The sequence below is a fragment of the Chroicocephalus ridibundus genome, chromosome 1 (assembly GCF_963924245.1).
Source record: "Chroicocephalus ridibundus chromosome 1, bChrRid1.1, whole genome shotgun sequence".
NCBI classification, from domain to species: Eukaryota; Metazoa; Chordata; class Aves; order Charadriiformes; family Laridae; genus Chroicocephalus; species Chroicocephalus ridibundus.
The window spans coordinates 76,635,041-76,923,398 of record NC_086284.1 but is presented as its reverse complement, the minus strand read 5'-3'; the positions used below and the strand labels follow the sequence as shown (position 1 = coordinate 76,923,398).

General features: G+C 41.6%; 6 protein-coding genes across 14 annotated transcripts; 2 read left to right on the top strand and 4 right to left on the bottom strand.

Annotated features, from left to right (window-relative positions):
* Positions 1-83,892: 83,892 nt before the first annotated feature.
* On the top strand, positions 83,893-137,259 carry PPP2R3B (protein phosphatase 2 regulatory subunit B''beta). 4 transcript variants are annotated; one of them, XM_063340413.1, is made up of 15 exons: positions 83,893-83,965; positions 85,530-85,980; positions 114,992-115,177; positions 116,939-117,042; positions 117,605-117,707; positions 118,444-118,518; positions 122,013-122,099; positions 122,525-122,681; positions 124,629-124,677; positions 125,987-126,076; positions 126,766-126,941; positions 130,317-130,435; positions 130,520-130,626; positions 135,652-135,738; positions 136,022-137,259. In XM_063340413.1, exons 2-15 carry the CDS (start codon positions 85,633-85,635, stop codon positions 136,164-136,166), a joined length of 1,833 nt encoding a protein of 610 aa, XP_063196483.1. In that variant the 5' UTR covers positions 83,893-83,965; positions 85,530-85,632; the 3' UTR covers positions 136,167-137,259. The 4 variants fall into 4 exon arrangements, with proteins under 4 accessions (XP_063196483.1, XP_063196500.1, XP_063196492.1 ...); XM_063340430.1 differs by having other exon boundaries at positions 135,652-135,775; positions 136,022-136,148; XM_063340440.1 differs by lacking the exons at positions 83,893-83,965; positions 85,530-85,980 and adding exons at positions 99,736-99,847; positions 99,946-100,255.
* On the bottom strand, positions 137,143-205,646 carry LOC134518108 (cohesin subunit SA-2-like). 4 transcript variants are annotated; one of them, XM_063340369.1, is made up of 33 exons: positions 205,559-205,646; positions 204,957-205,136; positions 200,827-200,911; positions 200,068-200,214; positions 198,518-198,614; positions 197,432-197,508; positions 192,667-192,738; positions 189,133-189,337; positions 187,887-188,038; positions 186,525-186,598; positions 186,023-186,146; positions 180,859-180,957; positions 178,733-178,812; positions 169,335-169,442; positions 167,185-167,293; positions 166,211-166,328; positions 165,202-165,305; positions 164,667-164,759; positions 164,492-164,581; positions 163,280-163,483; positions 161,752-161,828; positions 160,685-160,772; positions 159,571-159,648; positions 157,594-157,686; positions 156,762-156,930; positions 152,059-152,210; positions 151,122-151,223; positions 149,644-149,798; positions 149,419-149,547; positions 145,754-145,944; positions 144,544-144,718; positions 142,990-143,130; positions 137,143-141,482 (listed from the first exon to the last, which is right to left on the bottom strand). In XM_063340369.1, the coding sequence occupies exons 2-32, from the start codon at positions 204,998-205,000 to the stop codon at positions 143,007-143,009; spliced, it is 3,615 nt and encodes a 1,204-aa protein (XP_063196439.1). In that variant the 5' UTR covers positions 205,001-205,136; positions 205,559-205,646; the 3' UTR covers positions 137,143-141,482; positions 142,990-143,006. The 4 variants fall into 4 exon arrangements, with proteins under 4 accessions (XP_063196439.1, XP_063196460.1, XP_063196449.1 ...); XM_063340390.1 differs by having other exon boundaries at positions 143,037-143,130; XM_063340379.1 differs by having other exon boundaries at positions 157,606-157,686.
* A 7-nt stretch (positions 205,647-205,653) lies between these two features.
* On the top strand, positions 205,654-220,454 carry GTPBP6 (GTP binding protein 6 (putative)). The gene is made up of 10 exons (XM_063340453.1): positions 205,654-206,169; positions 208,863-209,000; positions 209,430-209,500; positions 211,105-211,235; positions 211,973-212,043; positions 212,495-212,653; positions 214,015-214,223; positions 215,638-215,786; positions 216,097-216,249; positions 216,715-220,454. The coding sequence occupies exons 1-10, from the start codon at positions 205,671-205,673 to the stop codon at positions 216,854-216,856; spliced, it is 1,722 nt and encodes a 573-aa protein (XP_063196523.1). The 5' UTR covers positions 205,654-205,670; the 3' UTR covers positions 216,857-220,454.
* Positions 219,242-237,552, bottom strand: PLCXD1 (phosphatidylinositol specific phospholipase C X domain containing 1). 2 transcript variants are annotated; one of them, XM_063340473.1, is made up of 7 exons: positions 237,391-237,552; positions 232,945-233,087; positions 228,087-228,223; positions 225,022-225,150; positions 223,736-223,891; positions 220,463-220,646; positions 219,242-219,534 (listed from the first exon to the last, which is right to left on the bottom strand). In XM_063340473.1, exons 2-7 carry the CDS (start codon positions 233,054-233,056, stop codon positions 219,242-219,244), a joined length of 1,011 nt encoding a protein of 336 aa, XP_063196543.1. In that variant the 5' UTR covers positions 233,057-233,087; positions 237,391-237,552. The 2 variants fall into 2 exon arrangements, with proteins under 2 accessions (XP_063196543.1, XP_063196535.1); XM_063340465.1 differs by lacking the exon at positions 237,391-237,552 and adding an exon at positions 233,425-233,486.
* Positions 237,553-257,412: 19,860 nt separating this feature from the next.
* On the bottom strand, positions 257,413-270,596 carry LOC134522269 (regucalcin-like). The gene is made up of 7 exons (XM_063349799.1): positions 270,285-270,596; positions 263,821-263,989; positions 263,058-263,240; positions 261,415-261,630; positions 259,804-259,935; positions 258,963-259,117; positions 257,413-257,642 (listed from the first exon to the last, which is right to left on the bottom strand). Exons 2-7 carry the CDS (start codon positions 263,984-263,986, stop codon positions 257,592-257,594), a joined length of 903 nt encoding a protein of 300 aa, XP_063205869.1. The 5' UTR covers positions 263,987-263,989; positions 270,285-270,596; the 3' UTR covers positions 257,413-257,591.
* A 2,764-nt stretch (positions 270,597-273,360) lies between these two features.
* Positions 273,361-288,106, bottom strand: LOC134518104 (regucalcin). Of its 2 annotated transcripts, none has more exons than XM_063340350.1 (7): positions 287,981-288,106; positions 287,375-287,539; positions 284,111-284,293; positions 280,601-280,816; positions 278,977-279,108; positions 274,323-274,477; positions 273,361-273,577 (listed from the first exon to the last, which is right to left on the bottom strand). In XM_063340350.1, the coding sequence occupies exons 2-7, from the start codon at positions 287,535-287,537 to the stop codon at positions 273,527-273,529; spliced, it is 900 nt and encodes a 299-aa protein (XP_063196420.1). In that variant the 5' UTR covers positions 287,538-287,539; positions 287,981-288,106; the 3' UTR covers positions 273,361-273,526. The 2 variants fall into 2 exon arrangements, with proteins under 2 accessions (XP_063196420.1, XP_063196424.1); XM_063340354.1 differs by having other exon boundaries at positions 287,375-287,676; positions 287,981-288,083.
* Positions 288,107-288,358: the final 252 nt, after the last annotated feature.

Sequence of the window (288,358 nt, the reverse complement as noted above, 5' to 3'; positions counted from 1 at the left end):
TACGTAACTTTGAAGAAATATTTTTTGTATTCCAATCTTCAGAAGCACCAGTGCCAGGTTGTAGCTGGACCATTCAATTCAATTAGCACATGTAATCCCATCTGCTTTTTTCCCCTTTTATTCATAAAGAGCTTTAATTTGGAAGGCTTTTATACACCAGTGAAAATAGATTTTCCACACCACATGGGTAGGGAAAGGAGTAAGAAGAAAAGTACCAATGCAAATTGAACCTGTCCTCTGCCAAGAAGTTAGATGTGCCATCCTTCTCACCTCCTTTTCCAAGCAACCCACATCCTCCAAGTCTTTTCCTAAGAGCTGCTCCTTGTGAGCAAGCCACTTTACAAATTTCCTTTTCCAGCAGCGGCTGGTTTCTCCACCATCATCCCATCCCACATCCATGCATAGCTTTTCTGTTGGCTGGTATTCTTCCTTCTTCATGTTCCACCTCATTTTTTGAGGGATAGACTTCCTTTCCATGAGATCCAACTCCCTCCTCAGAGACTTCCCATGCTATGAAAAGAAAACAAAGACAGCTCTGACATCCGTCTGCCAATCTCTCCTTCTTACTCTTCCTCTATCTTTCAGCAAAGGGCATCCTAGGTCAGTTTCCAAAATTGAAAAAAATAGTTGATATCAGGTTGGTAGCTGTATTGGGAGAAGAGAGGAAACATGACTGGGGACACTAAGAGAAAGTCTCTCCTAGCCAGTCAGGATCTGTCCCATGGATACAGCAACTGAAAATGTACCTATGGGTTAGGTTACAGAACTTCTGCAAGTTCAGGCTATGTTTAGCTAATCCTGAGGTTTCAAAAAATAGCTTGCCAGATTCACAAAAATTTTTATCTAAGTTTTATATCTCCATAGCCGAAAAGCTATTCCACTGCTAAGAATTATTGCTATCTTACTGCACAGAAATTCCAGGAAAGGAAAGGGCCAAGTATGTCTGAAATGTCCTCCTCTTCTTATTCAGCATGGGCTGGCTTTCTAAGCACCTTTCAATGTATGTTTTTCATAGCTATTTTTAATATATATATAGCCATGTAGAGATGTTTAGGTAAGAAGTGCTAGGCCGGTCCAGCTGGCAGAATGGGAAAAAAAAAACCCTAAGGAAAAACTCAGTAAGGTACTTGTTTTTATTATTCTGTCACAAGTACTCTTCAGAGTGAATCAGCGTTACTCAACCTTTATGTAGCCAGTTTGGCACACTGTACATCAGGCACAACATGCAATGCATGCCAGGCAAATATGTCACCAAGACTGTGGGATTTGCCCTCTGAATGTGTTTCTCTCCCTCAGCTGACTATGGAGAGAGGCTCCATGACTAGTGTAGACCACCTGGATGTTTAAATACCTAACGTGGAAGAAATCAACTATATTCATGGCAGAGGCCATGAATAAATCAAGCACTATTTTATGTTGACACACAACAGAAATATAGTTTCCTCCCGGACCAGCCAGTTCAACCTAGAAAGAAAGAAAAGAAGGGAGAAGACAATGGGATGCTACTAGTTGTACTTGGCACAGGTAATCCAGCCATCTTCTGGTCTTACACCAAACAAATTCACAGATTTGTAGATGGGGAAAGGAAACAGGTACTAGCTTACAGTGCATTTGAAAGGACAAAGCTTCAGGAAGGCATATTCAATAAAAGTCACATTCTTCCAGGCCAGGGAAGATTTCTTCCCCTTCTTTCCATTTGACCAGGGTGTCAGTGGACTGCGATCACAGACGGGACAAGTTGAGGAAAGTTACTTCAGCAGTTCAGGAACCCAGAAGGGAGCTTGGAAAATGCTGATCAATACTTTAGAACTTGTGAAGAGTCCAGCGGGGGACAGGCAGATCACAGATCTAGCAGGCCAGCAAACAGAAACCAACAGAAAAGTAGTAGAGGGGTCGGGGGTCCAGAGAACCCGCTGAATGAGGTTGGTAACTGATCATTTCTTCACAGCTCTATTGACCACATGGAAAGTAAGACAAGAAAACAAGCCAGAATGGCCACACTGGCCAGCCGTCCTGATGGCAGCCCTCCAACAGGTGGAGCGGATTATGGAAGGAAGAATGATCTGTTTTGTACAAGTTATTGCTGGATAGTTCCCAGATGTGTTAATAAAGCTGCAGGCTATTCAAACAGCATCTCTCAGTCTATCCTGGCTCCTCCTCTACCTCTACCCTAATCATGAAAAAATAAGACTGCTAGGTAAGCCAGTGACTGGCTTACTTAAGAACTCTCCCTTTGTCCTGTGAAACAGAACAAATTTTGTTTGGAAAAAACCATAAAATTTCCAGGAAAATCAGGAACTAATGGGATTAAGCTGATTGGCAAAAATGGCAAGACAGCTTACTGAGCTATGGCTTTCTGTTTACCCACTGAGCTTCCATTCTTTCCATCTTTGGGAATCTGTGACTGAACTACAAGGAAAAAAAGCGTTTCTGGGTATAGTCCCTGTCAGCTGTTCACTTTCCCTCTGCCAGCTGAAATAAGGCTGCTAGTCCTGGCTTTTCAGCAAACCCAGTCAGGAAAACTGGCTTAGTTCACGTTTTTCATAAGCACTGAAAACAGACATGCAGGCACACTGAAAAATCTGCAGACATCATGAGATTAAGGTATTCCTGATGATTTTGCTGCATTTTCTAAAACATTGCTTTTTGTTTGAAAAACAGTGAAGTTTATAGCCCTCTTTAATGCCTTCACTATGTCAACCAACTGACTCTGTGGCCAAACAGACTGAAATAATAGCTTTATTCATTTAATAGGGTGTTAGCTTTGAAGTTTAATTATCAGGGATAGGAACTCTCCACATTCAGGGAAATGCAGACTGAAGTATGAAATCCAGTTGGCTGCAGATCATTTCTACTCTATGTCAGTGCAAGGAGGAATTTCGATTGCGTGCCTGCAGAAGTGAAATCAGATCTGTAGATTCTCTTTGTTGCCTCTTACAATCCCAACATCCGATCCAATCTGTACAACCTCTCGCTCATTTCCTTCCAAGTCCTGACAAATTCTACTCCTCTTTCCCCAAAGTGGCCCCTGGGAAAGAGGAACTTGATTGGATTGGATTTTTCATTTCTACTGCTGTCTGTACTACCCTTCAGAGCATCCTGCGTTGCAGCTTTGGCACAGACATCAACAACCGCAACAAAAATCCTGAGACTTTGGCAACCATCCCAACTGCCTGAGAACTTTCCCAGAAGACATCGGGACCTTTCTCTGCTGTTTAGACCATTGGGCACTCATCTCACCTCCATGTGAGTAGGTGTAACACACTCTCCCCCTAATGCAACAACACTTGCCACTTGCATCTCAATGATATTAACTGGATTGATCAATCCAGCTGACAGATCTGGCCCATGCAGTCCATCCATTCTGCTGCCTTTTTTCCTGTGGCCTCAAAGGAGATCAGGAACAGTTGTTAGGACAGCACACAGAGCACAAAAGCCATTTGGAAACGTCTTGCGCTTCCAGCACATAGTCGGGTATTTGGAGCTATGAGTGGCCACAGCCCCAGCGGACATGGAGACAGTCCCCAGGCTGGCATTCAGCCCCAGCCTGACTGAGAAAGTTGAGATACCATGAATTTTAATGATCCCAGGGAGGTAAGGAAAGAAGGACACAAGCCACATGTCTGCAGCAAGGCAGACCTGCTTGGGAAGAGACTTACTTCTCAGGATTTGGGGCTCTGTGAACATTAAGCCTAAAGGTTTATAAACAAACAGGATTCCAAACCTTCTCTGAAAATGTCGCTGCACTTCATCCAAACAATCCAAATCTGGTCACAATCAAACCAATCTTTTTCCAAATTCAGCAATGCCCTTCCTCTCAGTGCCCATTCTCACCTTATAGTCAGTTCTTAGAGCCTGTTCCTCAAGGAATGCTTAAAATGTTATATTTGTTACAGTACACAAAAATTTCCCTTTTGCGCATCTCCAATATCTCAAAAAATACTAAGGATTTTATTTAAACATTCCAGAACTGAGATGTGCACCGTAAAAATCATTCACTCCTGTGCCAATAAAATCAATTAGCACTTCTCACACAAATGATTTCAAATTTCAAGGGTTTTTTCCTAAAGTCATTCTATATAGCTGAAAAACCACAATTATTTTGACTCAGCTATCAATTATATCATAGTAAGTATCTTATTGCATTATTTTAGGACATAGATGAACATATCACAGCGATAGGAAAATACAAGATCATCGAATTCAACAGCTTCACAGTGATTCTAACCAAGACTTTTAAGATATTAATTGCAGCACCAATTGAACAAGAATATGCAGTGAACTGCGCATACAGCATTCATGGTAAACAGCTCTGCAGCTTCTCCCCCAGCATTAAAAGGCCTGGCAAAAAACCAAACACTTCTTTAAAAAAAAAAATCTCACTTCTGACAGATAAATCCCCTTAAGCTAAAAAAGGGCAAATAGGATGCAATAATTAGGATGAGTTATCCAATATGCAAATCAGTTCCTGTGGATTGCTCAGGAGCTGCTGAAGGTTATTCAGCAGGTTTATCCAGAGACAGTGGATTCCTTAAAAAAAAAAAAAATCCTGGGAAAAAAGCACAATGGAATGAATAGGCCCTGCCCTTTCACAGAACATCTAGCTGACATGTAGCTTGCTAAAAAAATGTAAATGATTTAAAGAAAGGCTAAGCAGAAATGTACATCAAGTGCCATTATTTTATCACCCACTTTAATCACAGGCTGCTATTCAGAATGGCTTGGGATGTTGGTTGTTACAGAATAGATTTCTGTACCATTATTAGTACCTCTGAACAAATGTGGTGAGCAGGGAAAAAAAAAGACGGCGGAGGGGAGAGAGAGTGAGAGTGAGAAGGAAAATGTAGCAGCGGTTAAAGCATAGTTTAATAACTCCAATCTCAGTCACTTTTTTCATATGTATTGTATGTGCAAGTCCATAGTACAGCATAATGTGTCATAATTTGGCCTCCAATTCTGACAGCACTGCTTGACTTGGGCATTAAATCATTGCCCCGAGGAATTCACATTCTGGCAATTCCTGATGGTAGGACTGTCATCTCCTCCCACACATGACCTATCATTTTTGACATGATTGAATCAAAATTAGTCAGTACATTTAGATGTAAATTAGAGACATCCAAGAATAATAATGAGCACAAAAATATAGCTCTGTGTAATTGACACGGCAACAGCTTAGTACAGTCTTCCACAGTGTCCTCGAAATTATTAATATCATGATAACAGAAGTGCTGTATCAAAAAAGTGAGAAAACTTTTCCTTTTTTTTTTTTTTTTTTTTAGAGGGGTATATTTAACTAACCCTTAAATGCTAAGGAAATCTGTAAGTGCTCGCTCATCCGACACTTGCATTATCCGGATGGTCCTAACGAGAGACAGAGGTGACCGCCCGGCCGGGGAGCGCACCAGGGCTCCGGTGCCCAACCTCAACTCACCTTCTGTCTCTCCGCCATCTCCACCATTTCCCCTTCAGTCACCGGTCACCACCTGCCCTGGTGCCACCATGGCCCTGCCAGGAACGCTACCAGGCCCCCTGACGGGGACTGCCGCTCGCTCCAGGACGTGATGCCTTCCAAAACCAGGCTGGAAGCCCCTGACCCTTGTGCGTGTCCCAGCGCTGCCCCACAGTGACACTGTGCCCAGTATTTTCTCCCTGATAAGCCTATTTGCGGTGTATTTGTACTGACCCAGAAGGGTGACGCTGTCAGGAAGGTACCAGAAGCCACTGGCACACTACCCCATGGGCCCGACTCTCCAGCCACCCCTGGGCAGCTCCAGCTCTGTAGTATCTGGCTTCACCTTCGGCTCCTCCGCCCTTTCCCAGCCCCAGGGAGCAGAGGGGAAAATCCCCCAGGGAGCACAGGAGGGAGGAGGCCTGAAAGTTTTGAAGAGAAATTACTCTCGTTTTTCCCCAGAGCTCTTTCCTCCACCAGGCAAAGGGCCCTCCATTGCTGCCACCGCCTGAGGGAGCGCCCTCAGCCAGGGTGGGTGCGAGGGGTATCACAAACAGCTGCAGACATTAGGGAGGAGAAACAATCCCAACTCTGTAAAAAGTGTAACCCCCTTTGTCAGGTGGGAAGGGGAGGCGTGGCTGGGGCGGCGGGGGGGGCGCTGGGAAGAGGAGAAACTCTTGGTTTTTTTCTTGTTTCCCCATTTCCAAAAGGGCCAGTTGCCCTCAGGGCCGGCAGGTGCCTGAGGAAAGGACAGGCCGTAAAACCAGATGGGTACACACCGGGCTGAGGCAGACAAAAACAGGCACAAAATTAAGAAACTTTTACAGCCGGCTTCAGTCTTTTCCCCTACAAAATGCCGTTTTATGTTTCTGGCAGTGGCGTTTTGGGCACAGGGTGTGCCAGGGCTGCTGTCCTGGAGGAAAGGCTGCCCGCCATCGGCCATCCCAGAGCCACAGGGTGCATGGAGAGGGGAGAGCCTGATTCTGTTCCCGTGTGCCCCACAGGAAAACAGGTAACTGTTTAGGACCAAAACAATTCAGCAAGTCCTTTTTTTTTATATGGTGGGAGCATTTACATGTGTTAATGTGGCACTCAGTGATCTTGATAACCCAAGTCTGTATTACTACCTTGAAGCAAACCTAAAATCTCCTGGGGTCATGCCAACATCTCAATGGTTGCGTACTGAGTATCTCCCTAAAGTCTTTGATTACCATGTTGCCGGGGGAAAAAAGAAATTAGCTGGAACAATTTCTGTGTCAGTTGTCTGTGATGAAAGAGGAAGTGCCCAAGATTACTATGTCCTCGATGCGCTTGCCATACCTTCACTCAACAGAGATGTTAATATTTTGAGTAACCAGGTGAAGCAAGTGTCAAAGCTGTTTTATTGGAATATGTTTTTCTGGAAGCCACAAATCATAAAACCATTTCTGAAACAATATTGCAAACACTACAAAAGTTTCCCTGTGCAGAGCACATATGGGCAGAAACACTGCTTAGTGAGACAAGGGCTGGTAAGAAAGAAAATTGCCTACCTCTTGTAACTCAGTTTTCAGGGCTGGTTAGTAACTTGCTCCCTAAACACTGCAGTTTTTCAGGTGCTTAGCACCTCTGAGAACTTGACTAATGAGTGCATGTAATTTTTGTGATTTAAATGTCAAAGCTTACTGGGTGAAGAAATCTCACAGTATACATGGCCTCACTAGCTCAGTTTTAAACAATGAAAATAAAATCCAGGAATATTTCTGTAAGAGAAGAAAAACACAAGCAGTTCTCATGTACTTCAGGCAGATGCTCCACACTATTCTCTTTGACAGGAGTTGAAGGTAAAATGCTTGGTTTCTACTTGTTTTTTACCCTAAAGTGTCGCTGGATAGTTGCTGCCTTTTGAGTTTGCCATAGCACCCAACATATGCTAAAGTATCACGTCTCGCATTCATAACAAATTCAGTACAGGTTGCCTCTTGGGGTTGAAAACGTTCAACCCACTCCTGACAGAAAGCCAGAGCAAGTAAACTTAAACCCAGCTGCAGCTTGTGCCAGTTTTGGCTGGATTAAATTAGTTCTGTAGGACCTATGACAAGGTTGAACTGGACTCAGAAAAGGTGGCAGCAGTTAAACTAATGTGAAGACTTGTGCACTATACAAAGATTCACAGTCATATTAATATATCTCTGCTAATTTATCAGAAATGAAGGGCATTTCAAAATACTGTTTGGATTTGAAGCAGAATGCTACTAAGAGGACTGGCATTTAGGAATGTAAAAAAATGTTCTCTGGTAACAAAGGGCTTTGAAATCAACACAGAATGCCTGGCTTTCCTTCAAGGATTGTCCCTGGAAATGGCTGTCATCTCCCACTTCTTCTTAACAAGGACTGACTTATTTAAAAGGCCTGTCTCTTTTTTCCTGCTCAAGAGATGTTCCTTCTAGCAGAGATAACCACTGTGGTGGGAAGTAACCAAAGAGTAAAAATGAGGTTAAAAAAAGGAAAGAGAAGTCCCTTACACTTCTCTATGGTGAACGAACCGAAGAAATAGAGGGCAAGGGAGATTGAGAAGAAAGTTAAAAAAGTAGCAGATAAAATTAGGACTGAAATGCCTTTTTGGAGCAGCATTACTGGGCAAGAAAAATGAAGGAGTTGGCAAAGGACTGAGTGAAGCACATTCCGCAGTTTATGGAGGATGCAGCTGAGACTCAGTGAAGCTCCTATGGACTGACAATGGGAGTGAGCATGGAGAGGGAAGGCCTGCATTTTAGCGTTACCAGAGGTGGAAATCTGCATTCACCATTTATAAATTCAGGATGAGAACCTCTCACTAAAGTTGAAAATAACCAGGACCTAGCCCCCCACACCTGACAACGTTCTATTTTAATTCCTTGTATTTTGGGAATGTGAATTATGTTCTCTTAGCTTCTGGTAACACCTCACTGCAGTCTGCACTACATCTAGCAATCCAAAAACTCAGGACAGGGGCAGAATTCAACATCTCTAAGCAGCCACAGAAATGAAAAGCTTTTTTGAAGTTACTCGAGCAGGCTGCTAAATGCTACAATAAGCCCAAACCACAGACCCCATGCATTTGGAATTGTTTGGCTGACTCTGAGACATAGACAGCTCACATTTGAGCCCTACCCCTTCAAATGCCTTAGAGTGTTAAAGAAAGGGGAGAAATTGCCACAGTAAACCTGGCTTGTGCTACATCATGCTTCCCCATGCAACGAAGTGGAAAATGTTTTCTTCCTCCGTGAGAACACATGGGTGGAATTATTCACATGAAGGACAAGAAGAGCTCTGGTGGGTACCTGCAGAATCGGGGCCCTACCCTTTAGTCATCCTGCTGGTTGCATATAGTTCGGCAGATTAATTGCCAAAGCAACACTTACACTTTTGTATCTGCCTTTTTTTCCTGTCCTACCCTAATGGTACCAAGGAAACCAAATGCAAAAAACAAAGGTATTAAATATTACATTAAAAGAGAGAGCATAAAGCGCCTTGATAAAGCTGACAAGCCAGCCTTGTGGGGAAATATTACAAAAATAATTCTCTTGCAAACTTTAGCTATGTTCTTTTGAAACAAGTCTTCAAAAATTGAGGCAAATCCCACCTCAGTTTGATATGCAACAATAATAAAAGTCACACATGATAAACAAAATTTCTGTCTGATAAGCAGACAAGCTACATTAAATTAGGTAATTAACACTTACTTAGTTTGTCAGACACGTTTAGGGGAGCAACTTGATTCTTGAAAGTGTCATTATGTGCACAGACAATTTCTTCTAGCATTTCTTTACTTGCAAGAGAAGCGCCTGACACAGTTAAAACTATAGGGTCTCTAAGATACATTTTGAAAGAGCGAGTAAGGCAAACTATACAGCTGTATTTAATGATTGCCTCTACAGGTATCAATGACTGGTCTAACTAGGACAAGGTGAAAACCCGCCTCCAGCTCTGTAGAGGCAGGAAAGCAGAGTGTATGTTTATTATCACCCTGGTGAACAGAAATTCACAAGTAAAATAATCATACATTGTTCTAAATAGGGCAACTCAAAATCCACCTGCAAAGAATATCAGTATCTTATAAAAGTGCTTTGGCAAAATAAACTATAAACCACATGAAACAAATTCTATTGTAATAGGTATTTTAATCTCCTTTGCATTCTTAGGTATTTTTCCTTGTACTTCCACTACAGCAAATGGGAAACATTTTGAATATTCCAAAATATTTCAATTTAATAGTCTTCATTGCATCAGGGAAAAATTCTTTTATTACAGAGCCCTGCAGAGGTGATAGAAAAATGGACTTAATCCCCAGATTATATTCTGTTTGCCTCAAGTAACCAGGCTTTTTGAGTGGCAAGAAGTATTCAGCAAAAAGCATTTATCTTTAAGAAAAAATAAAATCTTTCTTCCTCATCTTACCTTTGAAATTAACTGGCATTTTCTGGTTTACAGAAGATATCAGAGAACGTGTCATTCTGTGACATTGCAGGATGAATGCAACACCTGATACTGGCTGTGTCACAGAAGACCGCATTCTGGAATGTCTTTGGCAAATTAACAAACACCAAGAGGATTTCACAGGAGAGAGAAAAACTAAGAGTTTCATACTCAAATCGTTTCTCTTGTATATTCCTCAAGGTGGTTCATAAAGATATTCTCACAGAAGTCTAACATTAATTCAGTTTTCTTGTTAGCACACTTCATCTTCAAACTATGACAGAGAAAGAACAAATTGTTGTCATACTGTATGACAATTTTTCACAGTCTTACACATATTCTTTGTTTATAAAAGCACATTTTCACAAGGACTGGTGCATTGTCTAAAAGATTTTGGATATCTAGTAGGTTTGTATAGGAACAGTAACTGGCTTTAGTTGCAGTGTTCCAGACCAAAATATTTTCTTTAGACCATGTTAGATCTTATCCAGATTTCAAAACCTCCCCTTCATTCACACATACTCAACACCAAAAATTTAAGACTGAGCCTCAGGAAAAGATCATCCTTTAATTCCCTGGGCTGTCTTGGAATATGTTATTTTAACTGCCAGAATCTCAAAAGTTTTCCCTGGAACCCTTTACACACATTGTCCATCTGCATCTCAAGTCTCCTTGTTCCTGAATACTGCACCTGACCTTAGTCCAATGCCACAGATGTTTTTTACCAGATGTTGAAAAAAAAAATGTTCTCAATTGGCTGCAGTACAGTTGGTCTTGTCTTGGATATTTTTTCTTTAATTTATTTATTTATTTTACTCAGATCATTCCATGAATCTTTCATCTACAAATTGAATTGGGGAAAAACCTGAGTAGTTCACGTGAGCATGCTATGCACATTTCCAATTAGAAGACGAGACAGAGAACTTAAACAACGCTGGACAAACACACATCTCTTCATTGTAAACCTAATAAACTAGAAATTACCCAAAGTTACAGTCTTTTGAGTGTAAAAAAAAAAAAAGTGACTGTTTAAGAACAAGTTCCAATGCCCTCCATACTAGGAAATATGTTTTTTATTAAATACAGAATTCATCGTGGAGGCTTTTGCTTGGCATGAAAGAGAGGATCATGTTTGAGGAGAAGGAAACAGAAAACAACAGTCACATATTTTAGGTTTTGAAAGCTCTAAAGACACTAACCCCTGTTGATCATTTTTCTTCTGTTTCTTGCATATTTGATCATAAGTTAAATAGTATGAACTCTGAGGCAGCCATCATTAGGCTTCAGAGTCAACAAGATATTGAAGTGAAAGGAGTGAATATAGGCCATTCTGAGCTGCTGTCTCCAGTTATTACAGAAGCTAGAGGCAACACGGCATCAATTTGCTGTCAGTCCAAGTGGGGAAGGCTATTTTTGCAATTATATGCTAGAGGCTATTTTTAATGAAGGATTAGAAATTGGAGCACAAGATGACAGCTTCCTAAAACAATAGGGCTTGTTCAGCTGCTGTGAGCCAACATCATTCATCTGCTGAGTCGTGGCCCTGATCCGTCAAAGCACTGGATCTTCAAGGAGAATATTTGCATATTTTTCAGTTTTATTACTTAAGCACCTGGGAGCTTTTTGTCATGGGCAAGAATGTCACTGCGAAAGGCACTCTATGAACACCAGCAAAACAGCCCTGTCCCTAGCAGCTTACAGTCTAAGCTTTCTTCAAGTTTAGGATTCTGTTGGATCAAGAACTTCCTGTATCTCCTAATCCGGTTCTAGTAACATAGTTGTTATGAGACAGTGGGCAAGCACAGTATTTCTCTCTTCCAAACTGTGCCAGTTAAAAAAAAAAAAAAAAAAAAAAAGTCCAGGGAGAAATTTGGAAATGACAGTAGAAAGTCCTTACTTGGGCTAGAATACGAGTAGGAAAATGCAGTTTACCAGCCTGTAATGCTGAATCCAAGCTGGTATTTTCTGCACTTAAGAATAAGAATGTGCTTTGTAATGTTCTATTTTGGAAAGTGTGCTCTCTTCTAAGGAGTCTGCAGTTTGGCTTCCAAAGCCACCAAGTTCTTTACTATGTAATTAATTTATCCATTAAAACATACTGCAAATTCCTTGGCTGAAAGCAACAGTCTTATTGAGGGGGTGAGCTGGATTCTCAGCTGCCAACCCTTAAGCTTAGTGAAGTAACAAAATTAAAATGGGCTTAAATTGTCATTTTTGGAAGAGCACTGTTTCCCTTAGTGTTTTGGCTCATCACAACACAGACTGTTGACATGCACAAAAATCTAATGCAACATGGTGAGTCAAATTATTTGGCTAGTGTCACTCTGCAGAAGTCTGTCACTGTGTTAATACCCAGATTTGATAGATTTTGGAAAAATGTCATTGTATATCCAGTGTTCAAGCCCTTTCTGCTGGGAGTGTAGTGAAAACTATTGGACCTCTTACGTTACATAGAATACTCTAGCAGGCAATTATCCTGAAGTTTTATGGTCATAATTTACCATGCAATTACGGAATATTACACAGAAATGTCTACAGATAAATTAAAATAAACAAACTCCAGTGTGGCTGCAGCTCAACAGGAACTCAAAGTGCCTTACAGTGTCAAAAAAAGCACAGCCTTTGTATGCTTAAACGGGGGGGGGGGCAGAAACAAGAGAGGGAGGTGGTTTATGACATTGGTGAGCAGATGTGGTGTCCATGCTCTAAGAAGGAAATGGAAAAAATGTAAAACAGGAAGAAAGCATCCCAAGAGTTAGAGAAAATGCTTTACAATGAGACACTCTAGGAGCTCAGTATATTTACTTTATTGAAGCAAGACTGAGAAGTTATGCAATTTCAATACGTAAACACCTTCTCAGGTAGCAAATACTGTGCAAAAATCTAGAAAAGGGAAGTATAGTAAGAACCTAAGGCTGAGAAGCTGAAGTCAGACAATTCATATCAGAATAAATGCATCTGGTTTTAATGCCACAGGATGGTGATTAAGTTTAGGAATTCTGTACCACTAGAAATGGTAGGGGTTTTACATTTCTTGGCTTTTTCCATGTTAGACTGGTTGCCTTTCTGAAGATATTATTTCACTGAAGTACAAGTTATCTGGGTTCTATATATATAATTTGGAATATGTAATGGTCTGTGATGATACAGAAGGCTAGACGAGATGATCACTTCCTGCCTTCAACCCTATATGTTCTGGGAAAAGAGCAGATACAGTTTCTTACAGCAAGGGTTTTCTCTATGCACTAAAACATTCGAATTAAAAATAAACTCATTCTTGAGTGCCTAATTCTGCCCACTGAACAAAATGGGAGCCTAGGTTGACTAATTCATGTTTGACTGTATCAGATTAGAAAATTTTGCCTATTAGTAGCCAAATAAAATCACAGCATCCCACTCTGTTCCATATTGTATAAACATGGAATAACAGATAGCCACTACTCCCAGGAGCCCACATTTCAAACCTGACAAAGAAGGGAAAAAATATAGCATTAAGACAGCAAATGTTCTTCATGAGTTTGAATAACTTCAAAAAGTTATTCTTCATGAAAGGGCAGTGTAGTAGGGACACTACCCTCCTAAGGATACAGCTACTTGCTTTGTCTGTGTCACCTTCAGTCTCCAGGGTGTTAGCAGTGGGACGCAGTGGGACTACAAATACCATACTACATATACATACCCTTTCATCAAGGGTGAAAAAAGATATTGCAAATAGGTGGAAGTCATATCTTTCTTCCAGTACTACTCAGTGTCCACTGGCCAAAGACATTTAATTCAGACAATAAGTAATTATGGGTTACAAAGGAAAAATAACAGTACAATAAAGCATAGCTACCTGTCCAAGGTCTACTCAACTGGGGCATTCCAATAGTATTAATCCAGAAAAGCATCACTGAATTCCCTGGATTGGTTTCATTGGACTTGCACTCCTGTAACTGGGAGCAGAACTTAGGGTGTTCTGCGCAATCATTTGTTTAACATAAGAAATATAATGAGTTATCTATTTGCTTTCTTTTTTTTTTTTAATTTAAAAAGAACACAGGTTTATGAACAAACTGACACTTTGTAAAAGATGGGGTATCCTTAAAGATTCCAGGATGAAGATTACAAAATTAAATAGAAAATGTAATTTTTCTTTTACTTCTTTGTACTGCCGTATGACATTTACTGTCTGAAAGACAACTTTTTGTCCAACTGAGCTAAACCAATAGCTGTCAGTGGGGAAAATGCACACAGTAGGGAAATTACTCCCAATACAGTTCTAAGATATTATTTAGAACACAATTAAAAGGAAAGTAAATGCTATCCGAGGCAATGAAAATAACCTTTAAGTTGTTCTGAAGGGTCGGAAGACCAAGCTGGTAGAAGGCAGCAGACTTCTGGAGGGACATGTCTTGCACTCAGGGTCCTGCTCCCCTGTCATTGAGCACAGGACAGGAAAAGGAGTGATGCCCTTGTCTGCATGTCACTACAGGAGTGTTACAGCTCCAGCGGCACTCATATGAATTACTCCATACAGATTTTCCCCAGCTAAAAAGCTGCATCATAAACGCGAAGCCTCATAATTATCTCATAGTCCCGGGTTTTATTTGGATGCTACGTGGTGTAACTGGTTATGGCAAATGAACCATCCCTAGAAACTAGAGTTGTTGCCGTCGTTCTGCACCGTATTTGCCCTAAATGCTTCCTGTGGCTTCCAAGTTAGCCAATACATTTGCCTGCTGTAGAATCTTTTGACAGGATGGACACTTCTAATGTGTATATGTGTGTAGCATTAACAGAGAGATACATAGAAACCTTAAAGTAGTAAAAGAGAAGATTTAAAATATATCAAGCTAAACATGAACATACGCGCACACACAAAAAGCAAAAAACAAGTGTGCAGAAAGATATTCATTTTAATAGGTTTTCCACAGAAGCTACGTCCCACGTCAGGGTGCCAAAGGCTGCCACTGGCAGAGAGACAACCCCACAGAGCAGCTGGGGTGCCTGACCACTCTCTAGAAGATGCTGGGTTCACCCTGAGAGGGTCCAAGGCCTCACATGCAGAGTGCAGCGAGTGCACTGCCCCATGCAGTGCCATAGTATGGGAAGTGTTTGAGAGAGAGCCTTTGGCTGAGCTGCATCTGCCCCATCACTCCAGCTGGAGGAGCAGACAGCATGGTTTCCCCCTCTGTATGTGCAGTGGGCAAACTGGAAACTCTGGCAAATCTCTGCTGGTTCCAGTTGGTTTTGCCTGAGTCCCACCTAGATACTTACTTCCTCATCAGACACACCTGAGCCTGGTATGGTATGCCTCTTTTGAGGGTTTTAAATTACAAAACAAATTACAATAGATATAAAACCAATACAGTTTTCTGTCCTTTGAGTGCAAGATTTTAAAAAATGACTAGTGATTTTGGAAGGCTTCCGTATGACATATGCACGTCCAGCAGAGGCCTCTTTAAAGTGACCCAACTTCCAGCGATTAGGTACTCTTCATTTCCTTAAAGTCTAGTGCCTTTCAAAGGCCTCCAGGTGAGCATTCAAATGCTGAGAAACCTTAAATCACTAAATTGCTTTGGAAAAACTTCAGCTAAAAATGTACCTAACTGCAAGAGATTGATTTCAGCTGCTTGACATCAAAACCCAACAGTTGCCTTTTCTGAGGCCAAGAGCGAGGCTTACTTTCTCTGATAAAGTGTTCTCCAAAAGGAACTCATTGCATCTGACGGAAAATTAACACAGGGCAAAGAAGATCACAAAAGACTATGACCTTTCTCCTATATAAATATTTAATCAGGTACTTGACCTCACCGGATTACAAATTAACAGTAATTGGGACCCAAAAGGTTTCCTCCTCTTAACAATTTTTTTTCAATTGAACATGTTATTAAATTGGTTCAACTATTTTTTTTTTAGTAAAAGGGAATTTGTTACTTACGAAAAATATATTGAGGGACATTAAGAAGACTTAATGCCATCCCTCTTACCAGTTTTCCGAATCCATGCATTCCTCTTCTTCTGCACGAAGAAAGTCACCCATCCTAACTAAGCTTCACCTGAAGAGATTGTAGACACGAGGCACAATGTTGTTTGTCCTGGACCCCAAATCCCAGTCAGTTGGTGGAATGCTTAGGGACCCCTGTTAATATCCTTTTCGCCTTGTACACGTACACAAGAGAAACAAGGAAACTTCCTCCAAAGCTTTTGAACATTTCCTGAAGCAGCAAGCTATGGATTTTGATCTAAACTGGGACCTCAGATCCATTCGAGACAATGATTTTTCAGCCTGGGAATTTTGTTTGCAACCATCCTATTAAATAACATGCATATGTCGTAAAGATTATATGGGCATGCCTGTCCACTCACAGAGCTCATGAGTCCATAATCTGCACTCAAGCAAAACTACCACTGAAGTTTCCAAGAGGATTTTGATTTGCCCCAGGCGTTCTGACTCCAAAAAAAATGTTTCTCTCTTTCTTCATTAGTGCAGCAGTCTCTGCTACTTATATTTTTATCAACAATGCAATTATTCACCCTGCATTTTCAAAAGTTCATAAAGCATACGGAAAAAATTGATATGAAAGGAAACAGCCAGTACGTTTATGGGAGAGGACTTTTACTGGACATAAAATAATTTGGTTCAGCTGTGTGCAAGTTAAAAGAAAAAAATGCAAATATAGCAATTTTGTGGGATTGGATGCTTTTTTTTTTTTTGTATCTGTAATTCTAAAACAGCTTTGAAATGACAGCCCTGTTTTGGGACAGAGGTTTGTTCTTGTCTGCAAAATGCCATGGGCATGTTTAGTGCCCTGCCCCACAAGAAAAATCCCTGTGTCACAATGATGTCTGCCCTCCCAAACTCATCCCCTGGGACTGCACATCTGCAGCTTCCACTTCAGCAGGAGTTACAGTGCTCAGCACAGTTCAGCTGCAGCCTTTCAGTTCTAACAAAACCTGCTCTGGATGACAAGAGACTGACCTGGATACAGAACGTGAAGAGGAAGCCTGTGGAAGGAAGAGCTTAGAGTGATCTTATCAGTGGCAGCAGGACACGGTTTTACCTGTGAACTGTCCACAGCATAAGTGAAAGGAGAACTCAAAGAAAAGACTGTGGGAAACAGGCCTTCAGATTAATTCAACTGTTCCCCGAGTTAACCTCAATGCAAGGGCTGATAGAACTACAAAGATGACTTTGGGCTCAGCCTTGAAAGGTAAGTACTGGTGATCAAAGAGCCATGTTGTTCTTGAAGCTCCTCAGTGCCTGTTCTTCATGTCCTGAAGACCAGAAGATCAAGGTCACGCTCATCTTCACCCTGGCAGGAGCTGAATCCACGCTAAACACCAGGCCCCTACACACCACATATGCTGCACCAGGCTTGTGCTCGGCTAGCTAATCAGGGGAATTCTCCAGCTCTTTCATAAGGTGACCTTGTAGCTCTAATTTAAAAAAGAACAGGGATATCAGCCAAATACCAAAGTCTAAATAAGTTTTCCTATAAGCACAACATCGAGATGATAAGTTTGTCTGTGAAGTCCATTCACTGGCTCCAATCCCAGAATGTAAACCAGGTGATGTATCTTCACTCCTCTTTTCTGACAGCAGTAATCTTGCCCAAGTCTGTATTTCTGGGCTGTGGCAAAACACCTGGTGACTGTTACAGTTCTGTGTCCATTTTGGCTTCTCTAGGCCGTTTGCCAAATATCACAGTTATATGTCGTTCCTTGATTAAGGCTTGTCTCAATGTCTCAGATATCTATGCAAACCTCTATGGCTGATTTTCCCTTTTTTTTTTCCAGGGTTCTCTTGTGCCAAGTGTTTTCCAAGCGAATTCTTCTTTATGAAGAGAGCATGCTCTGGCTTGTCTCTGGATATCTATGGTTAAAGAATCATTTGAGTTGCTCACATATGGGTACCTAGGGGATTTGAGATGCCCTAGGGTGTCCACTATGGCCTCCAGTGCCACTCTAGTAATACATAGGTCTCCTTTAAGTCTTGCATCATTCCTTGTGGATGTTTCAGGTATGTCTGGGCATCTTAAATGGAACAAGAAGCCTATATGTGGGCAAGTGAATCAGGCCTTTGATGTCTTATGTTAAAATGCATACACTGTAGAAGCATTTGGGAGTTCAGAATTAGTGAACTGGAGTGCAATAATATCTATTCCCTTTCTTAACAGTTATGCATCAGTTGTAACACACTTGATCACAGCTAAACCTGTGGTCTTTTCAATTAGTTATATGCCTTGAGAGTTGCTATGCTTATCCACATAAATCATGTTTCACTTCTGATTTTGGAACCTGGAACGTATGAATAGTATAGATATTACAGTCTAACTGAGAGAGATCTACTTGATACAGTTAAAAGTCTTTATTTATGTTCACCATTTATGATATCTCTCTTTATCTGTGACTAAAGTACAGTTTCACTGGTACGATTTTTGACTAGTCATTCCAAGATGTCTTTGTTGGTGAACTTCTTCCCTCCATTTTCTTTTGCCTTACTGTGATAACTGCCATTCTTGTACGTTTTGTGGCTGATCTCCAGGTGAGCATGAGAAGTGTTGTGTTTTATCATTCTCTGCTTATAGTTCATATGACTGCTTGCATAACTCATCCCCCATCCAGGGTAAATATGGAGCTTCATACATTGTAGTGGTCATATACTCTGTTACAGCTCTTTCCAGGTTACCTGGTTACACGTCATCAAGCAAAGCATATTGTCAGTGTGCTTACAGTTACTGATTAATGTCTTAGCTGGACCTCCACATTCACAGCCTCCTCTTATTGCATTTTTTTTTTTAAGTTTGGCAATGTTTCATCGAATCCTTTCTTGTGCTTCATAAAAAGTGATCTATGCTTAGTGTCTTGTCTTTCGATTCTAGACAAAATCACAAAACTTTCTGTGGCTGTTGCATGTTCTACTTAGAATATGCATTCATACACCTGTCCTGTGTCACTGTCATAGCCCTTTTGGCCTCCGCTGCAGATAAGTTAGGCATCATTCATTTTGCAGTCTATTCCTTTCGTTAGCTTAAGATTGACAATTTGGTGTTGTTCAATTTAAGGTTGTTTCTTCTTGCAATTTCCAGTATTCTCCACAATCATTCCTGATGTTCAATAGTGGTGCTGCCCCTTTCTATTATGTCTTTCGCGTGTATTTTCATTCCTGGGAGACCTCCTAGTGTTTGGGTGGTTGTGCTGCAATACGCTTCTGGTGCTAAATGGATTCCAAAAGGCAATCTCAGGAAGCAGCATCTGCAAAATGGTGATTTGAAATCAAATTTTGAAGCATTCAGTGTCCAGGGGACTCTGCCAAAACCCTCTCTCTGTATCTAATCTGCTGAAGAACTTGGCTTCTGCCATCTCAGCAAACATTTCGTTCCTTGAGAGCAAATGGAAATGTTTCCCTTTTTAAATGATCTTGTTCAGCATCTTGTGGTCACTGCAAAATCTAAGACCAATCCTTTTTGCTATTTTTCTCCACAGCTACAAAGAACAAGCCTGTTTTATTGCCCTGGCTGATCCTGTGAATGAAGCCATCTGTTGTCATGTTTTGCTGCACTTTTATTAGTGCCACATGTAAGAGATTCTGTGTCTTCCATTAACTGTACCTTGAATGTCACCAGGTGACCCCTTTTTTCTGCAAGCACACTTCACTTTACGCATTGGCACATTCACGTCTGGTTCAGGTTTGTTCCTGGGGCTATGAATCTACTGGGTTTTGGCACACATTTCAGTGACGAGACCAAGCTTATGCCCATGGACTACTTGGTCTCCTTAGTGCATTACCGCAACGTCTTGTTTTACTCTTTGTGCCTTTGAACATCAGTGACACTTCACACTTGGCCAGGCCTGGAATTTGTCCCCTGCTTTCAGATTTCAGTCTCACCTTTGACTTCTCCAACTTTATACTTTCTTTTGAACAAGTGTGTTTCAGTTTCTCTCACTTCTTTCATTTGTGCTCCTGGGCCTAATTTGTGCATCACATGGAGGCCATTTGTGCTTTGTTTTATTAGCCATTCTTTTGACTTTGCAGCATCTTTCTTTGTAGAGCGAATGCACAGCTCGCCTCTGCACACTATTTATTCATTTCATTACCTGCTCTAGTCTGAGTGTTTTTGCAAATGCACGGCTTCTTTTTCTTCCTTGATACTGGCACATATACTGGACATTTTTATATTCACTCGCATCAGATGACAAAGCTATTTTTGACCTTTTTAAAAAAAAAAGTACTGCATTTGTCCTACAGACCCATTTAACTGGTGTTCGCAGTCACAGGCTCAAACATTTAGTCTGAGTTTTCAGAGAACTTTCAACTGATCCACCACAAAGTGTGTAGTTTTGAACAAGGGCACTTTTCAGTGCTCTAAATTCACAAGGACTGGCCTGGTAGTTTTGAGTCTGTGACAAATTACTCTATTGTTCCTTCTATATTATTGATAATACCAATTGTAGAGGCTTTGTTTTCCCCCTGGGGGAACTTTGACGATCAAATGTCCGTTTCTTCCACTTGGCTCTCATGAAAAAGGTGGTACTTCTATGCACCAAACTCAGTCCAAAATTGTGTCCTTCTGTTTTATTTGCCTTTACTTTCATATAGCCTCTAAATATCTGCCCGATATCTGCCTAAATATCTGCCAGCTTTCATATAACCTCTAAATATCTGCCAGAGCTTTCGCCTTACCTTCCGTACCTTTTCAGCATTCACCATAATTTTAAAACATTGGAGACTCGTATCTACTCCAGGCACTAGCTCTTTAGCAAGGAGAAAAATAAACTTCTATTTTCCTGCTCAAGGAACAGCCCCAGTTGACTTTGCTTTTGGTTTTGTTTTTGTTTTTCTAGACCCTGAAATAGATCCTCTTGGTGGCCTGCTGATGAAATCGGGGAGCTACTCTAATTGTGTCTCTATGTGATGAAAGTAACATCTCCCATCCATAAATCAGAAACAGCCCCATAAGCCATCCTGTGAGCGATCACTGCATTTCCAGCCCTTATGACTCTACAGGCAATCACAGAAGATTTGCAGACCTGCCAGCTCTCCATCAGTTTGTGAAAGTTAGTCCTAATGAGCACAGGGAAATGTCACACCAGATTACACTTCCCTGGATTTTTTGCCAAATCCGAAGCACTCTGTTTCACTTCCCTCTTCCTCTTACCATTTGTCCCTTTTCTTGGACTCTTAACACCCTGGTTTGCAATGCGTTGCACAGGCAGACCTTCGAATTGGTGTGCCAGTAAGGCAAACTACTAAATTTGGAGCTGCAGCTGATATGGCAACGTTATACAACAGGCATCACCTGTAACTCCACACTTTTAGTAATGTATTTTCAGAGAAACCTGTGGCATTATTTTATAAATCAAATGAAAATGACCATGAAAAATGATGAAGCTGTGTAACAGAAGATTTGAAAGACAAGCTAGCACATTTGGATCCAAACAGATGGGCAAGTATTTAATATATCACAGCTAACCTGAGCCAATCTAATACAGTTTGTCTCCCCCTTTCTCTGAAACTGCCTTGCCAACCTTCCTGCCAGGCTTTATGCAGAACCACTTTTAACCAGGACAAAATTGTTTTGTCTCCTCTCCTACGTAAGAAGAAAACTCACTGACTGTCATCTGCTTGAGTTATTTCTGTTTCTCTTCTTGGAGTTCTTTCTGTTTCACTCATTTCTCTCCATATTGATTTGGTTTTGCTTCATATTTGTGATTAGCTCCATATTGACTCCGAGTTTTGCTTCATATTTGTGATTAGCACACTGGCGGAAAGTTGCATACATGGACCAGAAATAGCTGAGATGTTTGGGTTGGAGTTGGGGCTTTTTCCCTCTTTATTGCTTACTTTATTTCAAATGGAAAAATTGTTGTGAAAGAAGTAAACTGTGTTCTTAAGAAGCCTGTGGTAAGCGCTCTGAAGTTCACTTAGAGCCTAATCCTTATTCCTAAATTAGCCCAGTTTATCCTGGAGAAGGACTTGCCATGTAGCTTTGGGATTTTAACTGTCATAAAGTTCTTCAATAATGTAGCAGGCGGTCGAGGGCTGAAGTATTATATTCAGCCCTTTGAAGTATGCAGCGGGGTAGGTTGTATTGCTGAAAAGAAAGTGAGCATGTCAGAGGGCTTACAGGGTGGGTGGAGTGCTGTGGTGATAGGGAGATAGCGTTAGGACCATTGTATTGTGTTGAGTTAAAACCTTATTTCAAACTTGATGTTTTTCTGGTGTACAGACTGGTCTGAGGAAATACACTTCTGATACCTTATTTTAAATATATATACATGTATTTTAAAAACCCCATACTGTTCCATAGTATGCATGCAACGATGATCCCAAATAATAATAGTGATGTACTCTAATTCCCTTAGAGTGGTTTGCTCACTTGTTTGCTGTTGGAAATGAAAGAAACAAAATTCCAGCTTTGTACATCAGACAGTGTATTGTCTTCATGTTTAATTCTTTATTCTCAGGATTTGACCTTATTTTAAGAGTCAAAATATTTGCACCCAAGAAAAAGTATTAATCTCAAACCCACCCAATTATGTACCTATGCTCTAACACTAAAGAATCTCTGGGTACATGATTCAAAACCACCCAAGTGACTTAGGCGCCTGCACAAATTGCCAAGATGGGATTGAAGCATTTGAGGATGAGGGAGAGGCCTGAAAAGCCCATCCAAAAGGAGGCATCAATTTTTAATTTTGTAACCAGAGTGAAACTCTAATTTAAGTTTAAATTTCATTCAATGTAAATATTTTCAAAGATTTTGCATTTAACATGTCACTGATAATTGGGAATTTTCTTGAAGCCACTACCATCCAGATGTTGTAGCGTAAGAACAGCAAGTGATTCTTCAGCCATATAAAAAAGGCTTAGAAGCACAAATGTAAGATTAACTAGTCATCCATGTTACCCAATATAGATGAAAAAATAGAACACAAATGATGAAAAGTCACTTTTTTCCCAAATCTTTACCTCCCTCATGATATTGAAAAGCTTTTTTTGTTTTTTTATTTTGGTCATCATTTTATCCCTGATAATTTTCCCATAAGAATTGTGCTTAATTTGAACAGTATCCATCATCACACCCTTTATACTGAAAATCCTTTTCCTTTGCATGAGCCTCTCTTCTGTTAAAGTAAAAATATGCCATTGCCACGCAAGCAGCCCATCCCATCCCATCCCACTGTGCATTTCACTTGTGCATTGAGTGTTCTCTGTAAATAAGAAGAAAAACCTACAAAATCTTAGCATCCAAACAATTGTTTCTTTTAATGTAGAAACCCAAGCTAAGGTCTAGAATAGGCAGATATTAAACATGATTAGTCTAAATACATGCCTAAGGACAGCTTTATGGTAATTTTATGTACCGCCCCCTCTGCAGTCCATTGAGTTAAAAGCAAAAGCACAAACATGAGGCAAACATGGAAAATGCCATTATAGTATTTTGAGAAAAGCAGCAACCCAATGTCTATGAAAATTTAATAACCATTGACTTTTTTTTTTATTTCTTACTGTGAATCCAGGACAAACTTTTATTTGACAACCATATGTCCTTTAAAAGAGATCCATACATCTTCAAATAACCCAGACTGTTCTTCCCTCTCTCTTCCTCTCTCTCTCTCTCTCTCTCAATCTCTCTCTGTCTCCCTTTTTAATGCCCACATCTCCACTATCAGGAACAAATATGATTTCTGATTGAACATCACTTTATTTGCCAGTTCTGTGGTCTTTTCTTATCTTGTTCCACACTTCTCAGGCTTTGTGGTTAAATTATGTATTAAGGTCAATGTCAAAACACGGAAGATCTGTAATCTACAGGGAGCTCCCTTTTATTCGTTATTACAGTGAAGGCTGAGCGCAACTGTCAGGGAGCTTGGGATGTGCTCAGCATGGAGGCTTGCTACACAGCAGGGCTCTACAAAGCCTCTCTCCTTGTTCTCCCAGGACGAACCCTTGATAGATTTACCCAGATAACCCATCTCACTTTAAAGCTCTCTTGTCTCTGCTTCAATCTGAAAGCTGTCAAGTGCACCTATATAGTAATGTCATAAATCAAACGTAAAATGTGTACACTGGAGACACTGCGAGTGTCATGTATTCACTTGTACTTTGAGATCTTCTAAAGTAAAATGGTGTCAGAATAAGGAAGGCTGGGAGGAATGTTTTTTTCCTTAAAAACGACCGAATATTTGAAAAGGTTGGCTGTAAACTTTTTTTTAAAACTTTTGTTGTTATAAAGCCAAATTGTGGTTTATCCTAAATTAATCAGGGACAGCTATTTAGTAAACAAACAAACAAACAAAAAAAAAGGAAGTTGCAAGTTATCTATCTGTAAACAATGTGATTTAATGCAAGACCATGTATTGATTTTGTTTCTTTGGTTTTCTTCTTGACAAGCATTTGTCAACATGGATTTGTATTAGTTCCCAGGTTTGTTTATTAAAGACGCATCATTCTTTCCCTGAACTAGAAACAATTCTCTTGCAGCAGGAGTACAACATCAAAGAGGGATCCTAAAACAAGGTGCCAAGCATGACAAGAAAGAAAAGGAACCCTCTATGTGGAATGTACCACCACTGAACTTAATTTTTTTCTTATTCTCCGATAAAGAGAATTTTAATCTTTTATTGGCAGAAAAGGCTTGCTATTTCTTATTTAGTGGAGTCTGGAGTCTGCATTTTATTTTTCTTGTGGAGGGAAGGGGTTGCATTTGCAACATCCAGGTTGCCTCGTAATCAGATAACTCCTAGCAAAACATCCTACAAAATTGATCCTGCAATTCAGACTTTCTTGACTTTAAATGTTTGGGCTCAAAGCATACCTATATTGAGTCCAGTTTGCATATGACACTTAATTAAGGGTACCTGTGAATCACACTGTATTGGGAGGTCATCAATCTCTGTATTCCATCCTGCATCCCAAACAAGTTTGACAAGTTTACATCATTAATCTGCAAAGAGCACTAGCATAACTTTGAAAGGATCTCACCCATAGAAGCCCTAAAAGAGGATTGTCTCTCCTTTTAAATCATTTGGAAGTGAAAACTATCCAGTTCAGCTGGGATCCAGAGTGTGTGCGCTTTGTGGTGGAGGGCGAGGGGTGGCCCGAGAGGTGTTCAGCTCTGGAGACAGATGTGTGAGTCTGAGCTATAAACCAGCTGGTGCCAAAGGTCACCCCAGAGGGTGCCAGATTTTTTAGGCTGGGGAACCAGCCCGAACAGGATGTGATACCGGTTTTTTCATTCCCTCTCCTAGTGCTTGCTGCAAATCTCTGCAGCTCCTTCACCAAACACACCTACGGTCTGCCTAGGTTCATGGAGGTACTTGGATCCCTTGAAGCTATAAAATCATCCATCTTTATTTCTATGTACGTCATGCAATATTTCAAAAGGCTTCAGGTACAGGCAGTGACTTTCTCTGTAGTCCATGCTACTAATAGAGACATCTTTGCTACATGAGGTGTTACTTTTGCACTTTCCTAATCTACATCTTTTGTCTTGTTTTCATTTAAAACAAAGGCGTTTCTGCATGATAGTATCTGTTTCATACTCTTTGAATTTGAAAATGGTGCAGAAATGCTTTGCCATCAAGATCTCAACATGATCTCTCAGGAGCCATAATACGAGAACATAAGAGCAACCATGGTGGGTCAGATCGGAGGCCCATTTGCCCAGTATCTTGTGTCCATCTTTGGCCAGACAAAGAGCATAGAAAAATGGCAAGGATTGATACTTCCAACAAACTGCTCCCAGCCCCCAACAATTTGTCATTTAACAACCTCATGAGCCAAAGATCACGTCTTTATATTTAATAGACTTCAATGGATATTTCTTCCATGAATATGTCCACTCACTGTGTCACTAATTAAATTTAAGCATCCACAGCAGGAGTTCCACACCCTAACACTGTGTCAAGAAAAGCCTCGCTTTACGCTTTTGAACAATTTACCCAAGATCCATAAAATGGAAGAAGAGCAGAGAAACGCTAAAAAGCACCTGCCAGGAGCCAGGAGGTGTTAGGGGCTGTCTTGTCTTGTTGTCATCATCTGGAATCTTTTGATTATTCCAAGCAGGAGAGGACTTCGTGCTTTGTACTTTGAAGTGCATCTAGATATACAACTCTATTAGTGTTGCTGTGTAGAAAGACGAGGTTTTATGAGGAGAGCAATCCCAATCTGTGCATCTTCTTTACTAGGAGAATTTTTTCTGTTCCCTCTTAAATATTTTAGTCATCATTGCAGATGAGGAAGTCTGAAAAAAGCTTTTTTCCGGTCATCCTTCAGCTAGATTTCTTCAGGGTGATCCCCAAGAAATGGCAATGCTATGTGCCACTGAAAACTGTGATCTCACCAATTGTAGGTTTAAATTCTAATAAAGGAGGCATTGGCGATGAGAAAAAAAATATATCTTGGCTGGATGCTTCAGTCTATGAATCGTTATACACATTCTCTTTCTCAGATGAGTAACATTCTACTGAGGCTTAATTGTTAACTCTGTTACTAGAATTAAGGATTTACATGTTGAGAATCATGATTTTCCAGACTGTTGAAGTATAGAAAAGGTAAATAGATCTGTGCTTTTAGATAAAGGCATAGTTTAAGATTTCTGTAGAAAATACACTTTTCTCTAAAGCTAGTCGTTAGAATTGAAATAATTTCACTTTCCTTAAATGTCCAAGAGAAAAATACCAAGCCATGTTCAGATTTTACTCAGCCATTCCTCACAAAAAAGTTCTTGTAGCCTCTCAAAAGTATCTCTGGGTTCCAAGAGTACCTTGAACTTGTCTGCTTAACATAGTAGCTAGTCTAACATGACTTTTTTCCCCTTTTTGTTTTTAATAACAGACAAGTAGGTTTGTTATTCAATGTTCTTCTTTTTGTAGAGGTCAGAGGGTATACCCTAAAAGCTCATGGTTACATTACTATTAGCAGTAACTGATCAAGAGAGGAATGAACAGTCAGAAATACAAATCACATTATCATACATCACCCATATTTTGCATCTTCAAATTCTTCTCAGTGTCAACATTCCTAAGTGGCAGAAACAGTAAAGAAAAGTCCCTGAAACCCCTGCAGTTTTTTTAACAGGTCACTCCAGAGAGTAAGTTTAGGGCTTTCTTTAAATTCATGTTTTTATATTCTCAAGCCGTTGAGTGTCAGGCTCACCACTGCTCCACTTTACATATATGCTTTCCACTTCAGAAGGAAAAGCCATGGTGCATCTGAAGCAAACCCTATCTGAAGATCCATGAAAATAACTTCTGACTACCAGGCCTAATTAATGCCTCCATGCTGACCTCTACATCCAGCCCATATCAAAAATGTTACAGCAGAGCTGATTCAACATGAACTCAAGATCAGGCAAGACCTGGTACTAATGAATACTAATGAACAGTAATTACTGGAACTCTGCCACAGAAACCCACTGCAGAGACATATGCTAATGGGCTTTACACAACCAGGCGCAGGACTTCATATCCACTAAGAAACTTCTGCTAGACTAAGAGCTAAAGGAACCATATGTCACATGCAACCCTGTTTGCACCCATTTCCTCCCTTGCCCCCTTATGCCTGACATCCAGCTTCTGCCCCCTATACAGGCCAGCTCAGGTCCAACTCAGTTCTGGTTTCCTTCACAGACACAGGAGATCATTTGCATCAACTTGGTGGCTGGGTTTGCTTTTCTGCTCTTGTTTCTCCCTCAGGATGGGCAAAACATTACCGACAGAGGGGAAAGGGATTTTAGTAGGGCAGGTCTTGGTCTGTAACGATTGTGCAGATAATATTACTTGCCAGCAGGAAGACATAATGGGAAGACAGATCAGAGTATGACATCTGGACCTTCCCTGATATATTTAGTGGAAAAATTACCCTTCAGAAGGAACATACAAGATATTTTTAAACACGGTGGTGGGCAGTTTGACAACCCTCCTCCCTTCTGTAATGTCCAGTGCTGACCCTGTCCCACTGAGAGGCTACCCTAACCTCAGTGAAAACTGCTCCTGAGATGACCCTGACTTTCTCCTAATCCTGGCATTAAAGGAATAGTCACAAGAGTAAATGTAACATAATCAAGCCCCTGAGTGAGCAGTTGATGCAAAAATTCACTATTCTGTGCTAGTGCAAGAGGTCAACATGAGAAAAGCAATCAGGCTTAGGGCTGGATCAAACATCTAAAGCTGTGAGTGTGGGGCATCATGGAGTGAGAATACCCCAAGTGAAGATTGGAGAGGGATTATCTATTCCTCACCAAACTCACAGATACTTGATTAGCACAAGATCCATAGTACCAGTGTTTTTATTGAAGCCTCAGCTCCTGGAATCAGGTAATTAGGATCTCAGCTTTCATTTTACTTAGTAAGCAATTTTCTAACCCTAGTGGCCGTAGGCAAAAGCTTGTAAATATGACCCATGTGAACACTCCAAAACAGAGTCCTAATAAAAAAAATCTAATGTTCATTGACTTGTTTTAACTATGTGATTTAAGACAACCTCCTCTTTGGAGTAGATGTTGAATTGCAACACTTAAAACTTAGGACTGTGTGCAGGCTGCATAGAGATTGTGCTGAGAGCGCTGTCTGCCAAATTATTTGCACTCATCTTTGAACACAATACACAGTGACTGGCCCTGCTGTCTCCCCCCAAAAACCCCTCAGTTACCAGGTTGTTGCTGGTCCTACTTCACCTGGGCTGTTTAACATGCTCCGAATTTGCCATTTGTTAGCGGTAGCTTCTGTGCTGGTCCTCGTGTCCATAAACACAGGAAGGAGTTTCTGGAGGGAAAAATTAACCATCCCTGCCAATTCCCATGGGGACAGAAAGAAAAGAGAAAGCACAAGGGCACACAGCAGGTTTACCTCTTCACTTGACTGCATGCTTCCACCCATACTTTTAAGACTTGGGAGGGTTCAACTTTTCCCTAGCAAGAGATGGTAGCATAGCTACATATACCTGACATAAGGAAGAGAAGTGACTGCCATGACGAGCAGCCACATGCTGGGCCCTGTAGGGTCATGAACACTAAGGAACACAGGGACCTGTTGTTACTACTACCAGTCCTTATGTACCCATCCACTAGCTTAGCTGTCATTTAGCATTCTGTCCATTCAGATTTGTTGTTCTTTGTGACTTTTTGGCATTGATTTCTTCACCAAGGGTATGTTCTGTCTCTGATCCTCAGACCCCACCTTTTTCCCCATTCATTTGACCCTGCTATATGCAGAGGTGTCTTCATAATTCCTCTGACTTTAGAGTTTACTGTTTGGTGAGCTGCGGAATGGAGAATTTTTGTGTTTTGAGGGGTTGTTTTAGCTGGTGTGTTTACTCAGGGAGTGCTGGCTACATCTGCTTACATTTAAAAGTTTTTAGCCTTCTGGCTAGAACAGAAATATTTTGGGTTTTTCCTCTTTAAATAAAAGCCTAAACTCTACAGAATCTATACCTACCACATCATCCATAGAAATGCATCAAACAATAGAGAGCCATCCTGTGGGCAAGCTCTTTGACATCTGGTTCTTACTTCTGTACTTTTCCATCTCCTCTCCAACCTCCTCCCTTCTCTTATCCCTGCTGCGTTCATATCTTGCTAACTGAAATTGAACTAAACAGGACATCACAATGTACCCGTAACGGTCAGCAGAACAAGAGGTGTATTTGTCAGCTGTAACTATTTAGGAAAAACATGCACCTGCCAGCTGAAAGACCTCAGTACGCTTGACCTTCAGTCTGAAACAGCAAGCAACAGAGTTGTTTTGCTACCACCCAGGCAATACATGAAAATCCATATTCCTTGTCCTCTAGGATGTTAGTGGAGTTATCCCATTTCAAGAAGTTAAGGAGTCCTATACTTCCATACTTTCCTTGTCTCTTGACCAGTACTTTTCTCTGGAGCAGCTCTTGCGCATTTAAGTACCTCCTGATATTCCCCAGGTTGCAGAGTTTACAGAAGGGGATGTTCTTTTTTTCTTTTTCCCCAAGCAGAAATGTAATTTTTTTTTCCCTCATTGTCTATTATCCAAATTAAGAAATCAATTTAACTACAGGTGCCTGGATCCAACTGGATTATTTCTGGAAAAGATCCACAGTATGTTTAATTAGCTACTACAAGCTGAAGGAAACAAATGCAGTGTCTGTCTGCTTTGGCTGTAAAGCTGCTTCTCCTCATCTGTTCACCAGAACAAAAGCTTTTCTATCAGTCACCAATCAAGCTGTTAAGCTAGAATTAGATTTTCTTGATCAAGCATGTTTTACAGAATTTAATACGTTAACATTCTTGGTCATCTTCACCAATGCATGCCTTTCTTCCAGGTTTTTCTCATACGATTTTCCTGTAGCTGATATATCCACTGTAATTCTCGGTGTTAATAGTCCAGTCTTCAGTAATAAAGGAGGTACACGCTCTATAAAGTCTCTCAATTCAACCATAAAACATTGTAAGCATTCATTACCATTTTTCAAACAAATCAAGAGCAATCATTGAGGTACAACACCTATTAAAGTCAACATTTAAACACCTGCTAATTTCAGTGGAACCAGCAAGTACGTCTGATGGAAAGTGCTCCTGCCACCAAGGTCATTCACTTATCAGGCATATATCCAACAGCTTGATAATTTATCCTTCAAGCTCTTTGGTGCCCAGGTAGACTTTTAAGGAGGTGGGGTTGGTTTTTTTGATATATGAAATCCTAGACAACATTGGCCCTAAATCTTGTCAGCTGTCCATTTCTTCTAGCAGAGGGGGGGTGCACTTGCAAAGACTGTAGCAGCAAAAGTCAACTTTGAGGACGATTTAATTCAACCTACTAGTCACAAGACACAGGTGCAGATTCACTAGAGGACAGACAAGGACAGTAGCTCTCGAAGATTCAAGGCCACTGGAGCATAGACGTAATCCTAGTCACATGATGCTACAACTACTACACAGCTTTCCCACTCGCTTTGCAGCTGTAAATGGCTCTGAGAAATTGTCATATTATATCAGCTTGTCCAGTCAAAGATGTTAGTCCCCCTTACAAACTTTAACTGACTTTCAACCTTACATCCACACAGGTACCATAATACAGCAACTATTTCTTATCATAACTGCTTTAACATTAGCAATATTCCTGAACTGTAGTTCAGGTTGGTTTTTTTAAGAGGTGTTTTGGAGTTGTATATAGTGCTTTAAAGTTCATTAAGTCATAAAAGAACATTGTTATGGCAACTTTGGTACTACCTATACCCTTAAGTTCCTTGAAAAATATACTGCGCAGGACTGGAGATGGAAAGATGTGAAGTTCAATCCCTTGAATACTTTGATATCAACAGTGTAAGAGCCACATATGAGCAGAAACAGATCTGTTTGCACATCAGCGATAAGCTTTGCCAGAAAGATTCCCATCTGACCTGGTAGCTCTTTATTATACCAGAAGACAAAAAAATACCACTTCTCTAACTTGTCTTGTGGAGAGCATGCTAAATTTGAAAGACTCTTGAAAGCTGGCCTCTTTCAAAAGCTCATCTGCCATTTCTGAGGCCTCTCTTTTTACATGTGGTAAAACTTTCAGTGTATTTGTGAAGGTTTCCGTGTTTCAAGGAAGCTTAGAATAGCTGCTGCTTCATTCCTAACAAAAAGCTTCTTTGAGTGATTAATAATAAATCACCTTCTACTCATCTTGTTCATCAGCATGTGAGTAGTCCAGTAAGTACCTGAAATGCTTGAATGTTTCAAAATGCAGCATGTTTTAAGCCTAAATGGAGCTTAGCTTCAGCCTTCAAAGTTGAAACAAAACCAACAACAATGGCAATATGTAGTGTTACTCCCTCCTGAGCCTGCTTCCCATGTCACGTTCTTCAAAGAGCTGCACGAATATTAACTAAAAGTTCCACACTTCTCTGTAAGACCAGATATTATTACGGACTTTTTAAATATGGTGGAATTCATGAGGGATGAAAGAGTTAAGCAATTTTACCTACACAATACATCAATTCCAGATTGGAACTTGAGCATTAAAACTTTACAGAACCAGGTTGCAAGTTAGCTCAACACATCACTGACAACCTTTAAAATATGTGGTAAGCATAAAAACTTTCCATGTCCCAGCAACGGAAACAAATCAGATGCTCAGCGAGCAGGATTTTACACAGTGTTAGTCATGAAGCGCTTGAGCGATTCATATTTTAATGAAGGATGACAACAGGTCTTGTGCTTGAAACTCGAATCCTTGAAGATCAGTCCAAGGTTATCAAGACAAAGGTCAAGTCAAGGTGAAAAAGCATAGATCTTGCAAGGCAAGTCACAAAGCACTGCACAACTACAATCCAAAGCAGAGTAGAATAAAATATAAAGTATGCCAGATGCAGCTGTTTTAAAAAGCTAAGCAAAACTATGATCCTACAAATCTTTGGCTGACATCACTTCAAAACTAGTAGAATCCAACATACCCTTCCCATTACTAGCTGGTTATGGGAGTGTTAAGCTGTTAACAGTTATTACATCATCAAAGAAGACGTTGCTTTAATACGCTGTCAGAACAACATGCACCCCTTAAACATTCCATAAAGAAATGAGAACGCCATTGTGAGGGAGAGCAAATGGTATTTTAAGATACATCTTGATGGTATCCTTGTATTGCATCATTCAGGGCTCAGTGAGCAGGCGCTTAAAAAACATATTGAAATCACTGAAGTTTCTGGGCTGGAGGCGGACCAAAAGAAGTGTGTCATGAAAACGAATCACTCATCTTTTACGCTGCATTGTAGATAGCAACGAGAAAGATCTGGACTTGATAATCAATGCTGAAAATATTCCACAAATGCTGCAGATTTAGTGAATGGTATGAATGGCTGCTTATCTTGGTGATTGCTTAAAGAGCATCGTTACATGCAGATGGTTGCCTAAGTGCATTTTTCCACTGACTTCACTGAGCCGTAGACCACGTCCTACCGTGCTGAAGTCTAATTTAATTACAGACAGATCAGTGAGTTTTTAAGTGAATTGTTAAAGATATGCTCACTCAAGCTCAGTCTTCCCATGTTTTTTTATTCAATCATAGCTTAGTACTATTGTGTTTTACTGCTTTTGGCAGGAAATGTTACGACTATTTCAAAAAATATTTTCAAAGGGTGGCCTTCAGACACTGTCTCCAAATTCATGTAATGTTTGAACACCAGACTTAAAGAAAAACAATCTCTTTCCCTGTTAATTTCCTCATCTTCTTTTATCATTCAATTAATTTCATTATAAATCTGCTGCAGATAAACCTCACCTTGAGCCACCTGGTCATAATATATGTTGGAACTTGCCGGACAGAATTCTTTATACTGGTACCAATTTCATTAAAGCTGTTATCCTGCAGTGTTGGAGGAGCTTCTCAGTATTTTTGTCACAGGTGAGTAACTGTGCAAATCTATATCTGTCAGTAACAGGGGAGGAAGCTCTGTCAGGAACCCACAAATTTCTAGTTTTGTGCAAGGAAAAGCTAATTGGAGGTATTGGAGTTGGAGTTGGACAAGAACAGTTGGACAAGAAAATGGCTGGATCTCGCTATGGCCCTGCCTAGAATCTTGCTTAAACCCTTAGGCTCTCTTCCCTTTGACAGATAGCACATTTCACAGCAGGCAACACAGGGACAGCATTCAAGTATATCCACGTTTCCACACTGAAGGTGTGTATGTTCATTGTTGAAGGCAGTTGAATGCTTGCTACTTGTTCATATTCACCCTAATGAGGATGGGCACTTGTTAACATTAGTAGAGGGATTGTATTTCACTCATATACCTGTATGCCCTTATATTTATGGAGGTCCAGGCTTAAGACAAACCTGTTGAGGCAAACAGATAAAAGCAAAAATCATGTGCGTATATGTGTATGATTATACTGCCAAAAAAACCAACTTTTGGTTGTTATGTACCACAACGGAACCTACTTGAGGTTCGTCAGTCTCTCCAAATTTTATAGTCAGCTCCACCAGTTATAATCCACTCTTCTGGACAAGCTGTATCATCTAGCAAAGCAAAAGGTTGCCAAATAACAAAGATTTTTGCTTTCACCTTTCCCATCTCTGTTGGAGGATTGGTGAGGTGAATGATGGACAGTGGCATAGAGTGCACCCTCAGCAAGTTTGCCGATGACACCAAGCTGTGTGGGGCAGCTGACACACTGGAGGGAAGGGATGCCATCCAGAGGGACCTTGACAGGCTGGAGAGGTGGGCCCATGCCAACTTCATGAAGTTCAACAAGACCAAGTGCAAGGTCCTCCATCTGGGTCGGGGCAATCCCAAGCACCGATATAAGCTGGGCAGTGACTGGCTTGAGAGCAGCCCTGAAGAAAAGGACTTAGGGGTGCTGGTGGACGAGAGGCTCAACATGATCCGTCAGTGTGCACTAGCGGCCCAGAAAGCCAATTGTATCCTGGGCTGCATCAGGAGAAGCGTGGCCAGCAGGTCGAGGGAGGTGATTCTCCCGCTCTACTCCACTCTCATGAGACCCCACCTGGAGTACTGCGTCCAATTCTGGAGCCCCTACTACAAGAAAGATATGGACATGCTGGAACGTGTCCAGAGAAGGGCCACGAGGATGATCAGAGGGCTGGAGCACCTCTCCTATGAGGACACACTGAGAGAGTTGGGGTTGTTCAGTCTGGAGAAAAGAAGGCTCCGAGGACACCTTATAGTGGCCTACCAGTATCTTCAGGGGGCCTACAAGAAAGCTGGTGAGGGACTTTTTAGGATGTTGGGTAATGGTAGGACTAGAGGGAATGGATTCAAACTAGAGATGGGACGATTCAGACTGGACATTAGGAAGAAGTTCTTCACCATGAGGGTGGTGAGACACTGGAACAGGTTACCTAGAGAGGCGGTGGAAGCCCCATCCGTGGAAGCTTTTAAGGCCAGGCTGGACGGGGCTCTGAGCAACCTGGTCTAGTGGGAGATGTCCCTGCCCATGGCAGGGGGGTTGGAACTAGATGATCTTTTAGGTCCCTTCCAACCCTAACAATTCTATGATTCTATGATTATATTACAGAAAGTGACTGCTGATGTGAAGGAAAAAAAAGATATGTGTTCGCTACCCAATTTCAAATACAAAAGTAGAGAATAAGTTCACAGTGCTTTTCCCCTCCTTTAGAACACACAGGTCCTGGGAAAAGGCATTGCCTAGTGCTCTTTCTGGCATTTCCCACCAAGATGCCCTCTTACTGAGAGATGTATGAATACACAACTATCTTCTAAGAGTGGCAAAAGCAAACCAAGGAAATGAGAGGGAAAATGGCTTCTGAGACCTTCAGAGAGTGTTTGTGGCAAGACCAAGATGATAATTGAGCTATCTCATCTGAGATATCAGACCTGTGTTTTATCTGTTGATAGCAGCGCTTAAGTCACAGGGAGTACTTGATCAATGGCACTTCCCCGTCCACAAAAGAAAACTAAAGAAAAGGGAAAAGCACCTTGGCAGTAATCGGTGGTTGCCAGTAGCCCAAAGCCATTGAGGAATAATACATTCCCTCTTTGGTCATGCAGCTGTTCAGTTTGTGCTTCCCTTTTTTTTTTTTCTTCTTCATAATGCTCCTACCCTGATACAGAAGTGTTGTCAGTCTGTGCATACAACAGAAATCTCCAGAGCTTTGGCACCGAACTTCCATGTCACACCTCCCTTTGTTTTGCCACTATCTTTTCTGCATGCCTGAAAGTACTGTGGATTCAGGGTACAGACAGTGAAATCCTGCCACCCAAAACATAATAGAGAAAGAGCAGAATTTACCATTTAGTCAATCCCTGACTATACTGCGTCGTCCCTGCTGCTACCATTCTGCTCTTTTCCCATTGTATCCATACTGTCAAAAGCGATAAGCCAAAAGCTCTCTTTTATACAGCTGAAAAGATATTTCCCAAGTCTCCTTTCAGATTTGATTGTACCATTTTTATCACAGATGAGATTAATGTGCGTGCAAGCAGTCTTCATTCTAGATTCTTTATTTTTTATTAAAACAATCATTTCCCAATTTTTCGATAACTTCTTTTTACTCTTAACAATGATCTGCCTGTTTCTTTCTCTGTTTCTTTTCTGAACTCAAGTATTCAATCCAATTAAATTATCATCTTTATCCAGTATTTAGCATGAAGAGTCTTACTGTTTAATACATGCAGTCATCTCTTTCTTCTGTCCAATACTTAGTTTTTTCTCAACTGTTTGTACCTTGAGGAAGATACATATTTCATCAAAAGATCCAATAACACATTAAACACATACCCCCTCCTACCTTCAAAAGATCATACTTAGCCCCCTCTTAATTTGGTGAGGTATGCAGCCTTCATCCAGTTTCTACCGAAGACAATGAAAATATAAATTCTGTCTTTAAAGCAGATAATTCAAGCTCTTGACAAGCAACTACAGCAAATCCAGGGCATATCCAGAAGGAGGCATCATTTTCATAAATGGAGGAAGACATCGGTCTTGAAGCTATCAGTCTGATGCTCTCATGTGCTTAAAATCTATTAAAACTACGCCTTTAAAGAAATAGAGATAAAAAGCTCAGAATATCATATGACACAATATAACCTATCACAGCAATAAATCAAAGGTTCTGACCGTGATTACAGATATTATCTCTTATTACCTGCAAAAGAAAATATAAGCCAGATATCCTATTTTGTATCCAGAATGTCTCTAGCGGTTTAGCAGCTTTCTAATGAATATCAGCTTAAAATAAGCTCATCTCCTTAGAGATCTGCTTCTGTGAAGGCAATATTCCCAAAGAAAACCCGTGACTGCTAAGTAACCTTTGTTATACTCATATGGCAATGATCTATTGGCCTAGGAAGCATGTACACTTTGTATAATTCTGAGTAAAAGGTAATTTTTTCCCTGGGAGGTTTTAAGAAAATATCCCTTTAAAATGTTGATGTAAAACTAATTCTCTTTCCTGACTGATTAACAAAAAATACAGCTACTGTGGAGGAGAAATGTCAATGAATGTGACAGCAACCTGGACTTGATTTGAAAAACAGTAGACAAAAGCTGGAAGACAGTAAGAGAAATATATAAAGGTAGTACTTTTAAAAATATCTACTTAGATGTCATGAAAACTTTTAAAATCTTGCATGTGAAAAATGAGTTTTTATCACTTTTGTGTACTTTGCACCATTTTATATCAAAGAATCCTAGCAGGCTCGTGATACAATTTTTTTTCATCCCATGAAAGCTGCTAGAAAGTTACCACATAGTACCTTTTCCTAAATAAATCAAATGAAAAGAAAACCCATTATTTTACTACACTTTCCTTACAGTGCCGTAAGGGGAAACTTTTTCAGCAACTAATCTGTATCCAGTATAATTACAATGTTTAATAGTTTAGTTTTGACATATTTGTTACTTACCTCATTATCTTCCTATAAACCTAGCTCATCACATTTAATGATATTTCAAAAATCCTCCATCCGTGTTGAAAAGTTTTAAGCAACAGTCTTTCCCTTGCTCTTTCAGTACCTCTGGATTCTGTTGTTTGATTAGTGGATGCCCTGTCCTCGTTTAAATATGCTAAAACACTCACCTCTTCTGATTAGCAGTCTGCCATGCAAAGCCTTTGTGTTGCACTTTCTACTGATTTGTACTGTATTACACCGAGATCCAAGTGTGTGTCTGCTCTTTTCTATTGAACTCATTTATCTTTGACGGTCAGCCTCACATGTGCGTTTGGTGTCAAGTGTTGGAGAGAGAAGCAGGCACAGAAATGCCTCTTCTCCTTACTCTTAATTTTTGTACTGAAGGGAATGTGGATTCAATGCCTAGCAATCGCCTTTCAAGTCAGCAGCAGAACCACAGATAATTATCAGAGTTTGGATTTGAAAACACTGTGCCAGACAAAAGGCTTCTTGACAAGTCTGCCTCTAGGGGATGGGAAAACGTAGCAGGATGAAAATCACCGTGGCCTAGTACAATGAGAAAGACTAGTACACAACCAGTCCTTGGGTCAAGCTCCCACAGCGGTTTCAAGATATTGCTGGTACCATTCCCCATCCAGAGTAAGGGAGGGTTGAATAGGTGCTCTCTGTTGCTGTGTCAGCATTTCTAGGGTTTCTAATAAAACAAAAGGACTTCTGGCCTTTTTCCTGCCATCTTTCATTTCAGCTGATTTCAATGCAAATAAAGGGCTGAAGCAGTAGTTACTAAACACGTCCCCCATTCCCAAAACATAGGGTAAAACCTGGTTTACTGAGGCAGTCGATAGCTCAGGTGGCAAAACTGAAGCCTCCAGCATCCCTTTATCACTGGCACACCTTCTGTGCTAACTGGGCAAACGTGACAACTCTGCACTGAGCAAGGTGTCCAGGCAGGGAAGAGGAGGTGAAAGACTATGCTCAGAACTATGCTAAGAACAAAAACCTGGACCTATATCTTCAGGTCTTTTGTGCATGCTGAAAATGTTTTGAAGAGCAGTCAGGTAGGCCTCTGCTGAGAGACAATAGAGCTGAAATTACTCAGGTGGCAGCTCTGAAACTTTAGTATAAGCGTCCTTAACACCAGCTCCATTAACATTACCAGCTTCATGCGTCAAGCTTCAAGTAGGTACATCTACTTTTTTATCTAGCAGTCTTTGCTTGCTCGCATGAGCACTCATGGAATAATGTGTGTTAGTCCTGAAAGGGACACAAGGCACACGGCACGTCTTACTGATTCGAAGGAGTCACACTGACGTTTCCGAGGTCAGAACTGGGCCTACAGGCTATTAAGCTCTATCAACGTTCACCAATATGCTGTTTCAAGCCACTTTGTTGCATTGGAAGCATATGCGTGAGCAGTATACTGCAATCAGCATTCGTATCCATACAAAAAGCATACTGTCTGCAGAACACCCAGGTCTCAACCTCCAAATATAGCTTGGCAGCTCCACTACAGTAAGGCCAGGAATGTTCATTCTTCCAGTGGGATGAATGGGGGATACAAGCTGTCTTTATTCTGTCCGCATTGCCTGTGGCTTTCTTGTCCTTGTGGCCGCTTTTGTACCCCACAGAACTTCTAACAAACACTTATCCACCTGCCCAAATCCAGGTAACATCGAGATGGTAACAAAACTCTCTTCGGTTTCAGTCCTCCCACCCCTGAAAACAAAATCAAGTTTGGTCTTAATGGACAGTCAGCTAGAGACAATTAACAGAGGGGGAAGGGGGAAGGTGGAGAAGGGCTTCCCTATCTCACTGATAACTGTGACAAATGGACCAGATACTGGGGAATTATTCTCAGAGGAGAACACTGAGTTCCCAAGAGGCAAGATAGTGGCCTTTTGGGAGGGAAATGTTGGCAACCCTAGAACCTGAGTGTTTCCATCTCTTCATGAAGATATCATTTTTCAATGTGCAAAAACAACGAAAAAAGAGAAACCAAAAGAAAACAATTTTCCCCCATTAAGGAAGTCTTATGAAAATTGTTCTTTCATCTAGCATTTGATACTCAAATGCACTTTCCCATTCACAGTTGGATGGAGATTTTTTTTTCAAGTTCAACCCTAATTTATTTATCTTAAAGCAGGCAATGTACTGTAATTTTACAATAAAGGACTCCCAATCAAAGCTTACCTTATCCAGAGGTAATTAATACAAAGATTGTTGAATTAAAGATGTGAGTCTTGACACTTTGGTGGGGGGTAAGGGACATGGTCTCAAAGGCCCAAATTATGCCTGAAACAGACCAATTAACACCATGTATCTTCTTTTATGTTAACTTCAATTAAGATTTCTTAAAATTTTTAAAGTTATTTTCTTCTTTACAATCTCAGAATGTCAGAAATGTACATCAAAGAAAAACGCTTCAGTGTGAACACCATAGGTAACGCTCATTTGCACACAAATCTGCATATTGCAAAGGAGTTCAGAGCCCATTTTGCATGAATTATTGCCGGATGTGAGTCAATGAATTAAGCAGCTAAAAAATAACAACCATCCAAGTGATGATAAGCTGCACCTACTTATGTTGACATAATGAATTTCAAAAAAAAAAAACAGAACACGTCAGAATTTGAGTTAAGTTACAGTGGAAATAAAGAGGTGATTTAAACTGCAATGCTATCTAGGTCTGCGTATTTTAAAATACTTTTGAAATTCATTTTGTTTATCATGATTCACAATTCCTGCACTGGAAAAGGATATTATTTTTTTCTACCAGATGAAACAGAAGTGGATGAAATTTCACACTCTTGTCTCTTTTGGTTTTGACAGTAAATCCATTGACTTTTTTTCAGTGTTACATGCAGTATGTTATCTAAGTAGCTTTTATTCTGCAGTCATCCATCTATAAGATCAGTTTGTCGTTCTACAATTCCTCTTGCAAGATGCCATCTCTTCATTTGCCACTAATTTGCCAGAACCTCATTCTTTCCCTTGTGCTGGTGCAAGCAACGTATTTGTGAAAGTGTCACAGCAAAAAGGAACGTAGGCTAGCACAACTAATGCAGAATTAGCTGACTAAAGAAAGAGTTGATTCTTCAAAGAGTTAAATTTTAATCACAAAGAAAAGGAGTACCAAATAAAGATCAGAAATCCAAAGGTTTTCAATATAAAGTCTCGTTTTTCAGAGTCAAAGCTATCCCTTCTAAAACCTGTATGTGGCTCCCGCTGACTACAGTGTGCTTGCTCCTAATCAGAACAGGCTGCAAACAATGGACTCCTCTGCTGGGGCCTTTTCTTTTTTCCTTTGCAAATTCTCCACACATGGAGCAAGGTGGCTTTTTTTCTGAGCTTGTATGCTCTTTGTAATTGTTTGACTGATTGCATTTATAAACATACTTGGGTTTATGGATTTCCCACCAATACTCATCATGAGTGTTCCACAGGGCTTTGAATTTAGAATTCAAACCCCAGATTGTGTGAGCGGTTATATATGTCACTTTGCGTGCTGCTTCTCTCCTCATTGGATAATATCCCTTTTATAAAAAGAACGGTAGCTTGAGAAGTCTGAAGTCGACCGTGGTTTTCAAAAAACGAAAAGGGGCTTTAAGGAAAAAGTGATAAGTAGGATTACAAAAAATTCTGATTGCACATAAGGAGAAAATATTTCACACTGAGAGTGGTTATGAACGGGAACAGGCTGCACATGGAGGCTGTGCAATCTGTCTGTCCTTGGAGACATTCAAAACGCAGCCTGACCTCACTTGGAAATTAGGCCTGCTTGGAGAAATGGGTTGGATCAAACATCCTCCAGAGGTCCCTTCTGACTTAAATCTGTTCATGACTCTAGTCTGTGACTCTGTGGCCTCCATATTAATGGAAAAAGTATTGCCAAAAATCAACTGGGCCAAAAGTCTGATGTAGTTAACAGCAATGTCTACGTTTTCCCACATATTGTCTCTGCTCTCCTAATAGATGCCACACTCATTATGACGTTTAAGCCAGTGACAACCCAGAACACATGCCCAGAGCAGAATTTAGGTGGTTTTGTGAGTAGCAAGTGTACTGTGGGTTACACTTTTCTATAGTTTATTACATTTATTATAGTAATTATAGCAGCTTATCCTTTAAAGAGCTTTAGGAGAAGTGGAGCATGACTCCAGCTTCCACTACATTAAAAATGGCTTAATCGTTCCCAAACACCACAGGAACAAGTAATGGTTAAGGTCAAATGCAAGTTCTGTATGCGCTTTGCTCTCTAAAGACCCTCAAGAGTTTGGAAGTTATAATAAATTTTACACCTGTATTACCACCATCTTTTAATGTTTATGATCACAGGGCAAAAGGAAAAAAAAAAGGGAAGAAGAAAGAAAAAGCCAGCTCAGCTCAAACTGTAAGGGCTCAAATTCCATCTGTTTTAGCTCATTTTTTCTCTGAGATGTCAGTATTTTTTAAAGACCGACTGTGATAAAACTTATCTTTGATCAACAATTCTGAAAACGCTGGCCCTTGGCCAGAACTCGTCTGTTTCTCAGTTTGGGCTCAATTCAAAAGTCTCTACTTTTTCATGAACTCTGCCATGAAACTCCTAAAGAACTGCAAGCTTCAATAGGAGGGAACCATCCTGTCAGGGTGACGCGCAAATTGTGCTACCCTTGCTACCTAAGTAAGCCCTTTCCTAAAATCAGTCACAGAGCCTCATCCTTCTGAGCATCCCAAATCTCCCTCAGTGGGACGAAAGGAAACCCTATTAGATTAAGAGTGAATTTTGTCCTTAGTAAAGGAGACATCCTAATGTCTTTTGATTTTAAACCAGAAAAATTCTGCCTGTAATATGGACATTTTGTTTTGCAGACTGAGAAGAAAGACTGTGGTAGCTGATGTTTAGCTAGCTGATGGGATTGTATCAGCAAGTTGGTGTTTTCAATGAGAAGCCTGTGTACAGACATTTGACTGCGAGGAATACAGGTGGTCTGTGTGCTGTTTTAGGACTGACAGTGGACCATTGTCCAAAAAGTTTGGAATCGATGTTTAAAACAACCATTGTTACTACAAGGAGAAAGGGATGTCCATTTAGCACCTCTTCTGAAGAACGCACCGCCTGACCAGGAGGCCCAGCCATTAGTGTTTTACCACCATAATACTGAATAGGAGTCTAACTCCTGATCGTTCAACCTCAAAGAAAGCAACAAAGCTACCAAAAAGGAAAAAGGACTCTACCGTTTGTGAGCACTTTGTGAGCACTCTTGCCCTACCAGGACATAAATAGTAAGTATAATCTATGCTACTATCAGTCATCTGCAAAAAAGACCGAGAGAAGGCCGTTGGGCAAGGAGGGCAATCCCACACAGTATTGTCCCAGGGCAGGGTAGTAGAGGAAGGGCTAGCTAGCTGTGACTATTCATTTAGGGATAGGTTATTAAAGCTATTTAAGCACGTAACCTCCCATTAGAAATAAGCTGTGAGGCACCTGAATTGGCGCATTCAAACCTCAGGAAAACACTGAATGCCTTAATTTATGGCCAACCCCTTATAAACAGAATTGCAGAATTCAGTCTGCAAACATCATCATGAACCAAACCCTACAGAATTCTCACAATTATTGCTATTAGGCCAAGTAATCATCTCCAAAGGTAACTGATGGAAGCACTGTTACTTGAGTTATTTAAAGCTAGATTGGACAATTCTCCAGGGAATATTTTTGGGGGAGAAAGTGGGGACTTTGTTAAGATTAAACTGAGACTATAAATAGGAAGACATTAATGTAGTGCAGCATTACTGAAACAGCAATGCTGTTTTATAGGGGGTTTTATAATCTGAAACTAGGGAAATTCTCACTTCCCGCAGCAGTCTCCACCATCCCAAATTGCTCCTATTACATTGACCAGTAATAACACCCTGTGGCTTTTCATTCATCCTGCAGTGCTGTAACTTCTACCTTTCTTCTCATCAGATGTCAGAAACAGGGAGATCTTGTGCCTTTCCCGTGAGCCTGTGTGTGGCTTTTGATTCCAAGGTTTACAGCCCACATGCATTGGATTGATCCAGTAGGGCTTGGAGCCCAAGAGCAGAAGTCTTAGAGCAATATGGTAAAAATAAGAGCAATTTGGCACCTCTGTGCTGTACTTACAGAATGAGGAATGCGCAAGGGAGTCTCCAGTCTCTGCAATGAGGAGCAAGTAAAGATGTGTTACCCACACATTTAAAAGCAGGCAGCATTTCAGTCCATACTTTAGCAGTCTTTGGAAGGTGTCATGTTTTCTTCTCGGTGGCAACATATATTTTGATTCAACTAGCTGGGAGAATAAGTTCAAGGTTAACAAGATGGACACCTGGAAATAGTGTGCTGACTCCTCAGCTCCCTGTCACTGGAAGGATTTACATGTATGCAAGTGAAGGCAAAGCAGAGGTAGAAAATGTTTCTGGATCAGAAAAATCTGTGGTGTGTCCCCCCTACCTGAACGTAAAGACATGTACCATGTACAAAGCACAGCAAAGCCAAGATTTTCAGGCAATATATGCTATCCACAAAGGCAGGATTTCAAGGAAACCTCTATCAAGAGGAGAGTTTGATGATTTGAGGAACCTGCTTATCTATTTTTTTCTCTTTTTTTTTTTAACATAGGGTGACTACTTCCTTTCCCCAACTTTTGCTTGTTTGTTTCACAAAGAATTACTTCTGCCTTGTCAGGTCAAACCAGAGGCAGTGAAGATTGTGAAAGGTGCTTCTTCGTCCGTTGGATTTCCAATTCTGACCCACAGCATCATTACAGGCACCAACATCCAGTACAGTTCATCATTAAAACAAACCTTCCCTTCAAATGCTTTCTTCAAATGGGGTTTATGCGCCTGTCAACATGAGCCACAGTGGTGCGTATGCGCACCTCTGAGATCCATAAGCTTGATTCTGAACTCACCAAGAAAATGGGACGTGACACCCAGCACTACGGGATATTCAATCATTTCTGACCCACCTGCACACTTGGCTTGTCAAGGCCATGTGATCGCGTTCTCCACCAGCTTCTAACAGCCCCGCTAACAGCACCTGGAGCGAGAGCTTGTTTTTTTCCCCTTAGGCTTTAGCGTGTAGGTTTAAGATGAAGCTGAGGAAAATGTTCCGTAGGTGCAGGCACTAGAGCTGGGCAGATAGCTTCAATACGCTGGGTGGCATGCATGCACACAAACAAACATAGTTGAATGCACACAGGAAAACATTCAGCTGGCCTACTTCCCATCCTGCTCTCGCCCATCTTTCTTGTAATGTTGCAACGCTCGTCGCATTTTCCTGAGGGAATAGCGGGTGAGTTGTGTGGACAGGTATGTGAAATACCTACAGGAGTGCTATCAAGAAAATCACTGTTCCTGAAAATAAATAATAGTAGCACTTCCGCTCTCCCCATGAATGCACAAGGGGACACATTGTGAAACATGTCAAACCATTTACTAGTTCTTGTCTCAGTTCTCACCGTAAAGTCGCCCTGCTTCTTACTGAATACTAGTCCTTTTTAATAGTTAAAAAAAATCCTTGGTACTGTGACATTCCAGAATGCACAAGCCGTGCTCAGACCCCTCTTCTAGCGTAGTTAACATCTTTCTTCTTCTGTCTGAGTGATGGTGTTTTACTGCAGCTTACACAGAAGAAAAGCCCAGCACCCCCAGCGCTGTGACAAGTAGACCTTCAGAGACCAAGGCCCACCCCTTCCTACCACTGCTGTGTGTGGCCTTCAGGCTTCAAAATGCTTTCCTTTTGCCATAGTCACTATTTATTTTAAGCCAGAATTCTATGCTAGACATTTGCAGAGAAAAACATTCTTCTAAGTATTGTTTAAGCACCCAGGGTGAGGCAGATTCAGCGCACACAATGCTATGAAAGTTCTCTCTGCCCTGTTTCAGCCACTTGCAGACACTGCACACAGGACTGCTGGTGGCATCTCAGCAGAAGACAACAAGAAAGCCCAGGAATCACCTAAAGAGAAGAAATACAGACCCTTCTTTTTTTCCCATTCTGAAAGAAAACTTTTAAAATGCAAAAACTTGCATTTCACTTCCCCTTAGTCTCATACGTGGTCAAAGTCCTTTCAGTAACAGTAACTTGATTTTAAGGGTAAGAATGTGCAGAGTGCTTCCTCCCCCTGACCTGTACATGCAGACATGCCACAAGACATTTTCCAAATCCCTCCTGCTAAACCTGGTTTAAAATCAACACACAGACAAACAGCAGCACACAGGCTACGGTCGCTGTCTGCATTAACAGCTGCTTCTTGAAGACAGAATTAGCAGGAAGGAATTTCCCCGTTGAAAAGAGGTAAAAAAAAAAATCACTGTTGCGTCTTCTCTGACACAGACTCTGTGTCACCGCTGCCTGCCCATTCTGGTCACTTTTATTTCAAGTGATTTATTTGAAGGATCTCTCAGTTCCGACAAATGCAGGTCTCCAGAAGAAATCAAACTCAGCCTATAATAACACAGAGTCAGTGGGTCCACTCTTATCACAGCTTAGTCTTGCCCAGTGTATTCATTTTTCCATTTCCATTCAGTTTTATCGCCACATATGGATTATTTCCCATAGTTGTAATTACATACATTTGTATGATACAGACATTTTCAGAGCTGCAACTTCTACCAGGATAATAATACAAGGAAAAAGAAATTCATGTGACTGTCTGCCTAAAAACATTTAAGTCTCACAAGAACTTATTTCACAGTGGGTTTTGGTGTTGGTGTCCGGTGTCTTTGCTATGGTAGGACTTTGAACAGAAAATTGTCTTACAGGAGGCTGCCTTTGTCAATATCGTATGATCTAGCAAATGTTAAATGTGACCTTTGGAAAGCAAAGGTAGATTTCCGAAAGATGATGTTAGGAAATTGAAACTCTTCCTGGAGGCTGCCTAGCCTGGTTTGTTGTACTGCTAACTCCCGTCCCCCTCAGGATTTTCATTTGACACTTCTCCGCTATTCACCGCTCTTCATCCCACAATTCCTGTACAAACCCGAAATTATAAAGTGAAAAAAAAATATTGGTTTTATTTTGTAGTATTTTGGTGTTTAGATTCTTTGTTGCTTTTTATGACACAGTGAAAATCTGTGTGGTGGGCAACTCCTGTGGCAGAGAGCTTCATTTTTTTCACAGCGCTGAGCAGCCTAGAAACAAATGTCACTACAAACACAGGTGCAGTAATGAAGTAAGTCCTAAAAGCCGTCGGCCTTTGAAATATTGTTTTCTACAAAAGCTGTGTAGCAGAAGGTAGATTAACCCGCAGGTGACTGCCCCAACCAAAGCTGTAACAGCAAGGCTGCTTCTGCCGTTCAAGCAGCCTTCTGTTCATTGCATTAAGTCTCTTCTCAATATGTTTTGGATAAAACAATCACTTTCAAAGCTGCAACTGAGAGAGGTAAACATTAATACTAAAAAGGTGCAAAAAGTCTTTTGTAATTACCTGCTTTTTTGTATTAGAGTTATTCAATATTTTCACAGAGCACAAGGCAGAGGAAGGAGCGAGGTGAATACAAGGAACATCATTGCTTCTGTTTATCCAAGAAGCCCAAAGTTCGCACTAAACACTTTTTCTTTAACTCTTCAAGAAAGAAGTCATGAAGCAAGCACAAGAGAGAACATACTCATGATTCGTGTCAGGTTAAAAACAGTAGGATGCTTTCAGTCTCTTTTTACACCAGTTTGCCGGTGTTTCCTTGGTGTGATGCTTATGTGCAATACAGTTACTAAAAAGGGACCCAATTTACCACTTTTCTGCTCCTGCATACACTGATACCCGAGAAAGGCCTCATCCCTCATCAAGCCAGAAGGAAAACAAAACATACAGTGCTAATAACTACTAGAGATGCCAGGCAGCATTAATGGGAGCTCAGGGAGAGACTGGGAGATGAGTTACATCTAAGTAGTCAGGAATCTTTATTTCTTGCAAGTTTTTTCCTCTAGAACTTGCCGAGGACTTGTGCACAACATTTTTGCCCTTCCAGGTGATAGGATTTAGGGTGAAAAGAAAAGTAAAACAGACCATTTTACTTTTTTTCCTGAAGTCCAGTGGGCTCTGATGGGATCCAGCGAAGTAAGTCCAACAAACTGCTGGCGCAAAGAACAAATTCAATTTTATAATGTATCGAAATGCTGATTTAGGTACCGTATCAGTAGATTATACTGTCATCTAGTGGCAACTACTTAACTTGCAACCCAAAATACCGGAGACGAAGCTAGACTGCAGATACCTACCAAGGAGTTTCCCCTTGACCCGTTTTCTAAAACAGCCAAATGATCAAGGGCTCATTCAAGGGCTCTCACCATAATAACGGAAGACACAGACACACATTGTGGACTTGATCCTCCTGCATACTTTGAAAATAAAAGGCCCCTTAAAAACTGTCCCAGAAGATGCATAGCCCACCTAAACTTATCCTGCTTCCTGAATAGTGGAAGGTGAAAACCACGAGCTGAAAGTCAGAGAAAAGCCAGAGCCCTCTATCACGATGCAAAGGAAAACACGCAAGTCCCTAACACATCACATTAGGGACTAGCTGGTGATATTTTACTCTTTTTTTATAGGAATGCTTTTTACTGGGATGTCACTGACATAAGAATGCATAAAGCCAAATATTAACTTGGAAATAGATTTAGCAATAAAGTCAGAGGGACTTCCAGATGTTCAGAGAACAGAAGTTAATGGAAGGAAAAGAACAAATTCATCACTAGACAAATATGAGAAGTGGTTTAAACATGATTAAGAACCCACAGGCCTGTTTAAGAGCCACAACTCTAAGTGTTCACCCCATTATAACATAAAACTGCCCATAAAATATTTGATTAAAGGATTGTTAGAGTCATTCTGCTATTGACAGAACCAGTCAGAAAGAGTGCAATGGCACTGAACAGTTTATCAGGCTAAAGTACTGACCAGTCTGCTCAGAGAAACACCAGATTTAAACATCAAAGCACAAAATTCCTCCCCTTCCCCCTCCCCCCCAAAAAACCAAACCCAAAACATTCTGGATTGGATTTAAGATCATTGTAAGAAACTAATGAATTCCTTTAATTCACTGGTGGAAGAACCAGTGGCTTTCAATTATCTTATGTCACCAACCAAAGCATATAAGCTGGAGTATTCTATCTCTTATTTTTCCTTAGGGATGGTACAGACATGAAAGAGAGCCCGAAAAGGCGTCCAAGGAGAAGGAGAGGGAAAACAGCGAAGAAACAGCAGGCTTAGCCTGAGCAAACACTGAAGGATGGGCCCGAGGGAAAAATGGACAAGACCTACCGGACCAGATCCTGACTGAAAGCAAGGCGTGCAGACACAGATACCGTGTATTGCTCTTTAGTTCATTCTGGTGTCCAGAGATAGCGATGGGTGAGACCTGGGGGAAGGGAGGATGCACAGTCCTGTGGCTGTGACCTTGTCCTGTGACAGAGACCCTCTGCATCCTTCTCCCGTGGATATAGCTGTACCGGCCCTGGGAGATAGGTGTTTGCACATCCAGATTTGCATCCAAAAAGTAACTCTGACTCTGCCTACAATACCACAGATTCAGCCAACCCTTTTGGACCAGAAAAGGGTCATGACTCTCACAGTCACGTTCTGCCTGCAGCGCTGTGCCAGTGTAACCATAGCTCACATATAAAGTGTCTGTGTAAGAGAAAGCAGACATGAAAAAGTTATTTCTAGCCTGCACCAAGAAGGCAATCTTTCAGAAATGCTGCTGTTGTTGGTTGGTTTTTGGTTTTTTTAAGGCAGATGGTTACACTGTTTTTCCAAACTATTGTGCGTTCCATTTCTTGCACATCCTCAGATTTTGTTCGCTTTTGTGGATTGCTGTGGGAGAGATACTAATATTTGCTGGACTAGACCTTTGGGTTGGACTTGTGCAGATGTCCTGGTTGTGAAATCCTGCGTACTCTATTATCCATCTCCCAAGCCATCCAGTTCTCCAGTGAATTCTCTTTTTATGGCTGTAACAAGTAAATTTTCTGGCTTTCACAACTCATGAGGAAAGACAATGTTCCCTAATTTATTTATACTTATATTTTTGTAATTTGCACAAATGAAATGATCTACAGGAAGAGATTCTCAGTAGTATAAATACGTGTTAACACAAAGAACACATTTGTAACAGCATTAAAGAACCTTCAAAACTAAAAAGCATTTTGATTGCAGCAGGACATTTAATATGCATACCCCTTGCTGAAATTAAGCTACATTAGCTAATCAGTGAAGAAATAAGAGAAGCAATATCTTGGTGTGAATTAACAATGCTGGCTCTGAAAGACAGTTAATTGAGAACTCAAGCAGGGAATTACAAACAAGAGACCAAAATATTCAGAACTAGCACATGTTCTGAAGTTTGACAGCACTTCCACTTAATTAAAAATTTCTTATCTTTTAGGTAGAAAGGCATGACCGAAAAATCAAACGCCAAGGGATGACAATTCATTCATCTAACTGCAGCTGTAGCTCAGGTTTACGGAGGAAAAAGGTGAGGGCAAAAGGAGAGGCAATTTTTTTATCCTGTTTTTTCTAAACCTGTATTATCATACAGTTACTGCTACCAGTACTTACTGCCACAAGAGCAGCAGTCTTGAATAAGAAACTCCTGTGCTAGGCACCGCACAGGAGGAGACGGATCTTCCTCAGACACCGTTCAGGAGACAACACGTGGACGGAGACAGACCACCGATTGCAAGGACCTAACGAGCAGACAGGAGGGACCGCAGTGCCACAGCATGAGCAGCCCAGCACCTCTCCGTGCTTTGGGAACAGCACTTAACCAAGGATCCTAAAACCCTCCACAGTGGGATAATTAGATGGATTGTCTCCACTTCATACATGGTAAGACAATCTCAGCAAAAATACTCCCTGAATACACACATGTTTTATATATACAGATGAAGATTACTGTGTTGCTTTCGGGGACCCATGTCAAGGAAGCCTGTGGTGCCCCACAAAGGAGCCTCACTGTCCAGCTGCAATGTTCAGAAACCAAAAGCCCTTCAGCATAAGCAGCCACTTGTGCACATGTACATCTCTTCCACGTGCTGTTCTCTGTCTGGCTCGTGACAGATCAGAGGACTGGCTCAAGTCTCCTCATTCTCGGCCCCTTGCTTTAACTAGTGAAGATGGCAGCTCTGCAACACATACCCCGCTGCTATAAACTTACAGGTTAGGACACATTACTAGATAACTTCGATTTTAACTGCTGTAACAGTATAAGCATTTCTAGGGGCCAACCTAATGTTCATTTTGTATGCTCTTATAATCTTGTATTGATTACAGATTGCACTTTTTAATTATTTTTTATATAATGAACTCTCAATTAGCCGGGGCAATGGGGAAGGCTGGAGACAGAATAACCCAGATAAAGCAAGAACATGGGTAATACAAAACAGATGTAAATTAGGCCGTAAGAACAGAGTAAATATTTTTACCTTTGAAAAACAAAGCTGATATGAAGAATGAGGTAGTAAACATAACGAAAATGAGGTGGCAGGGGGAAGTGGTTAATCCACAACTCAAATAATCTTCACACAGCTAATCAAAAGTTGATTGTCCATGTTTACACCTGCAGTAAGCCCCGTTGCTGCTCTTCTGACAAGAAGTTCCAGCCCCTGGCTTGTGTAGGCCTGGGACTGTAGAAACTAGGGGGCGGAAACTGAAATCTGATCTGTCTTGGGGAGGGAGATCCAGTCTCTCATGGATATAGAGGTTCTCAGATTGTAATTAGTGAAGGTAGAAATCATGACTGGTACCTAATGCTTTGCAGGCCACAGATTTCTAGCAGACCACAGACCTCTGGAGGTGGAAACTAATGGAAAGCAGCTCCCAGGCTCCACGTGCATGCTGCACTTTCTTCAAAGCATCCTCACCAACTGTGGGACTTAGACAAATTCCAGCCTGGCTAAGCAGCCATTTTTGGTGCCCTTCTACAAAATCAAGATGTGCTTTAATTCCTCAGAACTTGTGAAGGAAAAAAAAAATAAATCTTTAATTCTCCTGCCACAGCAAACAAGAAACTTATACTGATACTACAGGTACCAGTTCCTCTGTCCTACCACAGACAGGTTTTTGTGCTCCGAGTTTTGTTCTAATAAAGAAATAAAAGCAAGAAGATCAGAAAAAACATGGCGATTTTATGACGTTTTGAAAGCTGCTCTGAAAATCTCGCATACTAAAAAGACATTATGTCCCATCCAAACCGTGGTCCCCAAGGCCATCCCCAGAAAACAAGGCCAAAGAAGAAATGACTTAAGGACATAGCGCCTGTTTTCAATACTGACTGAGAGAGGCAGGGAAAAAGTGCCACAGGACCAGTGAGTCTGCAAGATTTTAGAGTTGGAGGCTTCTGCTGCAACACAAAAACTTAATTCAAGAGCTCCTTCTAGTTTCTGACAAAAAAAAAACTTGTTTATTTCAAGAGGTTTTGGGCATTCTTGAAGAATCAGATTTATTTATTTGCACTGCTACAAAGAGCTTCAGAGGAAAACTGGAAATGTGCCTGGTGCTGGATAAAATCTCAAAGAATTTACAGCCAATATGGATGGGACAAATGCATTCCAGTTTTACAAACATGAAACTGAAGCCTCAAATGACACTGAAAACCCATGACAGAGCTCGCCATTCAATTTACATTCTTGAACCTGATTTAATGCCTCACCTACAACTATCATTGCCTTTTAATTGGGCCAATTTACTTTATAATTTGCCTCATTTACAAAGGTTATTAAAATTGACAACTGAAAGTAAAAACTGACTCAGTTTAAAGCATGAAATAGGAGAACAAGCAATGTAATCTTGTATCCAACGCGGAGTCCTACAGCCTGACTCTGCTGAAGTTCACCAGCGCAGGAGTTCCTCTTGACTAGGTACCAGTGATGGCCCACAGCTAGCCAAGGGAGACGAAATAGCACTAAGCTGGCTGAGGCTGGTACAAAACTAATGTGACCGGTACATCACGGCTTGTCCTCATTTAGACAACCTCTCTTATAAGAATGAATGATCCTGAACAGAAATATCTTAGTTGTGAGAAAATTAGTAATGGCAGAGGTGAAGCAGAAACACAGGCGACGTTAATACTAGCCGTACGTTGTTAAAATTTCCTTCCTTAGTTTATGTGAACACATCATTTGTATTAGTAGTCTCAAAATGAGATGTGATCAAGTCTTTTCAAGTTCGATTACTTTCAGGAAATGTAGAAACAAAGACCAGTTCACCTCGTGAATTATGCACATCAAATTGTTGCTTGTAGCTTGGCTCCTTCTGCCTTTTTAGCCTGAGTCTGCAGTTGCACTGAATGCACTTAGATCTTGTGGCTACTACATCCATACAGAGCTGCCATCACTCCAGTACTACATGTCACACAGCCACCCCAGGTCAAAAATCATCTGGGCCGCTCATTGCTGGAGGCTGGGAGAGAAAATCCCCCAGTATGAACGTTCTTCTCACACTTCTGCCATTGACCTTGGGCTTATCTGAGGCCCTTTTTTTCAGCAGTGGCCATACGCAGATCTTCAAAGGAGAGTAAGAGTGGGCCAAGCACATGTGATGCTTCCCCGCAAGCTCTTCCAACCTCCAACCATATTCAGTTCAGTGAACTTCAGCTTGATGTGGTTTGCCAGTCTGGTAACCCCAATGGATTTCTCTTCTGAGTACTTGCTCATGTAAAATTTTGGTTCCCGCTAAGTCTACTAAACATTGCATGAAGAACAACCTCTTTCTGTTTGTTTTGAACCTGGTTATGGAGCTACATTGACCTGCAATCCGACCCAGTACAGCTGCTCTTATATTCTTGCGCAGACATTTGGTTCGTGAGATAAAATCTGCAGGTCGTGCCTAGTTTTACCATGAAACGCATGGAAAAGAGCTGGCTGCTTCAAACGGGATTCTCAGCAGCCATCTGGCCCACAGTGTTACCGAAACTAACTGATAGGAAAAGCTGGAAGGAAGGGTGTTTAATAAAAACACTGACTTTTCAGGCTAAGGCCCCAGGGAAGCATCTATGTCGGATGAGGATTCATAGCCCTCACGCTTCTGCTCTCTCACCACCTCCGTCATTCCTTTCCAAGCTGCAATACGCATCACTTTTGCCTGCTGTAGTACAAGAGGAGGAGGAGCAATTTGGCAGTATCGCTGGAGCTGGGACACTAGTGCAGGACAAAGGAAACATTCAAATTCTGCCTTAACCTTCCACATCTCTTGTCTCCCAGGAGAGTGCTCCAGCCACCCAGCAGCAGATGACTTTGACGGCAAAGCGTTTTCCAGTCATTCAGTCACTGCCCAGACACCGTGGCAGGGGAACTCCAAAAAACTGACGCCTGGTAATGCAGGCTGCTGCTCTGGGAATTGCCCTCCCAGGAGGTGGGGAGTCAGCACTCCAAACTGCTGCTTCTGTATTTCATGCTGAGCACCCTGGGTAAGTGCTCCCGTCACTAAAAATCCCAAAGTCTTAGTCACAAGACAGACCCAGAGAAACAGACACATGCCAGGGTGGTTTCAGTCCTCGGCATTCACAGGAGAAGTTCAGGTGTCCGTTGTCCACCTGTAAATACGAAGTGCTACTTGAGATCTCCCAGGGCATCTGGTCCAGCCTCCAGCTGTCTCTCCAGAGGCTGCATGTCTGTTGTAGGACCTGAGACACGATTGCCAGGCTTGTGCAGACATTTCTGTTACCCACTGAAACGTTTCAAATGGTATTCAATGCCTGGATGTAGGCAACTGAGCAGAACCTTCCTATGCCTTCCCCCGAGCCAGTGGAACTTCACAGCCAATATTGGACGTCATAAGATCAGGCATAGGATCTGAGGTCTGCACATTGTCTAAATACATGAATTCTCCTTTAAATGCTCTTCAGGGACCTATATTCTTCCACAGAGCAAGACCTTGTTGGCTGCCACATCTCACATTGAGGGTGTAGGGTAGGCGTCCTGCATTGCTGATGCACTTTCCCTCTCTCTGCTATGTGGGGTCACTCTGCCACAAGGATGTGAGCTTTCCTGGGGCTGAATTTGCTGCTCAGGACCTTCATGGGTATTTTTTTTTACTTCAGAGCTCACAGCTTGATCTGGTCTCTCTGAGGCATGGAGAAGATTTGAGCCAGGCCTTTCTAGTCACATAACACGTTCCACAGCTACATATCTTTTAATGGTCACAAAAGCCATTTCTCCTACAGAATAGATCATATGATCTAGTTTTAGGTAGTCCTGCAAGGAGCAGGGAGTTGGACTCAATGATCCTTATGGATCCCGTCCAACTTGAGATATTCTATGATTCTATGATTTTCATTACAAATAAAGCATCCGATACGTTAAGCAGATTTCCTTGATTGTGAACCAACTCTTATTCCTACTGACGTCTTTGTTCTTCATAAGTTGCTGCAAATAGGTTGGACAAACAGGAGGCGGTTTGCCTGGATCATTTACTTTGAATATTTGACAGTTGTAAATTATACCAGGTGATCCTTACCTTAGATCAATAATCAGACATTTCTCCTCCTCGATTAGATGATAAAATTTAATCAGAGAAAAAAGGTACAAATAGATAATGAAGAATAACAACTGTTTACATTGATATTACCTTATACATGTTACTTACCCCCAAACCCAGATAACAACAAATCGAATGTCATTGGCAAGCCACAAGCAGTTTAAGAGGCACACAGACATTGTCAAATGCAAGCTGAGTATAACCAAATTTTTGTCAAGTCCTTACACTGCAGAATCCAGGCATCTCTAGCCTATGCTGCCGTGGTGTCTCTAAAAAAATGGGGTTATTTGTATACACAACTGAGCTTTTTTATAAGCCACAGGAACACAAAATTGTAGGAGTCTCTCTCTTTTTTCCTACCTCTTTTCCTTTCACCTAAAAATTACATTCATCCAGTATATTTCTGCAGAAAATTTACTTAAGATTTTCCTTAAGTACCTTTTTGAATAAGGGCCAAAGATCATAAAATTAAGAACTCGGGACTACAGATATCAAATTAATAAGCTAGTGTGCCAGGGGGAGCATGTAAGAAACCACCATAAAATAATAACAACAGTAATGTTCACATGTGATTATATGAACGTGGGCCAGGGTGGCAGTGTGCACGTGTGTGTGTGTGTTTGTATTTACGGCCTCTCTTGGAAAAGTGTATTACACAATATATGTTAGTAAAGCATCCATGAAAATTATTTCTAAAAGATACGACGGAGACCATACAGAACATACTAACATTAATAGCTGTCAGTAATAATTTCACACATCAGGTGTACTCTCTCTCATGTCATGTGCATCTGATGATCTGATGGCAACTGCTTGCAGGATTGAGCACGTAGGGTGTGATGGGCTTTTTGGGAGATAAGGTACAAAGGCACCACCCAAAGGGACCTCCATATTCCTCTGGAGCTAGTCAAAAGCCTCTTACAGGAAAACTTGTTAAGACCTCTGTTATGCATAATGTAAACTTACACATAAACACTTTCAGAGTCCTGATCCAGACTCCACTGAAACAGTGAAAATGTTCATTTTCTTTGATGAGTGTTGCATTGACTCTCATTTTTTTGGTAAGTTCATACCTTAGTTGAAGTCCCACTCAGCCATTTGATTGTATGATGGCAAATCCCAGCTCCACAAAACTTGTTCATGGCTTCCAGCAACTAATTTTATAACTAAAAATTACAAAATTATATTTTTATAAAATGGTTGAGATCTTCAAGTGGCAAGATCTTCAATTAGTCACAGCATGGGATGTTTGCCTTCTGGTTTTTGAACCTGTAGATTCAAATGCACTTACATCCCACTCCTAAGTTGTTCCTATATCCCTAAGACTTAGAAATTCATTTTGCTTTTGTTAATGAAAACAGAGACTCCTGCATAGACACTTGCTCCAAGAATCTAAGGCTTTAAGAAAGATGTATTTAATGAAAGCACAAGGGTTAGCTCGTGTTGACTTGTGGTTAACTTGTGCTAACCATGCTAAATAAGGCTGAGCCATAGACCTGGGGGAAATAGTATCACTGAACAGTAAATTTGGCAAAAACTGATTTTCTGAGGAGTAAGGATATCTGCCAAGTCAAATCAATTCTTACAGACTGTTTTAGCCAAAAAAAAAAAACGAACAAGAAATGTCAAAAATGTCAAAACAATTCTCAACATTTTCTGAGTTAAATGTTTTATTTCAGAAACATCGACACCTTGTATCCTCATTTTCCAAATAAGAAACTGAAATTTTCTATTTGGAAAGGCACTTTTTGCTTACAAATTGAACTGAGATTCAGAAAGGAGGCATTAGAAAGAGTTAAACAACCTGATAATTAAACACAAGGAATTGCCTCAAACCAACTGGTCTTGGCATTGTTTTTTAAAACCAAAATCTTCAAATCCATTGCAACTATTTGCAAAGAAACCCATAGCTTCTTAGCTGTGAGGAGATGACTTAGTAGCTTGAAATGATTAGGAAGGACTTGTCTTCCTAAATTTGACTGCCAGTTTTGACAACATTTCCTCAATGACCTTGAGTACATCACTCAACGCTCTGTGCTTCAGCTTCCTCGTCTATCTACTTGGATTTTACTAGGATTGTATCTAAATCATCTCATGTCAAGAATATTCATTTACCAGTATGGATTGTCATTTACTTATCAGTTTATCTGTGACAAGGCTGTCCTGTAATGTCATCGTCATCTTATTAACCGGGAAAGTAGAGCTTTAGGTGTATTTTTATCCCACTATGGATTATAGGAGTTTGGTTGGTGTGGTTATTTCCATTCCTCTGAGTAATCAAGTGATTTTTCTAGTGTGTTTGTATGCATTTCTAAACTGTTACAGCTCACATTTGCCCCTCGGTAGTGTTTCCTTCAAAAATAATTGTATTGAACTGCAGAAAATAATAAAAAGAAACATTGTTGTACGCATGGTGCAGCACGCAATCCCTTCCCTGATGGTGGAAGGTTTCTTGCATGACTTACTGTGTGCTCATGCTTTTTGCTTTCCTCACAAGGAAATTAAATGAGTTTCCACAACCAAGATTTAACCACCAGTAAAATACCAACCTGCTGGCACGGGCCATTACCAGCAAGACGAAGTGGCTCACATAGGAGCAGGTACTTGTGCCTAATCTGTGCTCTGGGACCACTCAGAAGTTTTGCAATATCAATTATCGGGACTAAGCGGCAGGGACGGTATTCGCGTGCAGCAAGTTTCCAAATTCCCTTTCACTTTTTATCCCACTTGGTGGCCCCTGGCAGCCCATGGGCTGCTGAGTGGCACCTGGATGAGGACAACGTGAGGCCTCTGCTCCCAGGGGACCCATGTGGGACGCAGCATTGCTGCAGGGCTCAGCAGCAGCCCTAGGTAGTGCAGTTTCTCAAGCATTTCCTGACCAAAAACTGTCTCTCTTCCGACAACAACCAAAGAGCAAAAATATTGGACAATTCCTGGTACCCACAAGTTTCATTTTGTAGCAAATGGAAGCATTTTGCTCCTAATTTTTTATCGTGTTTATCTAGCTTATACATAGATTATTTTCCACAATGCTGCATCAAAAGAAGCGTGGCCAGCAGGTGGAGGGAGGTGATTCTGCCCCTCTACTCTGCTCTGGTGAGACCCCACCTGGAGTGCTGTGTCCAGCTCTGGAGTCCTCAGCACAAGAAGGACATGGAGCTGTTGGAACAGATCCAGCGGAGGGCCACGAAGACGACAGAGGGCTGGAGCACCTCTCCTATGAGGACAGGCTGAGAGAGTTGGGGTTGTTCAGCCTGGAGAAGAGAAGGGTCCAGGGAGACCTTATAGCGACCTTCCAGTACCTTAAGGGGGCCTACAGCAAGGATGGGGAGGAACTCTTCATCAGGGAGTGTAGCGACAGGATGAGGGGTAATGGTTTCAAACTGAAAGAGGGAAGATTTAGATTAGATATTAGGAAGAAATTCTTTCCTGTGAGGGTGGTGGGACACTGGAACAGGTTGCCCAGGGAAGTTGTGGCTGCCCCATCCCTGGAAGTGTTCAAGGCCAGGCTGGATGGGGCTTTGAGCAGCCTGGTCTAGTGGGAAGTGTCCCTGCCCATGGCAGGGGGTTGGAACTAGATGATCTTTAAGGTCCCTTCCAACCGAACCATTCTATGATTCTATGAACGCAAAATACATCTGACTGCATTTGCTCTGTTCCTAGGACCAGGGAAACCCTCTGGGTCAGTCCTGCCAGGCTCTGCCTCAACTCCTAAATAAAACAGCCCGGGGACTATTCTCTCTTTCATCCCCACTGTTAAACTCTCCCCAGGCACGTAGACAAGTCCAAGTCACCTTACGAGAGCAGTCCCAGTCAGGCACTGGGCCCCTTGCTGAGGCTCCAGCCCCTGTACCACTACTGGAGCATCTTGGAGGCACCAATGAACTGACGTGGGAGGGAAAGGCTGAACACTGACATCTTGAATAACACCTTGAGGAAGGTTGCAGCAGTTGCCTGTGGTAGAGGTGGGCAGAGGGCCAGGGCTTTTATCACAAAACTGTCTTCTGATAATGAAGAATAGCCTCAGTATGCATCCTACAGCCTCTCTGCAGTACAAATGATAACGGCAACACTTCAAAAGCATGAAGGGGTAAATCTGCAGCTGGCTTGAAATCAGTTAAGCTATGGCAACAAGTACCAGGAGAAGGTATGAACACCCACACAAGCACACACGCTCAAGGGAGAAACCAAGGGGAAACTGAGGTCACCTGTGGGACTACCTTCTCTCTGTGGAAAGCAAATGGCTACTAGAGACTGGGTTTTAATAGCTGGTTTGATAGCTCAAGAACCATCTGTCTCAGTTTTCCAGTTTGTGATGGTGAGCAATAAATGGAAAAAACTTCGAAGCAGAAGTGTATATATATATATATATGTACGTTTTTTGGGATCTTATTTGTTAAATACTTTAAATTAAATAATAAGTTTGGTTGAGGGTAATGTTATATGTAGCTTCATCTTTTTTATTCAAATTCAGCAATGATACCTCACAAATTCTAAACTTTAACAGGACTCCGATACAGGCTCAGCTGCTTTGCTGAACAGAAGTGGGTTTCATCATCCATCCAAAGACAAGCAAATGCTTCGTTCCTTGAATTCTTCTCAGAAAAGAAGTCAGGAAAAGCATGAACTTCCTTCTCAAACCTAATCTATATTTCTATTTTATTTATTTTTCTATTAGGACTAGTTGCAGATTTTTCTGTTCCTTGCTGAAACATTCACAGAATGTCTTCTATCATCTCAACCTCTTACAGAAATAAAAAGTATACTTAAGTCTATAAAAGATGTGTTTATAATGAAAACCCATAAATTTGACTATTCATTGTTACGTTCGTTAATATCTCTTTCAATGCAGGAACCTGTTTCTGGAAGAGGGAATATGCCCAGATTTCCAAACTAGTAAGGCTTATTTTTAACAGGGCATTGTATTTCTGGCAAGAGCTTTGTTTTCTGAGGTGATACCATCTGCAATAGTCATACAAGCTTAGTTTTAAAGCTGCAAATTCGGTTCCTGTTGAAATGTAGAGCAAAATTGCAGTTGAACTCTCTGCTAAGTGCTCAGCACCTGCCTCCTTTCACTCATGCCAACTTTTCAATTAAATCCTTAAATTGTGTTTATAACCTCCCATATTTTTTCCGCAGATACTACAGAAGACTGAGAATTAGTTTACACGCTACAGCTTTTTTTAAATACCTGTAGCTGCACGCTGGGTATGTGCAGGGTGGTTGTTTGTCACCACTGGGTACCGCCAGGTCTGCACGTATGCTTGCTGGGTTCTTCCTGCTATTAGCATATCCAGGTGGTTTTTGAACATGAAAAGACCTTGATTTTAAATACATTAGAGGAAAGCGTTTTGATCAAAAGAGAGAGTTTTGTATTGTACTTTCAAAGAAGTAGGTACCAACAGAGCTAGTTAATTTGCAGCATGAAGTAGCCCTGGTCTTCAGAGACTACATTTCCTATGAAGGGACATCTCCCAGTAGCAAATCTTCCATCACTCTTTATGGTCTGTGCCAGGCCAAATCCCAAAGAATTCAGCGGAAGCTCGTCTTCATTGACTCTAAGGTTTGTCCTCCACTGACTTGACAACGTGGATGATCGAACTATCGGAGATGCCTAAGGAAACATACACACAGCTGCAGCTGCAGAATGGAAAAATGAAGACACACCAACACCCACGCTGCCGCTGCTGTGCACTGCACAGCCCGGCAGAGAAGATTCTTTAGCAAGAGGGATTTTACTTTGGATGTTTCATTTGCCTCAGGCTGGCTTAAAGAACATTTTCTCATAGCGCATGCATGTTTTTTTAAAAAATGGTCATTAACAGAACAGTAACTCTGCAAGAAAAAGATGTGGTAAGAAAAAAAGACACCTGAAAACTTGTTTCCTCCAGAAGTTCTGTGTTCTCCAGCACTGATGTTCATTTTCTGATTGGCCTTGAGGAAGCGCTGCTGGTTAGCAAAACCAAGCAAGAATGACTGCCAGGGATTCGAAATGCCTGTGTATCTTTTCCATTACACCGAGATGAATGCCGGTCTCTGCTGTAAACGCAGGGTCTGGTGGCATTCCCATCAAAGTTAGCGGCAAATTTCCCATTGACTTTAACAGTACAACACAGGGCCTTTACAAAACAGACAGGGCACCTTTGTATTTCCTACTGAATATGAAAAAGAAAAACCTGAGTACCAGTGTCTTTGATCAAAAAGAAAACAAACACATCTTATGGGCTTTTTAATAACTTTTTCCCCAATAAAAGGAGTAAAGTTGTTCTGAAATTATTATACCTGCTTGAACAGAAAGCATATTTTCTTCCAAGCTGGGCATTATATCATTCAATCTATGAACACAGAGATGTAATATAAAGTAATAAAGAGGAAATACAACATAAAGTAAGATTCAGACATATTAAATTGCTTAATGAAAACACAAGAGAAAAAGAGTGAGTAGAAAATATGGTTTCCTTTATTGAGAAAAATCCCTTTTCAAATGCTTAATCAATAATAAGGTTCATATTTCCTGACTTGAGGTATTTTTTACATTTATTTTTTTAGAAAATTATTAAATATCTTTAATGAATATAGATTGTCATTTTTCTGCAGCCCAGCCTGGCAGCACTCTGGATAGATTGTTCTCTGCTTAATCTGTTTCCCTTCTGCAGCTGACTGTTCCAAGCAGCGTGTTTCATAATTTCATTTCAGATCATTCTTGTCACTGAATTCTATCCAGTAAATGTAAATACACATTTGCAAATGCACCTGGGGAAAAGGAAATCCTGTAGGACCATGCTGCCAGTAATTTGGAGATGAGTCAAATTAACATGGAACATTTGTTATCACTTAACATCTTTATGTTCTTGTACTGCAGAGCAGATTGAGGCTATGAGAGTATTGTAGTCAAACCGCCAATATTCCCGTTTCCATGTTCATTGACTCAAATTCACTGTCCACAGGCTATTAAATATCTGGAGTCAAGCGTCCAGGACGTAGAATGTAAGACTTCCCACTAGTGGGTGAGGCCTTAAACCCACCTACTCCACCACCTTCTGCTGAAGTGCCTACGGTACAGTATGCTTCTGAACCTTCTTACTCTGTGGCGTGGAATACCAGAATTATCACTTAATGTAGCTGTCACCTCTGGCAAGCTGTGGAGCACTCATATTCTCTCAGGATCCTGTGGGAGCTTTACATTTTCTGCTTGGCATGGCCAGCTTTCTCCCAGTAGAGGACTCCAAGCACCTGGTGCCAGCATACCGTATTCAAGTAAGACCCGAATCTCTGCACGCAGTTGCCAAAGGAACGAGCGAGGAAAGGCATGGCAAATCTATAAGATTACCTTAACTGTGGTATCAGGCGGTTTGGAGCCTCCATGGTGCTGGCAATCTCACAGGATGCAGATTCTGTGGCACAGGGACTTATGGAGATTGCGGAGAGAGAACAGATAACTCCCAGTGCCTGGGGATGCTGAGACAGAGAAGGAGGCTCAAGGTATGTGCAGTGATGGGGCAGGGAAAGAGGTATGGTTTGGGAAGTCCTAAGAGGTAGCTGTGTAGATAGGCAGCAGTCAGGTGTGCCAGGAGACAAGAAGTACCACCTGGGGAAGAGGTGGTGGGCACAGAGGGGGAAAGGTGCAGGTGGCTCTCAGCCATATGAAGATGTCAAAAAGTTTGATCGCTTCTGGACTAGCCCATTTCTTCCTTATTTTCTCCATGATCTGATGTCAAGACAGCAAACCAGTTCCTACGCGTATGTGAGAACTGCTGTTTGGACAGCAAGGTATCCAAAAAATGAGTCCAGGGCCAGCAGACACAGCAAAAGAAAAAAGAAGGCTTCTATGGTGACAAGAGCTTCTACAGAGTGTGATCTGCAAATAGGCAGATCTCCACATTTCCCCACCCCAGACCACTGGTGATATAAGCCCACCACTCTCCTTCCCCAAAGAAAATCCCATGAGTGCCTCTTGAGAGACCACTAAAAACTAGTAAAAACCATCTGAGGCTCCTTAAATCGCACTTTACAAAGAAGAGGTGGGAAATACAGTGTGCAGAGTGTCGTGCCTGGTTTGAGCTGTACCCATGGCCAAGCAGCAGGCAGGTCAGGGCGGGCTGGAGCCTCCCACGTACTGCACGTGCCACGTGGCACCAGCTGCAGGGGAGGAGCAGCTCCTGAGTGACCTTCTGGAGATGCTTTGGATGGTTGTGCTGGGGTGAGGGAAGCCACAGAAGGGGGTCCAGCAGACAGAGAGCAATACACTACAGTGTATCGAAGTAATCTCATTTACATATCCAAGTTAAATTTGGCTAGTTTCTAAGGAGTATCACTACAGGCAGTACGCACATATCACCTGGAGCATCATCTCCTTCCATTATAAACCTCTAATGATGGTTTATAAACAGAAACGCGGTCAAGCTAGAAATAAGCTGTCACACAAAACGCTGACATCTCTAAACACCAAGAGTATCCGAGAGATATTTTTTTCTCATTAAAAACATTGCATTTGTTTTTCTCCGAGGAAGTAGAAGTCACCAAAAAAAATCAACATTACATTACCTAATCTTCCTCATTTTCATTTTTAATTCCTCCAGCATGGGGCTGGGATAGCTCCGCTCCTTTGCACCGAGTGCCATGACAATCAACAGACCCATCAGGTGTCTGCATAGCCATTCTGCTTGTCACCTGGGGAAAAACGCACACACCAAACGCTCAAACTCTTTTAAACCTATTAAATATAAATAACTAATATGATTTGACCTAGATACCTGAGTGTAATGTGTCATAACATCCCAATATAAAAAAAAAAACTAAATGTAAAAGCATTTATATACATTATGGAGACTAAGTAAAGTTGCTACAGTGAGTTGATCAGTTGTATTACGTTTTAAGAGAAGCTCTCCTTAAACAAAAGCTTTCAAAGTGAGATATGTGAGTATGGTATTCAAGACTTCAGGTATTAATTTTATGCTATAAATACAAATTTCCATGAAGACTGTAGTTAAAGCACTTTGAACATCTGTACTTTTATACATTCTATGCATCGCAAATCTGGATGATTAGTATCCCCAATGAAAAATGTATTTTAAGTTGCCCTTAGAGCTCTGGCTTTTGCACCTTATTGAAACCTGAAGTGCACAGGTAAAACACCACAGCTTTTAGCAGTATTCATCTAACAAACAAGCTGCAGTTACATACATGTTCAAATACGAATAAGCAATATAAAGATAATACAAATTTCCCGCCATTATCCACTATGCAAACACCACTTACGAATATAGGTGTCTACAACTCAACTGCCAGTGTCGCAGTTCTCTTTCACCTTGCAGTTAATCGATGATATATGCTAGAAATTTTATGTGATACCAATGTCCAATTTGCATTTGATGTGCAAACACCAACAATATATCCAGCTCTACTTCTTGTGCTTAAAAATTATGTTATCGTTTTCACAGATAACCAATTTAAATGTCCTAACGTTTTCCCTAAGAAGCACGATCGTTCTGGCAGCTGGCCTTTGCAGGTTCTCATCAGAAAAATGACAGAGCTGTAAGACAAAGCTTCACACTATTCACTTGATTCAAGGCTTTCGTCTAATTAGTGCATCTTTATCTCAGCCAAATTTAAACGAATGCATTTCTTGGTAATACGGGAAAAAGGCCTAGCACTTGCACTCTATGGCCTAGGTAAAGAAATTGTTTTAAAGATGAAGGGTTTGGGGTTCTCTGACTGATTTTAACTTTATTCAGTTTAATTCTCCTGTTCTCTAATCAGTATTATCCCATTCTACTGCAGCTTCGTCCTCAAACATCTCTCTAGTCTTCTTCCCTCATATCACTGAATTCCCAAAGCCTTTATGTTGTAGTTGATTTGATTTTCTTCCCTTAAATGTCTCTCCAAACAGTTAATTGCTTTTCAGTTTCCCAGATCACATCCAGAGATGTTCAAACATTAATAGCTTTGCTTTCAGCTACTGACCAGCCATATAAATCTGTCCACACACCACAACTCTCTTCATGAAAATTGGGTTCAACTCTGCCCCAAACTTCAATAGAAAATCTCTTTGAAATCCACCAGTTTAAACCTGCGTGCCACTAAAAACACAACTGTCGATGCAAAACAACCACCTTCGTGACCCTAATGTTTTGACACATTTCAATCTTTCAGGAAGTCCAAAACAAACGAATTCCGTTTGTAGCTGGCAGACAAATAAAATTCATTTGAGTGGAGGTTTCCCCATAAACTAATTCTGTTAGACTCACCGCTGCCTTTCGTCTGGTGCCACACTCATTCCTCTTCTGCTCAGAAATGGGATGAGGAGGCTGCTGCTTCCGCCATCCCTGATTCAGCCCACAGGAGCTCCAGCGAAGATGCACAAGGTGGCTTGCGGCTGGAATTGGCCCACAGGAGCTGGTGAAACATTTTCTCTGCTCGAGACAAAACTATGCTCACAGAAGTACAGCGAAAAGGAGGACTGTAGGAAAAGGTAACTAAACCGCTCATACATGTTGTCCTCTGTGGAATGTTTGTTAATCTATGAAGTTTTTATTTATTCCCCTGCTTCATGGCAGGCTAAGAGGGGGAAAAAAGATAACCTTTTAACTAACATGTGAGAATACCTTTCAAGGTCACCTCAATTATTTATTATTAGGACTTTTTTTGGTTTGCAGCTGTTGCAAGAGAATTCCTTTCACTGAAGTATCCCCTGGCTGCAGTTTCCAACAGCAAATCTATTAACTGGAATCGAATATCAAGACTACCAGGTATGCACAGCTGCACTACAGAAATGTACGATATCTGGTCATCTCTTGCATGTTATTCCATTTTTTTTTAAGTTTAAATGAGTGTTTGAAAGAGGAACACGGTATAAGTTTGAGAGGAAAAATATGTAAAAACAAAAGCATCAAATAATCGCTGCTGAAGATATTTCCAAAAAAAAAAGAGAAATGAAGCCTCACATATGACCCAGGGTCAGTTGTACTCAACTATCTATGAAATGTACGTACAATTCTATGAGCAGAAAGAGAAGTGTGAGAAGTATGTACAAAAGGAGAGAGGTGATTCCTCCTTCGGTGAATAGATAACATGGATATGCACATGTTTTTGTTTGATTTACAGGTAAAAACCATACTTGCAGCTGTACAAGTACAAATATGTCTTCTCCTGGTAGTTCACAATGCAATTTATAAGCTTCACTTCAGAAACAGCAAGTCCAACATTCCTGGGAAATGTTTAGGAATTTTCTAGTGCTGATGATGTAACATATCACTACAAATATGACCCGGAGTCACTGCAGTGGCAGTACGACAGATGCAGTACGTGCACGGCCTCGGGCATGTGCTGGTGCCAAAGAGGAGGAGAAGCACAAAAATCCTTTCCCTTTCCCTTATTTTTTGCAGGTTCACATTGTTCCCATTTCCCAAAATACAGGATTAGGCACGTGCCAGTTACACCAGCTCCTACAGTGCACGGAAACAAAAACAATCCTTTAGCAGCGGTAGTAATGGGATATTCTTTATATTTTTCTTTACTTAGAGAAACATTCTGGAAGAGCCGTCTTGCAACTGAGGTCAAGGTTGTAATTGAGGTTAATACAAGTTTCCACGTGTGTTAAGAAGTGAAGACTCATGGGAAATGGAAACGAGTTTTCTTCTTCTCCTCTGAAATAAAATTCACCTGGGAGGCCTTCCGAGACTCTGGACAAGGAGTAGTGTTTCACTCCCTTAATACGGCTAGAAGTATCCCGTCTTGTTCCCACAGCACGAAGAGGAACGGGTACCCTGGTAACGTGCACAGAGCCTTTACATCTTAAGTTATTTAGAACAGATGAATTTGAAGCTTCCTTATTCATCCTCAGAGGAGTTGTCTAAGGAGTTCAATATTCACAGTTATGTATTTTTAAGCAAAACACTTAAAATTATATTGGTAGCATACCAGCTGATGGGTGTTTTATGCCCTGTTCATGCTGAAGCCCATTCAACTAAGCGTGTCAGCCTTTGGGGACGGTAGGAAGGGAGGCTTTAGTTGATGAACTGCGCAGAGTTACCACTGAGGAATCCCTGCACACATCTCTAGCAATATAACTTTCATGTTCTTTCTTTGGCAGACAGCAGCATGGTCATTAGAGAATATAAGAACGAGTTTCCCAAAGCTTAATAGGCTTCTCCTTTCTACATCTAGAAGTAATTTGTCCACAGTAAGCCTCTGTACTTAACTACGGACCCACCAGTACGGGTTTGGACCTCTTAGTTTAGATTTTCTAGTTTTTCGCACCGGATGTACTTTTTCTGTCCTGAGAGGATGCTTCAAAGGTCCTAACCTGTGCAACACCATCTGGAGTTCAAAACACAAGAGTTTTCAAGTGGTGCTTAATTTTTTCCTTCCACTTTCTCCAACCGGAATCTCCCTTCCCCTCAGGCAAGGCTAGCAAGTCTGTCGACATGCACATGTATATTTTCTCAGCTGAACTGTGTCTTTGGCAATCAAGTAGGTGGTAAGTAAGTAGAAGGTATGGCCTAGAGAGGGTTCTGCTTTGGTTTTTGCTTGTGAAGACAGAAGGAAAGGGATGTTTCTTCTCTTTTTGTAAGACCCCAGGTACCAAAGAAATAATTAAGAGCAAAAATTCTATGTCTGCTGATCTGGTATCTTTTCTAAGAAAGACTATTCTGTAACAAACTTGTGTAACCCAACTATATGACTGAGTTTATCTTTTTACATGTGTTTGTTTCTTCTGGATTGCAAGCTATTCATTGCACTCTGCACTTACACAAAGCAACCTCTTGGACAGATCTTGCTTAAGAATTTTACCAAATGATAGCTGTATCTTAATAAGCCCATGATGCAACAGACAACAAAGTAAACGGGAAAAGCTCAGCTGGAGACAGACTCTCTCTGGGCTTTTCAGCTGTTTCTGTATGTAAAATGATTAGTACACGTGCACATATTCATGCATAAGGGAGAAACAAGTTCAGATTTAACTGTCAATGTGCATACACGCCTGCCACAGTATGCAATTTGTTGTTAATAAAAAAAAGCTAATAAACAAGGCTTTTTTTTTCATTAGAAAAGCTCAATAAACACAAGTGCTGGCTTTCTTCTGATCTGCTCTCACCAAATAACCTCAACATAACTTACTCTACCCACTGAGAATTTTCATGGTTTATCAGTTTAAAATTGATCACTCTTTTCTTGTTTACTGTTGCAATAACGGCTCTGCAGCTAGAAAGAAAAGGCGTTTAGTCTTATAACTAAAAGGAACACAGTCATATTCATGTTAAGATGTTTCCCTCATATTGTAGAGCTACAAAAACAGAGAAGGAAACTCTTGGAGGAAGGGGGTTGCCGCTCTGCAAATTTCTATTAAAAGGAAGAAACAATTCCACGGAGTATGGCTACCCAGTTCTGGCAGTTTCTGCCTGCTTTTGTTCCACTTATATTTTACTGAATAAAACTGTCTCCTACTACACCTGCATCTCTATTTGTCCTACTAAAGCAGCATCCTGCCTGTGGCAACGTTAAGTTTCGCTGAGGTCATTGATAGCTCAAGGTGTTCAACACCTCGCTCAGAGTCTGATCCAAAATATATTGAGATAACCGCCGTATTCTTCTCACCAGAGTACATTTTACATCGGACCTCCCTGAGCAGGCTCTTTTTCCACCAGTCATCTGTTATACTCTACACCATTCACCGATTTGGCTGTTAAGAAACTGGGGTGTTGATACGTGGGTAGCAAATTCCATTATTGCTGGGGCCTACACAGCTACGCACTGCTGGCTAAGGCCATGCTCCCTTAAAGTCAGAGAGGTTTCCTCCAGCAATATTGATGGGAGCTGGAATGGATCCTTTGGTCAGCATACCATGGCCCACAAAACCAACACTATTTGTAAGCTGCTAAAATTGAAAACTTCAGAGGGGAAAAAAGATATGTACTACATGTGCTGACACAGTCATAAAAAATTTTCACCTACTCAAGTGAGTTCCCTCCAGGTGCCCCCTTCCAAAAATATCTCTTCTACTCTTTGTGGACTTTTCTACATATCTTCGTAAAATGTAGCAAATTTAAGAACAGCATTAGAAAGGGCAGTCCCATACTATTAGGCATTTGATGCTTATTTTCCATGACTCCAGCAGGGGTCATATGAGGGACAGTGACTTTTTTTGACACACTTTCCCTCTGTTCCCTCACTTCTCCAGGGGCAGTACAGCCAGGCACAAGGTGGGAGTTGGAACAACTCCAAGGAGCCTGGCTCACCCCCTGGGCTGCCGTCCATGATGCAGAGTGATAGAAGCTGCACTGTCCCTCACCAGCATACAAGCCTTGCTGCAATTTGGCTCTAACGATGCCGGTCCAGGATCTAAAGGACATGCAATTCCACACGGCCATGTCGCTCTAGCGAAGCACCTTGTCTCCTGCTCCATCTATGTAATGTTTTCCCCGTGGTGAAATACAACAGGGCTGAGCTTACTGCCTTACCCATTGGGAACTCGTGACTACTGAATGCTTGATGTCATAATCCTAACACTGTGTGGAAAAGGGTTTTGATATTTAAAAAGTCTTCCCTGAAGTATTTGATTAAGTAGGTCAGTCTCTTACCTAGATGACATATTTCCTTCACTTTACTACAGAGCAGTCATTAGGCTGCACTTTCAAGCACTGTTTTACCATTTAAGTGATTTGCCTGCATTCAGCTAACAAATACCTTTAACAGTTTGTCTCTGGCCTTTTACGTCATTGGTTTGGCCTTTTATGTCATTGGTTTGGCCTTGCGAGCACAAGGCAGTACCCAGCCTCAACTCCCATTGAGTTCATCCCAGCTGAGGATCTCCAGCATCTTACAAGAGACACAAAGTGCAAATCATCCTCGGGCCTTTTGTATAACCTTTTTTCTTCTTTGTTGCCCACATCTTCTGGCCCCTCTGCTCCTAAAATGATTCTTCTGAAGGGAACGGAAGGTTTTTTTGCTATATCTTGACACATTCACAACATATGTGTAGTTCCGCTTGATACTTGTCTCTGCCCAACAGTTGCTTTACTGCATAACCTTTATTTTGCTGCATCCTCCCGCAGTCCATAGTCTATCAAAGTTAGAAAAATTAAGTTGCTCTCTACAGTCCAGGTGGTTTTAATTCCCTTTCCCAGATCTTAGGATTTAATCGTCAAATTTCTACGTAAGTTCTACCCCATAGAACTTTACTCCCAAACACTGAGGCTTAAGTTTGCTTTGAAACATCAAGTGCATTTATTTTATTTTACATTTATTTTTATATTTTGGGGGATAATTTCTTTTAAACCTAATAATCACTTGGTTTAATTTTCTGCCCTGTATATATTTTCTTTTGTTCCCTTCACCCAAGTAGTTGTTTAATGGTTAGCTATAAATTTGCATCTGTTTGATCTCAGGTGTCTTTCTGCCTTAAGAATTAATGGTGCTTTTGATAATATATACTCCAAAGGTATATTGTTTTGAACAACTCTTTTGACCTACTTGTTTCCATAATGTTTGAGGTTTCTGTCAATGTGATTTCTCCTTATAATTTTTCTTCCCTTCCCTTCACCAGAGGCTGATTTTCTTCTAACAACCTATTTCACTTCAATTCAGTAAAACTCCCTTTATTTTTTAATTTTCTTAGGTTATTGAAGTCCCCAGATTCCAAAAACATTAATTTTACATTTTGTCAAATAGAAGGAAGTTCAGTAGATTCAAATAGAACCAGACTGAATAATCTTACCTATGTAATGTCCTTTTTCCTTCACTTTGAAAAATTCAGCAACTGTGGATGAAATTCTTGTTCCTGTGATAGCTTGAAAAGAAAATTAAAGTAAGTCTTATTTCATTAGATCTGAAATATAAAACTCTTTGTCACCTTTCACAAAAAATAAAAATTATTCCAATTTCTACATAAGTAACATGCAGACACTCCTGATCCATCTAGTAGAAATTTTATCTTACAAAGACCCCAATCTTGCAATCTAATCTGAACAGAAGAGCCCTTTCACTTCCACTGAAAGCCAGTGAATCTAATAGGCACTCGGCTTACAGAGGTGTTCTGGCACTTAAAAATACAGACAGGTGCATAGTAAGAGCTTAAAGAAAATGTTTAGAAAGTGAATTCCTATTGAAATAATTTCATTCCAGTTCATTTCAGGGTATATAACATAACCCATCATACTTTAAATGAAACAAGCCAGGAAAATTGAAACACAATTTTGTTTTACAAAAAGAAAATAAAATCCAAGAATCGGGATTTCTGTCCCATGGAAGGAGAAAAGGCCACTTTGGGCGAGGTTCAGGCCATGCGTTCTACAGGACTGCTGAATTCATGGGAAAATGATCCATCTCTCTGAACTCTGTCGCACGTTCAGAGATGTGCTGAGTACCGCACCAGTGTTTCTGCTTCCTAACAATAGCAAGTGCATGTGCTCACGAAGTGGCAAAAGGCCTAATTTCACATCTGCACATCGAGCACATGAACCAACAGAGAATGAAGGCGGTGTTTGCTATTTTCAGTTTTGTAAAAAGAGGCGATTCTGTTGAAAGGCAGAATAGCTTCGTAGTCAATATAACATGCTTTTAATAATTACACAGTATTACAACTGCATCAAAAAGGCAATGTTCAGATTCAGGTTATTACACTGGGGTAAAGGCTGAAGATTTGCTTTCCAGGTTATATCACAGAGACGACTGCAGTTAGCTTCAAGAGCAAGAACATTTTCAAATGACTTTTCATAGAATATGAGCCCAGTTTCACTACGTTCTAGCCGATATTGGATCCAACCCAAACTCAGAACTGGCACTTGCAGTATGAATGAAGTGCTCCTTAGAATTAAAATATATTTGAAAGTTTGTTATACATGGTAGCGCCTATTCTAACTAGAGAGGGAAAAAAAAAAAGATCACTTACCAAATATAGAAAGGTTTCTGTAAATACCACAGTGATTTCATCTTGGAAAGAACAAATGTTTAGAAAATGGCTGCAAACAAAACTGACAAGTACAGACACTGAATAAGAACCCCTGAGCTACCTCAAGCTAATTTTGTAAATCACTGGGTAACTTACACAGCAAGTTTAGGAAGCTGCTAAATTAGCGTTCTAGGATCTCGCTGGAAATCTCCTTTCCTCTAAGATTAGCCTCAGTGTTGGCTAAAATGCCTTTAACAAGAGGAAACCCATCCTGCAGACACAGGTGGACTGGCAGCAGCGACACGAGTCACGCAGCTGAGAGGGAGCCAGCGCAGCACCTCTTTGCTAAATCACGGCCTGGGTCTGTAATTGCTAACGTTTCAGAGGGGGCCTCAATGGACAGGGTCTGGTTTATTTTATAAGTTCTTGGTAGCTACACTAGAATAAATAAAGAGGAACACTAAAAGAAATAAGGAGAAAAGCAAGCATTTTTATGACATAATGCCACCATACTTTTACAATTATTTTGAACACTTATCATTTAACATTATGAGTTATGGAGCGAAAAGTGCAGAAATTGTTATCGCAGACCGTCTAAGAGGGGAAGCTGATTATAAATATTTGAGAATTGTTCTTTCTTAACAAGACAATTTTATCCACATAAATTGTTGCAATTAGGTATTTATTATCTCTCCCGCACCACCGATTAACAAGCTAAAATTGCAATGGTTAAGGCTATGAAGAATTGGAGACTCCATGTTGATATGGACTTTTACTATCTCTTTATAACTGTTTGAGAATGTTTTCTGATTTATATTTTAAAAAAAAAAAGTTTAAACTGCTTGGCAAATATTTCATTGTCCTCATACAGCTCACTGCTGCCACTTGTTTGGAAAAATGAAAGGTAAGTTGAAAAATGCACCTTTTCCATTTTCATCTCTAATTGAATTCTCTCTTGACCCCCTTATTCCCCATGGCTGTATTTCACGTTTTGATGATAAGAAAAAGAATTTTGTATTTGGATAATACAATTTTCTCACTTGCCTTCGGCGACCTTCAGCTCAATTTCCTCTCCCCAGAGACACTGTATATTATAGAATTGAATCAAATTCCTTATTCATAGAAAAAAAGTTCCAATTTAATCTGAATATTCAGCATTTTACACTGGTCAGGGTGATGGATGGCAAATTGAAATGCTTTTGGTTCAGGTAATCAAATGGTAGAATTCAGACTTGTATTGAAAAAAATAATGAAGTCTATTCAATATTCTCATAAGGTGCAAAAAATGCACATTACACGGTAGAACTGGAGCTTTTTCTTATTACCTAACCAATAACATCTCCACTGCAAAAAGTATAGTAAAACATTAAGAATTTATGTAGGTTAGAACATGTGAAAAGCAGCCACCGTTGAGGGAAAACACGGGCATCTTCCTAAAAGTGCTCAAATGAACAAGTGCAAACCTGGGGGAAAAACAGATCTGCTCCCAGTACGTACCTGCAGCGTTCAACGCTGGCTAACTGAAGCCTTTTAATATGTTTTTAAATGCTTTTAGAGGAAGAAACACATCCTTTTTAATCACTTCAAGTCATTTGATATACTAAACTACTGTAATGTTTCATTTCCAGACCCAAAAGTAACATTATTGGGTATCTCATTATTTCCAAAGGACTACCGGTTTCATTTTGGAAAACTGTCTTGCTGCTTTTGAAGTTCAACCCCAAAGCAACAGCTGATTTGAACAACTTCAGCTTGGCACCACCCTACTGATGCAGCACGCTTGGATACTTGGACGAGATGTCTCCAGAAAAACAAGACGATAATGATGCTGCATAAATATGGTTTGGTTTAAAAACTCCATCAGCAATTTCCTTCTTCCCTTCTAGAGACGCATGGAATTATCCTGTTTGGTTTTTAAATCCTGTATTATTTCTTCTCTATTCATTTGGCGTATGTAAGCCTACAAGGAATGCTTAACTGTAGGCACAACTAGCGTTTTATTAAAATTGCAATGCAAGAACCTCGATGTTAAGGCACTGTGTTAAAAATGTAGTCCTGGGCTGCCTTTACTGACCATGGTCTAACTTGTGCAAAAGGAGAAGCCTCCTCCATGTTTATGCTCTCACCTCGCCCACAGGCACCTGGGGCACAGCCCTTATCCCGGCCAGGCTGGTGAACTGGGAAGGGAACCCCCCTTCAGAGTAACTTCCCCACTTCACCTGGCAGAAGTGAGGTGGCCTTCACAACCCGGGGAGAACATTTTCCCTTCCTCCACCTCACAAGCGGCTCACAGGGACAGTGCTCCGACTCGAGCTTCCTATGCAGGAACAGAGAGCTCTGCATGATGCCGGGCATTCTCACCGGGCATTTATTTTCTGGAAGTAACGTGTGGATGGAGTTTACCTTAAACAGCTTGTGCAGTTTCACAGCCACAGGGTAAAGACAGAGTGTGAAGCATGTGGAAAAAGCATGCACAGAAGCACACTCAGGAACAGGATAAGTGCTCAGACTATCAGGTATAATGGCCACACTGGAAACATTCAGCAGTTTCACAAGGGGAGACCTTATAGCAACCTTCCAGTACCTAAAGGGGGCCTACAGGAGAGATGGGGAGGGACTCTTCATCAGGGAGTGTAGTGACAGGATGAGGGGTAACCCTTTTAAACTGAAAGAGGGGAGACTTAGATTATATATTAGAAAGAAACTCTTTACTGTGAGGTTGGTGAGGCTCTGGAACAGGTTGCCCAGGGAAGCTGTGGATGCCCCATCCCTGGAAGTGTTCAAGGCCAGGCTGGATGGGCCTTTGAGCAACCTGGTCTATTGGGAGGCGTCCCTGACCACGGCCGAGTGGTTGGAACAAGATGATCTTTAAGGTCCCTTCCAACCCAAACCATTCTATGATTCTATAAGTAGAAGCTCTTAATATTGAAATAACTTCCAAATCAAGAAACATCAGCAGGAAATGGTGAATGCTAGCAAGAACAGTAACTTGTGATCCACCAGCACAGTCATGGGAGAAGAGCTGAGCCTAGACACACAGACAAATATATTCATTTCAGTCAAGCCTCAGGTAAAAAAAGATTGCATTTTTCCAACCTAGCCCTGCAAGAGCAATTTAGGAACCAAACATTACATGGCATCACTGCATTGGTGTAAGAGCGGTTCTGCAATGAAAGCAACCAACAGGTCCACTGAAGAATGAGAAAATAGAGCCCAGTTACTGTTCCCAGATCCCTTACCAATTGAGGACTAGCAGGAACAGAAGTCATTACAATGCATGATTTTATAGGTTAAAGTGAACAGATACCAATACAAAGAAAGTAAGTGTGGGGTGTTTTATACAATCAGAAACACAAAAATGAACTTAAGATGTCACAGAACAGAATTTAAGCATGGGATTTTCATAGAACCATAGAATTATTTAGGTTGGAAAAGACCCTTAAGATCATTGAGTCTGACCATTAACCTAGCACTGCCAAGTCCACCACTAAACCAAGTCCCGCATCTATACATCTTTTAAACACCTCCAGGGATGGTGACTCAATCACTTCCCCAGGCAGCTTGACAGGGCAGCAACCCTATCAAGCATGTTCCAATGCTTCATAACCCTTTCGGTGATAAAATCTTTCCAAATATCCATCCTAAACTTCCCCTGGCACAACTTGAGGCCGTTTCTTCTTAACCTATCCTTTGGTACCTGGGAGAAGAGACCAACCCCCAACTCTCTACAACCTCCTTTCAGGCAGTTGTAGAGAGTGATAAGGTTTCCTCCCCTCAGCCTCCTTTTCTCCAGACTGAACACCAGTAATTTTGAAGTAATTCAAGTAGAAGCTTGCACTCTGTCCTGAATAGGATGGGAAATAAGCACGTACTTCTGACTAATGGATTAGCTGCATTTCAAGGTCCAGAACACTGAGGACATTTGCTGCATGCGCTTACATCTGCTGACATTTATTTGGAACTTCTGGGAATATACAATGTGTAAGACATACATGTGAAAGACATTTGTGCAACATGATACAAAAGGCAATCAGAAAAATGATTAAATTTTGTTGAAAAGTTGCATTCGGATCTTGATCCTTCTAGAAAAGTTCTTAGTACTGTTCCTTGTAGAAGGGCTAGGTACGGAGTCAGGACAGTAAGGCTACGTGAGGAAGGGCTTAAAAATCAGGAAATGCCAGCGTTAAAATGCTAACATGATCTGGTTTCATGTTACCATGGGGACTATTCCCAAAGGTCGTATTAGCCTGTGGACACTAAGCTCCATGGGGACACTTCCACAACCAAGGGATACCAACAGGCTCTTCTGGAGGGCAGCTCAAGCCCAGCAAAGTCTGCATTTATCTGCTACCCAGATAAATTCAGCCCCTGTGAATGCTCCCCATACTTTCAAATTATATTCTTTAGCCTCAATTATTTTCCCCAGGACCATGTGGGACATTATGCAAGCTTTGTCATCTTTCAGCTTGCACTTTTTTCATGTCCATAATAGCACAATATTCTCCTAATGACCCAGATCTTTTATGAGTTCAAATATTGGATCTATATCCTGGCAGTTACTGACTGCTGTCACATTCACTTCTCTTTTCAGCTGATAATATTAAAAGTTAAACATTAATTACAGGGACTATTTCTCTAACCGTGTCCCCGGGACAGAATATGTAGTCGGGAACAGTATAGCCCATCACAGCTGCAGTCTATTTGACAAGTGCTTCTTAGCAGCCAGACTCCTCGTCTGCTGGGGACTCCTCAAAGGAGCAACTTGGCTCCCGGTGGCCATTTGGTAGCGCACCTCAAAGTGCCTTCGTGAGAGAAGGACAAACAATGTTGTGACAGTGCCTCAAATACCCTGGCCCGGCACTTACAAGGGCTTTTCTTCTTCCTCCGCAGGCTAACCCCGGCGAAGGTGGAGGGGAGCAGGGGCTGCCCTGTCCGCTGGCACCCCACGCCTTCCTTGCTGAGAGGCTGTGCCTTGTTCCCTGCGAATGTCAGCCAGCTTGGGGAGCAATTTAATGAAGCAGCTGAAGCTAATGCCATTTTTTGGCACCACATAAGAGAGTTTGTTGTAGGGTCACATATATGCATATAAGGGGTCATGTACCAGCAAATTTTCAGGAAATAGGAGACATGCACATTATTAGACCGAATTGCTGTCTGGCTCCAATATCTGAAATATGTAACCAACTCTTTAACCCTAAGTCTCAGCGCTGCGATGCATTTAAATCACAAAAATGTGTGGGTTTTTTTGTGTCTTAAACTTAGTTTCTGGAGTAGGAAAAGAATATCAAGAATGTAGCACCAGATCCTATACATAATTACTTGAAGAGCGATACTGCTGGAATAAGTGCCGTTACTGACACAATATTTAGATTAATAAACACTTCTCAAAATCTGAGATTGCTTCTAAAATCTTGATTTTAAAGAAATTAATCTGGGCCTCTCACGCTTTTTTTAATTAGAATTTTTGAGCCATTAATTTTATATTTCCAAGACTTTCTTTGCAACCACAAGGGCTTTTTCTAATGTACACATTTAATGGAAGATAATATTATTTCATAATCCTGGGACTCTGGAGCTGAAGCTTTATAAGAAAAACACTAAATCTTATTAAACTTTGATAAAATTATTGGTGTTGGCAACCTTGCAGGCATATGCCTAGAGCTGCACAGTGTTTTCCTCCGCTAACTACTATAACTAAAAGGACTTTAATGAGAGCAAAAGAATGTAGCTCTGTCTGCCCAGAATCTTTTGGAATTTTCACTTTTCCCTAATGAAAATGAAAACAAATACTTTTTTTTTTCCCTGTAAGCTTTTATGGACATCTGAACTGACTTTTGTAATGAAGGAGGATTAAGCAAACTCAGGGAAATGATAAATGTGGTTTGTATTAGTGTACTAATTAGCTCATAAATTTAGAAATAGTTAATCTTTTAGTTTTGCTGAATGAAAATAGCCGTCAAATCACAGATCAGATCTTGGAACTGGAGTAATGCAGTGGTGAATTAAAACCCCCTGAGCATAGGTGTCTGATTGCATAGCATTATGAAAACTGGAAATTTTGCTACTGGCTTTGAAGAGCACAAGATGAATTTAACCAAAGTTGTAAAATACTACTCAAGCAGCCAGACACTTAACAGATAATAATAAAAAAATGTGATTTATTGGGTGTGTGCTTCTCATTGTGCTGTAATCCAACGATTAACTATGTTAATTATTGTTAGTTCAGTGAGCTAATTAGAGCACTGGTAGCTAGCATAATCCTATATTTTACTGCAGTTTCCATTTAATGTATACATATATGTTCATAGATGTTCAAAGACCATGCCCTAGAAATACACATTATTTCAGAAACAGTTCTGGGTGCCAAGCGATAAAAATATACTTGCCCATCACACAATTTTCATTTCCTTAGAACTGCCAAAGTAGAAAATGAGTAGAGGCACTATCTGTTTTACACTGCCCCCTTGATAATCTGATGAGGACTCCTCTGATGCAAATCAGAGAAATGCGTATTCTATCCCAAAACAACAAGTTTAGACCTCAGTTATCCAGACTGGGTCCCAGCCAGGTGGTGGAGATGCAAGAGCCAAGCACCCAGGCATGGTTTATGGTATGGTAGCAGACAAGTAGCTGCCAGACTTTGCAGGCTGCTGAATACAATAGCATCGAGTCTCCTCTCCCCTCTAATGGTTGCACCAGGACGAGGTTAGAAGAGAACCGGGCTTGGTAACACTCAACATGGAGAACGAATACACTCCCATTCTCACACCCCATAAACATCTTCATGCACACCTTGTTAAACACCACCCTAGAGACTGCATTGCAAGCAGTTTTCCATAAACTCCATGTGACCTGGATACAATGCTAGATAAAACCATCGGATAAAATACTGCGCTAGAAGCATGTGAACCCAGGATTAAGAAGATCAGCGTGACTTAATGAGGAACCAGCCTTCACATCTGGACTGCTGTAAACATTGCCCAATCCAAGGTCCCTGTGGAAAAAAAAACCATCACACCGATAGTAATTCAGTAAAAAGTATAAGAAATGTTCACTGCTAGCCCTGCAGTGATACGCAGTAGGAATTAATCTAAAACCATGATGGCAAACAACTGCTGAACCAATTTTCTTCTTTGGCTTGTAGTGCACCTGCTCTTACACTATCTACATTTTATACTCTCTTTTTTCCTTGCAGAAATGTAAATATTCCCACATTAAACCAACCGCTCGTGCAAAGAGATAGCCAGTGACAAGGCCTGAGCCTAACCACACGGTGTGATAAGGAGGAAATAAAATGTATCTGCAAGTACAGAATATTTAAATGCCTGTACTCATGACACAAACCGACGAGTTACAAAGCAATCTGTAATTATACCTCCAACTCGCTCTTAAGGAGCTGTGCGCCAGCAAGCTATTAACCAGATCCCATACTACTGTAGTATTTCACCTCAAAGTTGTAGGAGACAGAGAAAATTCAAGCCTCAAGTCTCAACATGAGGCTCTTCTGAAAGCGTTGCTGGCAGCCGAACACGTGCACCAAGTCAGCATTGCTGACATTTTTTTGTCTGCATATGATGCTACTTCTGGAGGGCATCTGATCTGTAGTTCACCCCCCTAGCTCTATTTTTGGTAAGCTGCTGCAAGAAAGGATGAAGTGGCATGGTTAGCTGGTATGGGTGCATAGTTTAAGGGATTCTCAGTTATTACCATTTTCTCAGCCTTTCTCTTCAGTTTAAGTGAGGCCACGTAAGGCACCCAAAGTCCTCTCCATTCCCCCTCAAAACAGTACTAGGACTAGCAACTTTTGTTTGAGTGACAGAGTGCTAGACTTTATCTTTCACTAAGTGAAAAGCAACATTTATATTCTCCTGAAGTCTCTCTGACCGCATACCATAAGCAGGTTTACAAGGAACATCACCTTGGCAGCACAACCTCAAGGAGCCCTTCTGGCCAAAATTTTCAATTACGACGACTTAAATAAAAGTGACCAGCTTGCCAGAGATATTGAGCACACTTGCTTCCAACTAAGTTAGCACATTAGGAAATCAGGACACAGTTATTTTAGTGCTTATATATAGGTTAGAACTGAACTTCAGATGCCTAATTTTGAAATTTGTGAAATGTGTCAGCAAAAGTGTTGTAAGAAGCCTGATCAAAATGCAATTTTCTCCTTAAAGCAACATCCTAAGGAGGTACTGTAGTTCTCCCCATATGACAGGCGTATGAAAAGCTCTAGAATAGACTCAAAAGGATCCTGCAGTGAACTGCATTTTTACCTTGAGCACGTTTCACCTCACCCTCACTCTCTGTGGAATGATGATTACTCTACTTTTGAGACAGGATGAGACTACAGCTACCACAGCCCTCTGCAACCAAGTAAATGTACTGCTGCAAACACATTTATCCTACCTAACTTTAGACTTCTAAAATGTGGTTGTGTATACCTCAGATACTAATTGAGATTCCTACTAATTAGTGGAGAGGAACAGGCCCTTTTAAGTCATGATACATCTGACCTAGGTTGATGTCTACCTTGGGATAACATTAATTAGGTCTTAGAAATGCAGCTTTACACCCACCAAGTACTGAGGGAGTAGAGACAACTCTTTCATACCCAGATGTCTAAGTTGTACATACCCAAGGTTATCAGAGAAGAAGACCAGCCCTTGTTGCAAACTGCTGATTGGGAACGGGAATGTTCCCAATGGACACTGCTGCCCTGAGTCACCGTAACGGTAACAAACAAAGGCAAAGAAGAATTTTGTTATTTAGCCATTAGTGTATATTGGCACTACTGCCAATACCACCTTGTGTGTCAAGACTGGTAGAACAAGGTAAGAAACAAGCTGTACGCAACGAAGCCAACAAGAACTGGAAGCTAATGTGGCTCTTGAGTTTCTGTACCGGGGTTGGTACCTCCATGCACTATATGGAGGGAGGTACTGTGATATGTGGACACACTAATGTGGGTGTACTAACTCCACTGCACTGTGTAATTGTGCCCAAGCACTTCTATTATTATAGAATCATAGAACAGTTTACGTTGGAAGGGACCTTAAAGATCATCTTGTTCCAACCCCCCTGCTTCCCACTAGACCAGGTTGCTCAAAGCCCCATCCAGCCTGGCCTTGAACACTTCCGGAGAAGGGACACCCAGAACTTCTCTGGACAATCTGCTCCAGTGTCTCACCACCCTCACACTGAAGAATTTCTTCCTGATACCTAATCTCAATCTACCCCTTTACAGTTTGAATCCATTACGACCCTTCTTATCGCTACATGCTCGTGCAAACAGTCCCTCCCCAGCTTTCTTATAGGCCCCCTTCAGGTACTGGAAGGCTGCTATAAGGTCTCCCCAGAGCCTTCTCTTCTCCAGGCTGAACAACCCCAACTTTCTCAGCCTGTCCTCATAGGAGAGGTGCTCCAGCCCTCTGATCATCCTTGTGGCCCTCCTCTGGACGCACTCCAACAAGTCCATGTCCTTCTTGTGCTGAGGACTCCAAAGCTGGACACAGTTCAATTGGTTATTTTTATAACCGATTTTTTTATACCCATTTATTGAGTTTTACCAATACGCTGCTCTATCACACTTGTTAAACAAACCCCTGTCTTATCTAAAGTGTAGTCTGCATCTTTTACAACAATGCTAAGTGTAACCCCACCACTTTAACTTTCAGGTATCAGTTGGATATTGCATACTCAGCACTTTTATATTTAATAATTATTCAATGGACTTTTAAAGAAGCCCATCCCTAAACCAGATAGATACATTTCACATAAATTGTTATACACTAGAACAGATTTCTGTTTTCCATATATTGAAAGCAACATAGAAAAGGTACAGCTTCTGTATTTACCATGCCAGCAAGAACATAGAAATAGCGGCCAAAAAGGAATTTCAAGTTTCAATTCTTGGTGGATGATCTAAACAAAGAGATTCAATTTAGGTATTTTCAACTTTTGGCCAAGTTTTGGCTCATATTTCTGCACAAACACACATCCCTCAGTAGATACACTGCTGAGGAGGCCTGATCCATCCAAAGGCACGTTCAAAGTATCCCTGCCAATTGCAAGTATCGGTACGACCTGGTGATGCTGCCCTGTTTAACAGAAGACATGTAGAATTGATTCCTCTCTCATACCAACGTTAATCGTGACAAACTCTAATAAAGTCAGAATTAGAATTGCTTTGAATGTACACTAGCATGCCCAAGAGAATAACGCGACCATGTATATTTCTCAGAGGTGGTGTTTTTCATTTCTTTTTTCTTATTTCTCCCGTTCCTCTGGGAGATCTCATTGCCAGTTTCAACAAAGGGCATCATCTCTATGCAGATGATATCCAACTCTACAACTCTTGTCAGCTCACTCTCTGATCCCCTTCTTGCCACCTGTCTTCAACATGTCAATCAACAGATGGCTACACCATCACTAAGGAATGCTTCAAAGGCATTCAAAATGTTTTAAAAGTCCTCTTTGTTCCATGTCTGTGGCTCTGCTATCAGTCTTCTTAATTCAGCCCTTCAGTTCTCGGCCAAAAATCTTGCTGCTATCCATAACGCAGGGTTTTTGTTTCCTTTTCCCCCACTTTAAAGCTACTTTCATAATATTTACAGATTCAGACATACTTTGACATCTGCTTCCTCTGTGTTATGTTGAATGCTTTACTCCCATTTAAAATAATGCCATTTTCTCCACTTTCATTTTCTAAAAACATACATTCTAAACTTGACCAATCAATGGGCAGGAATGAGAGTAGTAGCCTGCTTCAAAAAGTGGAAGCTCCCTCCACTTTGAAAGTTGAAAAACTTTCAACGGTCTACAGGTTTTCTTGAATCCAGAATCTCATTTTAAGACTTGTGAAAATATATTTCAGTGTCTACAGCAGTATGCCAAAGCCCTCTGATATACTTACAACAGTACTATTGGTTTTGCTGGAAGATATTATTTTGAATATTACAAAAATATAAACGTATTGATTTGTACTAGATCTCTCTCACAGCATCTAGCCTTTCTTATCTCTTTGTTCTCTCTCTCCAAGCCCTCAGAAATAAGAAAGTAAGTACATTCCTTCACTTACCCTATTTTAATCTTGTCTGCATTTTTAGGCCTTCTCTTCAAACTACTGGAAAATGTAAACGGTATCATCTCTAATACAGCCTCAGCTCCACAGCAGTAACATTGCACAGATTTGTGATAATAACCCATCAGAAATTTTTGGAGCATCTGCCATAGTTGAGGAAATGGAAGAATGTAAAAGGAATAAACCAAAGGGAAGTACTGCCACATAAAGAAAATAAGAGTAGTGAAGTAGGGATCTGACGTAAAAATACAGATGACTTTCTGATGTACAAAATACCAAACGAAGAAGTCATATGTGGGTGAGGCCCTTATACATAAAATCACAAAACACAGAAAATGTGTTTACCTAGAAAGCCTTGCAGGGGTGCCCATGAAGGCTAGCAAGTTTCCACTGCATGTTACCCAGAAAAAAAACAGGGTGCAAACAGACTGGCGCACGCTGTTGCCTTAATACGGGGATTATCTTTTTATTTGCTACTGCCTCCACTTCCCCTTTCATCCTCTCATTTGTAATGGCAACTATGGCAATTACTCGTGTAGATACGGTATTTTGTGGTCGCTTTTAACAGCATTCAGCAGCTAGAACCAGCAAAGGTAAGCTCATGTACTTTGCCAGCTCCTCAGAGGAGCTCGCTGCGACCCACAAGTCAGAAGCCAAGGCCTTGTCACGGCTGCCCTGCGAATGCAGTGCAGGCGACTGCACCGGCGAGGCCCTGGGAGCCGGGCGACACGGGCAGGCCGCACTGCGGCAACCCCACACGTCCCTGCCCGAGTGCCGGGCAGCAGGCTGAGGGCAGCACCCGCGGCTTTCCGTGCGGGAGGCCCAACCAACCCACCCACCCGCCCGCCCGCGGGTGTCGCTCCCCCCCACCCTGCCCCTCACAGCGCGGCACGGCTGCCTCAGCCCCGGGAGGGACTCCGAAGCCAGGGTGGAGGCCGACCTGGACCCAGGTAGCGGCAATAGGAGCCGGGGGCCGTGCCCATCACCCGCCACAGCGCCATAACTGCTACAGGCACCCTGCCTGCCGCCGCAATGGCTGCTGGGAAGACGAGAAGAGGAGGGAAAAACACCCAACAGCCTCCACCGCGACGTCACGACGCACGCAGAAAACACCCCTCCCGCGCCCCGCCCCCCGCCCCGACCGTTACCATAGTGACGGCCCGCCGCGTCCCCGGCGGGGGCGGGCCCAGAGGAGCTCTCGCGAGATGTGGGCGGGCCGGAAGGAGGCGCGGATTTGAAGGCAGCGGCGGGAGGTGGGGGGGAACGGTGTGGCGCGCGGCAGGTGAGTGGCTGGTGGCCGTTGTCCTCGCGAGGTTGTTGGTGGCGCGCGCCGTCCCCCACCCGTATCCCCCCGTGTCCCCCGTGGGGCTGGCGGCGCGGCGCTAAACCGTGTCGCCTTAGACCTGTCTGCCGTGGGGGAAGGCGGGTACCTGCCCCTCTGCCCGCCCCCCCGTCTCTAGGGGGAGCAGGTGTGTGGTGGTGGTGGCGGTTGCCCTGAGGGGGGTGGAGGTGACCCTGGCGCTATGGCGGTCGCTGCCACCCCTGCGGCCGGTTCTGGGCCCGCCGCGTGCAAACGGCCGGTAGGAGGCCGCTCCCCTTTGGCCTATGTCTGGACGCCTCTCCCAGGCAGCCGGGGGAGTGCCCGTCTGTGCTGGGCGGCACCGGCGGGCCCAGGCCTGGGCAAGGGCTGCTTTGAGCCGTGAGGGCACAGCCACCGGCCCTGTGAAAGCGTTGGCCTGAGAAACTAGCGAAACATTGTGGCCTTCAGAATCAGCGACGGGATAACTTAGCTGTGAAGTTACTAAGCATAAAGGCTTAGAAAATTTAACTCGTGCAGTGTTACAAGGTTTATAGTTCTGCCGTGGGATGAAGATTGAGCTGTGATTTTAATAGTGTATTCAGTTGCTGAGTGTTAGATTTCCAAGTTCAAGTGCTCATTTCAAGGCATCTTCAGTAAAATATTTGCGTTATCTTTGCTGCCTTCTACATATGGATCAAATATTGATAAAGGCTTTAAAAAAGTAAATCAGGAGGAAGCATGGAGTTCAGTTAAACTGTACCAGATCACCAAGTAATTTGATTGTGGAGATAATGATAGTGACTTGGGTTTTGTTCTGAGTATTTAGCTCCAGTCCTCTGCCTCTCCAGAGAAATATGTATTCTCTTTGTTTCAGATGAGCAACTAAACATGAAATCATACTATACCAGTCCTTGAGCCATGCTGGGTTTCACATTGTCTTTAAAAACTAAAAGTGAATGTCACGTAGAGCAGTTTTTAAATACCAAATGACTGTGTGGTACCAAGCAGGCAGACAAATCAAATCCTGAGGAAGGATCTTCAGGAATTCAGCTGGGCATCACTCATAGGGGAATGCATCTTGTGCTGCAATATGCAATGCAAGATTTTAAATCAGAAGCACAGACTTCAGAAGGAAAATTGAACCTTCAGTCAACTGAAAGGCTTGCTTCTTAATTGTAGTATTGCCAAGGCTTTGTATAAACTGCTTAGAGATTTAGTTCTTAGCAGGTTCAATATTAAGTCTTTTCAAAGTTATTTGTCATAAGAAATGCATATTTTAATATGTTCTTGGAGAACATTTGTTAGATAGCTCTCTTCAGAGAGAAAGAAACTGCACTCACGCACCTTCTCCATCTCCATCATTTACGCAGTATGTTTTTAAAAAGAAATCCTCGGGATTTGACTCTGATTAATGGCTTACACTTACAAAGTGTTGTTGTAGTCATATGTTAGCATGTATGTCACAACATGTGTTGATATCTTGAGGGAATAAATATCAACACTTTGTTAAAACCGTAAGATTAAATAACAGTATTTTTCATAACAGGAACCCTGGAGGTTGTGAAACACTGAAAGTCAAGTGGAATAAGTAGATGACTGTCAAACCTTTATTTTGAATTTAATACAACAAAGAGGGAAACTGGTAGAAAATGTCACCTGGGAAAGTTCTGCAGCCTGTACTGAAAATGAAGGTGGATGAACTCTTTTTGTGCTGGTTGAGTCAGCCTGCAACTCAGCTGATACTAAAGGACTGCTTGAGAAGAATCAAGAATGAGGAGAAAATGGAGATCGGTAGTGGAGATTCAGGAAATGGTAAAAATGAGAGGTTCACTAATAAAAATTCCAATTCCAAGCAATGCATATTAGGAGATACCAGATTGCCTTTGATGTCTTTCAACCCTCCTCAACTTTCTACCACTCTTCCATTGGCAACTCCAGCCAGCACAAGGAACATCTCTAATGTTAGAGCAACACGTCGATCCTCAGGAACCAGAGTAGTAAGTTTGTTTCTTAATTATTAGACCTATTTGTTTAAATGGAAGTAACTTTTGTGTTTATAGTGTTCGCAAATCATGCAGGTAATTAGTTGCCCTACGGGATGTGCCAGGAGTGGAGTGAAGCAGCAACGCTGAACATAAATCATCAATTTTTCTGTGTCATTAGCATTAATGGCTAGGTGACGTGAACTTCCAAAAGACTGTTTTGGCTCACTGCAGCTCTCTTGCTTTTTATAAGTCATACATGCCTGACACAAAATGAAAGATGAATTGTTTTCTATTTCCGATAATTTTTCTGTCAAGAGCAATATTGCCCTTGTTCTTTAAAACTGCAGAGTAGAAGGCATCTTAAAATTCCATATCCAGTACAGCTGATTAGATTTGGTATACTGCCCTGGTTTTGAGCTATAATTTTGAACATCACGCAATACTGACCTGTGTTGCAACTAATTTACATGTTATGTTTGCTTCATTGTGTGCCACATAGATAAGGAAAAGTCAAAACAAGCGATCCTTGCTTTCTGAAGTATTGCCTCTCCTATGTCAATAAGGTTAGGGCTGGTATCTGTATTCTTGCATTTCTTAACAGGCTTGAACAAACTAGAGGTAGTGGAAAAGCCAAAAATAGCCTTACAGTAAAAAAGTAGTTTTCAGTAAGGGCCTTGTGTTCACTGAGCAGTGTCCAGTGTTGGGGAGGACACATATTTAGAGTTGGAGAATGAAACAGAAATAATTGTAAAAGCCAAAATTTGGACAGATAGGCCAGATAGCCATGACTAACCAGGCATCATCAGTGAATATCACACTTCATATTAAAAGAAAAATCTAGCATTCTATCAGATGTGATCGTTTACAAAGGGCATTTAGTTTACTAAATAGATCACAGTTGCTGGATATCTCTTGTTTAACTTACTTTTGCCAAAGGTAACCCAAACCAAGCGTTGATGCCTCCAATACCATGCTTTCAATAACAGGCCCTTCCACTGTTAAATGCAATCTAATTTTGGACAGATGTAAGCCCTCGCATTTGTTTGCAGTGTTATTTTTACAACATACTGCTTTGACTGCAAATATTCCTTTGTCTAATGATACCAGGCACTATTGTTAGTACAAGACTCAAATTTGGCTCCACTGAATCTGCATATTAACAAAGTAATTGTTTTGGTACTGCATGGTACACTCAGTGCTTCCTTTCTAAGGAGGTCTTGATTTATAATAGACAATGCTCTCTATGCAAGAATGACACCCCTGCCCCCAACCTTGGATTCTTTTTTTAAATTTGCAGTTCAGTTCAATCTAATTTCTAGCCTTTCTCATAAACTGTAAAAACAAAACTGGACAGAAAATGATGTGGTGACTGACAAAACTAAGCATTGCATTTATGATATGCCTTATATCAAATGAGTTGTTAAAAGACATGCAGTTTCTACTATAAGACTATAAATTCATATCATCTAATAATACTGGTAAGTTGTAAGTGGTCATCACTCCCAATCACTCTGCAGACTTTGGTATCTAACTCAATACCTTGGCCAAACCTCCTGGTGTCCCTGGGAAGCTTTCTCAGGTTGGTAAGGGTAGAGCGATTAGGGCTAAGGATGTTTAAGAGTATAGGTTACTTCTTGTCTGTTAATGGTGTGTGTTGAATGTATATACTTACCTTTTGACCCACAGGACTAACAACATGACTACTGTTTTTCACTAAAACATTTAATCTGAAGTGTTGTCTTGATTTCATAGATATTAATTTTCAAATCTAGCTTGACAACTTGGAGTCCCCACTTCGTAGTTTCAAGTCATTAAACAGTCTAGAGTTTGTCTAGATTGACTTTATAATATTAGCAACTTGTATTTTATGTGTAATCATTAGCCAGACAGTAGGACATGACAATTGATTTATGTACTCTTTATGTTCACACCATTAGGTTTCCTGTTGTGAAATGTAGAAAGTTATCAGATGCTCAGTTTATTATTGTATTGGATAAAGGCAGGCAAAGGGAGAGCTTTCACTAAAAGCCACTGTTACTTGATGTACTTGATCACTAACTCGTGTACTGTACTTTCTCTTCATGTGTCTTGGTGGATCGCTCTATAGTAGATCCCATAAAGAACTAGAAGAGATCAATGAAGAGTAACATTCTTTGCTTAATTGGAATTGTTTGTATAATACTGAGAGAGAACCTAAAGGGTTTTTTTCAAGGAGTTGGGCAGGGGGAAGTTTCCAAGCAATAAGGAATTTATTTATGGCTTTATCATTCAGCCGAACTGAAGCCTCATCCAAAAGTTTCCTAATCTTTAAGAAGCGTAAATTACATTTGGAGCAGGCATCAGCTCTTAAAATACCACCAAGAGTTGCATAATGACATGTTCTGCCATGACAGTGTATTTTCTCATAGAAAGGAAAATACACCCCTTTTCCTTCTTGTACATCCATAAACTACCCATTGCAGTGTCAAAAGTAAACTCATTTAAGTCTGAGGTCCTCGTCTCATTTCTATAAATGGAAGAAAATGTTTCAGTTTTTTTAAAAAGAAAGCTTGTGCTGTAGGTCCAGTAAAACAGATTTAAATTCTAAAAAGCAGTCCTAGAAAATGGTAAAAGATAGTGGGCTTAACTCTGTGTCTGAGGATGATATTAGGAAAGGGATTTTACGTCAGCCATAAAGAGCTGGAGAAATATTTCTTTTAGGACTATATAAGTCAACTTAGGCATCTTCTTATTAAACGTTTTCTTACTGTATACAGGAATTCTCATAATGCAGGGTACAAGCAGTAAACTCATTTTTGCAGGATACATTTTCAGTATCACTGGGCTGACTCACAACATTTGATTATGGGTAAGGTTGCAGTACACCTTTTTCCTGTTTTTTAAAATGTTCCCATGACTTTTTTGATGGACACCAAACAATAAAGCTTATAACAGAAAACTGATCCTCGGGTTATTACCAGGTAGTAAGTGTGAATGTGTAGGAAACCACACTTTCATGCTACAGGTTTCTGTACTTGTTAGAAAAATATGTTTTGCAGAATGGGACACATTCTTGGAAGACCAGTCTTGAAGCTAATTAGATATTTAATACCTTAACAGTAATAACATATGAGCAAAACAAGTTGGTGTTCTGATGGCAACTGTGGAACAGCATTAAAAGTACTGTAGCTGACAGCTATTGTATTCAAGGAGATCTTTTCTCTTTTTTCAGAGGTTAGCTTGTAACTGAAGTTTGAGGGTTATATTTTTATCCAACATTCAGAAGTTGCCATGTGTTTTTTCTGAAACACTAAGGATGAGTGTCAGAAGAGAATTTGCTGGCTTTCAAGACAGTTGAAGCCTTCCAGTGATTAGCAAGTCCAAAGTACTTTCTCAGATAATGAAAGAACATACGTGGTCCTTATGTTAAAGATGAACAAAAAACTGAGGCTCTTCAAACAGGAATTTGTTCATTTGGACAGGGCACTTAAAGGCAGGTTTTCTGGAAAAAATACTAATTCAGAATAAACTGTTGGCTTAATCCATGTGCACATTTTGATATCTAGACAGAACTCTGCCATGAAAACTCATCTTAGGGTGTGTTTTGGTGCAAGTGAAAACAAAGCAGTGTTTGTTTAGGGGTTTGTTTTTTTTTTTCCTTCAGGGGAGGTACTTCCCTTCACTTGCATGGTGTCATTCAGAGTGAGATCAGTCTGTGACTGCATCCTTTGCAGTTACAGTGTTTGTGCAAAGTTCTGGTCATCTTTGTGATGTGAAGTGCTCGCTAGCACTTAGTATTCTGCAAATAGGCTTGTGATTTGTATGTACTAAATGTATTACAATAACAGAAAATCAGAGGCATAGAAAAGTCTCAACATTTAAGTCTTGAATATTTTATATTTTTGTAACGAAATGAGATTCTAGAGCTGTAACTTTCAAACCTGAAGAATAGCTGTCGTAGCTTTCTTCTAACCCTTATTACTACTGTACATGGATTTAACAGTGTTTCTGGCACTCCATATTATCTTAAACATATGGGACGTACACAATTGTATGCCGTTCATCACATTGTCAAAAATGCCAGGCCTCAAGGCCTAAAAGATGCCGCAGGCAAGATGTTTAATCCTAACCAGCTGGTGTGCAAGGCATCTGGGGAAACAATTCACAGAATTCCCTATGGGCATTTTGGGGGGTGGTGGTGCAGAGAGAATGTGATATGATCTGAAATACTTCAAAGTTATTTTCCGTTTCTCTGCAGGGTCAACCTTTGATATAAAGGTACTTCTTGGATTGGTTTCTGTATATTCTTCGCTTGATAAGCATACTGTTCCTGGTTGTTATCCTCTCACAATTATTAAAGCTCATTGTCCTGTATTTCTGCAATTTGTAATTATTTTACTACTTTATTGCTGCATAGCTTTTTTAATCTCTACTGTTCTTGCCAAACTGTTGTTACCAGTTAGTTGATTCAAATGGAGCGGTACTACTAGAATCCATTTTAGTTTAAAGGGAGACTAGAATGAAGGCTTTTAACATTGTCGGAAGTTTGAGCATAATAACATTTAACAGTTGCTTACTGGAACAAATGAGTTCTTCCGAGGACTTGAGTTGGAGGGTGGCTAGGCTTAGACCTGCATCGTTTAGATCAGTGGTGGACTGTCTCAGTGTTCTGCAGGTGTACTTTTTTTTGGGGGGGGAGCCACCCTCCACTAGCAAGGAGAGAAACTATGTTCATAAAATGTCAGAAAAGTAAGAGGAATGACAGTGTTTGAATCCTGCCAGCTTTTCATTTAAGTAGTTATGAAGCTTTGATGTTGGCCTTGAAATTTCAAGTGTCTAGTCTTATACGTTGTCTGCATCTGAGTTGCCACCTAGTATACCTTAATACTAGAAGCAATGTTAACTACTAAGTCTAGGTTACATAAGTCGCATTAGCGTTACACAATACACCAGATTACACTGTGCAGGACTGAGTGTGGTCTAGCACATACACTCCCTAACTCTGTATTATGCAAAGCTTGTGTTAATAGTGCCGTATCCCATCACTAAGTGGGGAGGATGGTGGATTTGGCTTCTGTCTCAAGCCCGTGACTTAAAGGCAGACTGTAAATAACCCAGTATCAAACTGATGTACTTTTATGATGATAACAGGGTACTATGACAGATGTCAGCACTAATGTGTTCACAATAAAGGTCCTTCTATGGTGCCAACAAAGGAAGGACAGCCAGAAGTTCATATTAAGGTCTGGAAGAGTGCAGCTATAGGTGTTCCTAGAAAATCATTATTAGTTTCAAGTGTGGTGAAATAATAGTAGTCAGCATAAGCAGGACTGATAGTATGTTGTGTTATTCTTCTTAAGATTTGCTGTACTGAATAGCTTGGAATAGAAGAATTGTTATCCTGATTAGAGAACCAGCTATTCATTTTATGTATAAATGAGAAACTGAAAGTTATTCACTGTTGTAGCTTTTTGGTAGCGGTCTTTATTCTAACTGCATCTTGTACCCTGGGACATAAATGTTATGCTTTTCTTAGTAGCAGTAGTAATTCTGCTTACAAATTGTGCTTTGTTAGAAGAAATAGTGATCTTTTGTCCTCTTGCAAAGCGGCAGTTGCACTTGAAAGAGAAGATATTTCTGTCCTACTGGAAACTCATAAATATTTCTTATACGCTGCATCCAGTTGTAAGAAGTCTTGGCATTTCTAGTGCTTAAAAATTGAATTCAGAATTATAGGTGGCTTTCTTCAAGTTTAAAATTCACCTGAATCTTGACACAGGACAAATTCAAGTATTTGGATGGAATTTATTAATCACAGGCACTCTCTCCTGTGTGAGTAACTGTCACTTAAAAGCAAACAAACAAAAAAGTACATAGCTGTATGAGGTCATTACTTACTTCTAGTTGCTTCTCTCTGACCAGTCTTTCAAAACACTTAGGCTTAATTATAGCTTTACATAAGTCATTTAAACAGTTCATTTTTTAACAGGTGGTCAGTCTGGGAGGAAATTAGATATTGATATAGAGGAGATAACTTTCTTTTTTTCCTTCAGTGGTGTTTCAGAAGCAGTCTTATATTTTTGAAAACCTTTCCATATGCCTACGCTTACTCTGTCAGCAAGAAATAAGCTTGAGGCCAAAAATATATATGGGCTTACGTCAGTACAACACAATTAATGCAGTTCATCCAGTGAACTAGTTTGTCCACTGGTAGACCTAGTCAATGACTGCACAGAATTTTTCAGGAAGCAATTTTATGAGAAAAATCTACAAAATACCAATGGTAGTAATATATGGCTGATTCTTGCAAATTCAGAGGCTTTGCACACGCAACTGTCTCAAAATTCAATGAAAGTTAGGCAACTTACGCAGTTGCATTGATTGAGAAGATACCAGTTAAGCACTCTTGTTTTCTGCAGTCCACAACAACTGGTTACTAAATTTAATGTTCTAACTGTGGCATAATATGTAAATAACTCCTTTGTGATGGGTTGGATTAGTATGACGTTCTCATCTTCAAGTTAACCAGATGGTACTAATGTCTTGGTAGATAAGGTTAGTTTGTAGTCTGTGAACAACAGATACAACTTAAAATGGGTCCATAAAAAGCTCACCAGTGATCAAGAGATGCTCTTAAAAGTGTCTTCTGGTACTTCATGTTAGATGTGCCCCTCTTGCATAGCAATCACTATTTTGTATAAAAAATAGCTAGAAACTGTTCAGCCACCCATGTACCATTTCTTGACCACAGATACTTGCAGGGATAATGGGCTCTTAGGGCTGTTGGGATATGTGCTTAAATAACCTTGTGCATACTGCTTAGTTTCATTTCATGCGGAACTAGCCTTACACACTCGTTCTATGCAGATCTTACTAGAAACTTTGTCAGATTTCAGGCAACAAATGAGACTAGTTGTAAAACTACAAGGAGACTTTCACAACTTTTGTAGAAATCTACGTGCAAGGAGAATGCAGGGAAAGACCTTATAAGTGGGTGACAAGGGAAACATTGCAAAATACCTATAAAATGAAGTCGCAAATGTGCCCACCATAAACAAGTTTTGATTGGACCTTCTTGACATGATCTTGACAAAACAAGGTTTGTAGAGCTTATGAAATTGCTTGAGTTGATCTGGTTTTAGAATGCAGCAGAACCAGAGGAGTTTCTAAATGTTTTTATGCCTTTAGAAACTAGATTTGTATTGGTAAACAGTTAATATTCAGATTTTGTGAACATTTCTACTAGATATGATCATCACTGATATATTGTAAATAATCTTCATCATTGTGGCACAATTCATTGACTAAGAAATAAAGCAAACTATCTGAAATTAAGTAATGTTGAAAGCACTTAATGGGCTAGATTTGTCTTCCATCTACTACTACTCTTCAAGAACAGTCATCATTTACAGCAAATACTTATTAAAAGTCTTCTGTTGTAATTTAGGATTTTACACAAGAGATCACCAATTTAGTTCTCACTTGCTGTTAACACACTAAAGAATACCTCCTAAATTTTGACTACTTGCTTATTTATCAAGTAAAAAAATTAAGCTTAGTATTTTAGAAAGATCTTCTAGAATGCTTTAAACGTATTTGGACTTCATATCAAGACTTCCAGTGATGGAAAATGGAGGAAATTGCTAGTCAAGAGTACTGTTACTGTTCTGGCAAAGTATTTGTGTTGTTATACCTCTGAAGTTGTCTTATTACTTAAGTCTTATTTCTTCATGTGTAATGGCTATCATACTGGAAGCTAAAGTTCATTTGGTTACCAGTGACTAGCTTTTTTGCTCTGCCTTCTTTCTTTGCTTTGTCTTTTACTGCTGTACCCTGCTTGCAAGTTTGGATGTGCATGACTCTTCATTTAGCTCTGTAGAAACCAATATAGTTTCTGTTGCCTCTCCATTTCCTATATCAGCAATGATTTCATACTGATTCAAGATCAACACAGTAGTGTTAGTTCAAGAGTAAGCCTCTATAGGAATTCCACCAGAAATCCCATTGTTGGTGGGTAAATTACAATTTACAATCCTACTGACTGACTTGTAGAACACAATCTGTATCTTAAGCTTCCCAATTTGTTGGTTTTGCTTTAAGATCTTTGGGAAGGGAAATCTCAAGCGAAAGCATAAGCAAGAAGCTGTCCTGCAGCTGTCACTGACTCAAAATTATTGTCTTGTGATTTCAGGGACTAAATTACATGTCATGTTAGCCTGTGATGCTGGAATTAAAGTAGTGGTTGTACTTTCATGCACCAATCGTTCTAGTTTTGGAAACTATGAAATTCCAAGATATAAATGTGTTTTTGAAAGGATTAATTGAAAATTCAGTTCATGTCAAAATGATGAAGTACTGAACAGATGGTGCAATGTTTAAATAAGTTGTTGGACAGTTATAAAACATTGTCATTCCTGTTCTTTATACCAGATTACTCTGTCAACTTCTAAATTAATGTGACACAAGGTAAATAATAACAATCTCAAAATTACTAAATATCCAGAATGGCCTGTGTTACTTTGAGAAGTTACATAACGCATAACATTAGACTCCATTATAAAAGCTGCTCTCTCCTGTAGGAAAATCTCAGTGGTATTCTGCATCAGCCTGAACTGATTCGTCCTTTCAACTTATTCTGCTATTCAGAGGCTTACCTTGGTAAAATTACAAATATGTGTGTTGTGAACCATAGCTTCTTCTGTGGATAGCCTCTGTAGCATCATGGTTCATCCAAAATGTAAAAACCCAGCATCTTATGAGAGCAAGTGTGACTTTTACTTTTATAATCCATCCTAGATATTTTGCTTTCTCTGTTTAATAGCCACCTCAACAGCATAAATTTGAGTGTACCTGGTTTTCATGATCTGATGAATAGTCATCTGAAGATCATGAATAGTAAATAGGTTCCAGCTGTAGATCACCATTCCAACAACCTTTTTCCATTAAAACTCTGTTTGTTATACACAGATAAATAAAATGTATACTGATGTTTTCCTAAGATGGCATTTCCTAAGAATGAGAATTCCCTTAGCTTTTCTAAGAATGAGAATTGTTCTGAAAGGAATATATAAACCATCCATTAACTGTCAGGCTTCTGTTTTATCATATCTAGTGTTGACGCTTGCTGAAGTTAGTCTGCCAGATGCAGTTAGCAATCTAAAAAGGACCATGCTATGTCTTTGGAGTCCAGGCAGTGTAATCATAGCAAGGTGACATGCATCTTTTCTTGCTTATAATCTGATAACAGCCCATGGCGTAGTGTACATACATGGCATTCTTTTGGTAATGCGCAGAGAAACTGATCAGCCCATCCTGCCTGGGCTACCAGCGTGACCATATATCTCCCATCTAACTGGTGTCTTTTTATTCACTGTCTCACCTCCTGAAAATTCCTGATTCTCCCAGCAACTAAGGAAAGAACCTGCAGGCGTTGCTCTGTCTAATCCAAGACTACTGGAAAAATTAAATAATCATTAGAGAAGGCAGGCACATGCAAGACTTCTGTGTTTTTTCAATTATCTGCATGTTCTATGGGAGAGGCATTGCATCCTCAAAAAAAAAAATGCATCTAGACCTAGATTCACGTGAACTTCATTCCAAGGCCAAAGGATCAGTTTCTCCCTGTGAAGGTAGATTTCTTAACTACTCAGTGACATCATCTATCAGTTCATCAGTGTAGCACACCATACTCAAAACACCATCGGTAACTTTAAAGCAATCAATTTGGGTAGCTGATAGCTGGGTATGAGCATGATTACTTGATTCCTTCTGTGATCCAGACATTGTAGACTTTGTCTCCCTTGGGTTTTGTCAGTGTACTGCTGCAAAGGGGCGACTCATCCAAAGGAGAGTTAGGGATGGACAGTAATACTTTGTTTAGCTCACAAGTGCATTGTCCTCTTGCTCTCTTCCCATACAAAGTGGTTAGAAAAGGGAAGTTACTAGAAAGAAGCAAGTTAGGTATGTGTCTGAAGAACTGGGAAAGCTGATTATTTAGATCCCATTATATCCCTTTTCTTATCCATCAATATAAGGATAGATAGGTTTCAACATTATGTGTCCTTATTTCAGGATAGTCAAGGGTGTTGGGAATGAAAATAAAAATCAGTATTTGTGAATTCAATATTGAAAAATCAGTATCAGAGGGTTTTGTCCCCACCCCCAAGTGGGTCACCTTGTCAAGAGATGTTAATATTCTTGATTGCTTAGGCAGTTATGTGGATAAAAAGCAGAATTTTCTTTGCTACTTCCCTTTTATTCCTGTATTTTCCACTTCTCTAGACATTTCATATTTACAGTACCTGCTCTACTAAAATTCAAGGTCAGTAAATCTTGCTATGTACTGTAGTCTCCTGAGAAGGCAATGTTTTTGTTTATTGCTCATAATAATGTAAAATAACACACTTGAACAACTGAGACTTTAGTCCATTGCCATAAAGAGGTTTTCTCCTGCAAGGGCCTTTTTAAAGACTTGAGTAGAAGTTTTGTAATTCTTTCCAAAGAGAAGCACTATCATTCTTCATTCATTTATTTAGACTATGTCAACACTGGACATCGCTATATATAGCGTTAAGCAGAAACGTACTGCAGATGCTACCAAGCCTGCCTAAGTTGTAGTAGTTACTGCAGTAAAACCAAATTTGACTGAGATGGACAGTGCCTTCTAATCTTTCCCTATGTTTTTTATTCAATACCTTGAGAACTTCTGCTACAATGATAATCCAGAGGCTACCACTGGTCTGCAGGATTAAAGATTTCTAGGCTACTGTAAATAATGCATCTAGTCAATGAACATTACGTTTACTCAAGTGTGATGTTGTTTGCATCTACTATTATACAATGTGTTTTGCAGAAATTGGGTTAGATTTGTTAGAAGTTCAGTCTGATTGTGGAACTTTGGTCTGAGTTGGAAACCAAATAATTATCAATCAAATGTCTAATTATTATGCAAATAATGGGACATCTAGGTACAGCATCTTTCAGTAGATCAAAGGCTGGGTATGGACTCTGGTCTACAAATAACTTGATAATATTAAATAATGGTGGTAGTCTAGTCACAATCTTGTATGAAGACTGTGGGGAAAAATAAATACAGCATTTCAGGGCCTTTTGTTTTCTTAGTCTAGCAAAGAACTGGTGCTTTCATTTGTCTCTCTTCTGGTATATTTATGTAATTTCTTCTTTATGTAACTTCTTCCACATTACACAAAATATTAGTGATCACTCATCTTTGTCTCACTTGACTGCTTTTGTGTTAAAGCCACATAAATATTACACTGCTGTTGTGTATGTTTAGATGTCAAAGTGGTAAACACTTTAGCCACAGTCCCTTGAGTCAGATCCATTCATAGTGTGTATCTTTAGCTTTGGAAGGAAGCTCTGAGCAGGCATCTTCTCCTCTGTTTATCTAGCTAATAATAAGCTGCCAGGATACTTGAACAGCTTTATGGCTGGCATCCAGCCCTTCACCCAGGAAAGGATTTTGCCATAGCTTTCACTGGAGGGAATTCAGATTTAGAATAAATGTAACACTGTACCTGAACACTTCTGGTTCCATCTGGATGGAAGCTGACTTTCCCTTTCCCCTATGGCTATTTCATGACTGAAAAGGTTAAAACAGATCTTAGGGGATTCTTGACCATGTTGCTTTAAAAATGCTTGTATCTCCTTAAATGTGGCAATGCAAAACCCTTTTCTGTTCAGATGGTGAAAAGAAGGTGATTAAAAGCTGCCAGTGTATTTACCTCTCACAATATATTGCAACTAAACACTCAGTTGCAGGTAGATTCTTCATATATTGCAACTTGTGAACTTTTGACAGTTATACTGCATGTGGGTATGTACATGACCACTAGATTTGAAACCAGACTAGTGACAATACTGCTAAAACAATATTAGGCTAACAACAGGGTTGACTTAACATCTACCTTAGGCAGTGAAGTAATATTATGATGATGAAATACAGAAAATTCAAAATAGTGAACATAATATGCTGGTTAGGTGGTGACAGACTCTGAGCTCCATTTGGAAAAAGGAGGGAAATATGCAACTCTTTCCATAATGGAGATCAGAACATTGATTTCTTACTGAGACTCCTTCAGCAGGTTTAGGGGAAGTGGAGCTCTAGTCTTTTAGGTTAGCTCTCCATGTGGCAGTCAGTCAGTTATCTTAATGACATACTACAGCCACCTCAAACATGACCATGAATGTAGTACTGAATGGGAACGCATCACCTGGTGAAAAGGTGTGAAAATAGAAAGCAATTCAGGTGAGAGGATACCTTTCCTTGCTTTAGGCAAGACTTATTTTGCCTAACCTGAAATGCAATCTGCCTTGCAATACAACCTTCCTGACCTTCCCCAAACATCTTGGTCTGGAAGGGGTATCTGTTGCCAGAGTAGGATTCTTTTCCTACTCTAACACCTCAGTGCTTCATCTCAAGTTGCAGACATGCTGCTGTTGTGTGCTGTGTGTCCAGCTCCACACTGGCTTCCCTGTGGCCCAAGGGTTGTCAAAGGTTAGTTGATTTGATCTTCCTAAAAGACAGCGAGTGACAGCCAGTTTTGCTCGATGCAGTTTGATAGTCTGGTCATGCCAACCACAACATGTCTGACTCTTGCCTCGTCAATTCCTTTCTTGTTCTCCCGCTTCCGAAAGAAATAAATATCTTCATAACGAGTTGCAATAAAGAAGCAGGTGGGGAATACTGGAAACTAAATTCAAAACAAGAAAACAAACAAACAAACAAAACCATTAACTTTCTAACAGTGTGTGATAAACTAAAATGGATCCAGTTAAGACTAATCATGTTTCGCTAGTACTCTTTTGTAGTTTCCTTTTCTTCTTAATCTTACAAGGGTATTTACTGTGGGGTTTTATTATATTGTTACATGACAGCATGGCTATGAATGGATGAATAGGGCTAAAGATTATAGATAACATAGCGTTGGGGTAAAATAATGCAGCCCACTAAGAGAAGTCTCAAACTTAGTGGTGAAAGAGTTGTTTTAGTGTTTCTTGGGCTGTGTGCATCTTTGTGTAATCAACAAAGTGTCCTTATTTAGAGCGTGAGGGATGAAAACAGTCGGACCAAACCATGACACTTTACCAGTTATCAATTAATGAACCTAAAACTGTAAAGGAGGAAGGACAGAAGGTCACTTTAATTTCCACAAAAGCTTATCAGATTTCTGTTTCTGGGAAGAAGATTGCTGTGGACTAAAACATGGCCCTTCCCCCTCTCCCGCCAAAAATGTATTTGGGATTCAATAAACTGAAAATAGAGTGGTGGCTGACTCTAGTGCTACTGAAATGTCACTGGTATGCAATCTAGTATGTGGATGTTAAAGTTTATAAAACTCTTATTTAAAAGAAAAAAAAAAGTATCCTGTCAACTTTTTTCAGATTTTGTTACATCATTGATATTTCTAATGTAGCTTTCTCTAAAACATGATTTAAAGCAGCATTTCATTGTGGTAACATTTGCCTCATTTCTGCTACTGCTTCCTGCCTTCATTTGAATGATTAGATTCTTGCGATACAGGAATTTAAATCTAGATGAACATGGACAACAAAAATCTGTTTCTTGAAACTATGTGAGCCACTCTGAGAGTCTGTCTGCAGCTTTTTCTGTCTGTTGTCTTCATGTTCCCAGTGTAATAGCGTTCCTTCTAAAGTACTGAAGAGTTTAAAAGGAATTTAATTGCTGTGTAATAAGCCTTATCCTTCAGTGAGGTACTTCATTGAAGCTAGACAGTGAGTGTTTTGTGACAGAAGGAAAAGCTGAGGGGGATGGGAGGAGGAGGAAGCTACAAAATGACCATGGCTGGCCTCCCTGCATTCCTCTAAGGCTTGCTTTTTTAAAATTGGAAGCTGCTTTTATAGATGCTCCTCCAAACAGGTTTGGTTTTTTCCGTACTGTCCCATTTAGACTTTGGCATGCGTGTACAAAAAGGCAGGCCCCCAAAGTGACTTTCCAATCTGTTTTTGTGATTCCAGCCAAGTTCCCTTTAATGTATGGAGCAGGCGAAGTTGAGCTGACTCTCTTATAATATCACAGAACTCGGGCGCAGCTGCTGCTTTAAGTGGCACTGTGTGATAATACAACAGCTCTGCTATTTACTGGGACTCAAGTGCCTGGACTGGCACACGGAGACATTATATGAAATCCGAAAGCATGAGGATAAAGGAAATTTCTTTGCGGCAAGATCCTGATCTAAGAAAGGAGTTGGCATTGCTAGCTCGAGGATGTGATTTTGTTTTACCTTCTAGATTCAAGAAGAGACTGAAAGCTTTTCAGCAGGTCCAGGTTTGTCTTTCAGTTCTTATACAATTAAGTTATTGTTGTCAGTTGTACTTTCAGAACCATCCACATTGCAGGAAATAAATGCAAATTCTTCCTCGGCTAGCAGGATTGCGATAGTCTGTTCCATATATGATGATTTTTCTGTGTTTTAGAAGATTCTGCAGGTAGTTTTTTGTAAAGCAAAAATGAGGAGAGTTTACTGAAGCATGTAGCATAGATAAAGTACAATGTTTGCACACAGGCATAGGCTGTGGAAAGTTGGTCCGCTTAATGCTGTTAGACTTTTAAAGATTGTTTTCCTTAATCTGCATAATCATAATCTGCATACATTTCCCCAGGGGCTTTAATTTATCTTTTACTGAAACTGAGCATATAAAATACACTGAAATACTCTGTAACTTTTACTAACTAATATGTTAAAAGGTGCTTTCATACATATATGATGCTCCTGAATTCCTTTAGATTATGTTTATTTTGGATGTAGTATTTGGATGAGATCAGTTATTGCTACGTGGTTTGCACATGTGCCTCTGCTGTTTTGCAGCAGTGCGTTGAATCCACCATTTTAAAGTGAGTTCATAATTGAGAATGGAAGCATTTGAAACACATAATTTGTAGGAAAACTACTTATAGAGCAAATGTCTAAAGAGAATATCTTTTGGGAGGGGGAAAAGTGTACAGTTGTTTTATTGGAGAAAGTTTGTATTTCCTCAAACACGCTTAAGTTTAAGGCTTTTGGTGGTATGTGAAAGCATTCACTTTGTCCTTACCTCACCCTCTCTTGTAATTCGTGTACTAAAGGTATATCAGTGATGGTATGTGTGACTTTTTTTTTTATCCTTTTTTAATTAAGGAAAGTTTAGCAGTTGAATGAAAATTGCATTATCTTACTATTTCTGGCTTTTAAAATCATTCTAAATGTAGCCTGCTACTTAATTTTGAATTCAGTGCACTAGTGTCCCTTTCGGGTGACCTTCAAGAGAGGACCATAGAGCCCCATGACCCTAAAAATGTGTTAGCCTTCTGTCTTCTATATTATTATTTAAAATTTGTTTTAGCTCAGCTATATAAGCAGTGTTTATTCCTTTGTGCAAAGCAAAATGCAGGTGCTAACCCTGCTGGTTTATGCCATTCAGCGTAAACTTGTGAATGAAAGGATTTCACGTTTTGAATCTTTTGTGCTGAATTGGAGGCAGAAGGAAACTTGTTGACTAGAGACAGCAGGGAAATAAAATACTGTCTAAATTACCTAAAAGTAGCAGTATCAGTTAATATTTAGGCACCTCAGGGCATGAGGCAAGTTAAATCTAGTCATGGCATCCTGTTGTAAACAAACACACTATTACCTTGTGTGGTGCCCCTTAACTTGATCTGTCTTTCATCGAATGATAGTTGGCTCCCTTGCACTTCTACAGGGCTTTTTTTATGTTGAGCTAGAAAACATCTCAATGTAGTGTGGAGGTAAAAAGCAACTAAGTACTTTAGAAAACAGCTTGTCTAATCTGTAGGTTTTTTTCTGTTTTAGCATGCTGCTGTCTATAAATTTACAGTGCAGACAGTGAACAACAATGTTTTATTTTTAACCAGACTTGCACTTTTTGGGTAAATGGCAGTTGTAGAATACTATATGTTAAACTACACATTATATTACAGACAAAATTCTGTTGGCAAAACAGACTTAGTAGGAGTATAAAACTAAAATCTGATGTCTGTCTTTGCTCAATTTCATATAAAGTGTTTTATCTGAGGTTCCTTTTTAAAGGGTATTTCACTTCAACTTCATGATTTTAAGGAGACCTTTTTGAAAATACCTTAAAAAAAAAAAGTGCTGATAAATACTGGTATAGAACATAGACATTCTTTACCTGATACTTCATGTTAATGTTAATTTCAAGTTGTCCTTGTGGGTTAGGTGGATTTCGAAGAATAGCCATTCATCATCTACATAATCATTGATAAAATTTCATGTTGAAATTAGACCACTTAGAGCTTTTGTAGAATAACTTGAAAAATTTTTCTCATTTCAGTTCCTAAGCTTCATTGCCATTGCAGTTTATAACCTCCTATACTGCTGTCATGTTGGCTTTCAGACAGAATAGTTCACCAATAGGATGTAAAATTAGAATGCTAAAATCAAGCAGAAATGGAAGCCAGTCTATTTTTCTATACTTCTACTACACTCTTAAAATTTCTCATATCCATGCAGTTTCTGTAACTTGTTAAACAAATGGCAGATTCTCCTTAAGAGGTTTAGTGCTATTAAAGATGGTCTCTTAAAAATAAAAAAAAATAAGTAATGGTGGTGGATGGTGTGATAACATGTGGCTCAACATCTGCTCTGAGATGGGTTGGAGTGACTGGGTCTCCCATAGGTTCTAGGAATTCTAAGGCAGTGGCTTTTTGCACAGAGTCATGTAAGTAATCTGTGTAGGTAATCCCCTGTATTTTGGAAGGGGTGGTCATTGGAGTGTAGCAAATCAAGTTTCATGACAATCTTTAAATAGACAACCAGTAGTGAAGTGGGTGGCTCTGGAAAGTGGTGGAACAGGCTGTTTCTCAGTGGTTGCATTTACTACTGAAAATGGATAAAACTGAGCAAGATAGGACTTTCTGGAAAGACTGATCACTCAAAAGGAAGACAAAACAATACACAACTGCTGAAATGTTCTCTGTTACTTTGGGGAACTGAATTTTTTAGTAGATAACTGTGTATAAAACTCAGTAGAACTTCAGTCTATCTTGTCCTGATGTTGCTTATAAGAAAGACCTTTCTTAGGTAATTTAATACCTATGGAATATAGTGAAGGGGACATGCAGCACTTGAAGAGGCATCGTGTCCCTCTTGCTCATCAGTTTACCTGAAAGTTTGGAGGGAGAGAAACTATCACCATGTCAAACGTACTGGTGACTTAAAGATGTGAACTGAAAGGCTTATTACTTGCTGATAGCTGAGCAGAGTGTTTTAGCCAACAGCTGGTGACATCCCTACCTGTCAGAGCTGGAATATAAGCAGCATCATTACCTAGGCTGTGTGAGGAAAACATATCTGAAGTTGGAAAGAAAATGATAACGGAATAAAGTACTTCTGTGTGCAGTGACATGCTTATACCCATGTAACTCAGTGTTAGCTAAACTAGGAAAATAGGTATTTTTTGCTACTTGGAGGCCACATCACTTTGTAGAACAGTTGAGTTCTAACTTTAAAACTAGACTTTTTGATGTCAAATAAATTTCTGCTGAATGTGATGATTTTAAAAAAGGAAGAAAAAAAAAAAAGCTGCCCTAAATCTTGAATTGATCCTCTGAATGTCAGTGCCAGAACCGAGTGCTGCCGTATTTTCTGATGCTTTTAATGCATCATGCCTTTATCTGCTGTTACTACTTGGTGATTCCTGTAGTTGCATGCGTCACATCTCAGTGTGGAAATGGAGAACTGCTAGTTCCATGACCACCTGTTAATGATACTAAATGCTGCTTACACATGCTATTTATGTCAGCTGTATGAGAAATATTTCTTCAACTTCAGCGGTGCCTCACAAGATTGGCTTTCCTTCTGAGTGAATTAAGCTTAGACATTAGTGCCTCTTGATGACTTTTGCACTCCTCTGTTACCAAAATTCTTCATACATGCTTGTGGCATGTTCAAGACAGCAATGAATACAGAGCCTGTAGGTGTTCATGTGTGGTTGTGTTGTAGTGTGCTGAATCTTCCACTCATGAAGATAACATTCCCATTTCTGAGGTAAAATGAATTTTTAGAAGTTTAAGTGAGGCAGTTGTTTTTACACCTATAGTCACAGAAGGAGATTGTGTAACAATTAGAGGTCTCTGGCAGGCCAGCTTTCCAATTAGCATCTATCTTCTGATTTAACATCATTTGTAAACCTTTTAACACCACAGAGGGAACACCTGGTATCCATTTTTACATAATAGTTTTACATCAGGCACACAAAATGCTTTTTTTTAAAGAACAAAACCCAAGTGTTTGCAGAGAGGGGAACAGAAATCTCATTCTGACTGTAGCTAATAGTTACACTTGATGCTAGTCTGCTGATATAATGCCAATTTCTGGAGCAGATGCCAACGTTTAAGATAGAATGAAAATATCTAAGCCACCTGCTGAGACTAGCTAGTTAAGATGAGAGGTTTTCCACAAATGGTCCACTGCTACTGGATTGCCAGGTCTTAAGCTCCAGCCTCTTAAAGGAAGCTGTAAACAAACTGATAGGTTTTTTACCACTTCTGCAGTGGAGATCACAGGTTTGAGCTTAAAATGTATTTGCTGCCCTGGTAGCAGCTACTTTACCTGCTCGTGGCTGGTAATAAATTTATGCAAATAGGTACTGTTTCTGTAGAAAAGCCAATATGGTGCAAGTTTATGTTAAAGCTTATTTCAGTTGTATGCATGATTTAAGAGACTAGATGTCAGTTCTCCCTGCACCTAAGTTTTTTGACCCAACAATTCAGACATTGAAGAGTTATGATTTATTTATTTTTGCCTTGGAAGAGAAATTTCACTAGCCTTTCCTCCATTTTAACATATTTCCTGTATCTTTATAATCACTAATGCTACTAATAGTAGATGGTCTACAACTGTTGACTATAGTACTTTGTATGCTAGAAAGCCTGAAACAGTTTGGCATCTATACATATAAAATATCCTTCAACTTTTACAGGATCAGAGGGATATGATATTGTTTTTGCAATTGTCCAAATCAGAATTTGTTGGGGCATTGCCAGACAAGAAGCTGACAGAATACTTGCTCCAGCTGTTGACTCTGCAGCTCAGTAACAAGGCTGAGCTTGCTGATATTTTTCATGTTTGAGTGGATTTTTCCTAAGCTCAGTTGCATTGAGTGAATGAAACTTGTTTTGTTGTAAACATGGAAGGATGAAAAGCTATTGCAGAACTTAAGAATTAAGTGGATGTCTGTCTTAGCTCTGTTTGTTACTTTTGGTGTTGAACTGATGGCCTGTCCTGACAAGGGCTGTTTTCTGTAGACAAATGTTAGAATTGCCTCAGGTGTAACTGACTGTCAGCTTTTCCCCATTAAAATGATGTTTAGGCAGTCATGACTCCTTTGCAGGTAGTGAGTCCCAAGTGTGGTCCATTGGCTGTATACAATCAAAATGCTTATGCACTACGAGGATTTTACCAGCTTGTCTCCTGAAAACAGTTGGAACAACAGAATATACTGGTAAAGAACAGGATTACCGATTTAACCCACGATCGGAGTATTTTCCAAGAAAGCTGCAACTATGTGACAAACTGGATATATTAATGACTGGGATACTTGATTTGACATAATTCATAAAATGGAGGCTGTTTGACAACAACCCACAGCCAGTGACTAATATTTTTGCACTTCTTCTCTTACCACAAAATGTAGAAGTTGCCTTTCATGGGGTAGATTCTTATGAAGAATCTTGCTTTTTTTCCATTTTATAATCTGTACTTTTTACCTTTTGTGAATTAGCAGGGCAGGTGAAGGAGGCAAAAAAGTATTTTCACTGATCAGCCACAGGAAACTGTTAGAGGATCCGACTTCTAAAGCCTTTGATAGAAGTTTTGTCAGCAAATAAAGCAAGTTACTGATGGCCATGCGTGTAATATGTGAAGGTCTCTTGTGCTCATGGCTTTGCAGGGGAGGTAACTACCTCTTCCTTCTTCCATTCCACACCCACCCCAGGGCATTTCTGAATAAATAATTAAACTCTAACAGCCTAACTGGAACTCTTTTGATGCTGAAGCTCTATGTGACTGTACAAAAAAGCAAGCATATGCAGCCATGTTTGGAGGTGCTTCTACAGCAATAATGCATTTGCCATAGCGTCTTCCAGTTCTCAGCAGGACTGCATAATTTGTCTGTAGGTCAGCTATACCAAACTGCAGATCAGGTGAATCCTGGTATTTCCAAAATCAGGGTTGTAGAACTTGGGTAAGAGATCTGTTAGTGCAGCATATATATCACTGGAAGTGAGGAGATTTGGCAAGTGTGTGCTATAATGGTTAGGTATCGTGCAGATAAGTGATGCTGAAAATCGGTTTTTGACCATTTGAAAGTTTTCCCATGTTTTGCTTGTTTATTACATGCTAATTTGTATGTGAACATGTAATATGACTTGTATGTGGTGACTGTTTACACATGCTTTTAGTTAAACGTGTTTTTAATTTTAGTGTGTGAAATGGTGTGTATGGAATGTATTTCATAGTTTTGGGTGGAAACTTCTTGGATGCCACTACCTACTGTCGTCTCCTACATGAGAAACAACACACTATCCCAAATAGGTTTATGTAGATGATGCAAAGTTTACATGCCTGCTGAAATACTGAGGCTTGAACATAGAATTCCATGCAGCGGCTTTCTCTTGGGGTTCATTTTGGCTGTTCAAATATGGCTTGGTTAAATTAAAGGGGTAAAGAGTTACTGGTAGTTGTGCCACTACCAAAAGTTTTTGAAAGACTTCTTTAAGCTTTAGTAAGACTTTCAAGACTATCTGGTGATGGCCCTTACCACAACAATTTCACTCAAACTGGGTGGGGTGCTTCTTTCCCTAGCTATCATGCAATTAAGAGTAACCAGCTCAACTACTTCTTACTCTGCTGTCTTGAGACTTAAAATAAGGGGAGAAATTAGCTTCAAGTAGCAAACAACTAACAATCTTTTGTGTTTTTTTACCTCAAAATTGGAAGTGACCATACAAACAGTATTTCAGTAACAAAATAGACGTGAATTCTAGTTTGCTAATAAGGTGAATTTTCCAACATTGGGTTGTAAAATGAACCTATATCCTTATCCCTGACACTTAGTAGCCAGGGATACTTTAGAATTTTGCTGTTGATCTTTGCTCTCAACATGGACCACATTACTGGTGAGTTACTGCTCTAAAGGTACAGTAGAATTTGATACTGAGTGATTTTAAAAAAGAAAAAAAAAACCAAACAAAACCAAAACCCACCCAAATAAAGTAACTCTTCTGAGCTTTCTATTTGTAGTTCATAGCTGCCAAACCAGGAAGGGGTTTGCCTGATGCTGTTGTCGGTAGACAGATGAGGGAAGTTAGAGTCACCATTTGTTTTATCTTAACTTACAGTAGCAGTGTCTGCACTATGAACTTCTAAACAGAAGGAGCACAATGACATAGTTAAATGAAATATACAAAAGGTTTTAATCCTTAGAGCTGTTTTTACATGCTTATAGCAAATAAGAAATTAAACATATTACTAGGCTGTGGAACTCTAATTCTAACTTCATCATATTCTTCCTTCCTTCTGCAAGTTCTTGGGCAAATTTTTTGTCTGTCTTAGGCTTCATTTCTTTAGGCTTCATTCATATAACATGAAAAAGGATCCTGGACTCCTGACTGCTCTAAACCTCACTGAATCTCTTTTGATTTGCTTATGGAATTGCTACTTGCTGGAATATGTCAGTCCCAGAAACTCAGGTCACTTTAGTTCTGCAAAATGAGACCGAGCAGTGTAAGGCTCAGTCTCTAGAGTGAAGTTGGTTTAGCATTGAGGATTATCGTTTGCATTGAATCACAAGACAAAATGACCATAGGCTTTTTTACAGAAATAGGTTTGAGAGTAAACTGCCAAGAACATGCATAAATGAGATGAGAATGATAGCAGTCTGTGTAAAGCTGAGATGAGTGGACAACCTGGTGTGCAGGCAGGGGACTCCCAACATGTTTGGTTGGAATTTGAAGGTGAACATGGAGTTGCGAACTGGAACACAAACTGCATTGAGAGGGCTGCTGAACCCTGCTCCCTTGTGTGACCAGTGTGTATAAAGTAAGAAACAGTGTAGTTTGAAGTACTTTTTTCTTCTAATGGTATATGGCTAGAACTTTATGGAAAAATATATTAATTTTTCTATTTTGTTCTCCTCATTGTAGCACAAATTTTAAGTGACTACAGACCAAACTGGATCAGAGAACTGAGCTGAGTCAAGGCTAAAAGCAAAAGTAAGCTAGTCTAAAACTGCATCAGGGTTAAAATTAATAGATGTTTATCTCTTGCCGTGGAAAGAGAAGCATGTATGATAAAATTAGTCTCCATAGCACAGCCAAAACCAAGCTGCCGGACAGTGAGTGAAGGATAGCAAACTCAAGTCTGGGATGGGAGGAAGCAACTGGGACTAAAATGTTTGTTGCCAGAGGAAAGACTTATGCGTATATACCCTGACACCTGTTTTTAGTGTAGGGAGGTGTCTCTCTGAGCTTTATCATTCACATATGTCTTAACTTTCTGACTAAGTTAGGCAAGATGAATCATGATCTTAGCATGGTTTTAAGCCTGATGTAAGCTTATTTCAAACAATACTGCCACAGTATTCCTTTAATCTTCCTTATGTTAGCATCAGGATCGTGTTTCTTCTAAATGTAATCTCTGTGAGATTGGGTGAGGAAAAATAGTTATTTTTAACTTTGTTTTTTAGCTGTCTTGTTGACCTGTGGCAATTCACCATACTGCTTCACTGTCACTAGTACTGACACACAGGTCAGTAAACCCTGTATGCGGGAGTGGGGGAAGATGCAGGTGTACTGTGGTGTAGCTTGCCTTATGCCGTGCTGTAAAACTTCATTATTAAGCTTTCAGATTAAATTACTGTTTTCAAGCTATTTTTTCAGGGCAATAGCTAGATTTTGGAGAAATCTAGCTTGGAAAAAACCCAAATTTTGAAAGCTTTAAGTTGTCAAAGGATCATTTTTCACAGAGGAAAAAATACTGTTAAGCATATCAAGCTGAATGGGAAGTGATACAGCCAGTGAACTCTTGTAGTAATAAATCTGCCTTTTTAGTTTGGCTAAAAAGAGGCTAATGACGAGCATACAGAGAGCAAGAAGAAAACATCACTTCTTTAACTTAGATAAGTGGAAATCTGAATGTCTACCACAAGATCAAGAGAGCTGGTGTTACAGAAGAGATGTTTCTCTGGGCTTGTCCTGAGGAAAATTCTGGTAGTAAGCTTACTTTACCTATCCTGAAGTGGATTTTTGAAGGCACTTTAACCTGCCAAAATATTTGAGGTGTTGGAACAGATTTTTCTAAATTAATGTCTTTTCCTTCCAAATGAGACTGAACTCTTTTCTAGACAATAGTAGCATAAACCTTCTACCTAGTGTTTTCAAAATTTAAATTCCACAAAACTACTGATCGTATCACTTACCTAGAGGGAAATGTTGAGTTTCACAGTGCAGCCAAATATGTAGTAGGTTAAGCTGAAATATTCCTGAGACTTTATTGGTCAGACTTGGACTAATGGCTATAAAATGAACAGAAAGACAGGAAGGCTGGTCAGGTACTCCTTTTGAGCCTACTTACTAATAACACTTTCTTACATTCACAATTGCCAATTTACTTGATAGACTGTAGGACACCTTGTGTTCTGTAAGAACTTACTGAGTTTAATAAAGGAGATTACCTTCCATTACTTGGAATTTTCAAGTTCATGTGCTAAGCAGCATTTGAGTCTCATCACTACCATCCTATTGCCCTTTGGGTCTCCCTGTTGACTTCCATTTTCTCCTGTTTATCGGGGAGCTTCATGCAGCATCTGCTTTTTTTGTTGGGTGATTGTACATGGGTGGTTGCGGGGATTTTAGGATTTAAAAGGCTGAATAGCATACCTCTGCAGAAAATCCTCTTAGCTTATTATATACTTTGTTTTACCCAGGTAACATTAGCATAATGTGTGATACATAAGAGTAGAAGACCCAGTCTATTAAAGAACTAGATTAACGTACGCATTGCACATTTTAGAAGTATTGCAACATTGCTTTTTTTTTTAATTCCCTAGTTAAAAATACTAAGGATTTGAACCAAACTTGTACCTATTTGATAGGTAAAAATGTCTTTATAGTATTTTCAGTATTTAATGCCATTTTTTGTTTGGGACTGTGGTGTACCGCTTATTCGTAAAAACTTAACATGAAGTTGGCCATAAATGTGAGGTGAAATTTGGGGGGGGGGCCTATTGTCTTGACCCTGTTGTATGTATTCCATTGACTTTTTTCTGATGTGGATATCCCTATGGAAATCCATGTCAAATAATACAGCAGGAGCTGAACACTAACTCTGTAAATATGCTTTAAATGGCTTTTTTTCAGAGAAACAGGCATAACAATTGTCGCTGTCTGTCAGATACTAGAAAGCATCAGTGTTTCTGAATGAAGTTATCTTTTTCCGTAGTCATGTCAAAATAATGCAAATATCAAATCAGTTCAATGAGCTTGTGTCTTAATGAGTAAGCTGTCTAAAAAATATTACATTCATAAACATATTTACCATGTTTCCTTTTCCAGCAAGCCCTTTTTCAGTGAGGTTTCTCTCACTTGCATTTGAATCCACATAATCGACCACTTTGTGGGGTTCAGTACCTCTGGGTGGTAGTATCTATGTGCAGATGTATATCTAGACTTGACTGAATATACAATCTTATAATATCTGGGAACAAGCACCCCCTTCCTTTTTATTTCAGAAGTACATCCTGTCATTGAACAACTCTATCATAGTGTCAGCTCTTTCTTTCAGTTGAGAGAGAGGGAAAAGGGCACCTCGTTTTAAAATCCTCACTGTCTTCATTTTTGCTTAGAACCAAGTTAACTGCCGAGTGTGACTCATTTGTTGGTAGATATAAGACTATCTAGCAAGACGACTGAACTTCTCTCTTTGGAGTGAGGCATATCCATGTTCTCTGGTATTTACTAACATTATAATTACAATATAGTAATAATGGGTTTATTTTACACTCACTGTCAACAGCTGGAAAAGTATTATCTGGAGAGCTGCAAAATAAAATGGGGAATTTTCCCTTTGAACGGTAACCCCATTGGGATATAAACTTCCACTTCCTCCTTTATAAAAGTCAAGGCAAGTAAGTGTTGGATAACTGTATGGTTGTATATGTCAGGAATAAAAACTGGTTCAATATTAAAGGTTTTCTTGAATTCTGTTAAAGACAAATGTTATGTAAGTTTGTTTACATTATTACAAAAAAGGACTTTTCAAGGGATCCTCACTTCACATCTTTTACATAAAACTTGTATCGTTAAGTTGCCACTGCAGTTTAATTATGGATTCTGGACTTTACATATACTCATTGCAAAGGCTAATGCACCATTCAGTCCTAACGCTGCAGCACACATCTGCTTGTATGAGTTATTTACAAGCTTATACAGCTGTTATCCTTACCTCCAAGCATGTTATTTTTTGTGCTATTTCTTGGCAAGTTCCAGTGAAAATCTTCACTTACCAAACCAGTCTCTCTTGTCAGTTTAGCTTACTGGTACCACTATTAAAGGTTTTAACTTAAAGCCATTAGAAAATGTAGGTCACTTTCTAAATGTTAAATTAACCACTGAAATGAAATAGTTGTGTGTGTAAAAAGAATAATGGACTATTGCTGCAGATTTTTCAATTCAAAGATTCGTTGTTAGCAGACCTCTAGCAGGTAATGAAGAAATTCCCTGGTTAAAGTTATAGTTAATATAGAACATCTTAATCTCACACAATTAGTGCAACTTAATTGCCCTCAAATAACAGAATGACTCTTTTCATCAGCTATACAATTTGTGCATCTACAGAAGTAACTAGCTGAAATAAGAGCAGTGGAGCTTTCTGAGCCCTTTTAGTATTGGGCGTTCCTTCATTAGAGCGCATACAGCAGAGCAGCTTCAGTTGTACAAGGATCGTTTTGGTTGTCAGATGGGATTCAGGCTGAGAGAAGAGGAGAATCCCTGGCCTTTCTTGGGAAGGAGAGGAGAGAGAGGAGGTGTAATACTAACTTTATAGCGCCTTAGTTGGAGCTGAGAGTTTTGGATGACCTGTTTCTTTCTTGGTACAGGCTCTTATCCCTCTGTTGACTGACATTAACAGTACAATTCGGTTGTCCAATTGCAAGTTGCTAATGGCATTTAAGAAGCATTAGTGGGCTCAGAACATTGTGTGGCAGATGCAGAGCGCTCTGAGCTGTCTGCTGGATACCACGTGGAATATTCAAGGGCATTTTGGGTTGTGCCCTAGATGATATTCTCACTAGATGCCTATATGTAGGCACCAAATAAATCTATCAGAAATGACTGTGAAGTGATCATATATTTTCTAATGCAAATGAAGCATTTTCATAGTTTCTTCTTTGACCGACTTTGAGAAACCAGCATGTAGAAATAGGCAACACCTTTCAATATAGGGGGAGTTATTTTGTCTTGTGGTGAGAGGCTTGTATTCTGTACTTGGGTTTAGAGTCAAGCAAATATACTATTTTACAGATTAAATTTCATATATTTTTTTATATTAAGCATGCTGAATTCAAAGTCATGCTTATGAAACATAACACTTTTATCTTAAAAAAATCAATTTTAACTTTTACCATATGTCTATCTTCAGTTACAAATCTGTTGCTTAACTTCTACCTCATAGTCATGGTCCGAAACATGTTTACAACAGATAAAAGGATGAAAAATAAATAAATAAAACCCTTTGTTGTATAACTGTCTCAAATAACACCCAAGGAAGTTAGACGTGCTAGGATGGATCTTACTACAAATCCTGAACTGAGATCTCCATGTGCATTTAAGAATAGCTTTTAACCTGGGCTAATGGAAATCATTTATTGTGTACTCTGAGGTATTTGAAGTAAATTAATAGTTTCTGAGAAAATATAAAGTTTCTGTTGAACAAATAAGTCTGAAAAACTTTTTTCTTCTCTTGGGACCTTTTCCAATGTAGTCTTCCCCGACCCCTACCTTTCCTTTTAAAAGAAGCTTTTCTTTAATCTGAGGCTTTAAATTTTCCGAGTTGTGGATTTTAAAAATGCCTTGTCTCTCTGTACTAGGTTTTCTTGAAACACTGATTTACCTCACATTGCCTGAAATGTTCAGGGGATGTTAGTAGTCCATAATGGACACTTACCCTTTTCTCAGGTGAGGTACACCTCATCCGGCATCTCTGAAGAACTGGAAAACCTGAGCTTCGGTGGCATTTTGAGTGGCTATCCAGGCAGATCTTGTAAATGGGGAAAAGAGGAAATAAAATAAACTTACTGTTTGAACGAATGTAAGAGTTTGATTCTGTTAAGATGGTTTGATTGCCCGTGCTCAAAAGCATGCCAGCTATCTCACTGTGGTACCAAGCCCATGGAACAGGTCTTTCATTGGGTTTTGCATAGGGTAATGTTAGGGCTCTACTAAAGCCCAGATGCTGGCTTTCTAAAATGAAACAAGGTGTTAATCCAGTTGTATCCACTATTTGTAGTGCTGGTAGTAAGGTTACTTAGTAAAATGTTGCTATCCTTATTCTTCCCAAAAGTTTGGAAGTCTGTGGTTGGAAGGAATTTTTGATGCCCTGTGGCACTTTTGTTCGAAGCTGATACCTCATTAACTGGACTACTAAACTAACAATGGGTATCAAAACTTGTAATTTACAGGATTCTTAGAAAATGACAGACATTGACTCTAGGTATTACAGATTCAAGGTAACTTTTTCCTCTATGAAATAAAACTTGTAGCTCGAGCAGTTCTGCAGCTGTGAAGAGGAATGCTGGCTCAAATGCAGAGGAGGGGAAAGAAAGGTTAATTCAGGCTTTTTTTAGCATGTGTAGCATTCCAGTGAAGGCTTCTAGGTTGGAACCCTCCAAATTAAAATCTGCTCTCCATAAGCACTTAGTTCTTTCAGTGATGTAAGGAAGGATTTTGATTGTGGTAGGAAAGAAGCAGGGTACCTTTACAGGCATTTTGACAAAGGTGATAAGGAGTAAAGCAAGGGTTGGGGCTTTGGGAAGTTTTGGTTGCCCCCCCTAATTCTGTTTGGAAATGAGAGATGGAATTAAGGATATTTAACGTGCTTAACACTAGGATGAGCCACCTTATAGCATTAACCATTGTTTTTACATTTGAACAGTGGCCTTGGGATGAAAGACTTCATGTTTAATTGCTATCTTTGAATTGCCACATAACTATTGTTACTTTGCTTGTTGTCTTTGTTTCTCTGCCTTATTGGACTTTGATTTGGAAACTAAGTACAAGGTAAATGGTTCTTTACTGAAGCTAAATGCATTTAAACAAATAATTTCTCTTGTTACTGGTCACTTTTTTTTAATAGTACAGTATATCACAAATTCTTGAGAAACAGATTTCTAAGCTCTTATGCCATAATTGTGTATAGTTTACCAAGAAAGTCCCTCTGCAGGAATCCTTTACTACCTTTATAAAAGTCAAGCATTTTTTAGGATAAAAAAAAAAAAACAACAACCCAAACAATCTTCACTGTAACTAAGTTAAACAGTTTGGTGGTTTGTAACAAAATTGTCATGCTTATTTCAAAAGTTTGAAGCTGTAAAACTAGAAATATGTCAAAAAGCAAATTATTTCATGACCTGTCTGTTAAGCTAGAAATTGAAGGGTTTTTTTTCTGAGACTGATCTTATAACCTGCATTATTTCAGATGTCTCCAAGAAGCTGTCTAGTGTATTAATCTTGAAACTTGAGATGTTGAAGACTGCAGTTGTTTTTATTAAATTTTTAACATCCTAGAAATCTTTCTAAATGACAGGTTTTGGAAATACTCATGAATTTTTCCAGTGTGCTCTTTCTTAAATAGCTTATTCAGCCTATCATCAAAAATCTTTTTGAAGGTGTGTTGTAACATATAATACCAAGAGATTCAAGTCATCTGAGGATGACTATTGTATGTGATTTCATTGTACCCGACAGTCAAATGTGTATTTATCTATTTAGGTTCAGACAAAGAAGGAAGAAACTTTGCCACCATCACTTAGTCAAAACATTCCAACTTTCTATTTTCCTCGAGGATGTCCTAAGGAAAAAGTGAATATAGATGCTGTGATTGCCAAAATTGAGAGAACTTTCTCTGAGTTTCCAAATGAGAGGGCAACGTTAGAAGACATGGGGAAGGTTGCAAAGGTGAGAACTTGCTGGCTGTCAGCTCTTAGTACTGTACACCTATGGAAAGGAAAAATGAGTTGTGTGCTTTGTTTTCTTGCATTATGTGTTTTCATCTCCTACAAGGTAGTACCAGTAAGGCGTCATATTCAACATTGTTGATAGCACGGTTAGGTGTAGAAATCTTTGCATTAACTTTGTCTCAAATAGCCCTACATTTTGCTTACAAAAAGAAACAAACATTAAAACATGAACAATTTTTTTTTTAGTTGTATAAACAATGAAATACCAAAGGGGACATGGTATGTTGTTCTGCATTCTGTATTGACCAACAGACTTAAGGCAAAAGCACTGTTAATATGCATTTTGTTTTCAGGCATCCACGCTGTTTTTTCTCATTCAGTTCTGTCACGAACCTCCATTGTAAAGGCATTGAAAGACAGAACAGCTTGGTAACTTGAGATTATAGCCCTCTGGTTATTACCGAAGAGCTAATTTAGAGTTATGGCAGAGTGAAAATTAGAAAGCAGTAAATATTTTTTAACTTCTGTGCAACAGACAATAGGCTAATTAAATGAAACTTAAATTTCCATTTTGTTATGTTGAATCAATGCTTGAAATATCACTGCAAGTCATGGTCTTGGTAATAAGTCTCAGGTTCTCATCCCTGTTCCTGTCTTTTTATATTTAAAGTCCAAGGTCTAGAAAACAGAAACAAAGACTTCTCACAAGAGCAGGGCTGAGTGTTCAGCAACTGCTTGTTTGCCACACCAGAAGTGTTTAACTGCTAAGCTGAATGATAGGATTCTCACCTTCCACTGGTCACTTCCACAAAGAAGTGAGGAGAGGTGGAAGAGACCCTTATCTCTCAGCAAGAAAAGTGGAAGGGTCCAGTCACCTACAACTCAGTGATGAAAGGCACCTTCCTGAAGCATAGGGAAAAGTCTCTCAGGCTGAGGACAGTATTCATCAAGCTCACTCTTTCTTATTTTTTTTAAAGTACTGGTTAAACTATTGCGTGAGAAATAACTGTCCTCTTACTCCAGTGACCTTATGCGTCTTGCAGTATTCGCAGTCTTATTTGAGATCCCCACGAGATTCTCAGAGATGCCAGCATGAGTGACTACTCCAAGTTGTAATCAGTTTTCGGCGAAAGCTGTTATGTGCTCATATGTACTTAGCTGTTATGGCTGAGGAAGCTTGGAGCAGACACCGAAGCAGCACTGTAGGTATACGGAAGCATTGAAGTTGTGAAGGTGTAACTTGGGTATCCTGAAGTGAGATACTGCTGCTTAGGGCAGGCTGACCTACTACTTAAAATTGGATAGATGTGTATGCATATGCAAGATGCAGGCGAGTTGAGCCATCCTCTGGGACAGACAAATGTAAACTTGTTACACAGCTTCTGAACTGGAACTGCTTGTACTGTTTTGAGCTCAGCTTAAAGATATCCAGCCCTTGAGCAGAGCTTATTAGTATGGACTCTTCAGCTGCTTGGAGTCTGGACAGAGCGGGCATGTGACTGCATTCATCTATTAGGAATGCTGCAAGTTGCCCTGTGTTTTGCTTTCCACTTTTGGATTTCAGCCTAAAGCAGTTGCTTGAAATTAATTATTTTGGAAGGTGCAGTTGGTTTCAGAAACAATTTTTGAAAAAAGAAATCAGTCCTTAATGTTTTCTTCTTAACACTTGTAAAACTTAATTTTTGAAAGACTTCTAAATGAAGGAGTGACCCTCAGATAAGCAATCAATGAACTAACTCGATGTATACTTAAATTCTAGGCTTGTGAATGCCCTCTTTACTGGAAAGGTCCTTTGTTTTATTGTGCTGGAGGTGAACGAACAGGATATGTGTCAGTTCATAAATTTGTTGCAATGTGGCGGAAGTAAGTAGATTACTTTCTTTTAGAAGTACTGCATTTTTTTAATTGAAATGTGATATTTTAAGCTCTGAATGAGTTCCAATTTATAAAGGGGAATAAAACACTTTCCCACAATCAACCATCAACAGCAAATTTGTACCTGGGAAAATGTAAGTAAATCATCCCTTTAACCCAAACAAACAAACCTTTATTTACCATGTTCATAGATTTTTAAAGTGTTTGGTGAATGACTGGCTGTTTATGGGGAAAAGTGAAAACCATGGCCTTAACTTGTAGATGTCAATTCTGGACAAAACACTTTTTCTTCTTTCTAGTTCTCCTTCAGTTCTAACTGAAAAATGTCCTTTCATGTAATCAATAACACAGAGTATCCACCTCCTTTACCTAAATGTATGAGACAGTACTGCTTTGATAAGTTCACTTAGAGTGTACTTTAACATTTGTAATTAGCTTTTGAATTAAATGTTGTAGGTGCAGTTCTATAGGCCTTGCTCTAGGATGCCCATACAAGGTATCATGAGCAATCTTCTCTGTAGAATATTAAATGGAAATATTTACATTTCAGAATACTTCAGACCTGCTATGATGATGCTGCAAAGTTTGTTCATCTTCTAATGAACCCTGGATGTAACTACTTGGTGCAAGAAGACTTCATTCCTTTTTTACAAGTAAATTGCAACTGAAACTAGTTCTGGAAACACAACAAAATGATGGGCTGGCAAAGCCCTGATTTATTTTGGTTTTTGAGCTAAACATGCTTTTTCATGGTCTTCATTAAAGTTTATTGATAATATCTAGTGTAATTCACTTCCTATGGTCCACTGAGACGATAGTGAGTGACTTATATAAAATGATTAACTGTAAAATAAGGTGAGGTATTTTTAAGAGCTACAGTAAGATGCATGGAGTTAAAATTGCTTGCAGGAATAGCACATGTATCAGAATCCTTATGGTTTAGAAAAGCAGTTGAAGTTATTTAAGTCAAGGAGGCCCTTTGGTGAGCAAAGGAAAAAGTGGTATATGAATTCAAGACCTAATACAGCTTCTCTCAAAGGGTGGCAACCAACACCTTTACTAATAGATGAATAAAACCTAAACTGGCTTTTACTGAATCATAGTCAGACACAGAAATTCAAGCGGCAACAGTCAGCAGTGTTCAAAATCTTCATCCCATCTGAAATACAAGAAAGCTTTTGTTTCTCTGGCTTCTTTAAAAGATAATTAAAAAAAAAGTCAGTAGTGTTATTTACATGAAGCATGTTCTAAATGAAGTTTTCATTAACGATTGTGGTACTTAATTTGAACTGTTTTGGTTCAGGAAGCAGATGTGCTATTCTGTGCTAATTATTTTATGTAGTCATTAATAAATACTGTTTGGAATATTGTTATTTCTCTTTTTTGTAGGATGTGGTGAATAGTCATCCTGGCCTATCATTTTTAAAAGAAGCATCTGAATTTCATTCTCGGTACATTACCACAGTGAGTGATTTTTTTTTTTTTTGGAAAAGCTATTTTTTATTAACCAAGTAGGAAAATCAAAATGACTAAGATTAGTCAATATGTATAAGCATGTTTGTCCCTTGAGAAAAGTTGAGTATGCTGTCAGTTGTCATTTCTACTTAACTAGAAATCTGATGAAGAAAGACTCAATTTCTTAAGCATCGTATAGTTTTTCTTAACATTTATAAGAAATTGGTGAACTTAATACTAATAAGAGAAACACTGAATTGTAATAATGCAGGATAACGTAATGAACATTAAACAAAGAGCAGACTATTATCTTAAACACTTGATTGTGGCTATAGATTGTACTTCTTAGAATCTTGACCTTACGCTTGTTTTAATTAAATGAAGTTTTGAATGAAAAGTTTGTGTTAACATGATTATGTTCAGCATTAAGTAAAATAATGGTAATTGTGAAGCTGTGTGCTGCGTTCCTCTCTGGGGATTTTTCTTTCTGAGCAGGTTTTATACATGAAAAGTTCCATTTCTCTCTTCCTGGAGTTAGGTGACTGAAGTATTCTTTCTATACCCAAGGGAAAAATCAGTGACACTAGATTTGCTCAACTATAGACTAGACAGCTGGTTCCACTGAAGTCTCTAAAATTCTTCAAAATGACATTCAGTTCGCTTTCTTTGTGCATGTGAAAAATAACTTAATGAATATTCTCCAACAAAAAACATGCAGAGTTGATCGTCTTTTATCCAGCTTATAGTTTGACCCAGACCAAAACTGTGGAAGCTTTTTTGAAGCGTTTGGGTTTGGTTCCTCATATCCTTCTTACAGAGACTGCCGGCCCATCGAGTATGTCCGGCTGCGTTAGGTTTTGCTCCTTGTTATAATGATTACATGAGCTCCTAGAACTTTCTTGTCAGATGCGTGTGAAGGAAATGTTCTGCCTGTGAGTAGTTTTATTTCTTAATGGAATCTGGGTTATATCAAAGCCTGCTCTGCTTAAAATTATGAAAGCTCGCCGCCTGTCCTAAAGGACCATAGGAGGGGAAAAGTTCTTGCCATTTCCAGTTACTTTTCTTTGGAGGAGCAGCTTATTTGAGTAGGCCTGAGTCTAGCAATATTGAATAAATTAGTGCTGGCAGTACTTTACTAACAAAATTTAATGTGGTCTTCAACAGAAATCCGTATTTAATCAAAAATCCCAAAAGTAAACTGGTATTGTTAGGAATATAGCAAGAATATTTGGAATACTACTCTGCAGATCCAGAAATGGCAGGACTATCTGCCCTTTCTTGTCCTATTTTAAGATGGAGTTACTCTTGCTCAATACAGTCTTCTAAAATTCTGTCCTGCAAGTTATTAGTAATAATTATAAATGATTTCTCTCGAAGATGAAGTAAGGCATTTCATACCTCTGTTTATAGTAGCTTTACCCTTGCTACATGAAACTACTTAATTGAAAGGATTTTGTAAGCATTGCAGTTGAAGATTTAATGTCTGTTCATGTTAATTTCCAGTTATGAGTTAAATGATACATTTTTCTGCTGTATTTGTATATACATACATGTATATACAATGTAAATGCATGAATATGCATGCATATATTACACACATCTCTTTAGTGGAGCAGGTATCTTGTAAGTGTTGTTCAACCATGGAAGAATCGCAATCAGTTCTCTCTTCTAGGCTATGCTATAGGTTGGTTGGTCAGTCTAAGTGTTAAGGTTAGGAACATGAGTTCAAGATAAAGCTGAAATATATTAAAAATGATTGCCCAGACAAGGGAGATACTACATTTAGTCTGAAAGTATGTTATGTATATATCTGAACTATGAATTCTTGAAACTGTAATCTCTGTATTGCACCATTTCCTCTCCCTTCTGACAAAACCAGCGTGCAGCACAGTAAAGGAAGCAATTCTCTGACAATTTGCTTATATTCTGCTTCAATTCGCTTTAGAAAACAGGGTTTTTCTAAGTCTGTTCCCAGTTGTCTTTAGCAAACATTCAATTTTGTTTTTATTTTTAGACCAGTTAAATGTATAACAGATGAGATAATGACATGCAGATGGATTAAGTTGCAAAGCGAAGACAAAACCTTTTTAGAAAAAATTGCTTTGTAGTATAAGCCAAAAATGGGCCTTTCCTAAACTCACAATTAGAACTGAGCTAATTAAGTTTCAGAAGTAGGCTAGTCTATTCTCCTTTCTGGATTTATTGAACCAGCTGTTCTTGTTCAAAGTAAGAGCTGCAGAGCTTGCTGCATGATACAGTTTAAGCTTTACTTTAAAACTTTATGAATAAATTACTCTACCATTTGTAATTTAGAAATGATTGGTTTGTTTAAACTATTGCTTTACTGCAATTAAGGTCTGAAGTGATAAAAACTTAAATAATGAAGTCTTTAGTTTGGAAGAGGTTTTACTTGGGGGAAAAGGATTTCTAAAGAGTTGGTTCTTTTAGCTCGAAACTACTGTGTTGCAAACAAAATGCTACACATGCAATATTAGGTCTTGCTAATTAGCAGGTATAATTTATCTCCAGTTAAGCAGTTATAGTGTGTAATATGTTTAGATGTTTTTTGTCTGCTTTTGTTAGCAGTGAATAACTGACTTGAAAAGTATATGTGGTTGATTTAAGTCAAAGTAATTGAGGTGAATACTGAATTCAGTTTAAAAAAAAATTCAGAAACAAAACCCATATTTTAAAGTCTTCTGTTTGTAAACTAAAACTAAGCAAATGGTGCTGAACGGATGAGTTTACCAAAATAATAGACCTGTAAAACTGATTTAAACAAAAGTCTTGGATACTCAACTGAATGGATTTCTTTCTGGTTCTGATATCACTCATGGCACAAGAGCTAGCCTTCTTTCTTGCATAGATTTTTATTTTTTTTGTTCTTCAATTAGAAAACATTTATGTACTTCTTTAAATACTGTTAACCAGGTTTTTTTCAAGTAACTTTAAATAGAATAAAATTAAATGGGGGGGAAAAAACGTATTCTCTCTGCACCTGCAGGAAGTATTTTTTTGTCAGATGTTGAGTTGTTGTATTCGCAGACTCTAGAAGTAGCAACAGTCCCAATTCTAGTTCTGTAACTTCATTTATGAAGTAAAATATTCTTACAGTAAATATACATCTTTAGATCTGAAATAATGAGATATATTAATAGGTTTGTTAGATGATATCATGTAGATCTGGAAGACTGGGAGGTAGTGAAATTGCCAACAGACGTATTCTGGATAGCATATAAGTATTTCGCAACTTTAGTGTGTGAGATACGGGTACTGCAGCATTGAAATAAGATTTGTCAAGATGAGTTTAGATATAGAATTAGAAATAGTTTGGTAATATGATATAAGAGAAGCATCAACCTGCTAAGTAACGAGAAGAACAGAAATAGCAGAAAGATGGAGTTCTGCAGTGCACCTGAGCTAAGACTTACCTTTGACAAATGTTTGGGAGGGTATTTAGTTAGCGTACCTAAGATCACCTTTCCCTTTTCTTTTTCTTGCAGGTTATACAGAGAATATTTTATACAGTAAATAGGTCCTGGTCTGGGAAAATAACTTGTAATGAGCTCAGGAAAAGCAACTTTTTGCAGGTACATAATGTCTAAAATTTTGCAAGACAGATGTTTCTACAAGTTTAAAAACTGCATTAAATAAACGTTTAAGGGAGTAACATAAGTGCCATTTCTTTCTTTTCCAAAAACTGGTGAAGGCTCAATTGCATTACTTCTCATACACCAGAATATGCTTAAATGTCACTGTTTAGATAAAATTAGCTGTATAAATGCATATGTCATTAGCAGAAGTCTGGCTGATCTCCTCATTCTTCTATGGACACATTAATTTTCTACCTTGTGTTCAGTCTTTGCTGTCATGCTGCATGGTGTGCACTGTCTCTGAAGATAGAAGTTGTCCCACTGGAATAGTACTAGATATTAACTTGGTTATGAGAACTCAGATCATTCAACAAATGTCTTACAAATTCTTTAATGTGTTCTATTTATCCTTCTGATAATAGAATGTGGCATTATTGGAAGAGGAAGCTGATATTAACCAGCTGACAGAGTACTTCTCATATGAACATTTTTATGTTATCTATTGCAAATTTTGGGAGCTGGATACAGACCATGACCTCTATATTGATCGGAAGGATTTAGCTCGACATAATGATCATGGTATGACAAATAAAGCACCTTTGTTTACATCTATTAAATGACCTGTAAACTTTCAATTGAGGAAGTGGTTAACCGCCAAGGCCAGGCTTCATGAGTCTGTTGGTATAGCTGATCCTGCTGACTAGTGAAAAAAGCAGGACAAGTCATCTGTGATGTTGCTTTGTGTCTGGCAATACCAAATTTGAGGAAAATTCTGAATTTGAATTCTGATCTTGGCAAAGTAGTAGAGGAGGAAATAAATCTGTAAGTGTGTAGGCTTGATCTAAAAAAAAATCATTTAAGTCTTGGTATATTATAAATGGCTCCATTTGGCAGTTTTGGGTTGTTATCCTGGAAACAATCCATTTTACTTATATCATTCAACTAGCATGCCTCTTACGGCAAGGTATGGAAAGAGTAGAAAAAAGCAAACATACGTTCAGGTACTTAGCTTATTTTAAATTTTGCTAACTTGGCTGCAGTACATCTCGTTTTAATACTATTTAAGAGCTTTGCGTTTTCTGCATTCACAATATACCATGACTGTGATTCTGTAGTCTTGCACAATTGTACCTATTTTAAATATTCTTGTAGCTTGTATAGAACTGTTGGATTATTTTTTTTTTTGGATGCTTTGTATCCATTGTCATCTTAAAAGTATTCCCTTCAGGACTGGAAAGCTTACTTAAGCAGAAAGTGATTATGGAATATTGTCCCACATTAAGAGGAATAAACAAATTCTGATTGCTTCTGAAAACTCACCCAGTGAAGTCTAACTACAGTTTAGGACACTGGACGGAAAGCTGCTTTCATTTGAGAGGTTGCTCTACTAAGTTAGTACGCTACAGAAAGGAAGCAGAACTGATGCCATGCCACTTGCAATATGGTCTTGCATCCTTTAAACCATGGAATATTGCATAAAGCTTAACAGCTGCTGCTTAATGAGAACTAGAATAAAGAAGAGCATAAAATGAACATCATAACCCAACTTTGGTCTTAAACTTCTATTTTTTTGCATATCAAAACGAGATCAGCTCATTTCATAAATACCTTCCTTTCATACTGTCACTGGTGTAAAATTAGGCTAGATCGAACACTTAATGTAGTAACAAAAATATTAAAGTATGTAGCTGTTGTTGAGAAGGCTGAACAGCTTCAGTGTTTCAAAAGTAGATAAAAAGCAGCAGCACATATGTCTGAAACAAATTGACTATCCGGCAGTTCTGGGGATAAATATTAAGCAGGGACCAGCGTCTCTACTAGAATAATATGGTGATAGCATTGCCATAAGTACATAACAGATGAACTGTTCTAATGGTTAACCGCCTGCTTTAATTGTCAGTATTTCTACAATGCTGAAAAAATATTTCAGAGCTGGAATAATGAGAAGTAATTCTTCTGTGAGAGCAGTGTCATGTGCTGCTTTGGGTACCGTCCACAAATTCTTCAGGATAAACTGAATATCCTTTCCAGAGCTAGTGCTCAGTTAAGACATGTCTCTGAAATCCTTGAAATGGTTTTAAAATTAGAAGCATGGATCAGAACCATGTCAGAAATAGAACCATGTCAGAATTGGTTAGGTATGCTCATTATGTATTAACGTGCCAATTTTATTTTGGCTCTTTGCCAAAACCAAGGTCATATAAACTGTAATGGCACTTGAAAACATGATTTAATTGTCAAAGAACTGGTAAATGCTATTTTACTTCATCAGACAATTTAATTACTTTTATTATGCTACTATTTCTGCATCAAGCCTGAATTCAAAGCTGGTTGGTTCTAGCTCTGTTTTGGAGACTTTGTGTTAAGTGATCTTCTCCAAGAGAACTCAAAAGGATTAATGAGCGCTACACTTGATCTTTCTCACAGATGCGTATACATAAGAGGTTTCCAATAAACTTCAACTAGACAATACAAAGCAAAAATAACTTCTGTAAAATTGATGCTATTTTAAACCCTTTTTCACAGCAATATCAAACAGGATGATAGAGAGGATCTTCTCAGGAGCAGTAACAAGGTATGTATTTCGTATGCTGAACTAAATCAAATTTAATATTTATATATTTGCTTGTTAAATCAAATGTGACATTCCCATGGAAATGCCTTCCCCTTGAAATGGAACAGTGAATTTCAAGATTTAGCATTGTAGTTTAAACTCTAGTAGAACTGGAGTGCTCTCGGAACCTTTGGCCCAGTCAAAGTTCTTTACTCTTCTTTCTTTATCTGAATGAACACTCACCCACCATAGGATACTGTAAGGTTTAGCAGGGATGGGAATGAGGAAGGAAAGAAATGTTGGCGTTGTTGTTTTTCCATCCCTCAAACCTGTAAAAATATCAAAGGGAATTGGGCATTTCGGTACTGCTTGTAAAATCAATTCTTATTGCATCAACAAATTTACAAAAATGCCTCTAGTGGAGTTAATTCGTATTTTTGACAGTCATTCTTCGTTATTGTGGCTCGGATTGACTTACTCTTGTGTAGTTATGGCATTTAACTCATCTTTGAAATATTTTGCCAGCACAATTTTTGCAGCTGGAAAGTGACTGATAAACAGAAATGCCATTACAAAAGCTTAAAGGAGTGAAATGACATTTGGCAGGCATATGTCTAGAACTTACTCCTTTATCCAGGTTTTTTGGGTGAGACAAAACATACATCATATTTTTCTAGACACATTGAGGATAAAACAGCAAAAAAGGGACTTCAGAAATAAAATGTAATACGTCTAGGAGCTGCCTACCTGATGTTTTACTAGAAAGGTCTTCAGACAATATTTGGATGCTGTGTTCTGTGGTGAAAGAGTAGAAATAGACAACTACGTTCTTGCCACAAATACTTACTTCCTGAATGTTTTTATTTCACTTTTATCTTCATATTTCCATTCCAACACTTGTAACTGGCAGAGTTCTGTACCGCTCTAAGTTCTCATCTCTTTTACCTAAATAAAAATTCTGAAAAATATGTGTGCTTGTATATAATATATATATATCTTTTTTTAGATTGAGATATTTCTTCTGTTAACAATTAAGCAGCAGTATTGCTGCCCAGGAAGGAAAGCTGTAAGTCCTTCTGAACAAAGTGGTCCTTTCCTCTTCCAGCTGCTGCCTTCCTCTTTAAATACACGTTGCAGTAGAAACAGAACAGAGCACACAAGCTCCTTATCCTGAATGATCAGTCTGTGACAAGTCACCTTAGGAACACCACATCTTGTAGGAGATAAATAAATAGTTAATAGCACCGAGGAAAATAATCCTTCATTTTGGTTAGTAAAAGCTAGGTATTTTAAAATAAACTTTCTATCTTTTCCCTCGTTTGCCTTCAAGAGGTAGGAAAGCACAAAAAGATGGAAAAATTAGCTATGCTGACTTTGTCTGGTTTTTGATATCTGAAGAGGACAAGAAGACACCAACTAGGTAAGAACAAATTTGTGTTTTAACAGAAATAAAGACTGACTTTATTGCTTTTCCAGTCTTTAAATAGGGACCACTGATGCCCTGGTGGAACTGTAATGGAAGAAGCTAAATGATAAAAACATGAGTGGAAAACTGGCCGAGTTTACATCATTCTTATTTATCGGTGTCTCCTGTTGTTGCTGCTGTAAAAGTCTATTTTAATGACTTTTAAGAGGCTAATTGGCCTACTTACAGACAGGGTCACAGATAAAGGAAATCGCAGTTGTTTCATGATGCCAGTAATTTGGGGAAACTATACAGCTAGCATTAGCTGTAGGATATCGATAAGAAACCTGTTGCCAGATGTGTTACTGACTTGTTAATACAAAAAAAGAATTTTTGATGCCCAATTCAATTTTTCACTGGCTCCCTAGAGTTTTTGTATAAAGCCACATGCTTTAGTCATCTCCTCCCTCACCCACCCACAACTAGTAAGTGTGTTTTCAAATGCAGTAAGGTATGACATGTCAAATACCAGAAGCTCTTACCACAGTAGACGTTGCTTAATGACTTTCTATGGCATTATGGAATATAGTCTTAAGTCTAGTTTTACACCTGTAAGTAGTGTAGCTTTCAAAACAAGCAATATAAATTCTTAAAATTAAAATGTTTATGTAAACAGTTCTTTGCTATTAATTATTGAATTTCAGCATTGAATACTGGTTTCGTTGCATGGATCTTGATGGAGATGGTGCTTTGTCTATGTATGAACTGGAGTACTTTTATGAAGAACAGTGCCAAAAATTAGATAACATGGCCATAGAACCTTTGCCATTTGAAGACTGTTTATGCCAGATGCTGGATCTTGTGAAGCCACAATATGAAGGTAATAAAATCCTTTTCCATCTCTAACTTCTGTTTCCCTGGATTAGGAGCTAATGCAGCCTTAAGAGCACTCTGTTGGTCATACGAAGAATATGCCTTTAGGTGGTCTTTTCTCTAAAGTCTGTTAGAGCTTATTAATTGAATGGCCTTCCAACAGCAGGCAGGCATTCATTTTCATACTAGAACTTAATATGCTGCTTTAAAATTCCTTGTAGGCTTTTATTTTGGGCTTGTAGCCATGTTTAGTCTTAAATGAAATCTTGTCCCTATCTGATTGCAGTGATGATCTCAAGAAAAGCTCATGACACTTCTGTTCACGCCTCTTACCTGTTCCAGTATGCATTTAAGTGAAGTTTCTTTAGAGGAAACAGTGTTGGTCTCTGTAGATCAGTAATGACTTATTTTAGTCTAGAAGCCTAAGCTGCCCTTAGGAAATGCATGTCAATAGGCTTAGAAATAACTGAATACTAAACTGTTCTTAGTATTTGGCTATTTCTATTTTGTGCATTCATTTGAACCTTCACAGACCTGCATTCTACCCACCTGCATTTGACGTATATGATCGTTAGCTGATGCAACTTCAGTTTACATCTTACACGTGAAAAAAACCTTATGAAGTGAGGACGATGCTCGCTTCATGTTTGCTCTTCTGTGCTGCTCAATACTAAAAATATTTTTGCATGCCTTGGTAAACATATTACTGTGAAGAGTGATATCTTGCATGTTGATGGCCTCTACCTCTGAGCTGTTTCTGATACTTGTCTCACAAGTTGATAAATCTGTTGTAGCCATGATGGATTAGTCTTCAGGGATTTGTTAAACTCAACACAACTGAGGTCAACCTGTATCTAAACTTAATGTCTCAACACTTAAACACAGTTAGCACTAATAACCCTTATTATGCTTATACTTTTTAATGTGAATTCCAGTGTGTAAAAGGACTTGGCATACAGTCTGGTTGCTATTATTGTACAGACTCTGCATTGCAATAAATTTAGAACTTACCTATTTGCTCTTGAAGTGTTTGATAGGAGTAGCAACCACTGTCGCATATACTAATGTTTGCTATTTTTTATGGTAAAAGAAAATTGTTGACTATCTTATTTAATGCTTTTGTTCAGCAAATGTAATGTGCTAGTGTTTCACATTTAGACACTTCTAGATGAAGCATTGAGTTTTTCCTACTTGAATTTCAAGTATCACTTCAGTTGAGTGATTAAGAGGGTGATTCTGTTTACTGTCTACCCAATTATGGTTAGAGAATCGATTAGTAATGGTCTTGCTTATTGCCCACCTTCTTTCTAGTATTAAGAATATTTAAATTACAAGAAACTTATTTTAAAAAGGCAGTTGTCTTTTGACACATGATTTTTTTCATGCTAAGGGAATTGAAGTAGCTCAAAACTAAACTTAAAGCTTTACATTCTTATTTAAACAAAGTTAAAATGGATTTGCTAGGTGAAAACACATTTCTAAAGGCAGATAAAATTGTAAATGAAAAAGCAGTGTTAAGTTTGTTTTGGCTGGAAGCTCAATCCTAGATATCAGTGGAATGAAGTCTTAGACCAGCATTTGTATAATGCATGGGGTGTTGGGTGCATTTAAGCTCTAAAACACATTTATGTTATGTGATTGCCTACAATAGCCTCCCAGACTTAGGGGTTCCCTTCCAGTCTTGTACATTGTGCTTCTGGAAGGCAGACGCTTTCAGTAATGTTTCTGTTCTGGCACTTCAAATGAAACAAGATTGATGTATCCGTTCTATATAATGAAGGTGACAAAAGGAGGCTGTGAAACACAACCAAGATGAGAGTTGTTTAGGACAACAAAAATGAAAGCCAATTGAAATCATTGATTTATATTTTTTTTTTATAAAAACTGAGTTACATCTAAAAGGTGGATTAAGAAAAAAAATCTTCTGTTTTTCTAATACAAAAACTAGCAGCGTGAAATTACATTTCACTGGATTGATTTGAAACAAAAGGTACTCTCATACAGTTATGGCTAAACTGTGATACCGTTTGCTACGGGATGCTCTGTGTACCAAAAAGGGAATGCCTTAATTTATGAAGACCTGAATTAATTATCTCAATTTAATTATATTTTTTGTTGGTCTTTGAGAGACAATGGTAGACATCTACATGAGTGCTAAGTGTCTAAGCTCCCATTGCAATAAATGGAAACTGGCGAGCAAATCAACCAACCAAATATAGGTGTCTAACTTAAACTGGGAGCTTATGTAACTCTGATTCAAACCAGTTGCTTGGTTGTGGAGAGTTGCTGCCACTTGAGATGGCCCAATACATCAGCCATCTGTGTGGGTCTGACAGATACGACACAGGTGCCATGAGGGATTTGTGTCATTCTGGAGCATCAGCTATAAGCCAGGCAGAAGACATTAAGGCACTTCAGATGGCAACAAACACAAGCGTGGCAACCATGTACAAATGGGATACGGATTTTGCTTCCCTCTGATGCCCTTGAGTTACGCTTTGTTAGAGGCTGGGACAGTGTGCTGAGGAAGTACTGTTCTAAGTCTGGCTTTTATTGGACTTTTCTGTAACACCTGCGTTTAGCCCCCCTTTGACAACAGAAGACTGGCCATATTTAAGGTGAATCGATAAAGGGGAGTTTTAAGGATAGCCGTCTGTCTTTCCTTGTATGTCTGGTATCTTTCAGTCTTTCTGCGGAAGCTTAATGTTCGGCTTTGAAGTAAGGTAACATTTCTGAGCAATCCGACAAATACTTCTAACAGTTAACAGATCCATTGATTTGAGTCTTTAAAGTATCACTTTATAAAAAAAAAAAAACCAAACCAACCACCTCTGAGTATTTAGCTTTCCTCTTAAGCAGTAACTAGTGATCAGGCTAGACAACTGTGGCAAAGTAATCTCTATGAAAAGTTCATTTGTATGAAGCGTAGTCACACACTGTCATCTGTCGTACGTTTTTCTTTTCAAGTCAGGGAGAGAAAGGGCTGCTGCCAGAGCACGTTCTTGCCTGCTACCCAAGCACTTCTTGGGAAGGAACGGCTAGCGCACTGGAGAATTCTGTCTCCTGAGGAAGCTTAGGCAATTAGCTTAAATGATTTTTAATAGTTAAGTGCAGTAGACTGCATCTCACTCCAACATATTGAAGGACAGGAGGATGACAGCTAAAGCAAGTAACAAATCTGAAACATTTAAAAGTCTTGTCCGCTTTGAAGGACACTTCTCTAGGCGTGAATTTCGTCTATTCGCTTCTCTCCTATTGCGTGGAACACCAGTGGCAAATGTTCTTGAGCATAACGATGACTTAACTTTTGAATAACATTCCCCCTCTTTGGGGAAAGGATAACTTCAGCTCTAAATGTCTTATCTTGTAATCTTCTTTACAGGAAAAATTACTCTGCATGATTTAAAGCGATGTAAGTTGACAAATGTGTTTTTTGATACTTTTTTCAACATTGAGAAATACCTTGACCATGAACAGAAGGATCAGTTTTCAATGTTGCGGGTGAGTATGAAGCTTTAAAATTCTTCTTAGTTATGTGTTCAACAATTAATCTGTTGGTGTATAATTTGCAATGTGATTGTTTAGGATGGTGAAGGTGAAAGCCAAGAGATCTCTGACTGGGAGAGGTATGCTGCTGAGGAGTATGATATCTTGGTAGCAGAAGAGGCAGCAAGTGACCAGTGGAATGACGGGTAAGAATGTAGCAGGAGGGTTGGTACAAATCCTTTCTACTAATGTAGAGCCTCACCATCGCTATCATCCGTGATGCTATTTTTATACAACGCTGCTGTTTGTTGTGCTTAACTGTGTGCTCAGTGAGAGAGGAAGAACCTTGCTTGTATCTCAAATTAAATATTCCTTGATAGTTTGTGATCGCATTGGTTTTGTCAAAGAAAAGGTCCTACTTCAAGTTTGGGAAGGAAATAAGATTTGAAAAAGCTTCAACTCTAAACAAAATACATTATTTTTTGTAGCTCATTGTTAAATTGAATGAAGAGCTTCATTAAGAGTTTTGAGGGGAAAAATTCTCACTTCTGAACTCAATTATATCAGCTTAGAAGTATTTTCTCACAGTTCTCTAAGAGTAAATAAGATAATAAATCTTGCTGTTTCAAAATCACTCCTTTACTTTTGCTTTGTAGCTTCCAGAATGTCTTAGAATCCAAAGTCCCAAATTTGTCATTCATTTTTCCTGCTATTTAAAAAGATAAGGAAAACAAGTACAAATTTAACTTGGTTTAGGCCTTAAGTTGATGGACCTGTCTAGAGAAAACGCATTTTCCTGCATTTCCTTTCCATTTCAAAACATCTCTGAATCTTGACAAGTGTTTTGAGGATGACTGCCGCAATATTTAAGAGACTGCTTTAAAACCTCAGAAAGCAAAGTCCTCTTAACACATTGATTTCAAGAAACTTTGTTAAAAGAAAGCTTATGAGGGAAGAAAGAGGGGGGAAGGACAGAATTGTGACCGTTACCCAGCCACTTCAGCATCAAGGGGGATCATACTCTTAACTCTTTGTGGGATCCTCCCCTAGAATTGATTAATATTGTGGAATTAACAAGTCAAAAAATAACTGAAGCTTTATTACTGTGAGTTAGGCAACATTAAACCTTCAGGGTTTTTATCCTGTTTTAATCTCTTAAGGTCATAGGCTAAGTTTGGGGAAGGTATAGAACAAGTATGTACATTTGTGGCTCTTGTTTACGTCACTGATGCTGAGTATAGTAGCTTAAATTCGATGGATTGGGGGAAAGAAGAGCTTCTACCGCCTGGCTGTGAAATGTTATTTATTTATAACTCAGCTGAAAAAAAACCTAGCGGGATTCTTATAAACTGGTGAAGGATTCAGATTATTGGCCCTCTGCTTTAGAATGCCCTTCTAAAATTAACATGTTTAAAACATCAGGAGTCAAAGTCTTTAAAAGTTTCTGGTGGACTTGGGCTCCTTCTGACAGGATCAGACCGGCCCCTACAGCATCTGCCATCGTCTCAGTGCCTGTCAGAGGGGCCCCCTGAATATAACACAGTAAATTAGCGCATCGGGTCCACCTGAGAGCTCGGGCTTGAGACAGAAGTGACTAGCACTTAGGAGCCTTGAGGTACTGTTAAATCCGAACATCTTAAATCTTCACTAGGACCGCTTTCTCAAATGTTTTACACCTTTGTTTTCTTTCTCTTCTGCTGCTCTGTTTGTTTGCTTCTATCCCTGTAGTTGTGTGTCTCCACCTTCCTGTTACAAAATTATGCTGCTGTTGTGACTTTCTAGAATTTGAGTGGTAAGCCCGTTTTGCCCACTTTCAGTTATAAAGTTGTGGAATTTAGATGGGTTTTTGAGTAAACTCATTTCAAACTCACCTAAGAGTTAATAGTTAACTGCAGATTTCCTTGATTCCACTAAGATCGTATTATTCTGTCTTACGGCTCTTAAAGCCTCTTATCGGTTTGCAGTGGAATACCCTGAGAAACTAGTTCTTTTGTCAGTTGTGAGATACCGAGGGTTGAGGTATGCTGTATGGTCTGTAACAGCTAATCCTTTGGCTAGCTTGTCAAGGAAGGATTTCGATGGTCCTCTGGTCTTCTGCGTTGAGATCCCATGCACGTCTGTGTCCTGCAACTCACTAGAGGCAAAATATCCTTTTGACATTAGCAGTGAGGGACCCGCGTGTCGGGAAGTCAGGTTACTCTGTACCGCTGATTAAGGGTTTGAAATTGCTGGGCTCTTGTAGACAAGTGTAATTTTGTTTGAAGATAATGTTTAGGCACCATTTCACTCATGAGTGCAAGCGGGATATAAAGAGTGAGCCTCGAGGTGCGTTTATTCTGATTCAGTTCTGAGCTTGTTGACTACAGCTGTTTCTCCTGAGCCAAGAGCATCTCTGTGATTATTGTTTAATCTAAATTGTTCTGTTTTAATGTATTTGCGTAAATACACTCCTTGAGGAATACCAGTGTTTTATTGTAAGAATAATGTAGCCGAGCATGCTGAGACACAGAGATGTATGATGCTAAAATATCCACTTTTTCATTTCTTTTGAGCCTGGTGCTTGTAAACTCAAGCAGCTCTTTGGTTGTAGGTTGCTTCTGCTATTAGCAGATTTGTCACAGGTCTTGTAGGGAAAAAAAAAACACCTGACAAAGAAAAATACTGTATCCTATGGAAACACAGCCCCCAAAATTATGCATTTTATTTAATTAATTTTCTGTTTCCCTAGTTGGGTTTGACGGATAGGCCGTAGGTTAACTGTTGGCCCTCCACACAGATGAATAAAAGCTTTTATCCAAGTGTTCCTGAAGTTTTGCTGCTTTATTTCCTTGTAGTATAGTTTGTAATGCTCACTGTCTCCATGAACTACCAGTTCATAATTTGTCAAAAGTATTTCAAGTATCATATACCCAACCATATATAAGATGTATTTGGGTTGACTAAATAGAAACAAGCATTACGCTTCATCTTACTGATTTGTGCCTACCCTTACATCAGAAGCTTGTGAAGACTGTTGCATTTCAACTGCTGAATTGAGATTCTTTTTTTTTTTTTAATAAAGAGCAAAGTTAGGATACCTTCCAAATTGTTTATCAAATAAGCAACTGAATCATAAGTTGTGAGCAAATAGATGAAAATCTAAAAAGTATTGTGATCTGTCTCAGGGAGGCATTGTCAAATCTGACTTAAAGTTTGAATTCTTTCTAAAAGGGAAGGTCAGCAAAAGTGCCTTCAAAACTCAATACCAAAGTAGGACTGTCTGAATGTTTTGGGTTTTTTCTACAATTGTCTTGAAAAATGAAGCTACTTTGCTGTTGCTGAAGCAGAGAGAAACACAAGACTACTAAAAGTTTCCTTGCTGCTGATAGGAGAGTTTAATGAACAAAAACGTTAACAAAAATCTATTATGAGCATTTTAAGTTACTGTGTTGTACAAAAACCTTCCTTAAAATCACTTACTCTACTTAAAGGGTTGTAATGCCTGCCCAAACTGAAGGGACTCTGTTTGACAGTCCCATGTGAATTTTTTATTATCGCTATAGTGAATATTTTCCTGACATTCCTGTTTAAAAAGGTTGATCTGAAACTTGGGAGTGGTTTACAGAAACCTAGAAATAGGCTGATTTCTTTACATTTACATGAGCTTTAGAAAGGTGAGGATGGAGGGGGTGAGGGGAAAGGACTCTTTAGAGGAGTTGTAGCTGTAAAAACCTCTGCGCTGGGAATAGCAATAGACTTTCTAATACTGTGAGAGGTAACTCCAATAATTTCAGTGCCCAGAGGTGTAAAACTGGGACAGCGTTTCTAATTTTCTTTAGCTTAAATATCTTGGAAAGGAGTAAAAGTGATATTCCATGAGGACACCAAAGCTTTGCAAGAGACTGGGATTTTTGTTTGGTCCAATAATGTTTGAAGAATAATATTCTAAGATAGATGGAACCTTCAGATAGTGTCTGAGAGATCCTCATACTGCCATTTTAACGACTGGAGAAGCTGCTGTCACCTCCCTGTATCACTATGCAATGAACAAATCCAAAAGGTACATTCAAGATGTTGCAGTTTAAGAAAGAAAGAAAAAAAAAACCACCAAATTCCTTCTCAAAAAGATGGGATTAATGGTGCAGAAGACTATAAATAACAGATTTGTGAGCCAAAACTGTTGTTACGGTAGAATATGCATCTTTTTTCCAAATCCTTGTTTTCAAATGAGTAACTCTTAGGATGGACTTTTGCTTTCTGTTCAAATCGGTGAACTTGGGGGAGAAACCAGAGGTATTCTGTTCACTGCCTAAGCACTGATTCATGCTCACATAATCGAGGCTTTAATACCCCTGGGAAGGACGAAATAACGGGGGGGGGGGGGGGGGGGGGGGGAAGAAAAGAAAATCAGGAACTATTTTTACTCACCGCTTAATCTTTGCCTGCTGTTATCAAAGCATCTTTATTTTGCTAGATTTCTTTTACTCAAAATGGTGGTGCAGCTGGCTTAATAGGTTTAATAGTTTATCTATGAAGTGTTTCAAGAGAATTGCATTCACAATTGAAAATGTTCTTCCTCTCACCTCTGCTATTAATGCTGCTCTGCTTTAGTGTTCATAGGGGATTCTTAGTATTTAACTCTTCTTTGCCCTATCTCTTTCTCTGAAAGAACGCCTAATCACCTAATTCCCCTAATCACCACGTGATGCCATTATAAAGTCACGTTTGAAGAACAGATACTGCAGTTTCTAAAGCTTGTTCTCTGCCTAGTCTTGTTAAGTAGACGGAAGCAATCGTGTGCTGAGATGAGACCCGGTAGCACTTGGGAAGATGCGCACGAATCCGCGTCAGCCCAGCCCAGGAAATGGTCAGTTCTTTAATCTGACATCATAAATCCCTATGGAGATGTATGATGTCAGAGATTCTACAGAGAAATCTCTGCGGCGATCTATGATGTTTAATTTTTTTTAAATGGCTATGAATTGCACATCGATCCCACCTAAACAGTGCTGAAGCAGATCTCTTTTTAAATATCAGCCTTCACTGACTTGAGTTAAACATTACATTTCATTATCCATCTGCTCGTTTTCATCAGCAGCAGGAGGCTATCAGTAATTTCTCATCAAACAATTGGCTTTTGCTTTCTGGCATCTGCTTTAAATACCCAGTTGGTTGCTATCACTTCCTTGTGATAACATGAGAATTTGAATAACGCGTTCAGTATTCTTTCTCTTTTGTTGTATCTGCTACAGGTGTAGTTTGTTCTGCCTAATTCAGCATAATTTCGCCTTTCTTGAGAGGAACTGGAAGGGTTTCTGTCAAGCGCTGAAGTCTTGCATGTGAGCGTTTCTAACTTAGGAGTAGTCCACTAGAGCAGTACGTGCCTCGAATCCTTTCAGTAAAGCTGTGTATCTCACTAACTTCTGCGCGTGACGGGAGAGTAAACGAGCTTAAACTTAAGTAATTGTGACAGAAACCTAGTGCTGCTTCTGGTTGCAGGTTTCTTTAACTGTAAATATAAACTATTGGAAATTATGCTCTTCCTGCAGGTGCCATGTTAGCGTTCTAACATTTGGGCACTTCCCAACATAGCCAGACTTTTCTTTTTTTGCCCGCTCCTAGGTATGAAGCAGAACTGAATCCTGTAGACCATCAGAAGGCCAACGTCCTAAAGTATCAAATGGAAAAAAGACCATTTTTTGAAATGCCTTCCCATCTGGCTGATGTAGACTTGGATGAATACGACTACGAAGAGGACTTTGAGTAGTGGCGCCTTCTGGTCAGCACTTGGGGGAAGAGAAGGGACAGTCTGCAGCAGGTCTGCTACACACCGATACGTTTCAGTGGGGTTTGTTTCCAGGAAGTCAGCTTAGTTTTGTGCTAAAAATATTTAATCGCTATACTACCTTTTAAATAAAAGAAGCGCATTTGTATGGAATGACAAAACTTTTTGTATTTATTCAATAGTCTATAGTTTGTAAAATAGATTAAAATATTTATTTACAGATGTTGCATAATTCCTTTTTGGAAGAATAACAATATTTGACTTTAGAGAAAAGTAATCTACTGGTGGGTTGTTTGGTTTTTTTAAGAGAACTGTGCAATTCTCTCTAAGTTGATGTGTGGTGCACTGACCATCTCCGTCCCATACGTGAAGGTGTTGCCAGGTGTTCCTGGCCCAGTATGGGAGGTAAGGAGACAATTTATACCTGGCCTGCGATGCTTCTATGCTCATAGCCAGCCCTAGGGGTTTTTATGCCTCGGCAAGGACGAGAATGACGCTGAGCGCGTGATTCAGCTCCCACTTACAAGTAGAGTTTCATTTGACAAGCTGAGCGTGTTAGTGCACGAGGGAAAACAAACGCCTGAGACAAGTTGCTTCTCTTCTCTGTGTAGTCCTTGTTTGCCCCGACTTTAATTTTGCTTGCCCTTTTAAACTTCGGTCTTTTCATCGTGGTTCATTATAAAATGATTATTTAATAACGAAGTCTGGTTTAGTGTTCATACTTGATCCAAAATGAGTGTGTTAATTCATGTAGAAGGAACCAATTTAATTTTTTTTTAAATCCTTTGTATAAATGTTACTTGATCAGTGATGTGCACTAATTTGTTGTGGGCATTCAGTGCTTTTGTGTGTGTCCCCTTCCCCTTCAGTTGTTTGCTATTGACACATTCCATGGATATTCATCAGTGTCACAGCAGCTTGGAATTGTTGCCTCACTCTTACTGTTAAACAGATTTTGTTGGAGGTAAAAAAAATGTACAAAAAGATGTAAGTTATTTTTTGGTTGCAGTGTAGATCTGTTAAAAAGTTTTAAAATCATGTTTGTATTTTCAAATAAAGATTTTCATACATGTTACTGAAGTTCTAGTTATTACGTTATGTACTGCATATAATTAACTTCTTACTATTAAAGAGCCATTTAAGATAGGATGGGTTTTCACAGAATTTTTTCATGGAACTTTTCAGAGTTGGAAGGGACCTCTAGAGATGATCTAGTCCAACTCCCCTGCTAAAGCAGGACTGCCTAGAGCACATCACTCAGGACTGCATCCAGACGGGTCTTGAAAGTCTCCAGAGAAGGGGACCCCACAACCTCCCTGGGCAGCCTGTTCCAGTGCTCTGTCACCCTCACCGTAAAGAAGTTTTTTCTCATATTCGTTTGGAACTTCCTATGTTCCAGCTTGTGCCCGTTACCCCTCGTCCTGTTACTGGGAACCACTGAAAAGGGTCTGGCTCCATCCTCCTTAAACCCACCCTTTAGATACTTGTAAACTCATAAGGGAGATGCTCCAATCCCTCAATCATCTTTGTTGCCCTCTGCTGGACTCTCTCCAGTAGTTCCCTGTCTCTCTCGGACTGGGGAGTCCGGAATGGGACACAATATTCCAGTTGTGCAGTCTGGCTGGATAATGACACCAAGCTGCCTGTTGAAAGCAGGTTCTTCCTCCTCCAAGACAGTGTTGCTGAACAGCCAGAAGTGGCACAGAGAAATCCTTCCTACTCAGCTCATCCCACCATCCCATGTACAGACTTACAAACCTGTGTAGCTGAAGTAATGGAACTCATCACTAATGTGTTAGTGAACCTTACCAAGGAAAACTCAACTCACTTTAACACCAGTCAAAGGATTTTTAAAAATAAAATCAGGGTTGATTATTCCAATTTTAGTAGGCACTCATCAATGTTAAATTTCTCCTCACCTCCCTTGGCCTGCTGGCCACACTGCTTTTGATGCAGCCCAGGACAGGGCTGGCTTTCTGGGTTGTGAGCACATGTTGCCAGCTCATGTCTAAGTCTTCACCCACCACTACCCCCAGGTCCTCCTTCTCAGGGCTGCTCTCAGTCCCTTCATCCCCCAGCCTGTATTCATACCGGGGGTTGCCCCAACCCAGGTGCAGGACCCTGCACTTGGCCTTGTTGAACCTCATGAGGTTCACACAGGCCTACTTCTTGAGCTTGCCCAGGTTCCTCTAGATGGCATCCCTTCCCTCCAGCGTGTTGACTGTGCCACACAGCTTGGTGTCATCAGCAAACTTGCTGAGGGTGCACTCAATCCCACTGTCTGTGTTGCCAACAAAAAGATGTTAAACAGCACTGGTCCCAGTACTGACCCCTCAGGAACGCCACTTGTCACTGGTTTCCAGTTGGACATTGAGCTGTTGACCACAACCCTTTGAGCATGGCCATCCAGCCAGTTCCTTATCCACCAAGTGGTCCATCCATCAAATCCATGTCTTTCCAATTTAGAGACCAGGATGTCATACAGGACAGTATTAAATGCTTTGCATACATCCAGGTAGATGACATCTGTTGCATTGTAGAAGGCCACCCAATTTGTCAGTTATGGCTTGCCCTTGGTGAAGCCATGTTGGCTGTCACCAATGGCCACTTTATTTTCCATGTGCTTCAGCAGAGTTTCTAGGACCCATGATCTTGACGGGCACAGAGGTGAAAATGGCCAGTCTGTAGTTGCCTGGGTCTTCCTTTTTTCCCTTTTTGAAAATGGGGATTGTGGTTCCCCTTTCCCAATCAGGGGGAACTTCACCAGACTGCCATGACTTCTCAAATATAATGGAAAGGGGCTTAGCAACTTCATCTGCCGGCTCCCTCAGGACCCCTGGATGGATTTCATCAGGTCCCATCAGGTTCCTTAGATGGTCTCAAACCTGATCTTCTCCTACAGTGGGCAGTTCTTCATTCTCATAGCCCCTGGTTTTGCCTTCTGTGACTTGGGCAGTGCGGTCACAGCCCTTGCTGGTAAAGACCAAGGCAAAAAAAAAAAAAAAAAAAAAAAAAAAAAAAAAAAAAGTCATTGAGTACCTCAGCCTTCTCCATACCCTGGGTGACTAGGTCTCCTGTTTCCTTCTGGAGAGGGCCCACGTCTTCCCTTTATCTCTGACGTACTTCTTATAGAAGTTTTTCTTCTTGCCGTTGAGGTCCCTGGCCAGATTTAATTTTATCTGGGCTTTAGCTTGCCTAATCTGGTTCCTGGTCGCTCAGACAGTTTCTCTGTATTCCACCCAGTCAATCCATCCTTGCTTCCACCCTCTGTAGGCCTCCTTTTTGCTTTTGAGCTTGTCCAGGAGCTCCTTGTTCATCCACACAGGCCTCCTGGCATTTTTGCCTGACTTCTTCTTTCTTGGAATGCACTGCTTCTGAGCTCGGCAGAGGTGATCCTTGAATATAACCCTCCTAAGCCCCGTTCCTTAAGGTGCTGTGGGAAAGGATGACCAACTGGCTTTCTAGAAGATGATCCTGAACTTCTATTGCTGTTCCAAGGGGCGGTGACTTTTGCCTACCTGAAACCCTTCAGCTGGAACCCCCCCTTCTTAAAAAGGGGGTTTGTAAATGGGCACGTGCAGCCAAGGACGCTCTCGTTGCACAGTGACATTTCTCCCCTGGTGCAGGGTAGAACTCTTCTGCAGAGCCTGTAGCTGTGGTTGCCACTTTGCGTTTAATGAAGTGCCTGTTAAATCCTGCTCCCTATTATATTTTGATAACCAAGTCCCTTTTTCCTAAAGGATTTGCAGATTATATGGTGTTATTGTGGAAGTGACGTTTCTTGCAACACATGACCTATAAGGATTACTGCACCTTCACCCAAAAGGCTAATTCCCAGCCGCAGTCCTTCACTACAAGAAGTAAAGCATCTGCATGTTTGATGTGGTCCCAGGTGTGTTTTCTTAGTCCAAGTCCAGCCGTATTCTGCCTACCTGGGAAGTGTTTAGGCCTAGAGCCACAGCTCTAGCTGGATGAAGGAAACATCACTACCACAGTCGAGGTCTGGAGTTGGGGGAAGTCACAGGGGAACTGAGTTGACCTGGATGAGAATCAGCATTATCTTGCGGAGCGCTGCCTCTCCCTTGAATTAGCCTACTGCATACTTAACTATGGAAAATGAAACACAATGGGTTTCCTGTTGCCTGGGAGACATTCATGGCTTTCACCTCCAAGTTCATGGGAGCTCACTTCTGACTTATTTAATAACAGGACAAACTAGGCAGTAGGACTGACTGCGGCTCTTCTTTCTCCAGACTTCTTGTGGAGTCACTTGCACTTTCAGCACTAATGGATAGCAATGGTTATGTAGTTTATTTTACACAGTTACAATCCAAAAAATATATATATATAAAAAATAAAGCTGATTGATAGGATTAATACAGTGTACAATTCCATGGAGCAGTGACCCAGGGTCAGCGAAAGCAGCCAGCGCTCCCCAGCCTACTGCCTCTGAAACGCTCTTGGGTGAAGACCATTTGCACATTCCTAATGGAAAAACTACTTTTGAAGGGCCATGTTTACAGTCCATTTACATCGCCTTTTCAAGCTTTATATTTTCCAAGTAAATACCACATGACCACTATGTACGAAAGATTTCTTCCAGAGGAAAATACTCGATCAACTGGTCCGCTGTTTCTTTCTTACTTAGAAGCCTTGATGCAAGTCTCCTGGGAACGTGCCCTGATCCCCACAGACCACTAACCACGTCTCTGTAAGCACTGGAATTTAGAAATACTTTCAGACAATTTGATCCATGTTTTCAGGCAGGAAAGGGCACTGCCAAGACACCCAGCAGGTCACAGCAGTCACAGCTGGGCCATGCTCCTTTCTCCCTGGAGCCAGGTACAAGGAAACATGTAGGTATCCATCTTGGTTATCTCAAGGAATACATCCAGCAGAATGCTGCCCCCGCACTGATTTGAGCGAGCTTGTCTCATCTAGTTTACAGAGTCTTTGACTCAATATTTGTCAATACCCTGATTCCAATCCTCAGGTTGGGAATTATTCCAAGTCGGCATCAAGGCCGAGGATGCAGTTGATGTTCATAACGCCCACAACCTTAGAAGTGCAACAGCCAAATCAGTGACAGCACGAACGGCAACGTGGAGAAATCAACCCCAGTGCTATAGGACCTAACTGGTTCTGGGTGGATGCCTACAGGCAAGAGATCTGACTTGATCCATATCTCCTGCTGCCTTGCTCGATGACGTCACAACCCCATTTTCTGTTACACAACTTGCAGAAAAAAACGGCAGCACGTTCTTCACTTCCATTTATCCTCTCAGCCTCTTAGCTGTCCTATACCGCAAGGAAAAAAAGATTAAGTCGATCTCATACTATTGAGAAAACATCATATAAGTGCACATAAGGAATCAGAATAAAAGCGTAGCTTCTAACCATTTAGCAGCTTGGCCAGAGCTGGCTTGTGGAAAGCACTATATTTAGCTTCCACAAAAGGAAAGAAGCATTTCTATACCACAAGGAGCCCAGAAAGGGCACTACAGGGAAAGGCCACACACTAAGTAGTGCATTTTCTGTATGGCTTCGATCCTGCTTCACAGATTTAAATTCTTTTATTATCTACCTTCAATAAAAGCTGCTCCAAGCTCATGGTCCAAACAAATAGTCTACATTTTAAAAGGCATATGTCTGTAAGAAAAAGTAGAAGTCCCTTTTTCCTTCTAGTCCTCTTTAAAAAACCCACCACTCAAATACAAAAAGAAACCATTTGTTCAACTTTACAGGAAAAACTCATTTAAAAAGTCAAAAATCAGACAAGGTCTTCGAATGTGGCTCTTGGATCCCAGATAAACCGGAGCCACTGGAAATCAAGGGGTTGCCTCGATCACTGCAAAAAAACCTGTCTGCCAAACCCTGGGTTTCCATTCCAATAGGAGTTCAGAGAGCAGGGGGAAATACAGGAGAAAAACCGGAAGAAACCGCTCAGCCCCTTGCGACGCCTGACACAGCAAACCCTTAAACGGACGGGAGGGGTGTCACGGGCTGCAGCACAGGAAACCTCATGGCCTCTATTTTTATTTTCTTTTTTCCCCTCCTTTCAGTCCAGTCACTGCTGGAAGACCCGTGGTGTCCTTGCACTGCGCTGTCCCAAAGGGCTAAAAGTTCTTCCCTGCAGCCAGTATCCATTCCAGGGCTGAGCTGAGACCCAGGGGGACAGCTGCAGTTTTGCCAAACTATTATCTGATCCCAAAGGCGATCGGTGCCCACAAGACAACCCCCAGGCTACGCTGGCTGCCGCTCCAAGCCCACAGCGCTCACATGCTTCCCTTCAAATCCCCAGCTGGTTTGGGGACAATTTAATCTCCCCAGCAGCCTTGACTGGAAAAGGGCAAGAAACAAGGACCGCTCCAGCGAGAGCCCTGGGCTGACCAGTGATCAGACACATTCCGAGTCTTTCGATCTAAAGAGCACAATGCAAACCCCATTTCTGAAGCAGACATTCCCCGCAGGCCGTGCACCAGCGCCATCTCTGCGATGTGTCAGTAACACGAAGCAACTGCAGCAAATGGCTCTTAAGTAAAGGAGCTTCACCGCATGGGGAAAAAAGGAAACTGGGTCCTCCTCTCAATGCGCCCTGGCTTTAGTTCAACGTACCTAAGGATGTCTAGATCCTGCAATAAGAATTGCCTTAAAAATGCTGACCAAGGTGAAGGAGGAGACTACAGCTGCAGCTAAAAATGGAAGAGGGGAGAACCCCTATTCTCAGCCTGAAAGGGGCCACAAAAGAGCAACCCCTTTGCCGCTAGATGGGTACTCACGACATTCTGAACTCACATTCACCCACCTCAACAACAGCTGTCCTCAGAGCTCAAAAACCCGAGCCGGAATTACCTGGTCTGCACCAACCACATCAACATCGACATCTTCAATTACATCTTCTGCTTGACCCTCCTCTGAGACATCTTCTGTCTTAATCTCATCTTTGCTGGGAAAAAAAAAAAGCCAAGTCTTGCAAAATTTTATAACAGGTTGCACATTGCACAAGTGTGCTTACGGCAGAGTAATTCGCATGTTAAGATCTGCTGCTGAGATATCCACATAAGGTGTCCCAAAATTTCTGATCCAAGTATTTCCCACGTATGAGAGAGGTTATGCTCTGAGGAATTTCCAATAAAGCAGTTCATAAAGAAAAGTTCATTTAAAAGGGGGCTGGATCTGTAATCAACTACATATCTAATAATTTTTTGTTCTATTTTACTTGTGTTCACCAGGTCCCTTCAACAAGCGTCCCAAAGCCTGGAAAAGCATGCGTCTTTCTGGGACTTGTGTTTCATCTTTTAACTTACCAATATGGGAAGTGGCACCTAACACCTCACTAAATGAACTGTATTAAAAAAAAATATCCCAATCGAGCACTCTGAGTGCTTTACAGAGCTCAAAAGCAGACTCCAGGCTCGCAATTTCTGCAATACCTCTCTTACACCCAAATTGTGTGGGGTTTCACTCAGGCGTGTGTGCGTGCTGCACACAGAAGTGCATCTCTCTCAAAGGAAGTCACCAGTCACACAGTAGTTAACAGCAGATCTGCAGAGACAAGAATCCTCCTTCATTTCCAGAGATGCGGAAAACACTCATCGTCGGGCTGCAGCAAACAGCCAGGGAGTTACCAACACCACAGCCTTTTTGCATAACATTCGCAGGATACGGCTGCTCTACAGATGACACGGGAACATAGAAATACCAAACCCACGATGTAGCGGAAGTCCTTCTTTAAAATTCTCCTTTTCCTGGCAGAAAACAATTGCTGGTGATCAAGCTACACATCAGCCAACCCTGCTGCTAATGACAAGGTGAAGTTTTGTCCTCTTGTTCCCCATCTGATTGAAAGGTCTCGTGGGCAGAGGCTGTACTTGCACTGTGCTCGTGCCCCACGCAGCTGGAGCAGCCCAAATAGCAGTGAGTACTTTGAGGGGATGAGGGCTTAGGAGGCAAGACCCCCAAAAAATCACAGTTAAGCCGTGATGAGAAGAATTCCCTGTTAGCAACTGGTAGTATCCTACATATCCTGGGAATGTTATGCAAAAAATCAGCACCAGAGGCAAGAGAAGTGGGACAGGGAACCCTCCTCCTTCCTTGTCTTTTTCTCTGCGCACTCGATATTAGCCCAAGAAGGCACAGAAGGCCTGTGACAGTGGGGGACAATCAGGCTAAAGCAGCAAATGCAGATATTGGGCTGAGGAAACAGAGGACACAGGCTCTCAGACAGACAGGAGGGCGCACACCCTCAGCCCTTAGGCTCATGGAAGTATCACAAAAAACAGAAGCAAAGGTGGACCGAGAGACCCCAACTGTCAATACCAAGACAAGTGAAGGAGCTTGTAAGACATAAAACTCTCACCAGTATCTTCTCCGCAGCCCTCCTGGACAAAGGAATGGCAAGTGTTCCTGCAAATGCATCTCTCGAGATTTTAGCCTCTTTCTGCTTTTCCCAGTAGCAGAGGCAAGCTGGGAAGCCCGCTGCAGGGCTGGAGCTTTGCTTGCTGCCTCCGTCTGGCTGGTGTCAGGCAAAGACCCTGTAACAGACAGCGAACAGACTCATGCTCCAGCCTCGCTCTCAAGGGTCTGGAGATGGACAGTTGCGACACGTTCCCCACAGCAGTGAAGCAATGAGGCCAAGCTCAAAGGGAGATTTGCAGCAAAGCATTCTTCTATTGAAGGAACCAGCTAAAAGCCACATAAAAGAAAATTCATTTACTTTGCCCGCTGGTCATTTTGGCAATCTAGGTCTATGATCTCGGCCCCGGTCCACAAATGCTATCAGTACTGCTGAGTCTGTATAAACCTCAAGAAAGGAAGGCCTTTGGGACACAAAGGAACAAGCTTTCTGCAGGCAGGTCACTGAGAAGAAAATTTCTGAGAAAGCATGAAAAAGAAACTAAAGGACGCTCTGGCTCTGGAAAAATTCCCTGTCCTCCACATGCAACTGCACATGTCCTTGGCACTTATCACTTTTACTGGCAATTGTTTTCATATTGGCTTTCCTACATTTAAGCAAGTCTCATCATATCCACGGCAGTGAATACCTCATTACGGATTGGAAGTCCATGAGAGCTGCTAAAGCCTGGATCCAGCCCACCTAACTATAAGTCATTAAGGTAGGAGTATAATCCTACAGGCTCCCTAGAAATTCAACAGCAATAAAGACCCCAGAAGATGATTTGGCCCAGATCATCTGGGCTGAAGGTCTGAATCAACTTCTGGAAACACCTCTCCTGTCTCCATTAGCTACACGGAGCAACAACGCCCTTAATTTAACAATTGAAAGCAATGAACCAAGTCTCAACAGCACAGACAAATGCCAGAGATCAGTACAGAGCAGACTTCAAGATTATCTGAATTCAGCTCACTCAAAGTCTCCAGACCAACCTTCCTGCTACTGAGTGATGAAGAGACCTTTAACAACAACAAAGCTGAAGGCAAAAGCCACAGTTCAAACTGGAAAGTACACAACATTCAACACACTGTGGTAGTGCTAAAGCAAAGCATGAAGTGCGTTTCAGCTGGGACAAAGCAAATACCACTGATCCAGAATGGGGAAGTTTTCATACCATTAGACAACTTCCTTTTAAAAGAAGACATCTTAGGTGTGCCCATGGGGGACCACTCTCCTGAACCACCGAGGACAGAGCTCTCCTCATCTTCATTTGCCAGTAAAGAGTTTCTGTACCAAATCAACGGCTGCCATTCGTCACCTCTGCAAGGCAGTGGTTCTGCTATGTACCTCTGTAAGTAAGCGTACCTAGAGAAAACCAAAAACAAGCATAAGAAAACTCAGTATCTTTCCCCTCAATATCTAGGCAAGGTATTGCTAAAAAGGCATTTTCTCTTTAGCCTCCAAAGGTGCAGACAGAACTGTTGGAAAAAGAAAGGGCATCCCTTTTCCCAGAAATATCTAACATCTCTGAAATACCTGAATATTTAAAATGCAAATGCCTTCGAAGCTAAAAGACTGCTTGAATTTTAGCATTAGAAACAACACTAGATCCACAGGAATTGCAGAATTACGTCAGTCTCTAGAAATAACTTCCTGTGCAGGGAAAGTCGCTACCCGGAGCAGTCTGAATAGAGCGTAACTCTGCGAGGATGCACCCCTTCTCCTGGCAGCCCTTTTCTGCCTCATGGACTGCAGTGCAAAGGAGATCCCAGGCGAGAGATGCTCCTTGTGATTCTATAGTACAGCGGGTCAGAAAATGGGGTATTTATGCCATGAGTGCCTGTTTTGTCAAAATTTAAAACAAAGAACAACCAATAAAACCACTTTTCTATACTATCATCTCAAACCCAATCTAATTCTCTCAGCTTCCCAACAAAATTTCAAGTGTCTGCAAGAAGCAGTTAACAGCTCGGCAGTTACGACAACATGCGGGATGTGGGAAGCATTGGTTCAAATCCCTGTTCTGCCTGATTCAATCCAGAGTCTTGACACAGGGCCTGCCTGAATCCCAGGTGAAGCTATCACCTTTGCTGGAGCAAAGGGGTCTCCTTCAAACATTCTTTTTGAAAAACAGGACATTTCTGACAAGGTCTTTCTGACCCATTGCTACTTGTAACAATAAGAAAAGAAAACCAAAGTCTGACTCGGGATTAGAAACTGGATATTCACTACATTTCAGCTACAGCTCATCAGTTTAAAATCAAGCCCAGTGTTGTTAAAACAGACCCCAACTTAGCAAATACCAGAAGTGACAGCTTTAACGCCAGCCTGTACAGTGTATTATTCTTTCTTTGATTAGGAGTGTGGCCTGGAAAATATCAGACATTTCATTCGCTTTGCAAAACAAGAAACCCGGTGCTGGGAGGAGGCTAGGGTAAGCACCGACTCTGAAACAATTAGAGTCATGGACCCTGTGGGCCCCAGGGATCAAGAAAACCTGGTAATGAAATTTGTTGGTTTCGAACAAGCATGTATTGTAACTACTGTTTTAGGGTCTAATCCAACTGCTATCAATGTCAATGGAAAGACTCCCACTGACTCAGGAATCAGGCCCTTCATGCTGCCTGTTATTCAATAATTCATTTCTTGTGTGCATTTTGTGGCGCAGAGCAATTGACAAGTCAGATATTTTACTGCTACGACCTGGGCAATTACAGGGGAGGAGGTTAAAATCCATATACTTTGATGGTGTTGAAATATACTCCTTTCTAACAAATGCCCATATTCTGTATCTCATCCGTTACAGGTACATTCACATATGTTAGCATACGGACCTGGACATCAATCCTATGATTAATAATAAAAATGAAAATAACCAGATGTTTATTTCTAAAAGTTCATGTTGACCTAAAACATTCCACCCAGTAATTTATGATGGAGCTAAACCTAAATATTTCTAAGAGGAAATATAATCTCCAGCCCCTGCAAGGCATTTTAGGCCTCCCAGAATAGAAACTGTTACTCTAGAAACATAGTCTGAATGTAGTTGTGGATAATATTGCAATTTCCCCCCTTGTGAATTTTATTGTTTCCCATTTGTTCCCAGCAGCAGTGGGAGGGTCCAAAGCAGTAAGAACTGAAGTCAAAGAGCATTCCCTGCCAGGTTCTCTATTTCCAACAAAAGTTTTCAATGAATAAACCCACCTGAATGTATCTAAAACATTCAGGAATATAATTCTGGAATATATCCACTGGTCAAGAAGTTAAATATAGCCCTGGGAAAAAAATCACCAGGATTTAGCTTTAAATCTCCCCACATTAATGATGAAATATTTTCCTCCTGTTTAATTAAAAAATACTCCTCGGAGGTAAATGAAATGACAAAGTTTTTCAAGGATGGATTAACAGAAATCTACTTATTGCACAAGTGTCACCACGCAGATGATAACAGCTCTTTAAAAACCAGACAACATGGACAGAGTTGTACAGAAACTGTACAAAACCAATTCTAGTCATAGATCTCAAATATGCTCTCCGAGAATAATGCAAGAACAGAAAGGGAAGTTATCACTACCCATAGATCCTCCATTTTAGATTTACCAGGGGTTGCAATCAGTATATGTCAAATATTTTTTTTTCCTGTATTTTGCATTTTGGGTTTGAATCCATTCCTTTAAACATAGTGTCTGGGCAGCTGGCAATTATTAATAAATTATATTTGTCATGTAAAGCAATAGGAAAGTAGACATTTTACCACTCTTGACCCTTATTATATAAAAACTGGTTGATGTTCCCCGTGGAAGTTAACCTCCAATTTAAGACAAAGTGACACAGGAGCAAACCAGTTACACAGAGCTCAGCAAGATGTAGCTGTTGGGGTGTTTTTCCGTTTCTGCTGACGACTTCTCCAAAGCGTAACTTCTCCTGTCAGGTACCGGAGTGATTTTCTCAGAAATTCAAAAAGACAGATGTGTCTTGATGTCTTACGTTCCTATGTCTCCATATATGCTCCCAGGAAAATTAAAATAGCTGTTATGTATTTTGCAATAGTTTTTACCATATCTGTAAATAGAAGACTGAAATGCAGAGATCCAGATCCCAAATAAGCAGCAAATAAAAGGAAGGTCAAATAGAAGGAAGAGCGTTACTTCCTTCCCAAAAATGACTGGAGTCGAAGCAGGTGAAGGTGGCAGTAAGAGACATAATCATACATCTCTCTGTTCAGATGCATAATGTCCCATGATGCCAAAACAAGGCTATTACTCTTACATTATTAAATGTAAATATTTAAACCACTGCAAAACACAGGGGCCCAACTGGATCAGGGCATATTTCCCTGTAAATAGCAAATTCTTGAATTTAAAATCTCCATTATGAACAGTGTCATGTGTGTTTCTATTCCAAATATATTCCACGAAGTCATGTAATTCTGTCCTGAAGCTATGGAATTAGCTTACAAAATGATCTGGGCATTACCTCTTCCTCAATCTTTTCTGCTTTACTTTTCTGTTCAGAAAGGCATTCCTGGCACTCCGCTAGCCAGTCAAGTTGCAAACCTCTTCCACCTAGTTAACATTGTCTTTCCCTTAGAAGAATTGCCACATGTGGCCACAACTGTATCTGAAAAAGATCTAGAATGCACATACAATCTGAAATAACGACTACTACAAAATTCAGCGAGTGTTTCTCAAACTAACAGCCTCAGGGGCAGATTGATTTCAAAAGTTCTCTGAAAAGCCCTTGAGCAACTTCTGCAACAGCGAAGGTCAAGTGTCCCGTGTATCCCACAGAGATACACAGTTTGTGTTTTGTGTATGACTGTACAAGAACTTAACTTACACTAGTCTTTTGTCAGGCTTTAGCAGCTTGTTGGAAAATTCACTGATGATTAACAGAAAGCTCAAGTTAGGAGGCAAGCATTTTCCGTCTACTCCAGTAGCCCCTTGAAAAGCAAATTCAATCCCTTCCCTGTTGGAAGAAAAAAATAGAGAGAGAACAGAGCAATAAAACAGACAACTAACAAAAACAATGACCATGGACTAAGTGATGTTACGTGGCACATACTTGTGTATCATAGCTACAGATTCTCTAGATTTCACCTGGTCCCAGCCAAATGTTAGTGAAAAGCGACGGGCAAGTTCTTTCATATTTGTGAAGGAAGCAGAGGAGAAGTCCACGCCACTACTGCTGTCTTGGCTTTCTGCATGTCTCTGAAACAGCTGCAAAAGAGGTCTCAGATAAGCAACCATATGTAATCCCACAGGCAAACAAAGCGCCAGGAGGACACAGAGACACGCACAGCAAGCAACACTTCGCTTACACGGACAGGGCCTTACAAAAGAGCAGGTAAGTTATGTGCCTCAGAAGGACACGACTGGAACGACGACAATGAACTGACACAAAGGACACTGCTGTGCTTACAAACTAAAAATAAATAAATAAATAAATCAATAAATAAATAAATAAATAAATGACGTGCACACACAGAGAACTGATTCCTGAAGACAATGCCTCCACTGACCCCATCTCCTGCTGGGACTTCTGAATCGAGCTCAAGAGGCCTAATTTGCCTGAGAGGATTTCAGAATCTCAGAATGCAGATATAAAGTTTGGCAGCGGCAGAGTCCAATTTCTGAGAGTGAGACTGGGTCAAAAGCAAGTCTTGAGCCAAATTAACTATGTTTTGGGGTTTTTTTCCTGACAGAACATGGAGGTAGCTTGTTGCCTTCAACTCTCAAGGTCAAGCAAAGGCCAAAAAGGGCCTGTTGTCTATGTGATACCTAAACTCAAAGTCCTGACTGTGTCAGCAGAATGTATGTAGCCAAATACTGCTTAGCCTCATCTAAGCTCAGATTTCAGGGGCTAGTTCACGGATCTAAGCCCCTGGCAATGTGTGTGAAATAAGCAAAGCTCATATATCAGCACCCCCTGGGAGGAGTCTGCCCTGTGGCTTACAGCACAACTCCAAGCCAGAAGCAGCTCTGGTCATGGGCAGAGCCGGCAAAAGCAGCTGCTAAAATAGCGAACTGGCCCCATCAGTCAGCAGCTGCAAACCCCAGCAACTGAGAGCCTTCAGAAGAGCTGCACCCCACTTTCTTCCAGAAGAAAATACTGAAAATACTGGGGATTAGAGCTGGCCAGCCGCAGACGCGCGTGTGGTTCCTCAAATTCAATAGGAATTGAGGTAGTCCATAAAACACAGAATAATATCCTTAACCTTTTTAAGGTTAAGACACCTACAATGTCCCAAGAAACACTCTGTAATCTCACATCAATCTTAATATGCTGTACTTTTGAAGGTTAAAAACAAGACCAAAAACCGTGCACAAAATTGAATTTTAAAACATATATAATGATTAGAAAGATGTTTTAATTATGACATGCAAAACCAACATACACATAGAAAGTGCAGTCAAGGAAACAATTTCTTCTACTGGGTGTTTTAACGAATTTGAATAATTATGGCAAGGTAGGTAAAAGATTCCAATATGAATACAGCTGTCATAAAAGCCCCCAGCCTCTTGCTTTAATCTTAACCTTACCTGCTGCAGACAGAGAATCAGCGTCTTGGCACTCTGAATTTTGTTATTGTGCCTGGTCCTGCTTAACGTTTCTTTAATTATGTCTCCAAAATCATTGTAGGTCTATTAACAGCAAGAAAACACATGAGAATTATCATTCCCCTTCTTTAGCACGGGGAGTACAGAAACACATTATTCTGTTCATGTCACACAAGAAATTCATAAAACGCTCTAAATATCAGAACACTCAAGCTAAAAGACGAAAACTACCTATTATTTCATAGGTAAAGCAATGGTACACTCCTTTAAGAGTAATTTAAGGATTAAAGCTCCACTGAAATTGTTAAGCGTTTATAACAAAAGAACAAAGCCTACTGAGGAGAGAAATAGAGAGTTTTCGGTATTTAACCAATGCTTGCCTTAGGCCCAATGAAGTAAAGAACAAGATCCATATTCAGGTATTTCCAAAGTGCTGCTAGTTGACTCGAGGTAACTGCCCTCTCTGTGCTGTTCTCGGCCCTCCTGAAACCCACTTTGGAGTGGCTGAAGCTCTCCCAGGTGTCTAAATACCGGGACCCATATGAAATCTTGTCCATCTGCATATGGACTGTGCGAGCCGTATGAAGTAAGTTAACCGCTTCAATGTCAGGATCTCTATAGTTAAAACACTCTCCCAGCCGTAAACTGCTTCTCTGCAAAGGCCTCTCTGGAGCAGCCGAGGAGCAGATGTTCAGACAGGCTCTACTCAATTTTCAGTTACTTTGTCTGCAGTGAGGTACCTTTGCAGAGCCAAAAGGAGAGCCTTGTCCGACTCTTGCTTGATTTTAGAGCCCTTTTGTGATTATACAAGGATTCTGAGCCGTAAGACTATTAACCCCACATCTTTCACAAACAGTGGAGTCACTTTCGAAAAAGTAAAATGTACTGATAGGCAAGGCAACTTCATCCAAAACATTACCTTCACATAATGCTTATAGATCTCAGCAGCCGCAGTCATCTCTACCACATTATACACTATTAACTTGCAATATGCTGCAAGAAGACTCCGCTTTTTGTGCAAGTCGTCAAGTTTGCAACTTTCATCCTGTCTCTCCTCCTCTTCTGTCAGGTCTAGGGAAACAAAAGCATTGAAGCTTTGTTCTACTACTTTATTCCAGATAGCTCAATTTTAATGACCAACTTGCATCCAAATAGCACAGACTCAGCTGTTCAGTCAACACACTAAGCAACAGATGCTAGCGCTCATTCCGGTGTGTATCAGAAAACACAGGGTTATTTCCATTTCAAAGCTTGCAGCTGATGACAGTGAAAATTAGTTATTTGCAATCTTCTACTCTGATCTTCATAGGGCCTTTGCATTTCTACTAGTCAGAAGCTCCTTGTACAACACTGCTCACAGCTACAGAACAGAAGCAAACAGAGCGCAGAATAAAAGGCACAAAACACGCCAAATGGAAGAGACCGGACAAACTGCAACCACATTTTTTTTGTTAGAATGACACAGAAGCTAGAAAACCATCACAGAACTCATCAGAAACCCTACAAAAGTTGCCCATACACAGTCAACAAAAGATGAGTTCAGGTGAAACTCCAAGTGGTTATCAACAAGAGTGAAAAACAAAAGTAATTTCATATCATTAAGAACATAATAGGTCTCTGGAAAATGGGTTAATGACTAGCTGGATAACTTGTGGAAAAGAGATACTCTTAAGAGTCTTCCAACACAGCTATGAAGGTGCTTGGGGAGAACTTCTTGTAGCAGGACAGCTGAGATACAATCTTTCCTGCTACGAACGTAATCTACAACTGCCAAAAGGCTTCAGTCTTTGACCTATAATTTTGATGTGGACTGTTTGCGCTTCTAGCATGACTGCGGGCCCATAAACAAACATAAGGCAAGTGACTGATCAGAATTATCTGCAAATTAGAGTTAAAACTAAAATGGAGCAGCTGCCAGCTAAGCACAAAGACAAGCACACTCACTGCATGACAGAATCACTCATTGAGGAAGGAATCTGCAATGGGATGACAGGGATCCTTTGTGGGGAGGACGGAGAAATTGAAAGCATCATACAAAATGGGTTTGAAACAGTTCTCAGGCCATCTAACCCAAAACAGGATCAATTTTATCAGTTTCAGATACATAACATATACAATCTGAAACATAACCTGCTTCAAAAACTCCCACAACTAGGATACTACAACCTACTTGAGCCATCTTTTCTGTTGTATCTCTACCTTTACCAATAATGATTCTCTTCTACGATCTCCCTTGTTGCAATTCTTGCATTTACACTGTGACCTGTAGAAGTGTGATGCCCAAAACGGGACACAGAACTCCATCTGAACAGCTGAGGGACAAGAGTTTGACACAGTAATCTAGAGCAATGCTTGGTTTTTCAAAGCACGGCACTTGAACTCAGCCTCAAAACCACAATGAGCTAACAATCTATTTTCAAAACACTCCCAAAAGAAACCAGCCTTCACAACAACAGCCTCAATATGGCATCTGAATGTGCTCGCAAAAGGCAACCAAGCAATAAGTACATAGATGGCTCTGTACATTAGGGAGTGTTTTGATTGTATAGAGCTAGATTCCAGTGATGATAAAGTTGAGTGTTTATGGGTAAGGGTGAAGGGGAAGGCAAAAAAGGGAGATTTTGTGCTGGGAGTATGCTATAGACCACCCAACCACGATGAGGAGACAGATGAAGTATTCTGTAAGTGGCTGGCTGAAGTCTCGCAATCGCCAGCCCTTGTTCTGGTTGGGGACTTCAACCTGCCGGGTATCTGCTGGAAATACAACACAGCAGAGAGCAGGCAGGCTAGGAGGTTCCTCGAGTGCATGGAAGATAACTTCCTGGCACAACTGGTGGGCGGGCCTACCAGGGGAAGTGCCTCGCTAGACCTCTGTTCACAAACAGAGAAGGACTAGTGGGAGATGTGGTGGTCAGAGGCCATCTTGGGTCTAGTGATCATGAAATGGTCAAGTTTTCAATTCGTAGTGATGTAAGGAGGGGGGTTAACAAAACCTCCACCTTGGACTTCTGAAGGGCGGACTTTAGCCTGTTCAGAACACTGGTTGAGAGAGTCCCTTGGGAGATAGTCCTGAAGGGCAAAGGGGTCCAGGAAAGCTGGACGCTCTTCAAGAAGGAAATCTTAAAGGCCCAGGAGCAGGCTGTCCCCAAGTGTCATAAGATTAAAGGGTGGGGAAAATGGCCAGCCTGGATGAATAAGGAACTTTTGATGGGACTTAGGAATAAAAGGAGGGTTTACCACCTTTGGAAGAAGGGACAGGCAACTCAGGAGGAGTACAGAGATCTCGTTAGGTTATATAGAGAGAAAATTAGGAAGGCAAAAGCCCAGCTGGAGCTCAACTTGGCCACTAACATTAAGGACAACAAAAAAAGCTTTTATAAATACATCAACAAAAAGAGAGTCAGGGGGAATCTCCATCCCTTACTGGATGCAGGGGGGAAAGTTGCAACCAAGGACGAGGAGAAGGCTGAGATACTTAATGCCTACTTTGCCTCCGTCTTCAATAGTCAGACCAGCTATCCCCAGGGTGCTCAGCCTCCTGAGCTGGAAGATAAGGATGGAGAGCAGAACAACCCACCCATAATCCACGAGGAAGTAGTCAATGATCTGCTTCTGCACCCGGACACGCATAAGTCTATGGGGCCGGATGGGGTTCACCCAAGAGTACTCAGGGAGCTGGCGGGAGAGCTCACCAAGCCTCTCTCCATCATTTATCAACAATCCTGGTCAACAGGGGAGGTACCAGATGACTGGAGGGTGGCTAATGTGACGCCCATCTACAAGAAGGGGCAGAAGGAGGATCTGGGGAACTACAGACCTATCAGCCTGACCTTGGTACCAGGAAAGATCATGGAGAGGATCATCTTGAGTGAGCTCTCACGGCAAGTGCAGGGCAGCCAAGGGATCAGGGCCAGCCAGCATGGGTTTAGGAAAGGGAGGTCCTGCTTAACCAACCTGTTCTCTTTCTATGACCATGTGACCCGCCTTCTGGATGCAGGGAAGGCTGTGGACGATGTCTGTCTGGACTTTGGTAAGGCCTTTGACACTGTCCCCCATAGCATTCTCCTGGAGAAGCTGGCAAATCATGGCATAGACAAGTGTACTCTTCGCTGGGTTAAAAACTGGTTGGATGGTGATGCCCAGAGACTTGTGATTAATGGGGTGAAATCCTCTTGGCGGCCGGTCACCAGTGGTGTCCCTCAGGGCTCAGTTTTGGGGCCAGTTTTGTTTAATATCTTTATCAATGATCTGGATGAGAGGATTGAGTGCACCCTCAGTAAGTTTGCGGGTGACACCAAACTAGGTGGGAGAGTTGATCTGCTTGAGGGTAGGAAGGCTCTACAGAGGGACCTGGACAGGCTGGATCAATGGGCCGAGGCCAACTGTATGAGGTTTAATAAGGCAAAGTGCCGGGTCCTGCATTTCAGTCACAACAACCCCAAGCAACGCTACAGGCTTGGGGAAGAGTGGCTGGAAAGCTGCCCAGCAGAAAAGGACCTGGGGGTGCTGGTGGAGCCAGCTTAACACGAGCCAGCAGTGTGCCCAGGTGGCCAAGAAGGCCAACAGCATTCTGGCTTGTATCAGGAATAGCGTGGCCAGCAGGAGTAGGGAAGTGATGGTGCCTCTGTACTCAGCACTGGTGAGGCCTCACCTCGAGTACTGTGTTCAGTTCTGGGCCCCTCTGTACAAGAGGGACATTGAAGTGCTGGAGCGTGTCCAGAGGAGAGCTACCAGGCTGGTGAGGGGTCTGGAGACCAGGTCATGTGAGGAGAGGCTGAGGGAGCTGGGCATGTTTAGCTTGGAGTAGAGGAGGCTGAAGGGAGACCTCATTGCCCTCTATAGCTACCTGAAAGGAGGTTGGAGAGAGGTGGGTGTTGGCCTCTTCTCCCAGGTGAATAATGACAGGACCAGAGGAAATGGTGTGAAGTTGCGGCAGGGGAGGTTTAGATTAGATATTAGGAAGAATTACTTTACGGAAAGAGTGGTCAGGCACTGGAACAGCCTGCCCAGGGAGGTGGTTGAGTCACCATCCCTAGAGGTATTTAAGAAACGTCTAGATTTGGCACTTCGGGGCATGCTCTAGTGGCAGAGATTGTAGGGTTGGGTTTTTTTGTGTGTGTGTATCGTTGGACTCAATGATCTCAAAGGTCCTTTCCAACCATGAAGATTCTATGATTCTATGATAGATATTTCCCACTAAATCTGCCCTGCACCCCACAAATCAAGATCCACTAGTCCCTTACTCTGATGGCTCAGAAGTGTCCATGCATTGACAGAGTCACACTGTAACACTACAAGGCTCTACCACCATCACCTGTACCACCAAAGACAGACTACCAAGTACTTTTACATTCTCACCCATCCCTGCATTACATCAGCCCTTTTCATCCTACAAGTAAACTGGCAGCTGCTTCCTGTGGTTGATCCACAGTGGATACAGATCAGTGAACAACAGGTCAGCCACTTTGTTTGTAAAGGGGCCCAAGCCAAAAAAAAAAAAAAACAAAACCAAAAAACCAAACACAAAAAAAAAGACCAGTCCCTTTTCCTGATACGTTCAGTGCAGATGACAAATGACAGCAAAAGTGGTAGCTTGTTGCTCCAGTGATGAGGATGTCTAACCTTTGCTTTCCTCTTCTTCCTCCATGAAAACATGTTCCTGGATAAACAAAAGCAGTTTTTCCTGAAGTGGCGTGCTAGGAAGATAATTTAGAAGTCCGACTGCTTCTTCATTATTATTTGAATCCTGATGACTCAAAATCAGCAACCAGTCACAGAGTATCATGAATGCCTGTATCAAGCAAAGCCAAAGAAGGATTTAGAGACCATGTTACTTTTCATGCCAACTCCACTTTGCCTCTCCATCAAATACCACAAGTCACAATGTGGCTTCTGTAGCACTTCTTCCTTGCAAGCTGAAGATTTCTGTTTGCCCCAACGTGTGATAAAATGCCACAGCTAAGCCCTTCCAGAACTTGTATATACTGTATCCTAAGGTACAAGTATCACACGTGAACGCCACCTAAAGATTTTCAAACTTCCATAGGAAGGAAGAACAGCTCTATTATGCTAGAATATCTCCCCTTTAACACATGAATCCTTGGAGAATTTCTCCACTTTTTTTATTTTTTAAATAATATTCATAGCAAGGCATTAATAAAGCAATGATAGGAACCGGTACACTCATCAGTCTAATCAGAAAACACAATGATTATCAACTGGCAAATTGAGTCATTCAGATTCAGGCCTTGTTTCTGCAGATGGACCCATGCAGACACATACCTATGCTCAATTAAAGCACCAACTTTTGTTAGTTAATTCTCTGCTAGTTATTTCTCTGCTAGGAGAGAAAAAATAGCGAAAAATCAGTAGAAATACTAGTATGAAAAGAAAGGTGGGCATTTAAAAGGAGGACAGCGCATGAATGCCAGTCAAGTGACAGAGAAACACAAACCTTTTCTCTTACATCTTTTTCCTTATGGTGGAGGAAGCACATGCAAATCTGACAGAAACGTCTCAGCTCTCTTCCCAGTGCAAAAAGAGTCTCCTAAAAACATATTTAGGAAAAGTGACAGGACAAATATGTTAGGGACTATAATTCAATAGAGAATTACAGAACAAACAATACTTAGATCTTTCTTCCACTGATATTATTCATTTAAGATAGCACAGTTGATGACATTAGGAAAGAAGCTGACATCTCACAGTAGCTACACCTTACTAGCCACGAACAACTTTAAAATCATGTCTTGTTTTCAGGCACAGTGCCGGGGATAGGAAGGTCAATCCATAAAATTATATACTCCCCCACACACTTTGGTGCAGAAATGTGACAAATACTAGTAGGACATGTGCATCTGTCACACTTGCTGAGGCCAGTCATATTCAGCGAGTGACAAACTCTTTGTTTCTCCATCTGTAGGATGGGCAGTTCTAATAGCATGTATTCCCTTATTCACTTCAGCTTATCCTTATAAAGCAGTGATAATGATTTCCACTTTAGAGATGCAAGTAGAGTCATAAAAACTCTGGTCCATCCCACCTAATTCTCAATGTGAATTACCTTCTGGAGTTGCTCATTTCTCTCCCTCTATTGACTACAGATGGAATGCAGTTTAACTATGCTGCTAAGTTTGGCAGTCAGACACTTAGACACCTCTATTTGTTAAGATTAATCCAGCAAGAGAGACTATTTGATTTGCCCAGCCACATAAAAAGACTTTCTGATCCTTCACCAGGTCCCAGCTGTTGCACTGCACTGAGCTTTGAGCAGCCAATAGAAGAGGAATGCCCTTAGAGGAGGGCTGGATTTCATGCTATGCAATTGTACCTTTATAAGAAAGGGGATCCATCACGGGGCACGCTGAGTTTCTTCTCAGCAGAGGGGGAGGCAAAACATTGCCTTAACACTATCTTTAACGCAGTCCTAGAGCTGCTGTCCAGGAAATTTTCTTTTTTGCTCTTGGAACTTCTCTCTCTGCCAACATCCAGATTTGGCCCTGCAGAGTGGGCCGTAACATTGTGCTTCCAATCAAAATCTGCTCCCATACGAAAGGCCAAATTAAAAAATGTGCTGCCCCATTATCAGTCAAGCTAACCACGTCTGGACTGAAAGGCAGAACATATTAGAGCAGTGAGACATGTGGACATCCACACAGGAATGGCACAGGACGGGAATAGATAGTGAATCAGTCACCAAATGGGTAAGCTAGCATTTCTCAAAACAAATGTCCATGTCAGCGTCCTGTTCCATACACACAGGAGCACCAGGGGAAGGCGACAGAATGACAGAAGTAGCAGCACTAGGTGTAGTCAGAAACCACCATAAAGAGGAGCTGCTCAGGAACACATTCACTTGTGAACCAAAGCGTAAGAGTTTCCCTCTCTGGTGTCTTAAACTAGACGGTCTTCTGAAATACCTGGCACAGCTTGGCACTATATAAAAACAATTAAAAAGTAAGTAGTCAGCTGATGAGAAAATTACCAGTTTCCTCAAAATTTCTGCCAGAAATATAGAAGTAAAACAAGACAATAAAAAACAAAACAAAGCAATAGGAATTCCTGGATTTTTCGCCGAATATTCTTTGTTGCTTAAAAGAAGAAAACAACAAACTGTTTGGCAGTGGAACAGGTTCCTTATCTCCATCAAGCCCCAGGAATTCAATGCACATGTTTTGCAGTAAAAATAGAGGTGAACCATTGTTCACTTCTTCTCTTGCAAACTGAAAAAGCATAGACACTTTAAAAAAAAAAAAAAAAAAAGAGGGCACAACAGAGAGAAAATGCCTCAACTCAATTTGATTTCCTCAAGAAAATACCCAAATTATATTTTTGAGAAAGCTTGGTTTTTTCTGGCGATCTGAAAACAGAAAAGCAATTTAAACTTCTAGAAGCACAACCCCGGGTTTCAAAATTATGTGGAGTGGCCAACCTTGGGAGGATTTTCTGAAATTGCAGCTAGTTGCCACAGGAGAGAAAAATATGTGCACTGGAGAGCTGGCAGGATCATCTGCAAATAAAAACACATGTCCTTTATTTACATGAAAGGCTCAACAGCAAAAAGCTTAGGACTAAACAAAGCATCCAAGCCTGACATTCTGCATGCTGCTTGCATGACCATTTCTGCACTGTGAAGAATTTAGGCCCTCAAAAATAAACATAATAGGTTTACATACAAGCAAACATTGCCTCCGGAGAAACTTCATTACCAAGGTGCTGCCTCTGCAGAACTCTGATTTCTTGATGAGTCCAATGGAAAGTAACCACATACTAAAAAGGGTGTTCGCAGAGGCTAACTTTAGCCTAGCTTCTTAGGATTTTTCTGCAGTCTTTTGTGAAAGGCAGACTCCTCCAGAGGGCAATTCAGAGCAGAAGCCAAACGTTGGTGCTCTGATGCTCCACCTAAAGGAGTCCAGCTCTACCCACTGGCTGCAGGCTCTCTCTACCCAGCTAAATTTCATTCCTTTGCAAATAACCTCAAGTTCTCTCCCAAAAATGGAGGTTAATTAACATTCAAGACTACTAAAGTACTTCACCTTGTAATAAGGACCCTTGTAAGGATATACCTGCATTTTGGCATGGCCAATGTTTGATTTGAAGCAACCAGACAACTAAAAGGCTGCAGTTGAGAAAACTGGTAACTATAAATCATTTTCACCAAGAGTCAGTCCTCAAGCAACAGGTCCAAAGTATTCCAGTTTCTGGTTACATGCGATCTATAAGGGGCTCCTCACAGTCAGAACAATTTCATGTGTACTGAAAGCAAAACTGTGCAATCAATGGGACATACTGAGCATGACAAAGGATCAATCCAGATGTCAGATGATTACTCTACCATAGCTTTGGAGAATCTCCAAAATAAAAGAATCCATGGCATGAATTTACCGATTCCAATAATGTTATACCAAAGGCAGCCTCAGTTTCCCAGATCGAGAAACAGTATCTTCCTGTCTCATATGACATGGGTATATAAGATTATTTAATATTTCCTAATTTTCCTGCTTTCAACAAGAAAACCTCTTTAATGTTAAATATTAACAGCTCACCAAAACAGGCAAACTCCCATGTTCCATTTCAAACACCAGCAACCTTAAAGTCTTGTCATACAGATTCCACTTGGTGAGATTATGGGCACTGCAAGTGAAAAAGAAGCAATAATGATACACTAAGCAAAAAATGAAATCTAACCTGATGAAACAAGTTAAATGTATTCTATTTTTGCCTACATCGGATGTACAGCAAGAACTTTAAACAATTACTAACTCTAAGGGGAGAAAAAATGAAATTCAGTTTTTATGATCTAACACTGCAACCTTTATAGTCCATAGCTTTACAGTCTGCATTTCTACCACAAAACTGCAGTGTCACGAGAAGGGGAAAAAGAAGCTTGAGCTCTGTACCTTTTCCTATACTCTATCCACACTCTCCAAAAGGTGCCCAAAGAGGTCTAAAGAACAGTTTCCCCACCCTGCTTTAAAAGAGTGTTTCTAATACTCTTCCGTGCTCACAGCTTAACATTAGACTTCTCTTTGCAAAACCAGAGCAGCCCTAGCATGCAGGATAGGTACAAGACACGTTGAGAAGGCGACCCAATTCCCCCACCGTCTAAAATCTTACATGACAATTCACTTGGTGAACAATCCCTGGAGAAGCAAGCTTTTGAGAAATCCATCTTTTAATAAAAGAAGATCAAATACACAAACAAACATAGCAGATTACATCTGCTAGGAAAAAAGACTACATTCACTATGCCCCCTTCAGACTGACCACCAGTGTTGACAGGACGGCAGTGCAAAAGCATCCAGCTAGGAGGGAGGCACCACAGCAAGGATCTCTGTGTCCACTCTCACATCCTAACTCTGCAGCACACGTTTCTTAGCCACATTAGAACTGATGCTCCAACCTCAAAAACGAGTCCAAAGAGAACTCCTTATCTAAGAGCACGGTTCTGTTAAGAAGAAACTAAACCTTGCAGCACCTCTCATAGGTGCTCATTTCATTCTCTTGTGAAAAATCTTATTAAGCCCAACACACAAGAGCAATGCTCACTTTACATCTGCTAAGTCAACACTTAAGTATATGAGAAAGTACATTGCATAAATAAACATCTCACTTATGAAAAGCTGCTACTCTTCTCAAAGCAGAGTGCATCCGGGAAATTTCTCCTGCATCCGTACAAAATCCTTCTTCCTAAATTATGCAAATTTGGGAAAAAGAAAGGAATTAGCCAGTGTGGGGCAAGGTAACTGCTGTTCTCTTCCCAACCAACCCACAGGCTTGAATTACTCTCCTCCACCCCTCCCCAGTCCCTTCACCTTCAACTGTGCTACTCATGTCTTCCTCTCCAGAAAAAGAAAACAACACGTTGACTGCACAGAAGTTTTGTATAAAGCAATGTCCTTGTCACTAATAAACACATGGCAGCCTCCCTAGAAAACAGGATTGCTAACACAGAGTGAAAACTAGCAATTAGGCTGACATACCCAAGTGCTAACCCTCAGACTCACAGGCCATTCATGGTCCTTCACACAGTTGTCAGAGATCTCTGGAAAGCTTACTGTTCACATGGTGCTGACTCTCCTTGCTTCCAGCTGCCAGATCACATTCAAAGATAGCTAAAAATATATTAAATACTTTCCCATAGATGCAATTGCTGTAGTTTCCACAAGTATACTACGTGATTATGGGAGACGGTATACACAACCCGGAATTAGAAGGGAGGGGTTCCAGGAGAAAATCTCTTTATTTAGATACAGATCACACTATGAAGGAGCTGAAGAATCCCTGGTCTAGCACTTATCTTGTTTCTCATAAGTACACATTCTCCCACATTGACACAGATATCTATTTAAGACCAACAAAATAAATCCAATCTGAGGTTAGGGGATTTTTTGGCTTGACACATTTTACAATATCCCAGTGTCCAATAAAAACCTGCCAGTGTTAACTCTCATACCATGGCATGACACCTGTTCACGACGGCACAGTTGATCAGATCAGCTGTGGGCTTCTGTTGTTCAGTTCAGCCAGCAAGCTATTCATATCACCACCAGCTGTTTCTGCTTTTTAGAACTAATGAAAAACTTTGAGGGAGACTGTGCAGTCCTCCTTCAAGGGGAAAGTCATCATTTCAAAGACCACAAAGCTATACAATCTGCATTACAGACTGCTGGCGTTTTTTTTCCTAGTACTACCTCTGGAGCCAAAGTGGCAGCATAAAGGGCATCTTTTGCACAGTCAAATATACAGAATTGCAGAACTATACCTTTTGGGGAACAGTCTCATCACCTATAGATCCACAGCACTTCTTAGCTGATCTTGGACATAGTACCTTTGGCACAGTAATGGAGCAACTACGGAGCAACTATGGAGCTTAGGTCTAGAATATTCAGAATACATAAAATGCCCTGGTGCTGATGTGGACTACCTTGTTTATTATTTTCCCCACTCTATTCCTGCCAAAATACATCTGCTTCTTTAAAATGTAAGTAATCTTTTCAGAGGAGCAAACCCATCTTTGAAAGCTCTGCTCCCCTCTAGTAGAGAAACAGCAGGCAAAGAATAGTTCCATATGCCTCTTAATTTTTTTGTCTGATTTTTTCATAGGGAAACTGTTTCTCTCCATAATGAGCCACACTCACCTTTTGCCAGAAGCCATCTAGTAGTTGGTTAAGCTGTCCCATCAACTCATCTATCAGTTGAGTTCGGGCACAATCCACCTGGCTGTAGATGGCAATTTCTTCACTGCAGAGGACATAATAAGTCCTGGAGGAAGCCTCAAGGACAGATATGTCAGAGTGTTTGGTCACAATGTCTTTTACCTCTCTCAGTAAAGCATCCAAATGCTGCAAGTGATAAAAGGGGTATTATGGGTAAATTGTACAAAAATCCACTTATGCTTTAGATACATACCACTTGGTCCATATATCTCTATAGGTCATACAATCAACATGAAACAAATGCCAGTCTAAGGAGCAGAGGGGCAGGATTAGACAATACAACATTTTTTTCTGGGTTTATAGCTCTTTTTCACCACTATTATTGTCTCTGAATCTTCCTAAAGAATAAAGCAACTGCTTTAACTTCTACTTTAGCAATACGCATTTGGCACTACATAAAAATAAAGACAAAGGTAGGGAATAAAAAATGCCTTTCCAAAGGACAGGTGTGTCTTCAAACAATGGAAGTTGTCTCCCTCAGCAGCAGAGGATGGCAAATGTTTCAGATCATGTCAGCAACTGGGGTCTTCACTCTTAGTGAGAGGAGGTAACTTCGCTATTCTGCTGACTTTCTCTCTTCCAGTTAATGTTTTGTGTTGAAATTAACCTAGGAGTGTTCGCCTCCCTGTAAACATCCTTGCTTAAGAATACATTAAGGTATTTCAAGGATTTCATCTCTCCATTTCTGATCACCCCTCTCCCATCAGCAGATATACTATCTCCATTCTTATCTTTCAGTTCCTATCATTCCCCAGCAGCTGGGAGTCAGTCTTCAAGGAGAATGAAACCTATTCTGTAGTAAATTCCCGGGACACACCAGCTTAGACACATGGCATAACCCACCCTCTCTCCACCCAACAATGAAAAACCCAGGGCTGGGCCCACCATGTGAAACCACAAATCGTTACTCTCCAGGGCCAGTCACAGCATATTAGCACTGACAAGCACTAAGGCTTTTCTTTGGCAGCCCCAAATCAAAAAGTAAAGCCTACATAAGACCACTTTTCTCAAGGTATGAGACCATTTCTTTTGTTTTCAACAGTCTCCTACCTGTGCCAGTCCCACTAAACTTTGTACATTGTCACATAAATTTATTACATTCCACATGAACCGACTACCCCAATTCCTATTCACCTTCTCTAGATGTCCCGTACTGTAAACATCCAAATCATAATATTGAGGAATCTGCAGAAGATTTGCCACTTTTTGTGCATCTGTTGAATACTGCAGAGAAAAAACAGGATATGAGTACACTGCAGGAATTTTAATGAAATATTTAATATGCATTCACAGAGCAGCTGTTAGTTACCTTTGCCAAGAGCTGAGGAAGCACCATAATAAAGTGTTCAGTAATTTTCGTACAATCTTCCAATTGTATTTTCTTCTCTTTTACTGACAGAATCTGCAGATAAAGCATTTTGTTTCAATTACGAAATCGCTTAGTTTGAGTGGAATTTTACGTGTAACCCAAGGTTAACTCACATGCCTTTGTCTAAAGCATATCAAGCTAAGATAAAGATACTTTTCCATGGAGACAACCAGATGCTTTTTTATTTTTTTGTTAACCTTCAATTAGATGCAGATCGCTGAACATCTATATCTCATGGATAAAATGCTCACCATTTGTCAGCAACACACTTCAGCTGGCTCTCCTCTAACGCTCATCTCCTTTAACATCCACTACTAGTAAGATCTAGAGGTCAAAAGACACTGTGTCGTTTCATAAAAATAAGCCACTTTATTTCCAAAGATATACCTACCACTAGGAACATGCTGTCTGGCAGAGTACATAAGGCAAAGAGAATGTGATTATAGGACAATAAAAAAGACTGAGATGCACTGACTTTTTTGGCTGCACCTCTGCCCACTGGTGGATGACCTTCAGCTGCTTCTCTAACCGTTGCGAGGATAATTTCAATGAGAACACTTTCATGGGCATCACTCAGTTCTGTAAGTAAATCAGTCTCCTTTCAGCATCACACAAAAGAAAAATGAAGATACAGAAACAGCTAATGAAAAGCCTATTCATTTATATGAGTAACTATGGAAGGACACTACAGAAAAAAAAGATGCAGTGTTGCTAAATAAACTAAAAAAAACCTAGAGAGTGTTTGATTTAATTAGCAGAAAACAAGTTTTCTACATTTACTAAACACAAAAACAATTATTCCTCTCATGGCTAAACTTTTCAGGGCAGTTAGGCTCCCAAAACCACAGTTTTAATAAGGCCCACTCCTACTGGCTACTATCTCATTAAGGACAAACCTGCCTCTTTGAGTACCAAAATGCTTTAACAAAACGGGTCTACAAACTTTGATTTCAATCACACATCCACCTCCAGTTCTACTACAACAACTATTCATAGAAGCATAGAATGGTTTGGGTTGGAATGGACCTTAAAGATTTATTTAAGTTCAGTTTAAAATAATTCTACAAAAAACTAATCTTCTAGAGTGTTAGATGTCAATGAACTTGACACGTTCCTCATTTTGTTTTCAGGCACGAACAATAGCCCAACAATACTGCACTTCAATCAATTAATACTTTTAGATTTTTAAGTTTTCGGCAAACAAACAAAAAACCTTAGTGCTACATAAGCATTATGGCTTAATTATGCAATTACTCTTTCAAAGTTTCTAAACTAACATTACATAAATACAGAATACTGAATAAAACAAATATGTTGATATAGATATCACATTGGTAGTGCATTGAGTTGCATCTGCTTTGTGGCCCTTGGGGACCACAATTTGGGATCAAAGGGTACTGTAATATGGAACTAGCTGAAGGCAAAGTTCAAAAAACAATATCAAGAGATTCATTCAGACAAAATCAAGCTCTTTGCTTACCCACCTTCTCCATCTTCTTCAGCATTTTTTAATAGAAGAGCAGTCATGCACTCCCAGTCCTTCAGGAATTTGCCTGCCCAGTCCCACAAGCTGTCTATGAGGTATGCGACATGTTTGTGTAGCTAGGGATTAAAACCACAAGCTTATAGAAGCAAACACATCACTGAAAGAAATACAGCTTCATACGTTCCTCTCCCTTTTTCCAATTACAAAGCTTTGTCATTCACCCATATAGTCACAGACAGTATTCTGACATATTTAGTTTGAGGCCAATCAACATTTAAACACCATATCTTCAATCTGATACAAAGCAGGCGAGTGGGGGGAAAAAAACAGGAAAAGCGGGGAAAAAAAGCCTTTCTTTTATGTTTTTAGGATACCTTTCCTTTGTAATTTAACTAATATCTTTAAAACTATTTTCTGTATTGCTTTATATTGCTGACCATAACAACTAAAAATCCAACCTTGGAACTAGAAATGAGTCAACATTTTAAGCAATGTCTGTAAAAGTCTTTGCAGAAAGATTTAAAACTGGTGTGCCTGAGACACTTTGGTGAGACATAGGTCTGCACCACTGCAAAAGCCAAACAGCAAATTACAGCACTTAAGCTGATAAAACTGTCAGCAAAACTACGCAGTTCTTAGTCAGCATAGAGCCATAGGCCAGCAACCCGTATCTGCCTGCAGAACGGACACGGACACATCCCAAAAAACCCTCAGTCAGTGGCATTAGTCTTTCAGGTTGTTTTCAGAAGCTGCTTCAGCACCGATTCTCTCCATTAGCATAGTTGTAAATTAGTTTTAATACAACAGAACAGAAATGTCTTCATTAAAAACTCATCCTAGAGAGTGAAAACATCCCAAACACCAAACATTTCAGAGCTCACCACCAGAAACAGCTTTTAAAAGGAAGCCAACACTTGATTTAACATGCAAGTCTGGATTTAAAAGGCTTACTGCAGGGGCTATTCTCCTCACCTCGCTCTCCAGGAAAAAACGTATTAATCTTTTCAAATGGTCAGTACTCGCACCAAACTTCCCTCCTCCTTTGGGCTGAACTTCTTCATCTCCCTCATGACTAAGCAGCCTGCCAACAGAAAAGGAAGTCAGTCCAGTTCTGCCACATTCTCTTTACACTCATTTGCCAATGTAAGACCAATTCTGTCAAGATCTCAAGGATTGTATTTCTTCTAAATGTCTACTTATTTACTCCAAATCACGTTATACTTTTTTATCAGATGAAGGGAAAAGACATTAGATTGGTTTCCATCATGAGAGATCTGCTGTCCCTGTGGATGCAGAGACTATTTCTGACAGTTTCACAGGTCCCCTGCCAGCTTTCTGGACAAGAGATGCAGATTCCACAGCATTGAACATATAATGAGGTAGGCATTTGCTCATGCTTGAAAAGGGGCTTCCTCTAGGCTGAATTTAAACCTTAACAACAGAGTAGAGATATTACTACCTGGCCATTATTCACATCATGGTACATTTTAGAACTGAAGCTTCTTGAAGAAAGCACAGTATCTTGTATTTATAAGATGCAATTCACTCAACTTCACAAATACAGTGGAAAAACTGTTCTTTCTCTTCTCTTCTCTATAACACTTCAATTTTCATTTCCCTCTTTATCCAAAAGGAGTGTGACTCTACTGCGCACCAGAAGTGCTAATCCCATAATAAATCCAGGAAGGCCATCCCCGCAGATTAATGGAAGGCCCAAATGGCTTGGATTTAAGAACAGGACCACACCGCTCAATGTCAGTAAAAGCGTATACTTTCAGAAAGTGCATCTCGTAGTGTGACTTATGCCAGCTAAGTAACCTAAGTTAAAAATGCAAACATTAAGGAGGTTTCATGCAAACCAAGAAGAAGGGGGGGGAAAAAAGCACAAGCATTTATACTAACTTTTATCAGCATGACCAGGGAAAGGAGGGTGTTGCTAGCACCTCTATCACACTAGAACAAAACTTTTTATACTGGCAAAAGTGCCAGAGAGAAGAACTGGGCAAACAAGAACAAGGATGAGGTTTACAGGGTCAAAGTGTCCACACTGCACTGGGAAGCTGGGTAGAAAAAATAAAGTTATCAGGGCAATCACTACAATAGCAAAAAGCAGCACTGTTCTGAGAGGAAAAACACCTGATTTATGATTGAATCATAGAATTTTCTAGGTTGGAAGGGACCTTTAAGATAGTCCCAACCATCAACCAACATTAGAATATTAGGACCAACACAAAAGACTAAGCAAGACTAGCAGACGTGATAGAAGAGTCATCAAAACAGAAATTTATTGTCATTTGTTTTTCTGTTGGATTTGGCTCCACAAACCCCAGAATGTCAGCAGTTCAGCTAGACAGGAAGAGACAGCTAGGAGGAGATGCTGCACACATAAGAAACACAAATCGTTATTACTTCTGAATTTTTCCCCACAAAAGTCTTGCCAAAATATTTTTATTTTCATTCCTCTTCGTAAGACAAAATTACTTCTCTCAGCCGTAGAGACAGAATATTTATTTCATCTCTTTTTAGCACGCCAACTCCATTCACTTCATGTAACCATTGTTATAAGAAGCCCATTTATAAGAGTTACTCTTGGGGAAGATAAACCCTGTACTTCATTAACCTGACAGAAAATTGGGAGGGCTTTTTAATCTGCTGCATCTCTCATTATTCAAAGCCTTTACAATGTATAAGGCAACTTCCAAAGGGAGAAGAGGAAGCCATTTTTGTGATTAATCACCAAAGCTACAGAAATCCAGCAGATGCCAGGTGATGAATTAGCTTGTAAGACGCAAAGCAACAGGAAAAGAAAGTAGAAAGAAAGGAGGTATGCTCTCAGCATAGCATGGCATCTATGGATCAGAGAGTTGTTTCATATTCTCTATGTTAGTCTTGCAACTTTTTCACACCTATTGTGCCAGGGCTGTACAGGGGAACAAATGATTACCCCCCTAGACAGTGTTTCTCTTCTGATTCAGCAGAAGAAAGCACATCTACTATCCTCACGGTACGCGCTTCCAGCAGAAAAATGAATGCTTAATGTCCCTCTTAAATAAATCCACCTTCATTCTGAAACAAATGAGAACATGCAAGAAGTAGGCACGCAAGGAGGCAGGCAGAGATACCTTTTATAAAGGAATTCCCCAGCTGCTACTGCAAGCGGACGGTGTGTGGTATAAACAAACTGGTATAACGTTTCACAGTCTTCAGCTGATAACGCATCCTCACAGTTCCTAGGCAAAAATAACAACGGAAGTTATAGTTCAGGTTTATCTGCAAAGAATATTATGAATGCTATGTCCAGCTTTTACTAGACCTGATTCCCCATAGCCGTACAACTTGCTTACATAGCTAAATTTTTGTAGGACATATCTAAAAACACTATCAAACAAAACTGGCAGCATTCTTTTACTCACTGGGTAGAGAAACAGAGGTCTGTGCAAGCCATGATGAATCAGGCTCACTGCATGGATATGAACATTACTTTAAAGTATAATTAAGGTTCATTAGTGCTCACATTAAAAGGAGTAATAGTAACAAAATTGGAAAATCATGCCTCTACTTTACGCTTAGATGTTCACCATAGAAGTTAATAAACAAGAAGCCACTTTCATTTTGCAGTACAAATTCTTTTTAAATGATTTATTATGGTATTTTAGGTATGGATAGGTATTTTAAAACCTATATTCTCTTACACTAGGCTTATATAGTTACATGTAAAAAGAAATCAAAACACATTCTTGATAGCATGCTTATGACTGTGACCTTTCTGCACAAACACACTCAAAGTCACAATTTTTTCATTCAGCTACACATCTTGAGAATACCAGAAACATCAAACACTCTGCGAGAGGTAGATATTGTATCAATATCGACCTTTTACAAACAGGAAACTGAAGCATCAAGGTTGAATAACCCACTGAAGAGACAGCAGAGGAGTGAAGCCCAAAGGAAAGATTACAGTTTCAAAATGCCTGCTTCTTACTGTCACAGCGATGTCATTGGACTAAGCTACTTCAGGGAATGAAAGAGCAACATATGAGATCCTTACGCTTACTGTAGCCAGGTGAGGGGAAAGGTTTTTTATTTAGTACTGCACTCAATCCTCAGGTAGTAACAGTTTAAAAACCATCTACAGCTGGGGTCCAATACCTTCGCTAAAACTGAGGATTCATGCTCTTCATTTGCTGGGAGTAATGTCTTACAAAAATTAGCAGCCCTTGCTGCACTTGCCTATTTGTCTCCAAACCCATTGCATCCTTTAGCATCCTCACAAATCACAAATATCCAATGCATCCTCCACCCGGACTGAAAAAAGTGAGCTCATCTTAGGTGACAGTATCACTGGAGCGTCCATCCCAAATAATTTTTAGCACCGTCTGGCATTTACAATCAGGATGGGAGTAAGGGGAAGACAGCACTCGTTTCTCAAAGCCAATAGAAGTTGACACCCCATGAATTTTTGCTTTACAAAGTATTTAGTCGTTTATCATTTGAATTTTTCACATTTTTCCATGGTTGCTTACAATGGTCACTGGAACAGTAAAAAGATCTCTAAATGGAAGTGATGATGGTGCATCTCCAAGTGATGGGTCAGTCTGTCAAGATAATGCTTGCCCTCAGCCAGAGCATTTGGGCAGGTTTTGGTGGCCTCTTTTAACATGCAATTCCCTTGAATATATACTCGCAGTAATAGGACATACAGAAAGTGCTCTGAGCGTATATACCATGAAATCAGCATAAAGGAAAATATTTATGTGACCCTTATTCAGCCATCTACAGAACTAGGGAAACAGAGTAAAAATGCGTTTATTGAAGTTAAACAGTAAGAAGTTGAAAGAGGTAATGTGGTGCATCAGAGTGTATGAATAAGCGTTGGTGTGTCCTGTAAAGCCATAAAGTATCAAATTTATTAAACTTCTACAGGTTTAACAAGTGAGAGTAAAACAAAGACTGACAACGAATTGCATTTACAGGAGTAAAAATACATGGTATAGCAAGTCTTTACATTAAAAGGCTACGGGGAATTTACTGAGATAAACTAGCAGTCTGACAAGGTTTCTTTCATTCTTTTTAATGTCAATCTATATTCAGTTCTTTTAATGCACCAGTTTCTATGAAGTTGCCCTTGTCATTTTATCTTTATATTTTTTCAAAAAACTGTGGACATCTTGAAAAAAGAAGAAATTTCTGTAGAAACATACTATGATCTAGAGTGGGCCAACATAGAATCACGGAAAAGCTGAGGATGGACCACCCCTCTGGAGATCATCTAGTCCAAACCCCTGCTCAGAGAAGGATCGGCTAAAGCAGTTTGTGTCCAATATCTACAAAATCAGAGACTCCACAACTTCTCTAGCAACCTGTTCCAGTATTGGACCACCCCCACAGTAAAAAACTTCTTTCTTATGCTTAAATGGAATTTCCTGTATGTACACGCCAGTCACATGTATGCTTTTTTTATATTTGAATTTTTTATTGTTTATATTTCAGGTTTTTTCTTCCTAGCACATTTATGGAAAATAGTGTATGCAATACTTATGTGTCTCTATTTTTAAAAAAAATCCTTGCCTGAATTGTTCAAAGAGCTCAGCCACATGCCTGCCCTCTCTTTGTGTAGAAATTAAGGACTCTATCTTTCCAGTACAAATGAAACTGCCTTTCCTTAGGCATTTCCTTTCCTTAGGAAAGGGCCTGGGGGTGCTGATAAACAACAAGTTGAACATGAACCAGCACTGTGCCCTTCCAGCAAAGAAAGCTAATGGTACCCTGGGCTGCATTAGGAGGAGTGTTGCCAGCAGGCCAAGGGAGGTGATCCTTCCCCTATACTCAGCACTGGTGAAGCCACACCTGGAGTGCTGGGTCCAGTGCTGGGCTCCCCAGTATGGGAAACATGGACCTACTGGAGGGAGTCCAATGAAGAGCCACAAAGATTATTAAGGGACTGGAGCATCTCTCCTGTGAGGAAGGGTGAGAAAGCTGGGACTGTTCAGCTTGGAGAAGAGAAGGCTCGGGGGAAACTTATGGATGTGTATTAAGTACCTGAAGGGATGGTGTAAAGATGAGCCATGCTCTGCTCAGTGACAGGACCAGAGGCAACGGGCACAAACTGAAACACAGGAGGTTTCCTCTGAACATCAGAAAACACATTTTTACCGTGAGGGTGACCGAGCACTGGCACAGGCTACCCAGAGAGGTTGTGGAGTCTCCATCGCTGGAGGTATTCAAAAGCCATCTGGATGTAGTCCTGGACAACCGGCTCTAGGTGGCCCTGACTGAACAGGGGGATTGGACCGGATGACCTCCAGAGGTCCCTTCTAACTTCAACCATTCTGTGATTCTGAAATCCTAACCTCCTTGTTTTTAACTTTTTCTTCAAAGAGGCTAGGAATTTGCCCAGTTACGTTAATCTATAGCAGTGGCATTTCCTCCCTCCTCAAGACAAGAGTAGGTCAGATGCAATAGCTCCGGCCATGTACGAAGCACTCCCTAATAACACAGGAGCAAAGGAGGGGAAAACAACCCATTTTCTTTGCAGCACAGGCTGACAGACACTCAGGACACCACGTGAGCACCTGATCTTTTTTTTTTTTTTTTCCTTTTTCTTCCTTTCTTGAATGGAAGAGAATATCTGTTTGAACTACTACTACTTTTCACATGCTGCTTAACCACTACTCTCCATGATACAATGAGGTTTATGCTCATAATTCCCACTCAAATGAGTGCTTAAGTGCTCTGAAAGTAGCAGCACTTGTCTACACCTAGTAGTAGTACTACGCACTACTACTGCCACAGTAAATGGGTGCCTTTCTTTTTTTACATACATAAGCCAATCATCAAAAAACGTTCAAAGAATACTTCAAATAGAGCAATAATACCGCTGCAAATTTACAGCTTGCAGAATGCCAAGCAACAGATAAAGGTTAAGCCCGAAGTGCCTGCCAGTGTTTAGGTGCCTAAAAATAAGCAGGCATGGCCTTCCACATACCGATGTCATGACATACCATTTTCTCTGCACTTCAGTGTGAGCATGTCATGAAGAAGAAGTTGGGATATTCTAGGGGGAGATCACAGACCCATTCTGTTCTGCATATGGCACCAGTTGAAAGATTTCATATCTTGCTTTTTGTTCCATTTTAATGTATGCAAGAGACATTACTGCTGGAGTCGCCTCCCTTGGTCCGTGCTATTGCTTATGCTAACAATAACCATCAAAATCACAACAGTAACGTAAAAATACACCTGATGCACTTTTCAGTTTTGCCACCTTATTCTTTTTGGTTTTAATACTGTGCAGGGAAAGATTTGGCACAACGTTACAGAGACATTCGTAATCCAAGGTACAGCATCTCAATCAAAAAAAAAAATCTGTTAATTTTGCATTTAAAATTAATTCAAGTTAAACACCCAGATTTGTGCACTAAGCACTATCAACCAAAAAAATATATGTTGAAAGTATTCTAATGTCTGAGATAAAATTTTTAAGTAGAAAAATCAGCTAATCTGTTGTTATCTCCCTCTTTCTACCCTGCTGTCATTGCAGGTATTTCAGAGACACTTTGGTGATCAGAAAGAGATGATAACATGGTTGCCACTACAGTGTGATGAGAGTCCTTTCCCACCCACTTTAAAATAGGGTTAGCATATTGCAACACACTGTGATTCTATGATTATGCTGTGACAATGCAGGAAGATGCACATTAGACAGATGCTGTATGGTGTGCTGTTTTGGTTAGGAAACATAACCCTAGGAGACATGCAATTATTTGTTCTTGTTAATTCTTCAGACAGGAAAAATAAGATTTCAGAATAGATCTCAAGGTTCTTGAATAAAGGTGCATGATGGCAGAAAATTACTGGAGGAAACTTCCACGAAAGCATAAACCTGAGAGGATGGAAAAGAGGAAAAGACAGAGAAGAAAGCACATGCCTTTGCTCTATTTCAGTCTTTCACTTTTGCTTTGTTTGGAATAGGCTTGAGAAAGCAGTACCATAACTCCAAAGGAACAGGAGTGTGGTGGACCTGAAGGAATGACGGAGGAGCTGTGAAGAGCTCCATGGCGCTCCCTATTGATGGTAACTAACCTGCTACAACCAAGCTCCTGATGCAAGAAATCACAACTGTGCAGTGTAATTTGCTTCACTACTTCACACGCTACTTCTATCAACTTCAAGATAACTTTTCTTTATTTTTCCTAACAGGCACAGAACAAGACAAAGGTGGATAATTTCCTTATTTGTATGCAGAGCATGTCTCTCTCCAATTTATTTTTTTACAACCCCATGAAAACACTTTTTATAATAGCATTTAAGCCTTCAATAAACTGAACTGGTTTTCTGCACAATGGTCTGTCTGAATAACCTTGCTACATACAGTGCATTTGCCTAACAAATGTCCACTTCTCCTCCGAAGTCCATGGCTTAGCTATGAAATAACACTACAGAATGACAGAGTTCAGCTCTCTGCTGACACTGAATTACTTGTCACAGGACCGCTACATCTAGCACTTGAAGCAGTAACACATAATATATTATTTGTCGTGGCATCCTTTGCCAAATCCAGTTTTGAAGTTTCTCCTACAGCGTAGCCCCCCGTCTCCAAACTAAAACATTCTTCCCAGTCTAGATGAGAATCGGAAGGGAGACTTAAGGTTTTTAACCACAACAGTCATATACCCCTACTTCACTTGCGTCTCCTGTGCTAAGCAGGACACTGGGAACATATAAGCCTTAGTTTCTTGACTTATAAGTTGGATTAACTCTACTGACCATTGCCGAAGCACTCTGGTGCTTTGGAGAATTAGCGTATTTATCAGCTCCGTTAAATAGTTTTCAAACTATTTATGTGAAGTCCTCAATGCGTGCAATATACTCACAGTTCTCACTAATGTAGCTCTGCCAGATTTCAAACTTGGAAGTTTTGTGATTAAAACTCAGTTTAATTTCTAGTTACGTTTAGCTAATGTAATACAAAGTAATTTCTCCCATTGCTATTTACATATTTAAGCTACTTGTAGATTTGTGCCCATACCTGCACCACCTGTAACCTTTCCTCATTCATCTACTACAGATACCTAATTACTTTTGCTGCTCTTTTCCAAAATTCCTCTACTTTTTCAGGTAGTTAAGCACACAAAAATGAACAGAATTATTTGGCAGTAGACACACTAAACTAATTTGGCTCCTGAAGAGCAATGTTTTCAGTAAGATTCCTTGGTTTCTCATTGTCGCTCATGTTTTCTCCCTCTTTATTTCCTTCCTAGCTCTATTCCCTCTCAGATCCTTTGCAACATTAATGCTAACAATTATGCATAATTCAGTAGCATTAATAATTTCTATTATGCTAAAATTCATAGGCTCATTTCAGTTTGAGGATTGCTTCATGCTGTGCAAAAATAGAAATCCACTAGCCCAAAGACCTTGGCATTCAATTGAGACAACATGCAACAAATAGGAAGAAAAAAAATCCCAGCTCACAGAGATAGACAAGATGAAAATACAAATACGGATATGAAAAAACAGGTATGTGCATAGCAAGAGGGTTTTGAGTCAGCACTGGAGTATTTTTTTAATAATTCAACACATTTAAGTGAAATGAAAAGACCAGCGTTTTCACTGCCTCTCTAGCAAGATAGAGAATGTAAAGGCCAGCATAGCAGTTTTATGGGCCAGTAGCATGCAGAGTAGTCAATGTCCACAGGACTGGAATGCAGTGATGGTTAAGAGATGGTCAAAGCTGAGCACTTACTAACATACATGGAGCACAGCTCCACTGCCACCATAAAACATGACAAAAATAATTAACTGGCAACGAGATCTTGCTGCACTACTCACCCAAAAGACAATTACGGAAGCCAGTAAGAGAACATTACTTACACAGTAAATTTTCCCCAAGAAAGTCACAGAGCACCCAACAGACTAACTGGAGGAAAAAAATTACTCCTGGCCTTGTTTCTTGCCAACACGCCATGAAACAACAAAAGACTTATTCCAAGATTAGAGACTTGTTCTAGAGGTCAGTACTTGACCAGTTAAGATGATATTATTTGTTAAAAGTAATCCATGATTCCAAATCAAGTATAGGGAGTTCATGAGACAGAGGTTTTTGCCAGTAGCTTTAAAAATGGAAACTTCATCTGAAAGGTCTTTTAGGCCTCACTAGAAATACAAGTTGGGCAACTAGAGTTCAGTTGCCAAGTTTGCAGATGACAAAAATGAGCCATCCACAGAGAAGCCGATACGGCATCACACTAGCAGCAAAAAAAAAACTTATTACATCAATGTATACAAATAGAAGAGCCATATATACAAGCTGTTATTTATTATTCTTTAGAGGCAGCGCAGTTGCTGTCCCCAACACTATTTCGTGCTTTACTACATGTATCAAGCAGCATTACTGCTCAATATCCAGATACTAGTTACGAGCTATAAGACACACCTATTTGAGACAGATGGGCCCTGAAACTTCTTTGCCTCTGTAATGCCAGCAGCAAGTCCTTTCCGACACTATTGTACGTACAGAGGCATAAGCTTTTCCCCTGCTAGAAAAGCATCTTGATGCAGGTTCCTATTAAGAAGTCTGTACATGTGGCTGTCTGTGTTGTCTGCATTCTCTTCATACAGGTTTTATAGACTGGTCAGTACTAATCTTATCAAAGAGAAAAGCTGTCATTGAATTTGCTTATTGAGTCCCCAGTTCCCACTTTCATCACACCAATAACGAAGCCAAATCAGCAAGGCTCAGAGCAACTGAGGGGGAGGGGGGCAAGAAGAGGATGGCTACACAACAGATGAGCAAAAGGAGAGAGAAGCATGTATTTGCTAGGCCTCCACACAGCCTAATTAAAAACAATTTCAAAATGTATTCATTTAACTTATGAAAACTACATTTTATGATGGAAAAATGTCATTCAGAAAACTTTAGAAGGCATTTATTCACACTGGAAATCATATTTAAGAAAAATTAGGAAACAATTGCTTCAGGGAAAAAGAAACATTGATCAAACTTTTATAGCTGCAGTTTGCATTAATGAGAACACGATCCCTTTATAATAAAGCCTGAGATGATAAACAGCTGCAGTGCCAATATAGCACTTGTTAGTTCAGATACAGAACAAGGGCAGCCATAACTGGCGTACAGCATCTTTGTACTTTGACAATGGTGGGCTGCTCCTCCTAGCACAGGGACACGTTATACACATAGACACAGCATTGTGCTTTGTTTCAATAGCTACACACCACAGAGAAGCAAGGGATGCAGGAATGGACATTGTAAACACAAAAACAATATCATCCTAGCTACTAGTAGTGAGGCCCAAACAATGGTACTCCCTTCAGAAAAGCATGCTCTGCTTACAGCATCATACGCTGTTCTGGTGCGTACGTTGAAGTAGGCTTCGAGAAATGCCACTCAAATCGATGGACGTGAAATGAGAAAAGAGTGAGTCTAGACTATAAAGGAGCACTTCAACATAAAAACGTACTTGAAATTTAATGTGAATACCTTAATTAATATATGAATACAACACCATATTTTTTGGTCTGTTAAGGTCTCCATCCTTATATAGCAATGATCAGTATTTCTGGCTTAAACAGAAAAGCAAATCCCACAAGACTATTGGATGATGCACCACACTGTACATGGAGGTAAGCACCTGCAACTGCAGAATTCAGCTTATACCCTGAGACAGAAGAGACACTTATTGAGTCCTAACATCTCAAGAGTGTTAACAATGAAATGCAGTGAGTTTTTTATTCTTATTTTGCATTGAAAAGGGGGGACAGATAATTTATTCTTCACATATTTTGCAAATAAACTTATTTTTAAAATAAACATGCTGCTCAAGGATGTATCAGAATAGGTTTCATATACTTGTGTAACGTTAGTCTAGTTTTTCCCCACACTTTTAGCTTGCCACTATCCAAACCTATGGCTGGCAAGTAATTTCCCAACAAAACAACTCTTCTGTTAGTTTTCCACTTCAGCAAAAACAAGGTATCATACACTTGCTCATTTCCTGTCAGTCAGTCTGCTGCGGGCTCAATAGCTCCCAGGTTCTCTGCCATGGAGCCAAGAATCTGGAAGTCCAAATTCCAGCAACAACCTCAAAGCTCAAGGCTTCCTGAATCAGGTGGGGAGACAGAGAAGATGGCAGAGTTCCCTGAGGTTCTGGTCAAGACCTGGCAAGCCAGGGACAGAAGACTCCTCGGTGGGGACTTCTGCCAAGACAGGCAGATGCTCTATATGAGAAAAGCCAAAATGAAAATGCTGTGGAATTTCCTTTCAGAGGGAAGATATAAAAATGTAGTTTTCATGCTGAATCTCAGCACATGAGTTTTCTTAACGTTGGTGCTTCCCACAGAAAGAAAATGTCACATCTTGAGCAGCTTTATCTGTAACTTATACCCTGCTAGGAGCAATTGTTTCCCGGCATGTAACTGATTACAGGAAGATTCATCAGGATTGTACCTGGATCTTGTTGCCATTAAAACAATACAGTAAATTAAAAAAGAAATTATTTACTGTGACATAAGCATCAAGAGTTTCATGGCTTGAACTGCTACTTCATGGTCCTTGTCCAGAGGCATGGACACAATTCGATCCTAATGGATGTAAAATGACAATAAAAAGATGTAACATGGTTTGTTCTCAATAAACACATATTTTTGCTACAGCTAGATCATCTACACTAGTGGAGCAGAGATTTATTTTTATTTCAGTAGCTATTTCCTAAGAGACGTAAGGCAACTTGATTACTACCAAGTAGTTCCCCAGCCCCTGAAAATTAACAGCATGTTAATTTTTTAACTGAATTAATCATGCAGTAATATGATATTTTTATAGATGTAATGTATGCGTTCACAAGAAATCAACTACAGTCTACAAATTAAAAGTGACTGACATCTTGTTTCCAAGATGTTACTACTGGCATTTCAGTATGTTAAATGAAGGTAAGCCTCAAATTACAAGCATTATATAATCAGTTTCTCCCATCAACAATAAAGTGAGTGTACCTACACATTACAGAAGCCAGTGCCTTGCTGGAAAGACAATTTGGACTTGAGTCATAAAAGCACTTTGTGGAATAGCAGTAATACCCCTGACCTCCAGAATTAATACTATCGTAACTTGGTACACACGCAAACACCTCAGAAAACAGTGGAAATTTTCCTGTCCCATGTACCCAAGAACTCGCACTCCTCGGTGCGGTCTACATCTTTAAGGCATATTAAACCTTTGGACTTGCTTGCCTGGGGACTAACAGCTTTCTCACTGAACGTATCCTTTCTAAGTCTCTAGATTCATTTTACTTTGCACCTTCCTTTTTCTCACAACCCAGCTGCAAGGTGTGGAAGTCCATGAATCCTGAGTTCGAACACTAAAGGGTAACAGAGGGAGCATGTGAAACTCCTGCTTATGGGAAACGGATTGATGGTTATATGATTGCATTTCCCATCACTAAGAAATCATTATTTAAGCTTTGAAAGATTCCAGATCAGTCTGTACTTTATGTGTAGCTGTTTGGGTTTCTTTTGTTTAGACGGGAAGGAGTTGTTGTGTTTGTGTTGGGTTTTTTGACTGGGAGATGGAGTTTGCAATAATACATTTACATGTCATCCTCCACACGGAGAGAGACTGCAGTACAGACTGGCGCTATTTCATCAGTCTGTGAACACCAATCTTGCAGTTGCTTATGCAACCTTCCTTTAATCAGAAGATAAAGACTATCACAAAGCTGTTTAAAACAGATTCCAAGTTTCAATTGGTTGAATTATTTATTCTTAAGATACCAATATTAATCTGTTTCTTGTTCTTTGAGGATGTGCTATAGGTATTTTTTACCACTAGCAACTGCTTTGACATATAGGTTAGCCCTGCACCTGTTGCAAAAAGAACATGAATTACCACCACATGCAGGCATTGATTATGTACTGATTCAGAGGGACTGACGTATCAATCACAGCACTTTGAGTTTTCTTATTCAAATACCAAAAAGGCCCAGCCCCATTGGGATAGGAGTAGCTGATGAAATCATTACCAAGGGCAGTATCAAAAAAGTAAAGGGCTTACTTCTTAAATGAGTCAGGATGTTGGAATACGATAAAGGCAGTGTACAGGGCCAGTGCAGTCACAGAACAAGCTCTCAAAATTACAGCATATCATCTGACTTGTTCAGAAAGGAGATAAGGGAACCTTCTTCAAGATTCATACTGACATGGTGAATCAATAGAGAGCCATTCCCACATCAGTGTGATATGTGGTCAGCCAATCCAGTATCTACAAGGTTAACCCTTTATCGGGAGCAGCAAAAAAAAAAAAGGGAACCGTTAGAGTATGAAATTCTTTGTCTTGTGCCAAAGATTCTGTAAAGAAATCTGGGCCGTTCTGGATGACTGGTGGAGATAATTGACCGCCGTGCCTGCTAGCACAGTTTTGTGCATGAACTAAAGTGAAACAGAAAATTCCACAGAAACAGAGGGATATTTCTCTGCAAAACTCCTTCATCCACTCAGTCAAGTAGGCTGCTCCTGCAGTACTCTAAACTCAGGTCAGTCAAGACAGTGGGGAGATCAGCTCTGATCAAAACATCAGGCCCTGCATATACACCCAACCCAGACTTAAAAAAAAGCAAACAGAAATCTATTTACCTTGAATCTGCCAGTAAAGAGATCCATCCTGGAAACAAGTTCTTTTCTGCTATAAATTCCCTGCAGTCCCAGAAGACACTTCAACCGCACTTCAGCTTGCTACAAGACAAAGAAATCAGCTAAAAGACATGTATCTTTAATTTTATTCACTACTGGCCTGTATATTACTAAATAAGAGTTCTTTGTGGGTGTCTACAGCAGACTACCCAAATACTGACTCATCTTCTTTACTGGTGATATCAGTACCATTTTGTTTGTATGCACGCATGCAGATCTCTCGCTCTCACATACGCACGCGTGCACACACACACACACAGAGGAAGCCTGCAGTGAGTCAAACTTAAAGGTGACATCAAAGTTTGTGTTAGGTTCTCTAAGAGACACAGAAACTCTCACAGGCCTAATAGTTAATAAAAGCAACAGAATGCAAAAGATGCAGGAATTCTGCTATTCACCTGTTAAAGGGACACAAAGACAACACTATGGATGACCTACTTGCTACAATCAGGACTCTTCCATACATCAGACTGTTTGCTTCCTTTCAACATTTGACTCAGACAATTGTTAAACACCAACAAGGACTCCGAGAAATTCTGGTCCAGCAAAAAAATTCCCAGAGGAAGAGGTACATCTCAGAAATGCACTAACTTATCATTGTGGGTTCTCACAGATAGAGTCAAATGTTATGCTTTCTCCCTATTTCTGTTTTACATTAGAACACTATATTTTGATCATTCTAAGAAGAGAAGGGCTGCTTCGAATTTGGCCTAATTAGTTAACTTAGGCAAAATTTATTTATCCCTGCAAGGTGTTATTTCGTACTATTAGTACTGCTGCTTCATAGATGCTTCAAAAAGAGGACTTTTCCTTATCCAGCTTTTAAATTAGCTTATTCATATTGCTAAAGCTTTCAAATGATAAAGCTTTAAATGTCATTAAAAAAAGTCATTTTGAGCATCTAACATAGAAAAATTGTTACGTTCTGTAAACAATAGTGCTACGGGTATCAGCAGAGATACTTAAGTGAACTGCAGGCTTTGAATCAGTCTTCATATTTCTTCCTTAATTCCTCTTGCTAACAATAGCAGTAAGAATAATCAAGGAAACCCAAGAAAGGCGACCACCTACACATAGGCTATCCATTACTACAAGTTCCTGTTCACCTGCTTAAATGGAAAGCAAAGGATGATTCCCAGCAGCAGGCTTTAGCCAACAGTTTTGCATAAGACAGCTTTTTGCTAGAAATATAAAGTGAAAGATCAATAGGTAACAATGAGTACTGCTCTCAAATCTGTCTGTGACACACCAGCACTACATACTCTATATTGTACTTTAAAATCAAAGGCCTTGTCTGAAAAAGAGACACTCTCACCTTCTGCTTCCTACGGCCACAAGGGCACCACAGCACAGAACCCACAAACAGTCCCAGCGTGGTACCCATCACTGCACACCGGCACAAACTCAACTCAGCCAATTTCCAGCAAGCCTGGCTTCAGCTGCCCTCAGCATTTCATCACAAGGCTTTGCTTGTGAATAGTGACTGCATTTGTGCTTGTGGAAAAGTTAAAAAAAAGGAAAAGGAAAACAAGGTTGTGATGGTTTGTTGGATGGTCATATAGCCCTTGGCACGCAGCTAGTAATGTCATTTGCATTTGTCAGTCAGGTGGCATTCAAGCGTAGGTCTGCAGATATAAAGTTTAATACATTAAACTACACCACCTGCCTTCTAAGGTATCCTGTTGCCACCCGAAAGCTCTCAGTCATAACCCTTTATGTATATGTTTCTTTTAAGTGTTGAGAAAATTAACTCTAGTAACTATGAACAAATAACTACTTCTACTATGACTAGTTCTGCTGTTTTCCTATGTTTTCAGCTGCATTTTCTCCCTCTCAACCACCTCTCCTTTTTCTAGATTCATCACTCCTCAGCTTCTTGATCATTCGAGACTCCTTCACATCAGTCTAAAACTATCTCGCCACTTACATTCAGCTCCTTTCAACAGTAACATAAGCAAGTACAAACACCCAGCCACCTACTCCCCTCGCCAGAGCTACCATTCTAATCTTGAGGAAACACCTGCCTGCTTGGTCCTTCAAAGCTGTGACAGAGTGAAGGGGAATTATGGAAGCACATTTTCAGGATACTCTGAACACATGCTGTCCCTCAGCTGTATATTTCGAAGTATAGTATATATTCAAAGTAAGTATATTTCGACCCTGACCTGCAAACAGACTGGCAGAAAACATCAGTAAGACAGTGGGCAGCTCTAGTGACCTCAGAGAGCTCTGCATGGACTCCAGCACTGCTTAGATACATTCAGTTATGAGATTTCAGTCTCACCACTGTCACAGAGATGGAGCCATTCAATAAGGCTTACAGATACAGACTGGGACCTGGATGATTTGATGGTGTCATTGGGTCATTTTTTTCTCCTCAACACTCCACAGATAATAAATTGGGAAAGCCAGGTCTACTTCTGAATTACTCCTGAATAGCAAGGACAATCCAGCTCACCTGTCCTGACAAGGTAAGATAATTTAAAAACCTGCTCTCACCTCCAAAAAAAATAAATAAAATTCAGTGCATATGCACAGAGCAGTAAACCACTATGTTAATATGACTATTTGAAGAAAGAAGTATTTCAGAAGTAGCCATAACGATGGGATCAGTTTTTATAGCCATAGTGAATGGGAGGCAAAACTAAAAAAACCTTTCAATTTCCTGAAATTTGACAGGCAGACCACATGGTCAGGACACACAAGTTCATTTCAACAGCAAGTTCCTTTTTCCACAGGATTCCTTTGGATGTTTTTCATAGTCTAATGAGAAAACCTCAACAACTTGCCCTGAAGTTCCCAACAAAGCTAGTCTAACATGATAGGAGGTCCCAGGCGTGCATCTCTGTTGTCTTTGCCTCCCTGTCTGATGGCTCTGCCTTCTACTTTCCCCATTATTCTTCTTCATTGTCTTGATTTTTCTGGTCTTTAACTCTGAACTTTTACACAGCACTTCCCTTCAACACCTGCTGCTCAGAATTTAGTAGCTATATATTCCTTTGTAAGTACACCAGTGCTTTGTACCTTTGAGCACAAGTTAGGTGCCTGGGTTTCACAAATGCCCTGATGGGTGACTGGGCTTACTTATAACATTGTTCAACTGCACACAGCTGTCAGATTTGGTATCAACTGTTACTTGGTCTTCAAAAATAAAAAGGTTAAATTATTCCTCGCAGATGAACATAAACTACTCAAAAATGTATCTTTATAGCACTGTTCCACAATTCTTACTGGGCCAAAGTAAGATCCTCATATGCAATTTTGAGCATATTACCACTGAATTTGGAACGTCTTCTTGCACCTAGGAAATAATCTTTGACATAAAAATATAATGTTTCATATCAGGGTATAATGGTAAAATGGTATCTCATGGGGAAGAAAGAACGATTATATTCCTATAAAGGAATAAATAATAGGAATAAAAAAAACTCCAATAAAAGACTTTGAAGACAAAATGTTAATTTTATACTTACTTCCCCCTCCCCTCTACGCTTTAAAGCCTTCCAAATGACTGAACTTAATCTCTGTTTACAGCACTGTAGATGATCCTGGCCAGGTTTTCCCCCACCATTAGAATACTTTTGTGGTTATTCCACTCTGGGGCCTAAATTATCTGGCAAACTTCTCTACATTATACTCTAAAAGAAAATTGTCTCTGGGAGGTATCAGTTTCTTGCCGCCTACCCCCAACAAGATGGGACAGAAATGCTTATTAAGGAAGAGTAGTGGGAAATAACATTCAGATGTATATAAAAGCACTTCTGCCCCTGTTGCTCCCAAAAATGCCCTGCTCTCATTTTGGAATCAAACAATTTCACAGTGGCTGCAAATCACAAAGCACAGCGGGGACTGCAACCACCAGCAGTGGCACACTACCAGGTCTTGGCCAAATGTGGAATACAGAAGACTTCTCACTTTATCTCACTCTGCTTGCATCTGCATTGCTTTCAGATAATAAGCTTTAGAAAAACCACCATTTCCACCTCCCAGTAAATGACAGTGGATGAGCTACGTGCATTAATCAGAGACACCATCTGTTAATTTTCATTGTACAGCACTGGGAATGAAGACACATCATCTTCAAAAATGACTTTTTCTTTTGAGAATTCTCCCAATTGAACATATACTAAAAAGATATTCTGAACAGATAAAAATTTATGCAGGAAAAGACGACAGTCCTTGATAGATGGGTTGTTCTGAAAATCTAACTACTACCTTTACAGTAAGGGCACAACGCAGGGAAGTAGGAGGCTTTGTGCTCCCCCTCCTGGATTCGTGGTAAACTACAATTTTATTCACAGAACACAAACATTACCTTAAGCTGACACAAAACTGAGGACGTTTCAGAATTTATACAGAAGTTATATACATTTTCAGAGGTGGCCGGCAGAAGTAGTGTGCCAATTTCGGTATTTAGCCATTCACGATAAATATTCCTATCCCCCTAAAATCTCTCATGCATTTCAGAAGCATGAGAAAAAGCATATTTTTGAGTTACTGTTTTCTTTTGGTTGGGGTTTTTTTTTGTTGTTTTATTGAGGGGTTTTGGTTTTTTTTAAACGTGCCTCTACTCAAAAATAAAAAACAAACTTACTATAGGGAAAAGGAAAAAAACCTTCGGGGAAATGACTAGCCTTTCTGTAAATATTTTCTATATGCATGTAATTCCAAATGACAAATGCAACATTGAAGACTATTTTACTATAGGCAATATTTATTTGTTCATTTTTATAATATAAACCAAAATTTTAAATACAGACATCAAACCTGAAAGCAGAATTTTAGTCAACGTTTAACATCGCATGTACTCAAAGGATATAGGCCATTTTACAATTCAGTAATAGCTTCTGATTCAGTAACACAGAAAAAAAATGCACACACAGGGACACATACTGCTACAGAACTGGAAAAAAAAAAATGTTCTCTGCTACAATGGCTTTAAAAATAAAACCTGAAATGGAGAAGTAAATTCTTTTTTGTACCACCACAATCTTAAATATCTACTCTCAAGAATTTAAATGTTAGGATTCTTTAAAAAAAAAAAAATTTTAAAAAAAATTTTAAAATTCCCATCTGCTGCCCCCAGTAAGAAAAATTAAAACTTTACCTTATCATACAGCATCCACCCAATGTATTTTAAGTAGCTATCATTTAAAAAAGCATCTGGGTATGTTTTAATCCAGCTGCCAATTTCTTCAATGCAAGTTGCTCGGATCTCGGGGATCACATCACTGTGAAATTATAAAATTGTAATATTAATACGTGTATATACAGGTATTACAGGTATCTTCATATTAATGTTCTCAGTCTTCAATCAACAATTAGGCCACTTTTAGGTACAAATGTTTCAGGCAATAATTATTTTTTAATTCTGGATATGTTTTCCATCACAAATGCACTGCTCTATAGCCAGCAGGAAGAACTTAAGAAACATACTTTTATGAGAGGTCTTTTCATAAACCCAAATCTTTAAAACAATTTAACTGCTACACTTTCCTTGACACCATCAGTGCCTCTAGGATATTTAACTTGATTCTAATACCTGCACAATTTGAGCAAGAGTTTCTTGGGAATGCGGATACACATCGCAGCTTTGTTTTTATTCTTACCGGTAACGGTTTAGAAACGTCCCTTTGAAAATAGCATTCATCATGTTCTGTATCTCCAGAAGCTTATGCTCATACTGAAAAACAAAGAGAACTGAATGTTAATATTGGTCCCACAATTCACTACGCATGAAAAATTTGCATCAGTGCACTTAAAACACTGCTGTGGTGCATATCGCCAGCATTTACACATGCTACCAACAAAAAACAAGTGGTCTGTTCTACACTAGCAATTGGCCTTTTTGTAGCTACATCCTGATGAAAGATTTATCAGATACCAGCTACTAGCCTGGATAACTGGTACAGCACATAATATGTTTGATATCCTGAGTCTTAATCTATCAATACACAGAAAGAAACAGCACAACTACTCAGTAATCTTCACATATAGGTCCAAATTCTCTTTTTATGCACTTGAACAGAGATGGAAGGCAAACAAGGAAATTTTCAAAATGCACCTATTCTGCAATGAGCATGTACTTTAACCAAGCCCTGAAAATCTAGTTGGGAACTTCTGCAAATTTCTAGGCCACTTAAGAACATTCTGTCATCAACAGAATTGGGAAGGGTGACAGGTTTGTTTCCCCCTACCCACAACCCACATATTTCCTCTATTTTTCCCATAAGATCAGACTTATGATGATACTAAAAAACCATGTCTCACCCAAACACTTCTTCCCACAAAAATGGGGTTGTTTCTATAACAGAGAAGTCCACGGGCTTTCAAAGCTCAGAACAGAAGTAACTGATTCTAAGGTCAGGAGAGAAGGAACTACGCTTGATGTTCATACATCAAGTCACCTCTGCCCTCAAGCCAGAATTATTTCTTACAGTTAAAGGCCTGGCTCTGAGTTGATACAGAGCTGTCTGGCTGAGCAGGGAAGAAACGGCAGAAACTGAACAGCAAGAAAGATACAGGTCATACCTGACGTTATGACCATTTTTACAATGGTTTACTCAGATGACAGCTATCCCGTGTCCTTTTTCGTTCATTGAAATTCAGTTCAAGGACTAACATTTTGGCTTATAATTTGTACAAGCCTATGCAAAACAGCACTCCCACACCACCAGAGCTACTAATGCAATTACACATGTGTGCAAATCCATATTTGTGTACAGATCAAGGGCTAATGATGTCAATTTAGAGAAGTAATTAGTAGGGCAGACATCACAAGTTAACAGTACATAGGTCAGTTATTACCTTAGTCATTTTTCTACCTCTTAATCTAGCCAGTCACGACCGCTCTGCACCATGCATTAGACAAACATATAAACCTCAAAAAACTGCAGTAACCCAAAAGCAAGCTGTCAGCGATCCCTCTTTTTACATCTTCACACATCTCCCATAGAGAACACCTGCCTAACCTCTTTCCTTTTTCTCTCTAGTTGGTCAAGTCTGTAATTGGTCCTCTTGCCACTTATCCTCTTCTTCTCCACCTCGTATAATCTTTGAGCATTGTGCTTGTTGACATCAAGGTTCAGATATACGCTTACAACTGCTGTCAGAAGTTTCATTGCTAAAAAGGAAACAAACCCAGCATATTTAGTCTAGCTCAGATATACACAGTATAAATACATTCACCACTTTACCACAAAAAGGATATGGTTAGCCAAATCCAGTTTATTACCCAAGCTATGAACATTACTAGATTACAGTAATTTGTTTTAAAATATAGTGTTTATTTTAAAGGCAGACAATAATTTAAAAAAGGAAAATTTAGAAATATTACTGGAGATCTACAGCTTTTGTCCAGAGTTCTAGCCAGAGGTCTCGTCAGAGACATAATTTACTGGACAACTCTCTTATTTTATATAATTTTGATTTTTCTGCAAAAGAATCTATTGCTGTGGAACAGGTGATTTTTCAGCACCCTCCCCGGGAATAAAAAAAAAAACAAAAACAAAGCCAAACACAACACAACCGTGAAGTTGGACCATAAAAGACTGGGAATCTTAATATTTTACTTGAATTGACAAAAATTCATGTTTCTTTAAGGATCACTAAATTCTGGTTTGCGTAGATTTCACGTGGGGTTTTTAAGCCTTCAAAGCCAACAGTGTGCTTTAGAACAAATTATACTTTAAATATTCTTTGTATGTCTTTAGGAAAAAAAAAAACCAGCAACAAACTACTAGCTTTAGTATCATCATGCTGCACGAAAAAAAAATTGTTACAAGCAATGTTCTTTTTAGCACAGGTACCACAAGAACAGCTTTCCAAAGGAAGCTTTCATAGGTGAAGCATTCAATGTAACCTCGTCACATTCATTAGTGGAGGGAGGAAAATAACAAAATAGAAAACTGACTGTGAAAAATGAGTTATTTAAAAAAAAAAAAAAAAATCAGAACACAGCATGCCAGACATTAAACAAATTTTCTTTAGAAAGAAAAAATGGTCTAGACCTATCATACACAAAGCATCCAAGTTTCATTCAGATACACGTGGGAACAAATTATTTATATTACAGTAACGTACATTAGGAGGAAGGCACTGTCAATACATAAGAGAACAACTGCTCCAGTAAAGAGAGCTTTTCAAATTTCGAGCAATTTTGTTTGTACACAAGTCAACAAAACTCATGATCTACAGCAACTCTGTTAGCTATTTTACCTGCTAAAGTGCTCGTGTGTCTAAATGCTCTGACCATGGAGTCTGCTAAGCCTGTAAGGAGCGAGATAATAGTGTCCATCAAGTAGCTATCATATAGGATGCTGCACTGGCACTGTTGGACAAGCACCTCAATGAATTCACAGAAGTTGGCCTTGAACTTCTTCCAATAGGGTCCTGTTCTGATCAGCGGGTAGTCTTCGTTGTCCTGCACAAGAAAGAAGAGTCAAGAGAAAACACACTAATTAGTTTTGTTTGTGTATACCATTTACATCTCTCCCACTGAACATCAGAGAGTGTTTTGCTGACAGTCAGCTTCACCTCAGCTCCCCAACAACTTTGGTTGTGGTCATTACTCCAAACTCAGGATACACAACTAGGTTACAAGCAAGCACAAACTAGCCTCGTTAGAGCTACTGTCATGACAGCTCACATCTGAAAGAAATGTATGTGAGGTAGCTGAGAACGGAGAAGTGGGAGAGGGTGCGTGAAGCTGCAGCACCACAAATAACTTTCACTGGCATAAACCATGCGCACTCCTGGCCTCTTTTACTTTCTTCCAAGTCGTAGTGCTTCCCCACTTCTTCATCCTTCCTGTTCCTGCAAGTGCGTGGTCATTTCCAGGAGGAAACTGAAGTCACTGAAAAATAGCAGATACTTTGCCAAAATGTTTTTCAGTGGCAACAGTTCCCCAAGATGGTTCAGCATGTAATTATACAAATGCGTCTTAAACAAAAGATCTGACACTGGGGAAGCGAAAATAAACAACCGTGGTGTGTGGCAGGATGGGACTGTTTTCCTCAGCAGCACTGCCAGCTTAAGGAGTTTATCAGGCTACAGCTTAATGACAAATACGGAGTCACTTGCCTAGACCACCAGCACCTAAGTCTCCGAAAAACCTCCACAGAAACCATAAGTAGGCAGGACCTTTGACATTTTCAAAAAGCAAATTACAATAAAGTCATGAGAGCGTTCACAGTACAGTTGGTACTGCCAGGAAGAAAGCAGACAGGTGGTGGTTCAAATGACTTCTCACAAAAAAGTGGTGTGCCTCATGTGAAAAGCACAGCAGAAAGACTTTGTAGATGCCAACCTCAGGCACATTTATTTCATTTGCACCTCACAGATCCCAGGAATGGCTCTGAATATTAATTTGTATCCTGATAGTTCCCAGATGTGAATGGAGCCAGAGAATTCCAAACCTTCACTCACTATGGAAAACATCACCCTGAAGGCCAGCCGCTACTCAGATGGTCGTTCAGTTGCTCAAACACCTTCTCAGATGTATTCTAACATGTAGCTTCACACCCACAACAACCTTCTGTACTTACAAAGTGCATTTTATGCACTTCTCTTTTAACTTTGTTTCCAAAGCACAGAACCCACTGCTTTCTTGAAAACTAAACACAAACACAGACTGATCTCAGGGATCTCCGCAACCCAAAGCACAGAAGAAATTCGGAATTTGGGATGTGTTCCTGACCAGGTTGCAAGAGTCAGTTCAGAGCCTAATAGTAGTAGCAAGTGCCAAGATAGAGAGGGAAGTCCCTAGCAGGCCCCATTAAATGCTCCTTGATCATTCTCCTGGAGAAACTGGCTGCTCATGGCCTGGGCAGGTGTACTCTTCGCTGGGTAAAAAACTGGCTGGATGGCCGTGCCCAGAGAGTGGTGGTAAATGGAGTTAAATCCAGTTGGTGTCCAGTCACAAGTGGTGTCCCCCAGGGCTCGGTGCTGGGGCCGGTTCTCTTTAATATCTTTATCAATGATCTGGATGAGGGGATCGAATGCACCCTCAGTAAGTTCACAGATGACACTAAGCTGGGTGGGCGTGTTGATCTGCTTGAGGGTAGGTTGGCTCTGCAGAGGGATCTGGACAGGCTGGACCGATGGGCTGAGGCCAATGGTATGAGGTTCAACAAGGCCAAGTGCCGGGTCCTGCACTTGGGTCACAACAACCCCATGCAGTGCTACAGGATTGGGGCGGAGTGGCTCGAAAGCAGCCCGGCAGAAAAGGACCTGGGGGTGTTGGTTGACAGCCGGCTGAATATGAGCCAGCAGTGTGCCCAGGTGGCCAAGAAGGCCAACAGCATCCTAGCCTGTATCAGGAATAGTGTGGTGAGCCGGACTAGGGAAGTGATCATCCCCCTGTACTCGGCACTGGTGAGGCCCCACCTCAAGTACTGCGTTCAGTTTTGGGTCCCTTGCTACAAGAGGAACATTGAGGTGTTGGAGCGTGTCCAGAGAAGAGCTACAAAGCTAGTGAGGGGTCTGGAGGACAAACCTTATGAGGAACGACTGAGAGAGCTGGGGTTGTTTAGCCTGGAGAAGAGGAGGCTGAGGAGAGACCTTATCACCCTCTACAATTACCTGAAAGGGTTATTAAACATTGGAATAGGCTGCCCAGGGAGGTGGTGGATTCACCATCCCTGGAGGTGTTTAAAAAAAGGGTAGATGGGGCACTTAGGGAGATGGTTTAGAAGTGGCTTTTGTCAGGGTAGGTTAAAGGTTGGACTTGATGATCTTAAAGGTCCCTTCCAACCTCAGCAATTCTATGATTCTATGACACAGACAGTAGAGAGATAACCTACAACGTTCAGGAAGTACTTACTTGATCACAGTAGCTTACTCCTCAATCTGAAAAGCAGCACAAATACAGGAAGACATCTCACTTTTTAAAAGCATTTCTACTGTCCATCTATATCATAATGGGATACTGTTTAATAGTAACATGCATACTGTAAATATGCAGACAGAACAATGGGCACACCACCTAAATTTAGGCACCTAACTTGGGATTCACTTAGATTCCCTCCATACCAGTAGAGACAAGCAACTCTACTTCCAGAAACCAAGTCAGATTAAGTACTTAACACAGGTTCTTCCAGAGAATCATTCAAAACACGCAACTGAGGCTCTTGCTTTGACTCATCCTGGAAACGTTTCTCTCTTTCAGTCTATGGAAAGAGAGGAAAGTCAAAGTGAAGTGCCAAAAAGGCCACGATCCTGCAAGTCTTTTATGGGAAGAGGCATTACAGAAAAGCTGTTTCCGTTCTCAAAATATTCTTCCCTTCAAACATCTATGTTTGCAAGAGAAGCTTTTGATGTAACAAGCCTTTGAATAAACCTGTCTGCCAAGCCTCTGTGTGCATACATCTGCGTGCATGTATGCATGCACGCATGCACGTATGTAGAACTTCCTGGAGGGGATGGGGAATGCTCTTGAATACCACTGCAACTTGACATACACCAGTCTATTCAAAATGCTAAGGAGCAATCCATCACATCCAACTCGCCAAGTCACCTTTCACCTCCCTTTAAAATCAATAGCAAGAAACAGGCACTTCAAAAGCGTGAGTGCGTTCATCCAAACTAGCAGTCTAAAACTGACCAGGTGAGGGAGACATCAGAAGTGCATGATTATCTCCATTCACTAATGCGCAGTTTAAGATGACTAGTTCTTATGTATTTGCCTACACTGGAAATACATCCATAAAAAATGCTACACTACAGTTGCAGAGAACTACAAAAGAGCCTTACCATATCCACCGGCCAAGTAACTGTCAGGATCCAAGGATAGGCCACGAATTTCTTATACTGCAACCCAGTTTCCTGTAGTTCATGAGACAAAATTTTAAAAGCTTTTTGATGAAATGGCACAGTTAACTCATAAAGACAAAAACATCACAAACCATGCATCATATTTAAAAGCCTATTAAAACTAAAGACACGTGGCTCATAAAGTCCAATGCATTAAACAAAATCTAATCCCTTCTCTTCTCATTAATTTTAAACAATTATAGAAGAAAACCACACTTTTATATAAAACCTGAGTTTGCTTGCTACAAGTAAGCTATAACTTGGTTTTAAAATCTATAAGCAAATATATACAAGGTATAATCCTCATCATTAATTCTAAGGTATGCCTTCCCAGCAAGTCTAAGTATATACCCCTTTACAAAATTTAGTAACTAGGTACTGTAAAACATCTAAACTCTAGAAAATCATTCTCAGCTTTTCAAATTATAGAGAAATGTTTTCAGCACTAGTGTGACTTGATTCAGAGATGTTTCCTCAACTCTGCAATTATTCCAATACAAAAGGCACAAAATCTACAGCTCTATTAGGCTCAGTGAAGCACAACAAGTATTCCTATCCCCATTTGTCTGTATAGTTATGCATCATACTTACTCTTCCATTGCTAAACATTTAAGCAACAAAATGGGAGAGGGAAGGAAACCTATAAAAGAACAAAGAACCGCTGCAAGAATAAAATGCTACATACAGGAAGAAAAGCAGAAGAAACAGAATAGGGTTTTGGGGTTTTTTGTTGTTAGTTTTTTGTTTAGGTTGGTGATTTGGGGCTTTTTTGGGTTTGTTTATATTTTGGGTTTTGTTTGGGGTTTTGTTGTTGTTGTTTTTTGGGTGTTTTTACTCAGGGATGAGAACTCTCTGAGGCACGTTTTCTCCAGACTGAACGGGCTCAGCTCTCTCAGCCTCTCCTCATATGAAAGATCATTAACCATCTTTGTGGCCCTTTGCTGGACTCGCTCCAGTAAACCCATCTCTCTCTTGTACTGGAAAGCCCAGAACTTGACTCAGCACTCCAGATGTGGTCTCACCAGTATGAGTAGAGAGGAAGGATCACCTCCCATGACCTGCTTACAATGCTCTGCCTAATGCAGGCCAGGAGGTCATTTGTTGTCTCTGCTGCAAGGGCACATTGCTGGCTTGTGTCCACCTTGTCATCCACAAGGACACCAAGATCCTACTCTGCAGAGCTGCTTTGTGGTCAGTTAGCCTCCAATGTGTAGGGGTGCATGGGATTATTCCTCCCCAGGTTCATGGGGTTTCCTGTTGTAGAACTTCATGAGGCTCCCCTCTGTCCAACTCTCCAGACGGTTGAGGTCCCTCTGAACAGCAGAGCCACAACCTGGTCTAGCAGCTGCTCCTCCCAGTTTTGTACCATCTGCAAACTTGCTAAGAGTACGCTCTGCCCTATTGACCAGGTCATTATTAAAGATGTTAAACAGTATTAGGAAATATCAAACCCTTGGGTACACCACAAGCAATTAGCCTTCAAGCTGGAGTTTGTACCACTGATCATTACTCCGTGGGCCTGGTTGTTCAGCCAGTTTGCAGTCCACCTCACTGCCCGCTTACCTAACTCATACTTCATCAGCTTGTCTATGAGGATGTTATGGGAGGCAGAGTTAAGTCTTACTAAGGTCAAGATAAACAACATCTGCTGGTCTCTCCTCATGCACCAACCTAGTCACTTCGTTATAGAAAGCTATCAGGTAGGTTAAGAACAACTTCCCCTTTGTAAATCCATGCCAACTGCTCCTGATCACCTTCTTGTCCTTCACGTGTTTGGACATTATTTCCAGAATTAGTTGCTTCATCACTTTCCCAGGGATCAAGGTGAGGCTGACCAGCCTGAGTTCTTCAGATCCTCCTTCTTGCCCTTCTTGAAAATGGGAGTGACATTTGATTTGAGTCTTCAGGAATCTCAGTCACCATGACCTTTCAAAGATAATCAAAAGGGGCATCGCAATGACATCAGCCAGCTCCCTCAGCATGCCTGTGTACATTCTGTCAGACAGCATGGTCTTACGTATGTTCAGTCCCTTTCAGAGTTCCCTAACCTGATCCTCCTCCATGGAAGGTAAGTAGTTTTTGCTCCAGACTTACCCTCTAGTCTCAGGGATGTAGTATTTCCAAAAGCCAGTCCTACCAGTAAAGGCAGAGGCAAAGAAGGCATAGAGTACCCCAGGCTCTTCTGTGTCCTTTGTCACCAGGGCCACCACCCCATTTAGCAGTGGGCCCATGTTTTCCTTGGTCTTCCTTTTGCTGTTGATATATTTGTAGAATGTTTTCTTGCTGCCCTTTCACATTTCTTGCCAGACTCAACTCCACTAACATTTGCCGCTAACACTAATGAGAATTTTGGGAGGGAGCATTGGTACATGGATATAGTGTTGCAATTAATTAATGGAACAGTAAAGCAATGGTTAAATCATTGAAATGATCAAGAATGAAGAACTACAGAAAAACCTTTAATTTTCCAATCCTCTGAATGCTAGAAACAAACAATATAAATCAAAACAGAAGATGAGGTACTCAAGCAGATATCTGGTAATATTCTCCACTCTCATTACTATTTTCACTACTACTATAATTTGTTTTCAAAAAATACTTTTGAAATCACAGTAGTCCTATATGGCACTACTTCTCAACTAACTTAATCACTAAGTTATGCTTCCATCTTATTTATGAAAAAGATGAGAGAACTACATGTGAAAAGAAACACAAAGAGAAAACAACTCACTTGAAAATAACAAACAACTTTGGTCTTGTCACAGTTCTGCTTTAAGAGAGATTGGTTTAATCCTCAAGCATTTTTTCAATTACTTAATAACGGTGGTTAACATAAAATAGTTGCTTCACACATATTTTTTTCTATACTAACACTGGCTTAATAGTAGTCATAATATATCAATTAAACAAACTGAGAGATGTCTTTGTGACAAAGTAATGGAAGCCTGTCAAGGAGGACTGTAAACGCGCTCAAGTGACTTGCAGCTGAAGGTGTCAAAAAACGCGTATCTCACACTAATTGTTGTTTAGTCTTGTGTGCTTGACAAGTAGAACATCTGCACTTAGATAACACAGGCCTGTGATGGACTCACAGGCGCCTTATTGAACAACCTTGAGATTCCTGCCCTGCTGCCATAAAGATGAAAGCACAGTGGAAAACTATGCCTGCTTGAATCCCTGATATACAGGCAAGAACAGCAGGTTCGAACTCTATCTCACTAGCAAGGACTCTCTCGCTGGCAAGCAAAAACTCTCTAGCAAGGACCGAATTTCTTAGTGCCCGTGTTCCCACTTGCGTGCCTCTGCCTGGGTGCTGCTTCAGAGATCCCTCTGTTCATGAGGTATCAAGATTAAATTTACTCTTTGCATTTCATCCATGGTTCTGTGGTTGTTCCTGCATCCTGCCTGTGTGAGCTCACCCAGTCTTTAAAAATACTTAATTCTGTATAAATCGTTGTAGGAGGGTTTTTTAGAGTCTAAAAACAGGCCAAGAATTTCAGAATTCACTGGATTTAGAATTAAAGAAAAAAAGAAAAAAAAAAAAGAGAGACACAGAGTATCTAACACAGGGATTATCACTTTCTTCACTACAGTAGCATGTCAAAATAGTGCCCCAAAAAACAAAGTTACTTTGTTTTTATAGCAGGTAGAATACAGCTTCTAAGGCAACTGTAGAACCATCTTTTCTGCCCACCAGGACAGGCGAAAAGGTTACAGAGCTGTAACACATCCAGGCTGATGATAGCAACAATCACATCTTCGTACCGGCCAGAGTGCCTACCCTATCATGAGTGCTATTCAGGGCTAATTTAGTTGGGAAAGAAGTGCCAGATTACTAATTCATATGGCCAGACGCATATCAGATCATTTCTGTCAAAAATTAGCCCAAATGCTACTACACTTCTAAAATGAAGAAAACCATGTTGGCAAATTCATCCTCTGTGGGAATTTCTACAGCAGCTGGTCTTTGAGAGATGCTCAATTAAAGCAAGGCTGATGGCTGCTGCTTGACAAATCAATTCAGAGGTGGCAAATACAGAGAAAAGGCACAGAAGCAACTGTGAGAGTGCTGCAGAAAAACTGATGTTGGCATAATTAGCCAAGGAGCAGCCTAACAGAGAAGCAGTATTATAAAACTATGCATTTTTCTTAACAATCCTCAAGAAATGAGATATTCACTACAATTATCTAAAAATCAGAATTGCATTTTTTCTTGTTTCATACGACATAATACAGTTATAAAAATCACATTGTCAGTAAAACAGAAGGTAAAGATTCAATAAAAATATCAGCTAAAAAATAGCTTTGAATTAGCTCATCAGTAATCCACAATAGTATTTTTAAAAGGGCCTATCAACCAAATACCGCAGTAACCGTTCACCTGCTGCAATGACAGGTTATATTTATCTCTATAAAGTCACTATCAAAAGAACTCCTTAAAGAAAGACAGGTTCAGGAAGACTGCAGTTAGATAGCCCTAATAAAGCTCTGAAAATAAAAGTGACTTACAAAAAAAAATCCTGCTGCTGGTAAAATGAGTCATTACAACACCAAATTTCTGTTATGAAAAACAGGATTATTTTCCTAAATTAAGGAAATGGGACACAGCTCCTGATAAGCAGCAGGAACTCTGTCCAGGTTGGTTATTAAGGTAAGGCCTATTGTTTATACAAAAAAAGACATGCAAAATCAAAGCTGTGCCTACCTCATCGAAGTTCTCTGTCATTTTTTGCATGACATCATTCTTCTGCAAACTTTGAAACATCTCTGCTGTTACCATGCCTAGAAAAGTAATGTTTTAAAAACAAGAGTTACCAACAACCGTATTACATTAATCAAGTCCAAACAACGGTAAGGATTTTATTTTAAATTTAGAAACAACAAGAAAAGGCAACTCTGTTTTATCTCTGTTTACACCGGTGTGGGCAATATATATATAGGGAGACACATAAATTCAGTTATAGTAGAAAATACTGACAAACCAAAACTTAAATTCATATTAGAGAAATCCGCCCTGTGCTCTCTGGCATGGCTATTTCTTCATCCATTCATTTACTTAAAGGATTTACTAAAATTTTGCCCACTGCTAGTCTAAGACCCCAACAGATTTTCCATAAGAGAAGGCATATTACTCAAAGACCTGGAAAAAAATTTGAAGCGTAAAAAGGTATGTTCTAGCTGCTTAAATACACTCAGAAGTTTCAAGCTAACAGAATAGTCTTCTTAAAACTCTTACTTGACATCCTGAAGCATTTCGCTAGCAAACTGTCCCAAGAAGTCACTGTGTCTCAATGTTTGTTATGAAATAGACAGCTTCACAACCCTCTGGTAAAAGTAACTGCAATGGGGTAAGAGATTGCTTTTCTAGACACCAAAGCAGGGAGCTTAATTTGCTAGTTGTTTATTTTCAAGGAAAGATAGTAGCAAAAGATACTAGGAAATGACAAGACAAATAGCGACTGAAACACTGGATTTTAATTAGAACCATCATCAAAGCCATCTTCCCTACGTGGGGATTCTGCAAAGTGATGTGACATGCCGCTTCAGAAACCTGACCTTCCAAACCATGTTCAAATACAACTCGGAGTTGGTATGCTGTAAACACAGAGTCAAAGAATTTAACCAGCAACATTCTTTGCTGTTAGTCCTGCCCATCTGGAGTTCGTCTTAACAAACAGTACAGATTATAAGCACATGATTTACTGGAGAGAAAAGAATCCATTTTAGAAAGCACACTTCAGATTACTCTCACCCACAGACAATGGAAAGGGCTACTAAGAGGGTAAATTACCTTGGCAGCCTGAGCACTGAATGAAGAAGTTGATCAGATCTAAAAGCGCCACATTCCTGTCTTGTTTATAAGCTTCAACCCAGTCGTCTACTACAGACTAGAACAAATTAAAGAAACTCATTAGTCAGAAGCTGAACACAGCATGCTGCACTCCAGTGAGGACATTCATAATAAAGGCTAACAAACTAACACTGTTCCATCTCCATTAAATAATAAAAATGAGAATAAACTCCACGCCATTTTGTTCCATTTTTAATAGTGTATGCAAAAGACTCCTCCTGGGGAAAAACGAAGTCTTGAACTGTTCATTCTGCTCTAGGCAATGTTGCCATTCACAGATGCTTTGTTCCCTGTTAACAGGGAAAATAACCACAGCTTTAATAAATTTAATATACAAAAACCAAAACATCATCCTCATGATTTCTTTCCAGCATTGAGGTAACATTTTCATTTAAACAAAAACAAACAAACAACAAAAAAAGAAAACAAACAAAAAACCCCCACCACATTTAACCTCTGCACCACCTAATTATTATTATTAAATTAATATTAGCAGTTGTCCCTAGGAGTTCTCCCCTTCTTCTCTAGCATCCAGTTTGTGCAGAAGGCTGAAACAGTTCACATACTACATTTAAGCTAAAAAAATAACTCCAAATTTCATTTCTAGGGCAGTCCAGCCTACAGCCTGTACGTGACACTGGCCTGTTGGGACAAGCCATCCAGGCTTCAACGCACCTGTAGTGCCACACAGCTCTAATGAATTCTAGCAGCAGCAGCCTGGACTCAAGCTGCTGCTTTTCCAGGCCCTTCATATCGTGCTTTGCAGAGTAGAAGCTGAGCTCGTCAGGGAGCTCTGCTGAAGTTAACACAGCCATAGCACGGCAAAAGTCCATCCACATAAACGTCTTGGAAAAACTAAGGTCTCACCTCCAAAACATAAATGTACTTTTCATGTGTGCCCACATACACTTTGCTTACAGACACTACATACTGGACACATATGTATAAACCTGTATAAAAATATTCGGGGCTCTAGATTTTAGTCCCTCATACACAAACACAATATACACATATGCTCACAGGGTATGGGGAGGCGGGCTTCCTCACACTGACCACAGTTGATAAGTATGTAAATGCACAGGAACCTGACTACTATGCAAAATGCTGTCAAACTGCATTGGAATGGAGGTAAAAGAAAAATACCAAAAGGTAAGTTGCCAGGAAAAAAAAAAAAAGCCTGATTTTCAGAATCCTGAACAACCAAAATTTTCTAGTGATGAACCTTTTCTGTATTTTTTAATTCCCTTTTCATATGTTCAGACATTGCTTTAGGAAGACTGGTTTATGTACATATTTCCTTCCTCTTTTTTTGAAGATGCATTCTTTTCAACAGCCATGCTCGTAACGGTTTTTCAATCAAACACTTTTCTTCCCCACCTATGACAAAACCGAATAAAATTTCAATACTCCAGAGCACAAATAACTGAAATGACCGCTGTTTATCCATCTTCCCTCCACCAACTCCTCTCAGAATTCAGAGCTAGAAATACCTGCATGGCCTGCTTCCCCATGCTAACCACTTCAAACAACGTAACTGCCTCAACCACTTCGCCATTCTGCAGCTGGCTCACTCTTCTGCTACTGGAAGAATTTCTCCTTACGTTTTCACACTGTTCTCGAACCTTCCGTTTCTCTCTCTGAAACAAGCAAAGCAAAGAATGTACGTGAGAAAATGCAACATGTAACAGCCGTTCACAAATACGTGACCTACCCCCAATAACAAGTTTATTTTACTCTCATTGTAATGATTTCCCCAGGGTGCTAACTTTTAAGCTTCAAGGACACCGATAAAGCCTTATCAAACATGACCATACTAGAAGGGAATGAAAGAAAGGATTTACCAGTTTGAATTTTTTTTTCAACAATGAGTCGTAAGCATAGGAAGGCATGACACGAAAGTAGCTTCTGAACAGTTGTGTACTAGCCAGAAGGCATTTTTCAGTGGCAGCTGTGATTTCTGAAGAATAGACAGCAAGCACAGAAGCTCTTCTACGTCTTTTCACTCACAGGGTAGACACACAACCTGCAAAGTAACGTCAGCTGCACACAATGCAGCGTGAACACACGCTGAAATGAACTGACTGTTCAAAAGCCAGTATTGAGGCTCTGACGACAATGGAATTTGCGGGTCAAACTCTAGTGACTATCCATTAAATTGCGATTTTTTAAATGTAATACTCAATTTTGTAACAATTGAATGAGAGAGAAAATAAATTCCATAATAAAAAAAAATACTTAAAACAACTTACTGGTGTTTTCAGGTTGCCATTTCTCACACAGCTGCCATTCTGCACAGCAGACTCAGGCACAGTCTCATCATGGACAGCATTCTCTCTGAAACATGTTGAAGGGGTTAGCAGTGAGATCACAGAACTACAAACTTCAGCACAAACAACAGAAGAAAATAAAAACATGTATAGGTATTTTAATATTTTTAACGAATCATTTAGAAGTTACGCCGTTTTCTTACTAAAAACAAAACAGCTAACTGTACAACAGAAATTTGGGGCCTTTTTCAAACTATTGGTTTTCCTGTAAGATATACAGATAATTAGAAAGCTAGCAAAACTATCAAAGATACCAAGGAAGTAGAAAGTAAGTAAACGAAACAGAAAGCTGATGTTGACTTAAGGCAGCCTTTGTTGACTTAAGAGCTCTGCACCATGAATCAGTAACACAAGTATGCATTCACTTCGTGGTTGCCCTGAACAAAACAAGGTAACAACATTTGATTGGTCTACAATTTAAAATGAGAGGAAGAAACTTTTTAACTTTGTCTATTAAACACGCTGAAGAAAAAAGACACATGAGAAATTCCATTTGCAGGTCATTGCTAACGCAATGAAGAAATAACTTTATAAATAAAGATGCACCTTCTGGGAGATCTGAAGCCATATATTTATCTGCAATGAAATCATGCCACTTGTCATCATTCCCAATGCTAACAATATGCTTTGCCAAAGGTCATGTTTGAGCAGAAAAGCTGGATCCCACTTGTGCAGCCGATCCAGTACTGGTAGCTGGCTGCTATGGCCTCCTTTTAAACTACGGTGGCCAGGACATGAAGCCAGTTGACTTATACGATAAGAAGGCACAAAAAGAAAGTAAATATGAGAGTGTACAGTTACTTTAATTTTCACGATATGGCTGCAACAAGACAGCGTACCATCACAAGTGACCCCTTTACAAAGAAAAGAATAGTGTATTACATTGTCAGACATAGTCAGCTCTCCGATATCCTGTGCTGGCTAACCCAGACGGAGAATTAACTGTGCTATGGACGCAGAGACAGCTCAACTCCAGCTAGGTTTATTAATGCCACATAACCACTGTTGTTGTTCTTCCCAAGACTGCTTTGCAGAGGCAGTATATGACTGAAACAAATCCTCAGGCTGAATATTATCAATTGCAGGACGAACGTCCTGATGTTATGTTGTTAGTGACAGCAGACAGAAGTTTTTATTTAAACACATCTCTGTTTACTTTTTTAATCTATTGGGACATTTCACCATAAGTGATGTAGAATTAGGCTTCCAAAGACTCCTATAAAAATCTATATAACTATAAAAATCTATAAAAATATATCAAATTTCTAAATACAATCGTGCAAAATCTTAACTTCCCTACAGAGAAAAGTCCTATTAAAATTTAATTTCAATGTACTCCTTGCCATAGAAAAGTTCAAAGCGTGCTACAGTGTTTCACAGATGGAAGCCAAGACAATAGTTCAGGATGAACCAATTCTTACGTTAGCTGCCTGGCCATCTGCAAGTTATAGAAAAGAGAGGGATGACCTATAGTTCCCAACTGAGTCAGCATGCTGTAAGCAACAGTTTGCAGAAGTTTTCAAATGTTTTCTTTGATTTGTAATTGTGAGCCACAGAGACTAAGTATCTCAAGGACCACTAGAGACTTCCTAGTTGAAAAAAACAAGCAACAAGAGATAGCAATATGTATTGCTTTTCTGATGCCAGTTAGCTCTTCCCAGATTCTTCTACAGACCACGAATAAACAAAAAGTATCCAAACATGTTTGTCAAGGAGCTGCCTCTCCTATGTGATTAAATCCTTTCACTCTCTGTTTCAAAGCAGAATGCAACATTATGGGGTTGGACTAACATGTCCTTACTTGCATTGTTTCACTAGAACTACAAGTGAGATGCCAGCCAACATCGTGGTAACATGCACTACCTGTTTCTGCATTACACCTCAACATAATGCTCAACACACTGTCAAACAATTTTCCTGAATTGTTTGCATGCACTGTTTAGCAACTTACTCCATTCTATAATAAACATTTGATTACAGGGACTATAATTGAGTCCAAGTCAAATTAAAACATTTAAATAATGAAAAAATCAGAACTGCTGCAGGACAGTTCAGTCAAGTACTTGTCTGATCATGTACTGCTTTTAATATCTCTGTCTAGAATATACTTCTTTGAAGCTTTAACTCATATGTCTCTTTCCCAAGAACATCCTGAAGGATGGCACTACAGATGGTACCTACTGGCCCTGTGCTACTTAGTTTGTCAGCTTATGCCAGGCAAAACGTACCCATGGCAAAAGGGGCTCAACAAAGTAAGTGAACGTCTGGTATAGGGACCAGCACGCCTACCAAAGCCCTGCAAAACCTGCAACAATGAGAAGAGGGTTGATCTATAGCTTCCTCCTTGGGCTAATGATGCCAAGTAAAACAACATCTCTGTGATGTTGTAACTTCCACACATGCACTAAACATCTGTCTTAGACACTCAGCAAATGTAACTAAGCACTAAATACTAACACTAAAAAGCCATTGAGTTTCTGAATTGTTTTGGTTATCAGCACACCACACCACATAGCAATGCCACAGGAAGCACCATGCTACAACAGACAACCTACACAAAAGAAGAGATTTTTTTAAATCCAGATACTATCAATACTCATGCTTCTCCTTTCTCTTCTTTTTTTTTTTTTTCCTTTTAATACTGGTGTTTCCAGTAAGGCTATTCATGAGGCAGGTACTTAAACATTTTCAGGAACTAGACCAGACCCTAGAAACTGAACTCCGTGAAACCACTTAGAAATTAAGTGAGATATTTTAATGGAGGTTTTATTTGCACAACTAAGTTCCTGTTGAAGAAACTGTTAAAAGAATTAAGACATCCTCTTACCTTCTTGAGCAAAATAGGAACCACTGTCACCTAGTAGAGGATGACACGTGATCACTTCTGCAGCAATCCTTATACATAACTCCAACTACAGGACTGCAACAGTAGGTCTGACAAATTTTGAACTAGTTTTTTTGTTTGTGTTTTTTTGCTGCCCTCTGTTAGTCTGCACCATCCCAAGCATTATTGCATACCTAAACTCACTGCCTCATTCACTGGTAACAAACAGTTCTCAGCCATTTCCTTTGTTTCCATCAGCAATCAGTAAGAAAGCAGACGCAGAATTCCATTCCTGCCTCATCCTAATTTTCACCTTTATGCCCTGTTACATGTGGCTCACAGACTCATTTTTACCATGCATTCCTGCCACAATATGATCCTTTCACTAACACTTGAAGTATTGCTGATAAGATAAAACCACTTGAAGTAGGGGCGAAGCAAAATTCTTCATCTAGGCCTCAAACACGGTATTGTTGTGAGAATTTCTGAGTTCAGTTTTCTCGTATTAATAAATATTTGGAGCAGATTTAGTGACCCAGACTTAAAAAGAAAGCTACCTCTTTAACAAAGACATAACATATTCCTTTAGCTATGTAAAAGGAACAATTAGTCTATGCTACTGGAAGAATCCTACCTGTAGATTTTTAGGTGTATAGATTTCAATACAACTGCTTCATCTTTTAGAAGCAACATAAGAATCTCAGCTAAACAATTGCCAGGTGCCTTCCTGACACTTCTGAAACTAAGAAGCTGGCTTCAGATGAAACATATTGGAAAGGATATATGGGAAGCTATATTAATTGTCATCATGGACTACAATGCCCCCCTCACTGCCAACAGGGAGACTATGGAATACTTAGCACTCTTGCCCCTCAGCATCCCCAAATTTACCACTGAAGTGAACACACGCATTGACTATAAATCTGCTCGTTATTCTTTTCAAAGTATGTTCATTTGCACTGCAGTGAATAAGGCACAGAAAAGCTTGTAAGGCCAAGGTCCCTGTCAGTCAACATGAAACACTACATCGAGAAGATGCTAAGCAATGCATAAAAGGGAATAAAACAGAGACATTAGTAACGAAACATGGCACACAGCCAATCCCTTTTTTCTTCCCTCCCACCCAAAATGACACATTGTAGACTGCCCCACTATCCATGGGGCACAAAGTCAAGGGACAGCACCCTAGTTTACCAACAAATTTTTTACAAACTGTGGCAGGCCTTACTTTTGGCTGGGAAGGTTACTGGCTGCGTTGGGCTCGGCTATCATTTCCGCTACATTATTTAAGTGGCGCAGACCACATGCTAACGCAACCAGCACCAATTCCGAGGAAACTTCACTGGGACCAGTGGCGTCAAACGCTTAATGAAGCTTCGGCTCTTGCGGGTGAAACAGCAGCCAACAGCTGCGAGGAAAAAGAAAACAAAGAGAGTTAATTCTAGGTGGTTCCCCTAAAATTAAGCCGGAAAGTCCCCCCACAAAACCAGGTCACAGAAGAGAGAGAGAGAAGTTAACCGAATTTTGAGAGAAAAAAATAATTAAAATAGGAGAATTTGGAGGCGGGACAGCTGCACCTGACGGGAGCCCTAGCCAAGCGGTGCGTACCGGGCCGCCCGGGCCTCTTACCTAGCCCTCCATCCCCCTCAGGCCGACCCCCGCTCTGCCCGGAGAACCACCCCAGGGGCGCCGCCGCCACCACCCTGAGGGGACGTAACGGGAGGCGGTGGGCCGGACCGGGAGGCGGGGCGCCCTCGCCCACCCGCGCACACAGACGCACAGCACCGGGAGGCGGCGGAGGAAAGGAGCGGGACGGGGCCCGTCACTCACCTGCCGCCGGGGCCGCGCCGGCCAGGCCCGGGGCCGTGGCTGCGGCCCGCCGTCAATCACGGCCGTCCCTTAGGGGCGCCGCCCGGCCTATCAGAGGCCGGGGATCGTCGTCATGTGTCCCGCCGCCGCAGGGTGGGCGGGGCGCCGGTACCTTGGGGCTTCCGTAGCGGCGGGGGCGTGGACGGAAGGACGCGCGGCCCGTGGCGGTCCCTCCCCGGTGTCCTGCGCGGGGGAGGCGGTGGCCATGGGGCCTGGCCGTCTTTCGCAGTCGCTCCTGCTGCGCTGCCGGCGGGCGGCAGCGGCCCTCGGCATGGCCCGCTGCCGGCCGTCGTCCGCCCGCCCGCTCAGCGCCGCCGTTGGCCTACGGGCTCCGCAGCGGCCGCCCGGCAGGGGCGAGCCCCCGCGGGCGGGCGGCGGAGGGCGGTGGAAGGGGATGACGGACGCCGGCGGGGGTGCAGAAGAAGAGGAGGAGGATGAGGAAGACGTAGAGGAGGAAGAGGTGGAGGAGCTGCTGGGCCCCTCTCCGCTGGCCGTGGGGCCCGGCGCGCAGCGTCTGGCCGTGGTGCACCCGGCTGTCAAGTGGGGCCCGAAGAAGTCGCCGCTCACCACGGGTGCGTGGGGATGGTGGGGCGGGAGAATGGGTGGGGGGGCTCCGCCGGCGGGGGTCGGGCGGGTTAGCCCCCCGCGGGGCTCGCCAGCCAGCCCAGCCGCCGCTCCCTGCCCGCCTCCCTCCTCGGTTTCCACCCGTCGTAGGTCTTTGCGGCCCGCAGGAATGCTTTTAAGGGGTTAGCGCCGGGAGTGTGGGGTAGACCCGTTATTACAGTGATAAAAGTGTGAAATATAAGCTGTAAAAGTCAATAAAAGGTGTAGGCTGGTGTTTCTTTTTCTGAGAATGTGCTGTCAGTGACTGTTTGCAGATCAGTGCTTTGACTCGTAAATCACCCAACCGCTGGGTCTTGGACAGCAGAACCGCTTGGTCCGTAGAGTGCGCAGGTTGCTTAAGGAAAAAGCCTGGTTTCCCCCTTAATTAGCCAAATGTTAATAGCCTTCAGCCATCAACTATGCTGCCTGGCCGGGCAGGCGGGAGTCCTTCAGCCTTAGGCTTTCCCAAAAGCTGTCTGAAGAGCAAGAATGTTAGAATGCATATAGGAGTGAGGTGAAGCTGAGGTCTTGTGTAATGAAGTCCTCTCATGGACTTAAAGGAGTGCTTTTCTGTAGTTACGTTTTTGCCGGGCAGCTTTCTAGCTGCCCAGTGGAAAAGGACCTGGGGGTGTTGATCGGCAGGCAGCCGGTTGAATATGAGCCAGCAGTGTGCCCAGGTGACCAAGAAGGCCAACAGCATCCTGGCTTGTACCAGAAATAGTGTGGTCAGCAGGACTAGGGAAGTGATCGTCCCCCTGTACTCAGCACTGGTGAGGCCCCACCTCAAATGCTGTGTTCGGTTTTGGGCCTCCCACTACAAGAAAAACATGGAGGTGCTGGGGGGTGACTAGAGAAGGGCAACGAAGCTGGTGAAGGGTCTGGAGCACAAGTCCTATGAGCAGCAGCTGAGGGAGCTGGGGTTGTTTAGCTGGAGAAAAGGAGGCTGAGGGGAGACCTTATCGCTCTCTACAACTACCTGAAAGGAGGCTGTAGCCAGGTGGGGGTTGGTATCTTCTCCCAAGTGACAGGTGATAGGACAAGAGGAAACGGCTTCAAGTTGCACCAGGGGAAGTTTAGACTGGATATTGGGAAAAATTTCTTCATCAAAAGAGTTATCAAGCATTCGAACAGGCTGTTCAGGGAAGGTGTGGAATCGCATTCCCTGGAGGTATTTAAAAGATGTGTAGATGTGGTGCTGAGGGACATGATAGTTAGTGGTGGGTTTGGCAGTATTAGGTTAATGGTTGGACTTGATGATCTTAAAGGTCCCTTCCAACCCAGACAATTCTGTGATTTTACTTAGGGATGCAGTTGCCAATAATTCCTTTATAAGGACCTTAATTAGCATTGCTATTCTTAGATTTCCTTCAGAAATCCTTATAAATAGCTAATACATATATATTAATCATGCATGCTTAGTATGTATGATGAACTTGGCTTGATGTTGTTTCTCCAAACACTCCAATGATTACACAGTTGTTATAGAAAGGATTAAGCATTTTCTAAGTTAGTTTTTTTATATTTATATATGTCAATTTATATGTCATAGCATATGATATTCCTTATTGTATTCAAATTTATTATGCAACGAACATGCTAATTATAACAAATTCTCACTTTGCAGAATAGACTTTGTAACCTTTTCAGAATTTGCATAAACATTCCCATTTTACAACTAAAAAAAAAAAAATACAAAGGCACCTTTCTGTCTAGACATGGAAGAATAGCAGTGATCCCTTTCCATTTATTTAGGCCCTCCAGAGGAAGAGCCTGAAGTCTGAACAAATGTTTTGGAATGATTGTTGAAACACCACAGGTACAACAGGAAATCTGTGCATTTTACAAGGAATGCTAACAATATGAGGAGAAAGAGGATCATGGTTATCTTTAAAACTATATTACCTTTTTGGACCAAGGTAACCTATTTAATATATCAATTACGTTTTGCTATCTAGAGAAACTTGACAAATTTGTTAGGAAAAGAGGATCTTACTCCCGTTTGGCAAATCAAAACGGGACCTACTGATCTGATACATTTGTGTAGTCTTCGTGATTTCACAAAGTCCTCAGACATCAGTGTTTGCCATATAGATGTTTAAAAAAAAAAATAAAGTGACTGATGAACAGAATAGAGGATTGGAATCTGCTGGTTTTAGCAAGTCATAAATCAGAGCAGGTCCTTTATGAGTAAGTACCAGTGAAGTTAGCAGCTGGATATGCCATGTTAGTAATGCTTTAAACATTGCCACACCAAGGAATTAATCACATGGGTTTGTGCTCATCTAAAATTAACAGAATTTATTTTCTAATCAGTTATTCATTTCACTTGTTGAGGCAAAAAACTTGGTAATTTGTTTCCTGACAATACAATTAAAAATTATTCTGAATCAACAACTATGGAAATAATTTGCACTGGCAGAAAGATGCTTTGTGTGCTAAAATTGCATCAAACTAGAAGCTTAATTATTCTGATTAGAGGTAAGACATTTTGCTTCTTGCACTACTGGTTAAAATAAATACCCTAGTAGAATTTCAGTGTGGTGTAGTCTTTCACTGTTCATGCATGTACTGTACTTATTGGAAATCTGAGCAAGGTTATGTTAGTATATTATAATCTCTTCTTTTTTTTTCCTTTTTTTTTTTTTTTTGTGCATTCATAAAGCTGAATTGCAGATTGCTGAGGCCGTTGCTCTTGTAGATACCCTTCCGAACTGGACGGTTTTAGATAAAATAATTATCCCTACAAAAAATCCTGACAAGAAGTTTGTTTTTGGCAAAGGAAACTTTCAGGCTTTGACAGGTAAGGACTGAGATTTTTCACCATTGCATCATTCTAAATGGAAGACTTCTGCAGCTGAACTGTTTAAGGATAGGTTTGAAAGCTGAAGAGAGAGAGAACTTTGTTTATCCATCATGCAGGTTTGCAAACAAACTTCAAAGAATTTTTTTAAGGTTACAAAAGTAACACGGAATAGAAATAACCTGTGCTCACTGAAAATGTGTGAGGCAACTTAATCCCTGCATTTATGTGACTTACATAAGTGTAAGTGGCTGCTGTTCTTGACATAGTACTAAATTAGTGCAAATATAACTGTACCGTGAAAGAATATGATGCCATTTGATATTTTTTGAGCATTCTGCTCAGTGCAAAATGGTTTTATATTCAGTATATTTTAAAAAGAGAATTGATGTTTAACACTGTATTTTGTAATGGTTATCCATCTTTTAGAAAAGATTAAAAAATTGCCCCATGTGACAGCTGTCTTCTTGAATGTGGAAAGAATATCTTCACTAACAAAGGTAATCAATATCAAATCATATTCTTTACATCAGTATTGTTCAGAAGCTATTGATATTATGAGAAGTAGGGTCAGTTATGACTCTGAATTTGCAAATGGTAATATATGAAGCCACCTGGACTGAGCTTTGTTGAAAGGAAACTTAATTCCTATTACGTTTGTCCAGTTGATATATGTGTTTCCAGCTCTCATGCATGAATTTTTCCAGCATCCTAATAGCTATTTAGCATAAACTCTGCTCCGGCGTTTGCCACTGGCTCTGCTTAAAATGTTGGAAAAGTTAGTCAAGGTCTTTTTCACAAAATGGAGGTGGTAACGCAGCTTTTGTTATGAAGAATGTCAACATTTTGGATTAGCTATATGCACAAGTTTCTATACCCATATGGATAGTGTATTCATTTTCCTTTAGTTCTGTGGGTGCTGTATTGTATTTTGAATATGAAGCGTAAATTCAGAGCAAGCTTATATTTGAATGTTTCAGATATTTAAACTTTCGTTCCTAAACCATAAAAAGAAACTATATTTTAAATGGACAGATTACTTTGAGAGGAGGAGCATGCTTCACTTTTTTTTTTTTTTTTTAAACCCTGGCAGTAAAATAACTGGTGCATGAACTATAGACGCTCTTTGAAACGCTTAGACAAACTGAAATAAATACTTTCTTGGTTTCTTTGCATGTACAGCATCATGCAGGGTGTAAAGTGCACGCAAACTCTGCAAGCAGACATTAATGCTTTGCTGGTAATTTTGAATGCTTTCCCTGATGATAAAATGAACTGATATGGTAATTATCTCTTAATAGGTAGTTTTCTCAAACACTTCAATTTGCTGATGAGATGGAAGCTGAAAATATTTGATTTCAATTTCCTATTTTTTTATTCCCTAATTTACAGTGTGAGTACTTTTGTTACTAGATTTGCTAACAACAAAAAAAGTCTTTTTGCAAATCTAGATCTTAAAGAGCAATTTAACAGTGTTGATTCAAGAAAGTGTTTGAGAACATGTATAAAATGCAATCATTCTGGGTTTTTGAGATGGTAGAGGGGAAATACTGCATACTTTAAGTGTCTTTTGCTGAATTAGAGCAAGGATGGGATTTTTTTGTTTGGTTGTTTGTTTGTGGTTTTTTATAAGTATTTTGTGAGAAGCTGGTTATGAAATAATTTTCCTGCCTTCCTCTCTTTCTATTTTTATTTTTTTCTTCAATTTTGGCAATCTTTTTTCTTTTCCTATGTTAGCCTTATCCTTTCCCATACCATTATTTCGTAATTATTTTTAGCAAGGACTTAACCACTGAGATTCTTGATTCTGAGAGGTGCTGTAAGAGCTGTTGTCAGAATCCATTAAAGTCGACAGAAGGTTTCTCGCTGAATTTGATGGACCTGGACATAAAGTTCTAGCTTCTAAGCTCTCTTTCACCTTTCTTCATAGTCAACCAATTTTTACCTTTGCGTGCTCATAATCATTACCCATACATTGAAATGGAATCCTGAGATCCTCTGAGTTCAAGTGTCCATCAGCTAACCAATTGTAGTGCTGTGTAGGAACTGATCTACTGATACTGTGCGGGACAGAAAATGTGTATTTTGTCTTACATGGCTAAAGAAAGAACTAGAAGATGCCTGGGGCGTGAAAGTCTTTGACAGATACACAGTTGTACTTCACATTTTTCGTTGTAACGCCCGGACCAAAGAAGCAAAACTTCAAATAGCATTGGCCGAAATTCCACTTCTCAGGTACCTCAAGCTGTGCAAATCACATGCTGATATTTGCATATTTTAGTGACTATTTCTTTACAGTAACAAAAATGGTAATACCGAACTGTAAATAAAAGTGACACTGTTTCAGTGCTTGCATAGTATGCTCAATGATTGATTAGAGCATAGAAATATTTGCTTTAATGTCACTGTTTGAAGCTTTTGCAATGCTGACAGGCAAATCCAGAAAGTGTTCAATACATAATCTTACAAAAGATATTTCTCATTAAAACGTCCCGGTTCTTTCTAATGCAGAAGATAGATTGAAAGAATGTGTGAGAATTGAACATTATATATCCCATACATAATATTGATGGGCTTAATAAGGAAAGCTATTAACAAGGAACATTAAAGACATTAACTTGTATCTGAATTTTTCACATTTCTACATTACATGGCATAGAAATCTTTGTACACGGCAGTTCGGGTAGGTTGTGTGGATGGATCAGAGGCATCTTTGGCTCTCTGAAATTTCAGAATAGCCATTATAATTTTCTAAGAGAGTTGCATGATTTTTCAAACCACGGTTGAGAAGCCAGAAAAATCAGGATTTTCTTTGCCGGGCTTCTCGATGTGAGCAGGCTTTATTTAGAGCTCTGTCATTTAGTGGTTTTATTTGTACTATTAGAATGTCACTACGCTTTGTGTTTGTTAGGCATTTTAGGATAGCTTGATTAAAGAAAATTGCTTCTAATTAACTGTTACTCCACTGCCAGGTCAAATCTGAAAAATGAGGTATCTCGGCTAGATCAGCAGAGAGGTGGATCGAGATACATCATGGGCTCAGGTAAAGTCTAAATATTCTCATGAATTAGAGGATATTTTTTCTCCATAGCCTTGAAACAAATGTAACTGCATCTTATATTTTTTGGAGGAGACTGGGAGGAAAAACTGTTTGTGGTCTTCATCTAACTAAGTGAATGTACAAAAATTTATTGTAAAGTAGCTTAAATAATAAAGTTTTGGTCTGTACTGGTTGAGTAAGTAGCCATGGACAGAGTACTTGCTGCCACAGTGGTTTATCATCAGCACATGGTTATTCTAGAGCGCTTAGCTTATGTTTTAAAAATTACTTATCAGTCTGACTCTATCTTAGGCAAGAATACATAGTTTTAGTTGCTTATTTATAACTTCATGTGCCCTGGTGCTAACTCACTTGATTTCCAAATGCACAACATCACATGGTTTACTGTTTCTCTTGTAGACTATTCTGCCAATTATTCATTTGTATTTTTCAGGTGAAACATTCATGGAGACACAGAACCGTATCTTGAAAGAAAAAGAACTTAAAATTAGGAATGCCCTGGAGAAACTAAGAAGAAAAAGGTCTTTACTTAGAACTCAGCGCAGAAAACGCGAGTTTCCGATTATCTCAGTAATGGGCTATACTAATTGTGGTAAGCAAAACCTCATGAAATTGTAACACAAAAGAGCTTACATTGTCTAATTAATAATTAGAAACTCTAGCCAGAATCTCATTTCACTGTGAATAGGCTTCATCTTTTAATTAGTTTTTAAATTGTGTAATAAATATATGTCAATTAGGATATAGTTAGGAAGCAAATGATGCTTGTTGTAGATGTTCTTTTTTTCTTTTTTTTTTTTTCCAGACTTGAAGACATGTTTTGGAGAAATGCCTAGCACCTATTATGCCAAAAAGATTTTATATATAGGGCTTAAAACTATACTACTTTTGTCCCTTTATATGAATCTTTCTTACTGGGATCAGAATGGGTAGAGAAAAGTACGTGGGGTTTGGATCACTGGGAAGGCTTGAGGCACAGGCAGAAAATTCAGGACAGTTGGCAGTTGATCTGAGAAATGTGTTTAAGCACTGTAGCTTTTCATTGATTGACGTATACTGTTCTGAGATGTGTTCATAAGAGATTCTAAATAAAGCTAAAGGTTTTTTCTATTTTTTTTATAGCTTACACAAGCGAATTCATGCACAAGGCATAAATAGACTTTGGACTATACCCTTTTTTCAGGTTACATTGTCTTAAGACCAGTTCATTTTCTTACGCAACAGCTTTATAAAAACACACTTACCTTACACTAATTTTGTTATCAGTTACATACTCAAAGATTTGGATTACACTGTATATTTTTCTTAAATGTCATGCTTCCATACTTTTAAAACTGAATATTCAACAAAATATATATATTACAATTTTGTACACATAATTGAAATCCTTTAACTAGGGTATATACTGAGCACTTTAGTTTAATGACTAAATCCTGTGAAATATTAATTGAGTTTAAATAAATGTCTCTAGTATTATGTTCATTAGGAAACACCCAATAAAAGCATAAACCTAATAAGCTACATATTATTAGTGCTTCTGTTTATTGTTGGATTTAACAAGTAAATATTGAATTGTTTTATTTGACACCAGAAGCACTGAGGTGTGCATAAATGTATGCTTTCTAATGCTGTCATGGCAGTGCCCTTCAGATAGTCTTAGAGGTGAGAAATGTGGGTATGTCACTTTGCAGGTCAGTTCAGTCTTTGATCATCTTGTGATTTCACAGCATAGCTTCCGGACGTGGCCTTAAATCCAATTCCAAGTTATAAAAGTTAAGACTGTCTTTGGATTTCCTAACATCATATAGATACTTAATCATAGGCTAGATTTAAATTAGTGGAATAGATATGAAAAGATATGTTACATCAATACAACTCACCTGAAAACCTTGCAAATTAATTTTTTTACTTGAAACCAGCCATTAAAATCTTGTTCTTTTTTTCCTTAATTAGGAAAAACTACCTTGATCAAAGCCTTGACTGGTGAAGCAGGACTTCAACCCAGAGATCAGCTGTTCGCCACTCTTGATATCACAGCCCATGCTGGCTATCTGCCCTCGCATATGGCAGTTATTTATGTTGACACTATTGGGTTTCTGACTGATCTTCCACATAATCTGGTTGAGTCCTTTTCAGCTACATTAGAAGAAGTGGTTTACTCAGTAAGTAGTCCACGATAAAAATTGAGAACTAAAATTAATTTCCTTTTAGATAATCCTCACCCCTTCAAAAAAGGCATGCTGTTAATTGGCATGCTGTTCTTAGTGAGGTAGCTGGCTTTCTGCAGTAGTCTCCTAAGATAATGAGGTAAATATCTTACCATAAGCCTATTTTCTGACACTTGAAATTATGCAGAATATATAGATATGAAGAGATTTCAGAAAGGGTTTCTTTGGAGTATATGTAATATGTGTCCTCCATGATATGTAAACCAGATAAATGAGATTTTTCTTATTAAACATATGAACATCTAACCAGTGCATCAGAATAAGTTGAGGCTAGTTTTCTTGAGAGTTAAAAATTAAATAAAGCCTCTGGAATGATCTTTTTTTAACTTTAAGGTTTCCTATATCACTAAAAGTGGGTGGTCGTGATGTGATGCAGGCAGCATGTAATAAACATAAACATACTTTTCCAATCATTTTCTCATTAAAGGTAGTTTCCTGTGTTATAGCACAATGTAAAGCTCCATATACACAGACATTTAAACAAAAAGCCTGTATTGTCAAAGGTAATGGAATTCAGTGGTATTGGAATGTCAAAGATAATGGAATTCTGAGGATTAGACTCTTCACCATGTAATAATAGGACTTTCAAAAGCTGACTGCAACTGCCCTATTCGTCTCTTATTCTGAAGCGTTAAACGAAAGGCAAGAAATTTAATTCTCTGTCACTTTCAGAAGTTTGAAGCAGTATCTTGAGCAAAGATGACAAAACATTTTGAATGCAAATATTTAATTTGGTTGCTTGGTTTTATCAGGACAAACATGATTGTGTATGTACTTGAAACTGGTAACTTTTGTATAAAGCTTTCTAAGTGAAGTAATATCATCTCAGGAACTAAGAATAAGGAGAATTAGAATCTTCTGCATTTTGAATTTAAAAACAGAATTACAAGTTACATGGGGGTTTCCCCCCCCCCATTTTTTAAACAGTTTTTCAGCCATACTCTTCTATAACCTTTGTAGAGTTCACTCTTTTTCTTCTCCAGTATTTTTTAAGTCTTATTGTTACACAGCTTTGGCTTTGAAAAATTAGATCAGTTATTATTTGAACTCCGGATTCTGTAACTAGCTTGATTGACAGGGTTTGTTTCAGGGTTGTTGGAGGCAACTCGTACTCGCTGTGGAGTTAAAGACTAAGGTGCTACAGATTTTCTTCTATGATGGTACGAAAACGAGTATTGGTTTAAATACTCTAGTAGTTCATTTTACAGTGTTGACCTGCCAGTGCATTAGCTAATGGCTAGGAAAGTATTTTATATGAATTAGCATCGCGAAAACAGTATAAAATCTCTGCAACTTGTAACCGGTGAGTTTCATTGAGTTAACTATCTTGCATATTGATACTTGCTAGGATCTGATAGTTCATGTGAGGGATATTACTCATCCAGAAACCGTGCTCCAGAAAGCAACTGTTCTGTCAGTTCTGAAGAATCTTAATCTTCCCAGCCGTTTATTGGACTCAATGGTAGAAGTTCATAACAAAGTGGATTTGATAGAAAGGTAAGCAAGAGATGCTAAGTGTACTTAAACATTTCTTATGTTCTGGAAGCTTTTTAATTCTTACTGTAGAAAAAAGCTCCCACGCTTCTGAATGCGTTTAATAGTGTTTCTCATTCTTTTACATATGTAAATATGGTCTTAAAAAGAATTCATTATCTTTTAATTACAAAAGAAATAACTTGAGTCATCCAAGAAGTGGCCTCTGTAGGAAGGTGCCATTATAAAGTAACACGGTTAAATTGGGTGTGCTTGGAATATTTTCACAGCCTAATCGTCAAAACCAAATGTGCTAGCAATTGTTACCTTTCAGGTATAAACCCACCGAAGAAAATGCTTTAGCCATTTCTGCTCTACGTGGACATGGTTTAGAAGAGCTGAAAGAAGAAATAGAGAAAAAAATTTTGATAGCAACAGGGAAGAAGATTCTGACAGTTAATGTCAACTTACAGGGACCTCAGCTAAGGTAAATAATTTTCAATTGCAAGAAGGACTTGGAGAAATATGAAACTCTGTCTTGCATGTCTTAAAATTTCCATATCATATCATACTAATTTTAATTCACGTTAAGAGCTAGAGGGATAATTATCAAAGTTTTCTGACCTATTGAGAAACAATATGCCCATTAGATACCCTAGAGTCTGCTTCTGAAAGGGTCCTTCACAGAATTCTGTGTGTTAGTACAATAAAACATACTTCCTGAAAGACCGTGCCGCTGGTCCTGGAGCCAGATTTCTGATAAAAAACACAAACCTGAAAGATTTATGAAAACACTATACCCTATTTCCAAACAGCAAATGAGAAGTTAAGTGAAGCACTTCATCTTAAAGTGTTAAATTGCCTAGACTGGAACATGCTGCCCTAAAACAAAGATCACATTTTATGCGGTGTGTCATACCTTTAAGTTGCTAATATGCTTTTACTTCTACAGTTGGCTCTATAAAGAAGCAACAGTTCAGGAAGTAGAAGTCATGCCTGAAGATGGCACAGCCAGAGTGAAGGTGATAATCGGCAATTCTGCTTTTGGCAGATACAAGAGCCTCTTTCCAAACAGTAAGATTTTTATGCCATGAAACTGCATCCTTTTCTAGGAAAAGAAATGGATCTCATTAAGAGGATGTGAAACAAAATTAATGATCTGTTAGCCTGGGTGCTGAAGAGTATTTCTTCCCCAGTTGATGTTTTTGATGGATTTTAGAAATGGACACTGCTTCAGAAAACTTCTGTTTGGAAACAATAAGAGCTTGGAGCTTCGTTCTGTCAGCAAGTGCAAGGACAGCACTAAATTTTTAACATTAAAACAGTTGTTGGCTGTAAGCTGTGGACCTCAAACACGTGGAAATCACTGGATGGCATCTCAATTAACTTTCAGAAAAGTACTAAGTTTCTCATATCATATAAGTAAAGGGTTTTACCCCCCTTTTTGGAATAAAATAATATTTATTATAGTTAAGGTGTGTCAGATGGTCCTTGGAAAATGAAAGTTAGTGAACAAAATGTGGTTGGCTGTATATAAATAATACAGATAGGTTCATGCATTCTGCTTGGATACATATTTAAGTAAAATAACTGCTGTGTTGTATTGCAGTGAAGCAAAAAATCATAGATTTGTATATTCAAGCAATAAAGTTAGCCAGGAACATCTTTTACCCGTACAGTTTTCTTGCCTACTGTAATTTAGCCACAATACGTACTACTGTGTCAGTTCTTAAAGAGAAGACATTTAAGTTACAGCAAACCAGGGATTTTGTGTGAAATAATTTCACAAATTAAAAAAACAAACCAAAACCTGATCCATTACCTGAGTTATGAATTACTACTGGGAACCAATAAAACAATCAGTATCACATAAAGGAGAAGGAAAACCATTTCAGTCCGTATTACACTAAGAGATCAAGTTTTATTAGACAGAGTAACAAGCCACTTGAGAGTACAAAAGCCAGGCAGAAAAACATTCCGAGGATGTATAATGTAACACTTCATGCAGGTAGTGACTGTAGAAAAAAAATCAAAACTAAACTGCCTGCTCAGTACGAAGTACATAGAGGTAAGAACAAGGATAAAAAGCACTGTAAAAAAGCATTTAGAAAGTCTTTATATATAAATGGAATGTTTGGGTGTTTACTCCTATGTATTCTGCAATTGCAAGAGATTGCATGAGGAGGTAGCATCTTAGCCTCTCGTGCTGAGAAGTCTAGGCCGAGTTTGACCTGATAGCAAGTAGCTGTTGATTTCAAACTCCTGCAAACATTAACATCTTGCCAGATGTTTGAACTCAGCTTTTGCGTATAAAGTGCATCTGAAAAGTGAGGTATATTGATGAAGCTGCGTAGTGAACTTCATACAATGCCTGGTTTTGTTTTAGTCCCGATGCTTGCCATTTCTCTTACCTTCATGATCATCTGTTATTGCACAGTTCATTTAAAAAAATAGAAAAATAGGATTAATACGCAATGGCAAACAACATAAAACCCTTAGTTTTTACATAAGCAAAAAATACTTATTGAGAGGAAAAATAACTCTAGAGCTACTAAAACAGGTAAATAAAAAAACAGTAGTGAAACCCCGAATGAGTATGACAGAAGCCAAGAATCTGTATTTTTAGAGCGGTCTGAGTTTAGGTAAGGAATTTGTTTCATATGTGTTTATTTTCAATGTAAGGCATATTTTGGCAACACCTAATACAACATATTTTGTTACCACAGACAAAACACTCTAGGGGCCTAGTTTTGGTATCTTCATCACTGCAGAACTGGCATGAGTGATAAAATGAGTTCAAACACGCATACCTCTTACAAATCATAAACAATTTTGGTGACTGCCCTGTTGGTTAACGGGCTCACAAACTGATCCTTCAGCACCACAACAACAGTACGGCCACTTCTAGATCTCTAATGTTAATGATGTATTAGTGTATATGTATAAAAATTGTGTCAAATAGGATTGTCACTACTGTTTCTTCAATATATCAAAATATTTTTAAACTGTTCCTTTCCTACATTTAACACAAACTATGAAAACAGACAAGTCAGTTTCACACTGACATAAAATATTGAGAACGGGGATTGCAAGCTGTGCAGAATATATTTACAATTATAAGTAAGATAAAATCTTATCACAAAATAATTCTTGCAGCTACCGACGTATTTCTCCTTGCTCATAAGTAAAATAAAATAGGATTAAATTCTTGGGACTTTCAGTATTGCCAACTGCTGCTACAGAATCTAAGCACCTCCAAGTAAATTGTACCTATACCATATTTCTCTAGAGACTTCAGCCAGGTCTGCATGCTCTCTTTTCTGTGAAAAGGCCTTGAAACCTTGATGATGTTGAGAGCACTTTTCTTACTGAGTCTTTAAAACATCCCTGGTTAAAGTTAACTGGACCTTCATGGGATCCAGGATGTTTAAACCAGGACACATTAAATGCAAGACAAAGGCTTTTTGGCTTTTCACAGATTAAGAAGCTGAGAAGGAAATGCTATTTGTTCCAGCCCCTTTACTTTGACAGTGTAATGGAGGATTTATTTTTGTGTTAAGTTCTATCACATCTTTGACAAAGTCACCATTTCCTATGAAGTCTCCGGCAATGATGTTAATACATTGTTTCTTTGGTCCTGGATACTGCTGCTTTATCCAGATTTTCAAGCATGGAAGACTCTGGAGTGTCATTTTCTTCAATGATCCAAATGGGTGTACGAGAATATACCTTAAATTTTCAGTAAGGTTAATCCCGGCTACGAAGAATTTTTCTGAAACAAAAATCAGAAAGTGATACATTAAATATTCCTTTGAGAACAGAAACTGCTCGGCATTGCATTAACTCCAGATCTCATTGTTCTGGGAATCATTAAAACAGTAACTTCACAATCTTTCTGTATTGTTTCGTATCCCTAGGACTGTTTCAGTGGACTGTCTCCCCTTCTTGCAACTGCACGATGTAGTAAATAGTTACCGAACCAAGCTTGCTCATTGAACCGTTACGGTTTAGCTAAATTTATCTAAGTTTGGGTTGGAAGGGACCTTTAAAGGTCACCTAGTCCAAACCCCCTGCAATGAGCAGGGACATCTTCAACTAGATCAGGTTGCTCAGAGCCCCGTCCAACCTGACCTTCAATGTTTCCAGGGATGGGGCATCTACCACCTCTCTGGGCAACCTCTTCCAGTGCTTTGCCACCCTCACTGTAAAAAATTTCTTCTTTATATCTAGTCTAAACCTACCCTCTCTTAGTTTAAATCCATTACCCCTTGTACAATTGCAACAGGCCCTACTAAAAAGTCCGTTCCTGTCTTTCTTAGAAGCCCCTTTTAAGTACTGAAAGGCCGCAATAAGGTCTCCCCGGAGCAGCAAGCACTGGACTGTGGAAGCAGGCTCCTGCCTGTGAGAAGGACACCAGCTAACCCTTCTGTGCTGAGGACTTCTCCATGGGGTCACGCAAGTGAAGCGTCTGCTGCCATTTATATAGTTTATGCACGTACAGACACTGACACGTGTACTTGCAGCACCAAACCGTTGCACGTGCCCATGGGTGGGCAGAGCACCCAGCAACACGAGCACCTCTTGTGCACACAGCATGCATGAAGTGGTTATATCCCATCATGCTACGGACACCCAAATTCCTATCTGTTTGGCATTGCTGTACCTGCCCCTGTTTCCCCCCGGTGACACCCTGTGCCTACCTGGACGGCCCATCCGCTTCATGCGCTCCAAATACTGGATAAGTGCGCGAGTGGCAGTCTTGTTTCCCCACCAGTATGGGATGGCAGGCCACAGCTCACAGTGCTCCTCCACTTCCACGTCCTCCTCGTAGGAGACTATCACCTGATGGCCATGCTGCCACATGGTCCGCAGTGTCGGCACCACCTACAAGACAGCATGCCCAGGTTGAAGGTAGCAACACAGCAGTGTTCCCGAAGTTCAAATACTGGTAGAGAGGCACAGATTCAGTTCAAATAAAGCTTTTAAGTGCACAGCCCAGTAGGTGGTTGGCTGGGTTACAAGCTGCAGGAGCAATAGGAGCCTGGGAACTTCAGCAGATTCCTCCTTTTCCTCAAACGATTCAACTATGGTAAAGTCCATAACTCAAGGTCTTACACCTGTGTAAGAAGAAACCAACCCCATGCACATACCGCTGCTGAGAATTTGCTGGGAGAGGAAGACACGGCCTGTTCAGTGAAAGGAGGTGGGGGCGGGGGCGGGGGGGGGGGCACAGGCAAAGCCCTACACCCAGCTGTAGGAATACAGACAGAGAGAAGCGGGAATAATTTTGGCAAATGACCCAAATTTGTCACTGTAGCCATCAAAGAAAACTGAATTGCTTAAGACTTGGTAAGGCTAAATGTGAGTCTTCAAGAGATGTGTTAATTCTGATTTCTCTAAGTGGAAAGTTTCTGAAATTGGGATGCTCCAGATATTTTGAATTGAGAGAAGGGAAGACTTGAGTCAGACACTTTCTCAGACAGACCGACCAGCTGAAACAGGTCCATTAAATTTAAGTGTTTCAATATGAAATGACATTTTCCAATTCTCAAATGTTACTGGCAGACAGAATTGAGGCCCTCTAACTAGTTTTACTTGCAAAACCAATGTATTTAATAGGTATTGGTTTTTTAAGAATGTTGTGGTTAAAAGCTGTGTCTGTTGGTTGTGAAAAGGAAATGGTGGCTTTTTGATGTTCCAATTAACTTATTAATTAAAATAAAAGCCAAAGGCAGTTGAAAATGCTTTATGTAAATTTTTGAAGAGAGCCAAGGGTTGAATAAACATGGGAATCCTTCTTACTTCATCCAAGAAAGAGTGCGAGCCCCAATTACGTCAGAAAATACTGCAAAATTAAGACACGAGCTACCCAAACTACAAAAATCTGTGGCTGACAGAAGCCTTTGCTTTAGTCCAGCTGCCTTTCTAAAGCTGGAAACTCTTAAAAAAAAAGTGTGGGATAAGAGCCAAAGAAAAGAAAAAAACAGCTACCAGAAATGTGTATGTGAGCACAGGTGCTTATTTTGCAAACAAAGCAGAAATGAAACTGTAGATGTCTAACGAGGGATATTTAAACCCTAGTAATCCAGATCAAAGGAAGACACCTCGAATAGTTAAGGCAAATTAAAATTTGAAACGCAATGTAATGTTGTCACGCTGCGGCCTGTGCCAGTACTACGTACAGACCTCGCTACCTAGCGGTTGCTTAATAAATACTTTGACGCATACTTTTGTGCGATGACAGAGTTGCAGTTCTTGAAAGACAGTAGATACCAGATTATTTTAGAATAAGTGAGCAAGCACTTGGCTATTTGATGTTAAATCTGAATCTGTGAGCCTGAAAAGCCCCACAGCTACCTAATCTGCAGTGGTATCACTTGCAAAAATGGTGAGGTCCATTGTGCTGGTCACGGACCCCACAGAAATAAAGTCTTCCTGCTTGAAGGAAGTACTTGTCTTCTCTTTCCTCCAGTGCCCTTCCTCCCTACCCCTGGACACAACTCAGAAACATTCTTCTTTCTTCAGCCAGGTGATTTCAAACCATTCGTTCATCACCTTCGTTTAACAAACTACCAGCAGCAGCTTCCCTCTTTTGCAATTAATAACTTCTTTTCTTCTTAAGAGCTGGCCATGTGTCTGAAAGCAAATTTGACCCTCTTCTCCAGTATTGCTCTGCTCATCCACAACTTACACACTCAAGTTATTTGGGGAAAAAAAATAAAACGGTGTCACTCAGGTCTTCAGTTATTCAGCTGAGGCCTGAATATTCAGAATCCCCTAGTTTTGCTGAGAATTGTTCTATTTTAACTCTGCTGTACAAAATGCTTTGAAATGGTAATACTCATCCAATACACCAGCTTCAAAGGCTGAATTCAAATCGCAAACAGGGTCATCATTATCCTGTACCCCTCACATCTCCAGAGAAAACCTTCTGTTCCTGTGCATCTTTGAAATGTTAATTGTTTAACTGCTAAAAGCTCCCGCACCTTGTAAAACAAAAAAAAAAAAAGAAGAGGAGGCTAAAAATCTCAACTTCTAAAATTTAGCAATCAAATAATTTCTGATTATTTAAATTAAGGCTTTTCTGGAGGTCTGGGTGACTGAAAGCATGGGTGAGAGCAAGGCTGGTTGGAAGGTCAGCTCCAGCTCACATCCAAGGAAGAAAGTCAATGCCACCAGAAATGCACTGAGGGCAGAGATGCTATTAAGAAGGACCTCAAGAGGCTGGAGATATGGGCTGACAGAAACCTCATGAAGCTCAACAAAGGCAAAGTCCTGCCCCTGGATGGACTATCCCTATGCACCAGGACAGACTGGGGGCAGGTGGATAGAAAGCTGCTTTGCAGAAAAGGACCTGGAGGTCCTCATGGACACCAAGCTGTGAGAGTGGTCAAATGCTGGATCAAGCTGTTACAAAGGTGGTGGAATCTCCAGCCCTGGAGATATTCAAGGATGGACGGGACACAGCCCAACATAACTTTGAAGTTGGTCCTGCTTTGATTGGTGGGGTTGGACCAGATGACTTCCAGAGGTCACTTCCAACCTAAACTATTATAAATAGCATAAAAATTCATTTATAATTACTGCTGTGAAAGGGCAGAAAATGGAATCTTTAAATTCTATAAATATAGTATGGACTATATTTATAACACACCCCCTTTTTTTTTCCTTTTTTCCTTTTTTTAAAATGAAAGAACAACAAAACTCAGGTGAGTGGATGGCAGTTGTGTTCCTACTATTGTCCCACAACTCAACAGACATGACAGACAAATTTAACTCCCTCCTCCACATTGTGGTTGCTTTATCTCCTCACTTTCATTATGTAGAGGTCTATCGCTGATGCTGCAACTGTTATTTTTCCTAGGCTAAAAATACAGTGAAAGTAGAAAGTAGAATATACCTAAAAATTTGGAATCAAAGATCTCACTGCAATATATCATTCTTAAAGGAGGAAAAAAGGATCTCATACTTACATTTCTGGGACACAGTTTACACTGGAAAATCTCTTTTATACAGGCAATAAGATGACAATGAAGTTTCTTGGTTAATCCATCAAAATTCCTGCAGGCTAAGATAACAACTTCCTGCGGATGAGTTTCCAACCATCTTAACACTTCCCACAGAATATCCTACAAGAGAGAGTCACAGCAACTTAGAAAGTCATCTATGCTTTGCAGGGGAAAGGACATAAAACCAACAGAGCATTGGTGGTAGGGTAGACTCACAATCGCAATAATGGAAATCAGTGTAGGTTTCGTGAGGATGGCCATCAGACAGCCCACAAGGTGTTCCAGAGAGATGCCCCCCAGGAAAACCTACTTTCTGCAGGTCTGTGCTGGTTTGCTCTGGATGTGGATCCAGTAAACTACACTTAACAGCCTTGTATTCTGATAATATCCATGAATCTCCTACTGCTTGGAGGTGGGTTAGCAGTAAACCCATCTTCCCAAGCTTCTTTAAGGACAAACAAGGTGTTAGTGGCAAACTCAAAAACCAGTAAAAACGTGCGTGCTTGAACATGACAGGACCCGTTTTCCCCATTTGTTATGGGCAATGGCAACTTCCTGAAGATCACATGTAATTAGCAGGGTACTCAGGCACTACATCTAATGATTTACATGAGCATGCCAGTCACCGTGAAATCTCAAGGCATGAAGGGTTCAGACTCATGAGCACGAAACTGAAGTTTAGCCAGTTGGTCTACAAATGAAAAGCTGCACTAGCTGGCTGTGCCTGGTCCCAGCAAATGGAAAGAAGATGTCACTCCACAGACCACATGCGAAGTGCAGCTCACAGCAGTGTCTCCACAGTAGCTGACAGTAATTTGATCCTGAGATCCAGACTTGACTCTCTCTTTCAGTGAAATATTTTTTCCTCAAAAAAAAAAAATGTTCCTGTCATTAGGCTTTCAGTACCTTCTTCTCTTTAACAACTTCTCGCCTTTCTGAGGAAATGGGATTGCCCTGGGACAACACAAGATAAACCCCAGAAACATCAAGTACTTGGTAGGGGGTAGGCAGTGGAGAGCAAGGCATGGCAGCTCCTGTTTGAGGATGAGGAATTGATTGATGCTCCAGTCTCGCTTGCAGCTGCTGAAACTAACTTCAGCCAGGCTGATTTTCTCTAGTTGGAAGTCCTCACATTAGGAAAACAAATAACCTACTCAGAAAACCTTGGGCCAGCACTTTCAGCCTATGATGTCCCTTAAATAAAAGAAACAGCACTGTTTTTATAGCTATCCCAAAGGTAAGAACAATACCTCTACAGTAACAGTTGTGTAAACCATGTGCACAAAGTACAAATTCATAGATGGATCGTTAGCTTTGTGGGCAATCCTGAAATCCAGATATCTAACTCCGGCCTCAAGTTGCTCCATCACAGTCAGTACCTGGAAGGTGAAACAGAAGACAAAGGTCCTGAGAGCTTGGGAGAGATTTGTTTCTTCAGTTTAGAAAGCTGAAAAGGGTGTACAAAGTTAGCCCTATGACATTTTTCACAGGTCTTTCATCTTTAAAATGGCACTATATGGCAGCAAGTCACAGCTGTGAAGTATTTTACTCTCTGACAAGAGGGATCCCGATCTCCCTGCGGCATATACTGCAGGTACGGATGAGATTAGTTTCAGACCTCTGTCCTTGTTGCGCTCTGAAAGTTAGGGATCCATTAACCTGTGCGTAAATACACGATTGCTCTTCACAAGACTATTCATATGAACAAAAAATGCAGAATCAGCACCTTAGAAATGCTGTATTTATTTTATTAGATCAAAGACTTTATCATGGTTGTCTCTGCGGAGCTCACTCATCCCCACCAGAAGGAAAAACAAAAATAGAAAAAAGTACTGGCTATTGTTCTTTTTCAGGATAAAGTCTCTTTAAAAGTTTGAATTAACCTGTAGAAGTCCTACAAAACAGAGGTCCTCCTCTATTTCCACTTTCCTTGGACCTCTCCTACTGGATTTGAGGGCTGAATGGAACAGGTGAGAAAGCTGAGTTTCTGGGGCAAGAAGTCCCAAATGATGTCTCTTATCTGTATCAAAGCTCTCTTTGCATAAGGAAATAGAATCAATTTAATTAAATACATTTAAATGTTAATTTGTGTCACTTCAACCTGCTTGTATGGACAACACTTTTAGTTTGCAGAAAGAACACACCGTACTGATTTAAGTCAGAAAGGATTCAACAAAAGTTAAATGAATGTAAGGCATTGCGCCTCAATAACTGCATTGTACCTTCACTGCTGAGACAGAGCTTTGATGCATGGCAGGATGCTCACCCTGCCTGGCTTCAACCATCTAAATTTTTGTCCTTAGGACGGGAATTTAATCTCCCCAGGCGGTGCCTGAGCTGCAGGGCTGGGGAGCAGCTCAGCCGCGGGGTGCGGGTGGTGCGATGGCTCGGGCCAGCAGCTCTCTCTGTGCCTGCTTGGGCTCCACCAGGCTGGAGCAGTTGAAGGAGTGGTCTGTGACCAAGTCCCACCTTCGCTTGGAGTGTGCTGGAGATGGGAATGTATATGGCTGTAAGTCATATATAACCTCAGTGGCCAGAAAGAGCATCGGATGAAATAGTTGCTCTGAACTGCCCTTTGGATGCATTAATTTCTTTCCCTTAACTGCACGGGAAAACTAGACAAATTAGACTCCCTAATTAGTCACCTGGATTTGCATACTGAATCGGACAGCATGAACATTGCCCACAAGGGCAAAATTTAAGAGGAAGCCTTGGGGGCGACGCTGCTTGCTGCTGCAATCTCACACCAGGCATCCAGGTCATGAGTGGAAGCTGCACACCTGACGCCAGCCACTGCACAGGAAAGATTTGGGCCTCTAGACTGACACCTGTAACAGCCAGGCACCACCTGCTAGGCACTGGACCATCCAGGAAAACTGCGAGTCCTACCACTGGTAGGGCTCCTTGATCTCTGTTCCGGATACCAACGGCTGGAGTCACCTCCTCACCAAGATAACTCGAGCCCCGCAGAGCTAAGGAGGGGCAGGATGGCAGCCGTGGCTCTTTCCCATCAGTGCCAGGCCACTTCCCACTCAGCACGCTGGGTCTGGACCTGAAAATTACTATAATGACGCAAGGAGTTTGTGAGTGCACCAACAGGGCCACTTCACTGGCCAGCAACCCACTGGTTGCTGGAGTATCTAACTAAGTATCTAAGTATCTAAGTTAGGAGGTATCTAATACTGAGTTAAGTCCCGAAGCAACAAGCAGCTCAACGCAAGGCCCTGTGCTCAGCGAGTGCCATTCCACATCAGCTCCCCGCTCCCGTTACATATCCGATACCTGGTAATGTCTAAGCCTACAGTTTGCCAGGGCTGCTCAAATACAACAGAAGAAGCCTAGGCATAATTATTGCTATTTATCAATTATTCAGTTTTAATTCCCTAATAATGAACTACTTCAATAAGAACAAAAGTGAAAAGAGCTTTGGTACCTCTTTGATGCCAGGAAAGTCTGTTCTTTAGAAAAATCTTCAAAAGCTCTAGCTTAAATCATGATCCCCAATTTTGTCTTTAATATACATTTGCAAGGAACAAAGAGATACCTGCTACCTTAATAATTAGATATTTTAAAAAATTAAACCTTTTGTGAGGGACCACACCTTCATTCTCTTAATCTTTATGGAAAAAATTCCCTGCAACAAGATTTTTGTCTCTGCTGTGTTAATAACACAGGGATGTTTTAGTTACTGATGAGCAGTGCTTACACAGAGTCAAGGCCTTTTCTGCTCCTCACACCGCCCCACCAGCGAGCAGGCTGGGGGTGCGCAAGAAGTTGGGAGGAGACACAGCCGGGACAGCTGACCCCAACTGACCAAAGGGATATTCCATACCATGTGACGTCATGCTCAGCAATATAAAGTTGGAGGAAGAAGGAAGGAGGGGACACTCGGAGTGATGGCGTTCATCTTCCTAAGTAACTGTTACGTGTGATGGAGCCCTGCCTTCCTGGAGACGGCTGAACGCCTGCCTGCCAGTGGGAAGCAGTGAATGAATCCCTTATTTTGCTTTGCTTGTGTGCGTGGTTTTTGCTTTACCTATTAAACTGTCTTTATCTCAACCCACAAGCTTTCTCACTTTTAACCTTCTGATTCTCTCCCCCATCCCACTGTGGGGGAGGGAGCAAGTGGCTGTGTAGCACTTAGTTGCCAGTTGGGGTTAAACCACGTCACCCAAGCACAGTATCTCACAAGAGCACAGATTTCTGGGCAGCAGGCTATTCTTTCATTGCCTACGGGAGACTGTGACCACTCTCCGCACTGCAGCACAAGCTTCAACTTTGCCCAGGCGTGACGGGAACGCCAGGCAACAGTTACCTGTGTTGTAGACCACTTCATGATAATGGGGTGCACAATGCAGGGCATACATTTGTTTAAGAACTTCACCATCTTGGATTCATTGCCACTAACAGTAGAGTTTTTATCCAAGCAGTAGGTCATAGTGTCATGACTCCCTGTAGAATACAAACATAAATGTACAGAAAAATGTAATTTCTTAACTACTCAACCACCACAATACATGGTTATATTGCATGTGCACACCTGACACGCCAACCCATTTCCATATCACACGCCTATATTGCCTGACAGCCTATGGAGTTATGGCAAAAAGGTGGGCTCTTATACAGAGGTTGCTCACCTGACATTAATAAGCTTAGTGTGAAACCCTTGTGAACGGAAGGCATTGAGACTTTTCAATAAAGCAGTCCCCATCTAAACTACACGTCACTGTTGTTTGCCTCAAACCATAATAAACTAGCATCTTTTACTGAAATAATTGTCTTGATGGGAAAATCCACTTTTTTTCAGGGAATAAATAGCTGAAGGCCGAACTTATCTAGAATTTGTCCTGTTTACAGAGTCCTGGTTTCAGAGACAAATCCAAGTCTAAGTTTACATGTGATAGATGGACAAGATCCACCTTTTACAGACTTTAAAAATTACTTTACTCTTTCCAGCACAGGGAATTACATAGGGGCAGGCTAAACATCATGGCCAAGTACAGCCTGCCCAAACATTTTACTTCTATGAAGCCTTAATAAACCTGACACATCTCTTGCACCACGTTTAGATGAAACTCTTGTTGCAACTCACAATTTCTTCAGAACAGGGAACCAGCGATTTTTCTAGCTTTTTCTGTTCTGTTATTTATTCTAATTTTATAAAAATAATTAAAATAAAATTTTAAATAAATTTTATAAAAATTTATTCTAATTTTTTAAAAAGGGTATAAAGGAGGACCCTGCTAACTACCGCCCTGTCAGCCTCACCTCTGTGCCTGGGAAGATCATGGAACAGATCATCCTAGAAGCTATGCTAAGGCACATGGAAGACATGGAGGAGATTCAAGACAGCCAGCATGGCTTCACCAGGGGCAAGTCCTGCCTGACCAACCTAGTGACTTTCTACAATGGAGTGACTGCATCAGTGGACAAGGGGAGAGCTATGGATATCATCTATCTGGACTTCTGTAAGGCCTTTGCCACGGTCCCCCACAACACCCTTCTCTCTAAGTTGGAGAGATATGGATTTGATGGGTGGACTGTTCGGTGGATAACAAACTAGCTGGATGGTCACATCCAGAGGGTGGTGGTCAATGGCTCAATGTCCAGATGGAGAGGGGTGACAAATGGTGTCCCTCAGGAATCCGTATTGGGACCGGTACTGTTCAACATCTTCATCAATGACATAGACAGTGGGATCAAGTGCACTCGATCAAGTGCCAACGACAGTAAGCTGAGTGGTGCGGTCAATGTGCCAGAGGGACAGGATGTCATCCAGAGGGATGAGCTAGAGAGGTGGGCCCAAGCAAACCTTATGAAGTTCAACAAGGCCAAATGCAGGGTCCTGCACTTGGGTCGGGACAACCCTCATTATCAATACAGGCTGGGGAATGACGTGATAGAGAGCAGCCCTGTGGAAAAGGACTTGGGGGTACTCGTGGATGAAAAGCTGGACATGAGCCAACAATGTGCACTTGCAGCCCAGAAGGCCAACTGCATCAAAAGAAGCGTGGCCAGCAGATCCAGAGAGGTGATTCTCCCCCTCTACTCTGCTCTGGTGAGACCCCACCTGGAGTACTGTGTCCAGCTCTGGAGCCCTCAGCACAAGAAGGACAGGGACCTGTTGGAGCAGGTCCAGAGGAGGGCCATGAAGATGATCCGAGGGCTGAAGCAGCACCTCTCCTATGAAGACAGGCTGAGACAGTTGGGGTTGTTGAGCCTGGAGAAGAGAAGGCTCCAGGGAAACCCCATAGCGGCCTTCCAGTACCTGAAGGGGGCCTATAAGAAAGCTGGGGAGGGGCTGTTTGCATGGGCGTGTAGCGATAGGACAAGGGGCAATGGTTTTAAACTAGAGCAGGGTAGGTTTAGATTAGACATTCGGATGAAGTTCTTTACAATGAGGGTGGTGAGGCACTGGAACAGATTGCCCAGAGAAGTGGAGGAGGCCTCATCCCTGGAGACATTCAAGGCCAGGCTCGATGAGGCTCCGAGCAACCTGATCTAGTTGAAGATGTCCCTGCTTACTGCAGGGGGGTTGGACTAGATGACCTTTAAAGGTCCCTTCCAACCCAACACATGCTATGATTCTACAATTTATAAAGCACCAATAGGAAAAGCTAACAACTCAGTGAATTGACTTGCTGGGATCTTTACAGAGTACCTGCAAGGAATTTGCATACCATTTTGTTTTTTAAGCCTTCTGTCAAACAAATTGCTACCTGGTGCTAGGAACCACCTTCTTGAATAGTCAGTCTTACTGGTGCCAATGGCCAAGTAGCCAAGGAAAAGGACAAGACTGTATTTGAAATAAAGAAAATTCTTTGAAACTGTCAGTAATTAATGTCACACTCAATTTTATCCCCTTCTAAAGTCTGGTTTCTGTCTACTTTCCTGCTTTAAGCACCCAAACCAAGCTCACTGGAAGATCGATAATGAGAGCATGCAGTCAAAGAAGTTTGTCGTACAAGATGTAAGAGTCAAATCACTAAATACCCATGGACCAAATCCAAGCCTGAGAGAAGTGAACAGGATTTCACCGATGGGCATTGCATCTACTGATGCCAATCAGCACACGGATAGTAACCTTTCATTTAGGAGTCTTCTTGTGATGTCAGTGAGTTACAGTAATGAAAGGAAGATGGGTATATCCATGACACAACAAATAATGCTAAGATAGTGAGCTATCACAAAACCATGTAGCTTCAGCACTTGAAGCAACATCTCCCAGCAGCACTGTGATCAACCTGGTGCAAACACAACACTAATTACTGACACCTGCCTCTGTCTCCTCGTAATGCCTTCAGAATGCACTCTCTCACGTTTCCTGCATGCCTTTGTTGTCTTCTCTATCTGAGATAAGCTTCCACTTCCAAACTGGGCTTCCCCGAGTCATTGCTCCCTCTGAAAACCTGCCAGAGCTGTCTTGACCTAGTTGGTCTTGATCTGCTTTTGTTCTGACCTGGGCTAGACCAGTTTTGTGGGTCAGCTGGACAGCCACCAAAATCTGCCAAGTTAATAGCCTGCAATGCTCTGGAAAAGTCCTCCAATGTTTGCTGAAATGGGCTTGTCTTCAACTATTCTTTTCTTCCTGCCTGTTCTCCATGAAGGCATAGTACAAGAACAACAAACATTCACAAGAATAACAGGACCACCACTATTGGAAAAGCCAGGAAGTCAAAGGCATATATCAGCAAGTTCTCAGCTTTCTAAAATGTCCAAGAAACACCACTGTGAAAGCTTTTTAGAAACAACGTAGTTCCTTTTCCACAAAAAAACAAAGAAAAACAATGCTGAGCATGCTACTGACTTTTTGAAGGACTTTTGCAAGAGGAACAAAAAAGGGGGAAAAAAGGAAAAAATAATTAAAAAAGAGGATAATATTCCCATCGTTCTTCTGTCATAAGATAGATAGTTATTTTCTTCTCTTACAGGCTTGATAAGAAATCTAGATTATTTTTTTTATAACAGCTGTCCTGGGGTCCTCTTAGATAGGCTTTATCCAAAACAGAGGTGCACTTGTTTTGAAGTTTACGTCAATTTAAATTACATATCCAAGAAGTCACCATGAAATAAGTTTCTGGGTTTCAATTTTAATTGAAAAAAACGCCACACTCCATTATCTCATGAAGAGCAGCAAAAAAAAAATAAAATCCAGCACGGTTCTTGGGTCCTACCAGGGCTCCACCCACTGAAGACAAGACTTGATTTTTTCCACTATCTCTAAATACATGTCTTTGCTAAAGTTAACCTGTGACCCTGTAGCCTACACAAAACGTATATCTACATGCTGTGCCGCTTTCTACACAAACTGCCTGTTGCATCTACAGGTGTGAGAGAAAACATGGGCTAGATTTCTCTTTAGTACCATTTTCAGTGTGGAGGCAATGGGAATCACCCAAGAGCTGACAGTCCTCCAGTGCCTCCCCACGTGCCAGTGAAAACATGTTCTCCCATAACTTCTTTGGACAGAAAGGTGAAAAAGTAAAAAAAATTTAAAAATCATCTATTCAAGGCAGCGGAGAGTTAAGCAATAATATGACCAAAGAAAGACAAATGATACACAGGTCTGAATGTAGTACCAATGAGGACACCAGCTATAGCACAGGTGTATTTACCCATAATAGGAAAAATCCAGTTTTCGTAAGCAGGGTAATGCAGAAAAGTCATGCTCTACCTTAATAAAAACATATGTTAACTAAAAGTCTTCATCCTCCTCTTTTCATACCTTCATGACCTCTTTTAAACAGTACAAAGAAAAAAATAGTAAGGCAAAACGTTATTTCTCTCCCTTTGGAAACGTTTTTATTATGCAGGAAGCAGCAAGAACAAATTCGGAAAATCTCACCACTGCCCAGATATGCAAATGCTCAGATTATTAACAGTGATCTGACAAGATGATGCACAGGGCCTGCAAAGAAGTCCCTCTTTCTTTTCTTCCCTTAAAAAAAAAATTAATAATCCTTTTTTTCCCCCTCCCCTTTAAGAAAACCCAAACATTACAGACTCAAAGTATTCATATGTACACACACATCACACAAACCCTCCCCCAAGACCTTCTCCCACACACTGACCCAAATAATAAACGTAGCCATCCTGAAATGGGACAAACAGGATGTTCCAATGCTTAAATGACACACTAACAAAACAGCGGGAAAACAAAAGTTAATCTTTACCTGGAAGGGCTAAGTTATAGAGGGGAATATCCCAGAGCGTCTCTGGTAATCGTGACATCCATTGACCGTTTTCATGGCACACGTGAGTGGAGGTTTGCAAAGGGCCTTCCATTAGTGGCTGCTCTAGGGCTTCACAGGGTGTTCTGGGAGGGAAAAAGAAAAGAAAAAGAATAAACCATTGCATATACTGGCGTTGAATTAATGCCGTTGCACCCGTGCGGAACGGATTTATACATGCTATAAAATGTCAACCCTTCTCTCAAATAGTTGCAGCAAAATGTCAAGAGCTCCTTGGCCACAACATACACTGCTTTTGATAACATTGTCCCCCAGCACAATGCCAAGGGAGGGTTCCAGCTTCGGGCTTGTAGATTGACCAACTGAAAAAAAAATAGAGCCAAGACAAATATGTGCAGCTTGATTGGTATGGAGAAATGACTATCTACATCGGCAGTTGCGACATCACGAGGAGTAACCTACCTCCAGCATGAAACAACATCTGTTCCCTGACCCTTTGCAGCCCCGGGAGCGTGGCAGCGGGTCTGACGGCAGCACCAGGACTGGGACTGGGTCTGCGACCCTCAGGCCCCTGGAGAACAGTCACCTCAAAGCGTCAATTCAGCTGTCACAACAATACCTCTAAGAAAAGCCTTGACAGAGATGTCAGGACATTGGATTTTCAGATCACACTGGCTTCTGGGATCAAAGAGGCAAACTTCCATCTTCCTATTCCTTGTTTTGAGAAGATCTCCTGATGTCTGTTCTTAACACCCCTACTGAGCACATGATCACAAGTACTTCAGTTTGGTCAGACCTTCCTGAAAACTATGCTGGAACTGTTCTTCTTGGATACAAGCCTCTCTGGGATCTTCTGCAAAATTTGCAATGGTCATGGAGGAGTTCCAGTGGATGAAACCTAGCTGAGAAATCATGGTCATCGCCAGGGCCTACTAGAATTATCCTGTTCATTTTTCATTCTGTGTTCTCCTGGATGGTGCAGAACATGAAGACGAGCTCTACATGCCATTTTCTTTTCCAGGATGTTCCTGAAGTTCAGGTGGTGTTTTTGAGAATGAAAGCCAGCCTTCCTTTTCCCTGTTTTCAAGACTTTAGCTTGAAAGCTTTCAAGACTTTTTCGCAGCTATGTAGTGGGACTCTTTCTTTTAGATCCCGGCACAGTGTTTACCTATATTAATATTACATCTTTTTTAATCCTTTTTAAAAAAGCTGAATGATTCCTTCTTGTCTGTTACAGCAATGGCCGTCAGATATGTACTTGTGCAGGTTTTGTGCTCTGCCAAACTTCCTCACTGGTCCCTGATCCCTTTTGCAGCATCTTGGCACATTCATTCATGAGATGATTGCTTCTCCCCAAAGTCTTCTTTGGGTTGCTTTTGGGAGGTGGCTAGTTTCTCTGGATTTACAAGTAACCCATGCTGTTTATATGAAGAAACTGTGGTTTCCTTAAATATGGTGCAATAGATTTTTGGGGTTCTTCTGGCAGTCGCATAGGGTCATCTGAAAGGCAACTTTAGGAATTGCATTCTTAAGTTTTATGTCTGCACCGCACTTATCTGATAGTATCTGCTTTTATGTCTGCCAACGCACCTAGCATGACTTGTCCAGCCTGCCTTTGCTGTGCCTTTGGTGCGGCTTTAAACTGGCCTCATTGACTACAGCCATCCCAGTTAAGATAAGAATGGGACCGTGATGACTGAGGGAAATGCCCGGCCTCCCCTGGCGCAGTGACACAGGCTGCACGTGCCCAGTGTGCAACCTGGGGTTTTCCTCCTGGTGAAGAGCAGCTACCTCTGAGGTTATCCATACACACAAGCCCATTGCATAAGCAGGAAAGAAGTGGTTTAAACCTCTCTTGCTCCCTTTGTCTCCTTATTTTAAAAAACCAAATATTTGATGTGCAAAGTCAAGTGGAAAAACTCCCACAGATTTATTTAGAAAAAAAAAAGGTGTAGATCTTTTTTGTCCTGCATGAGCAAATGACCCCTATATGACACATCTGGTATTCTTATTCTTGGAAAGAAGTTCAGATCTCAGGCAGCCCAACTCACCCATCCTCTCGCTCTGCAATTTCACATGCCGAGCTTCTGCCTCCTGCAGACCCCTTGCTCAGACAACAGATGTCTGCGGCTGATCTTGTCCCCTTTTGCTGTGTTTCATGCTTCCTCAGACCTCAGGCCACTGCTCACCCAGGCCTGCTCTGCTCTAGTCTACGTACCATGTAGCATCAGCGCGGACGGGGGCTGCAGATGCTTGAAACAACATTGCTATTTCAGAGTTGCAAAAGATTGGATAGCCTTTCTCCTTCCCCAGCTCTGAAGCCGACAGGAGCTGTGAGGATGCAACACTCCAGCATATGGCAGCACTTACATGGGTCCTGTACGCAGTCCAGAGACCTGACTATAAGCACTGCTTTTTCTCTTTTCCTTGCGATCCACAGCTCCCTTTCCAGAGCCTTTGGGGTTGCCTAATCCCTCTGTTCCCCAAAGCCACCCACGCCCCCCACCAGAGCAGGCACACAGCCCCCCAGTAAGAAGCAGGGACCTGTAAGCCCCACTGGCCAGCCGCACCTCAGCCCGGCACAAGCTCCTTTGCACCAACAGCACCCCCAGGATGCACTCAAGGGTGCAGGTTTACCTGCTGCCACCCTTCCCATATAATCATAGAATGGTTTAGGTTGGAAGGGACCTTGAAGATCATCCAGTTCCAACCCCCCTGCCATGGGCAGGGACACCTCCCTCTAGACCAAGTTGCCCTAAGCCCCATCCAAACTGGCCTTCAATACCTTCAGGGATGGGGCGTCCACAGCTTCTCTGGGCAACCTGTTCCAGGGTCCCACCACCCTCACAGGAAAGAATTTCTTCCTAATACCTAATGTAAATCCTCCCCTCTTTCAGTTTAAAACCGTTACCCCTTGTCCTATTGCTACATTCCCTGATGAAGAGTCCCTCCCCATCATTCCTGTAGGCCCCCTTCAGGTACTGGAAGGTTGCTGTAAGGTCTCCCCAGAGCCTTCTCCTCTTCTCTTTTCTCCCACCATGTACTCTCACTGTTTCGCTTGGGCTAATGCAGGCATAGTCCCACAGCTAACAGAAAAAAAGCTGTTTTTCTGACATGCTAGTCCCTTAGGCCAGCTCACCACCGAGTCAGAACAGCCCAGCGCTGGCCCACGCTGAGGAAGTCCCTGTGGAGTCAGCAAGCCCTGCCATCGGCTTTGCCAGGCTGTACAACAGACCCTCAGTGTTGCCCAGCTGAAACCCACAGGCAGAAGGTTCTCAGCCTGGCACAAGCAGCCACCAATGCCCCAGTCTCTGTGAGACCAGGACACTTCACAAGGAGGGTCCTGCTGGGCCTGGGGAAAGCCAGCAGAGATCAGGAACCGCAAGACCAAGCCATACTGTGGTCCTGCAAATGCAGACATGTGAGAGATTCACATCTCATGCTCCTCTTCCTCCTCTTCTTCTTCCCACCTCCCTCCACAGCACCCTGAGGCTGGGGATGGCAGTCACTGGTGGTGCACGGCAGAAGCAGCAGCACCACAGCCATCTGCTGACCAAGTCCCACACAGAAGTGACTGGACCAGATTTTTGGCCTGATCCCATGTGCAATGCAAGCCTGAGATGCTCACACCACCACCACCTTCAAACTCAGCTGCTACCTTGTGTTTGAGCTATGGGGTATCCTTCAGGGAGAAACCAAGGCTTGCCTGGAGGAATGAAATTACAACCGTGAAGTTACAACCGTTAGCTACCACCTCTCATGACTGAATCCTAAACTTCCCTGTGTCTTTATTCCCCTCTTCCAGACGGGTACGTCCACCCTACACACGTTGCCGTCATTAACTCCCCTCACTCCCCTCATCCACCCCAGCTTTCTGACCCGACCTTGGGCGTCAGAGTGCAAGGCAGCAATTCCATTTTGAGGACTCTACCGGGACGCAAACAATAAACAAGCAATAAAACACATAAATGTGCAAAGCCACTGGGGAGACCGTGGTTCTTGAACCTCGGAAGCATCTGGTGGGATCTCACCCGGGTTGTGCCCAACGCGTGCCTCGCACGCGCAGCCCCGCAGCGCCGGGCGACAGCCAAACACCACGCCGTCCCGGGAGGCAGCTGTAATTAACGCTTGATGATGATGACATAAATTAAGGCATTTGCTGCGGCAGACCCAGATGCTAAGGAACGTCACGGGAATTACAGGAAACGTTTTGAGGAGAACTACCCGCGCCGCCACAGCGAGGAGCCGGCCGCCAGCCCCCCACTCCCCGAGGCAGGCGCGATACCACGGTGATGGGCTCAGCACCCAGCACCCCCCCCCACACACACAACCCTCTGACACCCCCGCGCCCAGGGCGGGTGACGGATTCCTCCCCCCCCCCCCCCCGCCTTTTTTTTTTTTTTGCTGTTTCTTAGTTGTTTTACTTACTGCGATGGAGGATTTCGCTTCCATCTCAGTTCTTCACGGAGGCCGGCAGCGGACAGGGGCCCCGGGCGCTGCCTGCACTCGGATGAGGGGGGAGGAAGCGGGGGGTCGGGTCTGCCCAACCCCTGCCCCGCCCCGGCCCGGTCAAGTGACCGCAGGTTTGAGGAAGGTGAAGGAGGGGCGAGAGAGATGAGGAGGAAGAGGAGGAGGAGGAGGAGGAGGAGGAAGGGGGGGTAGGTCCCGGTGAAGCGGCGCAGGCGGGACGCTCAGCGGAGCCTAGGTGTATTGCGGCGGGAGGGACCGGCGGAGGAACGCCGGGGGAACACCAAATAACAGCAGGAAGCCATCCCTCAGCTGCACTTAAAAATCCATGAATACAAAAAAGCTATATATAAAAGTAACTTAATTGCTTGCTTTGCCAAACAGAGTTTCCATTTCTTCGGTTTGCAGAGCTAATACACGATTCCAGAGGGCTGGAGCACCTCTCCTGTGAGGACAGGCTGAGACAATTGGGGTTGTTCAGCCTGGAGAAGAGAAGGCTCTGGGGACACCTTATAGTGGCCTTCCAGCACCTGAAGGGGGCCTACAGGAAAGATGGGGAGGGACTCTTTATCGGGAGCGTAGCGATAAGATGAGGGGTAACAGTTTTAAACTGAAAAAGGGGAGATCCAGATTAGATATTAGGAAGAAATCCTTTACTGTGAGGGTGGTGAGGCACTGGAACAGGTAGCCCAGGGAAGTTGTGGATGCCCCATCCCTGGAGGTGTTGAAGGCCAGTTTGGCCTTTGAGCAACCTGGTCTAGAGGGAGGTGTCCCTGCCCACGGCAGGGGGGTGGAACTAGGTGATCTTTAAAGTCCCTTCCAACCCAAACCATTCTATGATTCACTAATTCTTTCCCTCCTCATTAGCTTGTACAGCCCGTCCATCGTGCTTCTTAATGCAAGGATGTATTTTCCAGATACTCCTTTTTCACTATCTCATTTTTGCATGAGGCAGAGCAAAAGGAAGGGCAGTGTTCTTGTACAGAGCCAAACTTGTTGCACCTGCGGCTGGACCAGGTTAACATTCAGCTAACCAAGTCATTCCCGTTAGTGAGTCCCAGGACAGCAGGGCTGCCCGGGCTTTGGAGTTATGTCGCAGTTCTGACTGATGCTTATATATCAACTCCTACAGAGTATCACAAAACTTGCTGGAGGTAGGTGCAGAATAGATGTGCAGGAGGTTGTAAAGCTAAGCGTAAAAAGGACGAAATTACAAAAGGGATGAATCAGAGCAAAGGAGAAGGTAATAAAGAAAAGATGCTATTTAAAGGCTGCATGGTTTTGCACTGCTATGATAGGAAGTAGCTGAGAACAGCTACAGAAGTACTACTGTGCTCTTCATGGAGCGAAATAAATGGGAAAGTATTTCAAACAGGAAAAGTTAGGAGGAAAAAATCAGACAAAGTCAACTTTAATTCTTTAATTCTCCATTTGCTTAGAAATTTAAGACTCTGGAGGTGTGACAAAAAGGCAGTAAGGTGACCTCTGGATACTACCATGACAAATACAGTACAGCCAGACGTGGTTCTGGTCTTGTAAAGCCAACCTGTGTGAAGTTGTTAGGACTAGCAGGGAAAACACAACTGCGTAAAGGAAAATTTAAAAGCTATTTTTGTGTTGATTTGGAATGAATAACAGAAAACTCAAAAAAAGCCATGAAACTGAAAGCCCAAAACATTTTATTCTGGAGGCGTTACAACAGGACTGTAGTAACGTGAAGTATCTGCTGACTGATGTGGAAACGATCTTGCAGGTCTCCCCTCAATGGAAATACTCTATCAGAAAATCTCAAGCCCTCTCCAAACCCTCCTAATTCCCACCCTTTCAAGTCTGAGTCTGGGTCTCAGTTCTTCTTCATTTGCACTGGAATTACTAGAGATGTTGAGAGAGTTGCTCCTAGTTTAGTCCTGAGATCACAATCTCTCTAGGGGGATTTAGGAAGCCCATAAAATGAGGAATGACAGGAAATTAATCAGCAAGCGATTAAGCCCTGAATAAGCATGTCTCCTAAGGAGGGGTCAAGGCAAGGATAATTTTTAGCAATATTTGCAGAAATAATGATTTCAGCAGATTTCAGGATGAGGAAGCAGGGGAATGAAAAAGCCCAAGATTTCTCAACCCCCCTCACAAAATGAATGTCAGCATTAAAAAAAAAATGATAGTGGAATTCAAAAGTATTGGACAAAGAAGAATTTACTCAGAAGGAGCTTATCAGATTGTGAAGCATTCAGTAGTGAGAAGGGTTGAAGCTGGTAACATCCGAGAGAGTCAAAGAGGCAGATACAGAAGCTTCAGCATGGGCATTGGTGGAAGGGCAGGGCTGATTGATAGCTGTGCATCAGAGTGAAATATTTCTGGTTTGTTAGTCGGGGTGACACCAGTCATAGAGACTTAAACTGGACTTTATACGTTTAAACAGCTTTGGCTTCCTAAAATACACTGCACTCAGTCTGGGGGAAGTCAGTTGGTTTTCCAGAGGACTTAGAGGTTTATGAGATATTTTGAATGTGAGATTTTTCTCTTTCATCCCAGTTTTTTTATTTTGAAACATGGCACACCTTTTCATGACACTGTAGCACACAGAAACACCACTAAGCATTTAAACAACCCTAACTGAATTCCCTGGATTTGAGGTGTTTGTTCTGGGGACATTTGCAACACCCTGGCAATGTGCGTGTTTGCTCTTGGCCTGGCTTACTGATAAGTCCTCTCAACCCTCACCTGATTTCTGTCTTTGGGAACAAACAAACAGCTTAATATTTCTGAGAGGAGGTTGTATATCTAGCGGCAGCAGCCGTGATGGCTCCTGTGAGCGGGGCCATTGGCGGGGAGGCAGCCTGCAGCACCAGGGAGGTCACTCTGGGCAATAAAAATACCTGGGAAGAAAAATGCAGCCCAGACCTGCTGGGAACTGGTTTCTGGTTCCCTGTGTTTGCTTCTAGGGTTGCCGGACCGGAATGGTTATATTAAGCTTGCAGTGCCGTGAGCGGGACCACGATGAGGCTGGGGGCCACAGTACAGAGTCCTCCTTTGGGCCTGATCCCCGTGCTCAACGAGGTGCCTCTGATGACCCAGCACCAGCCAGCAGGAAACCTTAGGCAGAAGGATTTGGGTGGGATTTAGGTTGCCCGAAAACATCGTAGCGTGCCAATGCCATCATGAAGAAACAGTCCCGGTTTATTTGCAACAGGCAAATCCAGTGGTAAGATTCAACGGCTGGTAAAAATGCTACTGTGATGGTGGAACACGGGGTACAATACTGGTCCCTTCACATGATGTGTTCTCAAGTGCCAGGGCTACGTGAGATGGGGTGGTTTTTTTCTCATGAGGGTTTTGCAAGATGAGGAAAATGTTTTGACTTACTTTAAAATAACAGAAAGGAGAAGAAAAATTAGAGTTGAATTTTATTATCTGAATTTTAATTGAAATTTTTTAAAAAGAAAATATTTGAAAAAGAAATTCTTCAGATTCATCCAATATGATACCAATGTCCCACCACTGTCAACTGAGGCTTCAGTGGGCTTGGGGCAAGGTCCAGGCAAAAAAATTTTCCTCTCAAACAGAAGCAACCGAGATTTTAACTTTAACTTAACTACACCAGTGTTGAGAAAAGGGGTTAAAATGCCATAAAAAACATTTAGTAATGCCAGTTTGCTTCACGTCTGGCACCAACAGTGTTTAAAACAAGACACTAAAATCCCTTCCAAGAGGTCAAATGCAAAATGGGTTGAGCACTGGAGTTGTGCGGTGCCAGGAGGGGAAGGGCTGGAGAAATGACACAGGTTTCCTTATCCCATGGGACAGAGTCTTGCAACCTTCATGTTAAAAAGGGTGCTTTCTTGTGGCACATCCTCTTAGGATCTTGGGGTCCTTCACAAACACTCATTCATCTTTGTGATGCCCCACTGGTGAGCAATTCTAGAGCTGAGGGAACACACAAGAGGAGGAAGGGAGACACAAGCAGAAGGATGGGGCTGACGCTGCACTGCCCCACAGACAAACCAGCTGAGCAAAGCTGCTGCCCTTGAGGCTGGGGTTTGAAGTAGCAACCTATCTCCGGCAGGGGAAAAAAAAAAGAAAAATTGCACTTCAGGGGAAAAGGACAAGAAACTCTTGCAACAGACCGCCTGCTCACAGTCAACTAATTCTGCAACAGAGGTAAATCTTAGCAAATCAGGGGGAAAGAGATTGAGATGGCCACATTAGTTCTGCAGCCTTGGGGCTGATTGATGGTCACTTTGTGATAGCAAAGCCTGTGAGAGTCCCACAGTTGAAGCCAGCTCTGCTAGTCAGGGAGAGACAGGAACTATGAGGTGGTACAGGTTCTTTTTGTCACATTGCAAATAGATAATCAACTTTGTCCACTGGGCCAGTGGATCAGCAGATCACAAAGGGACAGCTGGCATACGGAGGCACAGGAGAGCCGCTCATAACGTCTTGCTAAAAAGAGAAGCTTGAAGGGGAGATAAACCAACCTCTCTCCTCAGACCCAGCATCTGAGAAGATATGAGCAAGAGGAGAACCAGGCTTTGCTGCTAGAACCCATTCCAACGGACAGAGAGAAACCGGGGAGACAGAGAAAATAAATGCATTCCTGTCCACTAGAAAGGATTTCCAGTAAGAGAGGAAGAATGGAAACCTCCTCCTCTCATTCCTCCCTTTGCTCTCTTAATTTGTTATCTAGTTCTTCAAAATTGTGCAGATAAGGTAAATTCCTGAGCTATTTTTTTACCACACACCTCATTCTGCATGAATATACATTTTCATTTTTAATTTTTTTTTTTGGTAGCTGTGACAGGTCAGAAACAAAACCCTCTACTCTGATGCCCCGATCCCTGGAGAAGCTGAAGCGACAACCTAGGCCACCGCATCCTAGAAGGCAGCTCTCAGAGAGGCAGCAGCCCAGGCAGGAGCGGGGGCTGCGGCGTTACCCTGGAAAAGGCAAGACTACCAAGACACTGTGCCCTGCCCACATCTTTCCTGGGTGCAGCTCCTAACTTGGTGGCAGACGATGGGGAGGAGGGGGGAGGACTCTCTTTTTGCTTAAATTGGTCACTACAGTGAAGCTGAGGTAGGAAGTCTTGTGTCCTTCAGCAGCCATGAACAACATCCCACCTTCTTCCTCTCATCAGATGTGAAAACTAGGTGTCTGTGTCCTCAGGGAAGAAAACCTTTGACACCGGGAAAGGTTGAAGCTAAGAGTGCCTGGATCTTTGAGACCTTAACTCCTGTGGTTCTCATGTAGGTTAAGCCTTGATGGCTCCAGGCTCTTAACAGATCATTGGGGAAAAGCTGTGAATATTCTTCTGAAGTTGGTGGGTTCTTTTTCTTCCATGCATTTCTGATTTGTACTGTCAACCATAACCATAGCCTGCTGTGGGGCAAGGCCTTTTAAGGTCCATGCCTCAGCAGTTTCACAGACTTGGTGCTTCTGCTTGGTCTCTGTGTGCATTTTGTATGTATCAGGGCATATGAGCAAGAGTACGCAAGTCTGGATGTCTTAGGCAGTGCAGGCATGATCTGCAGTGACCTGCAGTTGAGGTTCGTCTTCCAACAGGGCTTCATGCTGCAAACAGTACAAGTCATCCACAGCAGAGAATTTAGGTGCAGGGCTGGTAGCAGCTGAGCTCAGGATGTCGGTCTGGGTCAAACATTGCTAATATTAAAGGCTGAGATCTACAACAGAAAAATGTCAGAAGTTTCCAAAGGGGCCAGATAACCTAAGAAAGTACTTCATCTTTTATTACATTTATTTATTTGATTACAGAGTAACAAAGCACCATTGTGACCTCCCACACTACCCCAGGGCAGTAATTTATAGCATAGTCATTTAGAAACTAACTACTATATGTATTACTGGCCCTTTTTTTTCCTGTCAACAAGGACTAAAATCCACTGTCCATTGGTGGGTTTTCCACTGGTACTTGTATCAGGATTGTGGAGCTGAAAACTTACACTGGGGCAGTCCCACTCTTGCATGCTCAGGATAGCAGCTCTGCTGGAATTGTGTGTAAAAACATTCCAGTTAACACTTCCCACCTACAGACCAAGTCTGTGTTATGTTTTATGTTGCCTGAGCTAATTCATCAACATCCAGATATACACTCAATATGGCCCATCCTCCCCAACCTTTATAAGAATAACACAATAAGTACCCTTCAAGTTGTTATACAGCATTTTTGGTTAGGGATGTTGCTAGCACTGCTGTGCACAACATGCAGCCTGCAATGTTGTCTGGCCACAAAAGCAGCTTTGCCAAGCCTCAAAACACAACGTTAACAAACCACCTTCTATTAAAAGCGATGGTAAAAAGCCACCTCAATGCACTGGAAGCTCAGCAGTTTCCTGAAGGAATGGCACTGTTTGTGTTTGAGGAAGGAGACATAAGCAGGCAGAGAGGAGCTGCTCTGGCAGTGACCAAACCCTACCTGACTGTCATTTGTTTCCGCCCATGAGTTCATTTTCCACAGCAGTTTTCTTTCAGTTGGACTCGAGACTTTTCTACCCACACCATGCCCTATCAGGAAAAAAATCCGCTGCCTCTTACAAACGAATCAAATCCTGCACAAGACTTAAGTCTGAAGACTATATGCCTCGACAATTGGTGTTTCCATGGACTAGGATGTTCCTGACTGTTAGGTTTTGCTGTAAAAACAAAGCTTTCTTTTTCCTTACAGTTATATACCTCCGTAGCTGTTTTCGCTGCAGTGATCATGGCAATGGCAACTAATCAATTCATAGTAATAAAGCACAGTAATAAATCTCACTTACAGGAGCTTATGAGCACATTTATTACAGTACACACGTTAGAAGCTGCAGGGAGCAAGAACATTTGCGTCAAGTTGAAACACAAGTTTTTCCCGTTCCCTGGTTGCAAGGGAAGAACGTGTCGGCACTCCCACTGTTCACTGCTGCACTTACTAACTCTTTTTATATGAATAGCCGTGTTTTGAGATGAGATAATTTCACCCAGTCCTTGGGCGTGATGAGAACCATCATCCACAGATTCAGAGATTACTATAAATATACTTGAAGCATTTCTGATCCTGAAATGGTCCTCAGGTCCCCTCATGCAGACAAAACTTTGTATCAGGCTACAGGGTTAGACCCTTATTTTCCGTCTCTGCTCCATACCGAAAGGAAGCTCACATAAAGCCCAGGCCTCAACTACTGGGGAAAGGAGGTTAACACAAACCCAAACAAATGACGGTTTATAGGAAATAGAATTTGGCAACTAGGGTGTTGTTTCATTTTGGCTTGGGTTTTTTTTTTTATGAAAATGAGATTTAATGCAGTTGCCTTATCTTGTACTGTCTTTCTTCCTATTTTCTTGCCCCCAGCACTTTTTAAACCACAAGCTGAGTTCAAGCAAAATTATATCAGCCATAGCAGGAGGTTCTTGAAAAAAGCCTTTCTTTAATATTTTGATAACGTCATTAACAGGCCCTTGGGTTTTGGGCCAAATGCAGAGGAGCAGACATTGCTTGTCTCCTGTGGCAGTCACCAAGAGGGCAGAAAGTTTGAGAAAGTTTATTTTCTCTTTCTTCCCTCAGCCATAGCTGGAGGGGGCTGGTCGCTTTGCAGACAGCTGTACACCATAGGGTGTGCTTGCTGCCGGGACCCTGTCTAGAAAGAGCTCTCGGTGATTCGGCTTTAAACTTCTACTTTATGGGCCTTTACATCTGAGATCCTGCAGTCATCTCCTCGTGTAGTGCTGCAGCACCAAGTGGAGCAAGCCCTGAGCAGCCCATCCCACCCCAGAGCTGCCCAGCTTGGGCAGGAGGTTGGACTGGAGACCTCCTACGAGGGTCCTACCAGCCCCAGCTGCACTGTGAGCCTGCGACCACATCCCAGGCCAGGAGACAGGACCGGAGAAACACAGTTAAAGCCAAACAGTGCTAACCTCATGGGACGTACAGCTTGCCAGACTAACTTGATTTTTAGATCGGGTTTCTTTTTAGCAGGTGAGGTATATACAGTCACACTGTTGTACGCCTGTCTCTCCTCCCATCTTATCTTCTCTTTATTCCCGGCAATTTCTGAACACAAGCTAAATTTCCTCTAAAGTCAACAGAGAGAAAAGCGCACAACTAACATCACATTCATCTAACCTATTTCAGATCGGCTCAAATGCAGACATACTGCTACTGAAGTTTTCCAGCTGGTTTCCACCCCCTGGAAGCCCTTCCTATGGGCACCGTTTTACTAAAGACTCACATTACAGTTGCCCTTACTTTCTCAGTGGAATAACCTTGGTCTTCAACCTCACTTTTCTTCCTGATGCTTGTCCCTTTCCTTTTCAGTGCTGATTATCTCAGCAAGGAAACTCGGTCATAGAATCATAGAATTGCCCAGGCTGGAAGCGATCTTTCAGATCTTCTAGTCCAACCATCAACCTAACTCTGACAAAAACCATCACTAAATTATATCTCTAAGCACTATGTCTGCCTGTCTTTTAAATACCTCCAGGGATGGTGCCTCAACCACTTCCCTGGGCAGCCTGTCATCTTTCAAAATATCTGCTTTCCTTAGTACAATCAACCAAAGGATGCAAAAAGTTCTGCCTCATACATATAAGATTGCTCCTTTCCAAACCTTTATCCCACTGGATCCTGTGATCTGCAAAGACTATGCCTATAGCTCGGGACACAAAGCTATTTCTCAGCTCTGGGGTTGAGGAGCACGTTAGGGTTGTGTTCCAGACCTATGTCAAGGTGAGATCCAGCCGTGCACACGAATCTCTGTGTTTCTCATTTCTGTACCAGGAGCTTGAGCAGGTCCCCTAATTGGGCAATCAGGAGAGGAGAGCCTGTACTTCAGGACAGAGGCAGCCGAAGACATTGCAAGTTTTTTGCCCATGATAGGAATCATAGAATCATAGAATCTTCATGGTTGGAAAGGACCTTTGACATCATTGAGTCCAACCATATACACACCAAAAAAAAAAAAAAAACCAACCACCCAAACCCTACAATCTCTGTCAGTAGAGCATGCCCTGAAGTGCCACATCTAGATGTTTCTTAAATACCTCTAGGGATGGTGACTCAACCACCTCCCTGGGCAGGCTGTTCCAGTGCCTGACCACTCTTTCAGTAAAGTAATTCTTCCTAATATCTAATCTAAACCTCCCCTGCCACAACTTCAGACCATTTCCTCTGGTCCTGTCGTTATTCACCTGGGAGAAGAGGCCAACACCCACCTCTCTCCAACCTCCTTTCAGGTAGCTGTAGAGGGCAATAAGGTCTCCCCTCAGCCTCCTGTTCTCCAAACTAAACATGCCCAGCTCCCTCAGCCTCTCCTCATATGACCTGGTCTCCAGACCCCTCACCAGCCTGGTAGCTCTCCTCTGGACACGCTCCAGCACTTCAATGTCCCTCTTGTACAGAGGGGCCCAGAACTGAACACAGTACTCGAGGTGAGGCCTCACCAGTGCCGAGTACAGAGGCACCATCACTTCCCTACTCCTGCTGGCCACACTATTCTTCATACAGGCCAGGATGCTGTTGGCCTTCTTGGCCACCTGGGCACACTGCTGGCTCGTGTTAAGCTGGCTCCACCAGCACCCCCAGGTCCTTTTCTGCCAGGCAGCTTTCCAGCCACACTTCCCCAAGCCTGTAGCGTTGCTTGGGGTTGTTGTGGCCGAAATGCAGGACCCGGCCCTTGGCCTTATTAAACCTCATACAGTTGACCTTGGCTCATCGATCCAGCCTGTCCAGGTCCCTCTGTAGAGCCTTCCTACCCTCAAGCAGATCAACACTCCCACCTAGTTTGGTGTCATCTGCAAACTTACTGAGGAAGTATGATAAATTTAAAAGTCACCCACAGTGTCTCACAGTGGCACTGTAAGGCAGGTAAGGAATTCAGCAAGGTACCACCACACTAGAGTGGAGCACAGACGAGAAGTGGTGGTTGAAAAGCAAGCAGACAACTAAAAATGAAACGTGATTCTGCTGACTCTGCATTCCCATTTTACCCACCAAGTGGACTACTAGGAAGGGCAAGTGCTTGTGCCGTGTTCCTACTACTGCAGCTTGAAAACAGATTGTGACATCGTTAGTTAAAACTATGACATCATTCTAGGGCTGTGCAAAGGGGAAAACAATGGTCCTAAAAGGATAAAAAAAAATTCTGAGAACTTATCCGTAAGACATAAAAACATGCAAAGCCTGCTCACTCTTCACCCAGTAGTCCTGAGCTTCCTTGTTTTTAAAATGAAAGTGAGCATAAAATCCCCTAAATGATTTCAGGCTTGCAGCTGTTAGCACGAGGTTGAGAAATGCAAGTCCCTTGCAGCTTCAACACCCTTTGCTCTCACAGACAGAGTTTAGGAGAGGGTAATTCTACAGGAAACATAAGATACAGCCTGACAAGCACGTTTATGCAGCAGTCTACGTTCCCTTTCATTGCCTTGCTTACCAGACCATGACACCCTAGAGAACCAAGACCAGTGATGTACTTGTGTCAAAATGCTGGTGTACAACAGGAGAACTGCAGCTTACCTTTGCTCAAGTGTTAATTATGGGCTCTGTATACCACCAAGATTCACCTTGATGGCAAGCATTGGTGGTCAGGATGTGGTTCTTCCCTCAGTTCCTCCCATGTGGGCTTCCTACCCATGCTTTCAAAGAAGAGCAGACCAACAGTGGTGTAAACAGACAGACAGAGCTGCTATCTTAATGGCATGCATTAGTGGAACCACCCCAACAGCAGAAGCACCCGGCTTGTGCAAGGCCTTGGCATGATAATCATGGCTAAGCAGAAGTGTTTGCACAGTCTCCAGTTATTATTTAATCCGACACCTAGGGAAAAACGTCAGGCTATTGTCTTGCAAAAGTGCAGACTGATGTCAAGGGCCATAAAATTTCTTACACAAGCTTTCTCAATTCAGGCTCAGAAAAACACAAATAAAAACATGACTCACATATTCTGACAGAGCAGCGGAGTCTCAGCCTCCAATTCCAGCAGCGCATGCATGAGCAGGCACGTCGCTGCATATTACTGTCCTTTTCATCTTCATTAGACAGGTTTCCTTCCAAAACAAAAGCTAACAATTTTGCTCGCTACATGAGAAAGAGGGCTGGAGACCCTGTTTCTTTCTCCACCTTTATTTAGAACTTATCTCCAAGGGCTAGCCCATGGGCAACAGGCAGAGCTTCCCTTTGAAACGCATGCAGATGAACGGAAGTAAAAAAGAAATATGGACACATATAATTTCCCACAGTTAGTAAGTAAGCCTAAGGAAGTCTCTGGGGAGTTTCTTACATGCACAAAACATCCCCCCAAGTTGTGCATGCACATGCCCCCAGGGGAAAGGAGAGGAATACAGATATCTCCTAAACAGAAATTTCCCAAGTATTTAGTCCTTGTATGGGCAGATGGCAAAGGAAAGCTCCTCATACTAGGGCAGCCAAAGTTCACATAGCCGTCTCCCACTGTCCTCCCTCCCTACACATACACAGTCTTCATTTTCCTGAGGGTATTGTGCTCTTTCTTTAGCAGCATATTGATTGCTTCACCCATCAGATCTTGCCATCACCTGGAGTTTCATCTGAGGCAAACATGGCATGCACCTGGAAGTCGTACCTGACGAAGGATTGGAGCCACATGGCAGAGGCTGTTGTAGAGAGCAACCCGTAGAGAGCAAGTCATCCCATCCCAAACTAAAATCAAACAAACTGCAGCCTAGAAATGCCCATTTCTCTCCATCAGGTTCCTTTAATGCTTATCGCAACTAGCTCCCCTGACAAGCTGTCTCCAGGAGAGATGAAGCTCTAATTGGAACTAATTGGTCAAAGTTGCTTTAGGGTGTTGCAGAGAAGTTTGCTGACAGCAGGCCAACACTGCGTGAACAGGCATGACTGCTGGTTCCTACTGGATCAACATACTACGAGATGATGTGGCCGTTCAAAACAGGCTGGAGTCAGGCACGGGCACGCCATTCACCATTAGCCATAGCATCTGACAGAGATGTGCGTGCTTTTACTTTACAGCTTGGCTTTATGCCAGCTGCAGAAAGACAGACAGACAGACAGACAATACCTGGTCCATGACAGAGCCTGCTGGTACAAGAGAAATTGCCCAGCTTTTTCGGCATATTTAAAACATCTGATTGAGGGTTTTTCATAGAATAATAAAATCATAGAATGGTTTGGGTTGGAAGGGGCCTTAAAGGTCATCCAGTTCCAACCCCCCTGCCATGGGCAGGGACACCTCCCTCTAGACCAGGTTGCTCAAAGACCCATCCAGCCTGGCCTTCAACATCTCCAGGGATGGGGCATCCACAATTTCCCTAGGCAACCTCCCTGGGCAACCTGTTCCAGTGTCTCACCACCCTCACAGTAAAGAATTTCTTCCTAATATCTAATTTAGACCTACCCTCTTCCAGTTTAAAACTGTTACCCCTTGTCCTATCACTCCACTCCCTCATAAAGAGTCCCTCTCCATCTTTCCTGTAGCCCCCCTTTAGGTACTGAAAGGCCGCTATAAGATCTCCCTGGAGCCGCCTCTTCTCCAGGCTGAACAACCAGCTCTCTCAGCCTGTCTTCACAGGAGAGGTGCTGCAGCCCTCTGTCATCTTCGTGACCCTCCTCTGGACTCGCTCCGACAGGTCCATGTCTTTCCTGTGCTGAGGACCCCAGAGCTGGACACAGTACTGCAGGTGGGGTCTCACCAGAGTGGAGTAGAGGGGCAGAATCACATCCCTCAACCTGCTGGCCACAGTTCTTTTGATGCATCCCAGGATGCGATTGGCTTTCTGGGCTGCAAGTGCACGTTCCTGGCTCATGTTGAGCTTCTCATCTACCAACATCCCCAAGTCCTCCTTCTCGGGGCTGCTCTCAATCCATTTGTGCATGGGATTGCCCCGACCCACATGTAGGACTTCTTATAGGAAGCCAACACTCTTTGTCATTATGCCCAAGAACTGTGAATTGGTTGAAGAGTCATGGTGTTAGATTCACTGTGGCATCAGAATATGGTTTCATCATGAACTGATTCTGCGATTCTGCCTCAGGTCTTGTCTCAGACGTATCATCTATTTTCTAGACTATTAAATTCAGGATTTAAAAGGAGTGTCAGTAAGAAAGGATGATGCCAACAGAGGTCAGTGCATCACCGTAACTCAGTCTCCTAATCTTATCTGGTAAAAATAGTTCACCTTGTAGATCATGGGTTTTTTAAAATGGGGGAAGTGATTTAAAAGATATTTGTAAGTAACATCTTTTAAGACAAATCATCCTAAGAATAATCTTCCTAAGAATAATAATAGAAGAAGAATGAACAAAAAACCTCCCTATTTTTAAAGGAAAAGAGATAACTTTAGTGAACCTAGCATTTTCTGACATTAATTCCTCCTCCACCCCTCAACCACACACAAACATTTAAAGCAGATGCTGATAATAAAGGAGAAGTTTATAAAATTACCCTATGTGGTTTTAATTATTAGAAAGGTCACTAACGTGACAGGAGGTGTACCTTATGAACCACAGCTCACCTTAGGATATTGTCTTTTCGTCAACAAGCAACTGTACATGGAAATGCGCAGCTGAAATGGATAAAGCCATTTTTCAAAGTAAACAAAAGGTTTACTTTCTGCCCTGTTGTGAAATCCTTAGTGACAGATTGTCGAAAATAGAAACTCTTTCTCAGTGACCTGCCTCTTAAGGAAAATCAAGAGCAAATTCCTAGGACAGCCACCTCAACAGCACCCCTGGCAGCTTCAGTGCCTGCATGCTGAGCAGAGATCACCTACGCTGAAGAAGTAGTAAGGACACACTCAGAGCTGACTCCAGTTACTCCCACTCACGCTTGTGAAAGTGGGTGCAAACAGACCTCGCTGGCATCGGCAGCGAGTGGGAGGAGGATAGAGCAAGAGCAGCAGCAGCCAGAGGAGGAAAGATGGAGTCTGCAGGGCTTGCTATCAGCTTTCCTGGGCATTAATTTTTGCCTTCCTCTCTTTCAACAGTTACTCCCACTAGCTCCCATTACCAACCCCTACTGAGTCCCCATGTCACCAAAACCCACCAGGTGTTAGTGGAGTAGGAGGCGGCAGATGGGTCTCTGCTGGGGCTTTCCAAATCTGCTAAAGATTTCTCAAGCAATCCTGTTTGTGCCTCAGTTACCCAAGAGCGGAGATGACAGCGCTGATGCCTCTCCAGATCTTCCAGGCAGACGGTCTTTGTGTACCTGTACCAAGTTTTCTCTATCAGGGTATCAGCTGTCCTTGGTGTCCTTCACACCCCACTCTCATACCAGCAGTGTAATGAACGTCACGTGCTGCAGAGAGGGTTATTAATCACGGAAAAGGAAGCTCTTATCAAAGGATGGGAAACAAATTGAGCAATGCCAGGCTCCAGCATCCCTTAACTGAGAGGACTCTTATGCCAACCTACATAAACCTTCCCTTGAGAACAGAGCTTAGAGAAGTCCTCTAAGCACCAAGAAGATGGAATTGACCACTGTCACTCTCAGCCTCACTGCCCAAAGTGAGACACAAGCCTACGCCATCACTCAGTGATCTCCCAGGTAACCTTTTAACCTTTTGGCTGATGCCACAGACCTTTGAGAGAGAAGTCCAGGTCACCAGAACATTAAGGTGGGATTCAGTTCATCCAACTACATGGATACTTGTAGTGTAGATGTCTACTGATGTCTCCACAGCTAAGACTCCTTTTGCAATCAAAGGGAGTAGATAATTAAAAGGTGCAATTCACTAGCCTCTAGTAGACATCTAAAATCAGTCTGCTAAGTAACACCCTAGAGCTGCCTATTTCTCTTCTCCACACAGTGAAGAATTTGTTGGTTTAAAAGCAATAACCTTTCATCAAAGAGCACAAACAAGCTGTCTGGAGAAGTGGAGAGAGCCCTCAGCCAGGTGGGAGTCTGGCAGAGGGGACAAGAGCACACAGCTGTGGCCAGCCATGCCCGGAGCAGTGCCTGCAGAGTATTAAGCGATCCCATGCGGGAAGACACAATTCCAGATCACAAATTGTTCCAGACCAGCAAAAGTACAACCTTTTCCTAAGCCGAGATAGCATAGTCAAGTTTGTCCATAGTGCCCTATTTTTGACAGGAGTAATTTATGCTGAATCACTAAAAAAAAAAAAAACCAAACCAAACCCCAAAAAAACCACTGTCCCCAAAAACATCATGCTACAGTATCATCTTAAGCTAATTTCATGTTTTTCACTCCTTTTCTCCACAGCAATATCCCAGGTCATCTGGAGCTCCCATCCGTGGTTTGTAACTCCCAAGAGAAAGCAAAAACCTGCTCGAGCCTTTCTGTACATGCATTGAAAAGACAATTTTATGTCATATTTCCAGTGGCTGTGGCTGTACTGGCTTTCCTGAGTTCTCATGACATGAGCAAGTCCAGGCTGCTCCAAAGAAGCACGTGCAAGTGCTGGGGCAGGATAGGGTAGAAAGAAGACTGAAGAGGGACGCAGGTACAGGCATGAAGCATGGCATGAGGGCAGGAGCGGGCAAAGTTAGTCTGCCCTTTCCCTGCCACGCAGCATCTGGCAAGGCATTCAGGAGATAAAGTTAAATACTCTCAGACCAGAGAATGCTTCCCAAGATGCCCAGCATCCCAAAACAGCAACCAGCCCAGCACCTCATAATGCAGGCAAGGCTCCCCTCCCCTTATCTGTTCCAGACAAACCTCGCACTCCATGGCATTCCTGTAGCCCACCTTCACTGCTCCAAACTCTTAATGTGACCATGTCACCCTGACGGTGTTGACATGGGGATAACTCCATCATCCTCCATAGTCTGCACCGACACTTCTCACCACATTACATACAAATGGGTCCATCGTGGACCAGCCCAGCTGTTTGGGTCTGAGGCGTTTTATAAAAGAGAGAAGGTCTTTGCAAAAACTATGGGAGAGGAACTATCCTCTCCCACAGCTTTTCCCCCACCACTGTCTCCCTTTGGATATAAGAAACTATCAGCAGGCAAGCAAAGCCCTGCAGAGGATGGAACAAGCATCTTCATTTTCCTCTGTGTCTTAAGTGTCCCTCCAGGTACAATTTTTTCAGTTCAGGCTTTACTTCTAAATTACGGAACTCACCCGCCTTTTCCCATATCTGCTGGCAACATGGCCTTCCCCTCTCTGTGCCTTCACATTTCTCTTCATCATCACCTCAGTTTCCATGTTAAGTCTCACCTCTGATAGCTCTTTCTCTTCATCTTAAAATCCTCCCAGTGTATCAATGCTGTGACATCAGCTCTTTCCAGAAGATACCACCGTCTTGACAGGATATTCACCCATATCCTCTCTTCCCTAGCATGACTTGGGTACTTCTAAACACAGAGTTAAATACTTTCTTCTTTAAGAAAACAGCAGCTGATGAGGCTGAGGGCCTTACATCTCCTCAGAGGTTATCACTGCTTGCATTTGCAGCTCACATGAGTCTTATTTTGGTGCAGGAGGAGAACCTGATATCAACACCAACTGTTTCTTTGAATTTTGGGTTGTCAATATTGCAACACACAACACAAACAAACTCAGTACACCAGTACTTTAAGCAGCTCAAGCAATCTACAATCTTAGACAAAATAAATTAATCCACAGCTGTTTCCACCCTTCAGCTGTTCTTTTGCAAACACCCCATTCCTGCTCACACACCACCCTCTTGCTCCTGCAGCCATTTTCCCATCTGCTGACCAAAGTCACCCTGCAGGTCATCCAGTAGTCCTGTTAATAGTTCATAGAGCAAGTGGCTTCTCATTTTCCAAGAGTATTTTCATGTGAATGGAGGTTCAAAGTTCTGTGTCCCTCCTTTGTAGGTAGGCTGTGCATTATTAGCCTCTGAAATCTCGGTCCACCTTGACACAGAGAGATAACAGCAAGAAGGCAGCAAAGATCTGGATTCGAAGTTGTATTTGTAAGTCTGACACTGATGTGAGTACGGAGCATGATAGGGCCAAGGTAAAATAAACAAACTATGCAATGCCAGGTCATTTCAGCAGGGCAGCTACCTCTTTGTTCTGCCAGGGACCTATTTACCCACAGTAGGTAGCGCTTGTGAACTTTTTTAAGTCAGCTACTTTCTGTCTGTCCTCTCTCTCATTAGCAAAGAGACCCTCTTTACAGTTTCTCTTTAAAATGAAGTAGGTAATCAGAACAAGAAATAGATAAACAAAGATTGCTAGAATAATCATTATGTCTCCTTATCCAGGATTAAGAAATATGTTTACATCTTCTTTCCTGCACGGAGTCCTAGGCACAACAGTAAAAGCCGGTGAAGCAAAGCCCACATCCCAGTTCCAGGCCTGTGGCAGCACATGGGTGCAGCAGCAATGCCAGCACAGATGTGATGTTTAACTAGCTTCATTCACACCCTAGCTGCACTTATGAATATTTGGAGACCCTCAGGTTACATTGAATAGGTTTTCTCAAAGACACATCTCTTCGGGAAGGCAAGAAAAGGCAGTCAGGTTGTCCCACAGGGGCTAGAAAACCTACCCTAGGAAACCAGTTGAAAGCCTATTCCCAACACACACAAAAGCTTGCAAAAGAAGTAAGTTTTATCCAGCCTGATATAAGTTAAATACACATTAAACATAGTAAATACTTAGAAAAGCTTATAAAAGGCAGAATGTACAGACCCATCCCTTACAAGGGAAGCCGGCTCCCATCAGTCACTGCTATCTTGTTGACAAGCTGTTTTATGTTCTGCCCGTGATCCACATTGCGGAGACACTCCATCAGTAAGTTACCCCTGGGCAGGCAGAATCGTCCCTGCCGTGCTTCTCACCGTGTGGGGCTGACCCACACCAACCAAGTACGAGTCCCCCAGTGACCATCTCAGAGTGTGCCCAAGGGCTATAGATATCATATTGTTCCCTACACACACAAAGGGAATGAACCCTGTCCCACGTATCCCTCCTTCATGTCTTCATCATGCTCAAGGCAAAAGGCCTTCGCCTCACTTTGCTTAACGATGCTGGAGAATAGTCCCACCATGGTTTTCAATCAACACCTTTTTTTCTTTTTAGGAAGCAAAATCACAAAACAGAAACTTCTGAAATCTGAAGAGAAGCGAAGTGGTGGGCACTTGTGTGACAGAGAAATTAATTTTCAAACCTTTCTTTCTTTTGGGAAGCCGTGCTACAATGAGAGAGAGATCCCAAAGCACTCGGACCCTGGAGCGTGAGAGCAGGACACAGAGTGCTTCCCTTTAGAGATGGAGGAAGGAGTGGCTGGAGAATTCCAAACCAGTAAGCCTGGCTTACATGCCTGGGGAAGCTCCAGAAAAAAATTATGAGGGTATTAAGGATTTCTCAAGAGCAAATTGTTTCAAAACGATCTACTTTCCTTTTCCGGCAGAGCAAATAGCCTAGTGGATAGGCAATTTTGCAAATAATTGGGTATTTTTTAATAAATAAGGTATCTCCACAGACTTCCTACTCTTTTTTTTTTTTTTAATTAAAGGTTAGGACACTTGACTTGCCTCCAAACATCCTGCCTTCACATTCCTTTCCAGACTGGGTAAACAGGAAATCTTGCATAATTGTCAATGTTCCTTATACCAATTTGGCATTGACATGGTGCCAAAGGGCATTTAACACCTTTGCTCTTAAGAACTCCCAGCAGCTTAATTACTGTTGGAATTATGACTAGGGAAAAAAACAACAGCTCAGTTGTTGAGCAAACGTCAGAATGAGCCGAACATTTTATTTCTCAATCAAGTTGTCCTTGTGCAGCTCTATGGACTCACCTCCCTTTCCAGGGCAAGGTAGGAGGGAAGCAGAGCAGTGGTCCAAGAGCCTTTTTCCTATTTTACCAATTGTCTGGTCAAGTAGCACAGGAGCAAAGTGCTTGCTAATGACCTAGAGTAATCATCTAGAACAAGTGTCTGAAAAGTACCTAATGTGGGTTTTACAGTAGACTTCAGGTAACTACATTGAAATAACGCACTTTGGAAAATCCTGTTCAATGGCCAAGTGTATTCAATAGTGCTTAGTGAATAAAGCTCCCTTCTTGGCCCCCTGGATCTCAAATTTCTTTCTGCACTGTGGCCCAGTTCAACTGGAGGGGCCAAATATACCACCTAACATTCCCCATGTCACATCCCCCTTTGAAACGGGTAGGACATTGTCCTGAGACATGTGGTTTGACCTGCCCTCTGCCTGATCTGCTCAGAACCGGACCTCCTGCTTGTCAGCAGGCCAGAAGGCTACCACATAAGGGAGTTGGGCATTATATACAGAAGAAAGATGATGAAAAGTGAGACTACTCTAACTAGAGAGAGAAGCTCAGGGGAAGATGAAAAAGAAAATCTAAAGGGAAAAGGGACAAGGGAGGAAAATACTTGAAATAGGAGAGGAAGAGTATTATAAGAAGGTAAATAAGAATGTGAAGCCATGCATGCAATAAGAAGATACGTAAAGCAAGGGGAAGTCCATGTGTATGGGTGCAAATATGACCCCTGACAGGACAACTCTACAGAGCATCCATTTTTTTGTACCGCAGGCCATCCTGGTAGGTCATAGCCTGTTTGTACCCAGACTGTGTGTGACCACTCAGCATTTTCATGGTAATATCTGAATGCAGAAAAAAAAATATGGTTGCATAGTTTATTTTCAGCAGCATAAACAGTGTCCTAAAGACAAGATGGAAGAATTCATGGCAAGGCAAATGGAAACGGGCTAGCAAGGATGTAAAAATGGAGTCTGGACACAGACCTACAAATAGGTCTGATCACCAAGAAAACACCCTGGAGGGAGTCCCACAGCAGAGGAGCAGTCCAGTTCAAGTCATCACTCTTAAAATGTTTATTAAAATGCCGTATCATTGCTGGTACATCACTGCAACATGAAAATACAAACCAGGAGTCAGATTCTGCTTCAGGAACCACACAGACTTGAAAATCCAGAGCTGGTCATCAGAAAGTTCAACAAAACTAAGCTCATGTTTGAAGAGGTTTATGGAAAGTCACAAAAGCTATCAAAGCGTGACACAGATTAACTTCACCCCTCTAAATTATTGCATCAAGCCACAGGCCCACAGAAGAAGGAATATCTTCAATTCCAAATAAGCACGCTCTCAAATGTGGGTTTAGAAATCCTCACACAGGTAAATTCTGTTCATTGGACTTTTCCTTATCAGAGTTACTACAAGATGCAGGCATTTCTTCTTTGTTATTTAGCGTCAGTGTTCAAGCAGCATAGAAATTCTGTGGGATCCCTTTCACACCCAGGCCTGTTATCTATAAGTTTAAAAAAAAATAAAAAATAAAAGAAAGGAAACAGATAAATCTCCGACTGAGTAAAATAAAAACATTCAAATGTTGTACAACAAATATCATAGCAACCTACCGCTACATGGAGGGTCCCCTGCTTCAAGAGGAACCCAAAAAGAGCCATTACATGGATTTCTTTACAAGTCTTTAAGATTATCAAACACCACTCAATAATTTTGCTAATCTACACATTATCTGTGGCCCTTACATGTGGTCCTTATCTCCATATTAACCAAACAAATCATAGTAACTTTTAACGTGCTTTGCCCATGCAAGACAAACGTGAGTTTGGAAAATACCAATTCCTTTCTAGAACCGGAGAACTGAGGAACAGAGATAAAAAAGGCAAGGTGCGTTTAATTCTCCTGTGGGCTCCTACACTCCGCTGCTTGAGAAATCTATCAGTTCTCAGTCATCAGAAATCTGCTCCAAGCACTGCTTTCAACTACAAGGTCCCAGATCCCAGACTAGATCCCCATCCCTCTTGGAACGTGTCTTTGTCATATTGCCAAACTGATAATACAGTTAGGGTTTGGGTTTTGTTTTGTTTGGGGTTTGGTTTTTTTTTTTTCACTTCCCCTCTTTTACAGCCCTTCCCTTTCATGTTGTGGTCAGCTTTATGGGAATAATGGCAATTGCTGATTAAGAACTGCATTTTACTCTCCTGGTGTACTTTTTTGCTAACGGAATGAAAAATGAAGAGAGAAACAAGTTTCAGAATCAAGAGCCCTGGACAAAATTGTGGATTATTAGTTTCTCAAAAATGTAGCAACCACTTTTAACAGATTAAAAAAATCCCAAAAATTTGGGGAACAGGATGCAAAATTTCACCCTGGTGAATTTAAGCATTTAATTTTTAAAGGAGCCACCTGTGCTGTAGACGTTTAGATTTCCTGGCACAATTAAAAACTGAGAATTAAGGGAGTGAAATTTCCAAAACCGATGAAAAGATAGCAAGAGATAGGAACAAGGCCCAGTTCTTTACAGTGTATTACAGAACATGCTATACGGGGCAGATCCAGGTCCACTGGCTGCCCTCAGGTCCCAGCTGGATAACAACATCGGCTAAACAACATGTCAACGTTATCGCTAGCCATTTCTCCAAGTCTTCCTTCCAAATGCATAAGCAGCTGTGCAAAAAGCAGCTGTGCCCAGCTGGGGGACAAGCAACACCTCTGGACCAGGGCATCAAATGAGTGGGATGAGCGAGGGCAGCCCAGGGCACCTCACTCTCAGAGCACCAGGCTTGGCGGGGCTGACGTACAGAAAGAAATGAGTTCTGCTCACCTTGAAAATCTCTCCCGCGTGAGGTTCCTTGGCTAAGGCGGCCTCATCCAGTCCATCGTACGCAGAGGTCACATACATTTCTGAGTAGTCTTTTCCACCAAAGCAGCACGAGGTGATCCTCGAAGCAGGCAGCCTCACAGTTTGGATTCTTTTTCCTGGGAAAAATGTGCAATTGTTTCCTAATGTCCATTTTCTAGGGAGCACGTAAATATGAACGTACTACTAGTGCACACAGCACAGATGTGGCATTTCCTCAGAAGGCATCTGCCCTTCAGACAGAGGCCATATCCTAAAGGACAGTTTGTGGGTAAATCAAATTCTTCCATCTGCCTCATCTCTAACTATTTTTCAGCCTCTCCTCTATATCTGCAAGGCTTTGTTTCCTTTTCTCAAAATGAAACAATAAAGTATTTGAAGCCAGAAAGGGCAGAGACACCTGGGCTGGGATGGCTGTCATTCCCTAACAGCATTTCCCACTTAAACGTTTCAATGCTGAGAATTTTTTTCTTTTTTAATTGTAGCTTTATAATGTTTCTCATAATAGATATGCAGCGCTTTTTTTTTTTTTTTTTTTTTAAGTGGCATTATTAAGAAGCGGGTGTGCTGCATCAGCATACCATGAGATCAGGGGTACCGGACGCTGGGAGGCAGCACGGGGAGCAGTGCCCTCCATGTGATCGGGGCATGGGCTAGCAATGCTCACGGCAACCCATGGGGCAGAAACGGGCAATAAACTGCACCTTCTTATCTCACCTTCAAACCATTCCTCCTGGCTGCCTTTCCTCTCAAGTTTGTGGCACGTAGGTGACACTCCACATGCACGTTCTGGCGGAGGCCTTACCTGTTTCTGGGTCTATACGAATGACTCTCCCAGCATCAATACAGGCCACCCAGAGCTTCCCTTCCGCATCAATGCACATCCCGTCAGGCATTTGCTCCTCCTTTTCTAGACGGTACAAAACCCTGGGGCAGGCTGCAGGGAGAGTTACGAAGCCAGTATTATATGGGCTGTAGTTCTGTATCAGATCCCAGTCTAACATCTTCCACACTCGTGGAAACAGATACGTTCATTTTCTGTGACAAAGGCGTGCTGCAAAATTTATATCGCATATGCATTTAGCAGATGTGTTAAAAGCCTAACTGGCAGAAACAAGCCCCCTAGTAGAGCCATTGCAGTTTGGGATTGTACTGAATTAGGGCTCCCATCATTTTACCAAGGAAGAGAACAGAACGCCTCTGTCACTCTTGTTGACCCACGAGCTGACCGCCATATCATGACTGCTACAAGCACAGTAACTTTTCCCGGACTTTCATTGCTCATGGCGGCCTGGACTTCTTTTTATGAGCAATACATCACGTAAGTAGTGACTTGAATTTAAATGTTGGTAATAAACAATCTTTCATGGGTAAAAATCAAGAACTTCACTTATTTTAATGGCCAATCAAGCTACCAGTTTTGATTAAGCCTGGACACCAACGGCTAGCAGTCTAGGCTGCAGCATGCACAGGTTGGCAAGGACATGCGCAGACCTTGGAGTGGTGCCCATGGGCAGCAATCTGCCTGCTCTGACCCAGCACCTCACGGCCATTACACTACCCAAAATTAGAGAGTCACCAGCATAAAGCCAAGGCCAGGAAACTCAAACTCATTACGGTTTTGTATTTGGAGGAGAAAAAATAGTATTAAATCTTGTTTAGAACTCTCGTCTCCTAAAGTCTGTAGAGATAGTTTTTCTCAGCAAAGTGACATCTGAGAAACTGTAATTATTTGTACGATTTTCATCCATGATTACACAAAGTCCACAATGATTAGAGTACAAAGGCCGTTCAGACATTTAAATTCCCATGGAGTATAATGGGTTGATACAGAACAAAAATATTTCACAAAGTTTTGAAATGAGGTTATATCCGTTTTGCTTTCACTTAAATTTCCTTTTTGCAGATATTATAATAAAAAAAGTTCATCTAGAAAATGAATTTAAGTGAAATTCGCCAAACATCTAAGGGTAATTTTAATTTCAGAATTGGGAAACGTCAGTCACAACGATAACTTGATTCTTTACCTATATTTCTGCGACATACATGCATGCACATACTCTATTTGCATTTATGGAGCTAGTACAATCGAAGCATTCCAGTAGATGGCACTCAAGAATAAACAGCATCCTATAAGCTAATTCTTACTCTGCAGTATAAATGGCTTCTTCCCTGCAGCTCCTTGAATGGGTCTAAATACAAGCCATCTATCCAGAAGAAAGTAGTCAAAAGTTTGTTCACCAAATACACCTGGTTTGGGAACTAAATTTGAGGAAAATCAGTCACCCTGCTGACAAGCTGTAACCAGGAGATATGAGATCTGTCAAATAAATCACGGCATATATTACACGCCCAGGTCTTGCTACAGAAAGAGTAATAGCACTACTTGTCACCCAATTTAGAAAAGCACGTGTACCGATCAGTCCAGTGTGCACATCATAGCTGAAGGCATGCACAGCGTATGCCAGGCTGTCGATGTGAAAGAAGGTCCTGTGGTCCAGGGACCAATCCAGACCATTGGAGATGTCCACCTGGTCTAACTGTTTTATTACCGAATGGTCAGGGAAAAGGGTATAGAGAGCGCCTTGCCGCCTCGCTCGGACCCCCGGTGCCGTCTCTTCAGCCATCGTACCTGAAATGGAAATGGGAGCACTGGTTAGAAAGTAGAAGCTTGCTCCTCATACTTGATCAAAAACTTCCTCTGTTACTAAGAGGTCCTAGGGAGAAAGGGACTAACCAGGTCCCATCAGGTTGATGAGGAGGAAAAGGAGCAGGTGAGGAACAACTGCCTCCCACAGAGTGATCCTGGCCAATGAGAGGATGAGTTTCTGTGTCACCATGAGGATTAAGTCATAGTCACCAAAGACCCAAAGCAGCACCACAACACACCAGGGGCTGGGGTTTTGCTCACAGCAAAAGCTGAGATGCAGGCAAGCATCACGTGCTCTTTTCGTTCTTGCTCTCTGTAGGCTACTTTCATCATTCAAATGGGCTGTGACCTTAAAATACAGGTGCTGCAAATCACAGTTGCCTCAGAAGCAAGCGGAGAATACCACAGAAGTGAGATTTTTGTCTCGATGAATTTATGCCTCAGCGTTACACTCGTCGTTTAGTTTCTGATTCTCTCCTCTCTGGAAAGGACAGAGCTCTTCAGCGATAGGACAGGAAACACTCAAGAGGGGCATTTACACCTTCTTTTAACCATGACAGACTGTCTCTGTCAGCTTCCCCTTTTAGAAGACCTCATGAGCTTGTTTTACAATGCTTGGCCAAAACCCCTGTTGAAAGCATTGATCCACCGTGCACAGCTAGGAATGGGTGTGCAAAGCGGGTTTTTCGCTCTTATTCTTGCCCTTAACTCCAGTGACACATCAGCCCTCGAGCATAACCACGAGTCACATGAATTTCCTGATTTTTGGCAAATTTGAAATAAGAAGAAAAGGCTGGCTGGCAAAACAAATACAGAGCCATTTTCACTCCCATCGGTCACTCTCCACTTCCAGCGTGGATTGCTGTGCTTGGGTCATCATTTCTATGGGAGGAGAAAAAGCACAGGGGGATCCTGGCTGCATTGCAACCAGTGGCAAAAGTCCCTCTTGCCTTCAGGAGGCCAGGTATCTCTCCCCGCATCCCTGTTTCCCGTGGGCTGACTGAAGAGGTTGTACATGAAAGGGTGCAAGCCACAGCTCATCTTCTGCTCTAGGAGCTGCATCCTCTTCTACACCCCCAGAAACCTTCCCACCTGTGTGAGCCCTTCACCGGCTTCTCACCTCCCATGTAAGCAGATGTTTGAAAACACCATCTGCCAAGTAGAAGGGGAGCCTTTCTGCCAGACAGCCCTTGTCAACAGGCTCTGTCCTCATTTCAGTCAGAGGATGCTTGTCCTCCTCCATAGGGCAGTACCCAAGCAGAGCAGTCACAAGACAGCTCATGCTTGCAACAGGGGTTTTTGCGGGGAACTCAACAGAGGAATTGAGAACATGGAATAAAATGCACTATAAAAAACACACTGGAATTAATTCCTCTTTGCACCAGGGGAAATTTCTGCCAGGAACTTACCAGCAAAAAACCTGCCCTTTGGATCCACTTTCCCATCATTGAACCTGTTGTTGGGTTTATCCTGCTCAACCTCGAGGATGGTGGTGACCACCTGAGTGTCCCAGTCCAGAAAGGCAAACCTGGTCCCCAGGGTGATGACGTAGCCCCCGCACTGTCGCAACGCTACCGAGCCAACGCGGGCATCTGCAGGAGAGAGGGAGCGGGAGATGGAGGGCAGCTCCAGGGCTATCAGTCAGCCCTACCTCTCCACACCTCACTGAGGGCATCTGGGCTTGATTGGGACAACCCTGACCCAGGAAAGGCTGAGCTGATGCTAAAATCCTTCTCCTCTGGGATCGTTAGCACATCTCACCAGCTTTGTGTTCTCCAGATCTTTCTACCTTCTGGGCAGACACAAGCATTAGGACTGTACCTTTTCCTCTGTATGTCCCAAATGAAACATGCCTTCCCACCGGGGCTTAGCAAGGGCAACGTGTGCATGGCCCTCCACACCTGAGCACAGTCCCCTCTGCTCGGCTGGCTCAGGCCACACCATGCTCAACAACATGTCGTGGGAGGCTGCGTGGAAATTAAGGGAGACCACCATGTTGCAGCGCTCCTACCAGGAGGGATAGGCAAAGGTGGACAGAGAATCACAGAATCACAGAATGATAGGGGTTGGAAGGGACCTCTGGAGATCATCTAGTCCAACCCCCCTGACACAGCAGGGTCACCTAGAGCAGGTGAAGACTCCCAAGATGAAGTGGTAAGTACAGACTCTTACCCACAGACACGCTCTGCACCTCGTTGGTGAGTGGGCTCCAGCGGCAAACTTTCTGTGAGTTAATGTCTACATAGACAAGTGCGTTCTCCCTTTCTTCCCAGACTGGGCACTCTCCCATCCTGTTCTTCTCCTTCACGACAGATTCAATTTTGATGGAGGAAGACATGGTCTGAGGGGAAGAGAGTTGATAACGGATATAATGAAAGCTCTCATGTGGATTTTTCATGCCTATGATGCTTAAAAGCAGAGTTTGTAAATGGCAAAGTCCTCCAAATCCCACATGACAGAGTAATCTAGGACATTCTTGTGACATTTCCATGGTCTCATGGCTGGAAGTGAACTTGAAGCGCCAAGGCTTCTCCTTTGCAAACCTTTCCTAAGTGAGAGCCTTTAAGCAGAGCTGCTGCTGAGGCAGCTGCCTCCAGGCAAGGGACCGCTGGGGGCATGACCCTGAGCTGGGACCAAGCTGTCACCTGGGGATCGGTGAACCCAAGGGTCCACAAGACCATGGGGAAGGACCAGTGGGCAGCAGCACTGATGGGTCAGAAGCCTTTTTCATAGAATCATAGAATCATCTAGGTTGGAAGGGACCTTTAAGATCATCAGGTCCAACCATTAACCTAATACTGCCAAAACCACCACTAAACCATGTCCCTAAGCATCACATCTACACATCTTTGAAATACCTCCCCCTTTTTTTGTGGAAAAGCAAGCCTTATTAACGCAGATATATTGACTTGCTCCACAGGAAGACGTACGCACACCCATAATACCGACTGCATTTTGCCACCGAGGCCACTGCAGACCAAGTGCCTGCTCCCACAGGGAGCCGGTGCGAATATGCCAACGCTGGGGAAGGCTCCTGCCTTTGAAATCTTGCTGCTTTGTTTTCCCTCCAAGCGCTTCATCTTCGTCGGCCCCCTCACCGCCCCAAGCCAGTGCCCCAACCCCCCCCCCAGACTCCGAATTTCGCCCTGCGCCAGGCCGCCAGGTGTAATTACCCCAGTCGCTGCTTCGGGGGGCAGAGCCGCCCGTGAAGCTCCCTCCCATCCCGGGCGCCTGCGCTTGCCGGGGGGGTTGTTCATGCCCCAGCTGCTCTGTCTCCATCACTGCTGGGTGCCTGTGGGGACAGAGGCCACTCAGCCACCAACTGGGCACCGGGTGCCCAATGCCACATGTTTGAGCTCAGGGCCCCCTTTGATGGCCTCCAAACCAGGTGAGCTGGGCCCTGGGGCCTGCCCTGCCCCTGCTGCAGCGTGGGACGTGAGCGATCGCCTCCGCCATTCAAGCTCTTACAAAAGACAGGGGCCAGCTCGCCGCCTCAGTCACCGCTGCTGGAGAGGACGACGACGACGATGCTGCTGCGCCCGCCGGCCTCAGCACATTCTGTTTTCCACAGATGGCAGAGATATTTCTTGGGAGGCAGCCAGTCCCTGACATAACGCTACTCCCGCGGATTACTGTCTTCGAGCAGGCATTGTTTCCTAGTAGGTGAGCTGGTTGATAAAGTTTGCAGATAATTAATTAGCACTAATTCGAAGTATGTGGGAAAAGCCAGTAATCACCATGAGTGGAAATGCCGGGGCTGGAGACCCGGGATCTTCCCTGCTCCCTGGCCCCAGGCATGCGTGGCAAGGAGTCACACAGCCAAGGTGAGGTCCAAACAGCCCATTTGTCAAACACATCCTTCTCCCTTCCAAGAAAAATGGCCACAAGAGGCCGGGCAGCGAGCTGCTCTGTGGAGGCAAACAGCATCAGTCTACGGCGTAAATGAGGATACGCAGCGAGATGCCAGTAAAACCTCCTGAAACCTGCTAAGCCGTGCTGGAGCCGGAGGGGTGCGTTTCCCTTGGGTTAAAGTTTTGTGTCACGTGGCTGCCGCATTTGGGACCCAAGCCTCGGAGACACAACACTGACTTCACCCTGTCAAGGTCTGGAACACACAGAGTTGCTCTTCCCCCCTGGGAAGACGGGGTTCGCAGAAGCCCAGCATCCCCGTGGCTCCCACAGAGGCAGAAAGTTTCTGGATCTGCAGGACCTGGTGGGTTTTTGTCTCGTTGGTTGTTTCATTGACTCAACCGAGCCTTTGTAAACCTTCCTCTTCCCACCAGCTCCCGTTTCATTTACTGCCCCCTTCTCCAGCTTCTGCGGCAATGAAACAGGGGCTTGGCAGGATCAGCCATGGTGAAATACTGATTCACAGACCCGTCCCGCACGCCACGCGAGGAGTACGCAATCACGCCATTGCCAGCTGTTTCACAAGGCACAGGCAGGGGAGAAGCCAGCCTGCCTGCACCAGCTGCCTGCTCACCCCCCTCATTCCCCGCTGTGATGCTGCGGAGAACCCCCCTGTCCCACGGAGCCTCAGCGTGCATCCCCCTTCCCCGGCAGCACCTCTCCCCTCCACCAAAGAAATAGCTCCCCTGTGTTCCCCTACAGCTGTGGGATTATTTTTTTTTCCAAACAGCTGAATATTTTAGCTCAAATTTCCCCCCCTGTTTTTAAGGTGGCGGCAACAAGGAGGGAAGATTTCTGCCTCGCTGGCTGAGGTCACGCTAATTTTTACAAGCGGCTGAAGAAAATGGAGGCTTTTAACAGAAAGGGTCGCCCAACCTTGAGAGAGGGAGCGCTGCCCTCCGAAAGAGTCCCCGCAAGCTGGCAGGGATGCAGTCCCCAGTCCCCTTCATGCCCAGTGGTCCACCTCCTCCCACACCCTCCCTGCCAGCACCCCATGGAGCTACGTAGCAGCAGGGTTTCACAGAACACAGCACCTCAGAGGGAAAAATGAGGAAATGACCCCCAAAAGCCTCATTCCAAACATCCCGGCTTCATCACTCCCCAGGCATCCTGCCGCCTGGCACCTTTTCGTGCCAGCTCCTCGCTCCCCGCTTGCCGCAGCACCGACCCATCAGAGATGAGCGTGCAGGGGAAAAAAAAGAGCAATTCCTAGCACAAAACACCAAATCCTGCCATATCCTCTCCAAACAAGATTCCTGAGGATAAAAACATCACATTCACCCTGCCTATATCATCTCTGCAACATTTTGGTGGTGTTTTAGCCTTCTGGATTCTCGCCCAAACCTCTCATGAAGAGCAAGGGTGTGACAGGCGTCACCAAAACATTTTCCAAGTTAAACTGTTTAAAGTTATCAGAATTTGGAAATCATAAGAAAAATTTCCTGGTAGGAACGAAAAACTAATGTAAAAACATCCAGCCTGCTCTAAAAACTGAAACCTTTTTCAGGCAGCTATTTGAAAATAGCCTTTCTAATCCTCAGTCCCCATCCCTTTGCAAGTGACCTGGACAAAAATTGGTCGTTTTGGTACCCCTCAGATACAGGTAAAATACAAACTAATGACTGGCCTCTAAAAGATTTCTTTGCTGTTTCTCTCCCTCTCTCCCCCACGCAAGCACACATCTTTTCATTTTTAATTTCAAGCTGAGGCTTTGAACAAGCAGAAAGCTAAAGCTTTTAACATGCGTAGAGTGAAACGACCGTCTGTGTAAACCAAAGAATTTTAAGAAGCCTTTTCCCTTGGCCCATCAGCTGAATATCTCTACCAAGCTGGAGGACACCTATGCAAAACTCTGCAGTTCATCACAACAACACACCCGCCGAGGGAAATATTGCAAGACCTGGGTTGGTGTCTCTTTTCCAGCGCTGGTCCAATGAAACCGGTTGCTGTTTTCCGCGACGATTAAAAATGTGCAAGAGTTGATGCTATCTGCGGGGAGCGGGTAACCTTTTACGTTTTGCATTCAGTCAGCAGTCACATGAATGATGGGGCACGGCCCAAAGCCCTTCTGAATGGTCTGGTTCGCCGTGCCAGCAGCAGAACATGTGAGAGGGAAAAATCCTTGCTCAGTGTTTTTCTCATGTCATGAGAGTGGGAGAGGAAAACTGAGAGGTTGCACCATTCGGTCGCCCCGAGGGCTAGCCCGGTCTTCCCAAATTTAGGGGCAAGTGAACATCTTGGATGATAAAAAGGGGTGGTTAATAAAAGATGCAGAGGAGGGTTTTGTTGAACGAGTCACTTTGAATGATAAGGAAAAGAATATTCTTGTGATTAAGGCATATTAGCATCATTAAGATTTGGCTCCTGTTCCCAGCCGTGCCAGAACCTTCTTGTGTGCGAAGTCACCTGCTCTCCTCCCTGGGCTCCTCACATCGACTATGCAAAGCCCGATCCCTGCCTCGGTGGGCCACGGAACCCCGGTAATGGCCACAGGTGCTGCAGGATGGTGACATCTTGCTTGCCTTTTGAGGCTTTGCTTTTTTTCCTTCTTTGTCATCTGCCGTCTTTTTGCCCGTGGGAGTCAAAGGCGGGAGATGCCGAGTGCCTTCTGCCACCCAGCCCCACTCAGCAGAGGTAGGTGATGGCGGGTCCCCTCCTGGTGGCTGGTCCAGCAAGGTGGGGAACAAGGGCAGGCTTGCTGTGGGGACAGTGCCCAAGCCGGGCAGTGAGCCAGAGCCACCCACCAGCGTTTTGGTGACAGGGCACCTCTCCATGTCCTGCCAGCAGCTGCCAGGGCGGGGGAGGCAGGGGGCAGGTTGCTGCCGGTGGCCACTGTCCCCACCACACTCAGCGAGGGCAGAAGCCACCTGGGAGGAACTGGCCCCAAAGCAGCATCTGAGAGCAGCGCGTTTCTTCACTCGTGCAAGACTTTAAGGAAATTAAATTACTTTAATTTGATGATCAAGTGATTCACGGGATGAACCTTTTTTCCCCCAGATAAGCAAATAGCCGAGATAGACCTAGTATTATCCTACCATAGTCACCATTGATTCAAATTCAGAGATTAGAAAATTACACTCCTAAACCAAATTCAAACATTTCTAGCAAAAAAAAAAAAAAAAAAAAAAAAAGAAGAGCCAGTGATATTTCCAAGTCAAACTCCTGCCAAAGTTAAAAGCAAAGTGCTTGTGGGTGCCTTGAGGACCCTCCTCAGCCTCCCGTGGGCTCCCAGCCCGTCTCCTTTCAGCACAAACCCTCTGTCTCTGCTTGCTCTCGCTCTCACAACATTTTTCACGTTACCCTCCGCTTTCCTTCTTTTAACCTAAATGACAGCTTTGAAGGGAGGGTCATGTAGAACAATACACATTTTTATTTTTTTTTTTCCACAGCATTTTCAGCTAGAAGACATATTTGAAAGGAACATTCTGGTTTAAGATCATTTTAACTGCTTTCATTTAAAAAGAAAAGCAACTGGTTCTCAGGCGCAGAAAAAAAGAAGGTCTTTTTTTTTTTTCTCCTGCAAAATATTTCCCAAAGTGTTTTTTTCTAAAGGAGTTTTAGTGGAGAAAACCACATTTCCCATTCATCTCTCTTCTTCTGGTGACTTGACTGACTTCCCCACCACAAGCTGTGGCAAAGTAAAACAAAGTCAGGCAGAGGGACGAAGCATTCGCCTCACCACCACAACTTCAAAAAAAAAAAAAAAAAAAAAACACAAAAAAAAGCGCGTGCCACTTTCCTGGCCAGCAGCCGGGATGCTGCCCCATCGGCAGCGCTGGGCAAGACAGCTGGGGAAACGCTGCAGAGCACGTCTCTCTCATTTATTCGGGTGGCTGCAAATGCTCTGGGGACGCCCCCACCGCATTTTGCACCACCTCTTACTCCTGCCTCGCTGATTTCAGCGCAAGTATCGCATCTCCCACCCTCCGCACGCCATTTCAACGTGCCTGCCTTTCCAGACAAGTGTTATTTTAGGAGGAGACACGTCTCAAAGGCTTTGTGGACTCTGTTGCCGAGTGGTGCGTCCCCGCAGAAGCAGGTGCATGCATTTGTTGCTAGCCAGCCAGAGGGTCTTTCAATTATTTCCACCATGTGCATGCCCCTGCCGTGCCCTTAACATTTGTTTCTAACCCTGCTGGGTTGTAAAGCAGAAGTTCATAGTGAAGTTGGCCGAAGGCGGCCACGCACCCCTGTACCTCTGGCTGATGCCCCACCGCAGCGTCTCCTTCTGGGGTGGCTGCTTCTCTCCTTTCCCGCTGCTTTGGTCTCCTCTGATGCAACTCCTCCTAACGCTTCTTTTTATAGCCCCTGGTTTTTATCAACATAGCGTAGCTGGGAGAGTCTATCAAGGCATTAGCGCACCAGAAATTAATGTGGTATTTAAATAATTGTATTTGTCTTCTGCTACCTACAGGCACGTGCTCAGACAATAGCTCTGGGTTTGTTACTGTAGCTTTGCTAAACCTGTCACTCCCCTCTTTTTTTCGCAACTCCCCAAATTACATTTGTGTTGCTTATTCCCCTTGAGGGTCCACCCCAGCTTTCATCACTCTAGAAATTCAACTTTGCATATAATTTGATTGTCCTAATCTCTTAAAGACACTCTTCCCCTAGACAGAGTCATCTTCTGTGGCTGTCTCCCTCTTGGAGACGACACCAGGCATGGCTAGAGTTAATGAAGACACAGTTATTAAAAACACCAGGCAGGCACAGGTGTAGCTACTCACCCCAGCGATATCCCACTTCACAGCGTTATCCTAAAGCAAAGCCAAGACTTATGTTCTCCCGGCTTCACCCTTTTGTAGGAAGGGCCTGGTCCCTCCCCAGTGCTCGAAATGGGAAGAACAGGAGCTCCCAAGGCAGCCAGTGCCGCCTGCTTTTATTTCTGCAGAGCTATTTTGCCAGCAGAGGATTAGTTGAGTTTTCTCCAGCACGGTTGAGGAATAAATACGCTTCACCTATGACTATAGATTTCGGTCACGAGGGTGAAGAAACCCTTCAGGGCACAGCAGCTGCTCCTCCTGATACAGCCTTCCCTGTCACTGGGCTCTTGCTCAACCCTAATTCAAATCAGTGCGAGTCTTTGATCAAAGAGGTGAGCCCCATTAATAAGCGAGGGATTAAACAAAAAGCCGAGAAGCCTTCCTAATTGAGGGAACCGGCAACCGCTCAGCTCCAGTTTGCCGGATCCAACGCTCCGTCATGGGACTCGAGTCAAAATACGCCAGCAGCACCTGTTTGGGCTCCTCGGGGCTGGAGCATGGGAAGCAGCTACAGCCTCCACGCTGGAGGCTGTGGCGAGGTGCGCTCCCAGGGCATGTCAGTAACATTAAAAACGCAACTCTCCTGGCAGAGTTGGCTCTTCCTGCTCATGTGATGCCTGTGAAACCAGCATGACAAAGCCCAGCGAGTGATCTTACAGAAGGGGGAGGTGGCATTTATTCATAAAATCTCTACAGAAGCTCATTTTACCTGCTCCCATTCCCGCACTCAAGAAGACACACATGCCCCAGGCATCTGCCCCAGGTCACCCATGCACAGCATGGAGGATGAGGGGCTCCGTTGGCCCCGTCCTCTCTGTGTCTCCTGTGTGCCTCTTGGCCAGTGGTGACAAAGTAATCTTTGACCATAACTTTTGTGCCCATACTAGCTGTTGCTGTCACCTTTCTAGTGCAGCAACACCAAAAAATGATGAGCAAGTGCTCTGTGTTGTGCTGGCAATCACCCTACTGCCATCGCGGTGGGGTGAGGGTGAGCCCAGGTACAAAATCTCATGGTGCAGGAACCTCACAGTTCCTGCAATGTGATAGTGATGGTAGAGGGAGCTTGTGTTTATGCCTACTCACTTTGTGCTGCATCTCTGCATGTCCATTAGTGCTCAACTAGAACAGCCCTACAGCATGGTTCCTGAGCTGCAGTTACAGAATCATAGAATGGTTTGCGTTGGAAGGGACCTTAAAGATCACCCAGTTCCAACGCCCTGCGATGGGCAGGGACACCTCCCACTAGACCAGGTCACCCAAAGCCCCATCCAGCCTGGCCTTGAACACTTCCAGGGATGGGGCATCCACAGCTTCTCTGGGCAACCTGTTCCAGTGTCTCACCAGCCTCACAGTAAAGAATTTCTTCCTAATATCTAATCTAGATCCCCCCTCTTTCAGTTTAAAACTGGAACCCCTTGGCCTATCGCTACACTCCCTCATAAAAAGTCCCTCCCCATCTTTCCTGTAGGATCCCTCTAGGTACTGGTAGGCCACTAAAAGCTCTCCCGGAGCCTTCTCTTCTCCAGGCTGAACAACCCGAACTCTCTCAGCCTGTCTTCATACGAGGGGTGCTCCAGCCTTCTCATCATCTTTGTGGCCCTCCTTATCACCCAGTTCATGCCTTCACTAAGATCAGAGCCCTAAATTTGCCGCATTCACCACCTCCCTCAGCTCATAAAACTTTCCCTCTACCGTGCTTTGACACTACTTTGCAGCACATAAAGCAAATGAAGGATGGCGGATGCTCAAAGGACAAGCCCCATTTTCCTTCACCACCTCACACTCATCTTCTGCCCTGAAGTGGGGCTGCTTGTGAACCTATTGCTTTTCCAGCTGCCAAGACATACCCAACCCTGCATGCTTTAAAGAAGGAAACGGTGACTCACACGCCCCTTGGTTCAAAGCAGCACCACGGCCTTGGCGTCGTGTAATAATACTTGGGGGGCATAGCAGACACAAGAAGGTCCAGTGGAGAGACACTAACTCCAGCAGGCTTGCAGAGACGCACTGGAAAACCACGGTGCCATGATGTACCGATTCTTGGAGCTACCTGCAGAGAAAAGGCACAGCCACAGGCTCTCTTGGCAGCCGGGGGGTTATCCTCACAGAGCAGGATGGGGACAGGCAGCTATTACACCTGCAGGTGGAAGTGCACAAACACAGGAACGAGCAACATGCCAAGAATAAACTCCACAGTTCAAAAAAACCAAATGAGCTACGTCACAGTTGTTACAGCACATATACAGGCCTGAAGTTACCAGCAAAAATGCAACCCAGTGAACAAGCTTGCCATTGACAACAGGCACTGCAAAAAAGTCACAATAGAACTTCCCTTTCCTGCACATTTGTAGAAGTAGTGGCCATTTCGGCATGCAAGGCCTTCTTGCCCCTCTGGCTGCTCTGGGGGAGTTGGGTTCAGCAGGAGGAACGTGCAGGTGGGGTTTTCTTTTAAACACCAACGGCCAAGAACACCTGATGCCTTCCTGTCACCACAGATCTCCCCAGAACAGGCAGAGATCCTCAGAGGATGGACAAAGATACAGTTCTTGATCCCAAAAGTCTGGGTTTATATTTAACAAAATGAGCAACATAATGACGTGCGGTGGGGAGAGATGATGATCAGCTCCAGCCAATCTGAGCTAATTAAGCACAACCACAGCTGAGGCCTTAAAAACATAATGTAAAAAGGAAGCTGGAGACCCACAGTAAAAGGTATTAAAATTTCAGTTGTCGAGAACATCATGGGACAAATGAAGTTCCAGTTAAAGCAGCAGTAATACCACAAATGGCTGTTTTATGAGGAACTTTGAAAATACCTAAGAGACACTACAGGTAGTTTAATCAGTAAATCAATACAGCATAAGTTGCAAATGAGACGGAAGAATTAACGATAAAAAGAAAAGATATTAAAATATTATTTAATCATAAAAGAAAGTTACAATATTCAGTAGTTTATTAGGGTAAGAATCTTCTTAGCACAACAGAAAAAGCACCATCAGATATTTAAAGTAATCGAGTTTAAAGGGGAAAAAAAAAAAGATCAGTTTTAAAACATTCCATTTATTTCAGTAGTTTTTCACCCTTTCCTGATGACATATTATATTGTGTTACGGTTTCAAAGCAAAAGATGCTGAGCACCAGAATAAGACCTTCCGACTTCTCTTGCTTACGTCAGCCTTCTCTAATCCATTCTGAAGAGCACATACTTAACCTGCAAATGGATAAGGTGGGACTCCTTTCACCCCTAGCCCAGTTATCTGTTAAAAAAGAGGGAAAAAAAGAAGACAAAAGATAAACGCAATAATTCACCACTATCAGACATTTTCTCTTCTTTCACAAGCAGACATGCTTTAATGCAGAAAAGGACTGTGTCCTGCTCCAGCTTGACATCCTATTATATTTTGTACACAGCAGCTCACCACAGCCAGGAACTTCAACCTCTGCTCTTTCGCTAAAGCTCAGTAACCACAGGCCAGAGTCTGTTCCCAAAAAAGCCTCTTCTTAGATACCACTAAGCCTTAATTCCACAGTTCACAATGTAACCTCTGGTATGCATCTATATGGAAGAGCAGGGCTTTAAAAAAATCCCAAGGTGACGAACTTTTAAAGAGGTAATTTAGTTATAACTAACTAGAAAGCAAATAAAAGCAGATGCTTTTATCTGCCATCAAGACACAGAAGTATTTACACATTCTTTCCATAACAGACAGAAAACTCAAACTGTGCTGGGAAGGGGAGCAGTAGAAAGAGCTGATGGCATAGAAAATTTGCAGCATCGGCATGGTTAGGAATTTTAAGCCCAAAAGTATTTTCAAACCTTTAAATACATTTAACTTCCTCGTCCTGCAACAGGAACCAAAATATGAACAACAGCTTAACATATATGGCTGATATTCTATCCACCGCTGTTTTCCCGCTTCTCACCACTCCAACTGCTTTGCTATCTAAATGCAGGAGGGGAAAAAACAGCCCTCTAAAATGAAAGGAAAAAGAATTATTCACCTTAAAAACCCCGCCAGCCTGCGGCTGCCGTGAAAGCCACTCTTTATCCATCCCACAACTGGCAGAAGTCACATACATTTCTGAATAATCTTTTCCTCCGAAACAGCAGGAAGTTGTCTTGTCAACAGGAAGTTTCACAGTCTGGAGTCTTTTTCCTGGAGAAAAACATGCATGCTGTTTCCTGGTAGTCTACTTACAACGAGAAATTTAAACAAATCATTGCAAATAACCAGCATGGAGCCAGGCGTTCCACAAAAGCGGGTACCGGGGCAGGGGGAAGTCTCATGCTGAGTTTCAGCATACCGATGAGCACCGTGACGGGGAGAAAAGAAACCAGACTTCTGTAAACTGCATTGTTGATGATGTATCATTTGACAAGTTTCAGTCTCAGTTATCACAAACAAATCCTATCCCCAGTCCCAGCCCGTCGGCTAATTAAATGCTAACATCCACAGCACAGACATCTGTATCTGAGCTCATCATCTAGGCTGCCCATGCAGCCAATGGAAACGGGACATAATTCCTCCCTATAACAGGTCACACGAACACGCCCTAGACCTGCTGACTTCCCTGCTTTTAACTACAAAGGAAGCCTGGAGCGAGCAGACCTCGTGCAGCTCTACTGAGGCGTACCTCGTGCTACATCTCTACTGCATGCAGTTAAGGAAGATTAATTCCTAGAAGTTTTCCCTGAAATTTCAATAGCCTTTCAAATAAAGCTTGCATAAAATAGGGATCATGGGACATGTCTGAAGTTTCTTGGAAACTTAGAGCTACCATAAATAACATTACACATTTATTATACCAACAAATAGCTACCGTCCAAATGACAGTAGTAAACAGATTGCCTCCAGCCTTAATCAGAGACTGCTGAGACACCTTACAGCAGATTTTTATAAAATTCCTCCTTATTCTGGGCAATATGTGCGTATACCCACCCTGCCTATTTTATCTAGCTACAATCAAATCTCTCTTTCTGGAAATATGCTACACCACATGACTATCCTTACAAAGTATGTAATTTCCCTGGCCCCTCAATTGCATGTGTGAAGGGCTTGGTCCCCAGTGCGCTGAAATAGCAGGAGAGTAACTTTGATGTTGGAAACCCTACAAGGAGAAAGAAAAAGGGTAAAGTTTGGCCCACTTAACACCTATGAGAATTTTTTGGTCAACTTCAGAGTAAGGCACCATTTCCTTGCTTATCAAAGCAAGGACCTGTCTTCCCTTTTATGTGCTCTAAAACCTTTTCCTTACCCAACAAACTCTGCCTTGGTCCCCTGCAGCACATGAATGAACTGACAAAACCACAGACCAAACGGCTTCACCTGTACCACAACACTAAGTGCGGCACAGGCATAGGCACAGGCACAGGCAAAAGCAGAGCCACATTATTAAGCTGTTGGTGCAGTCCTGGCACAATTTTCACCCATCTAGTTGGGCATGCCGCTCCCCAGAGACAGTTTGGGCTCTGCTTTGGTGTGAGAAGACAGCCTGGCTGTGCAAAATAAGCTACGATACGCCATATGGTGCAAGACTACGGGACATTTCCTGATCCATTTTACTTGATAGTACGGATGTAACCAGTACAGCCAGAATACAGGACTGAGAGGGAATTGCCTTTGTTTCACGGAAAACCCTGACATGAGGGCTGGATACTTTTAAACTGTCTTTTAATCCCAAAATAAATAAAAAACCAGCAAGTGGGCAGTGGTGAAAGAGCCTCTTGTATGCAACAGCCAGGGAAGTTTCAGCACTCTGGGATTCCCAATGCTGTATAATAAGCTTGTTTGGCACACACTTTGACCCACAATGGCCAAAGTAAAAATCAAAATAATTAAAAAAACAAACAACAAAATAACAGTGTAATGGTGTTTAGATTGCCAGAGATTATTTGTATGTCTGGTTACCTGTTACTTCCCTAAGAAGAGCAGACTTTTCAAAATATCTAAAAAATTGGGAGAGAAGAAGTCCTGTCTGTTGCCTGGGAGTGACAAGGACCAATGAGTCCCGAGACAAACGCTCCTGCCAACTGGCTCTAGTAGAACTTTGTGGTTATCCAGTCAGCTGGCAGTGGAGGGATTACATGGATACATGGTGGTTTATAAAATGCTCCACAGGCCACCCTAGAAATTGGCTGACACCAAGTCTGGGAGAAAATGAGGGGGGAAGGGCATTCAAAGGGAAGAAACATGCCCTGCAGAAGAGGCATGAGCTGCAGAGACAAGGGGAGACCCTGACTGTTCTTGCAGAGTGGTCTCAGCAGATATCAGCCTGGGAGATAATGTTTACAAAGCTCTAAGATGAGCAATGCCTTTCTGGAGACGCAAGAAAATCTGCACCTGGATGCTTTGAAATCCACCTGAAGTATTCATCTATGTTTGGTACCTGTAGAAGAGAGAAACTTCGCAGATCTTTCAGACTCTGTACATCAAAGGATATAAAATACATTCATTAAGAACTGTAAAATATTTAAATCATAATTAAAAGACATGGTTGCATAAAAGTAGCAGGTCCCTAAGTGACCAGAAGGTATGATACGATTTGGCAATGCATGAGTTAGACATCCCTTTCGGGCTCTTTGCAAACCCAGTGGGATCAGTCATCACAACCTTTCCCTGTAGCATATCCTGAATCTAAATGCAGCAGCCACCTCGGCTGAAGAAGCCTAGACCTGAAAAGCTGATAAATTCTGAACTTCAAAACCTTCATTTAGAAAAGATGCCAAATATAAACAAGTTTTCTCACCCATCCTCCTCCTAAAAATGCAGTCCAAGCTTTGCTGTCAGTGAAACCTGAAAATCCCTCACGTGCTTTAGACAAGCCCTTCATCAGTGGATGTATCTGCAACTGGCTGACAGTCACTCAAGCCACACTTAATAACTATTGTGCAGTAAAAGTGAGGTTTTCATGGAGTGATCTTCAAACCTGTCTGGGTCATCTCCCTAAATACTTACAATTCACTCAAAAATTGGAAAATCGCAGATTTTAGACACTACTTTAAAATGATAGCGCAGAAAGGGCAGATAACCATGAGATATTCTCAAAGAAGGTGGCTCTTTGACATGGACATTTAACCTATGGAACCTGTTGCTACCGTTTTCTGTGGGTGCTGAGAGTTTTACATGGGCAAGGGGAGAAATCCACTGGCACTTACTGATACATCGAAATCACATCCAGCTCTGAACGACCCTGAGCTGAGCATAGCTGGAGGTTGGAAATGCATTAGGGACACGTAATCTGCTGTCCCTGTTCTTACAGTGTCCCTATGCATCTGCTTATGGACACGATTCCCATTAGCTTTCCCTTAAGAAAACACCTCAGAAAAAAGGAAGGAGGAAAGGGAAAACAGGTGAAAAAAGGAAGAGGATGAAGGCCAGGGAGGAAAAAGGTAGAAACAGCGATCCAGAGACAAAAAATGGTAGAGTCCACTGCTCCAGGAGGGTAATCAAAGGGCTGGCGGAGGTCACCAAGGAGTGCTCTGCCCATAAAAGGGGGAGGATGTGGGACCAGAAATAGGTCCCAGAGCTGCTGGGATCTCCCAGCCTGGAGCCTCCTCCTTCTAAGGTTGGGGTGCAGAGTCTGCAGGACAGGAGGAAGTCCCACAGGTCAGCAAGACCTTGGGTGGGTATAAACCAAAAGGTGAGGTGAAAAGCACAGCCTGAGCCCCATGTAAGAGGCTCCAACAGAGTTAGAAGAGAGGCCGCAACCTGACCCACCTGATGCATGTGTGTGCCAGGGTCTGCTGCGCACTGCAGAGGAGGCATGTGTCAAGGGACGCTGGCATCCCTGAATCTGCAGCCCCACAAAACCCCTTGATTTCTGTTACGGCTGGACCTGGGTTCAAGAGACCCCAGATGCAACCCAGTGCAGCTGCTCCTATGCCGCATTATGCAAACCTGGGATCTGCCAAAATCACCTTCCCATTCTCACCCACTGGCCCCTTGCAGACAGTTTGGTTCAGTCTCTCTGAAGTGCTTCACATGTGTTTTTTACCCAGGCTAAATCATGCCTGGCAGACCACCAAAGTCCAAATGAGAGCAGCAATGAACGAGAGGCTCAGACAATGGACACACCCAAGACATTACTGTGGGAATGACAAAATCCTGTGGAATTCATTAAATATTTTTTGTTATTTCAATTGCAAAATTCATCATGTAAGTGATTTTCAACAATAAAAATACGTTGCTGGCGTCAGTGTCATGTGGGACTTCTGTTAACCTCAGTAGGCTGCCTAAATAATACACTGTGCTAAAGAAACAAGACCAAAAAAAATGGCTTAAGTAATCTTTGCCATTTCACGCTTTATTCATCTTCTTTCACATCATTTATCAATAAGGTAAGCACTGATCTTAAGTTTGGAGGATGCAAGAGGACACTAATTCAAACAATTTGCAAGTATGACGGTAATCTCCGCAGCAACTTTACCTTTTCCAACACAAGAAAGGCTGGGAACAAAGGAGACTTATTTACAAAGCTAACATTTGAGAGCAGGGACATATAATTGCTTAAAAAAAGGGGCGATGTTTTTAAAAAGAGTAGATACACCATTTCTGTGAGGGAAAAAAAACCCAACATCTCATTCTTTGCTTTTGTTTCTTATTTATTTCTTTTTTTTTAAACACAGAATTCCAATCCACCCTATGCAAGAACTTACCTGTCTCAGGGTCAAGACGAATCACTCTCCCACCATCATAACAAGCTACCCAGAGTTTGCCTTCTGTATCAATGCACATCCCATCAGGAATGCTTTCCTCTTTTTCCAGTTTGTATATACTCCTACGGTTGCCTGCAGGGTAGAAAAACCACAACAAAACTAAGCGAGACAGTTGTTAAATTTTTTATCAGTCACAGCCCAGCAGAGTTATTATTCATACTATTATTTTCAAAAGCTGTGCTGAAGTCTTGAGTTCTTTGGTATGAAAGAAACAGATCACCTCTGTTTGTTTCCCAAGACAGTTGTTTCTCAGTGTGAAAACTTGTAGATCAGTTTCTATCCATTGAAAGTACAATGCTTTTTTCTGGTGTTCTTTTCTAGTGCACCACTCATGCTCCCTACTTAGAATATTAAATAAATAACTGAATAAATTAATGAGTTTTTTTTATATATATATCCAGAAAATTAATTAATTGTTCTAAAAGCAGTTTGGCTCATTTCAAGTATGGGTCGCTTCCAGTCAGAGAACTGGAGATTTTTCAAACAGATTGCTGGAACGTGCCAATAATCACTGTTCCAACACAAAACTGACCTTCAGATATATAAACTGAGAGTTTATATAAACACAGAGTTAGGAAAAGCATCAACTTCAGAGGCATACTGTCAACCTTAAAACAAACAACTCTATCTGAACATTTATCCACTGTTACTAAAGAAAACTGAAACCAACTTTCCAACGTTGTTTATTTTATGCATGTAGCAATATTTTTAATGAGTTTCCTTTGTGCTCCTGGGGATTGTCAGACTGCCCACAGAAAGAGAGGGAGTGAGCATGGGTAGAGAGAGGAGAACCATCCTATTTCCTAAAGTAAAATTCAACTGTAAGCCATAGCAGAGAGACACTGGGACAAGATGCTACACCGAAAGAGACTTTAAATTCAGTTTTAAAATTAAATATCAAATTGACTGGGTTCTTTTAAAGCAAAATACTGCAGTCCATCTACTCAAAAGCAAATTAGTCCAAGCCACTGGAATTTTTCTTTTGCCCAAGCTTGTAGAAGCCCTTAAGGGGTTGTTTTGTTTTGTTTTAAATAAATGAGGGAAGAAGAGTTTTGAGTTATTGCTTTCCAGTTGTTGCTTAACTCTGTCTGCAGAATCTCCATCTAAGAGCTTATATTTTAAAAAACAAAACAGGGTGAAAAAAAATCTAGAGAAGCTAGCAGAGGTTTTGCACAAGACTACAAGCTTTCTGTTCCTTTGCCTGTGCTGTCAGTAATAAGAAACATGCATCCACAGAAATCTAGCCATACAAGAAACATTTAGCCCTTTTTACATGGGAAGATCAGACATGCATTGTGTTTAGTAACACTAGTCCAGATCACTATCCAAACTCCGCCGTGCAATTTAAATACTTTACAATATTACCAACAGCCTCTGATTAGTTTGAGCTAGAAGCCTACGCAGGCGCAGATAGATGTTAATATGGCTTCTATTGTTTTGTTCTAAAGAGGTTTCTGAAGAAGCGCTCCCAAAGCTCAGATCATCTCTGCATAACCACCAAAATGGAAACAAACATCACAATCTTTAGGTGCAAATGATTATTTTAGAATACAATGATTCATACCGATTTTTCCAGTTTGGAGGTCATAATCAAAGGCATCCACTGAGTAGGACAAACTGTCAATGTAAAAGAAGGTTTTGTGATCCAGTGACCAGTCCAGCCCATTAGAAATGTCCACCTGATCAAAGTGCTTCACCACTGAGAGGTCGGAGAAGAGTGTATACAGAGAGCCCTGGTGTCTTTCCAGCACAGCAGGTCGAATCTCCTCCGCCATCGTACCTGTGCAGAGCCAAAGAGGAAAAAACAAGTTCAGAGACAATGGGCTCTCCCCCAAGTTTGGTGGCAGCCCCCCACTATCATGACCATAGAATCTTCATGGTTGGAAAGGACCTTTGACATCATTGAGTCCAACCATATACACACACACAAGAGAACCTACAATCTCTGTCAGTAGAGCATGCCCTGAAGTGCCACATCTAGACGTTTCTTAAATACCTCTAGGGATGGTGACTCAACCACCTCCCTGGGCAGGCCGTTCCAGTGCCTGACCACTCTTTCAGTAAAGTAATTCTTCCTAATATCTAATCTAAACCTCCCCTGCCGCAACTTCACACCATTTCCTCTGGTCCTGTCATTATTCACCTGGGAGAAGAGGCCAACACCCACCTCTCTCCAGCCTCCTTTCAGGTAGTTGTAGAGGGCAATGAAGTCTCCCCTCAGCCTCTCCTCATATGACCTGGTCTCCAGACCCCTCACCAGCCTGGTCGCTCTCCTCTGGACACGCTCCAGCACTTCAATGTCCCTCTTGTACAGAGGGGCCCAGAACTGAACACAGCACTCGAGGTGAGGCCTCACCAGTGCCGAGTACAGAGGCACCATCACTTCCCTACTCCTGCTGGCCACGCTATTCCTGATACAGGCCAGGATGCTGTTGGCCTTCTTGGCCACCTGGGCACACTGCTGGCTCGTGTTAAGCTGGCTCCACCAGCACCCCCAGGTCCTTTTCTGCTGGGCAGCTTTCCAGCCACTCTTCCCCAAGCCTGTAGTGTTGCTTGGGGTTGTTGTGACCAAAATGCAGGACCCGGCACTTGGCCTTATTAAACCTCATACAGTTGGCCTTGGCCCATCGATCCAGCCTGTCCAGGTCCCTCTGTAGAGCCTTCCTGCCCTCAAGCAGATCAACTCTCCCACCTAGTTTGGTGTCACCTGCAAACTTACTGAGGGTGCACTCAATCCCCTCATCCAGATCATTGATAAAGATATTAAACAAAACTGGCCCCAAAACTGAGCCCTGAGGGACACCACTGGTGACCGGCCGCCAAGAGGATTTCACCCCATTAATCACAACTCTCTGGGCATGACCATCCAGCCAGTTTTTAACCCAGCGAAGAGTACACTTGTCTATGCCATGATTTGCCAGCTTCTCCAGGAGAATGCTATGGGGGACAGTGTCAAAGGCCTTACCGAAGTCCAGCCAGACATCGTCCACAGCCTTCCCTGCATCCAGAAGGCGGGTCACATGGTCATAGAAAGAGATCAGGTTGGTTAAGCAGGACCTCCCTTTCCTAAACCCATGCCGGCTGGCCCTGATCCCTTGGCTGCCCTGCACTTGCCGTGAGAGCTCACTCAAGATGATCCTCTCCATGATCTTTCCTGGTACCGAGGTCAGGCTGACAGGCCTGTAGTTCCCCAGATCCTCCTTCCGCCCCTTCTTGTAGATGGGCGTCACATTAGCCACCCTCCAGTCATCTGGTACCTCCCCTGTTGACCAGGATTGTTGATAAATGATGGAGAGAGGCTTGGTGAGCTCTCCCGCCAGCTCCCTGAGCACTCTTGGGTGAACCCCATCCGGCCCCATAGACTTATGTGTGTCCAGGTGCAGAAGCAGATCATTGACTACTTCCTCGTGGATTATGGGTGGGTTGTTCTGCTCTCCATCCTTATCTTCCAGCTCAGGAGGCTCAACACCCTGGGGATAGCTGGTCTGACTATTGAAGACAGAGGCAAAGAAGGCATTAAGTATCTCAGCCTTCTCCTCGTCCTTGGTTGCAACCTTCCCCCTGCATCCAGTAAGGGATGGAGATTCTCCCTGGCTCTCTTTTTGTTGATGTATTTATAAAAGCTTTTTTTGTTGTCCTTAATGTTAGTGGCCAAGTTGAGCTCCAGCTGGGCTTTTGCCTTCTTAATTTTCTCTCTATATAACCTAACGAGATCTCTGTACTCCTCCTGAGTTGCCTGTCCCTTCTTCCAAAGGTGGTAAACCCTCCTTTTATTCCTAAGTCCCATCATGAACAAGTTCTTGTTCATCCAGGCTGGCCATTTTCCCCACCCTTTAATCTTGTGACACTTGGGGACACCCTGCTCCTGGACTTTTAAGACTTCCTTCCTGAAGAGCGTCCAGCCTTCCTGGACCCCTTTGCCCTTCAGGACTACCTCCCAAGGGACTCTCTCAACCAGTGTTCTGAATAGGCTAAAGTCCGCACTCCAGAAGTCCATGATGACCACACTGACAACAGAGATGGGAGCAGCGTTGAGGGTTCAGAAATTTGGGGAAGAAACCAAGCTCAAAAGTGCTGGCTTTTAGCTGATGATGACAAAAAACAGTCTCTGGTTTTTTTGTTGAACTGTGGCAGAAGAGGTACACAGCGTGATTTCTGCTAAACATTTCATTCAGTCATTCAAATGTTAAGAAAGGTGTGCAGCATTTAATTTCCCACAAATCTTAATGTCTTGTATAGCAGAGAGACTGAAAAAAAATTTCCTCCTCCTCCTCCCTCAGAACAAGTCCTACTAAAACCTTTTCAAAAACAAATCTCATCATTGTGGCTCAAAGTTGGCAGCCGAGACTGGTTCTTGGGAGGCTGGGTAAAAGCAGGTTAAGGTAAGCCCAGGGACCCAACCACAGGACAGATGCACGGAATGGCATTTTAAAAACCAGAAGGACAGGATCACGGGACAGCTGAGGCTGGAGGGCACTTCTAGAGATCATCTGGGCCCACTTCCTGCTCAGAGCAGGGTCAGCCACCGCAGGTTGCTCAGGGTGGCATTGTGTCCTGAAGATCTCCATGGATGGAGATGCTGTAGCCTTTCTAGACAACCTGTTCCACTGTTTGATCAACCTCAGTAAAGAGTTTTCTTACATTTAAACAGAATTTCATGAATTTCAGATTGTGCCCACTGCCTGTGGCTTGTAACTGGACGCCACTGAGCAGCATTCTGATTTTTGAAGAACAAACTCCACAATATCATAAATTTCTAGCTGAAAAAGTATTTTCTCTTGGTACACTGCCAGTATTCAAAACAAGCACGCCAACACGGAGGAGACAAGGCCACTGTCTTTAACTAGGAAGGCTCTGAATAGTGGGCCTCTTTTAAAAAAAATAGTCATGATAAGATGGTATCCAGGTCATACAAGTAGATTTGTAAATGGGATTAAACTCTTGTTTGAAGACAACAAAAAAAAATCCCCACCATTCAACTATGAACAAACACTCCTGCATCTACAACTGATCGCTGCATGTTGTCACCAAAACCTCACTGAGCAGCAGAAGGAAGGAACCACCTGCAGCATACCTGCGAAATACCTCCCTGCAGGATCCACTTTCCCATCATTGAATCTGTTGTTTGGCTTATCCTTGTCCACATGAGTAATGGTGGTTACTAGCTGCTCTTTCCATTTCAAAGCAGCAAACCTGGTTCCCAGGGTGATGACGTAGTCCCCAGATTTCCGGAGAGCCACGGAGCTCACAGGAGCATCTAGAAACAGCATGAAATGGAAAAGAGGTTATGTGCTATGGGGAGACATTTCTTTTCTGCCCACTTTAGATACACAAGCAGTCACATGGAGCTCAGTGAGACCACAGGCAACAGAAACAAACCTACTTTTCTACCAGCAAAACTGATGTTTAAATACATAGAAATAGATTCTTTCACGTGAAGAGGGCATACTTAATGCATACAGAAAGTGGCTACAAACAGAATCACCAGTTTGGGACATATAAACTCAGGGAACTTGAGTATTACCAATGCTCCCAGGAACAATAATCACTACCAGCACCTGGTTCTGCGAGGTGCTTTAAAAAAATATATAAAAAGGAGACAGATACAGACACGTATACTTTTTATGACAGGTTACTGTGTGGGTTTCCCCCGCCCTCGCCAGGCAAAAAATTGATTGCCACAAGAGCTCTGGACAACCGTGTTTGTTTAGCCCAGCTCCTGGGTAAATCAACCCTGCATGACCACTCAGTCGTAACTTGTGGGGATAGAGATTATCTCTGCACTGGGATAGGTCACGCCAGGCAGGAGAGCCACCCTCCTGAACCACACTCTGCCATGCAGTTCAGGCATGCCTCCAGCAGCACCAAAAACACACCAAGGAGTGTCAGAGCTTTCCAAGAGTTAAAGCAAAACAGAAAATTAGTAAATCCTCCATGGTTAGTTTACACTCATTTCACTTATTATGCAGTAAAACCTCAATTGCTGGTTATTATAAAGGAATTAGTAAGAAAACAAGAGAAATGAATGTGAAGATACCATTTCTGTAAAAGCCTACAATCAGACGCAATATAAGGAATAATAACTTTAAGCAGATCAATAAAGTCTGGGATAATATGCATGGGACTAATCACCAACTTTTTAATTTAAAATAAAACATTTCTTGTATTTATAGCTTTACAGATGTACAATTAGGTAACAGTTACACAAACACTTATAACCGCTACCAGCCACTATTGCTGCCAAGAGGAGCTGCTCCTTTCTGTCTGCTCGCACTTGGCTCAGGACACCCCCGCTCTTTGCAGCCACTTCAGCCATACCACCATGCCAGAAATCCAAACACTATTTCCCCCAACACCTGATTGCAAGCTCAACTCCAGCAACTCCCTCACCTAGAGAGGTGTGACCGCACTGCTGGTGGTCTGGGATCATCTACACTGGGGGAGTGGATGCCAATTCTTCCAGTGCCAGCACAGACAGGTCGAGGGGTGTGTGGTAGCTGACAAAGGAAGTAATTTTGCTGCTGTCCCGATTACTGGTAACCATGCCAATAAAAGTGCTTTTCTGTCTGGCAGCAGGGGCTTTGTCGGCAAAGTGTGAGAAGGCAACTCCCTGCTCTCCCAGCGAAACACCTGGGACCATGGCTCACCAGAGCTCTTGCACCCAGGCAGCCCCCAGGGCCTCCCCTCCCTCCCACCCCAGGGGGAGCAGCCCCCAAGCACTGCAGCCTGTATACCCCTCTCCCTGCTTGTCCCTGGAGGTGTCGCTCCCCTGGGTAGCCCTACAGCCACAAGAATGACCCCATACATTCCTGAGAAAGCACCCCCAGGGAAAGGGGTGCATCAGGCTAACGAGAGGGACACAGCCACCCTACTCTTCACTGCACAGCAGGCTGCATTAGCCCTTGCACCCGGCTCAGTCCGCAGCCACCATGAAGGGCTTTGCTAAGCAGCACCCACAGGAACTGATTTATTTACAACACCATTTTATGACGAACAGAAAACTGACCATAAGGGCTCCCCCCTGCCCCCAGGCATGGTTATGCAAGTAGTGGTGTTTTCCCTGTGGAGTTGGAAAAGGGTATTTGAAGTTGTTACTAGGTATGAGGTGCTTGTAATTCTCTATAAGCTTCAGTAATGAACCATTTCTCTCTCCGTTTCCACTTTGGACATCAACCCGCTACTTTAATCACATGGTACTCTTTGGGTGTTTGAGGTTTTTTTAGTCTTTTAACCATGGTATTCCCAAAGGCACAGCTATTAATTATAACTATTTTATTATTAAACAAAGGAAACAGAAGGAAGTTTAAAAAAAAAAAAAAGTAGCTACTTCAGCTACTATCCCTTCTACATCTCCAGACAGGCCACACATAAAAGATTGCACGTTTGAGAGTAGGTCCAAGTTGGGGGGGGGAGGCAGAGAGAAGCATGCTCCCTCAGCTAAGGTAAGAGGAAGTAAGTGAAATAAGTTTGGGACGCAATGTTTCCAAAATTAGTATCAGGCCTTCTCTCATCTTAAAATTGGTAACTACAGCAATTTGATGGGCAGATAAGCCCAGATCAATTTATTGTGAATAATGTAGACAGCTCACGGGTGGGCAAAAGCAAGTGATTTTCACCAAATGTTACTGAATATAAGAAAGTAATAAATGCGAGTACTTAAACCACTTAAGGAGCTGTCTTCAGACAGACAAATATTTACATTATCACATCCAGGAGTAAATCATAGAATCACAGAATGGTTCAGGTTAGAAGGGGCCTTAAAGATCATCTAGTTCCAACCCCCCTGCTTTATGGGAGTCAGCACATCTCTTCCTTTCTGGAATAAATACTTAAAACTATTGAGACTCTAGCTGGTGACACTGTTACCTTAAAAAAATATCACCTTCTTAAATTGTTATGGGAAATTTTCTTCTAATAAAGACAATGTTATGGGCATTGCTCATTCAAATCAGCAAGAAAACTCCCACAGACATCAACACCACAGAGGGAGAGTCTTGGTGACCTTTACACCTCTGAGACAAAGAGGGAGCAGAAGCGGTCAGGTTGGAAACAATTTGCAGGAAAGAGAAGTAGATTGAAAGTAATCCAATCACACAAAATCGTAAGAAAAGTCCTCAGGACTAAGTCTGGCCAGTAGCTTCTGCAAGCAGCAGAAGCCTCAGCATCCTCTTTGGCCTGGGAAGGCCAGGTTTTAGGGGGAGGTCTCCTCGCACCAGAAGACGGGCCCCATCCAGCATCAGCTAGAGCATCCCTGCCCGCCTTCGGCAGGGACGCGGTACCCGCTAACGGGGCGCCACCCTGACGTTCAGCAGAGGGGCTTTTTGGAGCCGTTCCTTACCCACGGCGATGGCCTGCACCCGCTGCGTGAGGGGGCTCCAGCGGCACACCTTCCTGCCCGTGATGTCCACGCAGAGGAGCGCGCCCTCCTTCTCGTCCCACACGGGCGACTCCCCGATCCCGAAGCCCTCGCTGACAATGCACTCGATCCTCACCGACGACATGCCTGGGGGGAAACGTCAATTCATGCCTCTCGCCCCGTCCAACAACGTCAGCGTGTCTGTCCGTCCCTCCTCGCAGCCCGCGGGGAGCGCGGCCGGGCCCGGGAGGGCGCCTGAGGCCGGTGGGTGCGCTGCCCGCCGCCTTGACAGGGGGGGGGGGGGGGGGGGGGGGGGGAAAGGAAAATAATAATAAAAGAAAGGAAAAAAAATAAATAATCCGGGGGCACCGGGCCCGGGCGGGAAAGGCCCGTCCGCCGGCGGGCCCGGCCCGCCCCCCCCCACTCCCGGCTGCTCCCGCGGCGCTGCTGCTGTGCGTGGGACCGTGTAATTTAAACACGCACACACATTTTATACAAATATATGTGTGTGTGTGTATATATATATATATGAAAGAAATGAGTAATAATAAAACACCCACACACGCCCGCCCCCCCCGCCAGCCCTACCTGTTCCCAGCAGCGCAGGCAGAGGTCCCGGCCCGCCGCCGCCGCCGCTCTTATAGCGGGGAGGGGAGAGGGGAGGCGGCGGCCGCGCTCCGCCGGGCCTCGGCCGCCCTCGGCCAGGGGCGGCTCCTCCAGTCCCGCCCGGGGCCCGAGGCTGGGCCCGAGCCCGCCCTGCCCCGCGGAGGGGGGCGGTCGTCTGGCCCTGTGGGCTCCCGTCCGTGGAGGGCAGCGGGCAACAAGGGTTGCTTGAGCCTGGGGTGCGGGGGGAGGGCATCTCGGCTCCCCGCTCCCACAGCTGCAAGGGAGGAAGAGGAGGGAGAAGGGATTTCTCTCCGTGGTGGCCAAGGTTCTCCGCTCCCTGGAGAGGTTGGCTTCCAAAAG

What these genes read in the sequence shown, in the direction of transcription:
- PLCXD1 (XM_063340473.1), bottom strand. Translation starts at nt 233,056, where the DNA reads ATGGAAGGCCCTTTGCAAACCTCCACTCACGTGTGCCATGAAAACGGT. An exon ending in CTATAACTTAGCCCTTCCAG is followed by an intron (nt 228,224 to 232,944) that starts GTAAAGATTAAC and finishes TGTATTCTACAG; the next exon opens with GGAGTCATGACACTATGACC. An exon ending in TGAAGTGGTCTACAACACAG is followed by an intron (nt 225,151 to 228,086) that starts GTAACTGTTGCC and finishes TTCACCTTCCAG; the next exon opens with GTACTGACTGTGATGGAGCA.
- LOC134518104 (XM_063340350.1), bottom strand. Translation starts at nt 287,537, where the DNA reads ATGTCGTCGGTGAGGATCGAGTGCATTGTCAGCGAGGGCTTCGGGATC. An exon ending in TCGTCTTGACCCTGAGACAG is followed by an intron (nt 274,478 to 278,976) that starts GTAAGTTCTTGC and finishes GTTTTTCTCCAG; the next exon opens with GAAAAAGACTCCAGACTGTG. An exon ending in AGGCTGGCGGGGTTTTTAAG is followed by an intron (nt 273,578 to 274,322) that starts GTGAATAATTCT and finishes CTTTTTTAACAG; the next exon opens with ATAACTGGGCTAGGGGTGAA.
- LOC134522269 (XM_063349799.1), bottom strand. Translation starts at nt 263,986, where the DNA reads ATGTCTTCCTCCATCAAAATTGAATCTGTCGTGAAGGAGAAGAACAGG. An exon ending in TGTGCACACTGGACTGATCG is followed by an intron (nt 259,936 to 261,414) that starts GTACACGTGCTT and finishes CTCTCCCTGCAG; the next exon opens with CCTGCCCCAGGGTTTTGTAC. An exon ending in TCGTATAGACCCAGAAACAG is followed by an intron (nt 259,118 to 259,803) that starts GTAAGGCCTCCG and finishes CATTTTTCCCAG; the next exon opens with GAAAAAGAATCCAAACTGTG.
- LOC134518108 (XM_063340369.1), bottom strand. Translation starts at nt 205,000, where the DNA reads ATGATAGCCGAGCCCAACGCAGCCAGTAACCTTCCCAGCCAAAA. An exon ending in GTTTTTTCCTGGAGAGCGAG is followed by an intron (nt 166,329 to 167,184) that starts GTGAGGAGAATA and finishes TTTAATCCCTAG; the next exon opens with CTACACAAACATGTCGCATA. An exon ending in TCTATAAGCATTATGTGAAG is followed by an intron (nt 151,224 to 152,058) that starts GTAATGTTTTGG and finishes TGCTGTTAATAG; the next exon opens with ACCTACAATGATTTTGGAGA.
- GTPBP6 (XM_063340453.1), top strand. Translation starts at nt 205,671, where the DNA reads ATGTGTCCCGCCGCCGCAGGGTGGGCGGGGCGCCGGTACCTTGGGGCT. An exon ending in GCCGAAATTCCACTTCTCAG is followed by an intron (nt 211,236 to 211,972) that starts GTACCTCAAGCT and finishes CTCCACTGCCAG; the next exon opens with GTCAAATCTGAAAAATGAGG. An exon ending in AATGGGCTATACTAATTGTG is followed by an intron (nt 212,654 to 214,014) that starts GTAAGCAAAACC and finishes TTCCTTAATTAG; the next exon opens with GAAAAACTACCTTGATCAAA.
- PPP2R3B (XM_063340413.1), top strand. Translation starts at nt 85,633, where the DNA reads ATGTCACCTGGGAAAGTTCTGCAGCCTGTACTGAAAATGAAGGTGGAT. An exon ending in GGAAAAGCAACTTTTTGCAG is followed by an intron (nt 122,100 to 122,524) that starts GTACATAATGTC and finishes TTCTGATAATAG; the next exon opens with AATGTGGCATTATTGGAAGA. An exon ending in TGTGAAGCCACAATATGAAG is followed by an intron (nt 126,942 to 130,316) that starts GTAATAAAATCC and finishes TCTTCTTTACAG; the next exon opens with GAAAAATTACTCTGCATGAT.